The 288,358-nt window shown below is 38.3% G+C and overlaps 1 protein-coding gene across 2 annotated transcripts; it reads left to right on the top strand.

The window, feature by feature from the left end:
* Positions 1 to 69,466: 69,466 nt before the first annotated feature.
* On the top strand, positions 69,467 to 284,009 carry XPR1 (xenotropic and polytropic retrovirus receptor 1). 2 transcript variants are annotated; one of them, XM_086343523.1, is made up of 15 exons: positions 69,467 to 69,759; positions 97,523 to 97,574; positions 209,048 to 209,149; positions 220,381 to 220,604; positions 222,673 to 222,822; positions 223,093 to 223,176; positions 225,529 to 225,610; positions 233,345 to 233,535; positions 233,745 to 233,924; positions 239,114 to 239,285; positions 240,730 to 240,924; positions 266,884 to 267,050; positions 270,364 to 270,503; positions 275,088 to 275,309; positions 278,240 to 284,009. In XM_086343523.1, the coding sequence occupies exons 1-15, from the start codon at positions 69,691 to 69,693 to the stop codon at positions 278,298 to 278,300; spliced, it is 2,091 nt and encodes a 696-aa protein (XP_086199649.1). In that variant the 5' UTR covers positions 69,467 to 69,690; the 3' UTR covers positions 278,301 to 284,009. The 2 variants fall into 2 exon arrangements, with proteins under 2 accessions (XP_086199649.1, XP_086199650.1); XM_086343524.1 differs by having other exon boundaries at positions 69,502 to 69,752; positions 278,240 to 280,389.
* The last annotated feature ends 4,349 nt before the right edge of the window (positions 284,010 to 288,358 follow it).

Below are 288,358 nucleotides of genomic sequence, written 5' to 3'. Positions count from 1 at the left end.
CACATATTTGTGCCCATACTGGCACAAACTCGAGAGTGCATGCTTTCTTAAATTTGCACTCATAGACACCTCTTTTGGCTTACCCTATCCCCCACCTGACTCAAAACTCACCATATTCTGTTGTTGAAGATTCAAGTGCAAAGGATATATTAAATAGATACAACCTCTCAATTGGGTGGAATGTAACAGAAAGTACAGTGATACTTCTTAAAATTAAGGTATAGTTGATTAATAATATTGTGTTAGTTTCAAGCCTAAGGCAAAAGGATTCAAGTTAAACACTTTTTCACATTCTTTTCCACTGTAGGTTATTATGAGATATTGAATATAGTTCCCTGTGCTATACAGCAGCTTCTTATAAGCTATCTATTTTATATATAGAAGTGTATATATGTCAATCCCAGTCTCCCAATTTATTCCTCCCCCTCCTCCTTTCCCCCTTGGTAACCATAAGTTTGTTTTCTATGTCTGTGAGTCTGTTTCTGTTTTGTAATAAATTTATTTGTATTGTTTTTTAGATTCCACGTACAAGTGATGTCATATGATATTTGCCTTTGTCTGATTTACTTCACTTACTATAATAATCTCTAGGTTCATTCATGTTGCTGCTAATGGCAATAGCTTATCCTTTTATCTGGCTGAGTAATATTCCATTGTATATACATTCACCACATCTTCATTATCCATTTGTCTGTTAGTGCACATTTAGGTTGTTTCCAGGGCTTAGCTATTGTAAATAGTGCTAAACCGTCATGCTTTAAAACTGCCACATGAGCCCTGCACTTAACACAGATGCTTTGATGGTCAATGGCAATATTTTTTTGGAAATAACATGTAAAAAGGCTTTCTGATGCTGCTGCTCTTTAGTTGCTAAGTCATGTCAGACTCTTTATGACTCCATGGATTGTAGCCCACCAAGCTCCTCTGTCCATGGGATTTCCCAGGCAAGAATACTGGAGTTGATTGCCATTTCCTTCTCCAAGAGGTCTTCTTGGCCCAGGGACCAAAGCCATGTCTCCTGCTTGGCGGGCAGGTTCTTTACTACTGAGCCACCAGGGAAGCCAAACAGGCTTTCATTCTACCCCAAAGTAAGCAAACGGACCCTGAATAAAACCATGCTATTTTCCAAAGAGAAAAGTTTGTGAGGGCCAACCCAAGTCATAATAAGATTTCCCCCAAATGCACATAGGATTATGGAATGCATACTGGGTTTTTATCCAATTCCACTGGTTATTTTTCAGATTTAAATTTCATAAGTGGAATCAACAAGCTAAAACCACAGCTGCCTATCAAAGTGTCTTGATGCACCCATTTTGAGAGTTCCTAGATGATATTCTTGGAAAGATCAAGATTAGATCATCTTCAGTTTGACATTTATGATAAAAGGTTCTGAAAATGTGCTTCTTGATTTAACAAAACTTGGCATTTGTGATAATGAGGGGATATTGTAAGACTTGCCTCTGCTGCTTGCTTCCACATGTAGATGAGAACTTCCAGGACATATTCTGATTGCCCCCGTTGCTGTATAGAATCGTGTGTCTGGCCTCACCCACAGAGATAAGACTGGGTATAAAAGTACATGGAAGATGGAAAGAGAAAGATTAAGTTGCTAGGCTGCCCTGGAAAGGAATCTATCAGAGCAATCCATGAATGTGTCAAGTCAAACAAAAGAGACTTGAAGAATGGCTCAGCCTTTGGCCATATCACGAAAGCTAGATAGTAGTTTGGAGAAGACAATGGCAACCCACTCCAGTATTCTTGCCTGGAAAATCCTAGGGACTGTGGAGCCCGGTGGGCTGCCGTCTATGGGGTCGCACAGAATCAGACACAACTGAAGCAACTTAGAAGCAGCAGCAGATAGTAGTTACAATGGCTGACATTTATTGGTTTCTTACTATGTTCTGGGCACTTTGCTAAGCACTTTCTATGATCTATAGCCTTTAGCCTTTAAAATAACCATATAAGAACGTACATTATTATTATTAATGAGAAAAGTGAAGCTCAGAGAGGCTGAACAAGTTGCCAATAATTGGTAAGTGGCAGACTGGAAATCACATGCTATTTTGTCTCCCCAAGAGGAGAGCTGAAGGAGCAAAAACAAAATAGTATTAATATAAGAGCAGCCAGGCTAGAAGTTAAAGAGATTGAAAGAAGGGGGTGAAATAGAGGGAAGAAGCAGATAAATCAGGTGGCTCAGGAAATGAAACTCACAAACACTGGACATGTAAGAGCCATGGGTATCTTCCTAGAATAGGAGCAGTTCCTGGATGGCATGGTGCTAGGCAGGATCTAAGGTGGAATCTAAAGTAATTCAAGGTTGGAAAACCAGTGTCACTGAAGATCCAGACTGCACAGGGACCAGTATGACATTACCATAGTGCTTGTAAGAGATGTTCCTCCCAGGAAGTCTCGATAACAAAAGAAACACTAGAAGTCATATTTAGATATAAGTACTTGTCATTTAAATTTTTAGCTACACATCAGAGTCCCTAAGAAATAAACATTTCTTTTCTGGCCCAGCAACTAATGAACTGATTTTATTTTATAGTTCTATATGGTTGATATTTCTTTTTCTTGGGGATGGTCTTGATTCCTGTTTCCTGTACAATGTCACGAACCTCCGTCCGTAGTTCATCAAGCACTCTGTCTATCAGATCTAGTCCCTTAAATCTATTTCTCACTTCCACTGTATAATCATAAGGGATTTGATTTAGGTCATACCTGAATGGTCTAGTATTTTTCCCTACTTTCTTTAATTTAAGTCTGAATTTGGCAATAAGGAGTTCATGATCTGAGCCACAGTCAGCTCCCGGTCTTGTTTTTGCTGACTGTATAGAGCTTCTCCATCTTTGGCTGCAAATAATATAATCAAACTGATTTCGGTGTTGACCATCTGGTGATGTCCATGTGTAGAGTCTTCTCTTGTGTTGTTGGAAGAGGGTGTTTGCTATGACCAGTGCGTTCTCTTGGCAAAATTCTATTAGCCTTTGCCCTGCTTCATTCTGTACTCCAAGGCCAAATTCGCCTGTTACCCCAGGTGTTTCTTGACTTCCTACTTTTGCATTCCAGTCCCCTATAATGAAAAGGACATCTTTTTGGGGTGTTAGTTCTAAAAGGTCTTGTAGGTCTTCATAGAACCATTCAACTTCAGCTTCTTCAGTGTTACTGGTTGGGGCATAGGCTTGGATTACCGTGGTATTGAATGGTTTGCTTTGGAAACGAACAGAGATAATTCTGTTGTTTTAGAGACTGCATCCAAGTACTGCATTTCGGACTCTCTTGTTGACCATGATGGCTACTCCATTTCTCCTAAGGGATTCCTGCCCACAAAAAGCAAGAGGGTTCCAGAAAAACATCTATTTCTGCTTTGTTGACTATGCCAAAGCCTTTGACTATGTGGATCACAATAAACTGTGGGAAATTCTGAAAGAGATGGGAATACCAGACCACCTGACTTGCCTCTTGAGAAACCTGTGTGCAGGTCAGGAAGCAACACTTAGAACTGGACATGAAACAGACTGGTTCCAAATAGGAAAAGGAGTACGTCAAGGCTGTTTATTGTCACCCTGCTTATTTAACTTATATGCAGAGTACATCATGAGAAATGCTGGGCTGGAAGAAGCACAAGCTGGAATCAAGATTGCCAGGAGAAATACCAATAACCTCAGATATGCAGATGACACCACCCTTATGGCAGAAAGTGAAGAGGAACTAAAAAGCCTCTTGTTGAAAGCGAAAGAGGAGAGTGAAAAAGTTGGCTTAAAGCTCAACATTCAGAAAATGAAGATCATGGCATCTGGTCCCATCACTTCATGGGAAATAGATGGCAAAACAGTGGAAACAGTGTCAGACTTTATTTATTGGGGCTCCAAAATCACTGCAGATGGTGATTGCAGCCATGAAATTAAAAGATGCTTGCTCCTTGGAAGGAAAGTTATGACCAACCTAGAGAGCATATTAAAAAGCAGAGACATTAATATGTCAACAAAAGTCCATCTAGTCAAGGCTATGGTTTTTCCTGTGGTCATGTATGGATGTGAGAGTTGGACTGTGAAGAAAGCTGAGTGCCAAAGAATTTATGCTTTTGAACTGTGGTGTTGGAGAAGACTCTTGAGAGTCCCTTGGACTGCAAGGAGATCCAACCAGTCCATCCTAAAGGAGATCAGTCCTGGGTGTTCATTGGAAGGACTGATGCTGACGCTGAAACTCCAATACTTTGGCCACCTCATGCGAAGAGTTGGCTCACTGGAAAAGACCCCGATGCTGGGAGGGATTGGGGGCAGGAGGAGAAGGGGACGATAGAAGATGAGATGGCTGGATGGTATCACTGACTCGATGTACATGAGTTTGAGTAAACTCCAGGAGTTGGTGATGGACAGGGAGGCCTGGCGTGCTGCGATTCATGGGGTCGCAAAGAGTGGGACACGAGTGAGTGACTGAACTAAACTGATGGTTGATTTACATCGGAAATGACTTTAGATAACCCATGACTTTGCAAGCAAAGTAAACACAGAGAATGTTCATGGACGTCCTGGTAGTCCAGTGGTTAAGACTTCTTCCAACGCAGCAGGTGTGGGCTCAATCCCTGGTCAGGGAGTTAAGATCCCACATGCCTTGTGGCCAAAAATCCAAAACATAAAGCAGAAACCATATTGCAATAAATTCAATAAAGACTTTTAAAAAATAGTCTACATCAAAAAAAATCTTTAAAAAGTATAGAGAATGTTCAGCTCACTAAGTGTTCAGTAGCATTTACTTATTTTTATTAGATGTTGTGACTTTGCCCTCCAACAAGTTAGGTTAGTATTTAGCTTTATACAGTAGTCAAACTCTTTTTTACATGTATAAATAAAAGTTTTGGGTAAATTAAATGATGCTCAATCCAACTTATTTGTTCTTTAGAAATATTGAAGAACACTATAAACTCATTTTTTTTAAAGGTTTCCTATTTTAAGTTATCTGAGGATAGGGAAAAATCTGTATTGGCCTTTCTATTTTCAGTTCCACTGTAGGGGTTTGAGTCACCGTGTTCCAGCCCCAGTGAACTAGCGATAAGAGAAAAGGGCACAGAAAGGTTATCAGGAAGCAGGGTTATCGGGTATAATTGCTCTGCTCTCCCCTGGCACCTCTCAGTGCTTGCTGTTGCCTGAACACCCTCCTCGCTTCCATCTGTCTTTTTTTTTTTTTGGCATGTTGTTGGAATGAAAGCTCAGAAGGTAATTTGGCTGAAGGTAATTTGGAAAGGCGAAATCAAAAGAATGGTGGTGCCCAGGTGCTCAGTGGTAGCCCAGCTACAGATGTGGCAAGAAGTGGGGCCACATAGGAGAATCTCTGTGCCCACACAGGCTCGGGTAGGCACAAAGGACCAGGAACTCACTGTCAGGACTATCCAGCCAGGGTAGCAGGTGGTATATTAGGAGGTGGGCGGGGTACACAGCAGGGACTTTGGGAACTGGAGTTCCATGGAGATCCAGACATGGAACAGCTCTCAGCATTGGGCTGTCTGGCAACTCGGAGCAGGCACTTTGCATGGGCCAGGCCATATGGAATTAGCTGGAACTCAGCCTGGCTGGGGCTCATCTGGGAGGACCTTCCCTGTCATTGTCCATCCTGGCCTGTGAGAAGTTGTAGGCACCCCAACGGCTCAGTGGGAGGATGAAAAAATTGGTCCAACCAGTCAAAGAATAGTAAGTGGGTCTAGTCATAACAAGTGAAGCAAAAGTGTTAGTTGCTCAGTTGTGTCTGACTCTGCAAACCATAGATGGTAACCCACTAGGCTCCTCTGTCCATAAAATTCTCCAGACAAGCATATTGGAGTGGGTTGCCATTTCCTACTCCAGGGGATCTTCCTGACCCAGGGATTGAACCCGGGTCTCCTGCATTATAGGAAGATTCTTTACCATCTGAGCAAAATGATCATTAAAAATAGGGTTTTTCTTTTCTTTTGGCCTTCCGAGACCATCCAGATGTCAGCAGGGAAACCAGCCTTCCACGTTAGCTTCCCCTGGTGGGGAGTCTGTGGGTCCAGAGGTCAGCAGGTGTAGAAATCACCTGCAAACACTCATTGGGGTTGCTATTTCTTTCCAGGAAGCAGCTATACAGGAGCTGATGTGTGGACCGGGAAAGCCAGCCAAGCATTCTTGGCAATGCTTGTGGAGAGGTAGACTAAGTGGGGAAAAGACTGAACTGACTGCTCTTCCGGGTGAGAAGAGATATGACCAAATATGGTACTTCCAGGCAGCTGAGGCCTGGAACGCCAGAGTTATATGGCTGTGCTAGGAATGCCGTCACCCAGACAGAATATTGCTCCCAATTAGGTAACAGGTAGGGAAGAGGTTACCCAGGGTCTCAGGTATAATGTCCTGAGGGATCCCTTGTGACCAAAGACAGTAGAGAGTGTGTACCTTAGGTATCCTACAGCTCCAAGAACACTGTAGTTCATTTGTAAAGCCCTAGGTCAAGCAGGGGGACCAATGGAGGCGGGGGCAAGTCTGATGAACGGGAGAAGTCTGGTGATCAAAGCAAGGAAGCAAACCTGAGGCTAATAGCAGGAAGTACGAATAAAGCTGCGGTGCTCTGGGAATACGTGCTGTTCAGTAATGGATGGCGCAGTAAGCAGCCTGATAAATATCTGAATCAGGGCCACAGCCCAGGGCTGATTCTTCCGAGCTGTCTTAGTTGTGATGTATGACCAGGCCACTAGAGTAAGAGGGACACAGACAGGCGGACAGAATGAAACAAATAGCCGTTAGTGTAGTGCTGAGTGCTCTCATCTGGTTAAAGACTAATTTCCTAGTTCCAAAGGTGGAATTGAGAACATGTTTTTTTTCCTCTAGACAAATGGTTCATTATGGGCAGATAAAGACACCAGTTAAAGGTGAAAATAGAAGCAGTTTGGGAATTCCCTGGCCATCCAGTGGTTAGGACTCTGCGCTTTCACTGCCGAGGGCCCGTGTTCGATCTCTGATCAGGGAACTAAGATTCTACAAGCTGTGAGGTGCGGCCAAAAAATAATAATAATAAAATATATTTAAAAATAAATAAAAAAATAAAAACAGCTTTATGGCTACTTGCCTTAGTCTCAGACCTGGTGGGCAAGTGAGAGAGGTTTCCCCAGCCCAGGGAAGAGTCAGGTTTGCAGCTCTTACCACTCCTGGCATGGTGTAGGGCATGCTGGTGGTAGTGAAGGAATTTGTCATCCTCACCTCCTACAGGCCTCCACATAGTCTGGGTCCTCCTCCTCTACCAGCCAGAGTATCAGTGAAACAGAAAGGCACAATAAGGTTTAACGATAGCTAGTCCAGGCTTCCAGAAAGAAAACCAGAGATCATCTCCTTTATGGGACTAACCAAGGAAAATCCTCATTTTCCTGAGTACAGACAGGTATTCTCAGTCTGGGTCACCATGCATACAATGACCACATAATTCATCCTTCAAACTTGACACTTCTTGAGAGTGAAAGGAGGCCTATTACTTACGTTGGCAAAGCAGGTTGTAAATGTGGGCGCTTCTGGCAATTTGACACTTGGAATAGCCTAACTTGTATACGGTAACCCAATCTTTTCAATTCTAGTATAAAAAGTTAGTCATGCTTTTAAATTCAAATATAACATTTGAGTCTGAAGTAGATTTGCCAGATAAAATACAAGACGCCCTGTTAAATTTGCATTTCAGATAAATAATTTTTTAGTATAAATATGTTCTAAATATTGCATGGTGCCTACTTCTACTAAAAAGATTATTCACTGTTTATTTGAAATTAACTCTGGATTCAGTCTCCTGTGTTTTAATTTGCGATTGGCAGCTCTAGTCTGAATTTAAACCAATGTTTTATGTGTTAATTCCATCACACTACTTATGATGCAAGGCTTCAGTTGATTTAGGACATGGTCTGACTGTCCAAAGGAGAAAATGGAGGGGACTGCCCCAATTAACCCACTTACCTGATCTGTGGAAATCAGCTTCCTTCAGTTTCTCTGAACTAGGACTAGGCTGAGACAATGTCACAGTGCTTGGGATGAGCTGGACCAGCAGGCAGGTGAGAGGACTCAGCTGTGAGACAAGAAATTATATGGATAAGCACATTCTTCCTGCTTTTTGTTCACTTTTGCTTCGTCTAGTGTACATTAGAATCACCTGGGGAGCTTTTAAAACCCACTGAAACTTGAGCCCCACTTCCAACCGAGTAAATCAGGATCTATGGGGGTGTGCTCCACGGGCTTCCCAGGTGGCACTAGTGGTAAAGAACCCAAGGCAGGAGACATAAGAGACATGGGTTCCATCCCTGGGTCAAGAAGATCCCCTGGAGGATGCCATGGCAACCCATTCCAGAATTCTTGCCTAAAGAACCCCATGGACAGAGGAACCTGTCTATGGGGCCCCAAGGAGTCAGACATGACTGAAGCGACTTAGCATGCAGGGGTGTGATTGACATTCATGGATTACTGAGCATCACTGTCCTGTGCCCTCATGCCAATCCCAGTGGCCAGGTTCTGCTTCCTTGACTTCTCTTCTTTGACTATCCTCCCTGAGTACTGGCAATTTTATAGCCCAGGAAGTACAACTGGAAGGCAGGCTTCCTCCTCCACGCAGGACCTGGCCTCTAGCCTGCTCTGACCTCTCTTCAGTTTCGGCGTCCTCTGCTCCCAACGTATCAGTTCCCAGTTTGTGGTTGACCCCTTCTCCAGTCCATCCCATGGCTGACCCCTTGGGCTTAAATCGAGGACCCCCTGCAGAGAACTACTGTGCAGGCCACGCTGATGGCTGCTTTTCAGGGCTCACCCCCCACCCCACACCCCACACCCCTGGCTTCCGCCCCAAGGGTGCTAAACCCAATATTTTAGCCCAAGACGAAATCCAGATTTTGCATTTCCAGAAAAGGGATTGGTAGACCCTTTGAGGGTGGTACGTCGAAGTGCTAATTTCCTTCCAAAAGCCTGGCAGGGTAACCAGTAGTTTTCTTTCCAAATGGTAGCAAGAAGGGCCTGGCAATGGCACACTGCCAATGCATCATTGAAAACTGACTCCCTTGTTTTCTTTGGAATTTGACCCAACGAACTCAGATGAGCTTTGGGTAATGACCAGCTCAGAGTCCGAGCAGAATAGAGCCAAGAGTTTTTGGATTATTCATTCACTGAGTACCTACCAGGTGCCAGATACAATGCTATGTCCTGAAAGGACACGGGTGAATAAAGCAGGTAGGGTTTCTGGAAACTATGAATCTTACCGTCCTTCTAGTCACAAATAATTGAGAATAAGAGGAATACAGAGGAAAGCTGGGATGGAAATACTGGTACAGAAGGAGAGTGGAAACTTAAGTGCCTGAACACACAATACTTTCTAAATGCAGCATTTTACCCAGCAAATAATCGGCCACCCTGACCTTCTCAGCCGCACAAGGCCACACATTGAAATTCCTTTATCAAACAAGAGACTGGTGCAAATGGGGCCATTTCATAAACCCAGCTGTTTACACGGCAGCTACAAATCTGCTCAGAAAGAATCCCCGACATTCACAGCAGATGCTCAAGAGCATTTGTCTCTCACGCCAGGGTTCAATCAAGAGGAGGGAGCAGGTTTGAATGTCTGCAGCTCCTGGAACTTCACACACTGCTCCATCTTCCTCTGTGCCCAGAGGCTTCTTCTCCTCTCCCCAGCTTCCCTCTCAGAACAATAATGATTTTTAGAGGCATAATAAGGAGGGTTTGCTTTGAATTATTAAACAATGGGCGTCTTCTTTGACCTCCTCACCTCTTGCTTTTACCAGTCAGCGTTCTCTTGCACTGAGGCAAAAATTTCTAAAATATTAAAGCAGATTGTGTTTTCCTTCCTATAGTATATTTTGCAAACTTATTTAAAATCCCTGCATTAAACAAACAAACGTTTTCCCACTTGATGAACTTCGCACGCCCTGCTTTCATTTTCTGAAATTCAGGGTAAGTATCAGGGGAGAAAAAAGCACTAGAACAAAGCATTGCTTTGTTTTCAAACCAGATCTACAACCCGGCCCCCCTGAGATGCGGGTGGGCTGGCACGTGGGAGTCTGAGCTCCCATCCCCCCCCCACCTCCAGTTCCTGAGACTCATTGTTCTAAATGGTAAAATTAACATTTACCATCAGCGTTCGTGGGTAACATCCCGTTAGCATCCCATTCAGCTGTAAACGTTTTCTTTGTGACAGAAAAACGCGAGCTGTGACAATAAAATAATGAGACAGATTTTAACAAATAAACTAGAATGTATACAATCAGATAAGCATTGTGCCTTTGAAATGAGCACTGCCGGGGTCACCACATGTTTCTAGGGCTAAAATGCCAATTGTCAAAGAAAAGTGGAGTGAGCGCTGCTTTAGGTGTGTGTGGCTGCATGCTAAGTCGCTTCAGTCGTGTCTGACTCTTGTGTGATGCGATGGACTGTAGCCTGCCAGGCTCCTCTTCCTTGGATTCTCCAGGCAAGAATACAGGAGTGGGTTGCCATGTCCTCCTCCAGGGGATCTTCCCCACCCAGGGATCAAACCTGCACTGGCAGGAGGGTTCTAGTAGCACAGGGCAAAAAGCTTGAGCTTTGCTTAAAAACAGGTGACCTGAGTGCAAATCCAGTTCCATCGTTTTTTAACTATGTATTAACCCAGTTGCTTTATCTCCCCACGAGCCTCAGTTTCCTCATTGGCAAAATGAGAAAAAAAGATCACGTACAATGTATGTTAAGTATCTGCATATCCCAGGTATCCCAATAAGTAGTTCTTAATATCACTTAATATCATACTTATCACTAATGACACGATCTTTTGAATTGCATTAAAAGATTTTTGAGAGTGATCTCTGAAGAAAATTCCAAGTCTTTTAAAGTCAAATGAGAAGAATGAAAGAGGGTAATAAATGGCTGGAAATTCTAGTTTGGGTGGGGAAAAACAATAATCGTTGCAAGCCTAAAATTTTATACGGCTCATTAAGTGACTCTGAAGTCAATTCCAGAAGATGTTTCCAAAATGTTCTGAAAGATTACAGTCTCCGTAATGTTGTGCATGGGCTCCCTGGGTGGCCACTTTGAAGTGGGTGCAACTCCTTTGAATGTTTAAGTAAGTTGTGTAGTGTTAAAGAGATTCTACTTGCTTTATTGTCACACCACAGATCTAGACCTTGTTAAAAAAAAAAAAAAAAAAAAGAATTATTGCAAAATCTGCCGTGTCATTTCCTCTATGTCCTGACGTACGTCTTCCTTCTTCTAAAACTGCGGTGTGCAGTCACCAGAGCTTTTTTTCCCCCTTTTGAATGTCCTCCCTTTAATTTCTGAATATTTCTAACTGAAGGGGAAAATGAAACCCAGTTCCTGCTACCAGAAGTTACTGTCATCATTCCACAATTTCAGAAGGCTTTCAGGTTTCCATTCTCCTTGTCTCACCCCAGATGCCTGGCATACGCCATAGCAACAAAAACAAAATCTGTTGCATTTTGGGAATGTTATTAATGTTTAAGCAGCCCAGGGATGGAGACAGCTAAGATAGCCACACACATATGCATGTGCACACACGCACATGCACACACCCACACACTCTTTTGGTTTGGTTTTGTTTTTTTAATGCAGAGACCAAAGACAAAAATGTGCCCAAAGAATTTTGCCTGGAAGAGTCACCCAAATTCATTCTTATCCACTAATTTCTCTCTGCTTGCATCCCACCACCATCCAGTCTCTGCTTCCCGGTAGGAAAACCACTTTATGTTTTAGACAATGATATTACACAATAGAATTATAACTCCAATGTTTGTCTAGAATTTAAATGGCACTGCTGAATTCCGCCCTTCCTCCCATTAACAACATCAGAAAGGGAGTTAGTGAGGGGCAAAATCATCTGTTAGTATGTCTGAGTGGATTTGAAAATTGCTCCCCCCGGGGTCTTCCAGGGTTTTAAAATACAAAGGTGTTCATCCAGCTGAAAACATTTTATGTCTATAAGCAATTTAAGATTCAATGTGTCTGATAATTCATATTTTTTAAAGGATGTGAAAAACGCAACATTAATGTGAATATGCATGCTGCCTAGGGGATCTTCTGAACCCTTCACTGTCATCTTGAAGCCTTTAGGATGGAGCTACTTCATCATGTTGGATTATAAAAATCATTCATTTCTGGGGCTTGAGGACATCTCTCTGCACATGACAAATGTAAGATCACAAATGAAGGTATTTTGATCTTTCTTAAGGAGGATGGGATTCATCCTCTATAACCAGCGTGGCTGGCAGCAACAGGGTTTATGTGGGTTTTGCTGGCATGGTCGGGAGATTGGTCAGAGGGGAACAGATCAAATAATAAGAATATTGAGGATAATGGGAGCCAGGCCTCTCACTGCTGGACAAATCTACAGTCAAGCTCCAAATAGGAAGAAGAGTAGAATAAACTGTGTACTAGTGGATTGGAATAAAGGTTTGTGTGTGAGCTCCTGGTTTTTATGTGAATAAATTAGATTTATGTGTATTTGTGTGTGTGTGTATAGATATATACTCAGATAGGTATACATATGCCGCATAGTTAGGTCACTTAAGATGGTCTCTTGCTCTCTGTCTCCCTGTACCCTGCACATGACTGACTTCCCTACTACGTGCCCCAGCTCCAGCTGGTGATTGGTTTTCGTCAAAGGGGCAGTGAGGGGTATACCTCTCTACTGGTTTCCCCCGTAAATAATGAGCCACCTGATGTTAATTCCCTATAACGCATAATCTCCCCTTTCCTTTAGGAGTGAAGACTGCCACCACGTCCTGCCCACTGTCTGACACAAACGGTGGGGTGTTGCTCTAGGACCTTGCTTCAGACGTACGTGTAAGCTCCCCCATCCACTAAACCACTGATGCTTCTGTTACTGATTCCAGTTTCTTTATTCGGGCTTGAAGCTGGGCTTGTAGGCCTGTGGGATGCAGACCTACATATGTACAGACATACACAATATCTATCTACCTGTCTGTCTATCTGTCTATCTCTGTAATTTCCTAGCTCTCTCTGCATAGAATGTCTGGAAATAAAGGCATCCAAGTAGAAAGAGCATACCGAGCATTCACATCTTGGCTTCTAAATATCTTTCTCCATTACAAAGAACCAGCACTCCTTTGAGAAATGACTGACGCCAAGATGTGGTGGGCTAAAACTAACCCACCAAATGATATCCACATCCTGATCCCTAGAACCTGTAAATGTTACTTTATTTGAAGAAAGGGTCTTTGCAGATAGGATCAAGTTTCTCTCAAGATGAAATTATCCTGTACTATGTGGGTGGACCCTACATTCCAAGAATTCTTATAAGAGAGAAACAGAAAAAGAAATTATAGACGGAAGAGCAGGTGATCATGTGACCACAGAAGCAGACACTAGAGGGATTTGGCCACAAGCCAAGGAATGCTGGGAGGCAGCAGAAGTTAGAAGAGATAAAGAAGGGCTTCTCGCCTAGAGCCTTCAAGGGGGAGCGTAGTCCTGCTGACATCTAGAGTTCAGCCCAGTGATACACATTTCAAACTTCTGGCCTCCAAACTTGTGAGAGAATAAATCTCTGTTGTTTGAAGCCACAAGGTCTGTGATGATTTGTTATAGCAGCTCTATGTAACATACAGAGCTAGGACAGTGGGTGTACAAGGCGAACTTGGAACAACTTGTTCCAGTGTATATGTGTGTTAGTCACTCAGTTGTATCCAACTCTTTGCGACCCCATGGACTGTAGCCCACCAGGCTCCTCTGTCCATAGAATTCTCCAGGCAAGAATACTGGAGTGGGCTGCTATTCCCTTCTCCAAGGGATCTTCCTGGCCTAGGGATCAAACCCAGGTCTACTGCACTGCAAGCATATTCTTTACCATCTGAGTTAATAGGGAAGCCCATCTTTTTCCCAAAAAGTGAGGTAAAGCTCAGGAATAATGAGGTCATATCAAAAGGGTTCAGCTTGAAGAGCCTCCCATTGGCCAAACTGAGGGCAATTAGGAATAAAAATAGATATCAAGACTAATATGTTACAACCTGTCATAAAAAAAATAGGAACCATGAATCTAAAATGATACACATAAATAAATAAGAAAGCTCTACCTCACAGTGTAACACCAATTAATACATATGGAAAGAATGATGGAATTAGAAGATCAGGGGTTATGAGCTTTCCTGGGGGTCTAATGGTTAAGAATCCACCTGCCAGTGCGGGGGACACAGATTTGATCCCTGATCCGGGAAGATCCCACATACCGAAGAGCACCACAACTACTGAGCCTGTGTTCTAGACCCCAGGAACCACAGCCACTGAAGCCCGAGTACCCTAGAGCCCGCGCTCTGCAACAAGAGAAGCCACTGCCATGAGAAGCCCGTGCCCCACAATGAAGAGTAGCCCCTGCTCATCACGACTAGAGAAAGCGTGTGTGCAGCAGTGAAGACCCAGTGCGGCCATAAATAAACAAATCTTAAAAAAAAAAAAAGAAAATCGTGGGTTAGCCACTACCCTAATAAAATTTAATTTAGGCAAGAATCACCAGTGGATGGTAAAACCAGTGGGTGAAAATTTGATGAGGAACAGAATATTTACATCATCTCACAGTAGCTCCCAATAAACTACTTATGAGTACAAAATGCTTATTAATTAACTTTACTATGAAGAACCAGCTTAACTAAGTGGCCAAATCTGATGGCACAAGTAGTAGAACAACTTGACATCACGTATCCATGATGTGATACACCTCGAAGATCAAAGCCCTACTCTGTGGTGGCCCTGACAAAAAATGCATGACCTAAGGATAATCATGAGGAAATATCAGACAAAGGTAAACCGAAGCACATTCTACAGAATAACTGGCTGTACTCTTAGCAAATGTCAAAGACATACAGCACAAAAAAAGGCTAAGAAACTATTCCAAACTAAAGGAGACCAAAGAGATAAAACAATTAAACACAACCCATAATCCTGGATTGACGTCTAGACCCATAAAAAATATTACTGGGACAGATGGCAAAATTTGAAGTTGTTTGTGGATTAGACAGTAACATTGTCTCAATGTTTGTACTGTAGTTATATCAGAGAATGTCCTTGTTTTTAGAAAATGCATACTAAAGTATTATGGGATAATGAGACATTGTGTCTACAACTTCTAAAATCATTCGGAAAAAATTAAAGTATATAAATATGCAGAGAGAATCAAGACAAATGTGTTAAAATGTTAACAATTGGGGAATCTGGGTGAAGGGCATATGGGAGTTTATAGTATTCTTGCAACATGTTTGTAATTTAGAAATTATTTCTCAAGAAAATAAAGGCCATTATAGTTGACTCATTGGAAAAGACTCTGATGCTGGGAGGGATTAGGGGCAGGAGGAGAAGGGGATGACAGAGGATGAGATGGCTGGATGGCATCACTGGCTCAATGGACTTGAGTCTGAGTGAACTCTGGGAATTGGTGATGGACAGGGAGGCCTGGCGTGCTGCGATTCATGGGGTCGCAAAGAGTCAGACACGACTGAGCAACTGAACTGAACTGATTCTTCCATGGTACCTTAATCACTTCCATTTAAAGTCCTCATGGACTGCCTATAGCATTATTTAAAAAAGTGAAAAGGAATCGAAGGGAAAGCCAGGAGACCTGGTTCTGTCACTTCTGTGTCACCATGGGCAGGTATCTAAATCTCTCCGAACCTCACCGTCCTCAGGCTTGTCATTCTCTGCTTTCTATGCCTAAGGCATTGGTTTTACCAGTTGGTTTACTTGAGCTCCAACACTGGCTAAGTTAAAAATTACTGAGGTGGATATATGTGGAATCCAGAAAAACAGTGCAGATGAACCTATTTGCAGGGCAGGAACAGAGATGCAGATGTAGAGAATGGACATGTGCGGGGCGGGGTGGAAGGAGGGGAGGGGGTGGGATGAACTGGGAGATCGAGGTTGACATAGATACGCCACCACTTGTAAACAGATAGCTCGTGGGAAGATGCTGTATAGAGCACGGAGCTCAGCTTGGCGATGAGGGGAGGGATGGGGGTAGGGAGTGGGAGGAAGGTCCGAGAAGGAGGAGATGTATGTATACATACAGCTGATTCACTTCATTGTATAGCAGAAACAAACTCAACACTGTAAAGCAACTATACCCCAATACATAAACAAATTTTTAAAGTTATTGCTGTGGAATGGGGAACAGATGCGAATGGGCATCAAATCCCATCTCTTTTGCAGGCTAAAAATGTCCTAAAATTCAATTGTGGTGATGGTTGACTAACCCTGTGAAAACAGTGAAAAATATTGAGTTGTGCACTTTAATGCTGAATTATATGATACATGAATTATGTCTCATTAGAGCTGTTAAAATCATTGCTGCGGCTTTCCTCGCCCCCGACACAACTGTGAATCTTTATGGCTGGAGTAGGACGTCTGTGATGGAATGGCAATGGTTGAGTAGAGAAGGCTTATTCTCATCCCGGGGGCAGGGTGAGAAGGAAAAGGACAAACAGGAAAGGAACAGTTCAGCAGCAATGGAGGGAAGAATGTGAGGGAAGCCTCAAAGAACCTGTCTTCAAAGCTCTGTTGCTGTCCTCTGCACCCCTCACTGCACACAGCCCCTGGGTGACTGGGTTCATATCTGTGGTTTCAACTCTCTCCCATAGGTTGGTGACTCCCTGTGTGATTTAATATTGGTGATTTCAAAGTTTAAACAAAAGAGTAGTTTTGGATTTTTTTTTCTTTCTCGTATAAAAGTCTGAGTACATAGTCCAGAGCTATTATGAAGAAGCTCCATGACGTCAAGAGCCCAGGCACTGGGTCTCCATTTACAGCCTCCCAGGCTGTGCACTGTTAGCCTGGCACCCAGAGTTCTTCCTGATCTGGCCCCTGCCTGCCTCTCTCAGCCTCTCCGCTGCCTGTCCCCCCACCCCCGCCACCCTGTGCTCCAGTCGTGCTGAACCATCAGTACACGTAGTTCCCTAAACAGTCAGTGGTTTCATGCCAGTCTGCCTTTGTGCATGTTGACCACTCTCTCTGGAACGACCTCCCCATTTTCATCTATGTAATTTATACTTCTTCAAAACTCAGTTTAAGCATTGCCTCTCCCAGGAAGTGTTCCTATGCGCCACAAACTGATTTAGACGTTCTTCTTCTTGCTCCCATAGTGCTCCGTCCATACTTCTCTCCGTACTCAAAATACACGAGTCTCTCCCTCTAGACTAAGCTCTTGGAGGGATAAGGTCTTATCTTTTTGGGACATCTATCTGTATGTTGAGTTCTTTAAACAAACTACATTAGTAGTTTCATGATGCCACCTTGCCTTTGCACATGTTGACCATGCCATGTTTGACTATGTAACTGACACTTCTCCAAAACTCAGCTTAAGCACATAGTATGTGGCACATACATATTTGTTGAATGACTAAATAGGTCAGGTTCAGTCTTACACATGTTTATATATAGTGTTTAATTCTCGTAAAGCCCCTAGGGGTTATATCCATTTTACAAGCAAGGAAACTGAGGCTCAAGAGAATGGCAAGGCATGTCAGAGGCCACTGAGCTCGTGAGAAATACAAGCAGAAATTACATCCAATGTTCTTGCCAACTAGTCTGTCCCATTTAGACAAATAATGCTTGTAGCTGTCATGATTGAATATGAAAGCACCTATTTTGAAGCTGATTAACCTCTATTCATTTAACATGTTTAATTAATTAATTACTTTTATTATTAATTTATTTATATCTTGGCTGCACCAGGTCTTTGTTGCTGTTTCTTTAGTTGCAGCGAGAGGAGGCTGCTCCTCGTTGCAGTGTGTGGGCTTCTCACCAAGTGGCTTCTCTTGGTGTGGAGCCCAGGCTCTAGGCCCCCAGCCTTCAGCAGTTGCAGCATGCAGGTTCAGGAGTTGTGGTGCATGGGCTTTGCGGCTCCACATGTGGTGGGCACGTGGAATCTTTCTGGACCAGAGATCGAACCTGTACCCCTGTACTAGCAGACAGATTCTTATCCTCTGCGCCACCAGGGAAATCTTAACCTCCATCCTTAATCCAAAAATGTGCATTTCTTCTCTTTCTCCAAGTTCCTGAGTCCTGGAATACAATTCTAGGGACTGTGTTTCTTTGCCTTCTCCTGGGGAAATGTCTTTATTAAGCTTTGCTCTCTAGCAGTGGAGTCTTTTTCTTTACTCATCCACTTCTTCAATGAATATTTATTGAATGCCAACTCTGTTAATGTTAGCCTCATTCACAGGGACACATGCAGAAACAAAGATGTTTCAGCCATTATCAGAATCTTCCAGTCTTTTTGTTGGGGTTCTGAGAGTCTGCCTTGTCTAAGGATACAGTAACAAATGAAGAACAAGCAGCAGAGCCAGTACTGTATGTTCAAGGTTACTTGTTATTATTGCTCCTCTTTAAGCAAGGCGTGTACAGTCCTTATAATGGAAACAGGTTTCAGGCACAATAACCCACATGCTCACTTATCCCAGAAGCACTAAAGCAGTTTGGCGAGTTGTTTACCATCCAGGTATTCCTGATTCAGCAGTTCTCATACAATTATGATTTAATTTCCCTATGCTCTACCCTCCCAAAAAGTACTAAGAAATCGAAACTGTGTGCTGCTTAAATGAATTCATTGGTATGGAGAACAAAGCCATTTTAATATACTCCTGCAATGTCCGTTTGACTAGAAGCCAGAACATTTTACACAAGCAGCAAAATCCATCCTCTGAAATTGATTCAGGTTTTGTCCAGTGGGGGCTGGGCTTGCAGAGAAAGAAAAGCACGTGCTTACCATGGCAGCTGGAAGCAGTCCCAATCACAAGAGCAGTTCTTAAAGCTGTTCTTTTGGCTTCACCTTTAATGATCTTAATGGAGCAATAAAGTTTAGTAGGCATAAAGAAAAGCAGGGAAAAGAAAGCTGGGAGTTTTTATTTACCCACTTAACAAATATTGAGCACCCACCACATTAGGGACATGTGGAAACATGAAAATTAGTCACACAAGGCTTCTGCCTTCAAGAGAGTATGATAGAGCAGGCAAGTTGACAGGCCCACACGGACATGCGCGTTCATGCGCACAAGTGCACAACAGGGTCACCCTATTCAAACTCTTAATCGGAACTTTCACTACCCAAACTCAGGAACTGAATAGATTCAGATGCATTTTTAAGTACATCAGTCTCCATCCAAACTTTTACTACCCTTCAAAACTCAAAAACCTCAGGAAATCAGCACCTCTACTTGCTATTCAGACTGTCGGACTCCAAAGGCAGGAACCTGGTTGATGTGGCTAACAGAATAATTAGCACCATGTAAACCCGATAATTTTACTATGTTGGGGGCTATAGGAGTGGCCCTCCGGGCCATGAAGCTTGAAGGAGTGTGAGATACCTTCCAGTGTGGGTACAATTTCTTGGAGAACATGTTTTAACTGAGCCTTAAGGGATGGATAGAATTTTTTACCTCCAACCTCAGAACCACTGGCAATCCTTTTATTTGTCCCTATGCGCACCCTCACCAAACCTGGCTCTCTACCTCTATTCCCCCTCCCACCTATTCATTCATTCTCAGGAAATGCTCTTACTTCTTACTTCATAGAGTAAAAGAAGGGCTTGGAATAAGAGAAAGAGGTATATCTCTGGTCCCTTCTTACAAGGGCACTAAACCCATCATGAGGACTCTACCCTCATAACTTCCTCTGAAATTAATCCCTCCCAAACGCCTCGCCTCCAAATACTATCAAATTGGGAGTTAGAGCTTTAACAAATGAATTTGGGGAACACAAACATTCAGGTTATAACAATAGTCTGGTTCTGCATTTCCTAACATCTTTTGTCTCTTCTTAGCCTTATTCTCAGGCAGGCTCAAAAGAGGGGCTCGCAGCTGTGAATGACATTATTTTCCTGACCGCATTCCCCTCTCCCCAATAAAAATCATCCACCTTTTCTACATTTCATTCATCCTTACCTCATTCCCATCTGTCTCAAAGGAAGGAATCCCTTTAGCAAAGCAATTTTTTTCACTTGTCCTTTCAATTCTATCCCCTCCCAAGTTTATGGATCTATGATCGACATCTGCCCTGTTTTTGTCTCTCTGATCTGTGTTCCTTACTTTCCTAATCACCCCTTCCCTTTCCCATGTGCTTTGGGCAGTTACGAGGTGGGCCCACAACCCAAATAAGGCCACTTAAAATCTGTTTCAAGATTGGACATGAGCACTGCAGGATGGAGTATGTTTGGTTTTGTTTTCTGAGACTGTCAGTTATAAAACCAATGTAAGCCTGGTCATCTTACTTTAAAAAAAAAAAAAATTATTTGGCTGGGTCCTGTCCTGGTTGCAGCACACAGGATCCAAGGACTCAGTAGTTACAGTGTGGGGCCCATGGCATGTGGGATTGAAGATGCCACATCCCGCCAGGGATTGAACCCACATCTGCTGCGTTGAAAGGCAGATTCTTAACTACTGGACTACCAGGGAAGTCCCAAGTCTGGTCATCTTCTTTGAAGTGAGCCTGCCTAAGAACAAGGCTGAGTGAGGGAAAGGCAAAAGATGCTGGGAAATAGAGCTAGAGTTCTGCTATGGACTGAATATGTGTATCTCCCTGAAAAACATATGCTGGAGCCTTAACTCCCAATGTGATGGTATTTGGAGATTGGAGGGGACGGGTATCTTTGGGAGATAATTAAGCTTAGATGAGAGTCTTCACCATGGGATGAGTGCCTTTATAAAAAGAGAACAGAGAATTTCTTCTTTCTCTCTCTCTCTCCCCCCATCAGCCATCTGCAAGCCAGAAAGAGGGCTCTCAGCAGAGTCTGACTATGCTGGCACCCTGATCTCAGACTTCCCAGTCTAGAGAACAATGAGAAATAGCTGTCTTTTGTTTAAGCCACCCAGACTATGGTTATTTTGTTACAGCAGCCTGAGCTAAGAGAAGTACTGGCAGCATTGTTTTCAAATTTTGGATTTTTCAATTACGTGAGCTCCAAACTTTGCTTTTGGCTTAAGGTAGTTTGAATTGAGTTTATGTTGTTTGACATCAAAAATTCTGATTACTGTAGTCTTTTCTCTCCATCAGTCAGCCTCCCCCCATCTCCAGTGGCTTTGGTCTCTCTGCTCAAAAACTACCTCCTTCCCTTCGGTCTATACACATGCTCCAGTCTCCATCCATCCAGAAAAAGCCTTTTGTGATCCTGTAGCCACTGACTGTTCTCCCTGCTTCCCTTCATACCCACAGGTCAGTGTCAGTAGGTGATGAAGTTTTCACTAGTCTGTGGAAAAACCTACAAAAGGTAAGGATAATGCAGTTGAATTTGGTTTGATGTGTGTTGAAACATAGCAACTGTTGTGTTCCCATTACCTTAATCAAGATGTGGTACATTTTCATCACACCCCGCAATTCCCTCTTGACTCTTTAAAGTAAACCTCTCCCCTAGGCCCTGGCAAACACCGATCTAACTTTTCTCCCGATAGGTTTCTTTGCCCACAAGTGGAATCATACAGTACGTGGCCTTTTGTGTCTGGCTTCCTTTGCTTCATTTAATTGAGATTGATTCATGTTATTGTGTGTATCTTTAATTCACTCTTTTAACTGCTGAGTAGTATTCCACTGTATAATAATAAATAAATAAATACTTTTATTTATAATTTATCCATTCAGCTGATGGACATTCAGATTGTTTTCTGTTTTGGGGAATTATGAATAAACTGCTATAAACATCTGTCTACAGGTCTTTGTGTAAACATGTGTTTTATTTCAATAGAGTAAGTATCTAGGTGTAGGATAGCTGGGTCATATGGTAAATATTTAAAATTATAAAAAAAAAAATCAAACTGTTTTCCTAAATGGATATCCCATTTTGCACTCCTACCAGCAAAGTATTGAGAGTTCAACTTACTCTATATCCTTGTCAGAACTTGATATTATCAGGGTTTGCTTTTTCGTGTCTTTGTCTTTGCTGATCTAACGGGTATATAGTGTTACTTCATTGTGGTTTTAATTTGCATTTCCCCAATAACTAATGATGTTTTTATGGGCTTATTTGCCATCTGTATCTCTTTTTTGATTAAGAGGTCATTTCACTTAAAAAATTGAGTTGTTTGTATTTTTATTGCTTTGTGAGAGTACTTTACATACTCTGGAAAGAAATTCTTTGTCAGAAATGTTTTTGGCAAATATTTTTTTCCTAATCTGTGACATTCAAAGAACAGAATTTTAAATTGGTTCAGGCTTATGCTTTGTGTGACATTCAAAGTGCAGAGTTTTAAATTGGTTCAGGCTATGGTTTCTGTCCTATATAAGAAATCTTTGTTTAACCAGTGGTTTTGTTTTTTAATTAAATATTTGATTCAAAGCACTTTTAATTTATTCTGAGATGTGCTTCTTTCTTTGTTGGAATTAAAGTATTTTCAAAAAACAATAAAGTGACAATAAGAATAGATAGAAGTGTGTGTGTGTTTGTCTAGAAAAATACGGTTAATTGATGACTCTGTGTTACTGTCATAGGTCAGGTTCCCCAGGAAACAGACAGAAATTTGCATGTGACAAAGACTCTCCTTGACCGACTGCTAGTTGTAGTCTCCTTTAAGGTCTCTTCTTAACTAGGCTTTGACCTTGGGTTTCAGTGTCTGTCCTTGTCAAGCCTGCATCACCCAGTTTTAGCAAGAATCCTAATAAGTCAACTTAGAATCCTCCACCCTTGATATCTGCTCACCCTCAATACCTGATCAAATTCTTCATCCCCTAGCATCCTCCAGGTAATGATATTTGATCTCCCTTGTCTGCCCTCAGCAAAAATCTTGTCAAGTTGATTTAGTTAGAATTCCCCTTAGTTTCCTTTTAGTATTTTCCATCCACTGACCCTACTCTGCTCTTGGCTATAAATTGCCAACTATCTTTCTTATATTTGACATTGAGCCCAATTCTATACAGAGATCTCTTTTCTCCCATTGGAATAAATGTTTCTCCGATTCCAGAATAAAATGTTTTTTTACCACTTTGACTGCTGTGCAGCAGCAGTTTTGCTTTTACATATGCAAGGAATTTTACTGGGGAATACTATCAAAACCAACACCTCTAAGAGTGGGAGTGAGACAGGATTGGCAAAGGGAATGGTTGAATTATGATGTTGTTGCCTCAGAGGCCTCAGCTGATCCCAGGGGGAGTTCTGGAGCTGGGGAAGCCCTTCAGAATTGCCCTCAATAGAGGGAAGGGTCTGGACCTTTGCATTCCTCAATGCTTCCTCCCCATCAGATGAGATAATGTGTAAAACTAGTATAAAATGTGGTATAGGAGTGAGAGAGATTAAAACTTGAACTATAGTAAGTCCTGGTGAGCCCGAGGCAATCTTTTTATAAAGAGAAATAAATTAAAACTAATTAGTCATTTGTAAAACCCTTTCCATGGTTCTGTGACCTTTGCTCCCCAGCAGCCATGTATCCTGGCAACAGTTTCTGGGCTTTGTGCCTGGTTTGCATCATTCTTCTTGGCTTCCCAGGGTAAAAGACATCACTTTACCTGTTCCATTGTTTCTTGCCTTCATGTGAAAAGGAATAACTGGTTTGCATGAATGCAGATGGATATTCTTTGCAGCTGGCAGATCTGGATATTAAAGAAATTGCAGAAGGAAAGAATTCTATGCCCGGAAGTGAATCCTAAGGGATACGGACAAAGCTTTATATGAAGACTTTCATAAAGGATAAGTCTTGAGGGTATGTGGGAAATGATGTTTTGCTGGTTTTGATTTACATGCTTGGGCATCACCCAGGCATTAAGGAACCCCCTGCCCTAGTTCTTGCTCTGCTGGCAACCTAAGCCAGAAAGGCAGACAAAGACTCAAAGTCACCCTCCACTCAGCTCTGCACAAATCAATCTGAGGTTCCACTAGAGAAAGAGGGCTTTTCCTTCCTCAAAGTGGTCCTCCTGGGTCCTTCTAGTCCTTTCAGCAAAAGTGCTCCTGGGAGTTGTAGCTGCCAAGAGAGATGAGATCAGTCTGCTATCATATTTTTAATCTGACCTTCCTAAAATGAGAAAGCTAGCCTAGGATCATTCGACCAGCTTGTGACAGAACCAGAATTAGAGTCAGATCTCCTGTCTCTCAGGCTTCCCAGGTGGCTCTAGTGGTAAAGAACCTGCCTGCCAATATAGGAGATGTAAGAGGCTGGGGTTCAATCCCTGAATCAGGAAGATCCTCTGACGGAGGGCATGGGCACCCATTCCAGCATTCTTGCCTGGAGAATCCCATGGACAGAGGAGCCTGGTGGGCTATACTGTCCACAGGGTCAGACACGGCTGAAGTGACTTAGCACACACACACACACTCCTGTCTCTCAAGTCAGCCAAGTCAGAAACTCTGGGCTATCCTTGATTCTCCTGTCTTGCGCACTGCTCACATCCACTTGAAGTTATGTCATTTTGACTTAAAATTATCTTACAGGTTTATCCTCTTTCCCCCAATTATTCTTGTCACTTCTTTGGCTTCGATTCTACCTAACCTCTTGGGCAGTTACAGTAGAAATCATAACTGATTTCTCTATCTCGGTTTCTTCCATTTTTAGCCTGTTCTGCTCACAGCACCCAGAGTCATGGCTTTAAAGCACAAATCTTACAGCTCATTCCCCTGTCTAAACTTCTCCATAGCTTCCATTCCTTTCCATGATAAGGACCAAACTCCTTAGTCATACATCTAAAATGTCACCCTTAACACAGCAGCAGTTTTGAAAAATTTGACTGCAAGCACAATTAATTCTGGCTTTAACCAGAATATCACGACTGCTTTCTAAGCTAAAAGTGCTAAGGCAGGCAGTCTTACAATTGTTTTGGTGACCCTGATATTGTTGAAGACCAGTTTTCTGTCCTTTCTCTTCCATCCTCGGTGTGTGGCTGTCATCCTCAGGTTTCCCATTATGGTCCAAGACAGCTATTGCAACTCAAGATATCACATCCTCCTATGACAACTTTCAAATCACAAAAGAAGGGAAGAGGGAAACAAGGAGCTCCTTCTCATACAGCTTTCTTCTTTTCTTTTTTTAATCAGAGGTGAAACTCTTTTCTTTTTTTTGTGCCCTCTGCTGCCGCTCCTGCTTAGTCTCTTCAGTCGTGTCCGACTCTGTGAGACTCTATGGACTGCAGCCCATCAGCCTCCTCTGTCCATAGGATTCTCCAGGGAAGAATACTGGAGTGGGTTGCCCTGCCCTCCTCCAGGGGATTTTCCCAACCAGGGATCCAACCCAGGTCTCCTGCATGCAGGCAGATTCTTTACCAACTGAGCCTCCAGGGAAGCCCTCGTGCCCTCTCAGTTCAGTTCAGTTCAGTCGCCCAGTCGTGTCTGGCTCTTTGTGACCCCATGGACTGCAGCACGCCAGGCCTCCCTGTCCATCACCAACTCCCAGAGTTTACTCAAACTCATGTCCATCGAGTCGGTGATGCCATACAATCATCTCATCCTCTGTCGTCCCCTTCTCCTCCATCCTTCAACCTTTCCCAGTTCAGGGTCTTTTCCAATGAGTCAGTTCTTCACATCAGGTGACCAAAGTATTGGAGTTTTAGCTTCAGCATCAGTCCTTCCAATGAATATTTAGGACTCATTTCCTTTAGGATGGACTGGTTGGATCTCCTTACTGTCCTAAGGACTCTCAAGAGTCTTCTCCAACACTACAGTTCAAAAGCATCAATTCTTCGGCACTCAGCTTTCTTTATAGTCCAACTCTCACATCCATACATGACCACTGGAAAAACCATAGCCTTGACTAGTCAGACCTTTGTTGGCAAAGGAATGTCTCTGCTTTTGAATATGCTTGTTTAGGTTGGTCATAACTTTTCTTCCAAGGAGCAAACATCTTTTAATTTCATGGCTTCACTCACCATCTGCAGTGATTTTGGAACCCAAAAAAGTAAAGTCTGTCATGGCTTCCATTGTTTTCCCCATCTGTTTGCCATGAAGTTATGGGATCAGATGCCATGTTCTTAGTTTTCTGAATGTTGAGCTTTAAGCCAACTTTTTCACTCTCCTCTTTTACTTTCATCAAGAGGCTCTTTAATTCTTCTTTGCTTTCTACCGTAAGGGTGGTGTCATCTGCATATCTGAAGTTATTGATATTTTTCCTGGCAATCTTGATTCCAGCTTGTGCTTCTTCCAGCCCAGCGTTTCTCATGATGTACTCTGCATAGAAGTTAAATAAGCAGGGTGACCATATACAGCCTTAACGAACTCCTTTCCTGATTTGGAACTAGTTTGCTGTTCATGTCTGGTTCTCATTGTTGCTTCTTGACCTGTATACAGATTTCTCAGAAGGCAGGTCAGGTGGTTTGGTATCCCCATCTCTTTAAGAATTTTCCACAGTTTGTTGTGATCCACACTACCAGACATCTATTTCTCTGGCCAAAACTAAATGCCATACGGTGACTAAACTCAACTCAACTCAATTGTAGACCAAGCATTAGCATCAAGATAAAGGGAATTGGTACAAGTGGCTTGACCTATTGTGATTTATGTCCTGGCCCTGGATCCTTTACCATCTGAACAAATCATAGTTCCATTGGCAAGAACAAGAACCGATTCATGGAATGACAACTGACAGTGTGTGCCCCAGCCTATAATAAGGCTGTTGTGAAGTAGTCTCTGCTGCTGCTGCTGCTAAGTCGCTTCAGTCGTGTCCAACTCTGTGCGACCCCATAGATGACAGCTCACCAGGCTCCCCCATCCCTGGGATTCTCCAGGCAAGAACACTGGAGTGGGTTGCCGTTACCCACCACTTAAGCTTCAACTTCTTCCACTCTCCTTCATAACACTAGCCATGTGGAACCACTCACACTTTCCAAACTAGCCCTCCATGACTTTGCACATGGTGTTCCCCCTGCCTGGATTATTTTATCACCTTGGTAATCATGGATTCTCATTTTTCTTGAAAAGCTCAACTGAAGTGTTACCATCTTTAAAACATTTTCTGATACTTGAAAGTAGCATCAGTCATGCTCGACCCTTCCTAGATCTTGACAGTGCCTAGTACATTGTAAGTGCTCAATAAATATTTGTTAAGAATTTTTGCATCATTCAAATTATTCAAATCAGGTCATTACCACTGCTTAGATTTCAACTAAAGTCATTATTTTCATCACATGAGCCATCTGATAGTTCATTTTATGTGCTAACTTGATCAGGACATGGGGTATCCAGATATTTGGTTAAACATTATTTCTGGGGTGTCTGTGAGGTTGTTTCTAGACAAGATTAGCATTTGAATCAGTAGGCTGAGTAAAACAGATGGCCCTCCCCAATGTAGGTGGGCCTCATTCACTCCATTGAGTACCTAAATAGAACAAAAACACAGAGGAAAGAAGAATTCACTTGATCTGACTTCTAAACTGGCATGTCGGTCTTCTACACTTTGAAGTTACATCCCCGGAACTTACACCACTAACTCTTCTGGTTCTCAGGGGTTTAGACTTGAACTGGAACTACACACCAACCATCAGATTCCTATGGGACTTCCCAGCCTTCTTAATCACATGAGTCAGTTCCTTATAATAATCTCCCCCACCCTGTGTGTGTACACACACACACAATAGTTTATCTAGATAGTTCTAACCCATACAAGCCAGCTAATGGATTTCTTAGTATATAAGAATGTTTCTAAATGGTGAGATCAAGTTGCTGATATGAAATACAGTTCTGAGGAAGCCGAAATATACTAATTTGGTGTTTAGCCCCCTTATATTTTATCCAAAGGTTAACCATGACAAATAATCCTCTTTTACTCCTGCTTATCTGGCATATCTTGGGTTTTTTTGCTGCCAAATTATCTAACGCATATTATGTAAAGATAGGGACACAGAAATGCTCATCTGAATTAGGGCTAACACTAGCTGAGGTGTGTGTACAGAAAAATTATTCAAATGCACCAGTGAGACTAAGGGCAGAAGGATGAGAGAATATGAAGTAGAAAATGATAAAATGTTAGAGTGCAATTTATCCCAGAATGTGGGAAGCACATTCAGAATAATTTCAGGTGCACAAGTACTTTGCCTTAAGTAACATTAATGTATAAGAGCATATTCTCTTTTTAATTCTCTCTCAATTCTTGTGAATGGCCTATTTCCACAAGTCACCAGGCTCAGGAAGCCGTGTTTCACCTTCTCTAGAGTCCTGTGCTCTGTCCTGGCTGACAGTGGCTTAGAGCCGATCCAGCAGAGCAGGTGTTGCAAATCTTCAGCATTGTGTTGCCTGCCAGGTATTAGTTTGGGAATAAACAGAAGCCAGAAATGTCTATGCAACCACAGAACGGAACTTTGAGGAGGGACACTACTCAAATAACAGAATGAGACTTTTGTGGAGTTTATGCATTTTAAAGGAAGGAAACAAGGGCTTTAAGTTAAAGAATGAAAGAAACAAGGAAGGAGAGAGGAAAGGAAGGGAGGGAGGAAGGGAAGAGTGAGAGAGGGAGAAAAGGAGGGAGAAAGAAAACTGAAGTTTTGAGGGTCAAATAGGACATCTGAAATTGTTTAGACTGCTGCTTACAAGGACTTTCCTGGTTAAGAGTCCAGTGGTTAAGACTCCGCGTTCCCATACAGGGGGCACAGGTTCAATCCTTGGTCAGGGAACTAAGGTCCTCCATACCAGAAGGCATGGCCAGAAATAAATAAATAAATAGACTGTTGCTTCCAGGTGTTTCTGCCTAAATTCTTTGAAATATGATTCAGGTCCACATCAGGGTCTTGTCTGGCCTTGTGTCCTCACAGAACTTGATGTGATCTGTACTCAGTCCAGGGGGGATCTCCGTTCTTTACCTTCAGCCACCTCCTCTGCAGGCAAGAGCACAGATGACTGCTCACACACGCCTGACAGGAGCAAGTTCGGGTTCTCTCGTCCCTGTAGCCGCTCCTCAGCCCCGCCGCCTCAGGCTGCCTCTGCTGCCTTTCGGCGGCCCCTGTTCTTGTGTCCTTGGTCCCCCTGGAACATCTGCAGCTGAGGACTAGGCTCCGGGGGCTGCGGGGTGGAGAGGAGGACTGGGTTACGGGCAACGCTTGCTGGTCAATAAAGGTTTGACTGGCCATTTTAGCCAATTATCTTAAGTTCAGAAAAAGTCCATCCCTTGTAAAATGGACTTCTTGGTTAGAGCTTCTTGAGGGTGCCTAGCAAGGAGAGTCCATGCAAAACTGCAGGTAGACAGCTGGACTTTCAGTGCTGCAGTCTCCTGTGGGCATGGCTCCCTTAGGACACCCAATGGCCTCCACTGTCTCTATGGGCCACTATCAAAATCTTCCCTCAGGAATGCAGCTACTGAACTCATTTCCACTGCGTCCAGGCTCAGCAGTGTCCGACTCTTCATGACTCCACGGACAGCAGCCCGCCAGGCTCCTCTGTCCATGGAATTCTCCAGGCAAGTATATTGGAGTGGGTTGTCATTCCCTCCTTCAGGGGATCTTCCTGACCCAGGGATCAAACCTGCATCTCCTGTGTCTTCTGCATTGCAGGCAGATTCTTTACCCACTGAGCCATCAGGGAAGCCCAGAGATTTGAATACTGTCTGCTATATTTAGCAAGTTATATTTGTTGTTCCGTTTACTCAGAGGAAATGTGTTTGCTCTTTAAATAAATAAACCCAAGAATGCATAACTAGAGTGCATGAGCTAATGTCAAATTTTCCATAATGAAAATCATCCTTAACTTGTCCTGCAAATTTATCCCAGGGGACAGGCTAGAAGCCCTCTAAGATAGCATAGCTCTCTTTCCAACATGTCATTGGCCAAATTCTGCTGAGGGAAAGGCAGTATGGCTATCCATTAAAGATAGAGGACATGCTTCTAATTTCATCACCAGAATGATTTGAACCAAAGACTCTGCTGGCTTTAAGAAAACCAACATGCTAAGTGAATTCCTGGTATAATCTTTACTTTCATAGACACTTCAGATGGGTTTCGCTGCCTCTAGGAAGGAATTTGAAATAGTCACCCAGGAGGTTTGGTCATTGTTGTTTTGTTCTGAACTCTCAACCACAAGAGGCTATAACGCCTGTTATTAAAGGCCTTATCATATTGACCCAGGGCTGTGTACTAACCAAGATAGAGAAAACCATGGTGTGCACTACAGGATGGAACACTCAATTTAGAGTTAGCAGAGTCCTGGATCTTGTACTAATGAACTTGTAACCTCAGACAAATCACCTAACCTTTCTGGTTCTCACTTTCTTTATTTATAATATCTTTAAAATGATGTACCTCTTCTTTTATAGATTTTTGTGTGTGAAATTCAGATAATATAACGTATTTTAAAATTTCAGAACATCTGTAAGCCTTTAAACATTTCATTAAGATGAAAGAGATGGGAATACCAGATCATCTGACCTGCCTCTTGAGAAACCTCTATGCAGGTCAGGAAGCAACAGTTAGAACTGGACATGGAACAACAGACTGGTTCCAAATAGGAAAAGGAGTTCGTCAAGGCTGTATACTGTCACCCTGTTTATTTAACTTATATGCAGAGTACATCATGAGAAACGCTGGACTGGAAGAAACACAAGCTGGAATCAAGATTGCCGGGAGAAATATCAATAACCTCAGATATGCAGATGACACCACCCTTATGGCAAAAAGTGAAGAGGAACTAAAAAGCCTCTTGATGAAAGTGGAGAGTGAAAAAGTTGGCTTAAAGCTCAACATTCAGAAAACTAAGATCATGACATCTGGTCCCATCACTTCATGGGAAATAGATGGGGAAACAGTGGAAACAATGTCAGACTTTATTTTGGGGGGGCTCCAAAATCACTGCAGATGGTGACTTCAGCCATGAAATTAAAAGACGCTTATTCCTTGGAAGGAAAGTTATGACCAACCTAGACAGCATATTAAAAAGCAGAGACATTACTTTGCCAACAAAGGTCCATCTAGTCAAGGCTATGGTTTTTCCAGTGGTCATGTATGGATGTGAGAGTTGGACTGTGAAGAAAGCTGAGTGCCAAAGAATTGATGCTTTTGAACTGTGGTGTTGAAGAAGACTCTTGTGAGTCCCTTGGTCTGCAAGGAGATCCAACCAGTCCATTCTAAAGGAGATCAGCCCTGGGTGTTCTTTGAAAGGAATGATGCTAAAGCTGAAACTCCAGTACTTTGGCCACCTCATGTGAAGATTTGACTCATTGGAAAAGACTCTGATGCTGGGGGGATTGGGGGCAGGAGGAGAAGGGGACGACAGAGGATGAGATGGCTGGATGGCATCACTGACTCGATGGACAAGAGTTTTGGTGAACTCCGGAAGTTGGTGATGGACAGGGAGGCCTGGCGTGCTGGGATTCATGGGGTCGTAAAGAGTCGGACACGACTGAGTGACTGAACTGAACTGAGCTGAACTGAAAGATGAAATATTATAAACCTTCCAATGTTAAGAATCTGGGATCCCTCATGCTAATCATGGGTGTCCTATGAATGAGTCACCTTTATTCCAATGGCCCACCCATTCGAAAGGGCAGCTCCCTGCCAAGGAGTCCTCTCTCTTCAGTCTTCTGGAAGGCAGTCTTCTGCAGCCAGCCTTTCTCACCTTTAGGCTACTGGTGAAAGTCGGTCACCAGTCCCTGTCCCTTGAACTCCCAGAGACACAGGTCAAGACCTCCAAATGGTTCCTGTGAAATGCTCTCACTTTGTTTAAGCTGAGAGAGTGTCTCCCAAGGTAGAATGGGGATGGAACGAGTTGTGGAACACAGCAACAGGACCACTGTCTGTAACGGAGCTCTTGCTCTGGCCTCTTAAATCTCCCCGAAGATGGTTCTAGCTTCTCTTCCATAGCCTGTAGGTGGAGAATGGCAGATGCTGGCAGAGCCACTTCACAGTGTGATTGTATGTCCTGCATAGCTAGGCGGTTTAGCACTTTCTTTCAGAATGTGCCAAATTAGGACCTACCACCCTATTCTTGGCCTTTGCAGGCTTGAGATAATAGGGGAAGTAATTATCTGTACAAAATAAAAATCACCTGTAATTCCACTACTTTTTTCTTTTCCTTTGGAAGAGAGTTAAGAGAGAAAGTCTTTTTCCTTCCCTTCATCTTTACCAGTTTGGTGTGTACCTTTTAACACTGTTTCTGTGCTTATTCAAATCTAAAAATAGGCAGACCGGGGGCCTCCCTAGTGGTCCAGTGTTTAAGACCTCACCTTCCAGTGCAGGAGGTTTGGGTTTGATTCCTGGTTGGGAATTAAGATCCCATATGCCTCCTGGCCAAAAAACTAAAACAGAAAACAGAAAAAATATTATAACAAATTCAATAAAGACTTTAAAAATGGTCCACATTAAAAAAAATCTTTAAAAAATACAATAAAAAATAGATATCTGATAGATGATAGATAGTTAATAGATATATAGATAGATGATCTTAAAACATAGCTGCAAAGTTTTTGATATCATTCCCATCGAGAGGTGGACTTTAGGTTCTCTTCCATTAAAAAGAGGCAGGCTTGTGACTGACCTGAACATTCTCTACGTTTTTTTTAAGGCTTTTTTTTTTTTTCCTATGTGGACCGTTTTTTTTTAAAGTCTTTATTGAATTTGTTACAATATTGCTTCCATTTTCTGTTTTTTGATTTTTGGCCTTGAGGCATATGGGATCTAGTTCCCTGACCAGGGATCAAAACTGCAGTCCCTGCATTGGAAGGCAAAGTCTTTTAAAAAAAAAAAACTATTTATTTATTTTTATTTTTGGCTGTGCTCGGTCTTCGTTCCTGTGCAGGCTTTTCTCTAGATGCAGCGAATGGGGGCTAGTCTTTAGCTGTGGCGTGCAGGTTTCTCTCTGAGACGGCTTCTATTGTTGCCCAGCATGGACTGTAGGGCACTGGGGTCAGTAGTTGCGGCTCGCAGACTCCAGAGCACAGGTTCAGTAACTGAAGCACATGGACTCAGTTGCTTCACGGAATGTGGGATCTTCCAGGACCAGGAATGGAACCCTTGTCTCCTGCATTGGTGGACAGACTCTTTACCACTGAGCCTGCAGGGAAGCCTGAAAGTCAAAGTCTTAACTACTTTACTGCCGGAGAAGTCCCCAGGTATACAGCTTTTGCAGTAATCCACGTGAGAGATAAGGGCTAAACTAAGGAAGTGGTGGAAGTAGGAAGAAGAAACAGGACCCAACTGGGAAATACTCAGCCTCCACAGTGCAGCACCAGTGGCCAGGATCAAGAGTAATGAAGCATCAAGAGTAAGAAGCGTTAAGAGACAGGAAAAGAAGGTGTAGGGCAGGTCTGCCTGTACGAACTGTGAAGGCATTCTCCCTGGGTATGTTTTGGCTTTTTTCTCTGTCTGCAGAATCAAGTTTTCTTACCCCAGGCAGTGATTACATGATTTAGTTCTGCAAATGGGGGACCCTGAATGTTAGCCTACAGATTACATTAATCAATCTATTTTGTTTCATCTTCTATGCTACTTAAAAGCCTCTTAGAAAGAAAATATATGCAAAGTAATGTACAAATTAGCAGAGCCTTGTCATCCTTTTCAGCTGAGCCCTGGTTCTCTGTCAGTGAACAAAGAGGCCCTGGGTGGGCAGGGTCGGTCTACGGCAATCAGTCTCCGTGGGATCAAGCTCCCTGCAACAGGGCAGTGAGGTGAGCCTACAGAACTACAGCAAGACAGAGAAAAATCGCTCCCGAACACATTTCAGGATATACTAGGTCCAGACTGTAGAACAGTATGTGAGTAGAAATAGTTTACATTCTAAAAAAGATATGCACATGTCTGAATATGGACATAGACAAAGTCTGGAAGCATAATGCCTAAATGGTAAAGGTTAGTATCTCTGGAGGTGGAATTCCTTCTGTTTTTGTTGGTTTATTTGTCTGTGGGGTCCTTTGTGCCTTTTTTTTTTTTAACATTTTCCAAGTTTCTTGCATACTTATTACTTCTGAAAATTAAAAAAAATTAAAAAATTTATGTTAAAAGTCAGTAGGCCCTCCGAATTTCATCCATTTTGCCCATTCTTATTACTGCTAGAGTTTCCTGAAGGTTCCACTTTAGATCAGCCTCCTGTTCTTCACCTTATAAACTAGGAGATCACAGATATAAAAACAAACTACTGTACATGCAAAGTTTAGGGATCTTTTGATTCTCCCTTTTCCAAACCTTCCTCTAACACTCACCCCTTTCTCCAAGTGCTCAGGCCTGCCCCTGGGTCCCACGATCCTCTCTCCACTGCCAGGTCTGTGGTCTTCAGTCACCATGTCTGTGCCCCCAAATCACTTCTTTCTCTGGCATTTTCCCTACGCTCCTATTCCCTACTCTCCATCCAAGTGCCTACCTCCCAGGTAGCTCTCAGGCAGATGCTGGAAACTGTCAACAAATATCAAACTGATTCATAACACTTGAATAGCTAATAGCTTCAAACTCACAGGTTTTAAAAGAGGTTGCCCAGTTAATGTTACCATGTCTCTAATTGGTGATACTAAAGCTTTAATCAGATGTGGATTTTCAAGCTCCCATTAAATCCATGTGCACGCAAGTCACAACCTCTTTTAGCCAAGTAAGGAAGGTTTCCTGTAGCCAGGCGCTATTACCATTACTATCAGATACAGCAGCAACTAATTCAGTCAGGTTGATGGACGCCGAGACGGTGGCCAGACTCATCTACAGAGCTAGAATGCGAGAAACTAATTTCCTGCTGCTCTGAAGTTCTCCAGGTCACCCCTGGTTACAGGGAAAATGACATGAGTCACGGTGTCTCCTGAGCCAGCTCATCCGGGTGCTGTGCACAGCTAAGCCACCAATAACAATAGGTGTATGCAGAGTGTGTGTCGTTACACCCCATTAGTTCCAAAGCTCTAACTCTAATTTCCCAGAAGAAAGGTTAGGGAAACTGCAAGATGTGGCAGTTACAAAAGCGCTTCAATCCAATACCCAAAGGGGAAAAATGCTGACTGACTTCTGGAGTCTAGCCAGTGAGCCAGCTCAGAGCAAGGCTGAACCTGCCCAAGAGAATCCCTTCCCTGGGGAAACTTGAAATCATTGGGAGGGTTTTCTGAGGAGGTAGAGGTGAGGATTTTTTTGTTGTTGCTTTGTTTTTATGCCAACCCCCCCCCCACAAAGATAAGTACCTACTAGGTGCCAAGTGTTGTGGCAGGCACCTTTGCTTCCAATCTGAATATGGATCAGTCCTTGCTCGGAAGGAAGCTACAATCCAGTTATGGGCTGGCAGTGGGGACTGATGCAAATGAAACCAACAGAAATCAAATAAATTAGGCCCTATAAAAGAGTATAAAACAGAGATGAGACTAGAGACCAGTAAGCCCTCAGGCCAGGAAAGAGGCAGGTGGTTAGTGGGGATCTGGTGAATGGGAGAGAGGCAAGTGCGGGGAGGGGAGTGCGGAGAAAGAGGTGAGAGGAGAAGAGGGGAGGGTTGGGGGTGGTGGCAAGGTTCTTCAACGACCACAGCGGTGGGGAACCCAGGGTGTCGCACTGCACTCCCACTGCAGGGAGCTAGCTGAGTTGAGCTGAGCCACCCTGGCTCAATGGGGTTGGATCCCAGGCCCCAGGCTTTGTCTTGGGGTCAGGGCGGGGTTGGGGGTGGGGTCACAGCTGGTGGGCCTCCTTCAGTTCAGTTCAGTTCAGTTCAGTTCTGTTGTGTCTGACTCTTTGCGACCCCACAGACTGCAGCACACCAGGCCTCCCTGTCTATTACCAACTCCCAGGGTTTACTCAAACTCATGTCCATTGAGTTGGTGATGCCACACAACTATCTCATCCTCTGCCATCCCCTTCTCCCCATGCCTTCAATCTTTCCCAGCATCAAGATCTTTTCAAATGAGTCAGTTCTTCGCGTCAGGTGGCCAAAGTATTAGAGTTTCAGCTTCAACATTAGTCCTTCCAATGAATATTCAGGACTGATTTCCTTTAGGATGGACTGGTTGGATTCCCTTGCAATCCCTCAAGAGTCTTCTCCAACACCACAGTTCAAAAGCATCAATTCTTTGGTGCTCAGCTTTCTTTATAGTCCAACTCTCACATCCATACCTGACCACAGGAAAAACCATAACCTTGATTAGACGGACCTTTGTTGGGAAAGTAACGTCTCTGCTTTTTAATATGCTGTCTAGGTTGGTCATAACTTTCCTTCCAAAGAGCAAGCGTCTTTTAATTTCATGGCTGCCATCCCCATCTGCAGTGATTTTGGAGCCCCAAAAAATAAAGTCAGCCACTGTTTCCACTGTTTCCCCATCTATTTGCCATGAATTGATGGGCCCAGATGCTATGATCTTAGTTTTCTGAATATTGAGCTTTAGGCCAACTTTTTCACTCTCTTTCACTTTCATCAAGAGGCTCTTTAGTTCTTCACTTTTTGCCATAAGGGTGGTATCATCTGCATATCTGAGGTTATTGATATTTTTCCTGGCAATCTCGATTCCAGCTGTGCTTCATTCAGCCTGGCATTTCTCATGATATACTCTGCATATAAGTTAAATAAGTAGGGTAACAGTATACAGCCTTGACATACTCCTTTCCCTATTTGGAACCAGTCTGTTGTTCCATGTCCAGTTCTAACTGTTGCTTCCTGACCTGCATACAGATTTCTCAAGAGACCGGTCAGGTGGTCTGGTATTCCCATCCCTTTCAGAATTTTCCAGTTTATTGTGAAAGGCTTTGGCATAGTCAATAAAGCAGAAATAGATGTTTTTCTGGGACTTTCTTGGTTTTTCAATGATCCAGCAGATGTTGGCTATTTGATCTCTGGTTCCTTTGCCTTTTCTAAAACCAGCTTGTTCATCTGGAAGTTCACAGTTCACGTACTGCTGAAGCCTGGCTTGGAGAATTTTGAGCATTACAGTACTAGAGTGTGAGATGAGTGCAACTGTGTGGTAGTTTGAGCATTCTTTGGCATTGCTTCTTTGGGATTGGAATGAAAACTGACCTTTTCCAGTCCTGTGGCCACTGCTGAGTTTTCCAAATTTGCTGGCATATTGAGTGCAGCACTTCCACAGCATCATCTTTCAGGATTTGAAAGAGCTCAACTGGAATTCCATCACCTCCACTAGCTTTGTTCATAGTGATGCTTCCTAAGGCCCACTTGACTTCACATTCCAGCATGTCTGGCTCTAGGTGAGTGATCACACCATCGTGATTATCTGAGTGATGAAGATCTTTTTTGTACAGTTCTTCTGTGTATTCTTGCCACCTCTTCTTAATATCTTCTGCTTCTGTTAGGTCCATACCGTTTCTGTCCTTTATTGAGCCCATCTTTGCATGCAATGTTCCCTTGGTATCTCTAATTTTCTTGAAGAGATCTCTAGTCTTTCCCATTCTGTTGTTTTCCTCTATTTCTTTGCATTGGTCGCTGAGGAAGGCTTTCTTATCTCTCCTTGCTATTCTTTGGAATATTGCTATTCCTTGCTATTCTTCATTCAAATGGGTATGTCTTTCCTTTTCTTCTTTGCTTTTCGCTTCTCTTCTTTAGGAGGGGACTTCTTTATTTCCTCAGAGAACACCTTCTTCAGGGCCCAGTAGGCCTTGTTCAGGTTGTCCTTGCCTCTCTCCATGTCCTTGTCTCTGTGTTCAGTTGCTCCAGGTGGTCCAGGGAGGTCAGCTGCAGGAAGGTACAGGTGGGTCACAGGTCAGTCTCCCTGATGTTGTGCTCAGCCTGCAGGACCACTTCCAACAAGGAGATGCTGTTCACAGCTTGCACTGCCCAGCACAGTGGTCCCATACAGATTTCCTGAGATTTCCGTGTTCCATGAATTCCAGTGAAAGACACTTCCAGCACTAGATTTTTATATCAGCTTATTTTTCTTTAGTTTCATGTTTAACTCTAAAATTAAAACTTATTTTATAATCCTTGAAAATTGAAGTGGTACAGTCTGGTCTGCTGGTTTCCCATGGTTGGGTTCCTTCAGATCCTCCTTTCTCTGCTGTGAGCCTCTTCGATTCACACTTGTCCTTAGAAGATACATCAGAGAAATGATGAGAAAAAAGTGCATCTTTAAGTAGTGAGGATATGCTTCCTAATCTACTTCCAAAGAGATTCAGAGAAACCAACTAATGTATCGTTTAACTGATCCAGTTTAAATGATTATGAAAAAGTTGGAGAGGAAAAGCTACATTTCAACTTTATTTCCTCAATTAGCCTGATAATCGGGAGATAAGTATAGAATATGCCACATCCACTCCAAAGTATATTTATAGGAAAAAAGCCAGAGGTCTGGCTCTCTACTCTTTTTCTCTGAGTTTCCAGATGCTCTCTTACTATATACATACAATTATATACATGTATTATATACATACAATTTTACATGGTAAACTATGCATGTAGTCCTTTTAAATTAATTTTTTAAATTATAAGCAATATATGCCTGTGAGTTAAAATAAAAGTACAGAAGGGAATAACAGTTACTTCCCACAAGTAATCACAGACAATAGCTTTGAAAATCTCTTTCCAAAATACATATTAGAACAAGAGGATTATATTGCAGATTATTGCATCTCCAGCATTTCTGTATTGGAAAGGCTGTTGTGTGTGTTGAGGGGACTCTGAGACCCCATGAACTGTAGCATGCCAGGCTCTTCTGTCCATAGGGATTCTCTAAGCAAGAATACTGGAGTGGGTAGCCTTCTCCAGGGGATCTTCCTAACCAAGAGATCGAACCAGGTTCTCCCTCACTGCAGGTAGATTCTTTACCAGCTGAGCTACTGGAGAAGCCTGAAAAATCAGGGGGATCTGGTTAAATGGGAATGCTAGGAGAGAAGCTTCATTTGCATAGCAAGCAATTCGTATTTACGCTGAGGTTGGTTTGGCCTGGTTTGGAGATGGGGAGTGGAAATCGGAGGAGATATGAGAGAACCTAAAGGTTATTCAGAGTGAGCCGTGGCAAGCGCTGCCATATATATATATATTTCTACAACTTGCTTTTTTAATTTAAAAATAAGTCTTGAACATGTCATCATATCATCAATACATTCTATATCTACCATCTTCTTTTATAATAATTACATATTTTATATAATTACATATAATTAAATACAATTAAATTCCATTGTATTTAACTAAACTTCTGATGAGCATTTAGATCTTTTCCAATTTTCACTAAGCGTTTTTGTGTCTCTGTGTGAGCATGACTTGTATATACAGACACACATATATATAATCTGCTCATAATTTGAGAATTTCTATAAAATAGATTCAAAGAAGAGAAATTTCTAGGATAAAGGAGATGTGCACTTTAAACTTTGAAAGAAAACTACCATTGTGTAATATACAGTTAATATACTGTTCGAAGTATAGTTGTTATGTGACCCCCTCCTTCCATTGTGATAGCAGAATAGTGTCTTATATGATTAAAAGTGATCATGTAATTTAGTGTCCAGAACACTTTTAAAAGAGAAAGTGGATGCTATTAGTTATATGCTTATACCACAGGCATAAACCAGGTTATCCTGGGTAACCTGGAACATTTACTTACCCTAATAATTATTAACATGAACATTATTAATGAGCATCAGATTGCTGAAAACTTAAGAAATTTCCATTATCCTCCTTTTATCCCTCCCAAACTTACTTTCTTACTCCCGATGGGCCCCCCACCCAGGGTAACCCTGTGGACCAATACTCCAAAATGAGAATAGCAGGTCAACTGAGAGAGGAGACTGGGCCCTGCCCAGGTAGAAGACAAGAGACCGTATATTACTCATTCTCGAAGTCAAGAGACTTCCCTGACTACACGTGGACAGAAAGACTCCTTGGAGGTCAAAAAGGGAGTGACACTAACTGATGTACACTACCCATAGGCCTCTTCACTAGCATCCATCTTGGTTAAGAGATGTGTGTGCATACGTGGGAAGATCCTCAGATATACCAAATATGGACTCTGAACCAGGCAAACCAAAATGATTGCCCAAAGGAAACCCAGAAGAAATGCCGCATAACAATAATTCAAACTACCATGAGGGCTTGACTCAGCAACTCTTTCTCCGAGTTCACCCGTGTGTCTATCTGCACAAACTGTACTCTCTTTTTTTTTTTCTTCCTCTGGATAAATACTTTGTTTCATTACTTTTCGTCTTTGTGGGAATTCTTTTTCTGCAAAGCCGAAGGGCCAGGGCCTTGTCATTGACCACTGGTCTAGCGGCTAGGATTTGGTGCTCTCACTTCTGAGAACTGACCTCAATCTCTGGCTGGGAAACTGAAGCCTTGCTTCAGAAAGGCACTGCAGGCCAAGGCCGTCTAAGACCAGGAGAGTGTATGGAACTTGCAGCAACCTGCTCATGAGATCTTATCCTAGTGACAGCAAACCAAAGATTTAGGGAAAGGGAGAAAGAATTAGCGTCTAAATATTTTGCCCTATTAAACTTTTCATTTGAAAAATCAAGATTCCCAAACCAGGACTCAGAGTTGGAAAACAAAATATCTCACAGAATAAAGAAACAATATGGAGGGAAGAAAAAAAACAAGTTGTTTTGAAAAGTAATAATAAAACTTTACCACAAAACATTTGCTTCCTGTAAATCCAGTTTCAAGATTTCCTGATGAGCCCCAAAGCTATGGAAAAACATGAAAAAGAACATAGTGTATTCAGTTTTCTGAGGCCTATGACTTGGCCACATTTTAGATAATCCCCGGACTAATGTTGATTTTTATGGCTCAGCCTCAGAACATGTCTTCTCTTTGCTGTCTTATAAAATGCTGGCGAGTCTTAGGCTACTTCTTTGGTTCTTTATGGACAGTCCAAGACCTGGAATATTAGACATATGGCCTTCTGTGAGTATGGTCTATCACTTATGTCAGTTCTCATTTCCAAGACAGCTGGGAAAAAAAACATTTCTCATTCCCAGGCAAGATCAATCTACGGCAAAACTCTGAGTATGTTCAAGAGGTTGTTCCAGATGGAAAAAGAGAGCCCATCACATGCCTCGTCTGTGTGTGTTCCCATTCCTCCAGCAGTGCCTTTTGTTATTCATTAAGGATTATATTCCTTTTTCTGCCCGTTATCCCAGGCTCAGGAAGAAAGCCCTTGACGGGTTAATGAATTGCCTAGCATACTGAATGATTTATCTTGTGTTTCTCACTAAATGAGAGGTTTCAACAGATCTGCGCTGAGGTGTTGGGAGTGTGTTTCTAGCTAAGGGCAAGCTGCTGAAATGCCACAGAGCCTTACAATCCACTGCCTGAAGGCGACCCCACGAGAGGGTATTTTCCAAAACGTTCCTCATGTCACCTCTTGTCCATTGGCTGCTAATTCAAAATGTGGATGTAATGGTCTAAATTTTTTTAAGGCTGAATGTTACAACAACACACTGTGTTGTAGGTACAACTATTAAGCGATGCTGATTTTTTTTCAGCATACAGCACTAGCCCCGCTTTCTCACCCAGGCTTTGTTTTGATTAAGGCAGGCATTGGCAAAACATTTGAAATTCATTCTGTTTCTGTGAAATGGATGTTTTCCTTTGTCAAACACTATCTGAAAGCTGAGATCAATCTATAGATACTGACAAAGGAAGATAGCTAAGATGTTTGTTTGTCAAAAACAAACAATGATTGCCAAACAGTATGTAAGGCAGATCCCATTTATCTAAAAATATGTATAAATATAGTATGTGTTGGTATATGAACGGAGGAAATTTGAAAGACTATGTACCACATTATTAATAGCTGCTATGTCTGGGGGTGGGATTGCCAGGGCTTTTTACTTCCTGAGACATCTGTATGATTTGCCTTTTATACAATAAGCATCTGTTACTTTTCCAATCCAAAAGGGAAAAGGGAAGCCAAAATAAAGTTACTCATGAGGACTGAACTGATTTCTTAGCCCTACAGTCAAAGGCACCAAGTTAACCAAAAGCAAACATAAGCAGGAAAGACCAGTTCATCATGTGGAAGACAGTATTATTATATATTAATAAATGTTATATATATGCTTCTGAGGATGGAAGCAAAGGACAAATGTCAGAGAGAGAATTTTTTTTTTATTTGTTAAAAATAAATTTGTTTTAAAAATAAGTAAATTTATTTCTTAACCTGCTTAGAAAATTTTTTCAAACTCTTAGAATTATTTCAAAGAGTACTCATCTTGGTTGTATAATCTGAACTCTCAGTTTAGGAAAATGTTCAGCTAGAATATGTCAGATGTTAGCTGGTAGTGCCTGATGGTAATGTACTGATAGATAGTTCGATTACATCAGCAGATCTAACGCACCATTTTGTGAGTCATCCAGTATGAAGGAGTGGAAAGTACACAGTTTTTGGAGATTCAACCTGGATTCAAGTCTCCCCTACCCCACTATATTTGTAATTTGATCTTGAGCAAGTTACTTAACAGCCTAGAGCCTCAGTTTTCAGAATTAATATGCTTTGTAACAATAATTACTGTGGTAGGGTGGTTGTAAGGCTTAAACAAAATAATCTGTAAGGTGCATTTTAAAACCTGCAAAAAAAGATGCTCTAGCTATGGCAGGACTATTGAGTGAATGAATGAATGGGAAAATGTTCTTCTAGATTTCGTTAAGTGTCCCTACCAAAACGAGGGAGAGAGACTCTTTCTAATTCCTCCAAGTGTGGAGTTTTTTTCAGAACAAAAGTGACTCTTGTGATTTAGAGAACGGAAAAAGTAAATAATAGTTGAATGAAGGCTCTAGATTTAGAATAATGCTGAAAAATTCTGAAATTGTCATACACACATATACACACACACAGTTACACCTAGAACCTATCATCTTTTTCAGGCTATCTCAAATGTCACAGCCCTTGTGAAGTCTTTGCTGATTTCCCAGGCAAAAGCAGGAACTCCCTCCCAAGGAAGGCCTGGCGTGGAAAGATTAGCTATGCCAATGAGATTCTCTTTCAGAGGAATTAAAGCTAATAGAATCTAAAGGAGTTGGACAGAGAAGCCCACTTTCAGTAGGAGTTCTGTTAATGATCCTGCCCCAGAGTGACAGTTCTATGACTCAAGTCTACTCTTGGTCCCGCAGTGAGCAAAGAGGTAAAGTCAGGATATTTTAATTCAGTTATCCTATATGGAAATTTTGGGAGTGTGTAAGCACCTCAGAGAGAAGTTTAAAATCCCCATTCTTCTAGAAATATCTTGACCTGACAGATTGTTTGTAGCCACTCATCATGTTTTCTTTCCTTATCCTGCAACATTTTCTGCTTTTCCATTTGCCACATGATGCTTCTGACCAGCAATGTCGACACAAGCAATATTTGGGGAATCTCAGAGCAAGACAGTTCAGATGTGAGTCTGGTGACCAGAAGAGAACTAAGGACCAAATGTCTAGATTTGGAAAATAACATAAAACTGTTACTTAAAAATTTACAGGAGTAGAAGAAAATGTGTAATGATTGTGAGTGTGGCTAAAAGAACCTAAAACAAACTTGATACTGGGCAAGCCGAGGAACAGGAGGAGGAAAATCTCATGAAGGAGCGCTCAGAGAAGAGACAACACAGACACCACTGGTGGTCACTCCCCAGGAGGTTTTGATGGGAAGGTAAAGATTGAATTCAGATTGTAGTGACTTTTTGTTAGTTTGTTCTGGCTGTGTTGGGTAGTCATTGTTGCGCACAGGCTTTCTCTAGTTGTGGCGAGTAGGGGCTACTCTCCAGTCGCAGTGTGTGGCTCTCATTGCAGTGGCTTCTTTTGTTGAGAAGCATGGGCGTGTGGGCTCAGTAGCCGCAGCTCACGGGCTTAGTTGCTCTGCAGCGTGTGGGATCCTCCTGGACTAGGGATTGAACCCATGTCCCATGCAATGGCAGATAGATTCTTAACCACTGGGATACCAGGAAAGTCCCTGCAGTGAGCTTTAAAGTGATGTTGGACTAAAGAAGTAGAGTAGTGCTCATTGATAATCCTTCTAAGGAGACTGGCAGGGGAATAAAATTGTCCAAACAGGCTTGACATCCTTAATTGTTCCCTCTCCACCCAAGAGCAAGGCCACAGGTTCCCTATTAATGGAGGCTGGACTAGGTACCTGCACCTTAAGAAATCTCACTGGCTCCCTTCCAATTTCCTGAAACTTTGGGCTCTATCTTCCTATTCCTTTTTTTTTTTTTTTGCCAGGAATATTAAAAAAAGAAACAAAAGCATTTTTGAATGAACAATATAATTACTGAAGTTTAAATCATATGGATAGGAGAAGTAACCACATATCCTTTAACCCCCATCCATTTTTTCCCTGTCTCCACCCAGGATATTTTGGATCGATACAGCGTTTGACCATTTCTTTTGTTCTCACCCTGTTTCACCTGATGCTGCCCTCTGCTCTCTTTTTGCTCTGTTTCCTGGGGCTTGACTCTAGCCCCTCCCTATCTGTGTTCCCAGACCCTGACACCTGGCCTCCCTGAGCCTCTCAGTTGGCCTAGTTTGGAGAAGAACTGGTTCAGAAGGAGAATGAAAGGCATGAAATTGAAGAGGATAAAGTCAAGGAAAGCAGTGTCAGTTGGTTTCACTCTCAGAGAGACTGGGGAAGGAGAAAAAGAGCCCGAAGCAGAGGGCAAAGGTAGGAAAGAGGAGAAAGGTGAGGAGGAGAGGTGGCAAGTCACCTGAGTGAGTGGGAGGGGGTTAAGGACTTGGGTGGAGGCCTTGACAGGGGACGGGAAACTTCAGCCAGCCTCAGAGATAAGGTGGAGAAGCTGACTTGAAGGATGGGTGTGGTTACAATTCCTAGGCAGTGAGGATTCTGCTCAGAGTGAAGGGTATGGCGGTTGGGCAGCAGGTTTGAACTTGTGAGTTTGGATGGTCACTCAGGGGAAAGGAAAGTGAACTAAGCAAGGAAGGGGATTTTAAGTAACTGGGAGACCAGTCGATGCTGGAGACCCAGCACTGGTAGCTGTGCCTGCTGCACTATTGTGTGCATTTCTCCAGAAGCCTTTTAGCCCGTGAAGACCATCTCTTGTGAGCCGGGCCGACCATCAGTTCTAGTGATTAAGGCCAGCATTCCCAGGACTGATGTAGTTCCAGCCCCAGGGTCAGATGCATTGGCTTTGGGACACTGGAGCACTCAGAATGAAAGAAACTGAACGTCCTTTCAACTGACCTCTTGCCTCTAGAAAGGAAGTGAGTGACCTACAGGCAACATATATAAATCTGACAAAGAAATGGTAGACTCTACAGCAAAATTAGTATTTTGCAGGATCAAGGCCAGTTCCCTACTTTCTGTACACTGGCCCTGCCCTGACTAAGCCTTGATGGAGACCCAGCCGGCCTTCCAAGTTTCCTGCTACACCTGGAAATTCTCATGACCCTCACTGCCCATGTTCCTGTAGAGAATGAGCACATGGCTTTCCTGGTCTCTTTGCCACAAAGAATAAGGGAGTATCCTGGGTTAAAAACTGAGAAAATCTGAAGCTAGCATATTTCATGTATGAAGTCTGATTAAAGGAAGGGTGTCTGCTGGGCCACTCACAGGCTCCAGCAGGAGTACCATCTTGTCAGCACATTGTAGCAGGGCTCTGGGGCCTGACCCATGACCTTCCTGGAACAGGACTCCTCTGGATGTCCTTTCCAACATCCTGGCTAGCCCCACCATGATGAACTGTCTAAGAATGCTCAAGGGCTAAAGACACAGCTGTGGTTGTTCTCTGGAATGAAGAACCACTCTGTACAAGGGTGCTCTGCCAGGAGAACTCCACCTCCATCACTGGGAAATCTTACATGTTCCCTCAGCTGGGAAGGAAGCCAGCCAAGACTGAAAGGATCTCCTCTCCTTTCCTTGATGGTTCACCTACCTTCCCACAAATGTTCTGGCACCCTAGTGGTTTGTTATTGCTGTTGTTTAGTTGCTAAGTCATGTCTGACTTTTTTGAGACCCCATGGACTGACTTCTGTTCATGGGGTTTTCCAGGCAAGAATACCAAAGCAGGTTGCCATTTCCTTCTCCAGTGGATTGAACCAGCATCTCCTGCATTGCAGACAGATTCTTTACCACTGAGCCACCTGGGAAGCCTCACCCTTGTGGTTACAAGGAGCCAAAGTTCCCTTGCAGTCCAGGCCCTTATAGTCCCAGTGTCAAGATTTCAAATGCAAAGGACAAAAAATTAAGTGCCAAGGATCTATACATTCCCAAACCAAGTGCTAAACCCCCTATACAGAAGCTGCTGGCCTTCCCATCACCCATCTCTATAAAAGAGGGAAGGGGAAGAGGCTGGTGGAGGATTGGTTCAGAGATGGTGATGTGATCTTTCATCCATGAGGAGTGGGGAGTTAAGGTTTCCTCCTCTCCTCAGGCCAAGGGGAGGGGACTCAAGGGAACACAGTTTTTGATACATACTCAGAGATAGCTAACTAATCTGTGGAACCCACACAGTGCAAAATAAAGGGGAGACCCTTCTTCAGAAAGCAGGGTACAATGACATGAAAAGTACTAAATTTAAAAAATAAAAGGGTGGATTGTATCTTTGCTCTCAGAAGCCATCCTATTGAAGCAGTTCTCGAGATCTGCTTTGGACAAAACTTAAGACCTGGGTTCTTTAAGAATGAAGAGATGAAAAACAATTAAGGTTCATTAATTGCCTATTGTGTGCCAGTCACCATGGTAGGCCTTTTATACCTGTCATCTTGCATAAACTTCATGACAATCCTGTGGTTTTCACAGTTGTCCCAGGTTACACAGACAGTCTGTGGCAGAGACAGGATGTGGGTCCAGGTCTTACAAGCTCCAAAGTCTGCAAGTCTGGGTTCTTTCTATTCTCCTTCAAGGTCTCCCATGGAAGATGGGAAATGGGAGAATGCTGGTAATTGGGGGGCATCTACTGAGCCGGCACTGTGCTTGGTTCAGCTTTTTGAGGATAAGCTTCTGGGGAGTCCTCTTCCAGGCCCTTCAGATAGGCACATCATCCCCACCATTTGCTCCAGCAGTTTAGCCACCAGGCAGAGGAGCTGAAACACTGATAGAGAAGGAAACAAATTTCTCATAGGCACTCATTTGTCCACTCATGCATAATGTTTCATTGAGCCATCCTCTTTTGCACCCCTGAATTCTCAGGGCCCTTATGCCTCTCTCTTTTCCCTTTGACCTCCTCTTTTCTCTCTATCTAGGACCAGCAAAAGTTAATGAAAAGACAACTGAGAGGTTACATACATGATGAAAGGAAAATAACTTATTTCAGAGTTGCATGCTTTCTGAAATGAGATTTCCATGTATTAAACAACAACAAAAAAATAACCTGTCTGGCAAATTATCTTGTTTGTCCAAGAACTATTCTATTACTTGACTCAACCATAAGTCCATGAAATTAACTGCTATCAGATAAAACAAAAAGGGTCATAATTAAGCAGAAGCTGGGCAATGGGTTTGATGATCCTTTTCCTGGAAGGTTATGATCTTGGAATATGTGTCAATTCATGACTGTTTTTCATGCCTTGTCTAAAACATGGTCTGAAAGACTGGAGCTGTGAGTAACCTTGGCAACGGAGCAAGAAAGGAAGATGGCTTACTGTGGAATCCAGATTCTAGAGCTGAAAGTTTCATGGTGATCATCTAGTCCAGCTGTCTGTTTGAGAAATGAGGAAACTGAGACTCAGAGATGCTAGATAAACTTTTTAATGACCCAAAAGTCATTAAGGCAGAGTTGAATCAGGAATTCAGGTCTTCTGACTACCAGTCCTGGGCTTTACCATTGTATCCTATTATTTTGTCCATGGTTTATTTCTGGAGATTATTTTTATTTACCAGCTTAGGGCTTCCCTGGTGGCTCAGTGGTAAAGAATCCACCTGCCAATTCAGGAGAAGCAGGTTTGATCACTGGTTTGGAAAGATCTCCTGAAGAAGGAAATGGCAATGCACTCCAGTATTCTTGCCTGGGAAATCCCATGGACAGAGAAGCCTGGTGGGCTACAGTCCATGGGGTCACAAAGAGTCAGACACGACTTAGTGACTAACCCAGAAAAACTAATTTTTAAAAGCTTTTATTTTAATTTTTTATTTCAAAAATTATAAAGGTAATATATGATTATTGTAAAGAAATTCAAAACATAAGTATATTCAGTGAAAAGTACATACAGTAAAAAGTTTTCTGGCAGACCAGAAAGCGTCTGCCTTTCACTTCTCTCTCCCAATTGTGTTTTCACTCCAGAGGAAGACTCTGTTAACAGACTAGTCTATATTCTTGTCGACTTCTTCCTATGCATTTACAAACACATATGTTTCCTTTTTCATAAATGGAAACACGCTATTCATATTGTTTTGAGGTTTGCTGTTTTTTATTTAACATCTTTCTGCACAAAGATACTTATTCTCTTTTTGAAATTGAGATGTAATTCACATAATATAAAATCCCATCATTTTAAAGTATGTAACTCAATGGTGTTTATTATAGTCACTATGCTGTGCAACCTTCACCACTATTTAATTCCAGAATGTTTCCATCACCCAAAAAAGAATCCCTGTATCAGTTAGCCATTAGTCTCAATTTCCCTGTCCCCTCATTCCCCTGGCAACCATAATCTATCTTCTGTCTTTAGATTTGCTTATTCTGGACATTTCATATAAATAGAGTCATGCAAAATATGGCCATTTGTGTCTTTTATTATTTAACATGTTTTCAAGTTTCATCCATGTTGCAGATGTGTCAGAGCTTCATTCTTTTCAGGGCTGAATAATCTTCCATCTTATGGATAGACCATGTTTTATCTATCCATCAGTTGGTGATGAATGGCCATTTGGGTTATTCCTGCTTTTTGATTACCATGGATAATGTTACTATAAATATTCTATAAATATTCATGTTTTACATGACTAAATGTTTTTAATTTTCTTGGATTCGTTCTTCTGAATTACTGCATAATATCCTATCATTTGAATTTGCCATGTAACCATCTCTCCTATCCTTGAACATTCACCTTTTATTCAACTCCAGAAAAATACAAGCAATGGTGCAATATACATCTCTATGCATATTTCTTTGAGAGAGATAGCATAGTATCTGCAGTGTCACACAGAAGTGACCACTGTGTCTGGATCCTTGCACTGCCACTCCTTAATTGTTAAATTTTTCTGTTTCCTCATCTGCAAAATGGGGTAAAAATAGAACTTCCTCTCAGATTCTAAGTGACTGATACGAATAAAGCAGCTATACAGGGCTTGGCACATAATTTATATTAAATAAATGTCCTTCATTGGAAGGACTGATGCTAAAGCTGAAACTCCAGTACTTTGGCCACCTTATGTGAAGAGTTGACTCATTGGAAAAGACCCTGATGCTGGGAGGGATTAGGGGCAGGAGGAGAAGGGGACGACAGAGGATGAGATGGCTGGATGGCATCACCAACTCGATGGATGTGAGTTTGAGTAAACTCTTGGCGTTGGTGATGGACAGGGAGGCCTGGTTTGCTGTGATTCATGGGGTCGCAGAGTCGGACACGACTGAGCAACTGAACTGAACTGAGTATATGGATTGGCTACTCATATCTCTCCTACTGTGAAATGCCTGTTTATATCTGCCTGTTTATTTTGATTCATAGACTCTCTCTGTATATGGTTACTTGCCTTTTGTTATGTATTTTGAAAATATTTTCGCAGGCTCTTATCATCTAACTTTGTTAATGATATCTTTTGTCATATTTAAGTCTTAATTTTTATGAAGTCTATTATATCAATATTTTCCTGTGGAAGCTCTACCATAGACAATTAAAAGCTCAACCTGGAAATAATGCAAATTATTTCTACTCATTGATCAGAACTGGTCAGAGAGCCTCACCTAAACCTCCAGAGGGACCAAGCTCAAGCCCAACCCTAAGCCCAGAAGATGAAGAGCTGGAAATATTCGATGAGCAGCGTAAATAACTACTACAGTGTTCTAAGTCAGAAAAAGACTGATAGAAAGGAGGGAAGGACAGTAGAGCAGTGAGGGAAGTGTTAACATGCCTCTGAGTCTTAGGAGAGAAGACTGTGATCAAGTAAAGCAGAATTAATTCCAGTTGCATTAGGAAGATGTGGCTTCAGGAAGTTGTTTCATATGAAGCCTGAAATAGGATTCCAAGAGGGCCACATTTTCTGAAAAAGCTGAGTTCTTAGCATTCAGAGAGTGAGCAGAGGAATACTGTTTTTGCTCATCAGTCATTGATTTAATCCTGATGTGAGGAGTTTATGTAGATCATCCAAACATTAAGTCACCAAGCCAGAGGGTATTTGGAATGCATTTGGGGAATGGCAGGACTGTCTGTTCTTCAATAAATGCCTGCCCAACCCCCATCCTCTGTAAGCGCTCTTAGTATGTGTGTGTGCACTTCCGTGAGCAGAAAATCAATACCTTCTTGGATAGATGGAAATTGAGCTATATCAAGGCACACATGCGTGGTCTGATAGCATCTTTCTGCCAGGAGTCTAATATATTGATCAAATTTCCCCAGTCGAGCATCCGTGCAATATAGAAGAGCAAGACGGGCTAATGGTAGAAATGTTGGCTATACATTTTTCTGAAATGTCGCCTTTAACTGAAAAATCAAAGCTGGAGATATTCATGCAGGGCACTGTCTCTCCTGATGAGTGTCCTAATCTTTGAATTTTCTGGCAGGGGTCACGAACAGCACACTCTCCTGTTTCTGTGACTCACGGGCTCCTCACTGAGGGTGAGAAATGATTTTCTCGGTTGGAGCACTCCTGTCTGCTTCCACCGCTCCCTCTCCTTTCTTTGAGCCAAACCAGCAGTCATTCCCCGCTCCCCGACCCAGTAACAGCAGCAAGTGTGTGGGTGGCTATTTGGTTAAAGCTCTGTTCAGCTACAGAAGTTGGACCTTTGCGTTGTGCACATGTTGTTTTGATTGTTGTTAATAACTTTTGTGATTACTGTTGTTGCTTACAGGTCACAGTGGTGCTAGGAAACAGGAGGATGGTCTCTCTGCCGGCTTTTTCAGGCTCGCCGTGATGACACGCAAGCACGAGGGGTATTGGCTGCTGACTCTTCATCGTGGATGTACCTGCCTTCAGCTGCTAAAGAGGAAGGGACACGCAGAGGCAGCGAAGAGGATGTGCCTGCATTTTTAAATAAACTGCCTTGTGATGCAGAAGGCCTATGAAACATTTTCGATATCGAACCCGAGGTACATGGAAAATTACTCACATGGTTTTATTTTTTCCCCCCCTGACGACTCTAGTAATCCAAAGGGAAATTATTCTGGTTGAATGACTCATCTAAAACACGTTTTTTGACTGTATCTTGGCCAAGGAAGAATCTATTCAGAGATAACAATTTATTATTTAACATTTCGACAGGTCTACAGAAGTACAAGTCAATTGAGTCCAAATAAAGAAATGTGCTATTTTTAACAAATTCTAGATGTTCTTGGCAGAAGGTAGGCTAGACTTTGTCAGAGGAAAGAAACAGGTTTATGATCTTTTTCCTTCAGGTCTTCAATTAAAACTTGATAATCAAAATAATAATACTTTAAAAGAGAAGCCAAGAAATAGCCTTAGAAATGCTTATGAAGATATGATAAAAGGTAAACAAGAGTGAAAGAAAGAAAGAGAGAGAGAGAAAGGAAGGGAGGAAAAAGGGAAGGAAGAAGAAGCAACTGTGCCCTGGAACTAGAAATAGATGTGCTTGAAATAGAGAAATTGGAATATTTCCATTACTTCATTCTTATTATTGCATAGATTATGAGACGAGATCTCATACATTATAATATGCTTTTATTTCCCTATAATAAAGGTATTTCATCTTTTATAGATGAAAAATACTATCCTGTTGGAACTCATCCCAGTGGTAACAAACCTAAAATGGGATTTTTATATTTTCATAATGTTTTCAAACATTTCATATGCTTCATTTAAGCCACCACTTCCCTGGTGGATCAGATGGTAAAGAATCTTCCTGCCAATGCAGGAGACGAGAGTTTGATCACTGCGTCGGGAAGATCCCCTGGAGAAGGGAATGGCAACCCACTCGTTTTCTTGCCTGGAGAATTCCACGGATAGAGGAGCCTGGTAGGCTACAGTCCATGGGGCCGCAAAGAGTCGGACACAACTGAATGACTTTCACTTCACTTTATTTAAGAAGCATGCATTCTCAGGGTAGGACATACATTATTATTGCTGTTTTACTGATGAGGCAATGACAACCAAGGTCATATAGCAACATAATAAAGTTGGAATACACCTCCTCAATAACAAATCCGTTACAACATACTGCCTCTTTAGACCAAAACTTACTGTATTTGGGGCTACACACTTTCTGTCCTTTTCTTTCTTTCTCCTGAGCACAGAGTCCTTGAAAAGTTCTGTTTGATACACACAATTTTTTATCTTTCTTCTGAGGGGGTGATAAATGAGGGTTTTGTTCCCTTTGTAGTGAAAATGATATTATGTTGCACTTTTAAGGCTCAAAGGAGAACTGGCCAAATTTTACCTTTTAACTTTACCTGTAATTTATACTCTGGTTAATTGCAGCAACATTGGAGAAATTAACATAGGTATGTCATGATAATTGGATATAGATACTCATAAATTCAAAATAAGAGTGATTAATCATACCATTATATAACAATCTGATTCCTATCTCTTTTTCTTTTCTTATATTTCATAGTTTAGCTCTTTATTATCATGTGTTTCATGTTTAGGTCTTGGTTTACCAACACAAATAAGTTGAATGTAGGACTTCTCATTTCTCTTGTTACCCTACAGCTGAAGTCTTCAATCTTTTGAATCCTCTTGAAACTTTCTTCATTTGAAAATATTCCATGCTCCATTTTTGCTGAATAATATATATTTATTGCCTCTTTCCATGCTGAATTTATTATACTCCCTAAATATCCTTGACAATTCATTCCTTCATTAATTTCTTCATTTATACATCAGGTACAGCTGCCATGTATTGTACTCCCACAATATTTACCACGTTATGTTGTGCTTACCTGTTTCTCCTTCTAGATTTGAACTGTCTGAAGGCAACGACTGTGTTTGTAATCGTTTCATTTTGGGAGTTACTTGGTACATAATAGGTATACGATGAGTTTATTTAGATGAATAGTATCTGGTAAAATGCCACACACATAGTGATTAAATGCTATCATGGTAAACACAACACTGATTTCTTTTACTTTGCTTTAATCATTTTTCTTATAAATGGAAAGTTTGAAATACTTGAAAAAATAAGACTCTTATCTTTTGAATGAAGTTTAACATTTCACTACCATGCAAAATCCTATAAACAAATAAACAACCTATTTTTGGGGGTGGCTGGATATTGAATGCCCCTGAAACTATTAAGCATTTTATCAATATGCATAATTTTTTCAGTAGGTTGATATATGCATTTTATAATGGCTAGAAACCTGAGGTGGGATCAATATCTACCATATTTTTAATCCTGGTAGAATAAATAGGAAGTAATGAAAAACACAGATATTTACTTCTTTGTTCATTTGAAATTCTGCCTTGGGCTAAACCAAGCAGCCTCTTCAAAATCATTGGAACTGTAATAACATGCCACTAAATGCTTTTGCTTGTTCAATTTTTCATTTGCAAAGGTAATCCATGCTTTAAAACCTGGAAATCTTTGAAATATGCATCAGGCAGGAGGCCGTTGTGGAGATTGCCTTGAGGTCAGGGCTTTCAGTTCCTTGGTTGCTGAGTCTGAGGTTTCTGCCAAAGGCCACGAAATATCCCTTCATTAACTGGTTCTTGGCGGCATATATAATTAAGAGCTTGCCATAGACCCGAATGTTGTAAAACGAAAGGTGTCTCCTGTGGTGTGAAAACAGGGCCAAAGATGCTGATCCCGTGACGAGAGTCCTGTCATCGCTACCCTGTAGTTGGTGGGGGTCTGAATTAACAAAACGCTCTGGAATACAGCAGCCCTGTAATGCAGGTGGTTTCTGACAGTGCACTCTTCCGTGGGGCTGGCATGTGCAGAGCTCAGGGGCTTGATTTCACACGTTGGCAACGCCTCTGGTTTACCAAAGCCTTTCCCCAAGGACTCTCATGTCAGGCCAGTTAGGTGCAAGTTTGTACAGGTGGTGGATCAGCTGTTTTCCCTGGAAGTCATCCCCTTCTGGTTCCAGTTCTCCCGTTGAGGGTCACTCAAGGGTGACTTGGAGTCTATTGCTCCTTGAAGGCTGACCCTGCTGTGGCTGCCAAAACACAGCCTCAAAGAGACGATGATTTGAACCTGGCTGGCTGGCTGCTTGTCTCTAGACTCCCTGGCACCACTCAGTTTGGGGAAGAAAAAAAAAATATACCTGGTAGCATTCACGTCTACAATTGTAATGAAGTTAGGGTGTCCAGATGTATCCCTTTAAAGGGATTAACCCAGTGTTCCAGGAAGCCTTTTGAGGTTAATAAATTATTTACTTTTTCCAAAGGAGATAGGAATAGGAAATCTTCAATTGTGCTCACAGAGATTAGAATGTGAGATAGACCTTTTTCTAGTAGGGAGGAGGTAGCTGTTTGCGTTACACAGAACACATGCACAGTGGATCTTTGTTTTTACCAGGGTCATTAGTGCACCCTTCTGATCCTGCCCAGGTCCCCTGAGCACACCAATTACTTGCTGAAGTCTGCTATAAGGAGTCTGGGTGATGTGCTTAAAAGAAAAATCTAAAGCCATCTTGGGCTGGGAAGGAGGGATTTTGAAATGCTAATATTTGCCTTTGCTAGATTACATGCGGCTGATAACCCCTTCCATCATGCAGTTCTCTCCTCCTTTGGCTCCCTAAACAGACTTAAACCATTTGCCAAAACCTCTGTTCACACCCTTGACACAAGTCAAACCAGGCTCCTTATGATTTCCTGAACACAATAGCAAGTATTTATCAAGTCTATGCTATGTGCCAGGCACTGTGTTACGTGTTCCATATACATAGAAGTTCTTCACGATGACTAGTAACTGTTTATTCTTTTATTCAGTCAAGAAATACTTAATGAGTACCTGCTATATGTCAGGCATATGCTAAGTGGTGAGGGTTTGCCTGTGAACAAAGCAGACATGTTCCCTGTTGCTGTAGAGCTTATAGTCCAGTAGATGAGATAAGTGTTAAATAATAACGAGAAGTAAAGGACTGGAAAACATGAAGGCAGAGCAAGGAGGTCTGACCCTCAGGAAGGGATGTTTGCCATGAGAAATGAAGACGGGCTGTGCTGCACTGCATGTGAGATTTTAGTATACCAACCAGGGATCGAATCCATGCTCCCTGCAGTAGAAGCCCAGAGTCTTAACCACTAGACCACCAAAGAAGTCCCAAGGTACCTCTTAACGTCCAAATAACAGGGCAAGTCCAGAATAGCTGTGGATACATGTGGGTTCATAGGTTTGGTGGTGAGAACTGAGGAAAAATGGAGGGTGGCAGAGGTCTGAGGATGTGTGATTTGAAATCCGGGTTGCAGAGAATGAGAGAGAGCCTTAACTAGGAAAACCAAGGCCGGGTAAGGGGCTCCGGTGAGTTTGGTGATGTTTACTTTTCAGAGCCGCCCGATTGCGTAGGTGTGAGGCTTTCTCAGCAGATTTTGGCAGATCTTAGATGCAGAGGATTCACAAGCAGTTGAAAGTTCTAGGATCAGGATAATCAGATGATAATAATCCTATCTAACATTTATGAAGGTTTACAAGGTGCCAGGTGCTGTTTTAAAAGCTTTACATACATACATTATTTCATTTAATTAGGTGCAGGCATGTCTTGGAGTTGCGTGAACTGTACTAAATTGTAGCACATTAACTGACTAAATTCAAGTCAGCAAATAAAAGCTTAGCTGTTTGGCATGCTATTTATATAATTGTCATGTATAAAGTGTGTTTCTCTGGCCTCACAAAACTATGGGGAAAATTAGGGTCAAAATGAGAACAATAAAACAATGTCTCTTTGGCTCTTTCACTCTAAGAAACTCCTTTCCTCAAATTCTGTGTTAATTTCCTCGGGCTGCTGTAACTAAGTACCACCCCTGAGCAATTTAAAACAACAGAAATTTTTTTGTCTCATTGTTCTGGAGGTTAGAAGTCCAAAATCAAGGTTTTGGCAGGGCCATGCTCCCTCTGAAACCTATAGGGGAGAATCCTTCCTTGCCTCTTCCTAGCTTCTGATGGCAGCATCACTTTGGTTTGCAGTTGCATCCCTCCAGTTTCTGTTCTATCGTCCCTTGGTGCTCTCCTGGGATATCTGTGTCTTCATGTAGCATTTTCCTTTTCTTACAGGGTAACCAGTCATATTGGATTACAGCCCCTCCAAAGGTCCATAGCTTGAGTATACCTGCAGGGACCCTATTTCCAATAAGCTCCCATTCTGAGGTACTAGGGGGCAGGACTCTAACATGGTTTTCTAGGGGACACATTTCAACCCATAATAAATTCCTTTCAAGTAGCTCTGAAAGTGCCCATGGGCGCCCCTGGGTGGTCATGACTTTGTATTCTTTGTTTCCATACATTTTCCTCCTCTTCTGTTTTGGTGATGTCTCTCATGCTGCCACCAAGGTCAATATGCTTCTGCAAAATACTTCCAAACCTGCGAAGAAGCACCAGGGGGACAGTGCCCACAGAAGGCGCCAGCGTCTCCTTGGTGCCACTGCAGCCTGATGTTCTGGCCTGTGCCCTCTCTGATCCAGCCATAGGTTGGTCTGCTGTGTCCAGTCTGAGTCCTCACATGTCCCTCATTGTGACCTGACCTATAGTACCTTACACTTTGCTTTGTCCATTTCTTCAATCCTACTCCCTAAGCTCAGCTGGGCTAGAGGACAATCACAGTGACAGCTGCTATTTGGGATTAAAACATCCCTCTCATTGACACTGACCTTGAACTAGAGTCCTTGAACCAAACTTGTGAGCCTCACCTCTCCTTCCACTGGTCTGATGGCTGTTTTGATGCCCTTTGGTAAAATAAAACTTCTTCTAACCCAGACATGCCTAGAAATATCAACAGGAATCTTGAGTGAATTCAGCTTAGCTTCTCAAGCCAAGACTGTGGCTCCCTCTGATATATATTTAAACTAATTTTATACAAAAATTTATGCACAGCATGATGCTTGTCATCGATAACTGTTATTTTGGGCTGTCTACTGGGTCTGCTACTCAAGATCTGAAATACATCTTCTGCCCTATGAGAGAGGGTTTTCTCCATGCACTTCACATTTAGTTTGTACTCTTCTTTCCAAGCTTACTGAATCCAGTGAGATGTTTGATTTCAGTCCTCAGCCCCTTGTAACCAATCATAGGCTCTCCCTACAGATAACACAACCAAGCCAGTAATATTCAGCTATAGTACATCTTGATTTTTTTTTGGAGACCCTATCCCTATCATTAAAGTAATTATAAATGTTTGTACTTCACTATAACAGTTTTCACTTTCACCACAGTAAGAAAAGGGTTGACTGTTATTATATTTTGGTGTCTTTGATCTTAACCCGTCTTCATATGAGATACTTTTCTTCCCTAACAAAACATCAGTTTAAAATTAGTTAATCAACAAATATTAGTTAGGTTTTTCCTATGTGTCTTGTGTTAGTAGAAAACAGACACAAGGAAATTAGCTTTTTGGTAATTAATATTTTAAACTCTTCAAATCCAAATAATGTAGAATCATTCATTCCAGAAGTTCTGAGCATCTACTACATGTCAGGTACTGTGCCAGGCACTCCGGGATACAGCAGAAGCAAAATTCACATAATCTCCATCTTCTTAGAATCCACCATCTGTCGGGAGACTGGATTTTAACAATCTTACAACTAAATATATATATACACATACATATGTATATATATATAGATAGATATATTCACAAATCTTAATAAGAACTGTAAAGAAAATGTATAGGGTACTATATATAGAGGAATAGCCCCAATTAGATTGGGCATGGATTTCAATGAAACTGAAGCTTATTTCAGTCTTTAAGCTAAAGTTCAAAGGATGGGTGAGAAGGGAAGACAATATCTCGTGCAGAAGAGCACATAGAAAGGCTCTGAGGTAGAAAAGAGCTTGGTGCCTCAAAGAAACTGGAAAAAAAGACTAGTCAAGCTGCAGCACAGTGAATTAGGAGGAAAGTGAGCCCAGCTGAAGGAGAGGAAGGGCAAGACAGAGCCTGCACGGCAATGGTAAGGATTCTGAATTTTATCATACATGCCATGGGATGGGAAACATTGAAGGGTTTTAAGCAAGTAAAGGAAAAGGGAGCGGCAGAGAATGGAATGGTTAGATAGCATCATCGACTCAATGGACATGAATTTGAGCCAACTTTGGGAGATAGCGGAGACAGAGGAACCTTGAGTGCTGCAGTCCATAGGGTCGCAAAGAGTTGGACATGATCTAGTGACTAAACAACAGCAGGCAAGAAAAAGGCATGATGGGATTATGTTTTAAAAGATTGCTCTGTTGTGTGGACGATGGACTGGTGTAAAGAGTTGACCCATTTGAAAAGACCCTGATACTGGGAAAGATTGAAGGTCAGAGAAGGGATGACAGGATGAGATGGTTGGATGGCATCACCAACTCGATGGACATGAGTTTGAGTAAACTCCAGGAGTTGGTGATGGACAGGGAGGCCTGGTGTGCTGCAGTCTATGGGGTCGCAAGGAGTTAGACATGACTGAGCGACTGAACTGAACTGACTGTGGATGATGGAGTAGGGCCAGAAGGGGAGATCACCTAGGAAGCTATTATTACAGTTAAGGTGAGAGAAGATAGTGACTAGTGCTATGGAGACAGGAAGAAGTGAACTAAATCAGAAGATATTTTGGAGATAGAACTAACAAATCTCTTTTTAGGGGAGTACGATGCTGCTGCTGCTCCTAAGTCACCTCAGTCGTGTCCGACTCTGTGCGACCCATAGACGGAAGCCTACCAGGCTCCCCCGTCCTTGGGATTCTCCAGGCAAGAAACACAGGAGTGGGTTGCCATTTCCTTCTCCAATGCATGAAAGCGAAAAGTGAAAGGGAAGTTGCTCAGTCGTGTCTGACTCTTAGCGACCCCATGGACTACAGCCTACCAGGCTCCTCCATCCATGGGATTTTCCAGGCAAGAGTACTGGAGTGGGGTGCTATTGCCTTCTCCGAGGGCAGTATGATAAAAACACATTAATCAATACAGATCATGAAATTACATTTAGGTGCTAATCCAAACAATCAGAAACTTAATCACCTTCTCAGCACTGGAGTTACCACTGAGAATCTGTGCCAGTGTGTTTCAGGGAATATATCATTTGAACAAGACCTAAACCTCCAATTCACAAGGAGATAAAAAATTGACTTTCATTTTAGTGCATGCTTTGCTTGGGGCTGTATGGTTCATTTCAGGATTTCAGGAAGTGAACAAATGAAAGTGTTTTCTTTCTTTCTTTTTTTTTTTTTTTTTTTTTAGCTGTCGTCAGAAACCAGCTTTCAAAGACACACAGGGAGCAGAAGTAGGAAGTGGTGAATGTTTTTCTTAATGCAGTAGGCAGTCTCCTGCTTGGTGTCTCCACCCTCATTTTGCTTTTTCCTTGACTAGCAAGAGCCCATGGGCGTTATCTTCAAAATACACCTGTCCAACAGACCTCCAAATCTGTAGTCCTTGCCCACTCCCAACCATATTGACACATAGCTTTCTAGAGATACATCGTGTTTCCTCACATCTAACTGATGCTTCTCATGGCCATCCTTGCCTTCTTTCCACCCAGATCCTGGCTCTCAGAAGACAACTGGAAAAACATGAAATGGAATGTACTGTCGACTGGTGGGAAGAACATGCTGGGCTTCCCTAACTGGTTTTTCTTAGTATCATTCTGTCACGCGGTGTAACTCCTTCCATCAGAGTCAAAACAAAACATCTCCTTATTTTAATGGCCAAGTCAGAGATTTTGCGTAGCTAGTGGAGGTGTCTTGGTGAAGCGGGGGATCATGTCTCAGGGATGGGAACCCTGATGTTGGGAGCATTCGAGAATTACAAGAGAGATATATTTCTGCTCTTCCTTGCACCTTCTCTAAGCTTCAAGTGTGCTAACTTCAAAAGAAAAAAAGTAGTATAAATGTTGATAGTAGTTTCCCCTGCATGATAAAGTTGGAGGTGGGTGTGTGTGTGTCTTTTTTTCTGCTTCTTAATACCTTCCTGTGCTTTCTAAATTCTCTATGATTAGTGTGTATTAATTTGGTAATTAAGAAAAAAACTTACAATTAAAATCAAATTTCCTTGAGGCTGGAAATTTTTTGACTGCAGGTACTGGCAACTGAACAGAATAGCAAAAGGCTCTTAGGTACTCCAGTAGCTCTTTTGGTATATGTGATAACAAGACCCCCAATCCCGGAATGCTTCAGGCTTCTCAATTTTTTGAATATATCACCCCTTGCTTACAAATCTCTTACTCTAAGCTTAAGTTTTCAGTCATCCCAAGTGTTGGAGAAAGAGCCTAGATTCTAAGGACATGTTTTTATAACAAGAATGTCTCTGCATGGATCCCCAAATTGTCATGCTTATCACTCCTGGCTGGGAAGGGGGAAGGATATATTAAAGAATCAATTTATATTAATATATGGAGTCTACTGTGTTAAGTGCTGTTACAAGTGAATAAGATAGGAGTGATTCCTGTCCCTCGGGAACTAGTTGCACTTTGGGAAAGGTTATTTCTCCAACTTTAAAGATGTTAAGTGTTGGCTGAAAACAGCAATTCTTCCACTTTGATCAAGACATCTGTGAGACTCATAAAAAGACAAAGCCATCTCAAAGTGAGCTACACTGTGGCCTAAAGCAATTTTTATAGCCTGCATAGAAAAAGCTCTGTTAAGTAACCAAAACAAATAATCTAAAGCACTATTCCATAATCATTTTGATTCAATAAGAAAATAAACATCGCTTATTTATCTTTTTTTTTTTTTCGTTCTTTGCAGTGTTGTCTTGCTTGTCTTGCTTTTCAGTTAGGGCTTAAGTACAGATAACAGAAAGCCACAGGTGCCGTTTTAGCCAGGATGGACTGAGTATAGGGATAGTGTCATTGAAAGGCCTGGAGGAGGGGGCTACTGTCTGAGAAATCGAGAAGGTCCTGGAAGAACTCCTGGCTCCAAGGGGATGTTCATTCCTCTTCTAGTTTGGTCACAATAACACTTTCATATCCTCTAACCCACTTTTAAAGTTTACCACCTCTAACACAGTCCGGAGAAGGCGATGGCAGCCCACTCCAGTACTCTTGCCTAGAAAATCCCATGGACGGAGGAGCCTGGTAGGCTGCAGTCCATGGGGTCGCTAGGAGTCGGATACGACTGAGCGACTTCACTTTCACTTTTCACTTTCATGCATTGGAGAAGGAAATGGCAACCCACTCCAGTGTTCTTGCCTGGAGAATCCCAGGGACGGGGGAGCCTGGTGGGCTGCCGTCTATGGGGTCGCACAGAGTTGGACACGACTGAAGTGACTTAGCAGCAGCAGCAACACAGTCACATGAAATACTAGAGAAAAAGAAAAGAGTAAGCAAAGCAAACTGGTTACTGTATGCATTAAAAAGCCAGGAAGAAAACAGGGGAGCTAGAACAGACCTTATTTCTCCATCTGGCCCCAAGCCTGTAGCTGGTATTTATAATTTTCTTCCACTCCCTTTCATATTCTTCTTTTAAAAAAATCTTCAGCCAATACCTCAACTAGTCATGCTACTTTATCTGATGGGGGTCACTTAAATTTTCATTCTACTCAATTAGAACCATATGTAGTTTTGCCAGTAATGGGATGGTACATCTTCAATTAATTTTTATCATTGGACAGAGCAGCACAAGGGGTTACCCCAAAGGTTACCCTTGGTTTTAGGCCCACTCTTATCCATCCACTTGATTTCACTTGTAGTGGACACTTTTGTTTCCTTGAAAATCATCCCAGTGATATAGGAAGCCCTGATCTTTGAACATCATGAAGAGCCCACAGGGGTCAAATGGCTGCCCTAGCTTCCCCTTTAATGGAATCATTGTTGAGTCCTTGGGTTAAAGCAATTTTTCTCAGGGCTTTAAGCTTTCTAAACCAAAAGAAAACCAAAGGGTTAGTTGCTCAGTCATGTCTGACTCTTTGCGACCCCACGGACTGTACCCCGCCAGGCTTCTCTGTCCATGGAATTCTCCAGGCAAGAATACTGGAGTGGGTTGCCATTCCCTTCTTCAGGGGATCTCACCGACCCAAGGATCAAACCTGGGTCTCCTGCGTTGTAGGCCCATTATTTACCGTCTGAGCCACCAGAGAAGCTCGAAAGAAAGCCAAGCATTATGTAAAACTTATATAAAAACTTTGTGATTAGGTCCTTAAATGTAATAAAGAGAAGTGATATTACCATTCCATTTCTTGGTTTCTGGACTTACGTCTGCTTGAGAGAAGCAACAACATATATTGGTTACTGGTTAGAGCATTACCTCATTTGACAGCACAGGACTCCAACTACTCAGAGTGGTGTCTCCTATCTGGTACCATAACGAAGTCTTTAATAGATTATAATACAGTTCTGTAAGGGCATGTGCTTATAGGTGATAGGGTACATGGAGAGACCAGTGAAATCTATAGACATCTTTCCTTTCTCTCACTTCTTTCATAGAAGCAATATTAAATGGGACACTGTGATGGTAAATAAAGATGTTCACAGATGATATTGCTAGGAAAAACAAGCTGGCAGAGAAGACAAATCCATATCTAGAGTAATTACTTACTCTGGTGTGGATATATTACTTCCTCTCTCCCCAAATCCCATGATGGAAAGAGGTCAATGTAGTCAATCTTGAACCAGGTATTTGACTGGTTTATCCCCACCCCAAATATGGGACTTATTCCAAATTATATTAGGGACTCAGCACTGGTCCCTCTAAGCAGTTGGTCAGCCTTGGTAAGGGAAAGGCAATACGTTTGAACTCTTGCGTATCCTCCATCCCTGCTACTATGACCATTTGATCCATGAGCCCATTAGCCAAGCCCTGTCCATAAAACTCATGTGTATCTGATTATTGAGTACCTCCTCGGCAATAGCTATAGGCAAAGTTCTTAATCCCTATGACTCATCTAGGGTGCTCAGTCATAAACAGGGAAATCTGACTCCATTTAACTTAAACAGAAATAGATTTTATTGGATGGTATTGGGTTGCTCACAGGATCAATGTGAAGTCTTGTAAACAAGTCTAAGAAAAAGGCAGAAGCCAAGAAAAGCTTATAGCCAAGAACAGAACAGAGATCATGCCAGTGAAACAATCAGGACCCTGGCTTTGACAGTCCAGCTCTGGACGTTTACTGCCATTTTCATTGCTGTAGTTTGAAATCTGCTTTAGCCTCTGAGAATAAGCTCTGTCTATCATTTCATCTTTTGGTACTTTCACGTGAGACAAAATTCCTGGCAGGAACATCTGACTGGCCAAATCTGGGCCTCGTACCCCACAGAGCTGGGGTAGAGATATCTGCTCACTTTATACCTAGTGGGCACTGGGATCTTGCCTCCTATCAAGACCTAAGGGATGGGGGAAAAATGAAAAATATCCTTTTAAAATTGTTATCCTTTGCTTTATTTAACACTTTGCTTTATTTTATACTTTTAATCTTTGTCCTCCCAACCTTTAAGCATTGGAGTACTCCAGGGATCTGTCTTTAGAGCTCTTCTCTTTTCTATCTATACTCATTTCCTGGGCAGTCTCACAAATCGCTTTACATATTATTATATTCTGTTGACTCACAAACTTATATCTTGACCCAGGGCCTCTTGGGTGACCTCCAAACCATAAATTTCCCATTGCACATTTCCATCTGCATGTCTGACAGGCATAACACACCCCAAACTGAATTCTTGAGTTTTACTTTCCGCCCCAAACCCGCTCCTTCTGCAATGTCCCCCAGTCTCATTCTAATTACTCAGGCAAAAAACCGTGGAGTCATCCTTGATACTTCTTTTTTTTGCTCACAACCTAATCCACCAGTAAATCCTGTTGACTCTATCTTCAAAATACATTCAATTTCCAACCACTTCTCATCACCTCCACTGCTAACCTCCTGACACAAACCACCATCATACCTGCCTTGAGGTATTACAATACCATCTTTACCAGTGTTCCTATGCTGTGGGTTGACTCATCTTTACTGCCAGGACATCCTAGCTTATTCAGCTTCAGTGGAAAGTGTTGTATAAGATTTGATCTCTCTGCAGGTCAGTTCTTCACCTTTCAGCATGATCACCAGTCTCATTTGCTCAAGCAACAGTTTGACTTTATATTTATCACACATAATTCTAAGTTTTAGAAGAGTTACTTTGTGGTAAGTATAACTGTTCCCAAACTTAGAATTATGTGTGATAAATATAAAGTGTTCAGACTCAGCACTTATGAATTTCTAGATAAACTGCTGAGTATGCTGGTAAATTCTCACCCCTGATCCTACACCACGCACACAGAATAAAGACAATTTAGGAATGCTGTTCACTGCTAGGCCTCCTGCAGCCCTTCACGCTATGGAAGTCACTTTCTCTGAGGTCACTAGTGAGTCTTCAATTGCTAACACAACAGCCTAGAAGTTATCTTCCTTAACCCCTCTGTAACATCTGACAGTGTTGGTCACTACTTCCTTTATGAAACTTATTGTTTTATGGCTTCCTGGACACTGCTGTCTCCTTATTGTCTTGTTACCCACTCGGGCCACACCCCAGCCTCTTTCTTTGTCCCAGGTTCTTTATCAGGCTCACACCAGGGTAATCCCTTGGGCCCCTTTCCATTTTGGTGTATGCTCTCTCCCTGGGCAGACTTACCAGGACTTAATCATCACCTAAATGTGAATGGCTCCCCAGTCTTCAGCCCGATCTTCTTTTTCCAGAGCTCTAGATCTGTGTTTTTTTTTGTTTTTTTTTTTTAGATCTGTGTTTTCAATTGGAGTACTGTGTGTCTCATAGATTCTAACCATTTAACACATCCAACAATGCCTCAAATATGCTCTTCACTTCCTTTCTCAGTTCATGGCAGCAGCGTCTAGCCAGTCACTAGGGTTAGAGTCACTTGCCCCACCTCCTTCTGTCTATCACTATGACTGGCTTGGGTTGTTGCATCAATAGTCAGTGTAATGTGATGGTCAAGAGTAAGACTCTGGAGCTGGATTGCCAGGGTTCAAATCCAGCTGTACCACTTACTAGGTGGATAACCTTGAGCAAAGTCCTTTACTCATCTCTAAAATGAGGATAATGATAGTAGCTATGTCATGGGGTCCTTGTGAAGATTATGTAAGTTTGTATTTGCTAAGCAGTTAGAACAGTGTCTGGCATAGAGTAAATGGTACATGCATGTGTGCTAAGTCGCTTCAGTCATGTCTGACTCTGCGACCCCATGGACTGTAGCCTCCCAGGCTCCTCTGTCCATGGAATTTTCCAGGCAAGCATACTGTAGTGGGGTTGCCATTCCCTTCTCCAGGGAATTTTCCCAACCCAGGGGTTGAACCCATGTCTCTTACGTTTCCTGCATTGGCAGGTGGATTCTTTACGACTAGCACCACCTGGGAAGCCTTTAAATGCTACATAGGTGCTTGTTAGTGAATTGGTCGCTGGTTTGTTAGTTCATCCTTCATGCCCGTTAACAGGTTTTTGAGAGACTGCCAGTTACTAAGTTGTCAACCCGTGCTGCGTGTGATTCACGGGGTCGAAAAGAGTAGGATATGACTGAGTGACTGAACTAAACTGATTGAACTTGATTTCCTGCAACTTCCCTCCATGTGGATGCCCTTTCCTTCCTCTCTTCCTCTCTCCTGCCCTTCTTTCCTTTCTTCTTTCTTTCCTTTGTTACATCAATATTTTATTGACTGCTTCAATGCCAGGCGCCATGCTAAACTGGAGAAAATGAGAGAAAAGTGTGTTTTGTCTTCAAGGAGTTCATAGTCTGACACTGTTGATGATACAGTGAGGGGACTGCACCGGGTGGATGTGGGAGGCAGAGTGGGTAAGGGAGGTAAAGGAATGGGGAAGAGTTTCTTTGAGGCAGGGACATTTAGCTGCCTTAAAGGGTCTTTGGGTCAGACAGCTTGGTGCTGTTCTCTGTTGCTGTTGTTTAGTCAATAAGTCGTGACCCATGGACTACTGTGATCCCATGGATCCCACCCATCTCCTCTGTCCATGGGATTTCCCACCTAAGAATACTAGAGTGCATTGCCATTTCCTTCTCTAAGGGATCTTCTTGACCCGGGGATCAAACCCGCCTCTCCTGCAATGGCAGATGGATTCTTTACCACTATGCCACCAGGGAAGCCTGCCATTCTCTAAGTCCTGAATTCTTTTTGCTTTTTGCCTTTGGAATCTTTGGGGGTGTCTTTCTCCCTGTCAGATTGTTGTTTAAGACTGTATCTGAGTCACATTCTTTGGGATGCCAACCTTTCCTTCCTAGTTAGCTGAATGTCTCTTGTAGATACCTCAACTACAGTGCATATCACATGGTAGTCTAGCTATTGGCCTCTCTCTCTCTCTGACTGGATTTTGATGTCCTTTGAAGAAAAGACAGAATCATGTTTATTTTTGAACTGTCCTTCGTTCTCAAAGTGGCATGGCTGACATATCATAGTAGAAGAGTTGTCTATCTACAAAAGAAAATAATTAACACTTCTGATTCAGACTAAAACTATTCAGATTATCATTCTTAGTATCTTAGCACAGTGCTCTGTAGAAAGTAGGTGTTTAATAAATACTAAGTATTTGATGGTTTTGTCAGTGAACTATCTGAAGTAATGTTAGGAATAGGATACTTATCATTAAATCTACTTCTGTAGATAAATTAAGATTTTCATGTCCAACTGAGTGTTAGGGCTCTAAGTGTTGGGGCTCATGTCCAACTGAATGTCATGAAAAAAAATTAAAAATTGTTGGTTATAGAGCTAGTACTGAGGATTTTCTTTCTTCCCTCGGTTGGGTCATGGTTCCAGAATTTTGTGCACAGTTGAGGCACCAAGGTATGGTGCTGTTGGGAGAAGGTTATAGGAGTTACTGCTATTGGAGTTACTGTCACAAACTGTAGGAGTTACTGCCAGGAGTCTATAGTCTTCCATCATCAAAATGTCTACAAACAATAAATGTTAGAGAGGGCTTGGAGAAAAGGGAACCCTCCTACACTGTCGATGGGATTGCAAATTGGTATAGTCACTATGAAGACCAATATGTGGGTTCCTTAAAAAACTAAAAATAGAGCTACCATATGATTCAGCAATCCCACTCCTGGGCGTATCTCCAAAGAAAACTTTAACTGAAAAGATGCACCCCAATGTTCAATAGCAGCATTATTTACAATAGCCAAGACATGGAAGCAGCCTAAATGTCCATCAAAAGATGAAGAGGTAAAGATGAGGTAAAGAATATTACTCAAGCATAAAATGAATGAAATAATACCAGTTGCAGCAACATGAATGGACCTAGAGATTATCATACTAAGTGAAGTAAATCAAGCAGAGACAAATATTATATGATATCACTTACATGAGGAATCTTAAAAAAATGATTCAAATGAACTTATTTACAGAACAGAAAGAGACTTACAGACATTGATGGTAAACTTATATTACCAAAGGAGAAAGCGGGGGAGGGAAAAATTAGGGATTTGGGGTTAAAAGATACACACTGCTATGCATAAAATAGATAAAAAAGGACCTACTGTATTACACAGGGAACTATATTTAATATTGATGTGAGAATTGGACTATAAAGAAAGCTGAGCACCAAAGTATTGATGCTTTTGAACTGTGGTGTTGGAGAAGACTCTTGAGAGTCCCTCAGACTGCAAGGAGATCCAACCAGTCCATCCTAAAGGAAATCAGTCCTGAGTATTCATTGGAAGGATTAATGTTGAATCTGAAATTCCAATACTTTGGCCACCTGATGCGAAGAGCTGACTTATTTGAAAAGACCCTGATGCTGGGAAATATTGAAGGCAAGAGGAGAAGAGGACGACAGAGGATGAGACGGTTGGATGGCATCACTGACTCAATGGACATGAGTTTGGGTAAACCTCTGGGAGTTGGTGATGGACAGGAGGGCCTAGTGTGCTGAGGCCCATGGGGTCACAAAGAGCTGGACATGACTGAGCAACTGAACTGAACTGAACTGAACTAAATAACCTCTAAAGTAAAAGAATCTGAAAAAGAAGAATATATATATATATATATATATATATCTCTGAATCACTTAGCTATGTACCTGAAATATTGTAAATCAACTATACTTCAATTAAACAAAGAGTCAGCCATTCTAATCCATATCTGGTAAAGGCTCAGCAATTTCTTTTGCAGCTGCTCCTGGTTTTGGCCTCCTAGGCACACCATGTAGCCACTTCTTCTCTGTGGTTGTTTCTCCTTCCTGGGAGCATGGACCTCTCTAGTCTGTCTTCTTCTCCTGGCAACATTTACCTCCAGTAGAGGTAAATGTCATGGTGAGCAGAGGGGTATGGTGCTAAGCTGAAAGGAGTCCTCACTCCTTCTCCTATTCTCCTTTTTTTGACCCCGATTACCCTTTCACCAGAAGTACCTTGGTTATAGTTCAAAATCAAGTTCTCCAAGTCAATCACTCCCACGCTCAAAGTAGTGCCAAGCTGTGTGAGTGATCTAACCTTTTACCAGAGGTTGAGGCTTTCTGTACAATAAAAGTCAGAAAGACTCATAGTCCATGACTGTTTTCCATCATGTATCATCCCTGTCCTGAGGAAATAACTGCAGAATCCGCACTGGCATGAATTAAGAGGAAGGGGAAAGGGGAAAAATACATGGAGGAAAAAACAAATATGCCAATAGTAGATGCTGATATCTTAGAACACTGTCCTAACCATTGTAATCCCTTAGTCTCTGAGTCTCATAAAAATTGTGAAAATTACAGAACAAAGTTCTGTACATGTAAGGTGTTTAGTATTTTTTACGTAGACAGTGAGAACCTAACAAATGTTAGTTATTATTAATATCATACAGGGCTCCTCCACTCATGGAAGGACCTTGGTTACTCTCCAAAATCAGGTCCTCCAGATCAGTTACTCCCACACTCAAAGTGGTGCCAAGCTGTGTGAGTGCTGCTCCCTGAGGACAGTCAGCCGGCGTACTGTACTCATGTCTGGTCTCCCTGAGGGTGGGGTTCCAACCTTATCTCTAGAGGATTCTCTTTGCTTCCAACATGGGCTTCCCTCTCAACACCACTTCTAAGCTTAGTCACAAACCCAGGTGGTAATCCCAGTTCTAGTTTGGGTCCATGTGTTGTTGTTGGCCTTTCTGGTATCCCCCGGACTAGATAATTACATTGAAATTCAGAAGCAGCATGTAATTTTTGGCACTGATGTCTTTAATTAAATTCAATAAGCATTTATTGAGCACCTAGAGAGTGTAAAATAGGGTTCCTTGAAATACATTTGGCCCTGAAGTATTTAGTCTGTTCTAGTTACTCAATTTGGATTAATGTCGATCCATCTTTCAGGGCTTTATGAAGAATAAATATTAAAATGGAAAAACATTTGCACAAATCTTTGCAAATATAAACGTATTGTGTGGATTATTGGTGCTACAGTATTAATACTAATTGCAATAACAACACTGTTGCTTCCCAGGCAGGCGGTAGCGAGCAGCTGTAAGGCCAACAGAAGCCAGACGGAAGAGGTCAGGGGAGGTGCCTTCAGCACGTCCGGCCCAGAAGGGGCGGAGCCTTAAGGAACATACCCAAATCCTGCCCCTTACTCCGCCCTTTTCGTCTGGGCGCGTAGGCGGTTACCATGGCGATGACGTATAGAGGGCGGGGCGGGGCGGGGCTATGGAGAGGAGGAGGAAGATGGCGGGAGGGCGGCTCTGAGGAGACCTCGGCGGCGGCGGAGGAGGAGAGAAGCGCAGTGCCGCGCCGCGCCGGGGCCCATGTGGGGAGGAGTCGGAGTCGCTGTTGCCGCCGCCGCCGCCGCCTGTAACTGCTGGACCCGAGTAGGAGTGAAGGGGAGACGGCAGGATGAAGTTCGCCGAGCACCTCTCCGCGCACATCACTCCCGAGTGGAGGAAGCAATATATCCAGTATGAGGTACCGGCGGCGGCCGAGGAGTGGGAGGACTTGGAGGGGCCACCATCTCGCAAGTCCCGACCTCCACCGCCGCCTTCCGCTCTTGCTGCTTCCCCCGTGCCCGAGCGGACTTTGACCCGGTGCGACGGGGAGCCACTGCGGCATCCTAGCCGCGGCCGGCCCCCTCCGGGCCCCGCTGACCTTCCCCTCCCCCGCAGCCCCGTTGCAGCCGGGGTAACGGATATGCAGGCTGCGGGCTGCGGGCCGGGAGGGACTGCACAGCCGGCCGGGGCTGAGGAATGGTGGTGGGAGGGCGAGCCGCAGGTAGCGGAGTCGGGGTGTGAGGGTAGCCCGGGTTACAGCGGTTCCGCGCTAATCCCTTCCTCTTCCCGCTCACCCTGACCTCTGGTCCCCACCCTGGGCGAGCGCCCCCTCTCCAAGGTTAGGTCTTGTTTCTTTCGGCTCACCTCTCCCCGAGGAATCTTCTTCCTAGATTAGCCCCTCCGGTGATTTCCTTCAATTCACAGAGCCCTTCTTCAGCTTTCCCCCACTTGCCCACTGTTGACAAAGGCTTTGTAACAGGGTCGAAACTTGATTTAAATGTGTATCACACGTGCGGTGGTTACAGTAGGCAAACATCGTAATCAACTGTTTTGTTTTGATAATAAGACGGTGACTCGTGTTTTCACTGATTTCATGAAGTATATAAAGTAATCATATCTTTGGTTTTGGCTCTTCGGTTTTGGAATGGAGTGAAGGGGAAGAGGAAGAAAGAAAGAGAAGGGAATTATTAACATTTTCAGGTTTTCTTTCCTAAAATTTTTGTTAGCTAGGGAGAAAAGTACTATCTTGTAAACAATGTACTTTTAAAACATTCCTGTGTATTACAGAAATCATGGCCCTCCTCACCCTTAATTTCTGTGATAACAGCTCCTGGACGGTATTTAATAGAGATAGTGATAAGGAACCATACGTTAATGAAAGGAAAAGTAGAGATAATGAGCCCATTTATGTATTCAGAAGCCAAGATACCTGAAGGGTTTTAAGCTTTGCAATAGGTTATTCTCAGTGGCTGGCAGTTCAGCTCCTGGATAGAGAGACTTAATCTGTAACCTCCAGTAATTCACATCTGTGTTGTGTGCAGGAACAAAGAGTATAAAATCAATATGAACACAAATATGCTAGCTAGATTTTATGAATTAAGATATTTTGGTCTCTTTTTCATTTCTATTTTAAGTTCATTGAAAGGATGTTTAGGCAATCGCAGAAGTTTATTTATTCATGTAACAGTTGTAACAATTGAAGAAGGAAAGGAAAGAGACATATAAGTAGGTTAAACAGAACCTTGAAGATTGTAAAATAAATTCACCTGGTAACATACAGTATTTCATTATTGCCAGAAATGAAAGGCCTAGAGTTGTTAATGCTTTCTTTCACTTAATTTTCTTATAGTGTTTTGTGACTACGTTTTGTAAGAATGAAATAAGGGACAAGCTTTTCAGCCCGTAGAGCTCTTGATTTATTGTTTCTAATAACATTTGGTCAGTTTTAAAACCTTGGCTAGAGTCCAGATGATGGTTTTTATTGAAAGGAGGGTATTGGTCTTTCATCTTTCTAGTAGTAATTTTCAGCACCACTGCCAGTTCTTCATAGAACAGGGCATCCTGAAGCAACATCCTATATAGTATGGAATGCTTCATTTGGGGAGAAGTAATAGTGATTGGTTGTATGCTGTGATTCATTTTAAGCATTACAGCTCTTAACTGTTTCATAGAATTGTATTAATTTGGAATACAATTTTTAGGGCTGGAAAGAGAAGCGTAAGACTTAAAGATGCAATTACCTCTTGATTTATAATATCAGCTTTGTGGCTGGAGTCATTCTGGTACTCAATTCACATACTGCATTTGGACACTAACTAGTCCTAGATGGTTTACTTTAAGTTGGTCAGAGAGGAACACATTTCATATGTATGACTGTGTTATTTTTTCCTAGGCCAATTAAAAATTATTTTTTAAAAAATTCATTAATTGTAGATTATTAAAATTTTATTCTACAGAGAGTCCTTACTTTGTGACTTGGATCTTGCGTAAGCTCTTTATTTGGTAGGCAAAATTAATAAGGAGTACTTTTCTTTTTGAATTGGAGCCATTTTTTATATGGTTGGGATCTGTGTGTTGTATATTGTTGCTCAAGAGCTAGTGTTGTTCCTTTAAAAATAAAGAGGCATAAATAAGAATCTTTAGAGGAATTTGGCAGCTTAGAAACTTTGGGGAAAAAAGAATATTGTGAAAGATGTGAGCATTTGCTTGAGAGAAGAACCTTTTCATATGGCAGTAAAATGTAGTTTCTCACATGTGAAGATGATGCTCTTGAAATACTGTTAGCAGAACAGACACTTGGATTTGTTTTTCAAGTACTGGTGATGAAATTTTGGTATATTACCCATGATTTCTAGTGTAGGCTGCTTTCTACTGCTGTGAACTGTTATGAACTGTTCAGCTATTTTGGTTTTCATGTCATTTTGCTGCATTAAATTTTACTTGAAACATCAGACCATTAGAAGCTGAAAATGTTATTTTACCTCTGTGATTGTATGTATTATTGTGTACACACAGTCATACAGTAAGTGCTAATTCTTGTATATGTTTGTCATGAAGCCATGGGGATAGGCTTTTTGCTTTTCCAGGCTTCTGTCCTCTTTCATAAAGTAAGAATATAGGGTTAGAGCTTTTTAAGGTCCATTGTAGTTCATAGGTTTTTGATTTAACTTTTAATGGGTTTCATTTTTTGGACTGTTAAAATTAGTGTTAGTGATCCATCAATATCCTGAAAATGATCAGTTTCTAATTTAAAAATGAATTGTGGAGTTCATAGACTCAGTCTTCATAGATGGAATAGTAAAGCATAAAAGAATAGAGCAACATGGAGAAGTCATACAAAGAAAATTGGTTTGATTCATTTGTGAATAGTTTTTACAAAGAATAAAACACAAATGGAAAGAGGCTATCCCTGTTTCCAGTAATCTATTTGAGTATAAATCTTGGCATGTAATGCAGAACATCAATAAAAAATTTTCAAGAGCACTTTTTAAAATTTAGAATCAGTGATTGCATACTTTAGAGCTCTGTAATTGATTAATCAAAATTAATTTAGACCAGTTTCCGCCAGACTAGTATGACCATGTTAATATTTTACAGAATATTAGCAAAAGAAGCAAATATATTTGGTGCCTTTGGCTGCTGACTTGTGTTTTCTTCCCTAGGGCCCTGTGCTGCTTTGGTTTCTCAGGAACCAGGAATGGTTTTGTCCGTGTACACTGTAATTTTGTAATGTACTAAAATAATGAGGAATCTAAATTTCAGCATTTTAGAGTTAAAAGGGGATTGACGGATTATCTGTCTCCTTGGTTTTTTCAGACGAAGAAATTAAGGTCCAAAAAGGTTAAATTACATGTCCAGTATCGTATATAGTCTCTTGAGCACAGAGGTGTAAGCATTGAGAGTCAGATCACCCTGACTGTGTGACCCTGATGAAATCACTTCCTCTTCTGGGCTTTAGGTTCTTCATCTGTAAAGTGAGAGAACTGGACTTGATTTCTAGGCTTACAACCCTCTAAGGACCCATATAGCTCCAAATTTCTGTACATTTTTATGGTTTCATTATGCTTGATATATGAAGATGATAGAACTTAAAGTATTACTATTAAAAGCATTCTTTTAAATTAATAATCTCTTTTCAAAAAAATTTGATGATTATCTTAATCTGTGAATGGAAGACTGACCCAATGAAACTTTTATTGAACTCAAATAAAAAGTAATGGTAGTAGTTTTAATTTTTTTTGTTGCAAGATTTGGAAAGGATTCTGCATAATCTGCATATCCCTTTTTTCAAGTGTAAGGAAACACCATAACATTATTGTGATTTTCATTTATAGAACTCTCCCATGAGAACACTTGTGTTGCAGGCTTCAATTTCCCAAAGGAATTATGTTGATTAGTTAGGGTTAACTTGCCTTGCTGGAACTTGTTTGAAATTTCCAGTTTGGCCACCCGATGGGGCACAAACCACACTTTTCCTTTCAGGCACTTCTGCAAATGAAAGTACAGTATAGTATATTTAAAATAACATTTGTAAATGAGTATAGCAAAAAGATGCCTGGTACTTAACAAATGTTTCTTAAGTGAGTGAATTGTTGTATAAGATAGGAACCTATTACTGTTATTTTCATTGTTTAATAAAGTATGTTAGGGTGAGTGTCCTGGAAAGATTATACTTGTCTATCCATCCCTGAAGGTTGATTTTGGATCAGTTTTTGGGTGAAGGCCCATACCATAAGAACATAGAATCTTACTTGACCTGGGGTGATCATGGAAAATCATTCCTGGCTTCAAATTCAGTCCTAACCTGAAAAGCATTTGAGAGACTGATTAAGTTGTGCTGGCTAGGGGTTTCAAGTATATTTGCGTCATAGCCCCAAAGGAGTGTACCCAACGCTCCCATGAAGACAGAGAAGGTAGTTTTAGAAGTGTTACTTATGTTCATTTTTACGTGTAAGACAGGAAGAAATGAAATTTTACTAACATTGAATAAATACATTGATGAGATGACCTCATTTGAGGAGATAGTCTGAACGAGAGTCAAGAATTGCTAATAGTTTTCTCACTTGTTTGTTCACTTTCAGCAAATAGCAGTTCAGTTTATGGTTGCTTATAGTTAGATGAATTTATGGATATTACCTAATTTTGACTAAACTAACCCATATAAAATGGATGTGAATTAAAAAGACTCCTGTAAAGAAGCCAGTAATGCGAGTACACGTGAACAACAAGAAAATGGCAGAGCTGACAGTTCTAGTACTAGCTTTTTGTCAGCCAAATTACAGAAAAAACAACGCTACTTTAATAGACCTAACAAGCTTGCCAAAAAGTTTCAAAATAATTAAAATAATTCTTCAAAATAAGATTTTAACATCCTTTGTCATCCATAGTGAACTTCACCCTAAATATATGTTATGTATTAGAGTATTCTGCATTGGAAGGTCAGTTTTCCAGCTTGTAGCCATTATCATTAACTGAATCTTGAAGTTTGAATTAGGCCTTTGAAATACTAAAAACTAGGATTTTAAAAAGCAATGAAACTTTTCTGTTAGATTGTTCTTTAAAAGTATTGTTACTGATAATTTCTTAAGAGAGATTAAAAATATTTTTGTATTATTCACAAGTGAAAGTTTAAATTAGTTTATTATTGTCTCATCTTTTAAAACTTCCATTTAAAAATTCTGTGTTTTATAAGGTACACAGTTGTAGAAGGAGATAATTTATAAATAAATGTACATATATTGGAGGTGCATGGTAAACTTTTTAAAAATAGTAACGTAACAAAAAAAGTTTGGAAGATTTTGCTCAAGTTGTACAGCTTAACTGGAGGTAGTTTGTGGGTTGCTTGGTATTTATTTAATTGGCCTTTGGGAGATTGTCAGAATTCACTAGGGGTCTTGCCTGGTTGTATTTTTGTTTTCAGGTCTTCCCCTTACCTAGTAAATGCTAAAAGAAGTCAAGTAGACAATGCTCATGAACAAATGCCTAAAAAAATTATTTATTCATTCAACACATATTTATAAGGGCTCTATTATGAGCTATAATGCTGATAGCTTTGTCATTAAATTCTCTTTTATCTTAGAAAAAACCAAAAACCAATTTTTTGTGTGTATGTGTTTGATTTTATATTTCAGTCATATTTCCAGCACATATTTCAACATAGTGCTTTCAAAACTTAAAATGGTGTAGAAAAGGAAGATTGTAGATTGAAGACTTGGAACATGGTTGTAAATTTGGATCACTATGTAAATAATATAGAAGAATTCTCCCTGGCTTTTCAAACTTTTTATATGTTATACACCTTTAAATTTAATTGTTTATAGAAGGAAATTTGCTTACCTGTTTCTTCCTATCACTAGGCAGGTGTGGTATCTGTGGTATCAGAAAAGTCTTAAAAAGTTATTTATTATAGATCACGGGAAAGTTTAATTAACTTGCTGTAAGCATAACTTGCAATTTTCATATTATGTGTAATGAGAGGGACAGTGTGATGATTAAGAAAACATAGTCATCTCTTATTGAAGATGACCTGCAGAATTTAGAAAGACTGTAGACCATAAATAAGGAGATGTAAGTCCTTAGAACTAGTTCTGTCACTGAATATTCACAGATAATTAGTAAACAAGTCATTTACTTGAAGATTGAAGGCCTGAAATATAATCATACAGGAAAATGAGAGGCTTTTAGATTATTGTGTGAATTACTTATTTAGACTAAATTGGTAAAGTTGTAATTCATGGAGTAATCCATGTGCTTTGTGAGCTTTTTCTATACCTTAGAGAAGTAATTCTTTAACTTTTTGGTCTTGGTACCATTTGAAACTCTTAAAAATTGTTAAAAAGATTCCAATATCTATTGATAATACTCTATATTTGAAATTAAAACTCAGAGATGTGTGAAACACAGAGTATACAAGCACACCTTCGACTAGGCTTCAGGGACGTGACGTCACATTTCATGTGGCCTTTGGGAACTTCCACCGTGTACTCGTGAAAGAATGAGTGAAAAAAGCACATGAAGTTGTGGTATTGCAGTGGATAATGGGGTCCTGCTGCTCGCTGCTCAAAAACCAATAAAGAGGCCAGGTTGGTGGAAAGAAAAGTTTGCTTTATTTTGGATGTCAGCAACAGCGGTGGGGGTGGGGTGGAGTGGGAGGAGTGGGGAGATGACACACTTATCCAAAGACCAATACCTGCCCCACTTCTTCTAGAATCAATGGACGAGAGTTTTTGTAGGCTTAGGGAGGGAGCTACAGGCAGAAACAGCGCAGTCAGCTCTGACCGTCGTCTTGAAATTGATTATCGGTGGTCTGACCAGCGTCATTTCATATATTTTAAGTACAGATAGTCTGCAGTCCCATGGTCGGTTTGTTCCCATTTCCTTGAGGCCAGTTCTTAGAATTTTGGCAGCTTATGTCATGGCTACAGTCTGGTCATCATGTAGTTAACTTTTCCTACCTGGTAGGGGTTTTAGTATCTGTAAGACAGCTCACAGGATATGGCTCAGACTATTCCATATCCCTTGAGAAGGGACTAAAGGTCTTTGACTATACTTTATAATGACTGGTGGTGATGGTTTAGTCGCTCAGTCACGTCTGACTCTTGCGACCCCATGGACTGTAGGGGTCCTCTGTCCATGGGATTCTCCAGGCATGAATACTGGAGTGGGTTGCTGTTTCCTTATCTAAAATAAAGCTGCATGCTAAATTGCTTCAGTCTTGTCCAACTCTTTGCAACTCTGTGGACTGTAGCCTACCAGGCTCCTATGTCCATGGGGATTCTCCAGGCAAGTGTACTGGAATGGGTTGCCGTGCCGTCCTCCAAGGGATCATCCCGACACAGGGGTCAAACTTGTGTCTTCTTATGCCTCCCACATTGGCAGGCAGGTTCTTTACCACTAGCTCCACTTAGGAAACTTCAAAATTTAACATGGATTCAATGAAAGTGAAAGTGGCTCAGTCGCGTCCGACTCTTTGTGACCCCCATGGACTATATAGTCCATGGAATTCTCCAGGCCAGAATACTGGAGTGGGTAGCCATTCCCTGTCCGGGGGATCTTCCCCAACACAGAGATTGAACCCAGGTCTCCCGCATTGCAGGCAGATTCTTTCCCAGCATTTTCTCACTTCTCTGATCAAACTTAATCTTTGACTAAAGTTTTTCCACAGATAAAAGGCAGGTTGAGGATGGCGCAGGGGGGTGGGGGGTGGGGCAAAAGATCGTAGGGTCCTGCTCCATTTCAGTATTATTATGAAAATAGTTTTGATCTTCTGGGTTCCCTGAGAGAGTTTCTAAGAGTTGCTGCCTTTGAACACACAACTCCTTTCAGAACATTTGGAGATTACCTGAGAAAAAGCTCTCTAGTCTTAGGAAGCACATAAGAAGATAAAGAGAATCCCATGAATGAGAATTCTCTGGTATATCCCCATGCACAGAATGATAGAGAAAAGAAAGTTGTCTTCTCTGGGATTCCCACTTCCAATCTCTATTCCTTGAATTGAATTAGTGGAAATGTGCTCTTTTTGTCATTAAGGAGAAAGGAATTAGCATTTATTGACCAGTTAGGAACCAGGTGTCAGCAGCTTTGTTACCTCATCTAATCTTCACAACAGTTTTGTGAGATAGATTTTTTTTTCTTTTTAACTTATTTTTTTACTGAAGGATAATTGCTTTACAGAGAGTTTTGTAATTTACAGAGAGTTTTGTAAATTACAGAGAGTTTTGTTGTTTTCTGTCAGACCTCAACATGAATCAGCTATAGGTATATATATATATCTCTTCCTGTTGAACCTCTCTCCCATCTCCCTCCCCATCCCACCCATCTAGGTCGATACAGAGCCCCTATTTGAGTTTCCTGAGCCATACAACAAATTCCTGTTGGCTAAGATATTTTTTTGGGCTCCAGAATCACTGCAGATGGTGACTGCGGCCATGAAATTAAAAGACTCTTACTCCTTGGAAGAAATGTTGTGATCAACCTAGACAGCGTATTAAAAAGCAGAGACATTGCTTTGCCAACAAAGGTCCATCTAGTCAAGGCTATGGTTTTTCCAGTAGTCATGTATAGATGTGAGAGTTGGACTATGAAGAAAGCTGAGCACCAAAGAATTGATGCTTTTGAACTGTGATGTTGGAGAAGATTCTTGAGAGTCCCTTGGACTGCAAGGAGATCCAACCAGTCCATCCTAAAGGAAATCAATCCTGAATATTCACTGGAAGGACTGATACTGAAGCTGAAACTCCAATACTTTGGCCACCTGCTGCCAAGAGCTGACTCATTTGAAAAGACCCTGATGCTGGGAAAGATTGAAGGCAGGAGGAGAAGGGGACGACAGAGGATGAGATGGTTGGATGGCATCACCGACTCAATGGAAACGAGTTTGAGTAAACTCCAGGAGTTGGTGATGGACAGGGAGGCCTGGTGTGCTGCAGTTCATGGGGTTACAAAGAGTCGGACGCGACTGAGCGACTGAACTGAACTGGAGATAGATGATTTATTATCTTCATTTTACTGATGAGGAAACTCAGGCTTAGAGAGACTAACCAACTTGTTCATGGCCATACACTTACTAAGTAGTAGAGACAGAATTTGAAATAAAATCTGTCATACTTGGGAGCTCTTGCCTTTATATGGGAATTGTAAATAGCAGTGGTGCTAACAGGGGCGGTAACAACAGCTGTTATTTTTTGAGTGCTTACTTTGTCAGTCACTATGGCATTACTTTAAAAATATCTCTTTATAGCAAGCTGTGTAGGTAGGTTTTTATGTTCGCTCTGTTTGTAGACTGGGAACCTGAGTCTTAGAGCCATTCAGTAACTGATTATGTTGAAACTGCTAATTGTGGTTAGCAGATATGAGATTGAAAGAGCCCCTGCTCTTAATTCCTACATCCTGCTGGTTTATGAAAAATAAATAACTCCATCCATTTATGCATATATATGTTTAGGCACAGTCTCCAGCACCTGCTGAAGTAATGGCTGGTCTACTTTTAGTCCTAGGTCTTAGTTCTGCATGGTTTGGAGGTAGTAGAATGTGGTCTGGAGGTTAGAGTTCACCTCTATTAATTTATTTTTTTCTCAAGATTATCAGTGTAACTCTTATGAGGTAGGCGCTGTTAAACAGAGGAACTTATAAAGATGAGCCATAGGAAAAAGATAATGAGATATAGTGATAAGTGTAAAAGGAGGAAGATAAAGAAGAGTGAGCATAGCTGTTGCTATGCCACAGTTGTGGCTTTTTGCTTTTAAAGCATTCCATAGATCATGGAAGGAGAAGGCAATGGCACCCCACTCCAGTACTCTTGCCTGGAAAATCCCATGGACGGAGGAGCCTGGTAGGTTGCAGTCCACGGGGTCACCAAGAGTCAGACATGACTGAGCGACTTCACTTTCACTTTTCATTTTCATGCATTGGAGAAGGAAATGGCAACCCACTCCAGTGTTCTTGCCTGGAGAATCCCAGGGACGGGGGAGCCTGGTGGGCTGCTGTCTGTGGGATTGCACAGAGTCGGACACAACTGAAGTGACTTAGCAGCAGCAGCAGCAGCAGCAGCAGCATAGATCATGGAACGTCAGACCTGTAAGGAATTTCAGAGATTATTTAGTCCAATTCCCTTTTTTACTTGAGTGGGAAATGAAGTCCAGAGAGATTGTGATTCAAGGACACGTAGCTTGGTTAGTGGCAGAGTTAACTCAATCACTCTGATTCATTTTATTGTTTAACTATTTTGCATCATGTACTTGTATGTCAATAATGCATGGAGAGAACAAACTCTGAAGCCATACTGCCTAGGTTCATATTCCAGCTGCACAATTTACTAACTGAGTGACCTCAGGCAAGGCATTCTATTAATTCCTCTCTGTTGTTCAGTTTCCTCATTTGTAAAATGGGGACAGTAATAGTAGTTACAGGACTTCTGTGAGGATTATATGAGTTAAAATATGAAAAGTGCTAATATAATGCCTATATTTGCTATTAAAATTATTTCTACTACAGAGTTCAGCGGTATTAGTTAAGGCTAGGTTAGCAGTATCTTTGTGAGGAAAACTGAGCCTCAAATTTTGTCCCTCTGGGCTTGTTCAGTTCAGGTTTTTGGAAAATGTCTCTATTGATTTTAGATATTATTCCTTTTACCTGTGAATTTATATTAATAAATTGTCCTTTTTATATATAGTAAGAAATTCAGGTGGGAGCAATCATATGGTTTTGAAAGAAATTTGTTCTCCTTGGTTACTTGTAACTTGTATTCATTTCGGTTATAGACTGTGCCTGCATATTCTTTTTTTTTTTTTTTCAATTGGGGTGACATTTACATGTGCGCTCTTAAGTATGTCTGAACAGCTTAAGTGTATAGCTTAAATTCAAAATCCTTTGAATTTTTAGTGGCTATCTAATTGTAGTTTGTTTCAGTTTTCTAATGAAAATTTAATTTTTTAATACTAGAATTGGTTTTAGAGTTGAAAAAGACCTTCTCAAGTCCTCTGTTTCACAGATGAATAAATTGAGGGCAGGAAGGCCAAAATATATGTTTGGTCAGCCTCACAACTAGCTGATAGCAGAGCCTGGAATTAAAATACTGACCTCTTGCTCACTGGTATACCTTACTGAGGCTTATCACTGCTATATAAACATTTCTTTACTTTTAATTTTAAAAATTCATTTTCTTTGTAAGAGACCATATGAATTTAAATGTTCTTGTTAATTATTACTTACTCAGCATTAATACATTTATGTGAATCTGATCCTTTAGTTCACAGTAACAACCTCAAATCGTTCTTGTGTGTGTCAGTTAAAAGACTAGATAAATAAGAGGCTCAAATTTAAAAATATTGTTTACTCAATTACAACCATTGCCCCATTTAGGTAGAAAACTATTTTAGGTGAGGAGATAGGACTGAGAAATTACGGTTAAGGCTTGAGGAGTTAGGTAGAGATGAGAGGAGGAATCAGGAAAGTTGAAGAATCTTTTGGGCATTTCTCTGTAGCGTACCTGAATGTTAACACAGGTTACATTTTACCTCCACATGAACAGCACCTCCCTCTCTACCCCCTGTCTCTTATAACATACTGCCAAGCTGAAGTCAGGGCATATCTGACTAGAGAAGATTAGAATATATAATATTAATCTACTAACTATTCATGATGTCCCCTTCCTCTTTTGAAAAAATAGTAAAGTGACAACGATGATAATAACAACAGCTGATGTTTACTGAGTGTCTGTTGTGTCAGGTGTTTTATGTTTATCCGCACCCTCTAAGGTAGGTTTTGTTATCCTGTTTTAAGAAGTCACTGAATCTTAGATTGAGTAGATTGCCCAAGGTCACATAGCTGGTGAATGGTAAAACCAGAGTTCAAACACAGGTTTGTCTTATTTTACAGCCTGGATTCTTAACATGAGGCTACATGGTCAGGATCTCGCAAGGGGCTGGTGGTGTAAAAATGGGTACGCGCCTGTCCTAAGGGAGCTTGTAACTTGGTTGGTCTTCTAATCGTAGTATATTGTGATTATGTTACAGAGGAATGGCCGATTGATTTGCTATGGAGAATCAAAGGTATTTATCTTGAAAGCTTTCACAGAAGTACTAGAGGTTCAGTAGGGTTTGTTGCCATGGTGAAGAGGGGACAGGACACTGAGGGCGTTCTAGGCAGATAGAGTAATACTGAACGAAGGCACAGATAGGTGCAAGTACGCAAGCATATTAGTGAAATCTGGTTTAGTAGGTACGTTGGAGGGCTGATAGTGTGATTCATACTGAGCTTTGAATACCATGTCGAGGACTTTAAATGTTTCCTGGTTGTGAACCACTAAGGATTTTAAAGAGACTTGGGGATAGGGATCAATGCAAAGTGAGAATGTAGTTTAGATCCTGGAGATGCAGTGGGGAGACCAAGACCAAAAAATGAAAACCAAATAGTATAGCCAAAAATAGTGAGAGCTTGAATTTACTACCTCATTTAATCAGTTTTCCCACACTTTAGCATCTAAAATCAAGATACATCTCGTAATTAATTATCATAGATTAATTGGCAGACTTTTTTTCATTCTTAGAAGCACATAAAGTAATGGTGTATATTACTACTAAAGGGATCTTAGATTTGATGAATAATGATAGTAATAATATATAATATTTACTGAAAGCTGGCTGTGTGTCAGGCAGAGTCGTACATACATGTTAGCATCCAGCATCTGGTAGTGTCTGGCATATTTAGAAACTTAAAAACAACAGCAAAATAGAATGTAACTGAAAGACTATGGGATCTGCCTGAGATGTCATTAAGGGATAAGAAAGAGATTTAGGAGAGCATCATTGAAGGCAGTCAGTGGAGAAAACAGGAAAAGCTCATGTTTATCCCCTATAGAGCGTGACTAGAGCTCTGGAAATGAGTTACTTTGGTATCAATTAGGAGAAGTTGGTCTTATTCTTTTAGTTTTGTTTATTCAGTGAAATGTGATCATTGATGACAAAATTGAGATGATAGTCTTTCTCCTGTTTTTTAAATATTTGTATCATAGCAGGTAACAAAAGTATTGATAAGCAGGTGAGTCACCACCTCTAATCATGTAGTTCAAACATCTTTTGATTAAATCTTCCTTTTTGAGTAGAATAAGCTTATTTGAAATATTGGTATTTCAAATTATGCTGCCATTAGTTATTTGCTAAAGAGGATTGCAAGATTTTTTTTTTTCTAGGATTCGTTTGCTTAGTATCATGGACTTTCAAAAATTCAGTTCTTGATAGATTCAGAAATTAGAAAGTGAATTGATTTAGAGACCACTGAAATTGAAATTGTGATAACCCTGTTGTTGTAATTGTAATTTAATTGTAATTGTAATAACCCTGTTGGGCAAGTCATGTAGCCTTTCTGTGCCACAATTCTCTTATCCTTAAACTGGAAATAATAATACGTTTTACTTTTGGAGGATCATGTGAAATGAAATGAATCAATAATTGGAAAATAGGACAGGAGGTTTAATAGTTACTACACACAGTAAGTATTAGCCATTATTACATATCTATCCTTAGTGGTTTGAGTCTAACAGTTGAGCAGCATCTTGATTTGTTTACTGTTGACACAATTGGGGGAAGGGGTCAGTGAAACTGTAACTAGGAAAGGACAACTTAGACTGTTTATTCAATTATTGAACAAATGGAAGTTGAAAGAATTTTACCTTTTTAAAAAAGGCTATGGGAGTATCAGACCACCTGACCTGCCTCTTGAGAAACCTCTATGCAGGTCAGGAAGCAACAGTTAGAACTGGACATGGAACAACAGACTGGTTCCAAATAGGAAAAGGAGTATGTGAAGGCTGTATATTGTCACCCTGCTTATTTAACTTATATGCAGAGTACATCATGAGAAACACTGGACTGGATAGAATCAAGATTCTAGCTGGGAGAAATATCAATAACCTCAGATATGCAGATGACACCACCCTTATGGCAGAAAGTGAAGAAGAACTAAAAAGCCTCTTGATAAAAGTGAAAGAGGAGAGTGAAAAAGTTGGCTTAAAGCTCAACATTCAGAAAACTAAGATCATGGCATCTGGTCCCATCACTTCATGGCAAATAGATGGGGAAACAGTGGCTGATTTTATTTTTCTGGGCTCCAAAAGCACTGCAGATGGTGATTGCAGCCATGAAATTAAAAGACACTTACTCCTTGGAAGGAAAGTTATGACCAACCTAGACAGCATATTAAAAAGCAGAGACATTACTTCGTCAACAAAGGTCCGTCTAGTCAAGGCTATGGTTTTTCCAGTAGTCTTACATGGATGTTGGACTATAAAGAAAGCTGAGCACCGAAGAATTGATACCTTTGAATGGTGGCGTTGGAGAAGACTCTTGAGAGTCCCGTAGACTGCAAGGAGATCCAACCAGTCCATCCTAAAAGAAATCAGTCCTGAACATTCATTGGAAGAACTGATGCTGAAGCTGAAACTCCCAATACTTTGGTTACCTGCTACCAAGAGCTGACTCATTTGAAAAGACCCTGATGCTGAGTAAGATTGAAGGCAGGAGGAGAAGGGGATGACAGAGGATGAGATGGCTAGATGGCATCACCGACTCAATGGACATGAGTTTGGGTGGACTCCGGGAGTTGGTGATGGACAGGGAGCCTGGTGTGCTGCAGTTCATGGGGTTGCAAAGAGTTGGACATGACTGAGTGACGGAATTGAACTGAACTGACGGAATTGAACTGAACTGAGTATTTCATAGAACATAAAGTTTGTTACACTTGCTGATGGTTATTGATGAAAGAAAAAAAGATTGTACATTTTTGAAAATTTTTTGGCTTTTGGTAGAGGTGAAAAACTGGGAAGAAAATTGGTCACTTTTTCCTTTTTCTTTTGCATTTTTGTTGTAAGCCTTATTAAAATTTCCGACTTGATTGGTAAGTGTAATGTATTAGAGAAGAAAGTGTTTTAGGGAAGGAAATTACTATCAAGTGCAGAATTTTGGCATTCCTTCTTGACCTTTCTTCTATTTTAGAGACAGTGTTATTTAATATGATAGGTTTTATGTTAGGAAAATTTATGAGACCATTGTTTAACCAACTTTATGTTTAAAAAATTTAAACAACATGATATCAATAATCAACAATAATAATTAAGTGCATATATTGTGAACTTGCCTTGTTAAACACAGAATATCCTACTAAAGTATCATCCCCCTTCCAAGTTACTTAATTGCAATCATACACAATATTTTAGTAATTAGATCTTTTTTTCTCATTAGTATTTGAAATTAAATAAAAATATTATTGGTTAAGATAAAATAATACTTTTAAACTTTTGTTTTGGCCATGCCATGCGGCATGCGGGACCTTAGTTCCCCATTCAGGGATCAAACCCGTGCCGCCTGCATTGGGAATACAGAGTCTTAACCATTGGACTGCTAGGGAAGTTCCTATTAGACATTTTTAAACGTATCACTTTCCTTTTGCTTAGCACAGTGATTTATGTAGGTGGTTTTATATTTATGCTTTAAATAACAGAGGTTGGGTGGCTAGCCAGATATAGAGGTTGAGGGAGGGAAGAATTTAATACAATGGTTTAAACGTAAGGAAAGTGGTAGAGACTAGCTACTTTCAGATCAGATCAGATCAGTCGCTCAGTCGTGTCCGACTCTTTGCAACCCCATGAATCACAGCACGCCAGGCCTCCCTGTCCATCACCAACTCCCGGAGTTCACCCAGACTCACGTCCATCGAGTCAGTGATGCCATCCAGCCATCTCATCCTCTGTCGTCCCCTTCTCCTCCTGCCCCCAATCCCTCCCAGCATCAGAGTCTTTTCCAATGAGTCAATTCTTCGCATGAGGTGCCCAAAGTACTGGAGTTTCAGCTTCAGCATCAGTCCTTCCAGTGAACACCCAGGACTGATCTCCTTCAGAATGGACTGGTTGGATCTCCTTGCAGTCCAAGGGACTCTCAAGAGTCTTCTCCAACACCACAGTTCGAAAGCATCGATTCTTCTGCGCTCAGCCTTCTTCACAGTCCAACTCTCACATCCATACATGACCACAGGAAAAACCATAGCCTTGACTAGACGAACCTTTGTTGGCAAAGGAATGTCTCTGCTTTTGAATATGCAGTCTAGGTTGGTCATAACTTTCCTTCCAAGGAGTAAGCGTCTTTTAATTTCATGGCTGCAATCACCATCTGCAGTGATTTTGGAGCCCAGAAAAATAAAGTCTGACACTGTTTCCAATGTTTCCCCATCTATTTCCCATGAAGTGGTGGGACCGGATGCCATGATCTTCGTTTTCTGAATGTTGAGCTTTAAGCCACCTTTTTCACTCTCCACTTTCACTTTCATCAAGAGGCTTTTTAGTTCCTCTTCACTTTCTGCCATAAGAGTGGCGTCATCTGCATATCTGAGGTTATTGATATTTCTCCCGGCAATCTTGATTCCAGCTTGTGTTTCTTCCAGTCCAGCGTTTCTCATGATGTACTGTGCATATAAGTTAAATAAACAGGGTGACAATATACAGCCTTGATGTACTGCTTTTCCTATTTGGAACCAGTCCGTTGTTCCATGTCCAGTTCTAACTGTTGCTTCCTGACCTGCATACAAATTTCTCAAGAGGCAGATCAGGTGGTCTAGTATTCCCATCTCTTTCAGAATTTTCCACAGTTTATTGTGATCCACACAGTCAAAGGCTTTGGCATAGTCAATAAAGCAGAAATAGATGTTTTTCTGAAACTCTCTTGCTTTTTCCATGATCCAGCTAGCTACTTCAGGAGGTGGTAAATTCATGCTGATTTCATTTGTGAAATATCTATATGTAGAGATAACTACTAGCTGGAATTTGAAAAATTATATCAAAAGATAAGACATTATAATTGAGATAGTAGTTAAAAATTAAGTCACTAGTGGAAAGTATGTAACACAGAAAAATAGAGACAGGAAATCTTGGAAAATAAGTTGTCATAGGAGTTAAGGGAGTAAAGGGTAAATGGACTATCAGCAGTGACATGCTTTTTGTAGACAGGTTAATGAGAATGAGGATTAAGGTAGGCCTTTGGATATGACAAAATTCTGAACACAGATTTTCTTCTGCTAACTTTATTCCAAGTTTGAAGAGGTTAAAAGTCATTTAGACAACATATCTGTACTTTTCGTTTGAGAAATTTGTCTATTAAGAAGAGTGATGAAAATGGGATGGAACCTTTAGGAATGAGTAGGATAAAGTAAAAAATTCTTTGAAAGATATGTGGGGTCCATTCATCTTGAAGGCAATAGAGAAGATAGCTTTAATTTTATCTAAATTTTTGGCTTTAATTGCGTTTCCCTCATTTATTGGCTGTGGCCTTTTAAACAGTCATTTTATTTCTCTGAACCTCAGTTTTCTTGGTGCAAAATGAGGATAATATTTACCTTTCAAGATTATTATGAGAATTAGATATAATAATACATGAAAGGGCTTCCCAGGTGGCATGGTGGTAAAGAATCTGCCTGCCAAGCAGGAGATGTGGGTTTGATCCTTGGGTTGGGAGGATCCCCTGGAGAAGAAAATGGCAGCCCACTGAGGTATCCTTAGCAGGGTGATCCCATAGACAGAAGAGCCTTGTAGGCTACAGTCCATGGGATTGCAAAGAGTCAGACATGACTTAGTGACTAAAGAGCAACAGTATATGAAATTGCCAGCAAGGACCTGATCTATAGAAGATACTTTTCAATAATGTATAGCTGTTAATTTCTATCATTAAAAATAAGCCATGCTGCTGCTGCTGCTGCTAAGTAGCTTCAGTCGTGTCTGACTCTGTGCGACCCCAGAGACAGCAGCCCACCAGGCTCCCCCGTCCCTGGGATTCTCCAGGCAAGACACTGGAGTGGGTTGCCATTTCCTTCTCCAACGCATGAAAGTGAAAAGTGAAAGTGAAGTCATTCAGTCGTGTCCGACTTCCAGCAACCCCATGGACTTCAGCCTACCAGGCTCCTCCGTCCATGGGATCTTCCAGGCAAGAGTACTGGAGTGCGGTGCCATCGCCTTCTTTTTATTAATTTATTCAGTAGATATTTATTTTAGGGTGTTGGTACCCAGTCTTTTAGTATACCAATACCCTCTTTCAATGTCATGAAATTCCTTGGAAACTAAATGATGATAGCTGGTAGTATTGAAATTGGAGCTGTGAACTGGTCTTGGACTCATGGATTAGAAACCGTTTTTATGAAGTGTATAGGTGTATTGCAGAACCTTTGGGTTCCTTTTTTGTTTTCTTTCAGATAAACTAGCAAACTGTTGGTAAGAACAGAGTGGGAATTTTATGTTGCCATACTATTATATTTGGACAAAACAATGTTTTATCAACCTGTGTAAACCTTATATATTAAAGAGGACTGGAAGTCAAACACACTAGGAACTTTTCTTGTGGCTAGTAAATGAAAGAGGTTTGAATTTTGTGTGGCAATTAACAAAAATAATGAAAATTCGGACAAAAGAAATGACTTTGCATTTTGGTGTTTCATGAAACTAGAAATGCTATAAAATAATTAAATATAAATAACATAGTTAACACTTTAAAAATTAACTGATGTGCTGATTTTGGATATTTAGGCTTTATGTTTCAAAGTCTGTGCAGTTTACAAACATATTTTGACTTTTACTGTGCTAGATGCTATACCCCGTAAGAACTGAAGTGAGATTACTCTCTGCCCTTAGAGAATTTACAACTGTTACCACTGTAAATGTAAGAATGAGCCATATAGGTTTAATTAGTTATAAAAGAACATTTGTTATCAGCTGCATGTTACTGTCAGAACAGGATCCTTAGGTAAGGAAGACGCTGATTTAATCTGTCAGATTTATTCTGTCCCAGCCCAGAAATGCAGCTATATGATTTCTCAAGGGCATTCAGTGTAAGTTAAATTACAGTATTGGTGGCTGTGACTTACGGGAATGCAGTTTTGCTTGTTATTGCTAAATAAATCACTTCTTGAAATTGTCATAGTCTTCCTTTCCATAGTTTTTGTGTCTTTATGTAATTATAAATTTTAGGTACTTTGATCAAGACAAGCCAAAGATGTTGGTTATGATCTAATAACATTACATTCTGTGATATAAAAATATTTTTCAAATATAGCCTCATGTATTAAATATCTGTTACTCTGTAACAAACTACCTAAAACTACTGAAACAATAAGAAACATTTATTATCTTTCTGTGTGTAGAGTTTGGAAGCAGCTTAACTGGGTGATTCTGGCTCAGGATATTTTGTGAGGTTGTGGTCAAGATATCAGTCAGGGCTGCAGCCATCTCAAGGCTTGCCGGGGACTGGATCCGATTCTAGAATAGCTCACTCACGTGGTTCACAAATTTGTGCTGACTTTTTTTAGGAGGTCTCAGTTCCTTACCGCTTGGATCTCTCCATAGGGGTGCTTCAGTTTCTTCATGACTAGCTTTTTCTAGAGTGGGGAATCGAAGAAAGAGCAAGATGAATGCTGCAGTGCCTTTTATGACCTAACCGTGGAAGTAGTATTCTGTCATGTATGCAGTATTCTATTGGCTGCACGCTCATGCATGCATGCTCAGTTGTGTCAGTCGTGTCCAACTCTTTGCAACCCCATGGACTGTAGCCCACCAGGCTCCTCTGTCCAAGGGGATTCTCCAGGCAAGAATACTGGAGTGGGTAGCCATTCCCTTTTCCAGAGGATCTTCCTGACCCAGGGATCAAATCTGCAGCTCCCATGGCTCCTGCATTGCAGGCAGATTCTTTACCGCTGAGCCAATGGAGAAGCCCCGTTGGCTATACAGGTCAGTCCTATTTAGTATGGAAGGGGATTGCACAAGAGTGTTACTACCAGGAGTTAGGAATCATTGGAGGCTATTTCAGAGGCTAGTTACTACATCTGACATAAAAATCTAATGATTTAGAAAAGTGTTGGAAATAAAAAGGAGAGTATCAGAAAATTGAGAGGCCAAAATTAGAGGTAAATTTTAGAAAATAACATTTCACTCCAAATAATGGGTAACATGTCTTTTTCTCAAAGAAACATGGATTAAAGAATGAGCAGTAAGAGTCCATTGAAATAGTTTAGGTGAGAGGATGGGAGAGAATGAAGTAAAAGAGGGGGTGGTGGCATTGACTGAATAAGATTACTAAACTTAGGAGTGCAAAGGAAGAGCATAAAAAAATGTTAACCCGCTAGGACAAGGATTTTTCTTTTCCTCATAGTATATCCCAGGTGCCTAAAACAGGCCTGGCATGTAGCAGATACACAAGTATTTACTGAAGGAGTGAGACAATAATTAAGATTGTTAATCTGTGTGATGTGGTTACTGGCAGTGACATTAACAGAAATAAAGACATGAAAAGTGTAGGCTTTGGGAAGAAAATGAATTTTAGACATTTTGTATATGTGTTAGCAGACATGTGGCTGAGGATTTAGATTAGGGAGATACCTACATAGAAATAGTAAAAACCATGTCAGTGGATATTACAGTATGTTAGGGAGGAAATGTATAATACAGATATAGCAGGACCTACTCCAAATTGGTTCTTCCTATTATAAATTACATATATTTTATACATTTAACAAATTCATTAATACTTTAATGTTGTGACAACTTTTGTATATTGAATTGCCTTTTACCGATGGTGCTCAGTTAAGTCATGTCTCTTTGCAACCCCATAGATGGGATTTTCCAGGCAATACTGAAATGGTTGCCGTTTTCTTCTCCAGTTTGCTGATGGGATACATTTAAATTCCATGAAAATTGAGCCATGGGTAATGCTTCTAATAGGTGCCTAATAAACTATAGGATTGTTAAGCATATATGAGAATACATTAATTTTAAATTTTATTATATTAGATTATAAAGATTTTTTAACTTTACAGATTATTTCTATCATCAAAAACAGAGTTCAGTTAGTTTATTTGTATTTGGGGATAGAAATAAAGGTAAATTAGATAGTCATTCTTTGTACAGGACTCTTGAGAATGCCCAGTGCCCTCTTCTGAGTTTTATAGTTTGATTTATAGAACTGTTCCTAGCACTTTAGTATCAGGAAAATATGACTGATTTCTGGATAGTGAGACAAACCAGGTCAAATGTAACTGACGTGCACATTATTCACAGACTACTCAGTATTTCTGGTGAAGAGATTAAAAGGGGAATATAGGGAATTTCATTCTGTCAGATCTCTCCACCATGACCCGCCCATCTTGGGTTGCCCCACAGGCATGGCTTAGTTTAACTGAGTTAGACAAGGCTGTGGTCCTAGTGTAATAAGATTGACTAGTTTTCTGTGAGTATGGTTTCAGTGTGTCTGCCCTCTGATGCCCTCTTGCAACACCTACCATCTTACTTGGGTTTCTCTTACCTTGGGCATGGGGTATCTCTTCACGGCTGCTCCAGCAAAGCGCAGCCGCTGCTCCTTACCTTGGACGAGGGGTATCTCCTCACTGCCGCCCTTCCTGACCTTCAACGTGGGATAGCTCCTCTAGGCCCTCCTGCGCCTGCGCAGCCATGGCTCCTTGGACGTGGGGTTGGTCCTCCGGGCTGGATCATGGAAAAAGCAAGAGAGTTCCAGAAAAACATCTATTTCTGCTTTATTGACTATGCCAAAGCCTTTGACTGTGTGGATCACAATAAACTGTGGAAAATTCTGAAAGAGATGGGAATACCAGACCACCTGATCCACCTCTAGAGAAATTTGTATGCAGGTCAGGAAGCAACAGTTAGAACTGGACATGGAACAACGGACTGGTTCCAAATAGGAAAAGGAGTACGTCAAGGCTGTATATTGTCACACACATTTAACTTATATGCAGAGTACATCATGAGAAACGCTGGACTGGAAGAAACACAAGCTGGAATCAAGATTGCCGGGAGAAATATCAATAACCTCAGATATGCAGATGACACCACCCTTACGGCAAAAAGTGAAGAGGAACTAAAAAGCCTCTTGATAAAAGTGAAAGCGGAGAGTGAAAAAGTTGGCTTAAAGCTCAACATTCAGAAAACGAAGATCATGGCATCCAGTCCCATCACTTCATGGGAAATAGATGGGGAAACATTGGAAACAGTGTCAGACTTTATTTTTCTGGGCTCCAAAATCACTGCAGATGGTGACTGCAGCCATGAAATTAAAAGACGCTTACTCCTTGGAAGGAAAGTTATGACCAACCTAGATTGCATATTCAAAAGCAGAGACATTCCTTTGCCAACAAAGGTTCGTCTAGTCAAGGCTATGGTTTTTCCTGTGGTCATGTATGGATGTGAGAGTTGGACTGTGAAGAAGGCTGATCGCAGAAGAATCGATGCTTTTGAACTGTGGTGTTGGAGAAGACTCTTGAGAGTCCCTTGGACTGCAAGGAGATCCAACCAGTCCATTCTGAAGGAGATCAGCCCTGGGATTTCTTTGGAAGGAAAGATGCTAAAGCTGAAACTCCAGTACTTTGGGCACCTCATGCGAAGAGTTGACTCATTGGAAAAGACTCTGATGCTGGGAGGGATTGGGGGCAGGAGGAGAAGGGGACGACAGAGGATGAGATGGCTGGATGGCATCACTGACTCGATGGACGTGAGTCTGGGTGAACTCTGGGAGTTGGTGATGGACAGGGAGGCCTGGCGTGCTGCGATTCATGGGGTCGCAAAGAGTCGGCCACGACTGATCAACTGAACTGAACTGAACTGATGGGGGATTTCCTGGTAGTTGAGTGGTTAAGAATCCACCTTCCAATGCAGGGGACGTGGATTCAATCCCTGGTCGGGCAACTAAAATCTCATATGCCACGGGGCAACTAAGCCCACATGCTGCAATGAAGAGCCCCTGTGGCCATAAATAAGTGATAAAAAGAAAGGGAATACAAAAAGAAGATAAGAGATAATTGGAGAGTGTTTCTGGGGTGTGTAGGTCAGGCATAGTGTACATATTTTTAAGTATATATCAAAATTATAGTCAATGCCATTTGAAAAAATCTTATGTAAATTTTATTGAATTATTAAGCTCTGTTAACAGGGATAATGCTTCCTTTAAAGGTTTATAACAAATATTCCTTGTCCTTTCTCTTCAAATGCCTGTGTTTATTTTATTGTTCATTAATCCAGTAATTGGATTCCAGTGTGCTTGCTTTGGATGTTGAAGCATATGTGAAAAATATAAATTAGATATTTTGTTAATGAAGATGATGATAATTATGGTATGTCATGTGCGAGGCTAATAGCAAGTTGACACAGTAGGAGTCTTTCAACCCTCAATACTCATTGAAAGGACTGATGCTGAAGCTGATGCTCCAATACTTTGGCCACCTAATGCGAAGAGCTGGCTCATTAGAAAAGACCCTATGCTGGGAAGGATTGGGGGCAGGAGGAGAAGGGGACGACAGAGGATGAGATGGTTGGATGGCATCACCGACTCAGTGGACCTGAACTTGGGCAAACTCCAGGAGATGGTGATGGACAGGGAAACCTGGCGTGCTGCAGTCCATGGTGTTGCAAAGAGTCGGACACGACTGGAGACTGAAGAACAACAAGGAATCTTTCTAGCTTCTGATCCTTGTTCTATGAAATGGTCTGTGAAACCCATGGGTTGGGAAAGGAGATCAGAGATGATCTTTGTTGTTTAGTTGCTAAGTCATGTCCAACTCTTTTGTGACCCCATGGACTGTAGCCCACCAGGCTTCTCTTTCCATGGGATTTCCCAGATAATACTGGAGTGGGTTGCCATTTCCTTCTCCAGGGCATATTCCCAACTCAGGGATCGAACCCATGTATCCTGCATTGGCAAGTAGATTCTTTACCACTAAGCCACCAGGGAAGTCCAGTGATGATCTACTGTGGGTTATTAAAAATTAACAACATAAGAAGCTTGTATTGGCAGTATTATTGAACTATACCCTATTTTGTACAATAGATATATTGTGGAAAGTTTAAGCAATAAAATTAGGAGTCCTTGTTGTTTAAAGTGTACATAGGTCAATCCTAATCTCCCAATTTGTCCCGCCCTCTCCTTCTCCCGCGCCCCCCACCCTGTGTCCATATGTCTGTTCTCATATATACTACCGTGTGTAAGATGGGTAGCTAGTGAGAACCTGGTGTATGGTACAGGAAGCTCAGCTTGGTGTTCTGTGGGATGGGATGGTGGGGCGGGAGGGAGGTCCTTGAGGGAGGGGATATAAGTGTACGTATAGCTGATTCACTTCATTGTACAGCAGAAACTAACACAACATTGTAAAATAATTATACTCCAGTAAAACAAAATAAAAGTAAAATATGTGCAGGAAAAAATACAGTGTATATAGATTGAGACTGCATATGTCCTCTTAGGAAACTGTAGGTTTCTTATAAGAATTAAAAACTCTGTGTACTCATGTCAGCAATCATCAGAAAATATAATAGGAGGATATTCTAAATCATCTACTTGACCATCTTATAACCTAGATGCCAGGAGATTGCAGTGTCTCTGTTTATGCTTGTTTGGTCATGTTGGCTCCAAGTAGTGTTATACTACTTTGTGAAGAGTTAATTAAGAACTGAGGCATTTCTAATGCGTAAATGATGTAGTCATGTCTAGCAGGTGGATGGCCAAATGATGCGATAGCCCACTGTATAACATAAGTTTTGTGGTAGTTCACATTCTGTTAGCTAACATTCTTTGAGCATCTTCTGGGTTCCAGGCACTTATCAAAATACTCCTCATGTATAATAATATATATGATATTATTCAATAATAATGAATCATAATTAATGTAAGGATTTGTGTTTTAAGTTTTTAATTTGTACAGTAGACCTGTGAGGTATGTGTAATTACTAGTCCTGTTTTACAGATGAGGGTACTGGAGTATAGAGAAGTTAATTTTTTACATAGCTAATAAGTGGTAGAGTTGGTTTTCATACATATTACCTGACTCCATAGCCTCTAGCCACTGACTATACTGCCTCCTGATAGATAGCTGACTGTACTGCCTCATAGTAGATCCCATCTGACATAGTCATCTGGGCATTCCAAACTCAGAATAGGCAAAATGGCATTGTATTCATGTTACCAATTCAGATTTTAATTCAGCAAACATCTTGTTTCCTGTCATGTTAATGTTGATTTAATAATACTGGTTTTGTGATTGTGTTTGGATTTAATTTGTAAGATTTTACTGTCATATGTATTGTTATAAACACTAAGAGTTTTATCCTAGTTTGTATATATTTCAATAATATTATAACGAAGATAATAACACTATAACAAAAATTTCAATAACATTATAACATAAAGAGAAGGCTGAACACTGCAGAATTGATGCTTTTGAGCCATGGTGTTGGAGAAGACTCTTGAGAGTCCCTTGGACTGCAAGGAGATCCAACCAGTCAATCCTAAAGGAAATCAATCCTGGATATTAATTAGAAAGAAAGACTGATGCTGAAGCGCCAAGACTTTAGCCACCTGATGGAAAGATCCGACTCACTGGAAAAGACCTTGATGCTGAGAACGATTGAAGGCAAGGGGAGAAAGGGACGGCAGAGGATGAGATGGTTGGATGGCATCAATGACTCAATGGACATGAATTTGAGCAAGCTCTGGGAGACAGTGAAGGACAGGGAAAACCTGGTGTGCTGCAGTCCTTGGGGTCGCAAAGAGTCACACACGACTGAATGGCTGAACAACATAACAAAAATAACTTCATACTCAGAGATTACAGTAGAGATGCTATGTAAGGATTGCTTTGGATCTTTTTCTTTTGGCTGTACCACACAGCTTGTGGGATCTTAGTTCCCCGACCAGGAATCACATCCGTGCCCTTCTCAGTGATCAGAGAAGTCTTTTGTGATGCAAATGAATACATATTGATTTTAGTTATTATACAGATTCAGAATTTTATATAATGTATTGGATTTCCTTAAACTAAAACAGCATGAATGAGGAAACTCAATTTTGTTGTTTTGTGTATTTGGATGCACTTCTCCTAACTCAGCTGAGTCATGTAATAGACAGTCATGGGAACTAATATAGACAATACACTGTAGGATTTTCCCCAGGTGGTTTCCCAAATGGGGGCTCTTCTCTAGTCACAGTCAGGGGATGGTGTCCTATTTATAGAGTCCTCTAAAGTCTATTACTGTCAAAAACATAGAAGGTCTCTTATTCAGAAGAAAACTGAAGTAGTAAGAAGCAAAAAGAATTATCCTTGATTTTACTGAGAGTTGTCTTGATTTAAATGAAACTATGATTTAGTTTATAATCAAAATGAAGACTATCTTAATCTTTGTCTTTATAAAATTTAATCTTTTTAAACCTTAATTTGGTAAATTTTCCTTTTGCAAATTTAATTCATTTGCATTACATATCAGAGATTTTACTTACTGTGCTTTTTCAGTGTGCTAATAAGAAACCCTTTTGAATTCAAGAGCTATGTATTGAGTTCCTACTGCATACAAGCTTTTCTGCTAGTCATTGGTGGTTTATTTACTTACTGATAACATCATCTGATTTAGGTACATATGCCTATCATACTTAAGAAGTAGAAAAACTTCAGTTAGGTGTTTGAGTCTCTGATATTATCTGGTTCCATGGTAGTACATGAGTTTGAGCAAGCTCCGGGAGTTGGTGATGGACAGGGAAGCCTGGTGTGCTGCAGGCCATGGGGTCACAGAGTTGGACACGAATGAGCTACTGAACAGAACTGAGGATAGTTTTATTCTCTGAAGTTTCTCTGGCTGGATTTTTTTTGTTTCTTTCCTCTTGAAATTTTCTACTTCTGGAAATTTATTCTACTCTAAGCAATGTACACATTTACACTCTTAAAATATTCCATGGAAGAACTATAGCATAACTACCACTGTAAAGTTGTATAGGACTTTTAATATATAATTCCAGTCTGTGACCTGAAATACTTTCTGATGTTTGATAAAATCTTCTAATTTCTTTTTTAGACTGGAAATTAGTAGTTCCTGGGACATCTGAAATTATTTTTTAAAAAAGTGATTATATATACCTTTTTCTTAAAAGAAGTTCTAGATCTTTGTTATATTCACTTAGGGCTTTTGTGTATTGTCAGACTTGCTTAGGGGTTAGTCATGGAACTGATATATTGGTCACTAACTTAAAATAATGGTAAATCCATTTGGGAAGAATGTGATTTAACTGGAGTAGACTACCTTGGAGGTTTATTTCTTCTTTTTTGGTTTTTATATGCTTGAATGCTGTAGGCCAGTGATTCTGGGGAGGGGTGATTCTTGTCCTCTGGGGCATTTGGTAGTGTCTGAAGACATTTTTGGTTGGTTGTTGCTGGTATCTAGTGAATCTCTAGATACAAAAGGGGAAAAAAAAAACAAAACACTCTAGATACAAAAAACAAATAAAGAATTATCTAGCCCCAAATGTCAATTTTACTGAGGTTGAGGGATGCTGGAGGCCAATTTGTGACTCACCAGTGGTGTTTTTTTTTTTTTTTTTGGTCTAGAGTGTTCATGATTTTTCATTCTTTTCCAAATTCCCTTTAATTTTTAAAGTATATATATATTGGCCCTCATCTTAAAGATGGGACAGTACTGAATATGAAAGGATAGTATTTGGGTTTTAGCTTATTAAAGTTAATCAAAGTATTTTACTAAATTCTCAATTTGGGGGACCCTGTGTAGTCATTGTCTGGATATTGAAAAAAAAGTAATAATTCAGCTGAAAATGCTTTTACTGTGAAGATTATTCATGATTTGATGTATTTCTTTTCTTACTTTCTAATAGGCTTTTAAGGATATGCTGTATTCAGCTCAGGACCAGGCACCTTCTGTGGAAGGTAAGATGCATTAATCCCTACATTTAACCACATACAACTTCTTTTTAAGAAGAGATATTTTAAACCGAATAGTATAAAACTAATATAACTTACCCTACTATACAGATCTTTTTTGGCTTTTGTAATATATATTATGATTACTTTATGTTTCAGTGAAATTTTTATTGTTTAGCTCACATTTACTTTATGATGGATCTCTTATGTCCTCACATCACCTTAGCATTGTGAATCACAGATACTGGTTTAAAGTTCTTAAGTGCCATGCTGCCTCCCCCCAGCAATGTGTTCTTATGTCTGTTTTTCTTATCTGTTCATCCATCCATCCATCATTCAGTGAATCCTTAGTTCATAACTAGTCTGGGCACCAAAGCCTTTTGTTTCTATTTATGTCATGTCTTTAGACTGAGACTAGTGAAACAAGACGTATCTACTCTGTGTGTGTGTACATAGATATAAGCATGTATATGTATGCATGTGCACAGCTTGGCAGTCGTAAAGTGACTGACCTAAGCATAGTGGTTATCTTTCTAATTATCTTTATTGATCCTTCCTTTTCTGTTACCTCAGCTTCTGCTCACCAGTTCACTCTTTATGGGTTTAACCATTGATAGGTTTGAGGAGTTGTAAGTTAAAGTTGTAGTTCTTATGTCAGTAAATAGGAGCTAATTCAACAACTGTTTGAGGGAGTGTTCCTTCTGAGGCCGGATATTCTTTTAAAATTTTGTATCATATTTCCATGAGAGATGAATATGAAGTTGTTTATTAAAACTATAGATCTGTAATTAAAAATCTGATTGTCTTTAATGACATAGACATGTATATCTTTCTAACCATTCTGAATTCAAAGTGTGCTTCCTTCAGAATCTCAAAATCTTTACCAGGATACTGACACCTGGGTATTAGTTTTATAATATGTCACTAAATTTTGGATTATATTTAATACGTTTAATATAATTAATGTGTTCTCTAATATTTAACTGAAGACAAATATTTAGTTCTTTATTGGGTTATTATCTCTTATGTGTCTTGAAGAGTACCACCTCAAAAGAGTTTAAGAATATGAGAAAAATGAAATTATGTGGAAGTTAAGGTGATTTCCTCACCCTGTGTAACTTGCTCTAGTAGTGGTTCTTTTAACTTTATTCTAATTGGGCTACTTCTCCTTAATTTTTTTTTTTTTTTAAGTTTTACCATCTGGTTTGTAACAAAGATATTCTGAAGTGTGTTGAACGTTATAATGTTCTTTATTCATCCTTCCATGCTAGGTCATGTTGCTAGTAAATCTCATACACTGTCAGCTGTTTTTGGAGGAAAAACTAAATTCTGTCAAAGTATGCTAAAATTGACAAATATTTACAGTTAATAGCTTTTTATCTCATTGTCCAGAGACATGAACTTCATTGGACCCTGTTATAAAGGGAGTATTGTAGGCTGATTATGCACATGTATGTGCTGTCTTCATAGGGGAAATATTTTGAACTTATTCATTCTTTCAATTCTCAGATAAACACTAAAGTCATGTAGTTTTTATTTTCTTAACAGGAATTTTTCTTTTTAGACACACTGAAGAATTGAAAGTAGTTTAAGGAAACATTATCTTATATAGTATTGAGGTTAGAAAATGTTATTAAAGGGACTCAATTTTGTCTCTCATTTGCATTGTGATACTGTATTAATTTATTCTCTTTTATACAGTGTTTAAATTATAATCATTTCTGTTATTCCTTTATTCTTGCTACTGAGATCATATTTCTAGATTTTTATTTAGCAGTTATCTGTAAAGTAATGCATCATCAACAGATTTATCACAGAGTCCAAGATAGGGCTTTCAACTTTGAACATTTTTCTCAGGCCAAATAAAATAGGATATGGGGAGTGTAACTCAGGCACTGATAGTTTTACTGTCTCTCTAGGTAATTCTAATATATAGCCAAAGTCAAGAACCCTTGCCATAAATAATCTTAAAGAATTTTAGGTCAGTATTGTTAATGCTAAGTTTTTTTAGATAATAACTAGCCAGTAGGTTAATCAATTTCTTAAGTTCATTGGTAGTTTGATTATTCTATTAGCATCAATAGGATGTTTATTTTTTAAATGTTTATTGCATTGAGTTGAGTATAAGTAATAGCTGTACTGATTATTTACATATATTAAATAGTTATAACTTAATATTGTTATTAGAATTAAAGAATTATTTTTACTACTTAAGATGAGTCATAGTGCAATAAGTGGCATATTCATATTTTCACAGTACTTTTGTTTAAGATGGAATGGGTTTCTAATTATAGTGAAAGAAAAATAACTTGAAATGGATTCTTAAAGAGTGAAGTGGTTTATCTGATAGAAGTATATTAGATAAAAGGCACAGTATATGAAAGCTTTTGTTTGATAAGAATTTGTTCACTATTTTTTACACTAGTGATCATTTTCTTCTAATTTTTAGATGGTGCTTTTATTCTAATATCACAGATAAGGTGGCTTTTTTCCCATTTAAAAGTAAATCAACCAAACAAAATTAATTTCAATGTATTAAGAAATCAAAGCATGTTTACTTAAAGTTGCTTTTATTATTCAAATAAATAAACATTTAGATTATTTTTCTTGGTTATTTTGCTTTATTCATCCTTTGAGAGTTAATTTCATGAATCATTATACGTTGATTCGTGAAAAATAAAGTGTCTCTACTTTTATTTAAAACAAATGTGTTACAAAAAAACAACAAATAAATATTTTGTGATTGTAACTAGGAGATTCTCATATTCTGAAGGAAAATATTTAAAATGCTAAAAGACTTATTCTCAGGTATTCCTTATCAATTCATATCTAATCTCTTTTGATATGTGTTAATATCATTGCCTGCTCTTCCGTGTAATTTGTTAGTTTTGGTAGGCATTCACATTTGGAAATACGTGACCAAGAAGATGGCTTAAAATTCTTTGTTAAAACTTACACATTACTTTGCCAACAAAGGTTTGTCTAGTCAAGGCTATGGTTTTTCCTGTGGTCATGTATGGATGTGAGAGTTGGACTGTGAAGAAGGCTGAGCGCCGAAGAATCGATGCATTTGAACTGTGGTGTTGGAGAAGACTCTTGAGAGTCCCTTGGACTGCAAGGAGATCCATCCAGTCCATTCTGAAGGAGATCAGCCCTGGGATTTCTTTGGAAGGAAAGATGCTAAAGCTGAAACTCCAATACTTTGGCCACCTCATGCAAAGAGTTGACTCATTGGAAAAGACTCTGATGCTGGGAGGGATTGGGGGCAGGAGGAGAAGGGGACGACAGAGGATGAGATGGCTGGATGGCATCACTGACTCGATGGACATGAGTCTGAGTGAACTCCAGGAGTTGGTGATGGACAGGGAGGCCTGGCGTGCTGCGATTCATGGGGTCGCAAAGAGTCGGACACGACTGAGCGACTGATCTGATCTGACACAGTGTAATGATTTTAAAATAAGGACATAATTAAGAATTTTACTGTTTATTTTATCTTTTTTCTGCAGGAAGAATTGTAGAACATATGTGACAGTAAAATGAGGATTTATTTTATGTGGAGGGGCAGACACGCACTTAGAACCTTTAAATTCAACCTTTAATGAAGTAATGTTTTGAGGAACTTTCAGAAATAGATGCTAAAACCCTTTAAACTATATTGTGCTTTTTATAATTCCTGCTGTCAGTGAGGTATTTGGGACAGATTAAATTAAGCTGCAAACGGAAAGTCCCAACGTCAGTGAATCAGTAGTATCTTAATAATCAGGATTGTTTTGAGGCAAGACAGTTTATTATGGATATGACAACAGAACTTCTAATTGTGGTACCCATTTAACATAATCAAATTTTGTCAAATTTTTTGGTTTGGCCACAAATTTTTGGTCACCCTGTTCTTGGGTAAAAAATAGTCACACCTGTATCGGGAAAATTTCCTCCTTCAGGATAATTTTGATACTTATGACTTACACACTTCATATAATTTGTATACTAAATTTGTTTTGGTTTATACTGAGTTATTTTCACGTAAAGCTTCAAACTTTATTTTGCCATCATCTTTTTAAAATATAGTATCTTTGTTAAGAAGCATTAATGTTTTCTATTCTTGTGATGGAAAAATATGAGAATCTGACAGTCAGGCTATGTCACAGAATTAAAAATCGACATTTCTAATTGAAAGGAACTTTTAAAAGATCATTTTGCTTCATCATCATTTTAGATTTATGCGATCTGAGACCATGTTAAGTTTGCATGACTCAGGAAGAACAATCAGGATTACTCATGCTATAGGTGACAACCAAAGGAGAATTCAAGAGATTAAACTAGTATTGAAACATAAAAATAGTTTTTTATATTGACTTTACATTTTTATCCAAATGGTATCTTTGAATTCAAACATTTTTAATCAGGCATTTCCTTGAGTCTTTGTATTTTTAAAAGAAGCATTATCTAGTTTGAATAATACTGAACTATTTGACTTATTGGGCAGAAACTAATTGTCTTTCCAGAAATGTGTACTAAGTTTTTTATTACTCCAAATAATTCCTAGAAGTATTGGGAAAGGTGTATAAAATTAGATAAAATCATTAGATAGCAGTAGTTATAAAGGTTAGAATAAGGGGGAAATAAAGATAGAATTGTAAGAGAAAACTCCAGTAAATTTTTATTTATTTATTTATTTATGGCTGAGCTGGTCTTCGTTGCTGCACTCAGGCTTTCTCGATTGGCAAGTGGAGGCTACTCTCTAGTTTCGGAAAATGTGCTTCTCATTATGGTGGCTTCTCTTGTTGTAGAGCACAGACTCTAGAGCCAAGGGCTTCAGTGGTTGGGGCTTATCGTCTCTAGAGTCCTGGCTCAGTAGTTGTGGTTCACAGGCTTAATTGCCCTGCGGCATGTGGAAGCTTCCTGGACCAGGGATTGAACCCATGCCCCCTGCATTGGCAGGTAGTTTCTTAACCACCCGTATCTCCCTGAACCACAAGGGAAGTCCTCCAGTAAATTTAATATATACAATAGATACCATAAAGATCCTGGAAGGAAAAGAACATCAAATAAAATTAAGGAAATCTGAGTAAATTATGGACTTTAGTTAATAATGTATCATTATTGGCTCATTAATTCTGACAAATGTACCATACTCATCATGTAAGATGTTAATAACAGGAAAACTGGAGAGTGGGGGGCAGTAAATGTACAAGTTTTGTAACTTTTGTACAACTTTTCTGTAAATATAAACCTATTCTAAAATGAAGAGTTTATTTAAAAAAATAAAAAGATGCTATAAGATTTATACAGTTTCCAGAAGCTAATTGTAAGTTCAACCCTGACTTTGCTGGAGTTCAGAAGGTAGAGGTGAGCATGATTAATTTCAGAATTAATTCATAAGGTAAATTTATACCAGTTCCTCAGAAAAAGATCGGTTTTTACTCAACATGAGATTAAAGAGAAGTCCTTCCTTCGGATCTTCAGGAAGAGTATTTTCTTTGGTGTGCTAGATTGTATCCCCAACAGCTATTTTACAGAAAGCATGGCAGTAAGTTTCATGAGACAGCCTCTTAGAATCCAAGGGTATGATGTAAAAATTTATTACTCTGACCTACAAGGCCCTAAATAATCTGATCCTGTGTCTGTAACCACACCATTTTCCCCCTTCTTTACTAGGTTCCAGTCCTATTGCCTTTTCTATACCTAAATCAGCCCAAGCTTGTTCTTACAATAGGGCCTTAGCTCTTGGCTCTGTGTTGAGAATGACTAGATCATTTCAGAGCTGTGTCCTTCAAGAGACTTTCTGAATAGTCAGTCTTACTAGCCCCTCAGTCACTTTTTTACATCACCCTATTTTATTTATTTTTGCATACAGTTCTTTGATATCTTGTGTTTTTTTCATTGATTTATTAGTTTTCTTGAGATAGTATATTAAAAGACGCTTGCTCCTTGGAAGAAAAGCTATGACCAGCCTAGACAGCATATTAAAAAGCAGAGACATTATTTTGCCAACAAAGGTTTGTCTAGTCAAAGCTATGGTTTTTCCAGTAGTCATGTACGGATGTGAGAGTTGGACTATAAAAAAAGCTGAGCACATAAGAATTGATGCTTTTGAACTGTGGTGTTGAAGAATACTCTTGAGACTCTCTTGGACTGAAAGGAGATCCAACCAGTCAATCCTAAAGCACATCAGTCCTGAATATTCATTGGAAGGACTGATGCTGAAGCTGAAACTCCAATACTTTGGCCACCTGATGGGAAGAACTGACTCATTGGAAAAGACCCTGTGCTAGGTAAAGATTGAAGGCAGGAGGAGAAGGGGATGACAGAGGATGAGATGGTTGGATGGCATCACCGACTTAATGGACATAAGTTTGAGTAAGCTTTGGGAATTGGTGATGGATAGGGAAGCCTGGTGTGCTGCGGTCCGTGGGGTTGCAGAGAGTTGGACACGACTGAGTGACTGAACTGAACTGAGGCAATAGAAGTCCCTTGAAACCAGAGATTTTTACCTTTTTTTTTTTTTTAATGTTTTATATTTAGTATCTAAAATAGGCACATACCTTACATATTTACTGAGCACATTAATGAATAGGAATAAATATGAATCCTTTCCCTCAATATTCCTTAAAGCCAAAGTACCATTTATTTAAAAATTCACCTAGCTTGCTTCTTTGTTTTTAGTTTTGTTTTTTAATTTTTAACTTCTTTTGATCTTTAGATGCAGAATTTTGCCTGCTGGTTAGAAGGCTAAGCATAGTTTGTTATTTTTTTATAATGCTGATTGTCATTTCATAAACTGTAGGCTGAGGTGACACACATAGCCTTTCTTTAAAACTAGAATAGAAGCAGATGATGTTACATCTTAGTTTATAAAGATTTTTTGGCGTTGTGTTGTCTTGATACCAAGCACAGTTTGCTTTGATTGCTGAGGTTTGTATAAGCCATTGGGTGGTTGTATATTTTTTGTAAGACACTAAACCACTTTTTGTTTTTATATGCTTCTTTTCAAAGATATATGAAATAGGCATAAATTTGAAAAACCATGTATGAATTGTTGAATATTTTCCATGTATGTCTACTTTAATGGAATATGTGTTTTAGAGAATTTGAATTGAAATGGAAAGACCTCAAAGTGCTTTTTTTCCTTTTGCATTTTGTCTCTTCTGTTACAAAGTATTCCTTTTGATGGAGAATATATGGCTGATGTTAGCCTAGTATAACTCTGATTCAGTTAGCTTAATACAGCTCTCTGACTTTCTAAAATGGGATGAACAAGATATAGTTAAGGATGTAAGTCACTGACCACTGCTGTACTAGCCTCTGCTTTTCTAGCATTTCTTTTTAGTTGCCCACCCCCTTTCCCAATCTTACTACAAACAGATTTTGTTGGATCATTTTTTGCTTAGGTCTCCTCTGCTTATTCAACTTGATTAGCAGATGTGTTACAGTCTCCCTAAGCTCCTTAGAATTCAGCTCTTAGTGGCATTGAAGATGAAAGTATGCTTGTAAATAATTCATTCTGATTATACGCTTAAATGGACAGAGTCCACTTCAGGCGTCTTCTTCCACCTCACCTCTTTCCCCAAGTCTTTGTTGTTTTAACAGATGTGAGGTTGCTTTTTAAATTCAAGAGGATGGAAGACTGAATTGCATTTCTAAAATTCATGAAGTAGTTTTGCATGTATAGGATTGCTGTCAGATCTATGCATTCACAGTACATTACTTACGTTGTTTATAATCTTGTGTCTCCCTTCCCCCAGTTTTTCATTTTGTTTTCCTATATCACTGTCTGTTTAAAATTTTTTTTTCTGACCTAGAAATAAAGCCATCTGATATTTATGATAGGGAGAACTATATCTAATTTGTTACATTTTTGGCTTGGTAGTAGCATGAGAGTATCTTTTATAAGTTCCACTTTCCTGCTAGTGTTGTTTTGTTCAGTCATTTATTGTCGATGTTTAGAAGTCCTTCTGCTAGTAGTGGGTTCATATTGTATGAGAAGACTATATACCAGGGACAAGTAGAGAGTTTAATCCCCAAAATTCTAGATTTGTTTGTGACCACTGCAACCTTCTTTTGAAATAAATACAGATTGCTAAAAGCAGAAGTTGAGACGTGAGGCAAGCCAAAAAGATAATTGTCATCTCTTTAAGAATAATGTATTTTCTATTCCCCATGAACTTCTTGTAGAAAGGATCAAAAGACCTGACTGATATTCAGAGACATGTAATGGAGTTTTTTCTTCTGAAGGATGTGCCTAGTTCATGTTTACATTGGAAAAGGATTGCATATTCCCTTGTATTATGGAAATGACAAGTTCTAGATAAAAAATATTATTACCCTCAAAAATATACTTGTGTATTCTTTAAAGATGCTGCTGATCTTGAACTAGTTCGCTAATAGGAAAGATATGCTTCTGAATGATAAATAACATTGCTATTTGAGTTGACAAAAATACTTCTCTTTCACAGAGAATTAAGCATAATTTAAAGCTCACTGTTAGGACACAAGATGATGCTATAAATAGGTAGTAAAATTATGCGATGAAAATACGTATCAACTTTGAATAGCATACAAGTAGGAAGCTAGAAGAAATGAAAAATGCTTTACAATTTTTTTTATTAGATAGACTATTTCTTTAATTAAAAAAAACATCTAACATTGCCTTAAAACCAGTGATGTGCTTGGGGCTCCACTCTCCCTCTCCGCCCACAGCATTGTATTCCAAAGTCAGAAACTTCTAAGTTAACTAGTTGAAAGTCATTCTATTTTTGAGAATAGAGTCAGAATTAAATGCAAGTCTCTCTAATTGCAAAGTCCATGTCCTTAACTTCTCTGGAATATTACCTCTGTAGGCATCATATGTGTAATTGGAAACAACAACATAGTTCAGTTCAGTTAAGTTGCTCAGTCGTGTCTGACTGTTTGCGACCCCATGAATCACAGCACGCCAGGCCTCCCTGTCCATCACCAACTCCCGGATTTTACACAAACTCATGTCCATTGTGTCGGTGATGACATCCAACCATCTCATCCTCTGTCGTCCCCTCTCCTCCTGCCTTCAGTCTTTGCCAACATCAGGGTCTTTTCACATGAGTCAGCCCTTCACATCAGGTGGCCAAAGTATTGGAGTTTCAGCTTCAACATCAGTCTTTCCATTGAAGACCCAGGGCTGATCTCCTTCAGAATGGACTGGTTGGATCTCCTTGCAGTCCAAGGCACTCTCAAGAGTCTTCACCAACACCACAGTTCAAAGGTATCAATTCTTTGGCACTCAGCTTTCTTTATAGTCCAACTCTCACATCCATACATGACTACTGGAAAAACCATAGCCTTGACTAAATGGACCTTTGAAAAATGCTTTTAATCTTTTCTTTGTGATACTACAGAATATTTAAAATATTTTCAGTATTTAAAGTTTTCCTTTGCATATAAAGGTCAATAACACACAAGGGTACTGTGTCATTTGTCACACAGTGCTATTTCTTTATTTATTGGTAAGTTTGAGGGAAGGTCATAAAGTAGAGAAGGAATAATTACAAAACAGTAAGTCACAAAACAAAAATTCTGGAAATTATTGGTATCTACTCTGCATTGTGTACAAAAGAATACTGTAACACATGAATGAATATGATTTCAGATAGAATTTTCTAAACTAGTATTAGAAAACTGGAACAATTGTTAAAGCTTTAAGTTGGCAGAACTTTCAGTTAAGGAAAGTTTTTCTTTATGCTCTTTTTTCATTAGGTAGGACCACCTTACGTCTTTAGTGAAAGAATGCCAATGAGAAAGGTAGAAAGAATAGAAAGTTTTGATTAGAGAGTAGTTTTCCAGCACTGGGTTATATCATTGAATAAAAGAAATTAAAATGCCTGACCTCAAGGTAGAAAAGATGCTCTGAAAATCGTTTAGATTCGCAATAATGTTTAATTATTGCAGTGATAAGAAGAAGGAATAAGGCATTCAGTGGTTGAAAGAGTAGATAATCATCTGTTAGTTTTCTGTGTCTGCTCTAACAGTTTATCACAAACTTGGTGGCTTAAAGTAAGAGACACTTGTTCTCTCTCAGTACTGGAGGCCACAGTGGGAAATCAAGATGTTGGCAGGGCTTCACTCCTGGAATTTGGGGGGGGATGATCTGTGTCTTCCAACCTCTGGTAGTTGCTGACTTCTTTGGCTCGTGGCCACTTCACCCCAATCTGTGCCTCTTCACTTTGCCGCCTTCTCCATCTATTCTCTGTGTATCTAAGAACATTTTTCATTGGATTTAAGGCTTTCTGGGTAATTCAGGATGATTTCATCTCATGATTTAATTTCATCACAGATTCAAGTGATTTGACATAGATATCTTTTGCCCATTAGTGAGAACAGTTGTGGTCAGTTTTGGCCCACCATATCCCTAAATCTGAATTGAAAAAAATGCATTGTAGTTCATGTTGTATCTTCAAACTTGGTGCTAGAGCTAGAGGTACAACTGAGGCATTTGTTTTCACAGTTTAATCTACCCACATTGAAGGGACAGTCAAATGATGTTAAAAAAAAATTAAGTAGATACACAGAAAGTAAAAAGCTGTCCAGTATATAGGCTTGACTGTATAAAATATAATATAGGACAGTTTACCTGCTTCTAACCAAACTATCCCTCTTTAGGATTTCTTTTATATTTCTAGTATCCTTCCTGAGGGAAACAAAAAGGCAGACCTTGTCCTAGCATGCAGGGTTAATGTCCTCTCTTCCCTCCAACATTTTTATTATGAAAAATTTGAAGATACACAGAAGTAGAATGTGTACAGAATCCCATGTATCCATCACCCAGCTTCACTTCTTATCAATTGCCTAATCTTGTTTTGTCCTCCTTGATTATTTTGAAGCAGATTCCAGAAATTATATCATTTTTCCATAAATATTTCTTTTGTTTTAAGCATACATTTAGAAAAGTATAGTTGATTTACAATGTTGTGTTAGTTTCAGGTGTACAGCAAAGTGATTCAGCTATAGTAAGTCCTGTGTTCTACAGTGGGTCCCTCTTAGTTACCTATTTTTTGTATAGTAATGTGTAAATGTTAATCCCAAACTCCTAATTTTAGCCCCCCTTTCACTGTTGGTAATCATTTGTTTGGTTTGTAAGTCTGTAGATCTGTTTCTATTTTGTATATAAGTTCAGTTGAATCATTTTTTAGATTCCACATATAAGTAATATCATGTTTGTCTTCCTCTAACTAATTTCACTTGGTATGTGACGTCTTGGTCCATCCATGTTGCTTCAGATGGCGTTGTTTTCATTCTTTTTTATGGCTCAGAAATACTCCATTGTGTGGAATCACATATCACATCTTTATCTGTTCATCTGTTGATGGACATTTAGGTTGCTTCCACATCTTGGCTATTATAAATAATGCTGCTATGAACATTGGGGTACATATGTCTTTTTGAATTATGATTTTCTCTAGTGTAAATATTTATAAAGGATAGTTCCTGTTCTATTTACCAAAATACAGTTATCACACATAAAAATATTATTAGTAGTTTCTTAATATTATTAAGAATATAAGATATTTTATACTATTAAGAACTTACTATTAATATATTTTAAAAGATATTTTAATCTGACCAGAGACACAAATAAGATCTATCATATGATTTATTGTGTTTGATTATCAAGTCTGTTAATTCTCCATCCATCAACAGTAGCACCATCCAAAACAGTAGCAACTAGCCACAAGTAGCTAGTAAAGTTTAAATTAATTACAATTAAAATGAAATACTCTGATCTTCAGTCACACTACTTACATATCAAGTGCTCAGGAGCCACGTGAGGTTAGGGAATACCATATTGGACACCACAGAACATTTCACTCATTGGAGAATGCTTTATTGGTTCAAACTGGTATGTAGGTTTCTGACTCTCTTATTTTTCTTGCATTTTTCTTTTTAAAATGTTAATTATTATTATTATTTGGTGGAGCAAACTGATTTGTTTGTTTTTTTGGTCTCCCAGAGTCTGGATTTTACTGATTGTATTCCTGTGGTGTGCCTTAACATGTTGTTTGTGCTCTGTATTTCTCGTAAATTTGTAGTTAAGTCTAGAGAGTTGTAAGTATTATGTATATATACTTTCTCCTAAGAACACTATATACATGCTTGTGTGTACCTATTTTAGGAGGGATATATAATATCAGATTGTTTCTCTTTGTTATGTTACTAACTACTGATCATTGCCTAGCCTTAGATCCATGAATTTGTTAAGGTGTACAAAATGGTGATATTTTAATGCTCTTGTGTTTATTAGCCAGCATTCTCTAAAGAGAAACTTCCCTTTTCTAACTCTTTGGTTGCCCTTAGCTACAGATTGTATAGGAAAAGTAGGATGATTGCCTAATTCTTCTATAGTTTTCAAAGCAGTATTGGTGCTTTAACATTTTACAAAGATGATTAATGAAATGTTTCTTCTAAGTGTTTTAGTGAATTAATATGAGGGCAGGAGGAGAAGGGGATGACAGAGGATGAGATGGTTGGATGGCATCACCGACTCAATGGACATGGGTTTGGGTGAACTGCGGGAGTTGGTGATGGACAGGGAGGCCTGGTGTGCTGAGATTCATGGGGTTGCAAAGAGTTGGACACGACTGAGCGACTGAACTGACTGATGTTTGAATCTGTTTACTTAGTTATGTTTTGTTCCAGTGTAGTTTCTATCTCTGTTGATCAGATTTTTAGCTTTGACCCAGTAGGAGCCTTTTCAAATGATTTTCTTATTCCTTTTGATATGACCCTTATAATCTTTGATTGCTTCCTTTCTATCTGGTATGACAAAACTTTCCAGACTCATCTGACATATTTCCAGTCTGGGACCTGGAATCATTTTGCCAAGGAGTCTTGATTCTTTCTGTGATAACCAGGGAGTCTTAATTCCTTTAAAAGCCAAATAACAGCATTTCTTTCAGAGTATCATTGCTACTGAGTTATTCATTGTTTTAAACTTTCTTTTTCAGTGGGAAGAAATGCATACATACATACCCATAGATGCATAAATACATATATGTGTATATAATTATATTATAAGAGAAAGTACTTCATTCATTAAAGCTTAGATTCTTAGTATACTTTAGACTTGAAAGTGTCTGCTCCAGCTTTGAAAAGGTGAACTGTGATGACTTTTAGGATTGAATAATAAATACCCTTGCCTGCTAACCATAAGTACAGCTCTTTGGGATTATAGTGTTGAGGGGTAGGGAATCTGCCTATACTGATTAAATTTTCATTTTCTTTATTGAAGGTTGAGAGGAGAACATAGTTTAGCCCTACAAGATTGAGTGCCAGAAATCGATCAGCTATGCTCTTGTTACAAAAGATACAATCAGTTGAGATTGGAAAAGGAAATTGAATTTTTATTGGTGTGTTATCACATGCAGTTAATTTTGCATATACTCCTGAGGCACATGAATCTTATTTGAGGTTGAAATATCTATACTTTGAGTCAGGGCATTGCAAATTTAGTGTGATTAAATGTATTTAAGAGTTTCTGTTGTTTCACAATTGCTGTGCAGTTCTAAAATATGTTCTTATTAGGCTATTCAAAATGGAATCTTTTGGTCATTGAAATGAGAAAATGAAATAGCAAATTTGGGCATTCCTCTTATAAAGGATGGAGCCGAAAAAGGTAACTTATATTGTAAGATTTATTGTTTTTATACTCTTTTTTTTTTTCTATATGAGACCTCTGTTATCTTAGCGTATAACAAGTTTGTTATTTTTCTGGAAGATTATGACTTGTCTTTCTATTTAAGGAAAAATATGGTATGATGGTTCACTCATGACATGGTAAATGAGTTGGGGTGTTTACAGCAGAGAGGAATTTTTAACAATACAATAATAGTGCAGTATATTAGGTACATACCCTCAGGAACAGTTTATCTACAATGTCCACAAAAGAATTTTCATAAATGAAGTAGTAAGAGAATGATTAATGAAGGAGTTGAGATTTGAATTAGGCCTTGAAACATAGTTATAACTGTAGGAGAAGGCTTTCTAGGCACAAAGAAGCAGTAGGACAAAACCAAAGAGTGTGTAAGTACATGAGACACTGAGGGGCGATTCAGTGAAATACTTTAAATGAAGCGGAGGGGTATTACAGGAGAATAGTGAACTCTAGGGAGAAGGCAATGGCACCCCACTCCAGTACTCTTGCCTGGAGAATCCCATGGATGGAGGAGCCTGGTAGGCTGCAGTCCATGGGATCGTGAAGAGTCGGACATGACTGAGTGACTTCACTTTCACTTTTCACTTTCATGCATTGGAGAAGGAAATGGCATCCCACTCCAGTGTTCTTGCCTGGAGACTCCCAGGGACGGGGGAGCCTGGTGGGCTGCTGTCTCTGGGGTCGCACAGAGTTGGACACGACTGAAGCGACTTAGCAGCAGCAGCAGTGAACTCTAAGGATGAGGCCAAATTTCCAAGAGTCTTAAATTGTTTTTAAAAGGTGGATTTTATTTGGGAGACCAGTATATGTTAACATTTGGGGCTGTTAGTCTAACGCAGATGAAAATTTAGAGATCATTGTGAGTTCTTTGTACTAGTTCAGCAGTATCCACATATAGATAGATAGAAGTCCAGAGGAATGTGGACTTTTAGGTACAGTACCATCTAGTCTTCAGCTCTGCTGTTTTTATGATTCCTATAGTTGTGTCCTCATCCATGTTGAGAGTCTTCCAACTGTCTGCCATCAATAATTAGGGTCAAATGCTGCCTTCAAGATACAGGAAAAACCAGATTCACAATTTTGAAAACTTATTATTGAAATATGGTGATTTACATTATTGTTCGTTTCAGGTGTGCAGCATAGTGTTTCAGTATTTTTGCAGATTATGTTCTGTTATAGAGTATTACAAGATATTGGGTGTACTTCTCCATGCTATATAGTATACCCTTGTTGCTTGTATACTTTATTTATAATAGCTTGTATCTTTAATTTCATACCTAATTTTTCCTTCCTCACCTTTCCTTTCCCATTTTGTAACTAGAAGTTTGTTTTGTATAGAAGATTTGTAATTTTTAATTAGCTACATGACCCAGAATATTCACAGAAATATTCTTTCCTTTTTTCTTTTTTTTGGAGATAAATTGATATAAGATAAAATTAACCATTGTAAGTGTACTAGCAGTCAGTGGCGTTTAATACAGTCACAGTGTTGTTCAACCATCACCTTTATCAAGACACAGAGCACTTAAAGTGAAAACAAAGTTTACGATAAAGTAATTTTTGGTGATGTTTTTGCTTGCTAGTTTTTTAGTCAGTGTTACTTGTAGAATATACTTTTAAAATTTTTCCTTGCATTCATATTTATAAGGATATTTATATATTTTATAAAAGCAGAAATTTCATTCATGAGTGCTCAGACCTAAGCACCTCCCAAAGTGGTGCTTTATTACATTGGGCATTAGGGTTCATATGAATTTGAGGGGGACCACAAATATTCAGTCTGTAGTACCCCACTTTGTCATTGCATACCTTTTTTATATATTGCTGAATTAAAGTCATTAAAATTTCATTAGAATTTTTACATCTGTATTCATATAGGATATATGTCTATAAAGTCATTTGGGCCTGCAGCTTTCTCTGTTGGGAAGGTTTAAATAAGGTATTCAGATTATCCATTTTTTCTCGAGTAAGCTTTGGTAGTTGATGCCTTTTAAGGAATTATTAATAATATATTTAAATTGCTGAACTTATTGATATAAAGTTGCTTATTACATTCCCTTATTATTTTACTAGCTGTAGAATCTGTAGCTCTGTTACCTTGTTCATTCCTGATATTGGCAATTTGTGTCTTCTTTTTTGTTTACTTACAGTCTGGCTGGAGGTTTATCAATTTTGTTAATCTTCTCAAAGAATCAGCCTTCACTTTCATTGATTTTTCTCTCTTTTTTCTTCTGTTTTCTATTTCATTGCTTTCCTCATTATCATTATTTCTTTCTTTTGTTTGTTTTTTTTTTTTTGGCTTGCTTTGAGTTTAATTTGCTTTTCTTTTTCTAGACTTTTAAGGTAGAAGCTTTATTTCCAGTGTTACCCTTTTCTGTTGATCAGCTCTTGTAATCAGCATTTTAATCATTTTCTTGGTTGAGATTGCTAATAATAGTATTTCAACCACTTCATGAGATGGAAGGAATAGCTAATGTTCTGAATTATCAATTTGAATCCAAAAGGCTAAGATGATGGCCTAAGCAAATCAAGATGCAGGCTAATTAAGAAAAATCTCAAATCCTACATTCAGTACCAGAAAATCAATTTGCAAAGTATGGGATAAGGGAGATCAACTTTAGTTCATTATTGGTTAAGAGTAGTCAGTAGGATCCACAGTGCTGGATAACAAGGTACGGTTATCTGAATGTAATGTGGCTACACAAAATCTAATTTGATCAAAGTCTTTATTAATGTAAATATAGTGTTTAGAAAAAGGAAGATAATTAACCCACTCTTCTTTACTGAATAAATCGTTTCTGGAATCTCGTGTTTAATTCTGAACACTACACTAAAGGATTCAGACATGTTAGAATTCTTGGCCAGAGAAAGCAGATTTGTAGGTAGACAGACCATGCCATAATGAGACTTGGAATCATAAGATGTTAGAATCCTTATAAATCTCAGAGATTGCTTTATTTTTCAGTTTAAGAAATCAAAGCTAGGAGCTGTCAGTTAACTCACTGTTACACAAATAATCAGTGACAAGTGTTGAAGATTGGATTTTCAGTTTTCAGACATCATTGTAGCATTCTTTCCACTGACTCATCTTGTTATCAAAATATGGTCATAAGAGGTGTGTGAGAGTTCTTGAGATGAGAAAAAGACCAGTGATCAACAGTAGAGTGCTGTAATAAAATTGTTTTAATCTTAACAAAAAAGATTAAGTTATCTGTGTGGTTCCCAGCTCCTGTAGGTAGTCAGTGGAAGACTGGACTGGTCAGTCCCCTGTGTGAAATACTGTAGATGGACTCATGTATCAGATAAACTGTGGGCCATATCATCTGTAGAATTCTTTCTGAATCCATGCCTTCTTCTGGTAGCTGCCATGGTTACTTTATGCGTTCTCATACTGCTGCCGTTTCCCCCAGTACTAATGTAGTACTGCCACTAGCTTGGAATTCCCAGGGGTGACTTGCGAAAGACAGGCTTACCTCTTCCTGTCTATCTTAGGGCCGTTTTTCTTTTCCTTTTCTCTGGATGTCAAGCATAATCTTTGGGAAGTTTTATTTACTTCTGCTTTATAAGAAGAAACAGGTTTTTCTCTCTGCTTTCTTTAGAAGACTACTTCTCTTTTTTCTAGAGTGTTTGTGCTTCTAATGCTAATTAACCCTGTTTCTCAAGTTGGAGTCTCAATTTCATTGCTCTTTATGTGTATTTGAATGCTAAAAGCAGTACTTTGTAATGTTGAAACTTAGTGGCATAGTATGATAAAGGCTGTAAATGTAAGTAGTAAAAAGATTTTAGAGATAATTCGGTCCATGTTTTGTGAAGAGTGTTCTCTGATCTGTTGGATTATTTTGTGATTTATGAGCAGAAGGTGTTTTGTGGCCAAATAAGATTGTAAAACAGTTAATGACAAAAAGAATTTTTCTTATTGTTTATTAATATTATTGTTACTATTTTTAATTCTAGGGCATTTTAGGACTTTTCTTACTTACTATTTAGTTTACTAAATAGCGACTTCCCTGGTGGCTCAACTGTTAAAGAATCCGCCTGCAATGCAGGAGACCTGGGTTCGATTCCTGAGTTGGGAAGATGCCCTGGAGAAGGGAACAGCTACCCACTCCAGTATTCTGGCCTGGAGAATTCCATGGACTGTATAGGCCATGGGGTCCCTAAGAGTAGGACACAACTGAGTGACTTTCACTTCACTATTTAGTTTACATTGTGACCATCAAAGAGGAAGAGATACACTATTTCATGTTTCCAAAATTTATCTGACCATGAAACCCATTTTTCTTTTTAAGGACTAAAAATTCTGTGAGGCACTTTAGGAAAAATTGACCTTGTCTGTTCCTCTTAATTTAGAGGTTACTAGGACCTAGAGAGGTGAACCAAAGTTCAAATTTCCAGGGTCACTAGTTAGTGATTAGGAAATCACAGTTCTTCTGATCAGCTTCAGGCCTCTTGCAACTAAAATATAATGTACCTTCTTTTTATATTTGATGTCTTTCTCATCGTTATTCTGTCCTTCTACCTCTTACTCATTCTTTTTCCTTCATCCTTACTTTTTTACTCCCTCATCAGTCCTCTTCTCATGCTCGTACATGGTTAAGGAATTTGAAATTGTTGTTTTATATGACTTCTCAAATCATTTTTTTCTTTTATACTTAGGCCTTCATTTTATTGGTTGAAACCTAAATATATTGTTTTTCAAAAACAGTCTCCATTGTGCAATTTCTGAAAAGTATCCACCGAGTTGTAGAAATCTTCAAATGTATATGAATAATTTTAATTATTCAGTTTTTAACTTCAGTGTACGGTGTGACTCTAAGCTTATTTTTATTCTGGCATTTAATGCAGGGGCTAAATATAGAAGTTTGGGTTGGTCACTAAGGTAAGTAGATATATGAAGTCATTTGGAAACATGAGTTTCTTTGAGGAGTTTCAGTCTGAGTGAAGGGGGATCGATCTTATTGACATTTAAAGTTAGTTAACTTGGGAAGCTGTCCTTTCTCCTTGCCATTTACAATGAGAAAAAGAAAATGTACTTTATTTTGCTAAAATAATACTGAAAGTGAAAGTCTCTCAGTCGTGTGTGACTCTCTGCGACCCCATGGCCTATATTGTCCATTAAATTCTCTAGGCCAGAATACTGCAGTGGGTAGCCTTTCCTCCTCCAGGGGATCTTCCCAACCCAGGAATTGAACCCAGGTCTCCCGCCTTACAGGCGAATTCTTTACCAGCTGAGCCACAAGGGAAGCCTCAGGATACTGGAGTGGGTAGCCTGTCCCTTCTCCAGCAGATCTTCCCGACCCAGGAATTGAACCGGGGTCTCCTGCCCTGCAGGTGGATTACCAACTGAACTATCAGGGAAGCCCCCAGTGATACAGATATATGTAAAAATCTTTTCAGTATGAATAATTGAAAGTAATTAAATCTTTTCAATATGAATAATTGAAAATAATTATAAAACCCAGACCATTTTTATGGTCTGGGTTTTATAATTACACTTATTTAGTTTGGAATACAAGTATCTATACCTCCTCAAGACAATTCCAACTTTATAACTGTGGAACACTGAGTAGGCTCAAGTGTTTATTGTGGTTACTTTTTAATTAACTGAAGTCTTTAACAAGTAATTAAAATTTGGGGGAGGAGGAGCCAAGATGGCGGAGGAGTAGGACAGGGAGAACACTTTCTCCCCCACAAATTCATCAAAAGAGCATTTAAACGTCGAGTAAATTCCACAAAACAACTTCTGAATGCCGGCAGAGGACATCAGGCACCCAGAAAAGCAATCCAACTCTTCGAAGGGAGGTAGGAAAAAATATAAAAGACAAAAAAAGAGACAAAAGAGGGAGGGACGGAGCTCCGTCCCGGGAAGGGAGTCTTAAAAAGAGAGAAGTTTCCAAACACCAGGAAACCTTCTCACTGCCGAATCTGTGCCGAGCTTTGGAAGCACAGAGGGCAACGTAACAGGAAGAAAAAATAAATAAACAATTAAAACTCGAAGATTGCGAGTCCTACGGTAACTCCCCCAGTGGAGAAGCAGCGCAGACGCCTGCAGGCGCCATTAACAAGCGGGGGCTGGGCAGGGAGGCGCAGCGCGGGCTGCATCGCTTAGAGTAAGAATCTGGCCTGAATACCCTGAGCACTATCTGAGCGAAATAATTTGGGCTAACAAACCAGACTGTGGGATATCTACTACGCGAAAAGCCAGCCCCAACCTAAGACCGCCAGGCCCGTGCACGGAACAAAGAATTGAACAGAGATAGCCGGCTGCAGACCTTCCCCCTCCGGTGATAGGCAGCCAGAGCCGGAAGGGGGCAATCGCAGCCCCAGAGAGACATTATCTATAAAACTGTAAGCAGGCTTCTTTGCTAACTAAAACTTCTTGGGGGTCTGGACGGTTAACATCTGCCTAAGAAGGTGCGCCGGTTTTGCGCCCAGATAACCGAGTGGCGGGGAGGCGATAAGTCGCAGCATTGGCGCTCGCCAAACACCTCATCACTTGAGCTGCTCGGACCTGGGAAGAGCACAATACTCAGGCCCAACTGAGTCTGCGCCTCTGAGGACTATCCGAGTGCCTGAACCTGAGCGGCTTGGACCTGGGAGGTACATGCAACCCAGGGCCAGCCTTGGATTGTTCCCGGCGGAACAACCTAGAGCCCGAGCAGTGTGGGCAGGGAGGCTACACGTGCAGTGAGCGGGGGCAGACCCAGTGTGGCTGAGGCACTGCGAGCGCACGCCAGTGTTATTTGCTTGCAGCATCCCTCCCTCCCTCCCCACAGCGCGACTGAACAAAGAGAAGAAATACAGTTCCACCCATCAGAACACTGACACAAGCTTCCCTAACCAGGAAACCTTGACAAGCCACCTGTACAAACCCACACACAGTGAGGAATAGCCACAATAAAGAGAACTCCACAAACTGCCAGAATACAGAAAGGACACCCCATACTCAGCAATTTAAACAAGATGAAGAGACAGAGGAATAGCCAGCAGATAAAGGAACAGTATAAATGCCCACCAAACCAAACAAAAGAGGAAGAGATAGGGAATCTACCTGATAAAGAATTCCGAATAATGATAGTGAAATTGATCCAAAATCTAGAAATTAAAATGGAATCACAGATAAATAGCTTGGAGACAAGGATTGAGAAGATGCAAGAAAGGTTTAACAAGGACCTAGAAGAAATAAAAAAGAGTCAATATACAATGAATAATGCAATAAATGAAATTAAAAACACTCTGGAGGCAACAAATAGTAGAATAACAGAGGCAGAAGATAGGATTAGTGAATTAGAAGATAGAATGGTAGAAATAAATGAATCAGAGAGAATAAAAGAAAAACGAATTAAAAGAAATGAGGACAATCTCAGAGACCTCCAGGACAATATTAAACGCTACAACATTCGAATCATAGGGGTTCCAGAAGAAGAAGACAAAAAGAAAGACCATGAGAAAATACTTGAGGAGATAATAGTTGAAAACTTCCCTAAACTGGGGAAGGAAATAATCACCCAAGTCCAAGAAACACAGAGAATCCCAAACAGGATAAACCCAAGGCGAAACACCCCAAGACACATATTAATCAAATTAACAAAGATCAAACACAAAGAACAAATATTAAAAGCAGCAAGGGAAAAACAACAAATAACACACAAGGGAATTCCCATAAGGATAACAGCTGATCTTTCAATAGAAACTCTTCAAGCCAGGAGGGAATGGCAAGACATACTTAAAATGATGAAAGAAAATAACCTACAGCCCAGATTATTGTACCCAGCAAGGATTTCATTCAAGTATGAAGGAGAAATCAAAAGCTTCTCAGATAAGCAAAAGCTGAGAGAATTCTGCACCACCAAACCAGCTCTACAACAAATACTAAAGGATATTCTCTAGACAGGAAACACAAAAATGGTGTATAAATTCGAACCCCAAACAATAAAGTAAATGGCAACGGGATCATACTTATCAGTAATTACCTTAAACGTAAATGGGTTGAATGCCCCAACCAAAAGACAAAGACTGGCTGAATGGATACAAAAACAAGACCCCTACATATGTTGTCTACAGGAGACCCACCTCAAAACAGGGGACACATACAGACTGAAAGTGAAGGGCTGGAAAAAGATTTTCCATGCAAATAGGGACCAAAAGAAAGCAGGAGTAGCAATACTCATATCAGATAAAATAGACTTTAAAACAAAGGCTGTGAAAAGAGACAAAGAAGGTCACTACATAATGATCAAAGGATCAATCCAAGAAGAAGATATAACAATTATAAATATATATGCACCCAACACGGGAGCACCGCAGTATGTAAGACAAATGCTAACAAGTATGAAAGGAGAAATTAACAATAACACAATAATAGTGGGAGACTTTAATACCCCACTCACACCTATGGATAGATCAACTAAACAGAAAATTAATAAGGAAACACAAACTTTAAATGATACAATAGACCAGTTAGACCTAATTGATATCTATAGGACATTTCATCCCAAAACAATGAATTTCACCTTTTTCTCAAGCGCACATGGAACCTTCTCCAGGATAGATCACATCCTGGGCCATAAAGCTAGCCTTGGTAAATTCAAAAAAATAGAAATCATTCCAAGCATCTTTTCTGACCACAATGCAGTAAGATTAGATCTCAATTACAGGAGAAAAACTATTAAAAATTCCAACATATGGAGGCTGAACAACACGCTGCTGAATAACAAACAAATCACAGAAGAAATCAAAAAAGAAATCAAAATTTGCATAGAAACGAATGAAAATGAAAACACAACAACCCAAAACCTGTGGGACACAGTAAAAGCAGTCCTAAGGGGAAAGTTCATAGCAATACAGGCACACCTCAAGAAACAAGAAAAAAGTCAAATAAATAACCTAACTCTACACCTCAAACAACTAGAAAAGGAAGAAATGAAGAACCCCAGGGTTAGTAGAAGGAAAGAAATCTTAAAAATTAGAGCAGAAATAAATGCAAAAGAAACAAAAGAGACCATAGCAAAAATCAACAAAGCCAAAAGCTGGTTCTTTGAAAGGATAAATAAAATTGACAAACCATTAGCCAGACTCATCAAGAAACAAAGGGAGAAAAATCAAATCAATAAAATTAGAAATGACAGTGGAGAGATCACAACAGACAACATAGAAATACAAAGGATCATAAGAGACTATTATCAACAATTATATGCCAATAAAATGGACAACGAGGAAGAAATGGACAAATTCTTAGAAAAGTACAACTTTCCAAAACTCGACCAGGAAGAAATAGAAAACCTTAACAGACCCATCACAAGCATGGAAATTGAAACTGTAATCAAAAATCTTCCAGCAAACAAAAGCCCAGGTCCAGACGGCTTCACAGCTGAATTCTACCAAAAATTTAGAGAAGAGCTAACACCTATCCTGCTTAAACTCTTCCAGAAAATTGCAGAGGAAGGTAAACTTCCAAACTCATTCTATGAGGCCACCATCACCCTAATACCAAAACCTGACAAAGATGCCACAAAAAAAGAAAACTATAGGCCAATATCACTGATGAACATAGATGCAAAAATCCTAAACAAAATTCTAGCAATCAGAATCCAACAACACATTAAAAAGATCATACACCATGACCAAGTGGGCTTTATCCCAGGGATGCAAGGATTCTTCAATATCCGCAAATCAATCAATGTAATACACCCCATTAACAAATTGAAAAACAAAAACCATATGATTATCTCAATAGATGCAGAGAAAGCCTTTGACAAAATTCAACACCCATTTATGATAAAAACTCTCCAGAAAGCAGGAATAGAAGGAACATACCTCAACATAATAAAAGCTATATATGACAAACCCACAGCAAACATTATCCTCAATGGTGAAAAATTGAAAGCATTTCCTCTAAAGTCAGGAACAAGACAAGGGTGCCCACTTTCACCATTACTATTCAACATAGTTTTGGAAGTTTTGGCTACAGCAATCAGAGCAGAAAAAGAAATAAAAGGAATCCAAATTGGAAAAGAAGAAGTAAAACTCTCACTATTTGCAGATGACATGATCCTCTACATAGAAAACCCTAAAGACTCCACCAGAAAATTACTAGAACTAATCAATGATTATAGTAAAGTTGCAGGATATAAAATCAACACACAGAAATCCCTTGCATTCCTATACACTAATAATGAGAAAACAGAAAGAGAAATTAAGGAAACAATTCCATTCACCATTGCAACGAAGAGAATAAAATACTTAGGAATATATCTACCTAAAGAAACTAAAGACCTATATATAGAAAACTATAAAACACTGGTGAAAGAAATCAAAGAGGACACTAATAGATGGAGAAATATACCATGTTCATGGATTGGAAGAATCAATATAGTGAAAATGAGTATACTACCCAAAGCAATTTATAGATTCAATGCAATCCCTATCAAGCTACCAACAGAATTCTTCACAGAGCTAGAACAAATAATTTCACAATTTGTATGGAAATACAAAAAACCTCGAATAGCCAAAGCGATCTTGAGAAAGAAAAATGGAACTGGAGGAATCAACCTACCTGACTTCAGGCTCTACTACAAAGCCACAGTTATCAAGACAGTATGGTACTGGCACAAAGACAGAAATATAGATCAATGGAACAAAATAGAAAGCCCAGAGATAAATCCACGCACATATGGACACCTTATCTTTGACAAAGGAGGCAAGAATATACAGTGGATTAAAGACAATCTCTTTAACAAGTGGTGCTGGGAAATCTGGTCAACCACTTGTAAAACAATGAAACTAGAACACTTTCTAACACCATATACAAAAATAAACTCAAAATGGATTAAAGATCTCAACATAAGACCAGAAACTATAAAACTCCTAGAGGAGAACATAGGCAAAACACTCTCTGACATACATCACAGCAGGATCCTCTATGACCCACCTCCCAGAATATTGGAAATAAAAGCAAAAATAAACAAATGGGACCTAATTAAACTTAAAAGCTTCTGCACATCAAAGGAAACTATTAGCAAGGTGAAAAGACAGCCTTCAGAATGGGAGAAAATAATAGCAAATGAAGCAACCGACAAACAACTAATCTCAAAAATATACAAGCAACTCCTACAGCTCAACTCCAGAAAAATAAATGACCCAATCAAAAAATGGGCCAAAGATCTAAATAGACATTTCTCCAAAGAAGACATACAGATGGCTAACAAACACTTGAAAAGATGTTCAACATCACTCTTTATCAGAGAAATGCAAATCAAAACCACTATGAGGTACCATTTCACACCAGTCAGAATGGCTGCGATCCAAAAGTCTACAAATAATAAATGCTGGAGAGGGTGTGGAGAAAAGGGAACCCTCTTACACTGTTGGTGGGAATGCAAATTAGTACAGCCACTATGGAGAACAGTGTGGAGATTCCTTAAAAAACTGGAAATAGAACTGCCTTATGATCCAGCAATCCCACTGCTGGGCATACACACTGAGGAAACCAGAAGGGAAAGAGACACGTGTACCCCAATGTTCATCGCAGCACTGTTTATAATAGCCAGGACATGGAAGCAACCTAGATGTCCATCAGCAGATGAATGGATAAGAAAGCTGTGGTACATATACACAATGGAGTATTACTCAGCCATTAAAAAGAATACATTTGAATCAGTTCTAATGAGGTGGATGAAACTGGAGACTATTATACAGAGTGAAGTAAGCCAGAAGGAAAAACATAAATACAGTATACTAACGCATGTATATGGAATTTAGAAAGATGGTAACGATAACCCTGTGTACGAGACAGCAAAAGAGACACTGATGTATAGAACAGTCTTATGGACTCTGTGGGAGAGGGTGGGAAGATTTGGGAGAATGTCATTGAAACATGTGAAATGTCATGTATGAAACGAGATGCCAGTCCAGGTTCAGTGCACGATGCTGGATGCTTGGGGCTGGTGCGCTGGGAAGGCCCAGGGGGATGGTATGGGGAGGTTGGGAGGGAGGAGGGTTCAGGATGGGGAGCATGTGGTTTTTTTTTAAAAAATAAAAATAAAAAATAAAAAATAAAAAAATAAAATTTGGAGTGCACTGGGTGTTGCTTGCTAAAAGTTGTTTCTTGGTACCTTTGGCCTGTAGATACTGTCTGACTTGTAAGTTACTGTAAACATTAGTTAGGTAATTTAGTGAATGGTGACAAATGCATAGAATATTGGTGAATAGTGAGCCAGGGTTTGGAAAAAAATGAGATTAAATTCAGAGGCACAGTTATTAGTGCCATTAATGGATTAACAACCATTAAAGAGTAATGGTTATTATTCTTTAATAACAACCATTAAAGAATAAAGTGTTAAAAAAAAAAGAATAAAGTGTTTATTCATTTTATTAGTGCTTATTATATAAATAGCTTTCTATTGATAAATGTAATGAAGTGAATTTTCAACTTTTTGCAGAATTTGTTAACTTATTTTGTTACCTTACAAATTAACTTTTGTCAGTTGTTCTTTTTTAAACCTTATTAAGAATGTTCAAACTACCACAGAATTGCACTCATCTCACATGCTAGTAAAGTAATATTCAAAATTCTCCAAGCCAGGCTTCAGCAATATGTGAACCACAAACTTCCAGGTGTTCAAGCTGGTTTTAAAAAAGGCAGAGGAACCAGAGATCAAATTGCCAGCATCCACTGATCATGAGAAAAGCAAGAGAATTCCAGAAAAACATCTATTTCTGCTTTACTGACTATGCCAAAGCCTTTGACTCTGTGGATCACAATAAACTGTGGAAAATTCTGAAAGAGATGGGAATAGCAGACCACCTGAGCTGCCTCTTGAGAAGCCTATATGCAGGTCAGGAAGGAACAGTTAGAACTGGACATGGAACAACAGACTGGTTCCAAATACGAAAAGGAGTACGTCGAGGCTGTATGTCACCCTGCTTATTTAACTTATATGCCGAGTACATCATGAGAAAGTCTGGACTGGAAGAAGCACAAGCTGGAATCAAGATTGCCGGGAGAAATATCAATAACCTCAGATATGCAGATGACACCACCCTTATGGCAGAAAGTGAAGAGGAACTCAAAAGCCTCTTGATGAAAGTGAAAGAGGAGAGTGAAAACGTTGGCTTAAAGCTCAACATTCAGAAAACGAAGATCATGGCATCTGGTCCCATCACTTCATGGGAAATAGATGGGGAAACAGTGGAAACAGTGTCAAACTTTATTTTTGGGGGCTCCAAAATCACTGCAGATGGTGATTGCAGCTATGAAATTAAAAGACACTTACCCCTTGAAAGGAAAGTTATGACCAACCTAGATAGTATATTAAAAAGCAGAGACATTCCTTTGCCAACAAAGGTCCGTCTAGTCAAGGCTATGGTTTTTCCAATGGTCATGTATGGATGTGAGAGTTGGACTGTGAAGAAAGCTGAGTGCCGAAGAATTGATGTTTTTGAACTATGGTGTTGGAGAATACTCTTGAGAGTCCCTTGGATTGCAAGGAGATCAGTCCTGGGTGTTCATTGGAAGGACTGATGCTGAAGCTGAAACTCCAGTACTTTGGCCACCTCATGCGAAGAGCTGACTCATTGGAAAAGACCCTGATGCTGGTTGGGATTGGGGGCAGGAGGAGAAGGGGACGACAGGATGAGATGGCTGGATGGCATCCCCGACTCGATGGACATGAGTTTGAGTAAACTCCGGGAGTTGGTGATGGACAGGGAGATCTGGTGTGCTGTGATTCATGGGGTCACAAAGAGTTGGACACGACTGAGCGACTGAACTGACTGAAAGCATGTTTGTGTTTATTTTAAAAATAACATGGAAGCAGCCTAGATGTCCATTGACAGATGAATGGATAAAGAAGTTGTGGTACATATACATAGTGAAATATTACTCAGCCATGTAAAGGAACACATTTGTGTCAGTTCTAATGAGGTAGATGGATGTAGAACCTATTATGCAGGGTGAAGTAAGTCAGAAAGAAAGATAAATACTATATTCTAATGCATATATACGAAACCTAGAAAAATGGTACTGAAGAATTATTTACAGGGCAGTAATGGAGAAACAGACATAGAGAATAAACGTACAGACATGGGGAGAGGGGAGGAGGGTGAGATGTATGGAAAGAGTAACATGGAAACTTCCATTACCATATGTAAAATACATTACCAATGGGAATTTGCTGTATGGCTCAGGAAACTCAAACAGGGGCTCTGTATCAGCCTAGAGGAGTGGGATGGAGGGGGAATGGGAGGGAGGTTCAAAAGGGAGGGGATATATGTATACCTATGGCTGATTCATGTTGAGGTTTGACAGAAAATGACAAAATTCTGTAAAGTAATTATCCTTCAGTTAAAAACTAAATAAATTAAAAAAAATATTGTGCCTTTAGCATAGTTACTCCAATGCTTGACTTCTGTCCTACTGTCATGCAGACTGTGAATGTAATCAGCACCTGAGGGATTACAGAGTAGGAATGCAGATTGTTTACTTGTATACAGAAATGTTTCATAGTGGTTATAAGAGTTGGGTAAATATTCTATATAGCACAAATTTTTTGTTATGAGTGTTTTTTTAAAAATAGTTTTTCAGATTAAACCTCATTTTGTTATTTAGTGTTGGTTTTATGACAGATTTTAGTATCTAAGACTTCTTATGATTTTGCCTTCTCAGATTTATTATCTCTGCTGTTGATTGCTCTTATTTGTTTTTTAAACAGCCATTCCCTTTCTTCTACCTTTCTTGTCACCTGCTAATTGAATTCTAGTTTTCTTTAGGTTTTTGTGCTACTTTATTCAATTCAGGAGAGGTTGAGCTCTTCTCAGTCTCAGGGGATGAATCTTATTTGGTCTAAGTGAGAGATTCTTAAAATGTGGACCATAGACGGTCTTTGAGATTTTTTTCAGGGAGTATGTGAGGTATAAACTATTTTCCTGATATGTGCTAAGATGTTACTGAATTTTTAAAAAAATCTTATTCTGTCATGAATACATAGTTTCATGTATTTCATGTACTCTGGAGTTTCCCAGAGTCTACATGATGTGTGGTACTCAACAGACAGGAAAATCCAGATATAAGATAGATTAAAAAAAAATTCTTTATATTAACTTTAATTTTGGAAAATAGTTACTTTTTACCAATATGTTGTTTGTTGTTATTTTAAGTAAATGATGTACTTATCATTAATATTTCTCAAACTTTATTTCTGTTATGGTAAATAGTTATATAGATGTTATTCATAGAAACTGAGCTTTTGTGAGTAATAATTTTTAAGGGTGTATGAGAAGTCATGAGACTAAAACAATTTTTAAATTAATTGTTCTAAGCCACTGTTTGATTTAGGAATGAGTTTGTGATGATTTTGCCAAATAAAACCTGAGGTGAGGATTTCTACAATATGGATTTCAGCAAGGATTTAAGTTCTCTGGCTTTTATAAAAAGCGATAGAGAAGAAATAAATTCTTTCCCCTAGGTTTTTGTTGTGTGGTATTATGCCTGAAACTGCTGCAGCCATCTTCTGACTATGAGGGGAACAGCTGACGTGCTGAGGGTGGCTGAGCAGAGATGGAAAAAATCTGAATCCTTGATGATGTGAAGATATTGACCTGAAACTAATCCTGAAATTACCCTACTTCCAGATGTCTTATCTGAGATAATATATTTCTTTCTTGTTTAAGCCATTTTTTCTTTAAGTCTTATGTTCTTGGCAGCTAAAAGCATTTTATCTGAAACAGCTTCATCCTGACCCAACAAATTCACTAGTATTTCTATTTATAGTGTTGTTTTTTACCTGAGACATATTTCTGTGTCAGAAACTTTATTTTCATAGACAGGAATAGGGATGTCTGGACAAACCAGTTCAGTTCAATTTAGTTCAGTTGCTCAGTCGTGTCCGACTGTTTGCAACCCCATGGACCACAGCACGCCAAGCCTCCCAGTCTATCACCAACTCCCGGAGTTTACTCAAACTCATCTCCATCGAGTTGGTGATGCCATCCAACCATCTTATCCTCTGTCGTCCCCTTCTCCTCCTGCCTTCAATCTTTCCCAGCATCAGGGTCTTTCAAATGAGTCAGCTCTTCACATCAGGTGGCCAAAGTACCAGAGCTTCAGCTTCAACATCAGTCCTTCCAGTGAACGCTCAGGACTGATCTCCTTTAGGATGGACTAGTTGGATCTCCCTGCAGTCCAAGGGACTCTCAAGAGTTCTACAACACCACAGTTCAAAAAGCATCAATTCTTCGGCACTCAGCTTTCTTTACTGTCCAACTCTCACATCCATACATGACTCCTGGAAAAACCATAGCTTTGACAAGACAGACTTTTGTTGGCAAAGGAATGTCTCTGCTTTTCAATATGCTATCTAGGTTGGTCATAACTTTCCTTCCAAGGAGCGAGTGTCTTTTAATTTCATAGCTGCAGTCACCATCTGCAGTGGTTTTGGAGCCCAACAAAATAAAGTCTGACACTGCTTCCAGTGTTTCCCCATCTATTTCCCATGAAGTGATGGGACTGGATGCCATGATCTTCGTTTTTTGAATGCTGTGCTTTAAGCCAACGTTTTCACTCTCCTCTTTCACTTTCATCAAGAGGCTTTTGAGTTCCTCTTCACTTTCTGCCATAAGGGTGGTGTCATCTGCATATCTGAGGTTATTGATATTTCTCCCGGCAATCTTGATTCCAGCTTGTGCTTCTTCCAGTCCAGCGTTTCTCACGATGTACTCTGCATATAAGTTAAATAAGCAGGGTGACAATATACAGCCTTGACGTACTCCTTTTAGTATTTGGAACCAGTCTGTTGTTCCATGTCCAGTTCTAACTGTGACAAACCAATTACTTTCGCCTTTTTGATTTTGTGCATCCTGGTTCTGTGATTTTAGAATGCCCTTTCTCTTGAAATGTAACCAAAAACTTCCTATTCCTAGCCAAATGACATGTCTTTTTCTGATCTTTCTTCATTTGTGTTATGAAAGTTTTATGCATAATTTTCTTATAGTACTAACAATATTATAATTATTTTTGTGCTTGAAGTTTTCTTCTAATAATTCAAGAATATGTTAAAGGTAGGGCTTTATTTTATTCAGCTTCATCTTGCTTCGTAATGTGGTTTCTGATACATAGTAGTTAGGCCATTATAAAAATGTCTTAGTAAAATTGTGGGGTACTGTTAGGCAGCTAACTTGGCCACATCTCAGTGATCCAATTAGATTAATCCTTAAATACAGTGACAAAGGCCAGAGAGTTTGAGACTATTGCCTGAAGTTTTGTATTGGATTGTCTCAGAAGAATCCTCACATGTATGTCCTTAAACACATAGAAGAAGATGTGAGTGGTCAGCCAAAGGGAGAACAAACATTATAGAGGAAGGTGTAGAGAGATTTGAGCAGATGTGAGTATACATAATTTATAAACTTAGCATTATGCAAAAGTGTAAAATAATATAGAGAAAATTTGTAGACTGGTAGATGAGAGAGTTAGTAAGTGGGATCTCGTGATATAAGCAGTTTGGTATAAACAATTTTGTCTAAGAAATAGGACTAAAGAAAGTGAGCCAGTATTGAGATCAAATAATGTATTTGGCTTTGTTTAGCATGTATATAACTTATTAGGATGAACTTTTGATAGTTCTTTATTTGTTGTTAAAGTTTAAAACCTCATGTTTATGTAAATATTTATTTGTCTCTCCAGAGACTGGCAGCAGTGCAACTTTAACTTTGTTATGTGTCCTTTGCTTTGCTTTGAGGATTTAGTGAATGCCAACTGATTAATTTTATTGATCAGCAAAGCACATGATAAATTTACAAGACCTTTCACTCAGAGGCTAATAAGTACCCTTGGTTTTCCAGACATTTTGTTAAGAGTGAAATTAGAGTCAGTTTAGTTTTAGAATCTCAGAATGTTTTTAAAATGAGATGTGAGTCAGTACAGAGGAAAAGAAATTTATCACGAGGCTTACCTGTTATTAAACCCTTATAATGAGCTTGTTCCACAAACAGGTAATGATGCAGTTCGCAAAGTAAAACGGTGTAATTCTAATTTATTGTTATAAATTATAAATGCAAATGCAAAATGACTGTCTGAGGAGGCCAAATAGCTGTGAAAAGAAGAGAAGCGAAAAGCAAAGGAGAAAACGAAAGATATACCCATTTGAATGCAGAGTTCCAAAGAATAGCAAGGAGAGATAAAGAAAGCCTTCCTCAGTGATCAGTGCAAAGAAATAGAGGAAAACAACAGAGTAAAGACTAGCGATCTCGTCAAGAAAATTAGAGATACCAAGGGAACATTTCATGCAAAGATGGGCTCAATAAAGGACGGAAATGGTATGGACCTAATGGAAGCAGAAGATATTAAGAAGAGGTGGCAAGAATACACAGAAGAACTATACAAAAAAGATCTTCATAATCCAGATAACCATGATGGTATGATCACTCACTTAGAGCCAGACATCCTGAAGTGCAAAGTCAAGTGGGCATTAGGAAGCATCACTTAGAAACAAAGCTACTGGGGTGATGGAATTCCAGTTCAGCTGTTTCCTAATAGATGATGCTATGAAAGTGCTTCTCAATATGCCAGCAAATTTGGAAAACTCAGCAAGTGGCCACAGGACTGGAAAAGGTCAGTTTTCATCCCAAGCCCTAAGAAAGGCAATGCCAAATAATGCTCAAACTACCACACAATTGCACTCCTCTCACACGCTAGTAAAGCTCAAAATTCTCCAATTCAGACTTCAACAGTACGTGAACCGTGAACTTCCAGATGTTCAAGCTGGTTTTAGAAAAGGCAGAGAAACCAGAGATCAAATTGCCATCATCTGTTGGATTACCGAAAAAACAAGAGAGTTCCAGAAAAACATCTATTTCTGCTTCATTGACTATGCCAAAGCCATTGTTATAGTTCTTACTATTGCATCCCTTTTTTAGGTCTCTCATATACCTCCTAAATATCAGTCTGAAGAAGCAATTCTTTCATTTTCAGTAAATCTTAGAAGTATGGAGACAGTGGTGGAATGGGTTGATGTAGGTGTTTGTTGATGTTCTAGCGTATTGAGAAAGTTGCCTTCTGTTCCTAATTCACTTAGTGATTTTTATCAGCAACAAGTGTTGGAGTTTGTCACATTTTTTTTCCTGCACCAGTTAATTGTACTTTTTTTCTTCTTTATTTTGTTAATATGGGTGAATTACATTGATTTATTTTTAAATGTTAAATGCAACCTTGCGTTCCTGGGATGAATCCTACTTGGTGTTGGCATTATTTTTTAATATATCGATGAAGTAGATTTGCTAAAATTGAGTGAAAGATTTTTGTGTCTTTGTTCATGAGGTATATTGGTCTGTAGTTTCTTTTTTATATTATCTTTGGTTTGAGGATTGGATACAGTTGGTCTTATAGAATCAATTGAGACTTGTCCCAAAAAGGTGGAGGGGGAGGCGGCCGCCCTGGTGGCTCAGACAATAAAGAATTCGCCTGCAGTGCAGTAGACCTGGATTTGATTCCTGGGTTAGGAATCTCCCCTGGAGAAGAGAATGGCTAGCCACTCCAGTATTCTTGCTTGGAGAATTCCACGGACAGAGAGGAGCCTGGTGGACTACAGTCCGTGGGGTCGCAGAGAGTCTGACATGACTGAGTGACTAACACACCCCTCCCTCTTTTATGTTGTAGAATAGTTTATATAGAAATAGTATTTTTTTCTTTACTATTTCATAATATTTACCAGTGAAATTATCTAGCCATATAGTTTTCTGTATGTGAAAATTTTTGTCTCTTTGTTATAAGTTCAGTTTTTTGCATAGGTAGTATAGATATATTTCTTCTTGTGTGAGCTTTGGTAGTTTTTAATCTTTCAAGGAATTTGATCCTTGCCTCTAAGTTGTCAGATTTATTTACAAAATGTGTTCATTATATTCCCTTAGTAACTTTTTAGTGTTTCCAGGATCTCTAGTTATAGCCTCTTTAATTTTGGTATTGAAAATTTATATATTCTTTTTTCCTGGTCAGTATCAATAGAGGCTTATCAATTTATTGATCTCTTCAAACTACCACATTTTGGTTTCATTGATTGTCTTTATTGTTTGCCTGATTGTATTTTATTGATTTGTGCTCTTTATTTTATTCTTTCTTCCCTGTTGGGGTTTAATTTGATTTTCTTAGTTTCTTGAAGTGTAACCTTTTGTCTGCTAAAAACTTCGTTGCTTTATCTGGCTCCCAGAAGCAGTCCTCTGCATGTATGAGGTCTAGGTTCTTGGCTTCATTGCAGGAGCATCATATAACAAATGTGCAAGGCTTAGTGGCTACAGAAGGTAAACTTATCTCTCTACGGTTCTTCCCTCTCTGAAATTAGGTCCTTTACCTTTAGTTTTTGCTCTTTCAGCAACTGTTCGCTTCGTAATAGTGATTATTATATATATTATTCAGTTTAGTAGCTTAATATGGGGGTGCTGATTGGCCTCCAGTTACTCTTCCTGCCCAGAAGTGGACCTTCCTTAAGTGGATTATTTTTGCATGTTCAGTAATTTTCTCATCTTCTAGGAGTGCATATTGGTTCATAAAACGCACCTAATTTTCTTTTGGAGTTAGTTCTCATAATTGAATAGGAGAATGCCATAGGCATACAATCTCAGAAAGACAGTTTTTAAACCTATTATGCTATGCCTGTGGACTGGAAGGAAAGATATACAATGAATAATACGATATTTAGGGGGATTTGTAGCTGATTGAAATACATATAATAAAGTATTGACAGGTTTGTCCAGCTGTAAGGGAAAGTTTTAGATTAATGTTTTCAGTAATTATTTTAATGAAAATAAGTCATGAGTTAAAACTTTTGTTTCATGAAGCAATTTTAAAAATTGTTTTTCTTGCTGGAAGAGACCTAAAAAAATCTTGATGCGTTCAAAAGATCTTGATGGATTTTACCTGACTATGTGCCTCAGAACCACCTGGAGATTGTTCAAAATATAAAAAATCCTGGATTCCAGTCTGTATATATACTGTATCAAAATCTTCAGGATGAACTAGGTTGGGAAAATATTTTTCAAAACAGGATTCTAAAGATTGTGATGGAAACTTCCAGTTAAGAATTATGAGTTGCATTTAGTGGTATGCTGAAATTGTCTCACACAGGCTTGTGATGATTTTCTTCATCTCTTCCCAATCTGTGTTCAGTGTTGGTAGCTTAAAATTGGCCATGATGGGAGTATTTACATTACAGAAACTGGCAAATGCTGATTAGTCCCACCACATTGGAGAACATTTACCAGTACACTACTGTGAAATGCAGTGGGAGGGACTAGATGTAAAATTTAAGAAATCTGTAGGGTGGAAGAATGGGAACATAATTACAGTTAATATAAAAATATCTAGGGATTTCCTTTCCTCTTTGATATGAGCCAGTAGTAAGATAAAACTTTCTAAGACTGTTAAAGTTCTATATTAAATTGTATAGAACAAAAAAAGTGATAATACTACTGTGCAGAGCCCTAACCAGACCATCTTTTTCCTGGAGTATTATGAATGGTTATAGGTGCAGTTTTTTTTAAAAGGATATTGAACTTTTCTAGAAATGAACCACTAGTGTATGGGAATGAGTTTGAAAACTGTTGTAAGGGTAAATGAATGAAGAACAGTTTGGCATAGAATACTTAGAGTAGCTCTGATGATGAAGAAGAATAAGAATAATTTTATATGACTGGATAAGGTAGAACTTGGATTGATGGGTATGGAGTGGCATATTTTGCTTGTTAAAACTTTCAAATAGTTAAATATTGCCCTAAAGTTAAACTGATTGATATATAGTGAGTTTGCAAATTGGTTATCAGGTGGTTACCTCACACAGACATTTGAGGAAATTTTTGTAAATGGTGAGAATCTGGACTAGATTAGTGATTTTTAACCATGGTTTCACATTAGAGTCACCTGGGGAACATTAAAAACAGAAAACTCCCTCAGTATATAGGCTGTAACCCAAGTTAACTGAATCAGAATCTTGGGACTTGGGCATCTGTATATTTTAAAACTCTTCAACTCATTATAATGTGAAGCCAAGTGTGAGAATCACTGGATTAGACAAACTATCATGTATTTTCCAACTTAATTTTTCAATGTAATTTTGGCCATTGGATAGTAACACCTTGTTTTTCTGGAATAGATTTTGAATAATCTGCATTTATAAAATACTTAGAATACCGGGGGTATATAGATACCCAGGAAATGGGTAGACATAGACTTAGTGAATCTAAGAACAGAGGTTCTAATTCTGGAAAAACTAAATATATGATAATTTCATAATGATTAGCAGTAAAATCGGAGAAGGCAATGGCATCCCACTCTAGTACTCTTGCTTGGAAAATCCCATGGATGGAGGAACCTGGTGGGCTGCAGTCCATGGGGTCACACAGAGTCAGACACGACTGAGCGACTTCACTTTCACTTTTCACTTTCATGCATTGGAGAAGGAAATGGCAACCCACTCCAGTGTTCTTGCCTATAGAATCCCAGGGACGGGAGAGCCTGGTAGGCTGCTGTCTATGGGGTCGCACAGAGTTGGACACGACTGAAGCGACTTAGCAGCAGTAGCAGCAGCAGCAGTAAAATAATTTAAAGTCCAGTATGTTTAAGTCAAAGTGCATTTAAAAATTATGGAACAATAAAAAAGTTATGCATATATTGAATTTTATTTCTTATTTCACATTTTTAAATACAATGATGATGTTAACGTTGTTGTTAGTCTCACAGTTGTGTGCAACTCTTTTGTGACCCCATGGATGGTAGCCCATCAGGCTTCTGTGTCCATGGGATTTCCCAGGCAAGAATACTGGAGGGTTGCCATTTCCTTCTCCAGGGGATATTTCTGACCCAGGGATTGAACCCAGATCTCCTGCATGGCAGACAGATTCTTTTACCACTGTGCCACCAGCAAAGCCCTGATGATGATATTGGCAGAATGTTAATCATTGTTGAAACTGGGCATTGGGCACATTGGGGCTTATATTATTCTCTATTTTCTGCTTTATTAATTTTAAAATTTCAATAAATAGTTAAAAAATTCAAACTAATGCTAATTTTATAATACATTGTGAGAATATACATAGCTGGTTTGTCCTGAAAACTCAACACATTAGAATTTAATAATTTCCTCTTTTAAAATTGCTTTCTGTGTAATTTTATAGTGGTAGAGTCTTTCTAGGAAAAGTGAATCATTGGTGCATTAGATTGGTTGCTTGGGGCAGAGACCCTTGGAAGCTCACAGAACTATGAAATTATGTCAATGAGAATATTTATATCTGAAGTAAGAGTGTAGATTGTATTTGCTAATAGTATGCAGAGCGAATGTTTCCCCTGTGGCCAGAGAAAACCCTGGAGTGCACTGCTCTGCATTATGAATGGTTATGCTAATTCCTGGTTCTTTTTTATGCACTAGTAGACAGTAGGGATCATGCTTTAAGTAATGAATGAACTGATGAATAAAATCCCTGTTCCCCTGGGTGGAGGTGGTGTGAGGGGCAGCCTGTTTTTCCTTCTCCTCCTACGCTCCCTGATTTCCTTTCTTCCTGTATGCTTTCCTTTTTCTTCTTGTGTGCTCACTGCCTCTCTGTGTCTCTCTCTTCGTCCTTTTCCCTTCATCTACCCCTTTGTCCTAGTAACTGGGTCTGTCCTTGCCAGTCTTTCTCTTTCTTCCTGATAGTTTCCCCTTGTCTCTCTGACTCACTCTTTACCCCTTTCTCTCTCCCTGTCTTTCTAAATGCTATCTCGACCTTTCTGATCCTCTTTTCTGTGTTTACCCCATCGATCTTTTTCTGTCTTCTTTGTCTGCCTTTTCTGTCATCTCTTCTGTCTTCTCTCCCCCCCATCAGTATCTCCCTGTCCTTGACTGTCTGTCTGTCCCTCTGTCTGCTTTTTCCTCTTCATGCGACAGTTTGTCTCTTATTCATCATTTTGCCTTTCCTTGTCTGATTTTCTGTCTTTGTGCATCTGTCTCCCTCTCACCATCTCACTGTCTGTCTCTGTCTCTTTTTGCCTTTGTGGGTTTTTTTGGTTGTTGTTCTTTCTGCTGTGTTCTGTTCCAAGCTCTCCTTGTTGCTCACACTTGGTGTCACAAACCTCCTGTCTGTCCCTCACTCTCTTTCTCACCTTTGCTCATTATCTATTACTTGTTCAATCTCTGTTAATCTCTTTTTATTCATTGTTTTATAGGATAGTCATTGTTAATATCTTATGTATCTGAGGTGCCCAAACTGTGCACAGAGGTATTTTACATTTCTGAAGGAAATACAGCATTACTTGACATCTCTTGGAAACTGTTCAAACTACCAGTGCTAAGTAGTTCACAATTACAGTGTTAGAGCTCACTGCCTTCCTTTTGATGTTATATATTTGTGAAGATGAATTTTCAGTGGTTTTGAGATAAAATGCAGATACTGTATGAAAACCACTGAGAACAGGGAATGAAGGTGGTGTTGTCCAATGTGTCTAAGAAGTTTGGTAGTGCCCAGTATGACACAGATAATTATTAACTTATTTTAACCTAACTATTTAGTAAATAGAAGATATTAGGTATTTTCCCGGGTCTGAGGTCACCATGAAAAATTAACTGGGACAGATTGTGGTGTAATTCAGGTAGATTCCAAAGCTGTGTTTCAAAAGTGGATACAAACTGAAGTATATTATGTGATCCGTAATTATAATGGAGGGATTTGATAAAAGCACAAATTCCTTCAGTTCCTGAGTAGGAAAAATCCATTTCTTCTGTGTTTCTCTCCCTTACTACTCACCCAGAACACTTCATTTCTGACACTTCTGATCACCAAATGTATAGGCCTTCCACACCCGGCCCTCAAGTAATTCTCTGTGATACCAGCTAACATGTCCTATAATTCCACTCAGTTCTGGTACTGCCTATTTGGAGTTAGGTCAGATACTGCAAGTTAAGGATTTATTCCCATGAGACTGGCCCAGCAGTCCCCCCACTTCGGAATTCAATCCCCGGTTATCATCTGTGCTTTTGACTTAATGGCTCTAAATCAGAGTTCCCATGATCCCCTCCTTGGGTTTTGTAATTTGCTAGAGTAGCTCAGAGAACTCAGGGGAACACTTAATGTTTACTGCTTTGTTATAGAAGGATACGGTACACAGATGAACATTTGGATGGAAGAGATACATAAGGCAAAGGTATATGAGGAGTAGAGCATCCATCCCTCTCCAGGCACACCACTCTCCTAGGAACCTGGAAGCTTTCTGAACCTTGTACCTTTGGGATGTTTGTAGAAACTTCATATCATGTAGGCATGATTGATCATTGATACATTGTAGATATCATTGTAGATATCATTGACTCAATTTCCAGCCCTTCTCTCTTTCCTGAAAGGGAGGGGATGGGGCTGAAAACTCCAAACTTCTAGTCACAGCTTGGTCTTTCTGTGATTAGCTGCCATCCAGGAGCCCGCCAAACATTGCTTCATGGGAAGAAAAGATACTCCCATCACCCAGGAAAGCCCGAGGGATTCAGGAGCTCTGTGTCAAAGAACTAGGGTCAAAGACCAAACAAGATGCTTGAAGCAAAGAAGATGCTCCCAATGCTCTTATCACTTAGTTGGTTCCAAGAGTTTTAGGAGCTCTGTACTAGAACTAGAGACAGAGATCTGTGTGTGTGTGTGTGTGTGTGTACATATATATATATATATGTGTGTGTGTGTGTGTGTGTGTGTGTGTTTTGTTATTTCACAGTTCCCCAAATGAGTACATCTCATTTTTGCTTGTGTGTGTGATTTACTAACCTGTATGCCTACAGCTTCCCTGATAGCTCAGTTGGTAAAGAGTCCGCCTGCAATGCAGGAGATCCCGGTTCAATTCCTGGGTTGGGAAGATTGCCTGGATAAGGGAAAGGCTACCCACTCCAGTATTCTGGCCTGGAGAATTCCATGGATTATATAGTCCATGGGGTTGCAAAGAGTCAAATACAATTGAACGACTTTCACTTTCATGCTTACAGCAACTTTTCTCCAGTAATTGTCTTAGTATACTAGCCATTAACTGTAGATCTCCTCAAATAATCTCTAATCAGAAACCAAAGTTAGGGATGTTCCAGTGCCTATGTGACTGTGGAATAAATGTGTCTTACCACCATCCTTTCCTCTTGATTATAGTATTAGACTATCTTTGTTCAGGTGAGCCTGCCAACTTATTTCTTTTTATGGCCAAGTACATCTGTGTTGTATTCATAGCAGCTTCTTTAGTTTTATATTTGAAGTCTTTCAGGATAAAAGATTTCCTGGACTTTCACTTCATCAAATTTTGTTACTTTTTGCAAGTTCACATCAACAGTCATTTGTTTGGCTTTGAGATTGTGCTTTATGTATTCTGGATTCAGTCTTTTCAGATGGAAAATCAACTGCTTTTGTTGCTTTTTTTTTGAAGTAATTTGCCTCTTTTCCTATTGATATCTTTAAAGTTTTTTTCCCCTAAGTCTTTGATTTCCATTAGTTTTTCTATAATGAGCCTAGATATGGTTTTCTTTGTGTTTATTCAGCTTGGAGTTTGCTGAACTTATTGCATCTGTGGATTGTTTTTGTTTTATTAGTTTGGGAGAGTTTCTCAGCTATTATCTGTTCAGGTATTGCTTCATCCCATTCTGTTCATCTTCTTCTGAGACTTGTAACCTTATATATGTTCTGCATCCCTCACACATGTTAACACTCTTTTCCATTTTCTCTTCTTAACATGCTTTGGTGTTTTCTATAGAGAACACCAGCAGTCTTTCAGAATACCAGTCCTAGCCTTTTTCATGTCCAGTCTGCTAGTAAATTCATTCCTTGAACTCTTAATTTCATATATTAAATTCTTAAGTCGTATAATATCTATTTCATTTGTTTTCGTAAATTTTGGGGTTTTAAAAAATTTTTTATTGTTTCAGCTATTATGCCCATTTCTACCCAGTATTTTCTTGAGATATTAATCATAGCTGTTTTAAAGTTCTTGACTTATTTCTTTATTATTTCTTTCAGGAAATGTAAAACTTTTATTAGTTTACAATCATTTCCCAAAATAATAATTGTATGGAGCACAAGCACAGTGCAAAGAAGCAATAATAGCTTGTTCAAAACAAAGTAATACTCCCCTCAACCAGTAAGATTATGATATGAGAAAATAAATAAAATGCTACTGTCTTCTAAACAGCAAACATCACTGTAATCCATATAGGTTTTTATGTACTCTGAAATGACACATTGCCTTGATATTCTTAGAAAGGTGTTTAAAAGTCGAAATAATCGTTTTTAATACCTATTGTTTAATTTTAAATTCAGAAATGAACTGTTTAAAACAGATTATTTATAAAGTCCTTGATTTATAAATCCAGTATCTGAATGATCTGTGAGTGTGTTCTGTTGTTTGGCTTTTTTCTCATGGTTATCATGTTTTCTTGCCTATTTTCATTATATTGTTTGTATAAAAGAAGCTTAAAGATTTCACATGATGTCATCTTTGACTGGAGAGGATTCTTCCTTTTCTCCATTAGGCAGATAGGTTAGTGGCTGAGAACCTTAGTCTAGTCACGAAGTGATCCGAATTTGGGCTTGGGTGGGCTTCCCTGATAGCTCAGACGGTAAATAATCTGCTTGCAATTCAGGAGACCTGGGTTTGATCCCTGGGTCAGGAAGATCCTTTGGAGAAGGAAATGGCAACCTGTTCCAGTATTCTTGCCTGGGAAATTCCACGGACAGTGGAGCCTGGCGGGCTATAGTCCATGGGGCGCAAAGAGTCAGACACACTGAAGGACTAACACTTTTAACTTTCACATTTCATTTGGGCTTGGGTACACTTCAGTAGTTTCTCTAAAGCTGTAGTTGGTCTTGTTACTAAGTCCTGGTGATTTTGATTGAGAACCTGGCTGATCTGTTTCCTTAGCATTGAAATGCTGCTGGAAATCAGCTCTGCTTTTCAGAGGTTCTCAGGCCACTCTGTAGCCTCCTGCCACCCATGTACCTTTAAAACCTGGTAGATGTCTTGAGGAGCAAGTGTACTGATCAGTTATGTACTTGAGGCAAGTTCCCGCTCTCTGTTAGGCTTTCATGTCCTAAACTACAATTTTCTCAAGTTTATGATCTTGGTGAGTTTCTTTTTCCCCCATCAGATATTCCCTGCCTGGGCCAATCCCAATCCATAGCCCATGCCCTAGGTCAGAAATTGGTGAGTTTGGAAACAAAAAAGCAATTGGAGATCATCAGCTCTACTCTGGACTCTTCTCCTTGCTTTATAAGTCTTTTTGGTTCCCACAGCTCTCTGATACTTCTGCAAATAAGATTTTAAAACTTATCCAGGGAATTCCCTTGTAGTCCAGTGGTTAAGTCTCCATGCTTCCAATGCAGGGGTCATGGGTTTGATCTCTGGTCAGGGAACTAAGATCTCACATGCCCCACGACACAGCCAAAAACTAAAAAACAAACAAAAAAACTTAGCCAGCCTTTTCTGGTTGTTGCCTTGTGTTTGCTTTGACTTACTGTATTCTTATCGAAAGTAGGAATCTGTTAAGTATTTTTTAAATTAAAAGCATGCTGTGATAAGAGTCATTTGTTAAAAAAAAAAAAAGGTTATTTCCCACATATAATATGATTTAGATGAGTCATTTATCTGTCCTCACATGAATTTTTGACCTTTACTCTGGTAAAAATCAGTCATTTTTATTCCTCAAGATACAGAATATATTAATTATGGCAGAGGTGACTTTGGTAGGGAGATGTAGCAGCAGAAGTAACATAAATTTTGCAAAGAAGATATGTCCATCCTATTTGTTGGACAGATATGATGAGAAAAGGCAAGTAATAGGGAATTAAAGAATGTGGTCACAGTAAGTAAACATTGTTTTTTAAGGTTTTTGAAGTCAGAATATTCTAAGAATCAGAAGTTCCAGTAAGACATAGTTTCTGTCCTGCAGGTGCTTTATTCTAATTGGGAGATTTGAATTTAGGACTGAGTATATTTTAAGTTCCATTTGAGAAAAGGACATGCAACAGGTAAGTTTATTGATGAAAAGATGACAAGGAGAAACAGTATATATAATTGATCTGGCTGAAAGGTCAAAAAATAATATTTTTCTTATTCTAGTTATAAATAGTTAAATCATTTTATTAGTCTTTCATTCTTTTAGCAGTATTTATTGAGTACTTGTTCTATGTGAGGAGATAAAATTATAAGCAAGAAAGATACAGTCCCTGTAATCACAGAGCTTATAGTCTAATAGAGAAGCATCAGAGCAGGTATGCAACTTTGCTTGCTTGAATCTGAAAAAGTAGAGTTCTTTGTGGGAATGGTTGGGAATTTGATAAATTGAGGGTGGATAGTTTGAGGAGGTGACCTTTGAATTCAGGGATGCATAGGAATTAACTGGCAAGGGGTATAATTAAGGAGTTTTAATATATTGTAGGATGGAATTCAGAGAATACCTAGAAATGGGAGAATACCTAGAAATGCCATCTAGACATCTCTTACAAAAGTCTCTGCTGTAAAATTTTATCAAATAATTAATTTTCATTATTCTTGCATACTACAAAAATGTGTACATTTCTTGAGTATGTCACATAATTATCATTGCAGTGGGCAGTCTTGTGGTGTATACAAATTACTTCAGGTGCTCAACAAATTTCTTAGTAACTGGAAAAACAAGGTGAAAATTTGACTTTAGAAATTTTTTATTTATCAAATACATAATGCATATTATAAATTTGATACCATCTATGGCAAAAGTTTGGAGAAGGAAATGGCAACCCACTCCAGTATTCTTGCCTGGAGAATCCCATGGACAGAGGAGCCTGGCAACATACAGTCCATGTGGTCGCAAGAGTTGGACATAGCGACTAAACCACCACCACCATGGTAAAAGTTAAAATTTATTAGAATCTACACAGATAGACCTTAATATTGGCCATCAGTTAATTAGTCATCAAAATCAGCATAGATTCCATTGGAGTTTTGGAAATTTTTTTGGTTTTAGCTCTACCTTGTAGAAACTTTCCCTAATATGTTTAGACCGTTAAATTTATTTATGTTTTGTTTTATTTGTTGTACTCTCTGTATTCTTTGTAGGGAGACTCAATTCACCCATTTATTTTGAGAGGCTAGGGAAGTATAGATCAGTAATACTAGGCTGATGTTAATCTTCTTTTAGGATTCCACAGTGTTGGAAATGCTGAGGGCCTCCCAGAATGGCCTAGTTTTCTTCCTTTTCCTAAACTCCAGTGCTCTTCAACAGTTGTATATCCAGCCCATGAAGGAGAAGACCACGCCAGTGATCTCTGCAAGGATCAAGTCCTCAGTTACACTCAGTTGCCCATGGGTGACAGCAGTCATATGTTTCAGGAAGGTCAAATTACTTGAAGTTAGTAGTGGAGCAGAAGGAAGCCTGCCTTCAGGTTAACCCTGTTGGCAGAATCAAATTGACTAAGGTCTTGACTGTTGAAATCATCACTATCAGCTTCCCCACTCCCCACCTCACAAGGAGAAAATGACTTAAAGTGACCATAATACAAGTTTGGAAAGTTGAAAATACCTTTCTTGAAAAGTATTTTATGTTTTCTATAAAAGGTATAGCCTTGAATTGCCAAAGAAGTACAAATACTTCTTTGATGTTCTTCCATCGTACTTAAAGTATACTGATAGTTGCCAGATATTCTCAGTGATAGGCCTATATATAAATAGTTTTGTGTGTTTTTTTACTCACAAGAGCTGACAGACAGACTATGGCCTGTGTGTTAGATGTATAATGTCTATAAAATATGGTGGATATCCACTGTACTTCAGTAGACATATTCTCAAAAATTAACAGAGTATCACTTAAGCAAACTGACATTAGCTTCCAATTAAAAGTTATGAGCTTTTAAGTGGAAATTAGAATTTGGAAAAACTTTTATCTGCCACTGTAAGCTTTTCAGCTTCCCACTATTTAACAGTTTTCTTTTGAGACCAGAGGTAATACTAACTGCTGCTGCTGCTAAGTCACTTCAGTCGTGTCCGACTCTGTGTGACCCCATAGACGGCAGCCCACCAGGCTCCCCCGTCCCTGGGATTCTCCAGGCAAGAACACTGGAGTGGGTTGCCATTTCCTTCTCCAATGCATGAAAGTGAAAAGTGAAAGTGAAGTCGCTTAGTCGTGTCCAACTCCTAGCTACCCCATGGACTGCAGCCCACCAGGCTCCTCTGTCCATGGGATTTTCCAGGCAAGAGTACTGGAGTGGGGTGCCATTGCCTTCTGGTGTCACTTTAAAATGAAATGTGTCAACTTTGGAAGACCTTTTCCAAATGACCAGTGCATGTTATTAGACAATTATGATTGGATACAAGATCCGTTCAAAGTATAGACTAGACAAATGGATTTTAATGTTAAACAGTATGAAAAAAGATTCTTACACATTGCAACTAACCTTTAGGATAAGTTACTACTTGTTGAGCTTTGGTGTAGTGTCAAAACAGAATGTGCAGAATTATCTGAAAAGGATATTAAGATACTTTCCAACTACATATATGAGAGACTTAGTTTTCTTTAATCATAACATATTGCAACAGACTACATGCGGAAGCAGGTAGAAGCACATAGCTGTCTTAGGCTAAGCCAGGCATTGCTTTTTAAATTCTTTTTGTAACCTTTTAAATCATGAGTTTAACATTATGTGTCTTGGCTTTGAGCTTTGTCCTGTTACATAACCTCACTTATATTTTAGAGCAGTGTCTCCTGAAATGCTGTAGATACATGACAGCTGGGATCATTTTAAGTAGTACACTTCATAAACATTTTCTGTTATAGTACATATAGGTGACCTTAACATGCAACAGAAAAAATAAAACCAGCACATCCAGAGTTGTGAATTCATCCAGAGTTGTGTATTTGTTTATAAATATGTCCCAGAAATTGTTAGTAGTTTTAATCTGGCTTGTCCCCTCCTTTTTTTTTGCATAATGAGGCTAAAGAAATTATGGCAAAGAAATAAGTATTTTATGACTAACATATTTCCTTTGCATACCAGACACATTAAAAAGCATAAGGCATTATGAAATAATGCAAACAAGAAAGAAATATTCCCCTTTGTTTTCAAATCCTTGCTTATTGTCATCATCATCATCATAATTATCTCTCTTATAGAGCAGGGAAATTGGAGGGGAAAAACTCTCACAGAGTTTTACTCTATCTTACCTGTATCAAGTCCATCTATAAAACTCATTGCAGCTTTTATCACTAAGGAATCAAATAGGACAGACATACTTTTTTTTTTTTAGCTCAATGACTGCAACACTTTATGCTGTGTAATGCATTCAGTAACATGCCAGAAGTTGTTTCTTTTGTTTCTTTTAACTCTTTATTAATGTGATTTAATTATTACTTTTTGCTCCATGATTTACACACAGTGTTCATATATGGACTACAGGGAACAGGTTAAACTTGTATCAGAAATAAGTGTATTAGCTCCATTTTGTAACAATGCATTCCCATGTTCATCCTCTGGTCTTAATAGGTGAGCTGGAGTTTTACTATCACCTCTTAAATGTCATAGAAACTTAAGTTTTTGTCAGCCATTACTCTTACTAGCTTTTTTTGTTGGAGATGCTATCATTCTTTTATTTTGTAATAAATTTGAGCTTAGTTAGGTTTAGCTAGTTTGAAGTCGTAAATCAAGAACTACATGATAGTAAAAAAGAACTCTCAGTTTAATGTCAGCTTTGCATTGAACTAGCTGTTCAGTAATTATCTGTGGGCCTCAGTTGCTTCATCTGTAAAATAAGAGTAATGGATTTGATGATTGATAAGGTCCCTTCCAGATACAAAATCTTGTGTTTTGACTGTTCCACCAGACGAGTTGAGAGTTGTGGATGTGTAGTTATAGATATAAGCCATGAAACTCTCAATCCATAATAATTATAATGAGAACCTTTATTAAGATTGATCAGCTGTCTGCTAGTAAGTACACTGGCAAATACACATGTGGGCATGACTGACTTGGTAACATTGTCTAATGAGCTGTATAAATTAACCATAATTTAGAGAAAATGATAAGATGATAATAGTAATAATCCTAGATTATATATTTAGTCATTCCATCTCACTTTGAGTTATTATAAATATTTTCCCTTGATAAGATAAAATAGGAGATTTATAAAAGCCTGCTGCTGCTGCTAGTCACCTCAGTCGTGTCTGACTCTGTGCAACCCCATAGACGGCAGCCCAACCAGGCTCCCCCATCCCTGGGATTCTCGAGGCAAGAACACTGGAGTGGGTTGCCATTTCCTTCTCCAATGCATGAAAGTGAAAAGTGAAAGGGAAGTCGCTAAGTCGTGTCCGACTCTTCTCGACCCCATGGACTACAGCCCACCAGGCTCCTCCATCCATGGGATTTTCCAGGCAAGAGTACTGGAGTGGGGTGCCATCGCCTTCTCCAATAAAAGCCTGACAGGTCTGTAAAGATTTGTTAAAGTTACTGCTTTTTATCCCCCCCCCCATAATTCTTTTCCTAAATTTATTTTTAAAATAGTTTTCTCTTAGCCCTTAGATGACTTATCTGCCATGTACAGCCTTAAATCAGTCATCCAAAACTAACAGAACTGCAGTATCACAAACTTTTGCACTAAGTCCTCTTCTTAGGTTTTAGTTAGTGGATGGTAGTACTTAACACGTTTCCTGAATACATTCTGGGTTTTTTCACCAAGATTAATGTAACGGTTTTCATTAAGATCTTTAACCATAATTTTCACTATTAGTATTAACTGACAGTTACATAATAGACTGTGGGGGTAAAAGTCTGGGGAAGGTAACAGTCATTCTGAGACATGTTCTATCTGTTTAATAGAGCTTCAGAGTTTTCTTTGCAGAAGGAAGTGACCTGTTTTTAATTTCTTTATGTTTAGAAAGTCACATTTTGTCTTGGTGATAACATTTATAAGGCCAGGAAACTGATAAAACTGAGGGCTGTAACAAACAAAGAAAAACGTAAAATCAGGAAAAAAAGTTTTTAATTAAAAATTTGGTACACTGACTGAGCAGAAAGTAACACTGGTAAAAATTTAGTCTTTACATAAGATGCTATGTTAGGATATCTTCCTGGTGTCCTTCCTGATACTTACACATCTTAAATAGTATACTAATTTGTTTTTACACCAGGTGGTTTGTATATTTGAACTTATTTTCCTTTTGAGGGAAGTTTTCTTTTTAAACCAAGAGATTAAATAATTTTGATGGTTTGAATCAGAATTCAGTTAGAATTGTTCCTAGTTCCTTTTATATGTTATCTGTAACAAATGGTGTGTATATATATAATATAATTTTCAAGACAGTGGTACTCAGGTGACTGAGTATTAAAATACTTTGACATTGTATTTTGGATCAGGATGGTATGATAGAACACGGTGATGTAGGTAAATGTGGTTTAAAAGTTAAGACTTGTTCTCTGCTAATAGGAATCATCCTATTTTGGTCACTGTTGTTTTAATTACTTTTTATTATTGAAAAATTTACTTTGTCTTCATAGGTCTTAAAGTAAAGCCCTTGTGAGGGGTTCAGGTATAGTTCTGTTTCTAACATGAATGAAATTTTATAAGTGCTCTCTCTAATAATAAATACTGTGTAAGAAATTTTTTTCAAATAAATTTGAAATGTCACAGTATATCATCTACTTTGTTATACTGTACATAATCTACTGTAATATCATGTAACATCGTGAAGGAAGATTGATGAGTGAATAAAGGCTGTTAATACTTTCAGGTTACTTAGGACAATGTACAGTTAGGTTAAATTGCTGGAAAATTGTAAAAACAAATTTCTTTAATTTAGTAAACATTGTTGGCCATAGTAATATCAGTAGTGCTAGTTTTGTATCAAATTAATCCAGATTTCAGTGGCTTAACATAATGGAGGTTAATTCTCATTCACACAAAATCTAATGTGGTTATGCCTGATCAGGACATTCTATAGACAAGTTTTTTCCAAAAATTGACTTAAAGATCCAGGCCTTTTCATATGTATTTCTACCATTTCAGCCTATGACTTCAAAGGTCACTACAGAAACAGAGTGTGTAGGATATTCTTTGGAAGATTTTAATTGCCCTGGCCTAGAGGTAGAATATATCATTCTCACCTGCATTCTGTTGTACAGAGCTGTGTTATGTGGGCATACCTAATTGTAGAGGAAGTAAAAAATATTGTTTATTTGTGTGCTAGGCAGAAGAAAAGATGCAGTTTATTGGAAAGCACTAACATTCTCTTCCCCATTTCTATTTAGTAAACTTATTTATTTGTCAGAGTTGTGGTAATTAATAAGCATTCATTGCATGCCATCTTATATGGAATATAGTTTTCTTTAAATTAAGGAATCAAAAGAAATCAAAGAACTTCACAGTTTTTTGGAAACAAGAAAATACATACTGAATAACTGGAAAAAGTAGTTTTTTGAAAAGTATAAAGCAGTATAGTTCAAACACGATGTGTTTGCAAATCAAAAATTATCGTAGTGAATTGAATGCAGTCAGGGAAAAATGAATTAATACCCAGTTCAAACTGCTTTTAAAGGTGATATTAATTGAAAGAGGAGAACATAGAGCTTTATAGTTGAGAAGGATGAAATCTGGTGGAAAGTTAGCAGGTAGACTTGTAAGAACAGGGATTGTGTAAGAAAATCTGAAAGATAAATTGGAGAGGTTTGTTAGGGTCTCGTCTAGTGGATCAAAATGTTTGATATTTAATAAATATTGACATGTTTTTGCATACTTCTACCAATTTTATTTTGTAGAAATCAATAGCACCAACTATTTATGAAATGGCTTATGAAATGATAAGTGGTTCCGACATGGAGGAGAGAGTATTAGGATATAGGAGAAGAGCTGTTTTTTATATTGTAATAAAGTTTATTAGATTATCTTTTAAGAAATATTAAAAGGGAAACAAATTTAGTTATCTAAACCAAGCCAAAGCATAGTGTCTTGTCTTTGAGAGTAAACCTGATTAATGAGGAATGGTGAATGTAATTATGTAGTGACATAGGGTAGAATTTCTGAAGCCTTTCAAGTTCCATTGTCTTAAAGCAGTAGGTAGTGTGACAGCCCTTTAGCCTTTTGGGAAGCTTTTCTTTTTTCAGTAGATATAAAACATAAAAAAGACTCGAGGAAATAGGCCACCTAATAAAAGAAATTTGAAAACTGTTGGCATAAATTTTAAAAATTATTGAAATTAGAGCAATTTGAGGTATGCTTTTGTGTATAGGATATGATAGTGCATATTATAATTTAATATTATTAGATCAGTGATTTTCAAAGTGTGGTCCCTGGACAAATGATATCAGAATGACCTAAGCACATGTTAGAAATGTGTATTCTTGGACCTCACCTTGCTGCTGCTGCTGCTGCTGCTGCTGAGTCGCTTCAGTCGTGTCTGACTCTGTGCAACCCCATAGACAGCAGCCCACCAGGCTCCCCCATCCCTGGGATTTTTCGAGGCAAGAACACTGGAGTGGGTTGCCATTTCCTTCTCCAATGCATGAAAGTGAAAACTGAAAGTGAAGTCACTCAGTTGTGTCTGCCTCTTAGCGACCCCATGGACTGCAGCCTACCAGGCTCCTCCATCCATGGGATTTTCCAGGCAAGAATACTGGAGTGGGGTACCATTGCCTTCTCTGGGACCTCACCTTAGACATACTGAATCAGGAGATGGGGCCTGCTCATCTGCGTTTTAATGAGCTCTTCATGGGATTTAAAGGCAAAAATAGAATGTTATTGTTGTTTCTTGTACTGGCCAGTCAGTGAGATTCTGTATGTGTTACTCTGTTCAAGTATGTGTTACTCTGCTCATCTGCGTTTTAATGAGCTCTTCATGGGATTTAAAGGCAAAAATAGAATGTTATTGTTGTTTCTTGTACTGGCCAGTCAGTGAGATTCTGTATGTGTTACTCTGTTCAATACTCTTGAACAGAGTATTAAGGTACTTAATAGGAACCTTAAGTATTAAGGTACTTAATAGAGTACCTTAATCCGTTATACTATCCATTTCAGAATATTTAAAAAGTAGAAATCAAAGAGGACACTAATAGATGGAGAAGTATACCATGTTCATGGATTGGAAGAATCAATATAGTGAAAATGAGTATACTACCCAAAGCAATCTATAGATTCAGTGCAATCCCTATCAAGCTACCAATGGTATTCTTCACAGAACTAGAACAAATAATTTCACAATTTGTATGGAAATACAAAAAAACCTCGAATAGCCAAAGCAATCTTGAGAAAGAAGAATGGAACTGGAGAAAACAACCTGCCTGACTTCAGGCTTTACTACAGAGCCACAGTCATCAAGACAGTATGGTACTGGCACAAAGACAGAAATATAGATCAATGGAACAAAATAGAAAGCCCAGAGATAAATGCACGCACATATGGACACCTTATCTTTGACAAAGGAGGCAAGAATATACAATGGATTAAAGACAATCTCTTTAACAAGTGGTGCTGGGAAAACTGGTCAACCACTTGTAAAAGAATGAAATTAGAGCACTTTCTAACACCATACACAAAAATAAACTCAAAGTGGCTTAAAGATCTCAACATAAGACCAGAAACTATAAAACTCCTAGAGAAGAACATAGGCAAAACACTCTCCGACATACATCACAGCAGGATCCTCTATGACCCACCTCCCAGAATATTGGAAATAAAAGCAAAAATAAACAAATGGGACCTAATTAAACTTAAAAGCTTCTGCACAACAAAGGAAATTATAAGCAAGGTGAAAAGACAGCCTTCAGAATGGGAGACAATAATAGCAAATGAAGCAACTGACAAACAACTAATCTCAAAAATGTACAAGCAACTTCTACAGCTCAATTCCAGAAAAATAAATGACCCAATCAAAAAATGGACCAAAGAACTAAATAGACATTTCTCCAAAGAAGACATACAGATGGCTAACAAACACATGAAAAGATGCTCAACATCACTCATTATCAGAGAAATGCAAATCAAAACCACTATGAGGTACCATTTCACGCCAGTCAGAATGGCTGTGATCCAAAAGTCTACAAGCAATAAATGCTGGAGAGGGTGTGGAGAAAAGGAAACCCTCTTACACTGTTGGTGGGAATGCAAACTAGTACAGCCACTATGGAGAACAGTGTGGAGTTTCCTTAAAAAACTGGAAATAGAACTGCCTTATGATCCAGCAATCCCACTGCTGGGCATACACACTGAGGAAACCAGAAGGGAAAGAGACACGTGTACCCCAATGTTCATCGCAGCACTGTTTATAATAGCCAGGACATGGAAGCAACCTAGATGTCCATCAGCAGATGAATGGATAAGAAAGCTGTGGTACATATACACAATGGAGTATTACTCAGCCATTAAAAAGAATACATTTGAATCAGTTCTAATGAGGTGGATGAAACTGGAGCCTATTATACAGAGTGAAGTAATCCAGAAAGAAAAACACCAATACAGTATACTAACGCATATATATGGAATTTAGAAAGATGGTAATGATAACCCTGTATACGAGACGGCAAAAGAGACACTGATGTATAGAACAATCTTTTGGACTCTGTGGGAGAGGGAGAGGGTGGGATGATTTGAGAGAATGGCATTGAAACATGTATAATATCATATATGAAACGAGTCACCAGTCCAGGTTTGATGCACGATACTGGATGCTTGGGGCTGGTGCACTGGGATGACCCAGAGGGATGGTATGGGGAGGGAGGAGGGAGGAGGGTTCAGGATGGGGAACACATGTATACCTGTGGCGGATTCATTTTGATATATGGCAAAACCAATACAATATTGTAAAGTTAAAAAATTAAATTAAAAAGAAATAAAAAGTGGAATCGATCAGAGACTAAAATCAGAGCATGTGGTGGTTAGATGTCATTAGAATTTAGAAGGAAATTGCTCCTTTAAGTACTGACATGGGAGAAATCTAGGTTGTAAGATTTCTTTGTTTTTGATTTTTCTTTTCAGTACTGTTTATTCACATTTCAGTTCAGTTCAGTTCAGTCGCTCAGTTGTGTCCGACTCTTTGCGACCCCATGGAATGCAGCACACCAGGCCTCCCTGTCCATCCCCAACTCCTGGAGCTTACTCAGACTCATGTCCATTGAGTTGGTGATGCCATCCAGCCGTCTCATCCTCTGTCGTCCCCTTCTCCTCCTGCCTTCATTCTTCCCTATTATCAGGGTCTTTTCCAGTGAGTCAGTCCTTTGCATCAGGTGGCCAAAGTATTGGAGCTTCAGCTTCAGCATCAGTCCTTCCAACGAATATTCAGGACTGATTTCCTTTAGGATTGACTGGTTTGATCTTGCAGTCCAACAAACTCTCAAGAGTCTTCTCCAACACCACAGTTCAAAAGCATCAGTTCTTTGGCAGTGAGCTTTCCTTACGGTCCAACTCTCACATCCATACATGACTCCTGGAAAAACCATAGCTTTGACTAGATGGCCATTTGTCAGCAAAGTAATGTCTCTGCTTTTTAATATGCTGTCTAGATTGGTCATAGCTTTTCTTCCAAGGAGCAAGTGTCTTTTAATTTCATGGCTGCAGTCACCATCTGCAGTGATTTTGGAGCCCAACAAAATAAAGTCTGACACTGTTTCCACTGTTTCCCCATCTATTTCCCATGAAGTGATGGGACCAGATGCCATGATCTTCGTTTTCTGAATGTTGAGTTTTAAGCCAACTTTTTCACTCTCCTCTTTTACTTTCATCAAGAGGCTCTTTAGTTCTTCTTCGCTTTCTGCCATAAGAGTAGTGTCATCTACATAACTGAGGTTATTGATATTTCTCCCGGCAATCTTGATTCCAACTTGTGCTTCATCCAGCCTGCATTTTGCATGTTGTACTCTGCTTATAAAAGAGGGTCTTTTTTTTGAGAGAGTTGAGGAAATAAATTGTGCCTGTCTTGGATATGAACAGGGATTGAAACAGTCATTTTGCCTTTAGTTACGGTGTCATATGGGCTTCCCAGGTGGCGCTAGTGGTAAAGAACCCGACTACCAATGTAGGAGACATAAGAGATGTGGTTCCATCCCTGGTTCAGGACGATCCCCTGGAGGAGGGCATGGCAATCCACTCCAGTGTTCTTGCCTGGAGAAACCCATGGACAGAGGAGCCTGGCGGGCTACAGTCCATAGCGCCACAAAGAGTCGGGCATGATTGAGCAACTTAATACACATGGTGTCATAGGTTGAATATAGTATATAGCAAAACATGTCTTTTCTGGGGTACGTTATTAGAGCTTAGTTTTTTTTTTTAATGTACAATGGACATTTGAATAGAAACGTTTAGAGGAGAGATTTAAAACCTTAAACTAGAAACATTTAAAATGTTGCTTTAAATTTATACATTCAGTTCTATGTTTTAAATTAATTTAGAGCTCTCATTTTAAGAAAGGACTAAATGAAATTGTAAAAGTCAGTTGAGAAATTGGCCTGTGGTGAAAATGATCTGATATATAATGTAACTTAATTGAACAAAAATGTAAATTTATTGCTTTAAAGTGATAAATTCATTTATGCTTATTAATCTGTGATTTGATTTTTTATTTTTTTAAATCCTGCCTAAGAAAGCAAAATGTTTGACCATCAGAACACTGGTCCCACAATAGAGTTCAGACTGTTTTTGAACTTGACATAGTTGTGTCTCTTGCTTTGCTTTCCTTCTGAAATGATGTTTCCATTTTGGGGATGGGAAGAGCTATGATTATTTATAGACTAGTGTGTTATGGACAGGTGGTGTGTTTACACAGATCAGTGGAATTATCAAGTGTCCCCCAGGGCCTTTAATATGAATATATTTTATTTTATCAAACCTTTGTATTTTTAAGAACACAGTAATTATGTTGGGTGGATGGAGAATATTTTCTTAATTTTATATACATATGTATTTCAAAGAATTCAGTTTTAACATAGCAATTGACCTCTATATACTAGCAGTTTTTCAGATTTGGAATGATAAAGTTTCTGATAAACCATAAAGCTCTATCATTGAAAAAATTTAAAGGCTGTTCTGTATTTTCTTGAAGAACATACAATTTAAAACATCTCTCCTTTTCCAATTTATGCTATTTCACAGGAGTATTTTTAGGGAATCAAACTTTGTAGTAACCTAAAAGCATTAATAAATTATTGAAGCTTTCCATATAATTCCAAAATAATAATAAAGTCATAAAGTGATGGTTGGCAATACTACATAACAAAAATGTTACATCTTAACTGCTGAAGTTTAGCATGTGTACGTATTTTTCAGCTCTAAATTCATTGTTACATCAGTTCAGTTCAGTCGCTCAGTCGTCTCTGACTCTTTGCAACCCCATGCACTGCAGCACATCAGGCTTCTCTGTCCATTACCAACTCCTGGAGCTTGCTCAGACTCGTGTCCATTGAGTCGGTGATGCCATCCAACCATCTCATCTCTGTCGCCCACGTCTTCTTCTGCCTTCAATCTTTGCCAGCGTCCAGGTCTTTTCTGATAAGTCAATTCTTTGCGTCACGTGGCCAAAGTATTGGAGCTTCAGCTTCAGCATCAGTCCTTCCAATGAATATTTAGGACTGATTTCCTTTAGGATGGACTGGTTGGATCTCCTTGCAGTCCAAGGGACTCTCCAGAGCCTTCTCCAACGCCACACTTCAAAACCATCAGTTCTTTGGCGGTGAGCTTTCCTTTTGGTCCAACACTCACATCCATACGTGACCTCTGGAAAAACCATAGCTTTGACTAGATGGCCATTTGTTGGCAAAGTAATACCTCTGCTTTTTAATATGCTGTCTAGGTTGGTCATAGCTTTTCTTCCAAGGAGCAAGCATCTTTTAATTTCATGGCTGCAGTCACCATCTGCAGCGATTTTGGAGCCCAAGAAAATAAAGTCTGTCACTGTTTCCATTGTTTCTCCATCTATTTACCATGAAGTGATGGGACTGGATGCCATGATCTTCGTTTTCTGAATGTTGAGTTTTAAGCCAGCTTTTTCACTCTTCTCTTTCACTTTCATCAAGAAGCTCTTTAGTTCCTCTTTGCTTTCTGCCATAAGGGTTGTGTCATCTCTATATCTGAGGTAACTAATACTTCTCCTGGCAGTCTTGATTCCAGCTTGTGCTTCATCCAGCCTGCATTTTGCATGATGTACTCTACATATAAATTAAATAAGCAGGGTGACAGTATACAGCCCTGACGTACTCCTTTCCCAATTTGGAACCACTCTGTTTTTTCATGTTCAGTTCTAACTGTTGCATCTTGACCTGCATACAGATTTCTCAGGAGGCAGGTAAGGTGGTCTGGTATTCCCATCTCTTTAAGAATCTTCCACAATTTGTTGTCATGCACACAGTCAAAGGCTTTGGCATAGTTAATAAAGCAGAAGTAGATGTTTTTCTGAACTCTCTTGCTTTTTCTATGATCCAGTGGATGTTGGCAATTTGATCTCTGGTTCCTCTGCCTTTTCTAAATCCAGCTTGAACATCTGGAAGTTCTCGATTCATATATTGTTGAAGGCTTGCTTGGAAAATTTTGAGCATTACTTTGCTAGCATGTGGGATGTGCAGTTGTATGGTAGTTTGAACATTCTTTGGCATTGCTTTTCTTTGGATTGGAATGAAAACTGACCTTTTCCAGTCCTGTGGCCACTGTTGAGTTTTCCAAATTTGCTGGCGTATTGAGTGCAACACTTTAACAGCATCATCTTTTAGGACTTGAAATAGCTCAGCTGGAATTCGGTCACCTCCAGTAACTTTGTGCGTAGTGATGCTTCCTAAGGCCCACTTGTCTTCACACTCCAGGATGTCTGGCTCTAGGTGAGTGATCATACTGTTTGTGGTTGTCTAGGTTATTAAGATTTTTTTTTGTATAGTTCTACTGTGTATTCTTTCCCATTCTGTTATTTTCCTCTATTTCTTTGCATTGATCACTGAGGAATGCTTTCTTATCTCTCCTTGATATTCTTTGGAACTCTGCATTCAGACGGGTACCTCTTTCCTTTTCTCCTTTGCTGTTAGCTTCGCTTCTTTTCTCCACTATTTGTACGGCCTCGTCAGACAACCATTTTCCTTTTTGCAGTTCTTTTTCTTGGCGAAGTTCTTGATCACTGTCTTCTGTAGAATGTCACAAACCTCTTTCAATAGTTCTTCAGACAGTCTGTCAGTGGGATCTAATCCCTTGAATCTATTTGTCACTTCCAGTGTATAATGTAAGGGATTTGGTTTAGGTCAAACCTGAATGGTCTAGTGATTTTCCCTAGACCATTTCATTTCCCTAGACCACTTTCTTCAATTTAAGTCTGATTTTGGCAATAAGGAGCTCATGATCTGAGCCACAGTCAGCTCCTGGTCTTGTTTTTGCTGGCTGTATAGAACTTTTCCATCTTCAGCTGCAAAGAATATAATCAATCTGATTTCTCTGTTGACCATCTGGAGATGTCCATATGTAGAGTCCTCTCGTGTTGTTGGAAGAGGGTGTTTGCTATGACCAGTGCATTCCTCTGGCAAAACTCTGTTAGCCTTTGCTGTGCTTCTTTTGTACTCCAAGGCCAAATTAGCTTGTTACTCCAGGTATCTCTTGACTTCCTACTTTTGCATTCCAGTCCCCTATGATAAAAAGGACATCTTTTTTTGGTGTTAGTTGTATAAGGTCTTATAGGTCATCATAGAACCATTCAGCTTCACCTTCTTTGGCATTAGTGGTTGGAGCATAGACTTGGATTACTGTGATGTTGAATGGTTTACCTTGGAAACAGGGATCATTCTGTCATTTGTGAGATTACACCCAAGTACTGCATTTTGGACTCTTTTGTTGACTATGAGAACTACTCCATTTCTTCTAAGGGCTTCTTAACCACAGTAGTAGATATATCAGTCATCTGAGTTAAATTCACCCATTCCAGTCCATTTTAATTCACTGATTCCTAAAATGTCGATGTTCACTCTTGCCATCTCCCATTTGACCACTTCCATTTTATGTTGATTAATGGATCTAACATTCCAGGTTCCTGTGCAATATGGTTCTTCACAGCATTGGACTTTACTTTCATCACCAGTCACATCCACAATTGAACGTTATATCAGTTATATAAAGAACTTTAGAGTCATTATTCCAATTATTGTACAAGGGCCATTTTGCCATAAAAGGCACCAAAGACAGTTCTTTCAGTCAGTATGTTGCGTTGGCCAGAAAAGTTGTGCAGGGTCTTCTGGAACAGCTTACAGAAAAACCAGAACAAACTTTTTGGCCAAGCTAAAATGTGTGCTAGCTGTCTTCCCAGGAAGAGTACACGTAAGGAACTGCTTTCACTTCCTTCTTATAGATGGCAGGGACTGTGTGTGTGTGTGTGTGTGCGTGCGCGCACGCAGTCATGTCCAACTCTTTGTAACCCTATGGACTGTAGCCTGCCAGGCTCCTCTGTCCATAGACTCTTCAAGGCAAGGATACTGGAGTGGGTTTCCATTTCCTGCTCCAGGGGGTCTTCCTGAACCAGGGATTGAACTGGCATCTCCAGCACTGGCAGACAGATTCTTTATTATTGCACCTCCTGGGAAGCCTATTTTCATTTTATTCCTTTTTGAAAGCCCCTGCCTCTTGAGAACTTACACTATCTGCTTAGGGACTAGATAATATGATATAGTCCCATTCAGAAAAACACTGATTGTAAAATAGTCTCCTCCTCTTTTCTTCCCCTTGCCTGTCTTCAATTCCTTTCTGGAATATCTTTGTTCTATATCCTTTAAGCCCTGGTCATTCAAAACCATCTTCAGTTTTATGTGTTCTTCATTACACTGAATTAAAAACTCATCCAGATACTTTGACGTGAAGTATTTAGCATGCCTCCTGAGACATTTGAGCTTCCCTGGTGGCTCAGTGGTAAAGAATCTGCCTGCGGTGCAGGAGACACAGGTTCAATACCTCTGTTGGGAAGGTCCCCCAGCAAAGGAAATGGCAACCCACTCAGTATTCTTGCCTGGGAAATCCCATGGATAGAGGAGCTTAGTGGACTGCAGTCCATGGGGCCACAATTTAACGACTAAACAACAACAAACAACTTGAGACATTTGGCTATTTCATGAGTTGCATCACATGCTTTAAAAACCTCTATCTGGATATTGTGCGTGACCAAGTGCTTAACAGTCTTTTTTGTTCTTTCAATTCCTATTTTACTCTTTTTTCTACAAACAAAAATGGAGAGAAGAGTGGATTCTATCCTGAGTATATTAATACTTAGTTTAATAAAAAGCCAGAATTGTCTGCTAAATTTGGTGGTGAGGAGTAGTGGTGAAAAAAAAAAAAGAATAAGCCATGATGGGTGAGAAGATTCTTTAGTGTCTAATTTAATAAGATAAATATTATAAGGAAAAAGAGAATCAAGTGCTGTGAGAGTAAGAACGTGACATTCTGCCTTGAACCAAGTTTGGAGGAGATTAAAGAATATCTAGAAGAGGTGACATTGAAGCAGAGCCTTGAAACAGGGCTGATTTATCCATTAGGTACTATAAGTACAGGGCCTAGGGCTCACAATTTTCTTCAGTTCATTTCAGTTCAGTCGCTCAGTCATGTCCGACTCCTTGCGACCCCATGAATCGCAGCACGCCAGGCCTCCCTGTCCATCACCAACTCCCAGAGTTCACTCAAACTCATGTCCATCGAGTCAGTGATGCCATCCAGCCATCTCATCCTCTGTCGTCCCCTTCTCCTCCTGCCCCCAATCCCTCCCAGCATCAGAGTCTTTTCCAGTGAGTCAACTCTTCACATGAGGTGGCCAAAGTACTGGAGTTTCAGCTTCAGCATCAGTCCTTCCAACGAACACCCAGGACTGATGTCCTTTAGAATGGACTGGTTGGATCTCCTTGCAATCGAGGGACTCTCAAGAGTCTTCTCCAACACCACAGTTCAAAAGCAGCAATTCTTTGGCACTCAGCTTTCTTCACAGTCCAACTCTCACATCCATACATGACCACTGGAAAAACCATAGCCTTAACTAGACAGACGTTTGTTGACAAAGGAAGGTCTCTGCTTTTCAATATGCTGTCTAGGTTGATCATAACTTTCCTTGCAAGGAGTAAGCGTCTTTTAATTTCATGGCTGCAGTCCCCGTCTGCAGTGATTTTGGAGCCCAGAAAAATAAAGTCTGACACTGCTTCCACTGTTCCCCATCTATTTGCCATGAAGTGATGGGACCAGATGCCATGATCTTCGTTCTCTGAATGTTGAGTTTTAAGCAACCTTTTCACTCTCCTCTTTCACTTTCATCAAGAGGCTTTTTAGTTCTTCTTCATTTTCTGCCATGAGGGTGGTGTCATCTGCATATCTGAGGTTATTGATATTTCTCCCGGCAGTCTTGATTCCAGCTTGTGCTTCTTCCAGCCCAGCGTTTCTCATGATGTACTCTGCATATAAGTTAAATAAACAGGGTGACAATATACAGCCTTGACGTACTCCTTTTCCTGTTTGGAACCAGTCTGTTGTTCCATGTCCAGTTCTGACTGTTGCTTCCTGACCTGTGTATAGGTTTCTCAAAGATGTTTCCATTTTTATTTACTTTAAAATCAGAGGAAAAAGGAATATATGAATAATGAATGTATAATAATAAGTCCCACAGGGATTATATTCTTCTTTACACTAATATAATGATAAAATATAACTTTTAGGTATTTTTAAAAGTAGAGGTAGTGCCTTATCAAGGCAGAAGTGCCTGGGTGGGGCTTGGAAAAGTTAAAATGTGGCCTGCCTTGAAGGGTAAGTAATGGCTTGTGGGTGCTAGAGGCTGAGATTAGCAAAATCCTGAGTAAGCAGTTGATAATTAAATGACAGATTCACTTTTAGGAACTTTAATAAATATGATTTCTCTTTCACATGCTGGTACTAGCTGAAGTGCAGAGATGAATAGAGAAAGAAACAGTACTTAACTAGAATAAACACCACTGGATATGCTAAACTGAAAATAAAGATGCCAGTAATTAGTAAAGTAATCATTATATTGAAAAGGAGTATCTGCTTTACTATTTGCTAGTTATCATCAATTTAATACCAGTTTTTCAGAAAAAATATTTTAAAATGTACACATCATTGATAACAGAAACGTGGTTAAAATGTGGTATGGAAAAATACATCTCTGATTGTAAGAAGCACTATAGTTTTCTGGTTTCACAAGCTCATTGTCATGAAACTTGCATCTCAATATAGTGTGAACCTCCATGATGAAACAGGAATTGACCAGTTCACAACTTGATTCTGTTCAGTGTCATAAACTATAACCTGTAAGTGTGGAACAATTGTGTTATTATTTCTGTTTTATAGAAGAGAGAAACAAAGATCAGAGTAACTTTTTCAGGGTCGGACATTTAATAAGAGGCAGGGCCAATATTTCAACCCAGGCAGTCTTCATTCCAGAGCCTTTGCCTCCTAACCATTATACTGCTCAGTTACTAAATTCAGTTTTGGACGTGTTGAGTTCAATGTGTTTGTGGGAGAGCCAGTGACAGATGTTCAGTATGGTGTGCAAGTTTGGGGCTCAGTAAGTAGTGAAATTTTTGTTGAACCCAAGTTCGTGTGTCCAACCCACAGGGAGGCCAAACCAAAACCTGGAGTGGGAGGGAGAAGGGCCCATTGCAAGGGCCATACAAGGAGAACAGGGCAGCTCATGCGCAAAAGACCTGACCTCCTTAAAGGGCCTCAGGGAACGTTTCAAGGGGAAAGTGAGGGAGGGGAATCACCGGAGTAGGATCTACCAGTGTACAGTTCTCTGACTGATTGATGGTGAGGCAACATGCCGGCGTCACAGGGGTCAACACTACTAATCCTCACGTTCCAGTAGGTCTGTGTGCTCATGATCATCAAGTACTTAATATCTTCCATTTGATGGAGGTGTTAGCGTCTGTAAGGCAACAGTTCTCCTGTCCCAACTGCTACTTTTTTTGTCACTACATGTTCATGTCATGTCAATCATGAATTCTTGAGCCCGGCTTTTGTGACTCAGGAATGGCCTGGGAGGCTACAGCTTTTCTACAAACAAGAGACAGGTTGAAGAAATGAAATAAACCAGAGATAAACATTTTGGTGTCTGAATCACATAGATTGTAGACTTTAGTAGGAAGAACTAACCGTGAAGATTAGTGGAAATCAAGATGGAGGGATAGGGTGTCAAGAACTGTGAATGATCAGAATTATGAAATGCAGTGAAAGAGTCTCAGAAGGTAAGGACTGCAAAAGGTCTATTGCCTTAGTAGCAACAAAGATACTGGTGTCTATGGAAAAAGTTAACAGTTTTATTTCATCAACACTACCTCTTTCATGTTAGAGAGGAAGTTGAAGTACAAAAAGGTTAACTTCAGAATGTGACCTTGTTTGAAACTAGGGTCTTTGCAGATGTAATTAGTTAAGAATCTTGAGAATCCTATCTATAGTAAGCCAGTGAGGAATGACAGAGATGCAGCTTAGTTCCCTTGACTACTCATAAGGGAAAGTTGATCTTTAATGTGTTTTTGTTGTGTCTTCATTGAATAATGCCTGTTGAAGTACAGAAACACACTTAGATTTGAAAATACATATTGTCAGACAGAATGTGTCTGTTCTGTTTTTAATAGTCCAAGTCTATTTGAAAACTGATCAAATAGTGTCTTTTTAAATGCTTTTAAACAGATTTGGGTTTGACGTTATGTCTCTCTCTAGACACTTAACTTGTTGAAACTTAAGAAAAATTGATTTCCAATTAAGACCAGATTTTATAAGAAAGAAAATATTAGCTAAATAATTAATTCCATGAAATGACATGTATTCCAGACAAAAACAGGCAACATCTGTTAATTCAGTTGGGAGCACAGGATTGAGTTTGATCCTTTAATATTTAAGTTAAATATTGTTCAGAATTTTTATTTCAAGCATCTTTTAAGGACATTTCATGACTAATACTATGTCACACCAGAATTTGAATAGTATAGATTGTGCTCAGAATAGTTTTATTGTATGTTCAATTGTGTTCTAATTATTTGAAATTTTGTAATTCACGTTATTATATAATTCAGAGGATTTTGAAGATCCTCTAGCTTTAACTCCCAATCTTTGTCTGAATCCCTTTTACATTATTACTGAGGTTGTCCTGTAACATTCTTTCTACACCTCCAGGGACACGGAGACGGTTACCTCTGAGAGGCATATAGCAACCAGTCATGTTTGTCTACCATATACTACACACCAGAGATATGATAGAGCAGTGAACAAAAGAGACACTTGCCCTGTCTTCATGGAGTCTGTAACCTAGCAGTGATTTTGGATAAGTAATTAGAGGTATGTAAGCACTGCAAAGAAGAAATATAGCGTGCTATCAAAGAATATGACAAAACAATTTAACATAATCTGGAAGGGTCAGAGACGGTTACCTTAAGGTATTACTGTTTTAACTGACACTTGTAGGATGAATTAACTAGGAAAAAGATGGGGAAGTTTTTCAAGTTGAAAAAGCAGCAAGATCTTGAGTTGAGAACTTGGCACAGTCAAGGAACTTGAAATTCTTACAAGAGGGCATTCTCCTGGTCTCTGCAAGAACCTAGCATGTCTCTTATGTATTGAGGACTAAAGGAATTCTTTAAGGATTTGCAACTTTGGAAGGTCAGCAGGAACAACAGTGAAGCACTTCCGTGAAATGAAGAGTCAGACATCAACAAAATAGGGACAGGATGTGGAGACCATAAGAACACCTGTGAGACATCTGTGGCCTCCCATAAATAACTGGGGTTGGGGATTGGGTAGACAGTGGAGGCCAAAAGGAAATATGAGACATTATGTAAGTAAGGGCAGCAAGCAGTAAACAGTTTACCACTGATAACTTCAGGCTGGTAAGACTGGAGAAAACTCAGGTTATATGTTACCTAATATAGCATTTTCTAAAACAAATGGTTTTTCCTGTGGTCATGTATGGATGTGAGAGTTGGACTGTGAAGAAGGTTGAGCACAGAAGAATTGATGCTTTTGAACTGTGGTGTTGGAGAAGACTCTTGAGAGTCCCTTGGACTGCAAGGAGATCCAACCAGTCCATTCTGAAGGAGATCAGCCCTGGGATTTCTTTGGAAGGAATGATGCTAAAGCTGAAACTCCAATACTTTGGCCACCTCATGCGAAGAGTTGACTCACTGGAAAAGACTCTGATGCTGGGAGGGATTGGGGGCAGGAGGAGAAGGGGACGACAGAGGATGAGATGGCTGGATGGCATCACTGACTCGATGGATGTGAGTCTGGGTGAACTCCGGGAGTTGGTGATGGACAGGGAGGCCTGGCGTGCTGTGATTCATGGGGTCGCAAAGAGTCGGACACGACTGAGGGACTGAACTGAACTGAACTGAAAACACATGGTTTGACTTAAACTATTTTTTTCTTTATTTCATTTCCGTCTTTAATGGGAAATGGGCCCTTGTGATAGTGATAATATAAATTGATATTGTTATTTGACTACTTAACATTTTATGTTTTATTTTTCAAGTTAACATACATAAGGTTGACTCTTTGGAGGTGTACAGTTCTATGAATTTTAACACATGTATAAATACATTTAAGTACCACTACAATCAGGGTACAGAATAGCTCTATCATCCCCAGAACTCCTTCAGTTATCCCTTTGCAGTCACTCTCTCCTCCTACACATTACTCTCATCAACCATTGATCCGTTTCCGTCACTATGATTGTATCTTTTTGAGAATGTCATGCAAATAGAATAATACAGTATATAATTTTTGATACTGGCTCCTTTCATACGGCATAGTTCCTTTGAGATTCATGTTTCATTCATTATTGCTTGTATCAATAATTCATTCCTTTTTATTGCTGAATAGTATTCCACTGTAATGGATATATGACAGTTTATTTCCTTTCATATTTCCTTTCATCCACTGATGGAAGTTAGAGTTATTTCCAGCTTTTGATTTCCAGCAACACATGAGTTCGAATTGCTCTGCATCCTCACCAACACTTGACATTGTTAGTATTTTTTTATTTTTACACATTCTAATACATGTGTAAATGGTATCTTATTGTAGTTTTATTTTTTAGTGTCTTTGTTATAATTTACATAACATAAAAGTTAACTCATGTAAACTATAATTTATTGGTTTTTTAGTATACTCACAGACTTGTATAACCATTACCATAATATTAACTTTAGAACATTTTCATCACTGTGGTTTTATTTTGCATTTCTCTAATGGCTAATAGTGTTGAATATCTTTCTTGTGTTGCTTGTCATCTTTTTCCTGTTCTTTTGCTCACTTTTTATTTGAATTGTGTATATTCTTACTGTTGAGTTTTGAGAGTTCCTTATATGTGTTTTCTGTTTCCACTGTTTCCCCATCTATTTCCCATGAAGTGATGGGATCAGATGCCATGATCTTCATTTTCTGAATGTTGAGCTTTAAGCCAACTTTTTCACTCTCCTCTTTGACTTTCTTCAAGAGGTTTTTTTAGTTCCTCTTCACTTTCTGCTGTAAGGGTGGTGTCATCTGCATATCTGAGGTTATTAATATTTTTCCTGGCAATCTTGATTCCAGCTTGTGCTTCTTCCAGCCCAGACTTTCTCATGATGTACCCTGCATATAAGTTAAATAAGCAGGGTGACAATATACAGCCTTGACATACTCCTTTTCCTATTTGGAACCAGTCTGTTGTTCCATGTCCAGTTCTAACTGTTGCTTCCTGACCTGCATAGAGGTTTCTCAAGAGGCAAGTCAGGAGGTCTGGTATTCCCATCACTTTCAGAATTTTCCACAGTTTATTGTGATCCACACAGTCAAAGGCTTTGGCATAGTCAGTAAAGCAGAAATAGATATTTTTCTGGAACTCTCTTCCTTTTTCCATGATCTAGCAGATGTTGGCTATTTGATCTCTGGTTCCTTTGCCTTTTCTAAAACCAGCTTGAACATCTGGTATTCATGTATTGCTGAATGTATTGAACAGCTTCATGTATTGCTGAAGCCTGGCTTGGAGAATTTTGAGCATTATTTTACTAGCATATGAGATGAGTGCAATTGTGGGGTAGTTTGAGCATTCTTTGGCATTGCCTTTCTTTGGGATTGGAATGAGAACTGACCTTTTCCAGTCCTGTGGCCACTGCTGAGTTTTCCACATTTACTGGCATATTGAGTGCAGCACTTTCACAGCATCATCTTTCAGGATTTGGAGTAGCTCAACTGGAATTCTATCACCTCCACTAGCTTTGTTCATAGTGATGCTTTCTAAGGCCCACTTGATTTCACATTCCAGGATATCTGGCTCTAGGTCAGTGATCACACCATCGTGATTATCTGGGTCGTGAAGATCTTTTTTGTACAGTTCTTCTATGTATTCTTGCCACCTCTTCTTAATATCTTCTGCTTCTGTTAGGTGCATACAATTTCTGTCCTTTATTGAGCCCATCTTTGCATGAAATGTTCCCTTGGTATCTCTGATTTTCTTGAAGAGATCTCTAGTCTTTCCCATTCTGTTCTTTTCCTCTATTTCTTTGCATTGATCGCTGAGGAAGGCTTTCTCATCTCTTCTTGCTGTTCTTTGGAACTCTGCATTCAGATGCTATATCTTTCCTTTTCTCCTTTGCTTTTCGCTTCTCTCCTTTTCACAGCTATTTGTAAGGCCTCCTCAGACAGCCATTTTGCTCTTTTGCATTTCTTTTCCATGGGGATGGTCTTGATCCCTGTCTCCTGTAAAATGGCATGAACTTCCATCCATAGTTCATCAGGCCCTCTGTCTATCAGATCTAGGCCCTTAAAGTCTATTTCTTACTTCCACTGTATAATCATAATGGATTTGATTTAGGTCATACCTGAATGGTCTAGGGGTTTTCCCTACTTTGTTCAATTTAAGTCTGAATTTGGCAATAAGGAGTTCATGATCTGAGCCACAGCTCCCGGTCTTGTTTTTGCTGACTGTATAGAAAAAGCTTCTCCATCTTTGGCTGCAAAGAATATAATCAGTCTGATTTTGATGTTGACCATCTGGTGATGTCCTTATGTAGAGTCTTCTTTTGTGTTGTTGGAAGAGGGTGTTTGCTATGACCAGTGTGTTCTGTTAGCAAAACTCTATTATCCTTTGCCCTGTTTCATTCTGTATTCCAAGGCCAAATTTGCCTGTTACTCCAGGTGTTTCTTGACTTCCTACTTTTGCATTTCAGTCCCCTATAATGAAAAGGACATCTTTTTTGCATGTTAGTTCTAAGAGGTCTTGTAGGTCTTCATAGAACCATTCAACTTCAGCTTCTTCAGCATTACTGGTTGGGGCATAGACTTGGATTACCGTGATATTGAATGGTTTGCCTTGGAAACGAACAGAGATCATTCTGTCGTTCTTGAGATTGCATCCAAGTACTGCATTTCGGACTCTTTTGTTGACCATGATGGCTACTCCATTTCTTCTAAGTGATTCCTGCCCACAATAGTAGATATAATGGTCGATTCCTGCCCACAGTAGTAGATATAATGGTCATCTGAGTTAAATTCACCCATTCCAGTCCATTTTAGTTCGCTGATTGCTAGAATGTTGACATTCACTCTTGCCATCTCCTGTTTGACCACTTCTAATTTACCTTGATTCATGGACCTAACATTGCAGGTTCCTATGCAATATTGCTCTTTACAGCATCGGACCTTGCTTCTATCACCAGTCACATCCACAAGTGGGTATTGTTTTTGTTTTGGCTCCATCCATTCATACTTTCTGCAGTTATTTCTCCACTGATCTCCAGTAGCATTTTGGGCACCTACTGACCTGGGGAGTTCCTCTTTCAGTATCCTATCATTTTGCCTTTTCATACTGTTCATGGGGTTCTCAAGGCAAGAATACTGAAGTGGTTTGCTATTCCCTTCTCCAGTGGACCACATTCTGTCCGACCTCTCCACCATAACCCATCCGTCTTGGGTGGCCCCACACGGCATGCCTTAGTTTCATTGAGTTAGACAAGGCTGTGGTCCGTGTGATCAGATTGGCTAGTTTTCTGTTAGAGAAACCCAAGTAAGACGGTAGGTGTTATGAGAGGGCATCAGAGAACAGACACACTGTGAAACCATAAGAACAGAAAACTAGCCAATCTGATCACACAGACCACAGCCTTGTCTAACTCAATGTTAAAAGTAATGGCATATAAATGTTCAAAACTCTTTCACTTTCTAATTATTTTGCTATACTGTACTAATGTATGTCTGTTATATCCGTATGATTTACATAATGATGTGCTATTGTATATCTCTTCCCAAGTCTTTGTTTGGGGAAGTATTGGTAGCGTGACAGAAATCTGTCATGTTAGCATTTACACCATGGAAACTGGTAAATCCTGTAAACCAGAGCTTGATTTATTATGTTGTTGATTGTCTGGATTTAAGAAAATGACAGAGAAAACTCCAGTAAAGCAGATTAAACAGTCTGTTTTCTGTTGTTGTGTCTAAACTATTATCTAATTCAGCAAAGAAATTGCTCATTTTATTGATGTACAAGTGTGAGGTTATGCCATACATGTTTGTCATTTTACTTTTCTCTTTTTCTTTCACATAAATGAAATTATCAAACAACATTAAGGTTGGAACTACACTCATTCATCAATTGCAACCCTAGGTTGGTTTCTCATCACTTTTTTTTTTTTCATGAATTTAGAATTTATTTTATTTTATTTTTTTTTCCCCAAGATTTAGTCAAATTGTATTTTTTTTTCAAGATTTCTTTTTTTTTTCCTTTTTTTTAAAATTTAATTTAATTTTATTTTTAAACTTTACATAATTGTATTAGTTTTGCCAAATATCAAAATGAATCCGCCACAGGTATACATGTATTTCCCATCCTGAACCCTCCTCCCTCCTCCCTCCCCTACCATCCCTCTGGGTCATCCCAGTGCACTAGCCCCAAGCATCCAGTGTCGTGCATCGAACCTGGACTGGCAACTCGTTTCATACATGATATTTTACATGTTTCAATGTCATTCTCCCAAATCTTCCCACCCTCTCCCTCTCCCACAGAGTCCATAAGACTGTTCTATACATCAGTGTCTCTTTTGCTGTCTCGTACACCGGGTTATTGTTACCATCTTTCTAAATTCCATATATATGTGTTAGTATACTGTATTTATGTTTTTCCTTCTGGCTTACTTCACTCTGTATAATAGGCTCCAGTTTCATCCACCTCATTAGAACTGATTCAAATGTATTCTTTTTAATGGCTGAGTAATACTCCATTGTGTATATGTACCACAGCTTTCTTATCCATTCATCTGCTGATGGACATCTAGGTTGCTTCCATGTCCTGGCTATTATAAACAGTGCTGCGATGAACACTGGGGTACACGTGTCTCTTTCCCTTCTGGTTTCCTCAGTGTGTATGCCCAGCAGTGGGATTGCTGGATCATAAGGCAGTTCTATTTCCAGTTTTTTAAGGAATCTCCACAGTTCTCCATAGTGGCTGTACTAGTTTGCATTCCCACCAACAGTGTAAGAGGGTTTCCTTTTCTCCACACCCTCTCCAGCATTTATTATTTGTAGACTTTTGGATCACAGCCATTCTGACTGGTGTGAAATGGTACCTTATAGTGGTTTTGATTTGCATTTCTCTGATAATGAGTGATGTTGAGCATCTTTTCATGTGTTTGTTAGCCATCTGTATGTCTTCTTTGGAGAAATGTCTATTTAGTTCTTTGGCCCATTTTTTGATTGGGTCGTTTATTTTTCTGGAGTTGAGCTGTAGGAGTTGCTTGTATATTTTTGAGATTAGTTGTTTGTCAGTTGCTTCATTTGCTATTATTTTCTCCCATTCTGAAGGCTGTCTTTTCACCTTGCTAATAGTTTCCTTTGATGTGCAGAAGCTTTTAAGGTTAATTAGGTCCCATTTGTTTATTTTTGCTTTTATTTCCAATATTCTGGGAGTTGGGTCATAGAGGATCCTGCTGTGATGAATGTCAGAGAGTGTTTTGCCTATGTTCTCCTCTAGGAGTTTTATAGTTTCTGGTCTTACGTTTAGATCTTTAATCCATTTTGAGTTTATTTTTGTGTGTGAGAATTATTTTGCTCCATGGAATTTACAGTAAACATTATTGTATATTTTATTATAATTATAAATTGTGCCTTGTGTATCCTTTATGTTTTAAAATTTGTAATAAACACATACATTTCATACACACACATGCACACATTGAGAACTGATTATTTACTAGCACAAGACTGTGTCTGGCACAGAACAGCACTTATTAAATACTACTTTCCCCTTTCCTTTGCTCCCCTTTGGCCTTTTCAAACAGAATCAAAATACCTGCCATGATTAATCAGAGTTGGTGAAAGAAAATCTTAACACTGGCTTTAATTTAAGATTAGTATATCATCCAGTATTACCACTTTCATCATTATTAAAAACACACCTTAGTTTAAAGGACAATTTGTAGAAATTAGGGAGTATGGTTTTCTTTTGTATTTCTGTGCTAGGAGCTTTCAGGTCTGAAAATACCAAATTTCAAAGAGGAATATTAGAAACTTCAAGAACATAATGTTTACTGAATATTGAAAAACAACAATGAATCAGCACTTACGAACATATTCTCGAAAATGTTTTCCCAAGAAATGGGAGTGATTTAAATTTTGAAACTTTTCATCCTTTTTTATCCTTTGTCCCCCTTCCAGTATTAATAAGGAAATGATTTTATAAAAAGCATTTCAGCTTTAGGTACAACACAGGCTGATTCTCTTTTTTCAGTCACTCCAGAGAGAGAGAGAGAGAGAGAGAGAGAGAGATGTATATGTATAGTGGATTCTTTGACAATATTACATTTTCTATCATTATGATGGCTTTTCTTCCCATTTTCAATCTGGAATAAAGCATTTTTAAGGCTCCTGTTTGACAGAGTTTTTTTTTTTTTTAAATGCATTCAGAATATATCCTGAAGGGTCATGTAGTCAGTGTTCTCTCTTCCCTCACTTCATCTAGTTCAAGTAAGAGAAAAGCAGCTGTATTTCTGCAGTACCTAGCTCATTGCATTCCATTTCCCAAAGGAGAGGAACTAATTGCTGAACATACAGAAGAGAAAACATTGAGATACTTTTCTGTGTGGATTTAATATGTTACTAATCAGGGAAAAGTAAGCCTTTGCACGTTTTAATTTTGTTATTTCCAAACAAATAACATGGAGTAATAGTGTTTCCTCCTCATGTACGTTTGAAAATATGTATAGGAACGGTTGAATTATATTTATGTCTTTGTGGGAAAGCAATTAACTATACATATGTGGGTATATTTCTGGGCTCTCTATTGTATTCCGTAGGGTTTATCCTTATGCCAGTGTAACACTTGTCTTCATTACTGTAGCTTCATAGTTAAGTCCTAAAATTGGACAATATAAATGTTCCAGCTTTTTTCTTCATCTTCAGAATTGTTTGGCTATTCTAGGTTTTTTGACATTCCCAAATAAAGTCTAAAATCTATACTTGTCAAGTTTTGCAAAAAAGCCTGCTGGGATTTAGTCTGGAATTGCACTGAATCTGTAAATCATTTTGGTGAGAATTCACATATTAACAATGTTAGTATATAACAATGTGAATATTTTAATCAATGAACATGATATATTTCTCCACTTACTTAGGTCTTCTTTGTCTTTGTAGTGTTTTTAGTTTTCTTGTAGTTTAGTTTTCCACATTTTTGTGTACAGATCTTGCCTATATTTTTCTAAATTTATCCCTAAGAATTAAATATTTTTACACTATCATAGATAATAGTATTTTAAATTTTTATTTTCTAGTCATTTGTTGCTAGCTCTTCAGTCGTGTCCGACTCTTTGCAACTCCATGGACTGTAGCCCACCAGGCTCCTCTGTCCATCAGGATTCTCCAGGCAAGAATATTGGAGTAGATTGCCATGACCTCCTCCAGGGGGGTCTTCCCAACCCAGGGATCGAACCCAGGTCTCTTAGGTCTCCTGCATTGGCAGGAGAGTTCTTCACCACTAGCACCACCTGGGAAGCCATGTTAGTATATAGAAATATAGTTAAATTTTGTGTATTGTCCTTACAGTCTGAAATGTAGTTAAGTTCACTTATTCGTTCTAGTAGTGCTTTTGTAGATTTCTTAGAAAGTGGTGCATACACTTTGTATTGTCTGTGAATAAGAGCAGTTTTGATTTTTTTTTTTATTCCTGATCCATATGGTTTATTTTATTGTTTCTTGTTGTTGTTAACCCAGTTAAATTCTCCTGTACTCCTTGGTATAGCTTTTCTAATAAGGCCATTCAAAGCATACCTTTTAGATCAGTTCCTAGTAAATAATACTTGGAATGAATTTACTAGAAAATGGAAGTTTCTGATCTTTACAATAAATCGAGATTCTTTAAAGCTGTATCTCTTACCTGCTACTGTTCAAAAATTTACAGAAATTTTATATTAGATTTACTTTGTGAGCATTAACATTAGTTTTATTTATAAAATAGGAGTAAAAGGGAAGCCAAATTTGCTGATAGCATTTACGAATTTTGCATGTTCTTCTATTTGTGTGTTCTAGTATAGTTGTCATAATGCATAATTGTTTTATCCATTTCCTGGAAAATTAAATGTAGGTCACTTTCAGAGGTAGAATAATTTAAATGAGCCAATAGTTCAATTTGCAGTGGCAGACCCTCTTTCCTGTGGAATAGAAAGAGCAGATGGCAATAATCATTGAAATAAATCTCACCACTATGTCTATAATTTTAAGTGTGTAAGGCATGGTGAGCTCATCTTTCACATAGACTGTTGAAAATTGTTTCCATCAAGAGGAAGGAGAAAGGAGGAGTTAATGTCTAAAGGGAATAAATATGTCGCCCATAAGTCTGGGGATATGAGCTTGGACCCTTATAAATACAGAAAGCAATATAATGATAGCATCATCTGTGACACTTAGTAATGGAAAAAGAGGAAGAAGATAGTATGAGTAGGATGAAAATAAGATTGAAATTCAAGTAAAAGTTGAATGTTTATGGCATTAATTAACATTTGCTTACAGACTCACATACTAACCATGGATAACAGAGGATAAAATGGACTGGAAATTGAACTTGGCTTATAAACAAGACAGAAAAATTGTAACAGAATAAAGGGTAGTAGTTAGCTTAGATGACTAAATTTTTTAAAGGATTATTCTTTTCTCTTTTTGGAATTGTATGGCTAAATGTGTTTTTCTCTTTGGTATACTTTCATTACTGATGCTAAAGTTATTTGGATATTGACACGTTACCTTAAAACATTGGATGATACCGGTATTTCCCTGTTCCTATCTTAATCTTTTTGGAGGGTTTTAGAAATAGCAACTTTCACCAAAGTCCTGTATGCTTGATTTTTGGCATTTGAAACTTGCCTTATTTTCATCTTCTGTATGTAACTATTACTGTCATTTTTCTTTGAAGACAGGAATTTCCACATTGCTCAGCCGTACACCTTGGTTAAACAACTTGATTGTGGTGAAGAGTTTTGATTGACTGTACTTTTAACTGAAGATTAACTAATTTTGATTTAACAGATCCCAGAGGAATAATGCTCTTCCATAGACTGCCTCTGAAATGTCTGATTGTGTAGGAAAATTGAACATTGAGTAATTTTTTTTTTTTTTTTTTAGAAATATAATGATTTCCAGATTACAGATCTTCTGGCTTGTCATTGAATCATCATAGACAATATCAATGTGCTTTTAAAGAGTACTAGAAGGGAATGTTCTTGCCTGGGAAATCCCATGGACGGAAAGAGCCTGGTAGGCTGCAGTCCATGGGGTTGCGAAGAGTCCTACACGACTGAGCGACTTCACTTTCACTTTTCACTTTCACGCATTGGAGAAGGAAATGGCAACCCACTCCAGTGTTCTTGCCTGGAGAATCCCAGGGACGGGGGAGCCTGGTGGGCTGCCATCTATGGGGTTGCACAGAGTCGGACACAGTGAAGCAACTTAGCAGCAGCAGCAGAATGTATAGTTACTGATAATGATCTTAAATAGTCACAATGAATCATAGAACTAAAAAATAATTCTCCAATTTGATACTGCAACATTGTTTCAGAATTTGATAGGAATACCACATGATAAAAAAGTAACAGATACCTAAAAGTTGCTTTTAATGCTTTAAAAAACAAAAGTAGAATAGTTGAGCTGTGTATTGTGTAGAAACAATACTGTGTTAGCAGCAGAATCTGAATTTGAATCCCAATGAACTCTGCTCTTTAGTTGACTTTTGGCAGATCTCTTTGAGCCTAAGTTTGCTCTATATAAAATAGTAATTGGAGTTTTGACAGTTGAAGATGGCTCTGTGCACAGGACCTAGCAAATTGTAGACACTCAACAAATCATAGTTGAATCTCTTCTGAAAAAAAGTAAAACAACTAGAAAGTATTACATGTCAGGGTAATTGTCTTTAAAGAGGCAGTATTGAAAATGTTAGAACTGTCACTTCAGTTGTACTACTAATAAATAAGCTGAGAGGAAAAATAATTTTCTTTTTAGTTTTGTGGTAGTATAGTATTCCTTTCATCACTGTTATATTTTATCTTGTATTCTTATCAATTTGATACATGTCTATAAAATCAGCATCCTGTATTTTGGCTGAGAGAAGGAAATATCTTCTACTTCTAGCGTAGTTCTAGCTAGCACAGTCCTAAGCATATATTCATAAGTTCTTCAAGAGATGGGAATACCAGGCCACCTTTCCTGCCTCCTGAGAAATCTCTATGCAGGTCAAGAAGCAACAGTTAGAACTGGACGTGGAACAACAGACTGGTTCCAAATTGGGAAAGGAGTACATCAAGGCTGTATATTGTCACCCTGCTTATTTAACTTAAATGCAGAGTACATCATGAGAAACCTGGGCTGGAAGAAGCACAAGCTAGAATCAAGATTGCCGGGAGAAATATCAATAACCTCAGATATGCAGATGACACCACCCTTATGGCAGAAAAAAAAAGAAGAGCTAAAGAGTTCAGATGCTCAGTTGTGTCTGACTTTTTGTGATCCCATGGACCACAACATGCAAGCCCTCCCTGTCCATCACCAACTCCCAGAGCTTACCCAAATTCATGTCCATTGAGCCGGTGATGCCATCCAACCATCTCATCCTGTTGGTCCCTTCTCCTCCCACCTTCAATCTTTCCCAGCATTAGGGTCTTTTCAAATGAGTCAACTCTTCGCATCAGATGGCCAAAGTACTGGAGTTTCAGTGTGAGCATCAGTCCTTCCAATGAATACCTAGGACTGATCTCCTTTAGAATGGACTGGTTGGATCTCCTTGCAGTCCAAGGGACTCTCAAAAGTCTTCTCCAACACCACAGTACAAAGGCATCAATTCTTTGCCTCTCAGCTTTCTTTGTAGTCCAACTCTCACATCCATACGTGACTATTGGAAAAACCATAGCCTTGACTAGACGGACCTTTTTTGGGAAAGGAATGTCTCTGCTTTTCAATATGGTATCTAGGTTGGTCGTAACTTTCCTTCCAAGGAGTAAGCGTCTTTTAATTTCATGGCTGCAGTCACCATCTGCAGTGATTTTGGAGCCCAAGAAAATAAAGTCTGACACTGTTTCCACTGTTTCCCCATCTATTTCCCATGAAGTGATGGGACTGGATGCCATGATCTTAGTTTTCTGAATGTTGAGCTTTAAGCCAACTTTTTCACTCTCCTCTTTCACTTTCATCAAGAGGCTTTTTGGTTCCTCTTCACTTTCTGCCATAAGGGTGGTGTCATCTGCATATCTGAGGTTGTTGATATTTCTCCCGGAAATCTTGACTGTAGCTTGTGCTTCTTCCAGCCCAGCGTTTCTCATGATGTACTCTGCCTATAAGTTAAATAAGCAGGGTGACAATATACAGCTTGACGTACTCCTTTCCCAATTTGGAACCAGTCTGTTGTTCCATGTCCAGTTCTACCTGTTGCCTCCTGACCTGCATACAGGTTTCTCAAGATGCAGGTCAGATGGTCTGGTATTCCCATCTCCTTCAGAATTTTACACAATTTATTGTGATCCACACAGTCAAAGGCTTTGGCATAGTCAATAAAGTCAATAAACCCCCCTAATAATTTACTCCAAAAGCCCAGTGCATGGTACTGGAATCTGAAGGGGATGAGGAGGACACCTGCATGGGCAGGAGTAGATATCTGTTGCCATGGGATACTGGTTACACACAGGGGATTGATCAAATAAGTACATATGTTGAAAGTAGTAGGAGCCAGTTTTCTAACTTTTAGGGAAGGAAATTTCAGATATGGAGAGGAATAAAACTAGAATGAACTTTACGGTTGGGGTTAGCATTGGAGATACTATGATGAACTGATGTTTTTCAGCGTATATAGGTAGACATGTTGTGTGGATGTGTATACATACATGCCTTAGTTCTGTCTACTGAGAGGGCCTGGAAATCAACACCCCGTGAAAAATGAGCTCACTGAGCATCTAGATGTTAGTTTCTAAGTATAGTTAGTTCTATTCTAGCACTTATTTTGAAAACATGAGTTTGTTCCAGTGCAGTTAATATATTAGGAAACAGGTGGAAAGCAAAGTGAATTTGGTGTTTATTTATGTATAGTAGTGCCCTCGATGTACTCAGACTACTATGCAGAGCTGAACTAAACTGTGTAACACACAGTGCACACGTATGCACATCACAGTTTACCAGCTGTCTTATTTTACCACTGGCGTCATCTACTACATCCATTCACATCCATTCCAAACTTTTTCTCATTTCGTATAACTCACCCTCTTCACCACTTCACAATAATCCAAAAATTATAGCCCTTCATACTATCACTTTTCAGAAGCAAATTTGAGGTCTTTTTTTTTTTTTTTTTTTGGTGGGGGGGGTAAAATGCTACATTTATTGTGGCATTTATGTATTCTGTAGCCATTTAACATGTATAGAACTGTGATACTATTTTTATTAGGTTCCTGTTTTTTTAGCATGCCCGAATGAAGATTTTGAGTTTTGTGTTCCTAATCCCACTTTATCCATAAGCCGTGCAGTTGTTACTGAACAACTTTGCATAGCACAGTGATTTGGGGGAACTTGTATATCATCCTGCAGAAGTGACTGAACCTTTCCTCACTAAAACAAACCAGAATTCCTTAGAGAAGTGGTTGATTCCAGGGCTGGGGGAGGGCACGTACAAGATGAAACTAGAGTACCTTGTTCCAAAAAATAAGGACTTACTTGAAGAATGATGGGGACATGTCAAAGTGATAGATAAACCTAATCAGGCCTCTGCTGGCCAAATCTAGGACATTTTAGGTATCAAAGTGAATAATGATAGTAGTGAATAAATAGAGATCCATAAGTGCATACTGATAGAAATTTTAAAATAAATACATTTAATTCTGATGAAGATTAGGATATTTATATGGCCTCAAACTACCACTCTTTTAATTCCCTATTGATTACAGAGAGGGAAAATGACAATAAATTTTGATTAGGAACAGGCTACTAGCACATGCTTCACAAAATGCTTATTAATTACAAAGAGGAAAAATAATTCATTTACAATGGAGACGCCTACCACTTAAGGCAGCGCCTTAGTCAAGTAATTAGTAGCATCACCCGTAATGGGGAAGGCAATGGCACCCCACTGCAGTACTCTTGCCTGGAAAATCCCATGGATAGAGGAGCCTGGTAGGCTGCAGTCCATGGGGTCGCTAAGAGTCAGACACGACTGAGCGACTTTACTTTCACTTTTCACTTTCATGCATTGGAGAAGGAAATGGCAACCCACTCCAGTGTTCTTGCCTGGAGAATCCCAGGGACGGGGGAGCCTGGTGGGCTGCCGTCTGTGGGGTCGTGCAGAGTTGGACACAACTGAAGCGACTTAGCTGTAGCAGTAGCAGCAGCAGCACCTGTAATTGGACAAATCTAAGTTGTGTGCCATCTGATCAAATGCAATAAGAAAAACACAGCATCACTTCTGTGAGGTTTCTGCCAAAGATGTATAACTTGAGTGTAATCTTGAGAAATTACCAGAGAAACCCAAATTGAGGGACATTTTATAAAATAACTGCCTGCATATAATCTTCTAAAGTGTAAAGGTCATTAAAGTCCAGAAAAGACTGAAGAATTTTTTCAGATCAAAGGAAACTTAAGAGACATGACAACTAAATGTAATTCTGGACTGGATCTTTGGAGAAACGTGAATAGGATCTGAGGGTTAAATGGTAGTATGTATCTGAAACCCATTGGTGTCATTTCAGCGGGGCTCCAAAGAGCTCCAGTACCATAGTCTTTTATGTCTCAGTGCAGAGAAGAATTCGTTCAGCAAGAGCAAAGTGGAAGATAAATGATTTATTAGAATAGGACACTTGTGATGCTTATAAGCGGGTGCTCGAGAAATGCCATGCTCTGAGAACTTACCGGGGTACAGTTTTATAATCAAAAGAAAAGTAGAAAGGGGGAGAAGACCTTTGTCTTTCTTGACTAGATGTCATGTTTTCATCATTAGTTCCTCCTCCAGATTGAGCTGGGAAGTTTTCTTGTCCCTGAATGGTCAAGCCAGATCCACAGGTTAGTTGTTTATGTGTATTGAGAGCATGTGCTAGGGAGCATTAACTTACTGAGCTCACTGGGCAGGATGTGAGTCTCATGGCACCATTGTTCACTGTATTGGTGCATGTCCCGTGGTTCTGTTGCATGGGTTGTGGTTAAGCAAACCTGCTTTCTCCATTAATCATTGACTTACAGTGTCTCCCGTATTTTTCTACTTACAGTCCCCTGGTGGGCTTAACTGTTTAATCACCTGTTTTGTCCCTTCATTCTGTCCCCATCATTCCACCCTCCAGGTGTTTACCTTTTTATGCTTAAAAAATGGTAATAGGAGAAGTTCGTTCATTCATTAGCTATTTTGAGCCGAGATAGGGCATAGGCCTGCCTTGGGAAGGAGTGAACACATGACTTACTGTCCCTTCTGTATTACGACAACTGTAAGTTAGTGTCATTCTGGTTAGCATCATCTTTTTAGCTCAGATGTTAAGCCTTGAAGGGTGAGTCTACAAAAAGATATAAATTAAAAGAAATACAACAATAAGCATTAAAAAGGTCATTAAAAGGTTATAACCATGATTTTGAAGATCCAAACCATTTTTTTCCCAGTTTCCAAATATGTAATAGGGTCATTTAAGACCTCAATCTGTTTGTTCTTAGTTAGGCCCAGAATCTCAGTGTTTTGTATTTTAGGGAGGAACTAATGAAAACATAACATCTATTTTAAAAAGACAAACTCTTCTCTCCCTCCCCACTTTTCCTTTGATTATAAAACTGTAGCCCAGTAAGTTCTCAGGGCGTGACATTTCTCACCTGCCCGCTTGTAAGCCTCACATGCATCCTATTCTGATCACTTTTTATCTTCCACTTTGCTCTTGCTGAATTCTTCTCTGCACTGAGAAGTTATCTCAGTTATCAATTTAATCTGTTCCTTTTTTTCTGTTCTTGATATCATTTGGTGATGAAAGTGCCTCTCTTGCCCCGAGAGAGAGTGGCCCCTAATTCAGTTAGTAAGTCCCTTACATTAAAGAAATAGGATAATCAGACACAAATAGAAAGCAATGTAGAAAAAAACCGACTACTGATGTTACAGAAAAGGGGTCCCAGTAAAGTGTGGCCCTGTCTCCTGACACTCCCATTACATATTTTCTACAGTTGTTAAGGTTTTCAATTCTTTGGGTTAAAACCAAGAAGGTTGCACCACTGTATGTGAGAAATTCTATCAGGTGGCCTGCCATTTCAATGACCACTGAAGTCTTGGTATTAGTTATAAAGATCTCATCTTTAGGCAGAGCCATTTTGGCCTCGGGCCCTGTTAGTCTTCTGATTATGAGACGTTCAATGGCCAAGGGGCCCCTGTTACTCGCTGGCATCTGGGGCATTCTCTCTTCCAGTGCCTTGGTTGTTTGGCACATAGATCACAATCTTTCTTCCGGTGTCCCATCTGTCCACACAGGGCAGGCACACTGATTTTGTCTGGGTACCTGTGGGACTTGTGGTCCACCATGGCCTGATTGGCCCAGAAAGCCTGGCCTCTTCTTTGGTTGTCCTGAATGGACAAAGCCATGTAATCATTTGAGCCTTTTGTTTATCTTTCTGGGTGCATTTCAGCCTTTTTAGCCATACCCCTATTATTGAAAAATGAGTAAGCCAATTGGAGTAACTTGTTCGTAGAGATGTGAGAGCTAGCAGTTTTTAAATGTTGTGCCTGATATATTGGGCAGACTTGGCTATGCAATGCATGGCTTAAAGGGCTTGTCCCTTGAGGGAGGAAGGATCCACATACGTATACTTTTTAAAAGCTTTCAATAATCTCCCTTGAAAAACTGCAGGATTTTCATCTTGCCTCTGTTGGACTTTTTTTTTTTTTTTTTCCCTTAATTAACAGGCTTCACTGTAAACTTTTTTATTCCCTCTGTTTAACAATCATATAGTCCCATCTATCTCTGTCAATAAAATTTATTTGGCGATTCCATTGTGGATCTGCCTCAGGGACAGTGTTGTTCCCCACCTAGTGTACTATATGGCCTTCTTGGGCTTGGGCTGCCAATTGGTCTGTGTGGGCTCTGGCTGTAATAACCTCAACTGGTGTTTTGGCTGCCGCCTTTGAGATAGCCCTTGTTGGAACAGTCATTTCTGTAGATATAATAGCTTTCACTAGGGCAATAGTTGGCTATCCAAGAGTTTCCTTCCCGTGTTAAAATCCACCATGTAATTTAATTAAGATTTGTGCTCACAGCTTTAGATGTTATCGCTTCTAAAGTAGTCTCCCAACCAGGTGTTAATGTCCAAGAAACTGCCGCAAACAAATAGTATAGAAGGAGTCCCTAGCACTCTTGACAGTGAGTAAGAAGTGGTCTGGCTATAAATTGGAAATAAAAAATCAGCATTTTTAGAGTTGGAGAGAGGGAAAGACTGACATCAAGGCTCAGGAAGTCCTCTGTGGGGCACTTTTATTACTTAAGGAAAAGTAGTAAAGTAATGCTCAAAATTCTCCAAGCCAGGCTTCAACATTATGTGAACCGTGAACTTCCAGATGTTCAAGCTGGATTTAGAAAAGGCAGAGGAACCAGAGATCAAATTGCCAACATCTGCTAGATCATCGAAAAAGCAAGAGAGTTCCAGAAAAACATCTACTTCTGCTTTATTGACTATGCCAAAGCCTTTTACTGTGTGGATCACAATAAATTGTGAAAAATTCTGAAAGAGATGGGAATACCAGGCCACCTGACCTGCCTCTTGAGAAATCTGTATTGCAGGTCAGGAAGCAAGAGTTAGAACCAAACATGGAACAACAGAGTGGTTCCAAATTGGGAAAGGAGTACGTCAAGGCTGTATATTGTCACCCTGCTTATTTAACTTATATGCAGAGTACATCATGAGAAACGCTGGGCTGGAAGAAGCACAAGCTGCAATCAGGATTTCCAGGAGAAATATCAATAACCTCAGATATGCAGATGATACCACCATATAGCAGAAACTGAAAAAGAACTAAAGACCTTCTTGATGAAAGTGAAAGAGGAGAGTGAAAAAGTTGGCTTAAAGCGCAACATTCAGAAAACTAAGATCATGGCATTTGGCAAATAGATGGGGAAACAGTGTCAGACTTTATTTTTTGGGCTCCAAAATCACTGCAGATGGTGACTGCAGCCATGAAATTAAAAGACACTTACTCCTTGGAAGGAAAGTTATGACTAACCTAGATAGCATATTGAAAAGCAGAGACATTCCTTTGCCAAAAAAGGTCCATCTAGTCAAGGCTATGGTTTTTCCAATAGCCATGTATGGATGTGAGAGTTGGACTACAAAGAAAGCTGAGAGGCGAAGAATTGATGCTTTTGAACTGTGGTGTTAGAGAAGACTTTTGAGAGTCCCTTGGACTGCAAGGAGATCCAACTAGTCCATCCTAAAGGAGACCAGTCTTGGGTGTTCATTGGAAGAACTGATGTTGAAGCTGAAACTCCAGTACTTTGGCCACCTGATAGGAAGAACTGACTCATTTGAAAAGACCCTGATGCTGGGAAAGATTGAAGACAGGAGGAGAAGGAGATGACAGAGGATGAGATGGTTGGATGGCATCACTGACTCAGTGGACATGAATTTGGGTAAACTCCGGGAGTTGGTGATGGACAGAGAGGCCTGGTGTGCTGTGGTCCATGGGGTCACAAAGAGTCGGACACGACTGAGTGACTGAACTGATCTTAAGTCTTGGAAGTTGATTCCCTTTGGTTTTTCAGGGGTAGGGAGGTGGGGTGGCATGGTGAACTTAAGAATACTTGATAAGAGGTCTTTTATCTAGGTGGGACATAGTCCTTTAAAACCTTTTTTTTTTTTTTTTTTTTTACTATATATCCCCTGATTATAGATTATAAGCATTTGGTCTTTATCCAAAGATAGATTACAGTGATCAGTTTGAGAAACAAGCTTAGAATACCTTCTTAATAACTCAGTTATGTTTTACAATAATATAACATAGGACCAAAGAGCTATTTGAAAAGTTAATTTTAAGCAGTAGATATGGACCTCAAGTAGCAAAACTAAAATTTAATATTTATTAAAATATAATTTTTCCCCCAAATTACCCTTACTTTTACCAAATATAGCCACATTAAGATTGATTGGTTTGTAAAATAAATCTGGCTGATTGATCACATAGGCTTGTACATTTTGTCCAGTAAAGAAAAAGTATGCCCCAGGTGAAAAACACATTTTTAACCATTTTGTGTGTGTGTGTGAGAGAGCGAGCGAGCTTAGCTTCTTAGTTAAGAAAAGCTTTAACCCATTAAATAAAAACAGGGTTGTCAAGGAGCCAGAAAGAACCAGGTGGCTGTCTTGGATTTCCCATAGTCCTGACTGTTTAATTTACAGCTTTTTTTTTTTTTTTAAGTTTAGGACTGAACCCATGTAACCCAGATTAGGATGCAAACCCAGGTAGCTGGGATTCTAACCCAGTCAAAACCCAGGTTGGGACTTGAACCAAGGGTCATTTAATTGAGATTACACACTTGATTTCAAGACTTGATGAAGTTTTTGATATCACAGAAAGAATTCAGCAAGAGACAAAATGATGGATATTTACTTAGAAACATTTCACAGTCAGAATGTGGGCCATCTCAAAAGTCAGGAGGCCTTGTGAGAAATACATAGTCTTCAGTTTTAATCATGGATAGAAGAAAAGTCTCAGAATTAAGCTGGTTTCTTGCCAGACAAACTGAGAGAAGAATGCATTGTTCTAGTGAGTGTAGTAAAAAGTCTTCTGGAGTTAAAAAGGAAAGAAATGGAACAAAAACAGATGTAGAGCAGAGAAGGAAAACCTCAGAATGAAAGAGAAGTGTATAGGTTGCTAAATCCTGTGACATCATACAGTGCCATATATGGTACTGTATCCCAAGCTTGCTGTTGAGTGTGCACAAGCATAGACATTCTGTTGTCTTTTTATGTTTCTGTACAGTCAGGACTGGAACCTAACCAAGGCAACCCGGACAGTGAAATCCTTCCTTTTCATATACCATTTCCCTTGTCTTCTGCACCAGTAATAAGATCCCTTCCACATCTCCATACCACCCTATAGCAACCCGTGCTGTTTTCCATCATTCTTCCAGTTCCCTGTCTTTAAACGTTCATATCATCATTTCCCTGGGCTGTACTTAGGTACCTGATCAGAGCACCAAAGTGTTCAGAGTTGATCAGCCCACCTGAAATGGGCTGTCATCAATGGATTATCCTCCCCAGAATTGCTAGCCTGTGGCACCCCACGGCCTTGCTAGGACCCTACCTCAGACCTGATCTTACCACAGTCCTGCTGCAGTCGCCATCTAAAACTGATTGGTGTCACTTCAGGGGTGCTCCAAAGACCTCCAGTACCATAGTCCTTTATATCTTACTGCAGGGAAGAATTCAGCAAGAGCAAAGTGATAGACAAGAAGTGATTTATAAGACTAGGATGCTTGTGAGGCTTACAAGAAAGTGGGCAAGAAATGCTGTGCCCTGAGAACTTACTGGGCTACAGTTTTATAATCAAAGGGAAAGTGGGGAGGGGGAGAAGACCTTCTTTGTCTTTCTTGAATAGACGTCATATTTTCATCATTAGCTCCTCCTCCAGGTTAAGCAGGAAAGTTTTATTGTCTCTGTTGGTCAAGCTAGGTCTACAAATTATTGTTTTTTGTATGTGCAGAGAGCATGTCCTAGGGATCATTAACTTACTGAGCTCACTGGGCAGGATATGGGTCTCTTGCCACCATTGTTTTACTGTTCGGGGGCGTGTTCTGTGCTTCTGTTGCATGGTTTTGCTGCTAGGCAAGCCTGCTTGGTTTTGTGGTTAAGCAAGCCTGCTTTCTTGAGTAATCATTAACTTATAGGGGTATCCTGTATATTTTTACTTACAGTCCCCTGGTGAGATTAACTATTTAGTGACCTATTTTGTCCCTTCTTTCTGTCCCTATCATATCAATATTAAATTTCTGATTTATTGTTTATATTATGGTTATGCAGGAAATGGTATGGTTTGTAGAAATATATTCTAAATTATTTGAGGGTGATGCCATCGTTTTGAAACTCTCAGATGGTTCAGGGAAATGAATCATTTTTCTATTTGGGTGGTTGGTTTTTTTTTTTTTTTTTTTTTTTTTGATGTGTCGTTTTTCCACACCAACACCCAGTTCTCAGACTCCAACTGGATATCTGGCAATTCAGTTCAGTTCTAACATTATCTACCTGGGATTTAGTGTCAGATGCCACAAGTTTAAGGGTAGTCTGACAGGGCAGTCCATACACCAGCTGCAAGTGGAGTCCTGAGCACCCATACTTCTGCTTGGTCAACTACAATAGTGGGGGCTACATGACCCATCCCTGCCTCACATTTGGTAATTTGCTAGAATGACTCACAGAACTCAGGAAAGTGCTCTACTTATGCAACAGACAAATGGAAGGAGATGCACAGGGCAAGGTATTGAGGGTTGGGGTGATTATCTCAGAGTTCCCATGCCCTCTGTAGGCATGCACATTGATATATTAACCAACTTAGAAGCTCTCTGAGCCCAGCTGTTCACGGGGTGGCTCAGACAGTTAAGAATCTGCCTGCAATGCAGGAGACCTGGGTTTGATCCTGGGTTGGGAAGATCCCCTGGAGAAGGAAATAGCAACCCACTCTAGTATTCTTGCCTGGAAAATCCCCACGGACAGAGGAGCCTGGCGGGCTAAAGTCCAGGGGTCGAAAAGAGTCAGACATGACTAAGCGACTAACACACACATATAATTGATTAAATCTTTGGTCACTTGAACTTAATCTCTAGCCCCTCTCCCCTCACTGGAGGTTAGGGAGTGAGGCTTAAAGGTCTAACACCCAATCACAGTCTTGGTCTTTCTGGTGACCAGCCTTCATCTTGAAGCAATCTGCAGGGGATGAAGGGACTAGCAAAAGGCACCTCATTAGCATAAACTCTTTTTGAACAACAAAAGACATTCCTGTCACTCATGAAATTGCAGAGTTTTATGAGCTCTTTCCAGGAATCAGGATCAAAGACCACTTGTATACATATGTTGTTATTATACCACACTATGATACTGTACCTACAACTTTTCTGTAAGTTTGAGATTGTTTGCAAATAAAAAGGTCTTTTTTTTCCTAAATGTATTTTTTCTGTTTCCCTAAATTTAAAAATTAAATCAGCAAATTCTAGACAAAAGAGGAATTCCAGATTTCCTATTCATAAAGGAGTATAATTAGCAATATACTTTAAAATAATTTATATTCATTAACAGTGCTGTCAGATGACAAAAATAATGCAGTTTAGTAAACAAGTTTGATATCCTTTATTCAGGGGTAGACAGTTCGTGGATTGGGAAGTATAGTGCCTCACAAACAGGGGTACTCTCTGAAGGATTTTGGGCAGGCAGGATCGAGTTGTATAGTTATAGGGTGACTTAGGTTTAGATTTGTGATGTGGGCTGAGTCACTGGGGCAGCCTCCATTTTGTGGGTCCTGATATATGAATTTCCTTTATCAACACAAAACCATTTTTTGAGAAGTCAGCAGTGTGATGAAATATGCTTAATTTTTCAGTTGAGACTTAATTCACAGATCATGGAATTCATCCACTTAAAGTGTAGAGTTTAGTGAGTTTTAGTATATTCACAGAGGTGTACAGCCAGCACCATAGTCGCTTTTGAAACCTTTTCATCACTCCCCCAAATCCCTGTACCGTTAGCAGTCACTCTTCCCTCCTTTTCATCTCCCATAGTCCTAGGTAACACTGATCTGCTTTCTGTCTTTGAATTTGCCTATTCTGAACATTTAATATAAATGCAGTCAAACATTACGTGGTCTTTTGTGACTAGCTTCTTTCATTTAACAAAATGTTTTCCTAGATCGTCCACGTTGTAGCATGTATCAGTACTTCATTTCTTTTAATTGGCAAACAATAGTCTATCTTATGGATAAGGCCACATTTTTTTCAGCTGTTAGTCCATCAGTTGATGTATGTTGGGTTGCTTCCACCTTTTGACCATTATAAATAATGCTGCTATGAATATTTGCATACAAAATTTTTTTTGCCTTTAAGTTTTCAGTTCTCTTGCATATATACTTAGATGTGGAATTTCTAGGTCATAAAGTAACTCTGTTTAAGCAGGTGTACTGTTTTATATTTCCATCAGCAGTGAATGAGGGTTCCAGTTTCTTTTATTCTTGCTGCTTGTAGTTTTCCCAATTTTTGGTTATCACCATCCTAGGGATGTGAGATAGTATGTCATTGTGGGTTTTGGCTTTTTGTTTGTTTTGGTAGTGCTGCGTACAGCTTGTAGGATCTTAGTTCCCTGACAAAGGATTGAACCCATGCCCTCAGCTGTCAAAGCACAGAGTCCTAACTGCTCCACTGCCAGGAAATTCCCATATCATTGTGGTTTTGATTTGCATTTCCCAACTGGCTAATGATACTCAACAGTTTTTCATGTGCTTATTAGCAGTTGTATATTTGTTTCAGGGTAATGTCTGTTCAGATCCTTTGCCTATTTTTTAAATTGATTCTCTTTTTATTATTGAGTTATTAGAATTCTTTATTTTGAATACAAATTCCTTATTGGTTATAAAGTTTTGTAATCAGGAAGTATGAGTTTGCCAACCTTGGTCTTATTTTTCAAGATTGATTTGACTATGCTGGGTTCATTGTATTTCCATAAGAATTTTAGAATCAGCTTGTCTATTTTGGCAAAGAAACCAGTAGAGTTTTGTTAAAAATTGTGTTGAATCTGTGGATCAATTTGGGAAGTATTTCTATACTGACACTTAAATCTTTTGATCCATGAACTTGGGATGTCCTCCCATTTTTTATATCATCTTTAATTTCTTTCAACAGTGTTTTATAATTTTCAGAGTAAAACTTTCACACTTATGTCAAACTTATTCTTAAACTTTTTATTCTTTTGTACACTTTTCTAAATGGAATTGATTTCTTAATTTCTTTTGAAATATGATTGGTTTTTAATATAGATTTTGAAAGTTCTTTTTGTAAGTTGTATTTGTTTTGATACTTTGCGTTCCTGGCCATCATCTTCTCTTACGACGAAGAGTAGATGCAGATGGAAGAAGTTTGTAGTTACAAACTAATTCAAATTATTTATTTTTAAATTTCACTCACTAATTCCAAAAATTTTCTTTATGTTTGCCTATTAAATTTTTATCTTCTTTGGTATCCTCTAATTACTGTTACAAACCAAAGTTTCATCTTTAGTTTTTCCAGATGAATCACAACTGATTTGTATTCCTCATTTGGGAGATTCTTTTTTTAATTGTCTCCAAATTTTTTAGTATGCAGGCATTTGTATGTATTTTTCGGCAACAGCAATTTAAAAGTCCCATTTCTAAATACCCTTTTCAAAAAGCTGTCTCCATTAGGGCAGATCACTTTTGAAAAGCACATGCATTCTTATTGTTGAAATGTTACCTTTTCTTTGAAAGGACAGATTGAATGTTTTTTGTTTGTTTTTTTAAATTTTAATATCTACTGCATAGCCCACTACTGAAAGCTACTTACTCCAGAAAAGTTCAGCAAATACAAAACATTTGTTTTCTGATTTTAGGCTTAACAGCTTTTTAAATTACTTTGACATGAGATGAACAGCACACTTTTGTGTTCAATGAAAGATTTTTACTATTACTATAGCTTACTACAAACTACTATAAGAATTTCATTACATTTTTTCTTACTACATTTTAAAGATTTTTTTTTATTAAAATAATTAATGACCTTGAGGAGTTTGTATAGCAGTTTGGGCACTGCTAGCTTCAGTTTCTTTAGTACAGTAGTTTGCTCATGAGTGATACAATGAAATACTTTCACAAGTTCTATTCTTCCTCTTTTGCTCAGCTTAATCTTACAGTTCTTTTTAATTCCAAAGGCCCTCTTTCATGTACATGTAATTTTTTTCTCACAAAACACTGGTTTTATTAATAAGTTATTTGCTGTTAAGAATATGTCTTTTCCAGTACATCTTTTTTTAATATATCACAAAAAAATTGTCCTTTTGTTTCAAATTAAGATAAAATATGGCAATTTCATAAGCTGAGACATATTAAAAAATCTGTTCTTTTATCCTATTAAATAGCCAGTGTTATACAGAGTTTATTCTTTTTATTTCTTTAAACCTTCAACAGTATTCTTTGGTTGTTTTTTAGTAGTATATGCTCAAAAATAAATGTGTTTCTATGCATTTTTTTAGCATTACATTTTAGTAAAGCTTAATTTTTAAAATAAATTCTATAAATAAATATTCTAATGTTCTTGCCCTCCCCCAAGTGATTACCTTGCACAATTTGAATCGCCCCTCTTTGGAGACCACTGATCTAGGCTATGACTATTTTAAGTTCCAAAGAGGGATGTTTAGCATATTTCTTTCTGAATGACTGAGTGCTTAGTATTAAGTTGTAAGAAGAATCAGATGGCATCAACATGGCATTGGCCACATTCTTGTTCCTTTTAGGTTTTTAACATATTCATCTGTGAAATAAGTTTCATATCTGGTAATGTCTCAGGTATTTTGAACTCTAAATAAAATTATTTCAGTGGTATCAGATAGTTTGTAAAGAACGTATTCAAGGATGGCTAGGTTTTAACTAGCCAAAGAACATGCAGTCTGGTGAAAGATTATGTGTGTATGTCTGGAAGCCACTGGAAGGATAATAGATACATAGATCCATTGCACTGGAGTAGTACTTTCTCTTCTACTACTCCTGTATTACTGCTGTCTAGAAAGAGTGGAAGGAGAAGGCAATGGCAACCCACTCCAGTACTCTTGCCTGGAAAATCCCATGGGTGGAGGAGCCTGGTTGGCTGCAGTCCATGGGATCGCTAAGAGTTGGACACGACTGAGCGACTTCACTTTCATGCATTGGAGAAGGAAATGGCAACCCACTCCAGTGTTCTTGCCTGGAGAATCCCAGGGATGGGGGAGCCTGGTGGGCTGCCATCTGTGGGGTCGCAGAGAGTCAGACATGACTGAAGCGACTTAGCAGCAGCAGGAAGAGTGGAAATGATTAGATCTCATATAAGCATTCAGCTAGTAAGTGACAGAGCTAGGATTTGAACCTAGGCAGTCCAGAGCCAGTTTTCACAGCCATCTGTTGTGTCTGACTCTTTGCGACCCCATATACTGTAGTAGCCCACCAGGCTCCTCTGTCCATGGAATCCTCTGGGCAAGAATACTAGAGTGGGTTGCCTTTCCCCTTTCCAGGGGATCTTCCTGACCCAGGGATCAAACGCAGGTCTCCTGCATTACAGTCAGACTCTTTACTGTCAGCCACCAGGAAAGCCCACAGTACAATCCATCGAGTTCTAAATTACCTTTATATTTGCATCTATTCCAACCAATTTAATTTCTTTACATAAATACTGTGCTTCTTACAGTATTCTGTTTCAGGTCCTTTCGCCCACTGTTTGCCTTAATTGTCTATATCTCTTCTATTCTCAGTGACTTCTAAGTCCTTCCTACGCTCAGATATTCAGATCAAGTCCCATCTGATACTGCTTTCAAACGTATTCCCATTTTTAATGTATTGATAGTATTGTCGGTTTTACCATTTCATCATTCTCATTTTCTTTATAGTGTTAATTTATAATCTTCAAGGAGGTGATAAACTCTTGAGATTTAAAAGAGAGTTAGAAGAAAAAAGAAAAACAAATAAGAGACCCCTAGGAGAGATAGAGCTTAACTTATTGCGGTTGTATAACTTTATTATTAATGAAATTGAGAGTGGAATTAGATTTTCTGTCTCCTAGTTCACTGTCCTTTTTTGTCATACCCTTCTGCCTCCCAATTCAGTAGGTTGCAGTTTTTGTTATTTATTTTTGGGGAAGATTGCATTTGTTGGTACTGTTGGCATACTCTAAGCTATAAGATCAGTAAGGCAAAAAATTATTTGAATTTCCAGAAAAATGCTATAAGGTTCATAGCAGATATTTTCTGTACAGATTGGTGCTAATGGGAAGGATTGAAATTAAAATTAGCAAGAATGAGATAGTTTTGGTCCATCATATTACTTTTTTTTTTTTTTTTTTTACAAAAGAAAAACTCAAGTAGCTTTTATTTAATGAACATCTACCAGGTGGAATTTATGCAGGATCTCTCATTCATTGTTTATAAAGACGCCATGAAGTAGGTGTTATTGTGTTCATCCCGATTGGAAAATGGAGAACAGGGACTTCTCTGCTGGTCCAGTGTTAAGATTTCACCTTCTATTGCAGAGGGTGTGGGTGTGATCTCTGGTCAGGAAACTAAGATCCCACATGCCTGGTGGCCCAAAGAACAAAAACCATAAAGCAAAAACAATGCTGTAACAAATTCAATACAGACTTTAAAAAAAATGAACAATAAAGGTTTGAAAAGTTAGTCAGCCCCAAATCATACAGATTATGGGTGGGCATCCAGAATTCAAGAGCAGGCAGCTTGATCTAGCATGGGCTCTTTTTTTTTTTTTTTTTTTGCCTTCTTACTAGCTTTTTATTCCCCCAATATTAACTGAACAGTTTTTTTTTTTTTCTTTTTTTTTTTCCTCTAATTTTATTTTATTTTTAAACTTTACATAATTGTATTAGTTTTGCCAAATATCAAAATGAATCCGCCACAGGTATACATGTGTTCCCCATCACGAACCCTCCTCCCTCCTCCCTCCCCATACCATCCCTCTGGGCCGTCCCAGTGCACCAGCCCCAAGCATCCAGCATCATGCATCGAACCTGGACTGGCAACTCGTTTTCTACATGATATTTTACATGTTTCATTGCCATTCTCCCAAATCTTCCCACCCTCTCCCTCTCCCACTGAGTCCATAAGACTGTTCTATACATCAGTGTCTCTTTTGCTGTCTCGTACACCGGGTTATTGTTACCATGTTTCTAAATTCCATATATATGCGTTAGTATACTGTATTTATGTTTTTCCTTCTGGCTTACTTCACTCTGTATAATAGGCTCCAGTTTCATCCACCTCATTAGAACTGATTCAAATGTATTCTTTTTAATGGCTGAGTAATACTCCATTGTGTATATGTACCACAGCTTTCTTATCCATTCATCTGCTGATGGACATCTAGGTTGCTTCCATGTCCTGGCTATTATAAACAGTGCTGCGATGAACATTGGGGTACACGTGTCTCTTTCCCTTCTGGTTTCCTCAGTGTGTATGCCCAGCAGTGGGATTGCTGGATCATAAGGCAGTTCTATTTCCAGTTTTTTAAGGAATCTCCACACTGTTCTCCATAGTGGCTGTACTAGTTTGCATTCCCACCAACAGTGTAAAAGGGTTCCCTTTTCTCCACACCCTCTCCAGCATTTATTATTTGTAGACTTTTGGATTGCAGCCATTCTGACTGGTGTGAAATGGTACCTCATAGTGGTTTTGATTTGCATTTCTCTGATAATGAGTGACGTTGAGCATCTTTTCATGTGTTTGTTAGCCATCTGTATGTCTTTTTGATATATACAGTGTATTAAGGAAAGGACCACTGAACCTGATGTGTAATAAACAGACGCTAGACATTTGTTGGGTGCATTTAGTTGTCAAACGTAATTCTAATTAGGAGATAAACTTGTGCTTCTGGCCCACATTTGGCATGTAAACTTAAAGGAAATGGAATATGCTTTCAAAAACTTTTTTTTAAAAGAAATTACACTCAGAAGTGAATTGTTATAAAGTATTTCTAGCAGTTAAAAAAGTCTTTTGGTGAAATTGTAATTTGAAAATAAGTTGTGGTAAATAGATTTACAGTGCTGGTGGCTAAAAAACTAAAAACATAGTTTTTTTCTGGAGAGAAAGTGATTTCAGGGGAAAAATGTAAATAAAAATCATCAATAAGCATTTATTTTGTATCCCCAAATTAACATGTTTATATCTTGTGCCTTTTATTTCTTATTTTGGGGTGAAAAAATGAAGAAATGAGCAGTAATCTGCAAGTTTATTGGCTACTTTTATTTCCTAAAGCCTTTAACAAGATCCTCTGTTTCATTCATAGAAGATTCATAGATCTAATTCTGGACTCTATGTGCCAAAAATAACTGGTCAGAATTGATGTTTCTTTATGAAACTCTCAAACCCTGTAATTCTGTTACAACCTTCTTTGGGGAATGCCATCTGAGTTTATATTGGAAACATGACTAAAATTATATTTATGCAATTCTTTGTGACTCTGAGGACAAAAGATGAAAAGGATATTGTAGAATAAAGTCATAATCAGGAATCTCTGTAGGATTTATGCACATTGCCTTTAATAGAATTAAATAGAAAATATAAAATGTAAGTCTGAAGAGCACATAAAGTTAGCTGTAAGAATTAAAGACTTCTTATTCCACTGAATATATTCCAGCCTATTAGACATTTCAGATTCCTTCCTTTAGTAATCAGAGATTTTCCTAGGGTCCTTAAGGCTCTAAGATGTTATTTTTCATAATGATTCTCAGAATCTTGCCCAATAAAAGAACTTTATTTCCCTCTGTGTGAATAAAAATTCTGTGACTAAAGATTTCAGTAAGTTCAGAAAAAAGCAGTGCTTTTCACTGAGTACTCTTCAGTGAGTTCAGTCAGCTGCAGTCTACTTAACTAATATGTTCTACTTAAATAATTTGTTCCATGCATCCTGGAACAGGGAAAAATTGGTACTTCAGAGATTTTAGCATTCTGAAGCAGTATATCTTAACTTTCTTTAAGGTAAATAAATCACTTTACATAGTTTAAGAAAAATATAGATGTCTCCTGGGATCACAAACATTTTACTCCTAGTTTTAGAAGAAATTCTGTATAGTTTATCTGTGAGCTTCTGGTTAAGGATGCCAATTTTAGGAGTGTCATTGATTTTTCTTTGTCTTTATTTTTATGTCTTGGGAACTCATTTTGAATAGTGTTTGTCCTTTTTCTAAACGAAAATTCCCACCCTGTTGCTTCTTAGAAATATTATATCAATTATTTATGTTTTAATACCAGTTTTCCTTAATTTGATGTTTTCCAAATGTCCAACACAAGGTCCCATTTTCTTATGAGTCATTGAAGTACTAATGCATGTTCAAAGCTAAACATGGAGGTAATAGAGTACAGTAACACTGTATACACAAAGCATGTCCTCCTGTTCTGCAGAGGAGCAAACATTGCTTTGAGGTTAACAAAGCAAAGGTAGGATTAATACCTCTTACTCTCAAATCAAGTGTAATCTTTATTGGAAAAATTATGATCTCTTCTAGTACTTGCTGTGTAACAGGATGTGCTAACATCAGAGCCCTGTGAGAAATATGGCAGCTAAGACACAAAAGTGGCCTAGGCATAAGACACTAGAAAGTTAAAAGATGTCCAGATGTTTAAAAGATGTTTAGATGTATTGAGTTTGTAATATCCAAGTCACCTGAAGACAGTTACCAAAGAGTTCACTTAAGATCTCAATTGTGTAATAAAGTTGCCTGAACTTTAATAGTAGTAGTAGTAGAAGTTAAGCTTGTACTGTCTTGACTCCTCTCACAGTGTGCTGTGACTCAGTTGGTAACAGTTATCCTAAATGTAGGTAGAAATTATTCATCTCCATGGATGTATGATATGTTTAGTACTTTAAGTGTTGAAATGATTATCAGTTGAGTTCTTTGACTGCAAGCAGTTTTGAAGAGTGAATAAAATGGAGATTTGTTGAAGGCCATAAGGGTAGCACATAGGATTGAAAGAACAGGATAGCTGAATCAACCGAAAAGGAAAAACAGATCAACTTCGGTGCTTCTAGCACTAGAATTGGAGAAGGCAATGGCACCCCGCTGCCGTACTCTTGCCTGGAAAATCCCATGGGTGGAGGAGCCTGGTGGGCTTCAGTCCATGGGGTCGCTCAGAGTCAGACACAACTGAGCGACTTCCCTTTCACTGTTCACTTTCATGCATTGGAGAAGGAAATGGCAACCCACTCCAGTGTTCTTGCCTGGAGAATCCCAGGGTCGGGGGAGCCTGGTGGGCTGCCATCTATGGGTTGCACAGAGTCGGACACGACTGAAGCGATGCAGCAGCAGCAGCAGCAGCAGCACTAGACTGTGGACTTTGAGAGCTTGTTTATCAAATTATCTGTGGTGAGAGACATCTGTATCTGTTGGTTTTTAATTCACTATTTTTTCTTTTAAATAACTGTTTTGGTTTTGCGCATATTACTGTTTATATGTAAGTACTATTTAATTTAGATAGTGTATTACTTCCTTAACCAGCTTATCTCTGTGGATGTCCTTGGGATAGCTTTTTGCTTCAGTGTTCAGTTCCTTCATGGATTTGTGTTTTCTCTTAGATTTTTAACCTCTGAAGGTGTCTCTTACTTTCTTTCAACTCCGCATATAAAGAGATGGTCTTTAAATTTTATTCAGCATTTTTAGGTGTTCTGTACTGTGAAAGGTTCTCAGCATGTCTAATCTGCTTTGTTTCTAGAAATGTCTCAGTCTCTTCACCTACACCTTCTTGTTAAAAATGCATCAGACCATACTACTCCCCTGCCTGGTATCTTTTACAAGTCTTACCTAGCCCTTCTCTTATCTGCTCCCTGCTCTATGTTCAGGTTTGTTTTAGATTACTTTCACTTGGTGTGGTCCAGCAGTACAGAATATTCTTCTCAAGTCAGCCATACTCTCAACTCCTGCATATATAGTTACCTTTCCCTGCCCTACATCCTGTAAGTTTCTTCTGTATATCGCATCTGAAGTGTCATTTCCTCAGAAAGACTCGCTTGATCACTTACACTGCCTTGGTGCTCACTGTCATGTTCCCCTAGCATCCTGTGCTTTCCTTTTTACTACATGTTTTGCTCTTCTAATTACTTAATTAGTATCTGTTTTCTCTCAAAGGATAGAGACTGGGTTAGCCTTTTTAATCACGATATTCCTAGCCAGTAGCACAATGCCTGGCACATAGTGGATATGCTTAAAATATTTGCTACTTAACATTGTATTTACGATTTATTGTTGGACTGTCTTATTAATAGTGTGGGGAATTGTATTACAATTCATTCGTTCTCTTGACTAGGTTTAGTTTTTTATTTTTTAATTGGTTTGCCTTCAAACCATAGACATTTTGAATTTTTTATTTTGAAATAAACTTATAGAAACATTGCAGGAAGAGTACAGAGAGTTCATGTAGACTCTTCATCTAGTTGTCCTGTAATGTTGACATCTTACGTGATCATAGTGCAATTATCAAAACCAGAAAATTCACATGTTGGTACAATACTACTGAATAAACTATAGACTTTAGTAGAATTCTACCAGATTTTTCCTTGTGTTCTTTTCTGTACAAGAATCCAGTTCAGGATCCCACATTACACTGAGTTGTTTATCTCTTTAGTTTCCTTCTATCTGTAACATTTCTTTAGTCATGACTTTGACACTTTGATGAATACTATATACTGTGATGAGGTGTTTTTTTTTTTTAAACAATATTTCTAGGTTTACTTTTGTCAGATGTTTTTTCATTAATAGATTCAGATTATGCCTTTTTGTCAGAAATACCACAGAAGTGATACGTCCTTCACAGTATATCATTTCAGGGGTACATGATGTTGACATGTCCCATTTTACTACTGATATTCACTCTGATTCCTTGCTTAAAGCATCACCTAGTTTCTGCACTGTAAAGCTCCTATTTTTCCCTTTGTATTGATAAATATCTTCTTGCTCCTCAGACTTTTGCTCTTTGGTTTTAGCATCTGTGGGTGGATCTTACCTGCAGCAGTTTAATATTGTGGTATTTGCCTAATGGTGAGTTTGTGGTGTTCACATTTCTTCTGTCTTTATTGGTAAGAACTCTTCTATGATGGAGAGTTGTCCTTTCTCCCACACTTATTACTCAGTTATTTTTACTAATATGGACCTGTGGATATTTGTTTTATTCTATGATTTATAATTTATTCTATCATTTATTTTATTGCTCTGGCCATTGGGAACTTCTTCATGCTGGCTTCTGTGTCATTTTGACATCTCCCAATCCTTTTGTGAGAATTTCTTATTTTCTTATATCACAAGATATTCCAGGGGCATCTTGTATTTTTCCCTGCTGCAGCCCAACAGTCATTTCCTAAGAGCCCTTACTTCTGTAAATTAGGGAATGGTATTTAGAAGTCAAGACCTTCTAAAGGTATTTAGAAGTCAAGTGAATGCTGGGTTTCCTCATTGTTGTTAAGAGAATCAGAGAATCATTTTCCTATACTCTGAAAGCAGGTAGAGCAGGAAGAATGTATGTGCGAGTGTGTGTGTGTGTGTGTGTGTTAAACATTGCATATATACATACCTGTATTGTTTTGTCTATATATGCATATATTAACAACCATGAATTCACACTGGTATCTCTGATTCTACTCTAACACATAAGGTTCACTGTAGCTTTTTTCCTTTTCTGGCCCCCTAAGACTTAGTTCCCTAATACGCTTTCTCCTATTCTGTGCCTGAAATTACCTGATACTCTTTGTCCCAAGAGATGTAGACTATTCACAGTCAATATTTTCTTTTATTCATAGGAATTTCATGTAATATTTGTCAGCCAGTCTCAAAGCAAATAGAAAAGTTGCTTATATTGGGTTTACCAAAAAGTTCATTTGGGTTTTTCCATAACATCTTACAGTAAAACCCTAATGAAATTTTTAGCCAACCCAGTAGTTTTGTGTTCCTTACTAGAATTATTATTTTTTTTATTGGGTCTAGTCGCTTTATAATGTTGTGTTAACTTCTGCTGTACAATGACATGAATCAGCTATATACATACATAGAGCCCTTCCTCTTGGATCTTCCTCCTGCCCCCATTGCATCCGTCTAGGTCACCACAGAGCGCCAAGCTGAGCTCCCTGTGCTGTACAGTAGGTCCCCACCAGCTATCTGTTTACACATGGCAGTGCACATGTGTCCATCCCAGTCTCCCAATTAATCCCACTGTCACCATCGCCCTGCCCCTTGTCCACATGTCTGTTCCCTATGTCTACATCTCTGTTCCTGCCCTGTAAATAGGTTCATCTATACCATTTTCCTAGATTCCACATACATGTGTTAATATACAATACTTGTTTTTCTGACTTACTTCACTCTGTGTGACATACTACAGATAATCCAGTTTTATTCCTTTTTATGGCTGAGTGATATTCCATTGTATATATGTACCACATCTTCTTTATCCACTCATCTGTCAATTACAGTCAATAATTAAATGTGTTAAATACCTTCAGGGTTATTCTGATCAGTAATATTTTGAGAAGGGCTTTTGACTAGGGTGTCAGGGAACAAGGGAAATAATGTGAATATGAAAGTTGAGGCTGGGGAGAGAGACAGTTTGGGGTGCTCAGGAGGAAGATGTTCAGCCAGAAGCACAGCTTGTGTGGAGGTCCAGAGGTAAGAAAAGTATGACTGGTTCAGGGAACTGAATGTAGTTCAGAAGAGCCGTAGAGGTTGAGACTTCAAGGTTCTAATTTCATACTAGAATTACTTTCATAGTAGTTAGAAAAGATGTTTGCTATGATTTCAACCTTCTTAAATTTATTGATCTCTTTTACTGCCTACCATATGATCTATCCCAGAGAATATTCCATGTATACTTGGGAAGAATATGTACATACATACCTCAGAGATATTGTAGGTTTGCTTCCAGACTACCACAATAAAGTGAATATTGCAACAAAGCGTGTCAAAGTTTTTTGGTCTCCTAGTTCACATAAAAATTATGTTATACTGTATTGTAGTCTATTAAGTATGTACTAGCATTATGTCTAAAAAATGTACATATCTCAATTAAAAAATGCTTTATTGCTAAATACATGTTAATCATCATCTGTGCCTTCAACAAGTTGTAATCTTTTTGCTGGTGGAAGATCTTGCCTAGATGTTGAAAGCTGCTGACTGATTGGGGTGGTGGTTGCTAAAAGTTGTGGTTGTGGCAATATCTTAAGACAACAATGAAGTTTGCCTCCTCTGTTGACTCTTCCTTTCTCAAATGATTTTTCTGTAACATGCATGGCTGTTTTACCCTCAGAACTTCTTTCAGAATTGGAGTCAGTCTTCTCAAATCATGCCACTGCTTTATCAACTAAGTAATATTCTAAATCCTTTGTTGTCACTTCACCAATCTTCACAACATCTTCACCAGGACTCGACTCCATCTCAACAAACTGTTTTCTTTGCTCATCCATTAAAAAGCAACTTCTAATTTGTTTAAATTTTATCATGAGATTGCAGCAATTCAGTCACATCTTTTAAACTCTACTTTTTTTGGAGCAGGGAGGGAATTTACTGTTTTATCTAACTCGTGCAGTGACCTATGAGTTATATGCAAATCCCCAAGTTACCCACTTCCTTACTGGCACAGTCTTAAGTCTTTTTTTTCTTCCCTTTTTAAAAAAAAAATGTATTAGAGTATAGTTGCTTTGCAATGTTGTAGTTTCTACTGTACAGTGAAGTGAATCAGCTGTATGTATACATATATTCCCGCTTTTTTAGATTTACTTAGGCTTCACTTTTCATTCTAATTCTCTTGCTCTTTCTTTCAAAGCTTTTAGTTACATCTTCCACTGAAGTCTTGATCCCTTCAAGTTATCAGCGTTGGAATCAGCTTCTTCCAAACTCATGTTAATGTTGATACTTTAACCTCTTTCTATTAATCATGAATGTTTTTTTTTTTTAAAGTGGAAAATTTTCCACAGTTTATTGTGATCCACAGAGTCAAAAAAAAAAAAAAATCATGAATGTTCTTAATGGCATCAAGAATAGTGACTCCGTTCCAGAAGATTTTCTATTTACGTTGCCTATATCCATCAAATGAATCACTATCTGTAACAACTATAGCCTTATGAAATATATTTCTTAAATAATAAGACCTGAAAGCTGAAATTTCTCTGGGTCTGTGGGCTGCAGAATGAATGTTGTGTTAGCAGGCATGAAAACAGCACTGATCTCATTGCACATCTCCATCAGAACTCTTGGGTGCCCAGGTGCATTGTCAGCACTAACATTTTGAGAGAAATAGTTTTTTACTAAGCAATAGGTCTCAACAGTGGGCTTAAAATATTTAGTAAACTATGTTGTAAACAGATGTCCTGTCATGCAGGATTTGTTGTTCCATTTACAGAGCAGAGGCAGAGTAGATTGAGCATAATTCTTAAGGGCTCTAGGATATTTGAAATGATTAATAGTCATTGCTTCAACTTCAGGTACCCTACTGCATTTGCCCCTAATGAAAGAGTCCCCCCATTCTTAAGCTTTTAAGCCAAGCATTGATTTCTCTCTAGCTGTGAAAGTCCTGGATAACATCTTTTTCCAATAGAAGGTTGTTTTATCTACATGGAAAATCTGTGGTTTAGTGTAGCTACTTTCATGCAGTATCTTAGCTGGATCTCCTGGATAACTTGCTGCAACTTCTACATCAGCACTTGCAGCTTTACCTTGTACTTTAATGTTATGGAGATGACTTCTTTCCTTAAACCTCATGAACAACTCCCTGCTAGCTTCAGACTTCTGCAGTTCCCTCACCCCTCAGCCTTCATAGAGTTGAGGAGATTTAGGGCCTTCTCTGGATTGGGCTTTGGCTTAAGGAAAGGCTGTGGCTGGTTTAATCTTCTGTTCAAACTGCTAAACTTTCTCTGTATCAGCACTAAGGCTGTTTTACTTTTTTTTATCATTTATGTGTTAACTGAAGTAACACTTTTCATTTCCTTTAAGAATTTTTCCTTTGCATTTACAGTTTGGCAAACTGGCATAGGAGGCCTAGCTTGTGGCCTGTCTTGGCTTTGACATGCCTTCTTCAGTAAGCTTAAATATTTCTAGCTTTTGGTTTCAAATAAGATGTGTAACTCTTTCACCTGAACACTTAGAGGCCATTGTAGAGTTATTAATTGTCCTAACATCAACGTTATTGTGTCTTGGGGAATCAGGAGAAGGAAAGAGACTGGTGAATGGCCAGTTGGTTGAGCAGTCAGAACACATTCAATGTTTATGGTAATATTTGCCATCTTATACGGGTGTGGTTCATGGTGCCCCTAAACAATTACAATAGTAATATCGGACATCCCAGATCATCATAAAAAAGTATAATAATAATGAGAAAGTTTGGAATATTGTGAGAATTACCAAGATGTAACACAGAGACATGCAGTGAACAGATGTTGGGAAAGTGGCGCAAATAGACTTGGTTGATTCAGAGTTGCCACAAACTTTCAATTTGTAAAAATGAAATATCTGTAAAGTGCAGTAAAGCTAAAATGAGGTATGCCTGCATTCTGCTGCTGTTGGATGACATGTTCTGTAAGTCTGGTTTAACTTGTTCAAATCCAGTGTTTCCTTATTGATGTTCTCTCTGGATGATCTGTGCATTGTTTGAAGTGATTTATTGAAGAACCCTACCACTATTGTATTGCTTTCTATTTCTCTCTTAGATGTGGGGTCCAGTCCTTTTTTCCCCTCTTGGTGAAGCTGGGAGTTCCCTCCCGATTGTCTGGTGATTTGCCAGGGATGGGGTTTATTGCCAGAATGTGTCTCATCCTTTCCTAGTGATTTCAAGTGGATGATGTAGGCATTTTCTCCTTCACCTGATATGTAAGAGTCACTCACCTCGTTTCTGGACTACTTCCTGGGTAGTTCTAGATTCAGTGTCAGAGAAGGCAATGGCAACCCACTCCAGTACTCTTGCCTGGAAAATCCCATGGACGGAGGAGCCTGGTAGGCTGCAGTCCTTGGGATCGCTAAGAGTCAGACATGACTGAGCTACTTCACTTTCACTTTTCACTTTCATGCATTGGAGAAGGAAATGGCAACCCACTCCAGTGTTCTTGCCTGGAGAATCCCAGGGACGGGGGAGCCTGGTGGGCTGCCGTCTCTGGGGTCGCACAGAATTGGACACGACTGAAGCAACTTAGCAGCAGCAGCAGCAGATTCAGTGTATCTGAGGGAAGAGATGAATTCAAGAGTTGTCTGTGTTGCCATCTTGAACTACAACACTCAATCCATGTTTTAAGAGAGATGCAGCTATAAAGTATGCTTTAGTTGTTCATTTGTCTATATGTAATTAAGAGCCCAAACTGATTTTTAGATTAAAAATTAGTTAAGGTTTTTTAATTGAATATGTTCGTTTTTCCTCAAGGAAATAGAAACTTGACCACTTTCTATTACCAAATCTTCTATTTAAACATAAAATCACTAAGATTTTTTTTAAAAACTGATTTTAGTAGCCAGTTTGTTTCCTTATTGCTTCATGTGTTTTTCCTTTGTTATCTCATCTTTCTCAATGTGATTCAGGGATGCATTTTTAAAGTTGTCTATCAGTCATTGGAAGAGTCTCTCTATCAGTGGCTATTTTCTGTTCTAATTTGAAGAATACTGAACAGTCTTAGAATATAGAGGAGGAGGGACGTGTATAACGTTCTGGCTTTGAGGCAGTTGGAGCTGAGAACTTAATTTTTTTTTTTAGTTGACATGTTGCTATGAAGTCAATAAAATTTGGAAATATTGGGTAAGTTTTTCAACAAAGGTGTAATCTATGGATCTTAAAGAAGTAACAGAGTACAATATACTTGATTTTTCAGTACTTTTTTTTTTGTTAGAAAGCTATGTTTCCTAACTTTTCATATCTGACTGGAATATTGATGTTATGATCTTATAAAAGCATTCTATCTTTAGCTACCTGCCTGCTGCTTCAGAGAGAAATGACTGTCATTCTTTGAAATAACTGTCGTTCTTGGAATAAGTAACCAGAGTGGTTATAATACTTATGGTTCATTCTTGTTTTCATTTTTGCAAAAACAATCCCGAAAATTCAGTTAAACTAATACCTCTCAAATAATCATCAGATATTTTGTATTTGTCTATGGCCATGGCACCCTGAACATTCACGATCTCTGAAGCAAGTGGGGTTGGGCCTGGTTAGTACTTGTATGGGATTTATTTTGGTTTGTTTATAGTAAATCCAATCTTAATGTATATAACCTATTGCTTTATAGAAGTGAAAAACCTGTGATGACTAATAATTTATCTCAAGGTAGCTTTAAACTACATAGATTTGATTGACAAAGTAGCTTTAAATAATGGCATATACTTTCTAGTTAATGTGAAATAATTAGGCTAACAGAATTAACAAATGGAAGTCCTTCAGTAAAGAATAGATAATTCACTTAAAAATATCATCTGTATACAAATTAGTGTTTTGTCATGTTGGGTAAATGAAGAAGCAGTGCTGGAAAAAGTTTTGTTACTGTCATTTAGGGGAATCCATCTTCAAGTCTTCCATATATACTAATTCCTGAAATTGATTTGCCTCAGTAATTGCCAGGCAGTTGTCCAAGAGTCCCCTTTCAAATGGCCTTTCTCTGATTTTATAAAAGAAAGGCTTGTTTCTTATTAAATCTAGATTGACTCTCTGGCTCCCAAACAAAGAAATACTCTGAAATACTCAAATATTTGATGTCGATGTTGAGAAAGTGAGTGATTAACAGGGAAACAAATCTTTCTGAAGTCAAATTGTTCTCAGTGAAATTGAAGAATGACTTTTTTGTCACCCTATACATTATTAAAACTGTGTGTGTGTGCTCACTTGGTTGTATGCAGATCTTTGCTGCCCCATGGACTGTATGTAGCCTGCCAGGCTCCTCTGTCCAAGACATTTTCTAAGGAAGAATACTGGAGTGGGTTGTCATTCCCTACTCCAGGGGATCTTCCCCACCCAGGGATCCTGCCTCTCCTCCATCTCCTGCATTGGCAGGCAGATTATTTACCACTAGCACCACCTGGGAAACCCCAGCAACAGATCTGTATGCAGGTTTTGGAAAACATTTGGAAGGAGTCCAAAGAATTGATGTAGCTACAACATACTTTCATTCCAGTTGACTTATTTATCTTTCTAGGAATAAAGTAACATTTATCAATGGATATGTGAACTAATTGGGAGAAAAAGTATCATCCATTTAAAGATGAGATTTATTTTCAAATTACCAATAACATTTTACTTTTTATATCTGATGTTTATCAAAGCTTATTACATATTTGTTGTACTGATGTAGTATGATGTAGTATGTTCTAATAATAGTAATGATAGCTCAATCCAGAAGAAATTCTAATATTTGAGTTTTATGGTTTGAAAAGTTGTATTTAAATTTTCATTTATCTACATTTAATGTCTAGGAAGTACAATATGATAATCATAAATGGCTTCCAGATCCAAAACTATATTAGAATAAATTTTGTAATGTAAGTAGAATGGAAATGTAAGTTAAAGAAAAAAATGAAATTATATAAAATTTCCAAATGTTAAGAGCTCATTTATGTATTCGATAATGAATGGATGATGGTTATCATATTGCTATGGCATTTAAATTCCATTAGTTACATTTAAACCAATGTCATATTAATTTAAAATGCAAATAATTATGATGCATCAGAAATTCCATTGCTTATAACTATTTAAATGTGCTCAAAACATTTTGTTATAACTTTATTCAAGATAGTTTTTCAAAATTTTTTTGAGGTTATGAAAGCAAAAAATACTTGAAAACACTGGTATACACAATTTGTTTTGCTATTGAATTATCCCCTCTTTGCAGTTATTTATTGCTATTTCATTTATTTTGGTCATCTGATGACCAAACTCATTGGAAAAGTCCCTGATGCTAGGAAAGATCAAAGGCAGAACAAGAGAGTATCAGAGGATGAGATGGCTGGATGGTATCAATGATGCAATGAACATGAACTTGGGCAGACTCCGGGAGATGGTGAGGGACAGGGAGGCCTGGCATGCTGCAGTCCATGGGGTCGCAAAGAGTCAGACATGACTGGACAACTGAGCAACAACAATAATTTCATCTGTTGGTGGTTTTTGACTAGCAGATATTAGATAAGCATTCATTGGGGTGATAAATAATTCCAATTATGTCAAAGCTAGTGCCAATGAGATAATTTCATCTCAATTATATGTCACTAGAGGAACCAGAGATCAAATTGCCAATGTCTTGGGTCATAGAGAAAGTAAAGGAATTCCAGAAAAACATCTATTGCTGCTTCATTGAGTACACTAAAGCCTTTGATGGTGTGGATCACAACGAACTGTGGAAAATTCTGAAAGAGATGGGAATACCTATCTCAGGAGACCTTAGTGCCTAATGAGAAATCTGTATGCAAGTCAAGAAGCAACAGTTAGAACTGGACGTGGAACAACAGACTGGTTCCAAATCAGGAAAGGAGTACATCAAGGCTGTATATTGTCACCCTGCTTGTTTAATTTATATGCAGAGTGTGTCATGCGAAATGCTGGGCTAGATGAAGCACAAGCTGGAATCAAGATTGCTGGGAGAAATATCAATAACCTCAGATACAGAGATGACACCACTCTTATGGCAGAAAGTGCAGAAGAACTAAAGAGCCTCTTGATGAAAGTGAAAGAGAAGAGTGAAAAAGTTGGTTTAAAACTCAGCACTCAGAAAACTAAAATCATGGCATCCGGTTCTATCACTTCATGGCAAATAGATAGGGAAACAATGGAAACAGTGTCAGACTTTATTTTCTTGGGCTCCAAAATCACTGCAGATGATGACTGTAGCCATGAAATTAAAAGAGGCTTGCTTCTTGGAAGAAAAGCTATGACAGAACTAGACAGCATATTAAAAAGCAGAGACATTACTTTGCTGACAAAGGTCCATCTAGTCAAAGCTGTGGTTTTTCCAGTAGTCATGTATGAATATGAGAATTGGACTATATAGAAAACTGAGTGCCAAAGAATTGATGCTTTTGATGTTGGAAAGACTCTTGAGAGTCCCTTGGACTGTAGGAAGATCAAACTAGTCAATCAGTCTAGGAAATCAGTCCTGAATATTCATTGGAAGGACTGGTGCTGAAGCTGAAACTCCAATACTTTGGTCACTTGATGCCAAGAACTGACTCATTGGAAAAGACCCTGATGCTGGGAAAGACTGAAGGCAGGAGGAGAAGGGAACGACAGAGGATGAGATGGTTGGATGGCATCACCGACTCAATGGAGATGAGTCTGAGCAAGCTTGGGGAGTTGGTGATGGACAGGGAAGCCTGGCGTGCTACAGTACATGGGGTCACAAATAGTCGGACACAACTGAGCAACTGAATTGGAAGAAAAGCTATGACAAACCTAGAGGACATATTAAAAAGCAGAGATACCACTTTGCTGATAAAAGTCTGTATAATCAAAGCTATGGTTTTTCCAGTAGTCATGTACAGATGTGAGAATTGGACCATAAAGAAGGCTGAGCACTGGAGAATTGATGTTTTTGAAATGTGGTGTTGGAGAAGACTCTTGAGAGTCCCTTGGACTGCAAGATCAAACCAGTCAATTGTAAAGGAAATCAACCTTGAATATGCATTGGAAGGGCTAAAGCTGAATGAAACTCCAGTACTTTGGCCACCTGATGTGAAAAGCTGACTCATTGATAAAGACCCTGATGCTGGGAAAGATTGAGAGCAAGAGGAGAAGGGAATGACAGAGGATGAGATGATTTGATGGCATCACTGACTCAAGGGACCTGAGTTTGAACAAGTTCCGGGAGCTGGTACTAGACAGAGAAGCCTTGCAGCCCGTGGATTCACAAAGAGTTGGACACGACTGAGCAACTGAACTGAACTGATACTAAATCTGATTAGTCTCCCCACATCTCCTCATTTATAAAACATATCTAATCAGAATCATTCCTCTGCTTACAATCCTTCAAGGATGTCTCGTTGGTCATAGGAAAAGGCTAGTCCTTTGTGCGACAGGGCCTGACTGAGCTGGCCCCTGCTTGCTTGTCTAGGCTTAACTGCCGCCAGTGTCCTCCTTGCTCCCTGGATTGCTGTTACACCATCCTCTTCAGTTTCTCAAATATCTCCTGCTCGTTTCATTTTACAATATCATGTTATATGCTGTTCCTGCTGCTTGGAGTGCTTCTGCTGCTCTAGCGAATGCTTACTTACCTGTCAGATTTCATCTCAGATGACACTTTGAGAGACTCCCTCACTGCCCCTCTCCCAATTCTTGCAGACTAGATTGGGCCCACTAATTTTTTTTTTTCATCTTTACTTTTTTCTTCAGATCCATATTACAGTTTGTATATTTGTGTATTTGATTAAAGTCTGCTTCTTTGGGTTAGGTGTGATCTCTGAGGACAGAGTTTATATGTATTTTGCTTATCATTATATTCCTAGCACCTGGCTCATTGCCTGATTCATGAGAGGAACTTACTGCTTGTCGAATGAATGACACTGAATTAGTCCTATTTCTACTACACCAGTGATTTTAGAGTAACATTTTAATGTTTGAAATCCTTCTTTGCCATATGCTTTATATAATCACCCATCTGTTGATGAAGTAGCATTTGGGAAAAAATAGAATTTTAAGTTATTTATTCCTTATTTGTAAATCACACTTTTAAAAAAATCTCAGAACACTTTTTCTTTTTCTAAAAGCGTGGAACTAGTAGTGCTAAATATTCTTCCTATATTTGATGGAACCTAGTTACATGTTAATTTTTATTTATCAGCCATCTTCATTTATGAGTAGTTTTTGAGATGCTAAGAAGCCTTAAAAGCATAATAAAAATGCAAAGAGATGGTGGTAATATTACAGTTTATGCCTCTCAAACCATTTTTGCACAGAATCACATTCTTGAAAATTTTAATAAGTGCTCTTCACCCCCTTCCCATCTTCCCCCTGTCCTTCCCAGCTACCCTCCCTCTACCCCCAAGAAGGACGGTGTTCTTATAAATAACTTTAAGAAACACAGTATACTACTTCTCCTCCTTATGAAATAATAACAACGTGTGTTGGCATAGTAAAGCTTCTTTTGCCTTGAAGCAAAGTTTCTCAACTTGGTGGTGGTAACATTTCGGATTCTCTGTTGAGGAAGAGGAAAGAGAGAAGGTGATGTCCTGGGCCTTACAGGGTGTTTAGCAGCATCCTTGGCCTCTATACCCTGGACTCCAGTTAACACCTTCTTAGTTTTGAGAAACAGAAATGCCTCTAGACATTTCCAAATGACCCCCAGGAGACAAAATCATCCCTCATTGAGAACTACTACATTAAAGAGATCAGCTTATACTTGTATTTCCCAGACTTACTTGAATTCCTTGAAATTTTTCTCCTCCTCCTTTCCTGTCATCTCTATACATAATGTCCTGGGAAATGCTATTTTAGATTATCTTTTTAGTAAAACTAAACTAATTCTACTTTTTTCTTCTACTTTTTAGACTCCTCCTTAAAACCCTTCAAAACTTTCCATTGTACTTTGAATGAAATTTAAACTCAACGTGATCTTCCTGCATGTAAAGGCCTTTGCTTACTTCCCTGACCTTACCTCCTGTCACATCATACTGTCAGTCCCATTGTGATCTGCTTTCAGGTCCCCTTTCTTTTCCTTATGTTTTAGGTTCAAGTTTCAGATAAAAAGTTATCTCCTATGGAGAGGTCTTCTCTGATGATCTCTTACCCTGCCAAAAAGGATAGTCATCCATTCTGGTTCTACAGTCTATCTCAATACCCTGTTTGTTGTTTTCATTATACTTTCTAGTTTGTAACTCTTTGTTTATTTGTGTGGGTTTTTTCCTTTCTGCTTCCGTCATTAGACTACAGACTTTGAGAGCAGAAACCACATCTATCTTGTTCTTCTATCTCCTATCTCTGTATTTAGCACAGAGCCTGTCATCTAATGGGACAATAATTATTTGTTGGATAAATAAATAGGCTTTAGTGTTTCAATCTGTTTCTGTTATAGGGTTAAACTTGGAGTTAAAATATTTTTTATTGAGATATAATTCAGATGCTGTAAAATTTCACCCTTTGAAAGTATAAAATTTAGTGGTTTCTAATATATTCACAAGGTTGCACAACCATCACTACTGTCTAATTCCAAGACATTTTCATCCCTCCCAATCTCCCTCCCCACAGGCTCTGCCAACCACTAGTCTACTTTCTGTCTTTATGGATTTGCCTGTTCTGGACATATCATATAAAATGGGATTTTGTAATATGTGATATTTAGTGTTTAGCTTCTTTTCTTTTCCATAATACTCTCAAGGTCTGTGCTGTAGCATGTATATTACTACTACATGCTGTATGTGTTGTAGCATGTATACTACTACTACTGCGTCTTATGGCTGAGTATATTTTATTACATGGACATGCCATGTTTTGTTTATCCTACATCAGTTTATAGACTCTTCGATTATTTCCACTTTTTGGCTATTATGAATAATGCTGCTATGGGCATTCACGCACAATTTTTTTTTTCACTTCTCTTGGGTATATACCTAGAAGTGGAATTGCCGGATTATATGGTAGGTAGCTCTGTATTTAATATTTTGAGGAACTTAAACATTTTTCCCGAGGGCCTCATCATTTCGTATTCTCACCAGCAGTACAAGCGTTTCAGTTTGTTTTCACCCTTGCCAACACTTGTTGTCTTTTTTCTTTTTCTTTTGTGAGAAATGTCTGTTCAGATCCTTGCCCATTTAAAAAATTGGGTTTAATTGGGCTATTTGTCTTTTAGTTGTTGAGTTCTAGGAGTTCTGGGTATTAGATTCTTATCTGATGTATGGTTTGCACATATTTTCTTCCATTCTCTGTCTTTTCACTTTCTTGATAGTGCCCTTTTAAACACATAAGTTTTTAATTTTGATGAATTCTACTTTATCAGTATTTTCTTTTATTACTTATACTTTTGGAAATTTATCTTAGGAACCATTGCCTCATCTAAGATCATGAAGATTTATGCCTGTTTTTCTTTAAGAGTTTTATACTTTCAAATTTATATTTAAATCTTTGATCCATTTAGACAGTTTTAGTATATGATGTGAGAGAGGGGTCAGCTTCATTCCTTTGTACACAAATATTTAATTGTTGGAGTTTAGTCTTTTTAAACTTTAATAGAGAGTTAAAATTTTCTTAAAATTATTATGAAACAAATATGTTTCATATTTACAATTTAAAAAATAAAATATGGAGTGCATACTGTGTACCAGACATTATGCTGGGCATAGGATCTATAAAGATAAAAAAGATATAGTTCTTACCTTCAATCTCTCAAAGCTCTGGACATTAACAAAACTGAAAGTAGTCATAAAAATTTGAGGTTACTGATTGTTTTAAAGAATTGGTTTTTGAGAGATTTTATGTGAAAGTAAGATGACACTTATGGTTATATATATGTGTGTGTGTGTGTGTGTGTGTGTGTGTATATATATATATATTCCTGAAAATTGCTATAAAAAGCACTTGATGGTGGTTGCTATGCAGTAAGAATATTTTACCTTGATTAGTACTCTTAGAGTTATTTGCTATTAACTTAGTAATTTTGGGAGTGGTAGATGAGAAAGAAATTGTCTGTCATCCACAAATGCAAGGTAGAGATAAAACCGTAACAGAAATGACAGATCTCTCATTATTCTCTCTCTCTCTCTTCTTCTCTCTCTCTCTTTAGTATAACTGACTGTATTAATATTTATTTAACTAAGAACAAAGGGATCTTTACAGCAGTACTCTCTGAGTCATTCTTTGCCGGTTCTGGATTTTTTTCCCCCACCCTTTCATTTTTCTTCCTTTTTTTCCTCTTGATGCGAATCTTATATTTGTTGATAGATCTTGCTAATATATGGACTTATTTACACTAGATTTCTTTGAACTAAATTTAGTCTTTTGTGATTAATTGAATTAATAGTTTTGTGACTGATTGACATTAGGACATGTTGGGTTTTTTTTCCCAATACAATAGAGGATAAAATTAAAATTTTTAAAAAGTGGGTAGATAAGTAGAGTAAGATATGACTATTATTCTAAATAAGCTATAGCCAGAGGTATTATAAAAGCTGCATCTGGAGGATTCCCAGGCGATCTGGTTGTGAGGACTCAATGCTTTCACTATGGGGGCCCGAGTTCAATCCCAGATATGGGAACTAAGAACCTGAAAGCCATTTAGAGAGGCCAGAAGAAAAAAAAGAGTAGCATATGTTACCATGGAGCATCTTTTAACTCAAGGTCAGTTTTTCAAAAAGCTCTGACCTGCTTTATGGTTTGAAAAAATAATTCTCACTGGCCTTGGGCAGTTATAGCCTTTATTGTACCTCAGCTGCTAAGCTTACATGAGGAACTTAAAGTAGCCATCCTTTCTTTATTGCAAAATAGTAGAATCCTGCATAAATTGTTCAGTTCTAAAGCATAAGACTAGAGAAGTAGTAGTGCTATTTTTTTTTTTTACATTTTTGTTTTCAAATTAAATGAATAGATTCAACATGCTTTTTAAAACTTCATTTTAAGCTTTTGTTTTCTTTAAAATATCTCTGGAATTAGTGTGTGTGTGCATATGTGTTACATACTACTTAGGAAATACTATTTCTCTTATTACTGGAGAGGTGAATTTTTTAAGGATTTCTGGGATTCTCCTAAGATTTGAAGCATCTGAGGGAATGTAAAAGAACCTATACTTTCTCTGGGCATTTCAAGCTTAGTGTGCCCTAGAGATCCAGAAATAAGATAGTTCTAAATTACAGTTAGCATCTGGAGTCTAGTCAGAGCTCACTTGGGGTTCCTGAAGATATATATATCTGTACTACAAGATTGAGTAAATCAATATGCTGTATGACAACTCACAAAGTGGATCCTGCCTGCAAAGACATACATTGATTGGCCCACACAGTGTTTTTAAAATATCTAGATTTATGACTTCTCCCTGAAAAATTGGAAGATCTGACAACCTAGGCAGCAGCTAGCTAGATGGACTTGTGCTCTGCCGTTAACTAGAATCCATATCACTACTTATCCTGAATGTGTCAGTTGCCATTTATCACCACACTGGCACAATTACCCAGTTACTTAGCTCATTTATGTCCCTATCCAGCAACTGAACGTTTGGAATATCTAATTTATAACCGTCAGTCTATGTCTCTTTCTCTGTGTCTGGTGCAGCTAAGGTAAAAATGAGTAGGTAGTTGTTAGAGCAATCAACTCATTTTTTTCCAGAAACCATTACATATTCATGTCTTCATTTTCTGCTACATTTTTGAATGCAATATTAGTCTACTGTCTGCTGAATCTTATTCACTTCACCTCCCAGTACCTTGAGACTGCTTTGATCACCTGTCTGCAGTAGTGTCTTCTGAAGTCTTATGAACACTTATTTTCTCCACCACTATAAATTTATTATAGTAGAGATTTAGAAAACCTCATTCAGTTTAAAAAATTGTGTGCCTATGAAGAAGCCTTTGATTAACCTTTCCTTAGTATAGTTCACAAGTTCATTTTTTCAAAGAAATGCCTATTTGTTGTCATTTTGAAGACTAAGGAAGTATTAGTAACTTTCATTTTTGTTTCCCTAGTTGGTCTTTGGACATTAAATTTAAATATTGTTTTCCTTGCTTTCAGTTACAGATGAGGACACAGTAAAGAGATATTTTGCCAAGTTTGAAGAAAAGTTTTTCCAAACCTGTGAAAAAGAACTTGCCAAAATCAACACATTTTATTCAGGTAAGCAGTTTTTTGGTACAACATACAGGAGACAATTTCTGCTGCTAAGGAAGGAGAAACTCTACCATGTCATTGTTGAAACTTCTGATCATTTTTAGATTGGGGCTTTTCCTACTATACTGCAATTAAGGGATATTTTCTTTAGCTGAGGTAGGAATACATATGGTACTTCACTCTTTGAGCTTTGTGTGGTCATTGCCCAATTCTCTTGCAGTTGTAAGGATTTCAGGAACTCATTATGAATCGATACTTTGATAGAGCTTCAGCATGTCCCGTTCCCAAGTATTAAAGAGTCAGAAACATGGTTTTACCATTTCTCTCAGAGCTTAATGACATAGCTGCAGCTTATTAACTATGTTACTTTTAATGCCTTTCCATCACATGAAACACTCATATGTGTCTCTCTAGGATATGGCCTCCAGAGTGACATCTACCAGATGTGATTGGAGTTGAGATGAAAACTTCTATTTCTTTGTGTCTGACCCTTTAACATTTACCCCCTACTCCTTTAACATCTATCTGCTTTTCCATCTCACAGAACTCTAAATCCTTGACTCCTTCATTCTGTTCCAGTTGACCAGGATCCTCCCCAAATTACTTTGATTTCTGTCAGTCCTTGTGCTTTTAATCCCTTCACCCTCGCTGCCTTATATTGATTGCTTGTCTGGCAAAACTCCAGCTATAGAGTTTTACCAGCCTTTTACCTTCTTCATTCCTACCCCCAGGCTGCTTAGGACAGTTGGGGATTAAAAAAAAAAACATATAGCAAAACAAATGTGAACCACTGTAAATTCATTATTGCATTCTTAACTATGTTCTCAAAGCTGCCTGTGAGTCCTACTCTGCCCTTTTCCATACTCCAGAGTGCTTTTCTAAATCCCATACCATTTTCTTGAATTATCTGACCCAACCATCCTTCCTATCATGTTCATTATACATCCTTCTTTACAAATAAAAATAGACTTTCAGTTTCTTTTGGTGTGTAATACTTATGCAGATCTATGCCACTCCCCCCCGCCAAATACCTATAGACATTCTTCAGTTCAGTTCAGTCGCTCAGTCGTGTCCGACTCTGCGACCCCATGAATCGCAGCACGCCAGGCCTCCCTGTCCATCACCATCTCCCAGAGTTCACTCAAACTCACGTCCATCGAGTCGGTGATGCCATCCAGCCATCTCATCCTCTGTCATTCCCTTCTCCTCCTGCCTCCAATCCCTCCCAGCATCAGAGTCTTTTCCAATGAGTCAACTCTTCGCGTGAGGTGGCCAAAGTACCGGAGTTTCAGCTTTAGCATCATTCCTTCCAAAGAACACCCAGGGCTGATCTCCTTTAGAATGGACTGGTTGGATCTCCTTGCAGTCCAAGGGACTCTCAAGAGTCTTCTCCAACACCACAGTTCAAAAGCATCAATTCTTTGTTGCTCAGCTTTCTTCACAGTCCAACTCTCACATCCATACATGACCACTGGAAAAACCATAGCCTTGACTAGACAGACCTTTGTTGGCAAAGGAATGTCTCTGCTTTTCAATATGCTATCTAGGTTGGTCATAACTTCCCTTCCAAGGAGTAAGTGTCTTTTAATTTCATGGCTGCAATCACCATCTGCAGTGATTTTGGAGCCCAAAAAAATAAAGTCTGACACTGTTTCCACTGTTTCCCCATCTATTTCCCATGAAGTGATGGGACCAGATGCCATGATCTTCGTTTTCTGAATGTTGAGCTTTAAGCCAACTTTTTCACTCTCCTCTTTCACTTTCATCAAGAAGCTTTTTAGTTCCTTTTCACTTTCTGCCATTTACCCTTATTTATTTTCCTCTAATATTTGTAGAAAAGATATATCTCCTCAGTCCATGGCAAATTCTATAACTAATGACTGAGTTTCAGCTCCTAGAGATCTTGTTCCAGAAATTATTTCCTCTAAGACTTATTGAATAAATAGTCTCCTTACCAAGTCACTCCTTTAAACAGAAAATAAATTTAAAAAGGAAGCAAATATCTAAACTCTCTGTTTTCCTTCTCATTTTTCACTTATGGCTAAATTTCTTCCTAGGCAGAGGGAGCAGTTTATGCAAAGGCATGGGGCTGTGAAAGGGCATAGCATATATACATGTGCTTTTCACTTTGTTACAAGTATGTAGAAGGCAGAGACAAAACAGAAATACTATTTGACACCATGCAAATGCATAGCTTTTCAACAAGGGTTAAAAATGTACAGCAGAAATTACAGTGTTCAAAGAAATTAGACTTCCTAATTTCTACAATTAGGAAGTAAGAGGATAAAGAGGAATCAGGATGTAGACAGATGAGAGGGCAGCCATATAATGTAGTAGAGTGAGGAAAATGGAGACTAAAAGAGAAAGGTATTTACAAAGAAAAGAATGTTTAGACTAAGAAAAGTCCATTGGATATGATCTAAGGTTGTAAATGAGAAACATACAAAGTTAAGTTCATTAGCATTTTTCTTTTACTATAATTTTTCTGGGCAGGCTCTCTGAACCCAACTCTAATTAAGTATAAATTAGATTACAAAAAATAGGTAATGTTTTTTTATTTCTAAAGAAAATTAAATATCTGCTCTTAGCAATAGTTACATACTTAATATATTTTGAGTTACAATAAAAAATGCATACAAGGCTTCCCTGGTTGCTCACTAGTAAAGAATCCACCTGCCAATACAGGAGACATGAGTTTGATCCTTGATCTGGGAAGATCCCACATGTCACAGAGCAGCTAAGCCCATGTACCCCAACTATTGAGCCTGTGCTTTAGAGTTTGGGAGCCACAGTTATTGACCCCATGTGCCCTAGAGGCCATGCTTCCCAACAAGAGAAGCCACTGCAACGAGAAGCCCACACACCACAACTTGAGAGTAGCCCCCGCGTGCCACAACTAGAGAGAAGCTTGCACAGCAACAAAGACCCAACACAGCCAAAGATAAATTAATACATAGTTATTTTTTAATACATATAAATTATGACCTCATCATACAAACAGATGTGTGTGTTTTATGTATGTTTACAAACATCTGTATGTGTGTGTATGTGCAATATATTTGATTAAAAATATTCTCATGAAACAATACTCTTTAAAGTATAAAGAATATAATCTTTGTTCTTTATTCTCTATTTGATTTTTTAAATGCTGATTTATTATACACTAAATTGCTTTCATGATCGTGTATTGGGTTACAACCCTCAGTTTGAAAAATGATATCTTAGACTTGGTTACTTTTCAAAGATAATTTTAGGCTTTCTACTATTAAAAATTTGGGAGCTATGATTTAATAACTTCCTATCTCTGTGTATTGGCAGAGCCATTGAAGCGTGTCTCTTGATGTCATTAAGCAGTAGGTACAAATTGATAGTCTTCAGACTGACTTTTTGCCAGGTCAAGAAGTAATGGGTAATATGAAGACATGACTGACAGAAATAGAATTTGGCACGTATCCTAGATGGTATCATTTTTCTCCTCATTTAGCCGCCTTCCTCGTGGCAGATTGTCTTGTAGACTACAAACCTCAGATATTAGGGCACATGAAAAACTGTAAATGATAACAGGGATGAGTTCATCTTTTAAACGCTACCACTACCAAGTCACATCTCACAAGTTATTTAATGGTCAGTTAAAAATAGTTATTTTTAAAGTGATATATAGCATTGATTGAGGGCTTCCCAGGTGGTTCAGTGGTAGAAATCTGCCTGCCAAGGCAGGAACCACAGGAGATGCGGGTTTGATCCCTGGGTCGGGAGTAATGCCTGGAGGAGGAAATGGCAACCCACTCCAGTATTCTTGCCAGGATAATCCCATGGGCCGAGGAGCCTGGTGGGGTCACATGGGGTCACAAAGAGTTGGACACCACTGAGCACAGCATTAGCTGAAACCTTGAAGTACCCCCAAAATGCTATAAAAGTCAAACCAATGAAAACAGTACGAATACTACTAAAATATAGATGCTTATTTTCATACCAAGTCTATCACCTACAAATCGTTTTTTGGATTTTTGAACTTTATTATTTTTTTTAAAGATATATGTAACCTTCCTACGCATCTACATATATACCTGTAAAATGAGCAAAGTGATTCTCAGCCCTCTAGGGTTTCACATGTAAACAGTCAGAATCTGTTCTCAATATTTCAGAAAACCTAATGTAAGTTTTTTATTTATTACATATTTTTAGCCAATAAGATAGAAGTGTTTTTTAGAGTTACAGATTAAATCTTCAATAATTGAAGACCATGGGAAGAGAGGGAAATTTTTTAAAGGTGTCCTTTTGATGATAACATTTTTTCTTATCCCCGACCTAGAAGTCTTCCAGCTGTTTTCTATTGCTGAAAATGGTATCAGTCAATACAAACTGAAGGTTGTAGTGCTAGAAACTTTTTTTTTTTTTATGACGGCCAGTACTGTTCTTTTCCATTGGGAGTACAAGTTACTTCATGTCACAAATTTCTCTTTTCTTGAACCAATTTGCTTTCTCCCTCCATTCAAAATACTTGGCTTCTAAGGAGTATTTTTGTGTGCCTACATTTGAAAGAATCTTAGACTGTATCTGTTGCTTTCAATATTCCACAATTAAAACAGGGAAGTCCTTTTAATTGGTTGGAATAATTTATTTTATTTTTTAAGTGTTCACAGCAGCTTTATTTATCTTAGGTCAAACTAGAAACAACCAGATATTAATCAGCAGGTAAATGGTTGAACATATAGTTCATCCTTACAATGGAATACTTCTCAGCAGCAAAAAGCAACACGTTACTAGAACGTACAACAATATGGAGGCTCTTAAAAATGTTCACAGATTTAGAGAATGCTCTGTTTAAAATCAGTAACCAACAAGGACCTTCTGTATAGCACAGGAAACTCTGCTCAACGCTGTATGACAGTCTGGATGGGAGGGGAACTTGGGATAATGTACATGTATGACTTGAGTCCCTTCCCCATTCACCTGCAACTACTACAACATTGTTTGCTAATCGACTATACCTCAATACAAAACAAAAAGCCCCCAAATAAATGTTCTGCGGAGCAAAAGAAGCCAAACACCAAAGACTATACGTTATATAATTTCACTTACATTAAGTTCTAGAAAAGACAGTGCTTACCTTTAGGCATATAATGGCAGAAAATAAGGAGTTTCCTAGTTGGGATGGGGGTGGGGTGGTCAGTAATTGAAACCACATGCATATGAAGAAACTTTCTGGCATGAAATATTCTATTTCTTGACTATAGTGGTGATGAGTCAGAACTCATCAAGCCCTATACTTAATACATGTGCATTTAATTCTATTTAAGTTAGACCTCAAAAGAGTTTATTTTTTAATTTAAGTGATAGTCAATTAGTATCAACTGTCCAAGTATTTCCGATTACATATGCCCACAAATCATCAGTCAAGGGCAGGAATTACTCTGCTGTGGAAGTAATTGATTTACATTATCAAAAGGATATAGGGCTGCTCATGCATGTGAGGACAGAGATACAACCCAAACCTTTTCTTCTCTTTTCTTCTTTTCTTTCCTCTTCCTTCCCTCCTTACTTTTCTTTTTGTTTCTTTCTAAGACTGAAAGCATGGGGAATGCCCAGTCATGGGTAAAATAGTTTCAGGATTGAATCTTCACAAAAAAGCAGACTATCATCTAAATTAGTGTTCTTTTAAACAATTGTAGCTTGCAACCCAATAACTGGTGACCGCTGTGGGGTCATCACAAGCATTTTTTTAAAAATATGAATAGGATTATAGATTGAGGGCAAGAGGAGAAGGGACAGCAGAGGATGAGATGGCTAGATAACATCACTGACTCAGTGGACATGAGTTTAAGCAAACTCTGGGAGATAGTGAACAACAGGGAGGCCTGGCATGCTGCAGGTGATGAGGTTGCAAAGAGTTGGACATGACTTAGTGACTGAAGAACAGCAAGAGAATATAGTAGAATAGAAAATATCAAAGTACATCTAATACATTTCTTTCCTAACTTTATCTTTTAAACTTTTTTGATGCTTGTTATTATAGAGTTTAGCAAAGTACTATGGAAACAAACATGAAGATGCATAAATGGAAACATTTAAATTTGGTCTTTGAAAATGGGTGGGCATTTGCCAAATCCTTTGGGCGAAGTGTGTTTGGGAATGGCTTTGTGAGAAGAACTGGAGTACAGTGTTCCAGGAAAAGGGAAAAACCTATCCAGATGCATAATGCATTAAAGTCCATAACATATTTGGGGGTAAGGAGGGTAACAGATAGTCAGCTGAGGCTGGAGTTGTAAGAAAATTAGTGCTATTGACTAGAGAGAAAAGAATGGAAGAATAGGATATTATTTTCACACATAGAGGTTTTAGTGTATGAGGCTGTAAGAATTTCAGGTTGTAAGAATTCCACATAAAAGCAGTGCAATAACTGCATGTAATGTAACAAGATTACTTGAATCATCTGTAATGGGTCAACATTCTCATAGACTTACTTTCTGTCTCAGGTAACAGTGAAATCCATGAATTGAATCTGCAAGATGATAATATTGAAAGACAAATAATAAAAGTGTTCTAAGACATTTATTTTATTTAATCAAGAATTATTCTTCAATTGCATAACAACATAATAGCTTTGCTATTTTGAAGATGCCTTATATTTCTAAAACAACTTTTCTAAAAGTAAAAAATATGTATACAAATCTCATTAAAACTAAAATAGATCTTGATAACCTTTTTTTAGTTCTTTGAGGGGATTCAGGCACTTTGAAAGTTCTTGAATGGTTATTGGAAATTTTTATCAAATATTTTATTATATGAGAGGTTATGGAATAAACATATTATAATAGTTATCTGTTCTTATTCAGAGTGTGACTTGGTTCACTGGCATGAATAGAAAGTGGAATTTATTGCCAAAATAGACAATTTTCATGAGTATTTATAAAATTGCTTAGGAATATCCATTTTTAGTTTTTATAACTATTGATAAACCAAATATATTTTATATGCATATGTAATACTTTTTTGTAGATTCTGTGCTATTCCATTGGGGTAGCTCAGCTGTAAAGAATCTACCTACAATGCAGGAGACCCCGGTTCAATTCCTGGGTTGGGAAGATCTCCTGGAGAAGGAATAAGCTACCTACTCTAGTGTTCTTGGGCTTCCCTGGTGGCTCAGATGGTAAAGAATCCACTTGTAATCCACCTAGGTTCGATCCCTGGGTTGGGAAGATCCCCTGGAGAAGGGAACGGCTACCCACTCTGGAATTCTGGCCTGGAGAATTCCATGGACAGAGGAGCTTGGCAGGCTTACAGTCCATTGGATAGCAGAGAGTTGGCCATGACTGAGCGACTTTCACACTTTGAAGCTTTTTGAAGGTCTGACTCTAGAAAACGGTGATATCATTACAAAATAGACTTGGACACTTGGTGTCAAAAAAGCAGTGTTTCTCATCCTTTTGAAACCTGTGCTTCTTTGGAAAAGTTTAGCGCTCTCACACCGTAACTGTAGTGATGTTGACTTTTCTTCAAATTCCAGATGCTTTACCCTCCGCACTCCCACGTAGGGATTCTCCCTCATACACTCTTCTAGACAGTCTTGTCCTTGAGAAAGAGAATCACTAGTTTAAAGAAAGTAACAAAATAACCCTTGAAGTTTTTATTTTTCCTTATGTTTGTGTAGGAACTTGAATTAGTAGAGAGAACTTTTTTCTTACATATCCATTCATTCATGCAACAAACATGGATTGAGCCCATGTTTGCAAAGATGAAGATGATAGTCCACACAAAACTTGTATGTGAATCTTAACAGCAGCATAATTTATGTAGTAAAAAGACTTAAAGTGAAGTCACTCAGTCGTGTCCGACTCTTTGCGACTCCATGGACTGTAGCCTACCAGGCTCCTCTGTCCATGGGATTTTCCAGGCAAGAATACTGGAGTGGGTTGCCATTTCCTTCTCCAGGAGATCTTCCCGACCCAGGGATTGAACCTGGGTCTCCTGCATTGTAGGCAGATGCTTTACCATCTGAGCCACCAGGGAAGACCTAAAAAGACTTAGAAACAATCCAAATGTCCATGAACTGATGAATATTTAAAGAAAATGTGGTATATCCATACAGTGAAATACAGTTTAGCAATGAAAGGATACATAGAATATGAAAATTTTCAGATGCAAAATAAAACATATACTTAATATGGCTATAGACCATAAAAGAGTGTATCAAAACCATGAGCAGAGTAGGAGCTATCAAAATTGACTTTTTTTTTTTTTTGTATGTGATTTTAGAATTTATTATGCAAATTGAAATGTACAGCAGAATTAACATTCTAATACAGTTTGCTTGGGATGGTATTTATTTATTTATTTATTTATTTTTTGATTTTTTATTTTTTATTTTTTCTAATTTTATTTTATTTTTAAACTTTACATAATTGTATTAGTTTTGCCAAATATCAAAATGAATCCGCCACAGGTATACATGTGTTCCCCATCCCGAACCCTCCTCCCTCCTCCCTCCCCATACCATCCCTCTGGGCCGTCCAGTGCACCAGCCCCAAGCATCCAGCATCGTGCATCGAACCTGGACTGGCAACTCGTTTCCTACATGATATTTTACATGTTTCAATGCCATTCTCCCAAATCTTCCCACCCTCTCCCTCTCCCACAGAGTCCATAAGACTGTTCTATACATCAGTGTCTCTTTTGCTGTCTCGTATACAGAGTTATTGTTACCATCTTTCTAAATTCCATATATATGCGTTAGTATACTGTATTTATGTTTTTCCTTCTGGCTTACTTCACTCTGTATAATAGGCTCCAGTTTCATCCACCTCATTAGAACTGATTCAAATGTATTCTTTTTAATGGCTGAGTAATACTCCATTGTGTATATGTACCACAGCTTTCTTATCCATTCATCTGCTGATGGGCATCTAGGTTGCTTCCATGTCCTGGCTATTATAAACAGTGCTGCGATGAACATTGGGGTACACATGTCTCTTTCCCTTCTGGTTTCCTCAGTGTGTATGCCTAGCAGTGGGATTGCTGGATCATAAGGCAGTTCTATTTCCAGTTTTTTAAGGAATCTCCACACTGTTCTCCATAGTGGCTGTACTAGGTTGCATTCCCACCAACAGTGTAAGAGGGTTCCCTTTTCTCCACACCCTCTCCAGCATTTATTATTTGTAGACTTTTGGATCGCAGCCATTCTGACTGGTGTGAAATGGTACCTCATAGTGGTTTTGATTTGCATTTCTCTGATAATGAGTGATGTTGAGCATCTTTTCATGTGTTTGTTAGCCATCTGTATGTCTTCTTTGGAGAAATGTCTATTTAGTTCTTTGGCCCATTTTTTGATTGGGTCGTTTATTTTTCTGGAGTTGAGCTGTAGGAGTTGCTTGTATATTTTTGAGATTAGTTGTTTGTCGGTTGCTTCATTTGCTATTATTTTCTCCCATTCTGAAGGCTGTCTTTTCACCTTGCTAATAGTTTTAAAAATGATCAATTAGAAATTTTTAAATGATAATAAAATTACTTACACTATGAATTGGGTAGACTTTAAGAGAGAATTTATAAACTGGAAGATAGAGCTGAAGTAGTTACTCAGAATGCAACACAAAGAGATAGAGAGGACTATTCAAGACATGTAAAAGGCAGAACAAGAAGGTCAAGAAGTGGTAGTTGATATCGATGATTTTCTTTTTCCACTACCCATTCCATATTTCCTTTGCCCTCAGCCAGTGTCTTAGCTGGTGAGGGTTCTTTACCGGGTGGGATAAACCAGACTTTAATTCTTAAGGGGGCTGAATCCTCAGTAATTCTGTCTTTTTTGGATTGCTTTAGTTTTCAGTAACTTTTATTATTGATCATGAAGTCCTAGGATGTGTTCCAGAGAGTCTCCTGGGTTGCAGACACAATCCTCCTTGCTACTGTTGTGTTACCTGTTCCCCTTGGTAGTCAGAAACACTTTTTAACCAGTAAACACCTTTGCCTTCTGGTTCGGTGGTATCATGATCCCAAAATGGCCAGATGGAAGTCTCACCTTCCAGTTCAATAGAACCATTATTGTGCTCCTGTGAAAGAAGACTTTCCCTTTGAGAACTAAGCAATAGGCAGAACTCAAGTTGCAGGTTGGGAAGCAAAAATTCAGTTCAGTTCAGTCCCTCATCAAGAGGCTCTTTAGTTCTTTTTTGCTTTCTTCTGTAAGGGTGGTATCATCTGTGTATCTGAGGTTATTGATATTTCATGTAATAGAGAAAGGAGCTACTCCTACTTCCACCTGCTGATTCCTAGATTATGTTTTGGTTACCTTTCTTTCTGACTTACTTCACTTGCTATAATAATCTCTCAGTTCATTCATGTTGTTGCATATGGCAATAATTCATTCTTTATGGCTGAACAATACTCCATTGAATCTATATACCATGTTTTTCTTACCATTCAACAGTTAGAGGACATTTGGGTTGTTTCTGCTTTTTGATTATTATGAATACCAGTTTGTGTATACGTACAAGTTTTTGTGTGCATGTATATTTTCAGTTTTCCTGGGTATATACTAGGAGTGAAATTGCTGGATCTTAAGATAACTCTGTTTTAACTTTTTGACCCCCTTGGACTGCAAGGATATCCAACCAGTCCATTCTAAAGGAGATCAATCCTGGGTGTTGATTGGAAGGACTGATGCTAAAGCTGAAACTCCAATACTTTGGCCACCTCATGCAAAGAATTGACTCATTGGAAAAGACCCTGATGCTGGGAGGGATTGGGGGCAGGAGGAGAAGGGGACGACAGAGGATGAGATGGCTGGATGGCATCACCAACTTGATGGACATGAGTTTGAGTGAACTCTGGGAGTTGGTGATGGACAGGGAGGTCTGGCGTGCTGCGATTCATGGAGTCGCAAAGAGTTGGACATGACTGAGCGACTGAACTGAACTGAACTGAACTGAAACTGTTTTCCAGATTACAAAGCAGCTTGTACCATTTTGTAGTCTCACTCTTACCAGCTCTTAAATCTGTGTCATCAATCTTTATCTGTATAAAGAAAGAGTACACTTGAGGTTTTGCAGGGGGTGAAGTGTGGGCTAGAATGAAAGGAGGCTATTACACTAAAATATGTTTTTCCTATCTCTTTCTAAATATTACAATGCAGTATTTTTTCTCTAGAAATTTTAGGGAAACTAATTAGTAAAAATTCAGAAGTCAGTGAGAACTTTGATGAGTTTTTTTATCTTGATGATCTGACAGTTCTGTTTTATTCCTTATAGAAAAGCTCGCAGAGGCTCAGCGCAGGTTTGCTACCCTTCAGAATGAGCTTCAATCATCACTGGACGCGCAGAAAGAAAGCACTGGTGTTACCACGCTGCGACAACGCAGAAAGCCAGTCTTCCACCTGTCCCATGAGGAACGTGTCCAACATAGGAATATTAAAGACCTTAAACTGGCCTTCAGCGAGTTCTACCTCAGTCTTATCCTGCTGCAGAACTATCAGGTACTTCAGTTCTTGCCATGGAGGATAGAACCTTTAAATGATTGAGAAATTATAATGAACAGAATTACCTTGAGCTATACTAATGTGTCAGTCCAAAAAGGGAAATTCTTAGCATGTTATTCTTTCCATTCTTACTGGAATTTCATTTATTCTTAAAATCAGATATCAAAGATGATAAAATAATGTTAACAAGGCTTAGGTTTTTGAAGATCATTTTTCCCACACCTTCTTATACAGTATGAAGGAGCAACCCTTGACTCAAAGAGTAGTAGTCTGCTACCTATTTTTAGAAGCATCTCTAAGTAGTGAGTAGAAGTAAGAAATAACATGTATCTACCCAATCACTGCTAGCTACATAAGAACATTTATACCCCTGCCTATAGCAAAATTTCCACAAAAGCAACTGGACAGTTAACTTTCCTGCAACTAACACAAATAATGTAATATATACTGACTTTTCAACTTGCCACTAAGAGCCTTTTCAGTTTTATCATCTGTAATATGACTATTAAAAAAAAAACTTGCAAAAGAAATTTTTAAAACCCAGTCTGAAAAGTTGAGCTACTGTGTATACTAACTTACAGAAATGCATGGCATTTATTCATTTGTAATTCTTTATAAATTTGTTCATATAGTTAAATCTGTAAAGAACATATTGAAAAACAGAGTATTTGTTCAATAATGAATATTTAAATAGGCAAAAGCATCTCCCAGATCTTTAAAGATACCTTATGTGCTGTTGTATTTCCATTTTACTCTTGTCACTATTACTTCTAATCTAGTTAAGATCATCACTATATAAAAACTAGAGATTATATAATAAAAATATTACCATGGATAAATACTGGAATTTTAAAATAAAATGTAATTATAGTGTCATGTCTGCAGTAATGTTAAGTCCTTAATGCATGTATTTATTTCCATCTTTTCCTTTCATAATTCTACTTTCTTTAACATTTCATATTTTATTAATTATGCTTACTGTTATGGAGAAGTACTCTTACTAAATTTTATTTTTTTAATTTTGCCATAAGTTTTTGTTTTGGGCCGTTATTAAAAAAGGCTTCTGGAAAAATAATTGTTTATAAAAGTTCTTATCTATCTTTTATCCTTTGAGACTATCTATACTGTAAGAATACATTTATTTTGCAAATGAGGAGAAAGGAAAATGTATTGTAATCAGTCTTCAAATGATGGGGTATCCTCCCCAAGGGGAGTTTAAAATGATCTACTAAAGTATGAAAAACAAGTATTAACAAACCAGCAAGCATGCCAAACCTAATTTAGAGTGACTGCTCTGTTGGTTTGTTTTTTTTTTTTACCGATGGGGATATATGATGAGGAAATTGCAAATCCATGATTTTGTGCTTTTTTTGTCTGTTGATCAAAGAACAATAGAATTTGAGAATATAGAAAAGTATAGTATTTTAATGTTGTTGAAATGGAGGAAAAGTACAAGTTCCTACCCATTATCAGCAAAACCCTATAAATATGATCACTTCTTTTCCACTGGCTCTTTGCACACCCATCCCCAAACAGAATGTATGACAACAAAATAACAGTTAAGTAGATGATAGTCCATTTTCCATGCTTGTTTGTACATGTTTGCAGAGTAGGGGGGAGATGAATAGCTATACCAGTCCTTTAAAAAGCAAAGAACTAATAAATGTATTCAGTTCATGATATATCCAGAATATTTTCTGAATATATTCTTTTGATCAAAGAAGCAAAATAATATAAATTAGCTATTTTGAAAAGAGTTGTATATATGAAAATGGAGATGAAAATATTTTGAATTTAGGACTTCCATTAATTTACATGAAATAAAAATAATAGGATTCATAATCTGGAGTTTCTTTGTATTACTAATAGCATACTACCTTGAAATGAATAAATGAAATGAGAAAGAAGAGTCTTATCTTTTTATAATAAATGCTTTTATAAAAGCACTGCCATTTCCCTTGGTGCTCAGTCTTCATTCATCTCAATCAGTGCAAAGTGCTTATTGTTTTTCATTTTCTCTTATAGTGGCAGAAATTATAGTAGTGTTTCTTTTTTCTTTCTGTAGAATCTGAATTTTACAGGGTTCCGAAAAATCCTTAAAAAGCATGACAAGATCCTGGAAACATCTCGTGGAGCAGATTGGCGAGTGGCTCATGTAGAAGTAGCCCCATTTTATACATGCAAGAAAATCAACCAGCTCATCTCTGAAACTGAGGTACAGTCATCTCACTTATATACCCATATTTTTAGTAACATTAAAGTCTTATTTTAAATGAAGTAATTCCTCATTTTTATTCTCCTTTTGTTGTTAGTTGCTTTAAATACATGTATTCTTACTCATTATTTTTCCTTTCACTTTATTCAGTATATATTCACCAAGCGTATATCAGAATACCATATATATTAATATAAATGGTTCAGAATTATTTATGCATTACTCAAGTTTAGTATAACCTACATAAATATTTAACAATGTGTCTTTTAGGCTGTAGTGACCAATGAACTTGAAGATGGTGACAGACAAAAAGCTATGAAGCGTTTACGTGTTCCCCCTTTGGGAGCTGCTCAGGTTAGTATTTGTTTGCAGTTGTTCAGTTGGTTCATGTGACCTATTTAATAATCAACACAGTCTGTTAGGGGGCTTCCCAGGTGGCGCTAGTGATAAAGAATCCACTTACCAATCCAGGAGAAGCAAGAGATCAGGGTTCACTCCTTGGGTCAGGAAGATCCCCTGGAGTAGGAGATGACAACCCACTCCAGTATTCTTGCCTGGAAAATGCCATGGACAGATGAGCCTGGTGGACTACGGTCCATGGGGCTCCAAAGAGTTGGACCTGACTGAGCAAGCGCGCGTGCGCACACACACACTCGCAGTCTGTTAGGTGATAAAATATACTGGTTTCATTACTTTAAAAAATGTTTCACCCAAAGTTTGTGAGTACTTATTACTACTGTTTTTCTCATTTAAAAAAATCAGATGCCAGATCTCACTTCATAATAAATTGCAATGTCTTCTGACCTTTCTCTTCTTACCCTGTACTACTGCTCTTGTTTATTCTCACATGCTAACTTCATCTGAGCAAATAATTAAGATGAGATATTTATTCGATGATATAAAAGTGGGGGGGGTCAAGATATTCTGGGCTACTGCATACTTTCATCCAAAATGCAATAGTTAATGCATAAAAAAGCATCTGTTAAATGATATCTACATAGCAGTTATACCAAAAAACACTTTAAGTGATATCTTTTGTGTCATAAACTAAATCCTAATAAATTTAAAAGGATTTAAATCATAGTGTGTTTTCTGACCAGAATAGGATGGAAATCAATAATAAAAAGAGCTTCTTCATCCCTGTTAAAGGTGTTTATGGAGAACCTAAAACCGATATCATACTGAATGGTGAAACATTGAATGCTTTCTCCCTAACCGGGAACAAAAAAGTGTATTCATTCTTACCAGTTCTATTTAGCATTGTGCTGGAGGTTAGGGCCAGGGCTGTATGGTAAGCAAAAGAAATTAAAGACAATTAGATGAGAAAGAGAGAAGTAAAACTGGTGGATTGTTTTGTTTTTGTTTTTTGCCAATGACATGAGGACCTATATAGAAAATCCAGTGGATCTATAGAACAGCTACATGCACTAATTAGTTTATTAGCAAGGTTGATGATTACAAGATCAATATATAGATATGTAGGGATAAATGACAGAAGATGTGCAAGACTTTTATATTGAAAACTGTAAAACATGATGGAGAAAAATTAAAGAAGACAGATGTGAGAGAAATTAGAAAACCAAGTATTTTAAAAATATTACTTCTTCCTAAGTTGATTCATAGATACATCACAAACAAACTCAAAATCTCAATAGACCTTTTTAAAAATAACTACTAAGCAAATTTAAAAATTTATGTGAAATTACAAAGGACCAAGAAGAGCCAAAACAACTTTGGAACAACTTAAGTTGAAGGATTAACACTATGTGGTATCAATACTAAAGCTACAGTAATCAGGACAGTGTGTTATTAGTGTCAGGATAGGCAAATAGATTAGTGGAATAGAATAAAGAGTCCAAAAATAGACCAATAAATATATGAACAATTAATTGTCAATGAAGATGCAAAGGCACTTCACTGGAGAGAGGATCATCTTTTCAACAAATGGTGCTAGAGCAGCTGGCTTTCTTATGCCGAAAAATGGGACTTCCCTGGTGGCTCAGACGGCAAAGCATCTGCCTACAATGTGGGAGACAGGGTTCAGTCCCTGGGTTGGGAAGATCTCCTGGAGAAGGAAATGGCAACCCACTCCAGTATTCTTGCCGGGAAAATCCCATGGACAGTGGAACCTGGTAGGCTACAGTCTGTGAGATCACAAAGAGTCCGACACAACTGAGTGACTTCACTTTCACTTATGAAATGATATTCTGAAATGCCATTCAGTTGAGAATCTCTGGTATATATTTACAAATTCACTTGAAGTTACTCTGGTTTAATACTGTAAATACTCAGAAATGAGTATTCTTATTTTTACCATTGTCTCTAATTATATAGTACGAAATATGTGAACTCTAATTGAGTAATACTGACTTCCTAAATTTAAAGATGTACACATTGTAAAAATGAAATTGCACTTAAATCTTTTTTATAAGGAAACTCAGTGTTTATATAATTTGATGTTTTAGATCTTAATTTTCTTTATTTAGTGACACATATTTCTATAAAATAATTAAGCAGGCAATTCATTTCTAATATTATTGGATAATGATGATTCTCCAGCTCAAATTTATGAAAATTCCCATCATAAAATATTTCTGTTTTCTCTGTAGGACTTTGATGCTTGTAGTACTGATTTTATTATACTATATGCTTAATGTATTCAGTATTTTGCCCTGCACTCAAAATGCCGTTTCCCTCTCTCTACAGCCTGCACCAGCATGGACTACTTTTAGAGTTGGCCTATTTTGTGGAATATTCATTGTATTGAATATTACTCTTGTGCTTGCCGGTGAGTAGTTTAAATTTTGAATTAAATTATTCTTACTGATCTGTTTATGTCATATTCTGTCCCTCTAACAAAGCTACCACCCAACTGCCAAAGCTACTGAAGGAGAAATCTGTCAGGGTTAATTGTTTGTATAAATGATGGGAGAGTGGGTGTTGGTTGGTTGTTTTGGCTCGTTTTTCCTTTTGGATATAGTTACCCCTTTAAACATTGCTAGTTTATGACTCTTTCTTCTCCATCATTTTCAGGGTTCAGTTATCAGGAACCTCAGCTCCCTTGATCACAGATGAGAGTAAATAAATATTACAAAATTTATGCACTAAATAAGCTCATTAACTTTGCTTTTTGGAGACTCTCGCATCATTTCTAGAACCTATTTACAATTACTTTGCATACGATTTTAAGAAACTTGGTTATATAATATTCTATTCTATAGAATTTAAAAATTATAAAGAGGTAGGAGGAATTGATGGAAACAAGTGCATTAATGATACAGCAAGGAAGGCATAATCTTACTAAACCACCCAGCAGAATTTGACTTACCTCTCAGCAGCATTTGACATTGTAGATCACTCCTTGAAACCTTTTCTTCAGTTGATTTTGTTGGGAAACCACACTGTGCTGGTTTTCTTATTAAACTTCGCTGGCAGTTTTTTCCCAGTCTGTTTTGCTAGTTATTCTTTACTTTTGGCATCTAAATATTGGGGAGTACCTCTGGGTTTAATGTTTAAATCTTTCTCTTTCTACATGCATTTTCTAGCTAGGTGATCTTATTCAAGCCTATGGCTAAAATATCATCTGTATGCTAGTAACTCCCAAGTTTATATACTTTTTCCTCTGAAATGATATCTCATTGGCTACCTAGATGTCTAATAAGCATCTTAAACTTAGATGGACAAATTTTTTTAATCACTAAATATGCTTTCTCTTCCATATAGCATCACCTCTCACCAGTTTCTCAAGCCAAAAACCTTTAACCTTTTCCTTCGTACTCATCTCCAATCCATCACCAAATCCTGTTGCCCTGTCCTCAGAAAAGTTCTGAATCTGTCCACCCTCACCAGTACCATCCTTGTCTAAACAACCATTTGTTTAGTACACTGCAGCAACCTTCTGAACTTGTCTCTATGCAACCACTCTTGCCTCCTTATAGTTACCAGTGTCTTTTTGTGGCTTTTTTTTTTTTTCAATGCAGGTGAAATCTAGTTCTCTGTCTTTAGGGATGAATGGAGAAGGAGATGGCAACCCACTCCAGTGTTCTTGCCTGGAGAATCCCAGGGACGGGGGAGCCTGGTGGGCTTCCGTCTCTGGGGTCGCACAGAGTCGGACACGACTGAAGCGACTTAGCAGCAGCAGCAGCAGCAGCAGTTTACTTACATAGAATGTATAGAAATGCTACAATAAAAAAGAACTTAGTCCTAGATTGATTATCAAGCTAACTGTTATGGGAAACACACAGACTTATTTTCAAAAGGCCTTGCCTGGATTGCAGTCCCAGCTCAACTATTTGTTAATTATTAATTTGTTAATTGGCTTTAAGGACATCACTTTTCTCTGAAGCAATTTCCTAACTTGTTAAATGAGTTTAATACCTTAAATTTACAGCGTTGTATTAGAATTCATTCAACAAGTAAATTTTATGTATCTATGATTAGGCTTGCTACCTGAGTCTTAAATAAGAGAATTACTTTCCTCATGAAGCTTATTGTTACATAAGAGAGCTTGAGACATATTAAAACAATAATAATACACTACAAAATAGAAAGTATTTTGTAAACAGGTCAAGGGAACAAGTGATTACTTTCAAATGAGAGCTTCAGGGAAGACTTTATGAAAGAAATGGTATTTATCCTGGGCATTGATGGAATAAAAGGCATTCCAAGAGAAAGAGACAAATGAGCAGAGATTTAGTTGGCCATTCTAGAGGGTGAAGCATAAGAGGAGGGAATAAGTTTTGAAGGAGAGAAGTGGTAAATTCACCTAAGGTGAAGAAGAGTATTAGATGGTACAAATGAAAAGATACCTTGAAACCAGTTCATAGACATCAGCTAAGAGGTATAAGAAAGCATTTATAGGTGTGAAGTACTATATCAATATGAAGTATGTCATATGAGATGTAAGTTGTTCTTTCTATAGGAAAAAGCTTTACTCATCTGTGTGTGAAATTTTTTCTTTCCTTTCCAAGATGAGCATGGTGTTACCATTATTATCATCATTAAATAAGACATAAGAATAGATAAATAAACTTCATTCTTTTTATGTGTTTATGTTGTTTTCTTAAATTCAGAGTCATTTTGGGGGTTTGTTTTCTTTCATATATGTAGCCTGTGTTCTTGTGAGACAGTCTGATTTGTTTTCTAATGTGTGCTTTATGCATTTAGTATTGTACATTTATGTTCTCTCCCCTCAGAACCCTTCTTTGTTTAATCTTTGTGTGTCTGTGAGATATATACAGTTAAAGCCAGCTGTCTGTCCTTATTTATCTCCCAGTGGTTGCTTGAAAGATAACAGAGTTGAGAATTGAGAGAGAAACTCAGCAGTAGTAATGCATGTACAAGCATGATTCTTTTTTCAAACATTGACATAAAAAAATAGCGTGCATAATTGCTGCTGTTCCTCAAGGGGACATGACCTAATATTTAATAATTTATCTGAAACTCACATATTCCAGATAGTTAGTGTTATGAAGATGAAAAGTTACCTGCTCAGATTTTTTTAAAACTTTCTTGTAGTTTGCTAGTAACCTATACTTAATTGATACAATAATAATATGTCACATTTCACTTTTTGGTTGAACAGAATTAAGTTTGACCATTAAAAGTGCGTGAGGGAAACCTTCTACACTGTTGGTGGGAATGTAAATTGGTATAGCCACTATGGAGAACAGTATGGAAGTTGGTTAAAAACTAAAAACAGAGCTACCATATGACCTAGCAGTCCCACTCCTGGGCATAAACCTGGAGAAAACCATAATTCAAAAAGGTACATGTACCTCAGTGTTCGTTGCAGTACTGTTTACAATATCCAAGACGTGGAAGCAACCTAAATGTTCATTGACAGAGGAATGGGTAAAAAGATGTGGTACATATATACAATGGAATATTACTCAGCCATAAAAAGAATGAAATAATGCCATTTGCAGCAACAGGGAAGGACTTAGAAATTGTCATACTGAGTGAAGTAAGTCAGACAAAGAAGGACAAATATCATATGATACCACTTATATGTGGAATCTAAAAAAATTGTATAAACAAAGTTATTTATGAAACAGAAAAAGAGTTATACATGTAAACAATCTTATGGTTACTGGAGGGGATGGGAGACAAGGATAAATTGGGAAATTGAGATTGACATATATATACTACTATATATAAAATAGATAACTGATAAAGACCTACTGTATAGCACAAGGAACTCTTCAATACTGTCTAGTAACCTATATGAGAAAAGAATCTAAAAAAGAATGAATATACGTATGACTGATTCACTTTGCTGTATAGCAGAAAGTAACACATTTTGTGTCAACTATGCTCCAATAAAAAAAATGTTTTAAGTGCATATGAGTGTGAAATAGCAAGCACTTGCGTACTAGTGGTAAGAGTATTAATTGATGCCATCTCTTTAGAAATATGGCAGTATGTATAAAAAAATTTATAATACAGTCAGTTTGATTAAACATATTATTCCTATAAGTTTATCTTATAAACATACTTGTACCTGAGTGCAAAGACATGTATGAAAGGAGGGTATTCACTGCCGTTTTGTTTATAACAGCAAAATTCTAAGAGTGTCTCAGATATCTATCAGGAACTGTTTAAAAAAAATATATGACATTATTCCTATACAGTGGAATACCATGAAGATATTAAAGTGAATGAATGGAAATGGGTAGAGTACTTTGGAGAACTGCTTGGCAGTATCTACCAAAACTGAATATATGCTATACTGGGTTGTTTCTCCCTTTTGGCTAATGTGAATTTTGCTGCTTTGAACATGTGTATACATGGATTTGTTTGGGTACCAGTTTTCAATTTTTTGAATATATATCTAGGAGTGGAATTGCTTAATTATATGATAATGCTTTTTAACCTTCTGAGTTGCCACCAAATTATTTTCTACAGAGGCTCCACCATTTTCTGTTTCCACCAGCGATTTATGAGGATTCTGTTTTCTACACATTCTCATCAATACTTGGGAATTTCCTGTTTGTTTTTTTTTAATTATAGCCATCCTAGTGGGTTTGAAGTAGTATACTTATATGGTTTTGATTTGCATTTTTCTAATGACTAATGATATAAATCATCTTTTCATGTGTTTATTGACTGTTTATGTATTTTCTTTGGAAAAATGTCTGTTCAAGTCATTTTGGTGGCTCAGACAATAAAGAGTCTGATTGCAATGCAGGAGACCCAAGTTTGATTCCCTGAGTCAGAAAGAGCCCCTGGAGAAGGAAGTGGCTACCCACTCCAGTATTCTTGCCTGGAGGATTCCATGGACAGAAGAGCCTGGTAGGCTACAGTCCATGGGGTCATAAAGAGTCAGATACAACTGAGCAGCTGACTGTTTCTTTCACTTTCAATGACTAATGATATTGAACATCTTTTCATGTGCTTATTGGCTGTTTGTATATTTTCTTTGAAAAAAAAATCTGTCCAAGTCCTTTGTCCATTTTTTAATTGAGTTGTCTTCTTATTGCTAATTTGCTACAGTTCTTTATATATTCTGGATACTAGACCCTTATCAGATACATAATTTGCAAGTATTTTCTCCCATTTTTTAGATTATCTTTTTCTTTTCTTGATAATGTCCTTTGATATACAAATTTTTTAATTTTGATGAAGTCCAATTTATCTGTTTTTGATGTTGTGTTACTCATGCTTTTGATGTCATATCTAAGAAGCCATTGCTGAATCCAACCAAAGTTCTACAAGTTTACCCATATATTTTCTTCTAAGAGTTCTATAGTTTTAGCTCTTATATTTAGCTCATTCATCCATTTTGAACTAATTTTTGTACATGCTGTAAAGAATGGGGTCAGCTTCATTCTTTTGCATGTGAATAACCAGTTGGTGAATAACCAATTGTCTCTGTACTATTTGTTGAAGAGAATATTCTTTTTCATTGAACAGTCTTGGCTCTCTTATTAAAAATCAATCAACCATAGATGCATAAATTTTTTTTCTGAGCTCTCACTGTATTTCATTTGTCTGTATGTCTGTGTTTACACCAGTACTGTTTGGGAGGAAAATTTGAAATCGTGAATTGTGAGTCCTCCACCTTTTTTATTCAGTATTGTTTTGGCTGTTATCTGGGGACCTCTTATAATTCCTTATGAATTTGAGTATCAATTTTTCATTTCTGCCAAAAGAAAAAAAGCCATTAGAATTTTGATACAGATTGTATGGAATCTGTAACATTGCCATTTGAACAGTCTCGTGTCTTCCAATCCATGAATATGGGATTTCATTCAGTAGTGTTTTGTAGTTTTCAGTGTCCAAGTCTTTCACCTCCTTGGTTCGATTTATTCCTTGATGTTTTATTCTTTTGTTTGCTCTTGTAATTGAAATTATTTTCTTAATTTCATTTGATTGTTCATTGCTGGTACATGTAAGGGCAACTGAATTTTGTGTGTTGATCTTGTAGACTGCAATTTTACTGCATTTATTAATTCTAGTAGTTTAACTGTGTATTCTTTGGGATTTGTACTTATTTTTGTTTCCTGACTATTGTAATGTATATGTGTTCTTAGCTTGGGAATCAGTATATAAAACTATATACACATTAAAAAAAAAATTTTAACCACCTAACTAATCTTGTTACCATACTTATTCCTTTGCAGTCTGTTCTTCACATGACAGAGTAGCCCTTTAAAATTATTAGTCTGGTTGTATCACTTATATGCAGAACCTTTCATTGGCTTCATAACATCTGAGTAAAAGCTTAAATCTTGACGAAGTACAGCAAATCCTTCCTCATATGCCTTTAGATAACTTTTTGCCACTTTACCTCTCATTCATTCCAGTCATAGTGGCCCTGGTCTTCTTCCTATTCCTGGACTAAATGAGGCTTATACATATCTTAGGGTTCTTTGTCCTTCCCTCTACTTGGAGCCTCCGTTCCTCCAAATACTCACACAAGTTAGTCTTTATTTCCTTCACATGAGTCAGTCTCTATTTCCTTCACACAAGCCAGTCTCTATTTCCTTAAGATTCCTGCAAATATCATCTTCTAACTACCCTACCTAAAATACACCTAACAGTCTCTATGCCTTTACTTTTTTCTTCAAAATTCTTATCTGATACTATATAGAATAGAACTTTCCTGAAGACAGTTATTTTGTCTGTTGCTCATTATTGAATCTCCAGGTTTTAGAATTATGCCATACATAATGGCACCCCATAAACATTTGTCAAATTAATGAAAACATGAATTTTCATCAAGTAAAAAGAAAAAGAAACTGATACATACTGAGTATTCATAATGGGCCAAACATTGTTTTAGCCATTTTTGTTGTTCAGATTTAATCTTCTTAAACTGATGAGAATAGATATTCTCCCCCATTGACCAACAAGGAAACTGAGAGTTAGAAAAATTAAATATGCCCTAGTAAATTTAGGACTTGAAATCTGGTCTATAGTATTTGACTCCAAGTATAAAATTTCAAGTGAGTACTAACAGTAAATTATATAGTTATTTGGAAAATTGAGAAATTGGTTGCCAAACTGAAATTTTTGGCACATAGGCTCAAAATGAAACATACTGATTCAGTCAATTTATGAACAGATGAGAATCTGACTTTTAAATAATGTAGAAATAGAATTGGTCAAAAGAAGGAACAAGGCCGTTCAAGTACAGGGAGCAACTTAAGTAGATATGAAAAGTGAATTTGTTCAAACAAAATAAAATTTATCAGGCGATAAGAATTAATTTAGGGGCATTATGGGATAAGTTTGGGAGAAGTGAGTTGGAGATCAGATTGTGAGGAACTTGAATCGTGAGGCTCACATGTTTGAACATGATAATTATTGGAGAGCTATAGGATAGTAGTGATAACTGAACATTTGTATGGGCATATGGGCAGTTGAATGTAGTAATTTAAGAGTTTGGGCTTTGAAGCAAACTGAGTTAAAATCCTGGCACTGCCGTATACTAGCTTGGTAACCCTGAGCAAAGTATTTAACGTCTCTGTGCTATAGTTTCCTTGTCAGTCAAATGGAGATAATAGTTTTTAACTCACAGAGCCATTGTGAAGATTAGATAAATTGTTATATGTAAAGATACAATCCTTAGGATGTAGTACATAAACATTATATAAATATTGTTGTCATTTATGTGACATTTTAACTTTCACATTGCTTTCTTGTATAGTGTTTCTTATAATTTCCATAGTAATTCTGAGGTAGACATTACTATATCCAGCTCAGTGACGGCCAAATCAAAGCCAAAGAAGTTTTGTCATGCCAGAAATTCTCAGCTGAGCTGATGGTTCTAAGCTATTTCACTATGGACAAGTAGGCTGAAAGTCAAATTTTCCGGAAAATTATTCTGGTAGAATTTTGCAGAGTGAAATGAAGAGAAGAACCTTGAAGCAAGTTTATCAGGCTCTTGAAATAACCTAGGATCGCATTTTGAATATTAAAAATTCCTCTGCCAGGGCTATATCATTGAGAAGAGAAAAGACAGTTAAAGGACATGTTGCAGATTTCCTGACTAACCAGTTAATTGATATTCTTTCAGCTATATTTAAACTTGAAGCAGGTAGAAATATATGGCCCTTGATAAGAATCTATCGGGGTGGCTTTCTTCTGATTGAATTCCTTTTTCTACTGGGCATCAACACGTATGGTTGGAGACAGGCTGGAGTAAATCATGTGCTCATCTTTGAACTTAATCCAAGAAGCAATTTGTCTCATCAGCATCTCTTTGAGGTAATCAAACCAGATATAATATCCTATGAATACAGTTTTCATTAGCTATGTGGCTGGTTTAGTGGGTACTAAACTCTATTTTCTACTTGAAGGGGATTGTTGATAATAATTAAACCATTTTTCTTATCTTTGTTTTATTAAAGATTTTCTATGTAATGGTAAAAATAAAAATAATTTTCTTTGTTTTTGTCTTTCCCATCCTTTATCAGATTGCTGGATTCCTTGGGATATTGTGGTGCCTGAGCCTTCTGGCATGCTTCTTTGCTCCAATTAGTGTCATCCCCACATATGTGTACCCACTTGCCCTTTATGGATTTATGGTTTTCTTTCTCATCAACCCCACCAAAACTTTCTATTATAAATCCCGGTTTTGGCTGCTTAAACTGCTGGTAAGTCCAGAAATTTTGTATCATTTGTAGAGTGATATATTGATCATTGGCTTTCTCTAGAATGAAAACAAAACTCCTGTATTGCCCCACTTCAGAAGTCATGTTCACATTGTAGTTTAAATGAGTGGTACCCCAGCTCCAGGAGCAAAGAACACAGTGTAACTGGTACACTTGATGTTATGGAGTACACTGGCCCCAAGAAAAGCACTCATGCATTTTTTTTTCCTTCATAATGGAGTAGTGTCGAGATATTACAGTGATTTTGGAAAATGATAATAATTCATAATTAATTACTATACAGATTATTTAATCAACTGTGATAACATGTAGAACTTTGTTTCCTTTTTTTAAGGTGGTTAAACTATTATATACCTGTTAAGTTACCATAAATAGTCAAATATTTTTATTTTGTGAAGTACTGGGTCTCTAAAAGCAGTAGGATTATCTTGTTAGATCTCCAAGTTTAGTTTGAGAAATTAACTTTTTAAATTCCATTTTACCTATTTCTTACTCTCAAAATCAAGCAGTCTTAGCATTAGGACATGAAATTTCCTGCAAAAATGGTAGCTATATTGTACATTTTGGGATATTGTAAAGATTGCCCTGGGAAGGAACTCCTGCTTACTCTCAAATTTAACCATCTCTGTTTTGAAAATCAGTTAAGAATGTTTTAATAAAATCTAAAGATATAAAATATGACCTTTCTCTTAAAAAAACATAGTAAGCACTTAACAAATTAAAAGCAACCTGTGTTCCAATATATATAGCAATATGGAAAAGAAAATGGCCCAGATCTTGATTTCCCTTCTCCCCAGTTGATTGTTCATTTATCTGTATTTATTTGTATATCACAAATTAAGAGTCTACCTCTTTTCCACAAACTTTATTGAATATAAATAACTAAATAGCAAATCATTCCCTGTAAGTATACCACTGGGCCTAATTTCAAGTTTGTATTCTGAGTGTGGGACTTAGCTGCTGAGGTGTGTAAGAAGTCATATCATCATCACCTTTAATGTGTTTTGTCATCATCTAGAAAAACATGCTTTTTAGAGAATTTTTTTTAAGATAAAAATTTGGGCCATTTTTTTTTTCCTCTTTTGAAATTTGTACTAAAAACAAATCATTTCCAGTTACTACAATATTACATTACCTTTCTTATTTTGAGGTTGTCATTTTATTTCTGGATTTTGTGTTATTTTCATAAAAATGTAATATTCTTCTGATTACAAGGAAATAACTTCAAAATTATAAACACCTATTTTTCCGTCCTAAATTACTATGAAACCTCTATAAAGTTATTTCAGATGAGATTTGGAAGACTTAGAAAATTCAGGTGTTAATATGATTGCATCATTACAATAACAAAATAGTACAGTTGTGTACATTATGTGCTAAGGGAGCATTTCCCAAGTGCATCCTTCTTTGTTTAAATAGAAAGCTGCTATGATTCATGCATGACCAATTATTCTTATTAGCAGAATGATTCCCCATTGAGTCGATATTTATCTATGCATCTGTTGTGTTAATAAATGAGAACTTGTTGATGGAATAGGTTGGCAGTAATATTAAGAGAAGAAATAAGAGAACGGTAAAATATACTGTCAGAAGCAGTGACATACAGTAAGCATTATGGTTTGTTGTATTTGTAATAATTGTAAATAGTAAAAAAAATTATTTATAGAGTATTTTAATATTAATTGACCTATTGACTTATTTTTAATTCAAATCTCACTGAGAAAATTTGCCCTTAGATTTATTTCTAGTGAATTAACAAGAATGTTTCTACTGTAGTTAAATTTCCCTGGTACAGCTCTTTTGAAAGCTTCATCCTAAAGTGAACTACATTTCCCTTTCTTTTTCTTCAATTTTTCATGGAAAAAGAACATGTCACCTGGCCATAGTGGTAGGCACTGGGCACCATTTATATTCATATTTTAATTTGAATTGATATGTTATTTCTCTCCCCAATAGATGGTAGAAGAAAGTTTTTAAGAAATTGATTTGTTTTGATATTAGTATTTATGTCAAACTGATACAGTTTCTTTGCATTCATCAGTTCATTTATCCTTTATCCAGATCTGTATTTGTCCTCATTGTAATCCAATTAGGAAGCATAAAAAAATGCCTCAGATTTACTAAACAAAAATATCAACTTATTCTTATAGAGGGCTGCATAAAATTCTTAAGTTAGAGTATTTTTCTATATTATTTTGGAATTGGTTTTTCTAATATTTTCTTTAGTTGTATAATCAAATTTTTACACATATCTCTGGTATAAGTGCAGAAATGTTCTCATTTAATAATGCATTGTCTGGGCATTTTTATGTGTATCAATTATTTTGTGTGTGTTAGTCGCTCAGTAGTGTCTGACTCTTTGCGACCCCATGGACTGTAGCCCGTCAGGTTCCTCTGTCCATGGGATTCTCCAGGCAGGAGTACTGGAGTGGGTTGCCATGCCCTCCTCATCAATTATTTTATTCCTTTTAATAAACCATGAGACTGGAACTACTATTAATCCACATTTTATAATGAGGAAACCTAAAGTTCAAAGAACTTAAATAAGGTCATGCAGCCAGGATGTAATGGAGATGGGATGTAAGCTCAGGCATTCTGGCTCCATAACCTGTGTTTTTAAACACTACCATTTAACAGACCTTTAAAGGTAGTCATTTTATGTAAGATGTTTAACTTTGATTATTGGATCAACTAATGGAATCTTAAAATCAGATTTGAAAGAATGTGGTTATCAATAAGTAGAAATTAAGACTTTATCTCCTTAACTGTTTGTCTACATTAATTAGAAGATGATGTTAACATATATTCTTTATAGTAACTAATTAGTGGCCTTTTTGTGTATGTGGGTAAAACATCAGATATCCAGATTGTTTCTAGCTTTCTTAATACAGTTTCTCAGTTATTTTAATTAAAATCAAAGCAAAGTAGAAGTGGAAAGACCTTAGCCAGAAAGGAAGGAGAATTCTCACTTAAAAGGGAGAATTCGGGTAAATCTAAGATGAATTTGACCATGTGTTAAGGCCTGACTTACCAGGGAATTAAGTATGTTCTATTTATTTTTATCTTCATCTCTCCTCCTACACCTCTGACCAAACTACTTGCTCACTTCTTTTTAAATATTTCCGGGATATTTCGTTTGCTTGTCTGTAATAGCAGTTACTACATGGTGCTGTCAATATTTCTTTTGGTGTTTATTTGCCCAAAGGGATTGTGGGTGGTACAGGCCATGTTTTATTTATTCAGTATCTTCACAATGCCTGACATAAATACTTAATGAGTAAATAAATAATAAATAATAATAATAAATAATTCATAATAAATACTTAATGAATCTTTGTTAAATGCATGAATGACTATGATTAAGTTCATTGGTTCTCTTATACAAACATTAACCACTCCCTCCTTTATTTTTTCATCTTCTCCCTTCTGTAAATTTTCCCTTCCTCTCAGTTTCTATTTTATGTTACTCCTTTCCTTTTCTAGTCCATCCCTCTGTTTCTTTGTTTCTTATTTAATACACTCTCCTACTCTTTTGCTCTTACAGAGGTTTTCTCTAATAGCCAGGTTATAAGGCTTGGTTTGGCAGGTTGTGACAGTAATGGTAGTCTCATGTCAGTGAGAAATGAGAAATTTGCTCTAGGCTACCAGTTTCACAGAAGTCTACGAAGTTTCACAAAAGTCCATGACTAGAGACTGAGTTAGACTTCCTGATCCTTTGCTGTTATGTCATAACTTGTTCTCTTGTTTCTCTCTCTTGGAATCCTTTAAATCCATTCTATACCTAGAGTTTCTTAAAATATTATACAAACTGGTGCCAGAGCCTCTTTGTGCATAAATGATTAACATCGCAATCCCTAACACCTCCTATCTGACCCTTCCCTGCAAAAAAAAAAAAAAGTTTGCTGTATCTGGAGCTTGTGGTTGCAGATGATAATATCGTTTCTGGCTTACTGAAAAAGTAAGCAAGTGATCAAAAGATTGAACCATGGACTCAAAATATGTCAGCTCGGAAAGTTACGTTTTAAAGCCTATATTGTGTCCTGCAGACCCCTGCTCTAATTTTTAAAGCTCCAGCATAGCTGTCGCCCAGGATTGAGTTGTAACAAAACCGTTTGTTGTTTCCCTGAAATAATCAAAGAAATTATTTAGAGAAAGGATAGAAAGAACCGTAAATACCTTGATGGCAGGGGAGCTGTAGACTCATTTTCTCAAAACAACTGCTTAGAATTCCTTGTTTAGGAGTTCATTTTCACCTATGTGAGATAGAAAGGGTCTAACAGGGTAAGAAGGAAAGCTGCCTTCATCCCATCTTCACTTCACTCAAGGCCTTTCAAGGCAAGTTGGTACAGTTTGAGCCTCTTTCTGGTGATAAGTATCTGACTCCTCCCTCTGCAATGCCAGGATTTTCCTTTGCAGTAGTAAACAGGCTTCCGCAAAATAAGGTTAGAAGGCGTTATCTTCTGTAAATGGGGATATGGATAACACCTAGCACATAGAATTTGTTATAGTTAATGGATTATAAGAAATGCATCATGAGAAAAATATGCAGCATGGATTAGTGTTCAAGACATATAACCTGAATTTTATTTATCATTGTTTTCATAGTAGTGGGGTGTGGGCTGATTTTTTTGACATAATTTCACAGATATGATCATTGCCATGGCACTAGCGAAATGAAAGTGACATTGGTTAGGGAATGAGACATACTTCAGCCAAGGTACTATCCTTCCCTTCCTACCTTTTGTAGGCAAAGAAGAGCTTTGTATTCACTTAGCTAAGATGGGAGAATATTCCAGAAATAATCATAGCACATGGGTCTCCAGTAAATTTATCTTAGACCTTAATGGTAAATGTCCTCTCAGTGCATTTCTGCCATTCTCTCTGCTTTCAACTTCAGCTCTTCCCACCTCTCTGCTTTCTGTTTTTTAACTCTTGCTCTTCCTGCCTTCCCCATGCCCCACCCTTTTAATTTCTTTCTTAGTGATCTATTCAACTCATTCTTTTCATTATTAATTTTGAACCTAACTATTGTTGCCAGTCCCTGTGTTTGTGATTGGTTCATTGGTTTCCATTTTATCAACTAAATCATGCTGTAGAGTAAGAAACAAATTAGATAAATTTAATATGAATTTTCTTGTTTCTGTGTTTTCTGATTTTTTTCTTTCTCCTAGTTTCGAGTATTTACAGCCCCCTTCCATAAGGTAGGCTTTGCTGATTTCTGGCTGGCCGATCAGCTGAACAGCCTGTCAGTGATACTGATGGACCTGGAATATATGATCTGCTTCTACAGCTTTGAGCTCAAATGGGAGGACAGTGAGGGCCTGTTGCCAAAAGATTCACAAGGTAGGGTATGAATGTGCATCCACACTACTGAACTGCCAGTGTAAACCAAGAAATATTGGGAGTGATAACTGAGAAATTTAAGCTCATCCAATAATATTACAAACTTAATTAAATGTACTTGGCTCTGTTTTAGCAATATCTTTATCTGATATAATTTGGCTCTTAAATTATATATTATAATTTTAGCCACTCATTTGCCAGGAGATATACAGGAGATATATATATATACAGGAGATATAAATATAAATTCTTATATTTAAAGAATTCTAAAACTAAAAAACTTCTAGTAGGTTGGTAATTATATCACAGATGCTCTATTGTCAACAATTGCCATCACAGTATTGCTTTATGATGATCAAAAATACTGATTATTTAGAAATTAGATCACATGCTTTGAGCAAATCATTAGAGATTTTTTAGTTCTTATTGGAGACCTTGTTTTTCTTTTGGCTCTTTTTGTCACTCTTACTATAGCTTATGCCAGGTATTCTAGTTATTAGGGAATTTTGCCTTAATGATGAAGACCAAATTTAGACAGATTATGTAACATGTGACTAACGAAAGTTAATGATGCCAGCGCCAACACAGATTTTCATTAACTTCCAGCAAATCACAATTCTGTTATATGTTGAGCCACTATGATACATTTCCAGAATTTGAAGAAAATTGATTTACCAACTCTGTTCTTATTTTAAAAATGTAAACTCTGCCCTTTGTTTTTTTGTTATTGTTGCTGTTGTTGTTTGTTTCTTTTGTTTCAAAGAACAAGAATGTGAACAACCTATAATGGATATGTTGTAGGGGTTTGGAGTTCATAAAACTGTCATCAACAGTGATATTTTTAGGTTTTCCAGATGTTTCAGGTTACAGAGCTCACTAATTTTTTTCCTCTTTGATTAATGTACTCAACCTCTAATTGTCTTATAGTTTTACTACACTCCTCCAGAGAAGGAGTGTAGTAAAACTACACAAAACTGATTACAAAGGGGCCTTCCCAAGTGGCTCCAACAGTAAAGAATCCCCCTGCCAATGCAGGAGACCTGGGTTCAGTCCGTGGGCTGGGAAGACCCTCTGGAGAAGGAAATGGCGACCCACTCCAGTATTTTTGCCTGGACAATCCCATGGACAGAGGAGCTGGCCAGGCTACAGTCTGTGGTCACAAAGAGTCGGACACGACTGACCACGCACACAAAGGCATAGATTACAAAACTGTAAATCTGAGTGGGTAGGTTTTTATAAGTTCCCACTGTGTATTTCACCTTCTCTCTCGGCCTTCTGATCACTAAAAAGTTTAATATAATAGTTGCAAAGAAAAAAATGATTCTGAAAAGCAGGTTCGTTGCTCTTAAAGACTTCCTAATGGTTACAGTATATGACTAAATTATGTGAACAAGTGTTTTTTGTTTTTTTAATTGTAATCTTTTCTTCTTTGAAATCTTCACAGAACCAGAAATTTGCCACAAATATTCATATGGTGTGCGGGCTGTTGTTCAGTGCATTCCTGCTTGGCTTCGCTTTATCCAGTGCCTGCGCCGATACCGAGACACAAAAAGAGCCTTTCCTCATTTAATTAATGCTGGGAAATACTCCACGACTTTCTTCACGGTGACATTTGCAGCCCTTTACAGCACTCACAAAGGTATTCAATGGATGTGAAAAGATTTTTCAAAATCCTGATTTTTACCACGTGAATCTGTTTCTTAATCTGGTTACCTATCCATTTGTCGTGCTTTTTTTCCCCATTGAATTTCCAGCCCCCTCAGTTATAGTAAGTAGTTTGTCCTTGAACACAATTTTAGCCTCATTCCAGAATTTACTAACACATTGAAAAGAATCAAAGTCATACAGAATAGGAAGGATTTGTGATAATGTTTGAAATCCTGAATTATGTTTATTTAAGGGGTTCAGTCCAAGACACTTTGGGTTTTCATTTGGTTTTTTAGACTTCTTGTTCATTAATGAGGTTGGGAAATGCTAGGTGAAAAAGATTCCCTCTGGCAGTCATGTATATTTTTAATCGTTTCCCTTCACCAAGTAGTAACGTTTGTTTCCAGCCTATTTAACTGCAAATTGAGTTCTCTGATCTCTCTAGTTTCTTATCTCCATGGCAACTAGTTATTACTTGAGACTGTTCTTCTGTTGGGAGGAGAAAAAGGCTTTTAGGTTCTGAGCCACATGCAGTCACTCCTTTTGAATTTTTAACCTTCTTCTAAGAACTGTCAATCAAAGATCTCACTTGCTTTTACTAAAATGCCTTCCTTCTTTGTTTAAATCAGTGTCAGCCTACACCTTAGAAGCTGCACTCTCATCTAAAGAAATGTTACCAGTTGAAATTATTACAGTTATTTTTAGATAGCTTGATAAAATTTTTTCTGGTGATTTTTAATTGAGATGCTGTATTTAGGAGCCTTACCTAGTGCTCCAAAAGTGCTGCTGTGTGTCTGATGGTCTTGAAAGATTAGGGTGATTTTTTTCTTTTGAAAAGCTTGAGATTTGGTCTAATAGAACACCTTATTGATACTTCCACTTTTTGCAGTAGATTCTGCGATTGCAGTAACATTGATAATGTAGCCAATAATTCTACCACTAAGGAAGCACTCTTGTTAAATGATATAATTTAACTAAATACCTTAGTGAAGGAATCACATCCTAAAGCTCCCTTAATTTTTTTCTTTTATAACTCCTCTCTTATGTGTACTTACTGTTTGGCTAGCTCCTCAGGCTCTCCATTGTACATGCTTACTTGTTGGCCTGGGATACTTAACATTGTGTATTCAAATTGTGTATTTTAGCCTTTGTGAAGGTCTCTTCCTTCAAGGATTACTCTTGTAAATTTCCAGCCATTCCATCAACCCTGACTCTGTCCTGTAGGCAGTAAGACTGATATTTCTGTTATTGGAGTAGAAGGGGTATTGGGAGCACCCTTAGGCAAAAAGCCACAGACTCAGAAGTTTTACTCTTTATTGCCAGTGTCTTTCCAAAGTAAGCTCAGGCTTTTTGCCTGCTTTTGGTGGCTTCCCAGTATGTTCTAATAGTTATTCTTTTTTTTTTACTTGACTTAATATTATATTCGTTTCAGGTATATATTGTAGTGGTTCAGTATTTTTATACAAAGTGGTCATAATAAGTCCAGTTACTGTCCATCACCATATAAAGTTATAATATTACTGACTGTATTCCCTATGCTGTACATTAGATCCTTGTGACTTACTTATTTTATAACTGGAAGTTTATACCTCTTAGTCTCCCACACCTATTTCATTCATCCCGTAACCTACCTCCCCTTTAACAACCACCAGTTTGTTCTCTGTATATATGTCTACTTCTGTTTTGTTATATTTGTTCTTTTTTTTGTTTTTGTTTTTTAGGTTCCACTTACAAGTGAAATCATACAATATTTACCTATCTCTATCTGACTTATTTCACTTAGCATAATACTGTCTACAACCATTCGTGTCATGAGAAATGGCAAGATTTCATTCTTTTTTATGACTGAATAATATTCCGTTCTGCGCATATACCACATCTTTATCCATTCATCTATTGATGGATGCTTAGATTGCTTTCATACCTTGGCTATTACTACTGAGGCAGTGAACACAGTGGTGCATATGTTTTTTCAAATTAGTGCTTTTGTTTTCCTCAGAAAAATTCCCAGAAATGAACTTGCTGGGTTGTGTGGTAGTCCTATTTTTAATTTTTTAAGGAATCTCCATACTGTTTTCCATAGTGGCTGTACCAATTTAAAGTTCCACTTACAGTGCACAAGGATTCCCTTTTCTCCACATCCTCTCCAGCACTTGCTATTTGTTGTCTTTTGGGTAATAGTCATTCTGAAAAATGTGAGGTGATAAATCATTGTGGTTTTTGAATTGCATTTCCATGATGATTAGTGATGTTGAACATCTTTTCTTGTGCTTGACATCCACCTGGATGTCTTCTTTGGAAAAACATTTGTTCAGGACCTCTGCCCATTTTTTAAATAGGTGTGTTTTTCTGGATGGTGAGGTGTATGAGTTATTTGTGTATTTTGTATGTTAACCCTTATTTTGCATGCTTAGTCTCTCAGTCATGTCTGACTCTTTGCGACCCCATAGACTATAACCCTCCAGGCTCCTCTGTTAATAGGGATTTACTAATTCTTACCTGTGCTGTGCTGTGCTTAGTCGCTCAGTCATGTCTGTCTCTTTGCAACCCACCAGAGTCCTCTGTCCATGGGGATTCTCCACGCAAGAATACTGGAGTGGGTTGCCATGGCCTCCTCCAGGGGATCTTCCCAACCCAGGTATCGAACCCAGGTCTTCTGCATTTCAGGCGGATTCTTTACCAGCTGAGCTACCAGGGAAGCCCTAATTCAGAACTAAAACTAAAAAGTGAGGTATTTACACAGGGGTATACATAAGTATGTTAACTTCAGTCAAAACTTTTTGTTGTTGTTGTGCATCAACTTATTGTGCTTTGCAGGTATGTTTTATTGGGGCTTCCCTGGTGGCTGAGATGGTAAAGAATCTGCCTGCAATGCAGGAGACCTGGGTTCTATCCCTCGGTCAGGAAGATCCCCTGAAACAGGGAATGGCTACTCACTCCAGTATTCTTGCCTGGAGAATTCCATGGACAGAGGAGCCTGGCGGGCTGCAGTTCATGGGGTTGCAACTGAGCGAATAACACTTTTACTTTCACTGCCTAGAGCTGGTTTATATGTGTCTTCCTTTATGGAAATTTTTTAAAAGATACACTTAGGATCACCTTGCATGTGTATGGTGGGAGTATTTACCAGGTATCAATTATGAATGTGTTTGGTCTTTTGTTCAAGTAACAGCTGTTTACTGACTGAATTTGATTCATGTGCCCACAGACAAATTTTTAAACACACAAGCATTTTTTAGAGAGAACATTGGTTGTATAGCCTAACCATATCCCTTAAATTAAAAAAATAGTACCGAACACTTTTTATAGTTGCTATTAAAAAAAACATTATAGTTCCTACATATTAAATATTTTTATCACTAATTTTTCTTTTTACCAAACAGACAATTGGAAGTAACCCTTGACAGAAAATTTGACATTAAATGATGATCAGAAGTAGAATCTGATTTTTCTTGTTTCCTTGGACAGTATTCCAAGAGAAAAGATATCAGAAAACATAGACTTTAGAAATGATGATTGATCTAAAAGAACAGATTCTGTATGGTTAATGATGTAGATCTTTTTCTATTGAATGTATATGTATTATTGCAAAGGACGCATTTTTTGAAGGGGAAAGTGTAGAAAATGGTGAGGTAACCTTGTTCAGACTCAGGATTCTGAGTCCTTTCAGAGAACTAGCCTAAAAGAGTTACCATAGTAACAGCATTATTGGGGGCATTTTCAAGATTGTTCCAAAGGTTATGGCCTATGCTGCATGGTTTGTAAAAATGGATGCACAAGAATTAACTCTATACTTAAAGCCATTTTTTTCAAGTGAGGGGAGTAAGTATGATAATACTGCAGCTAGCCCTCCCTTGTAGTAAGAAGGAAACACACTTTAAATATTTCAATATATTTTATTTTCCATCACTGATTTTAGAAACGCTCAAAGCCAATCTTATTTTAAGAATCCACTTTTCATTACAAGCCTAAATTAAAAGCCATTCCTACAAGTTTTTTTGTTGGAATTGGTAGTAGAGGAGACAGCAAAGTGTTGTAAATGGTTTTTGTGTGTTCTTGAGGTTTCTTGGCCTTGGCTAGGAAAAGCCAGTGGGAGGTACAATAATAGAAAAAGCCATTATGTTGTTATTTCTAATCCATTGATGCAGCGAGAGTACTTCATTAGATTTTCTGTTTTTCATTTACAGTTTCTAACATTCTAAAATATTTATAAATTCTTAGTAGATTTTACTCTTTGCTGTTCTCTGAATACATAGAAGGATAAAAAAAAAGTTCTTTTAAAAATATTTCATATTTTACTTCAGACATTTTTGTTAGCATTTGTTAGCATTTACTATAAGACATTTTAAAATACTTGGAAAAGAGAGATTCTCTACTCACTTAAAAGCTGAGTTCATTTGTATTTGTTTGCTCTGTTGTTCTCCAGTGCCCAGATCTCTCATATCTTCTAGATCTCGTCGTCTTTAACATTCTGTAAGGCGTGCTGTGGCCCCTAATGAGGATTCCTCAGCAGTAGTTCAGTGCCTTCAGTGCAAATAGTCATTTCATTGTTTTGGGTGAGCACACATAGTCCTGAAGTGCTTCCTCTGTCCGGGGATGGCCTGTTGGTTACCCTGTTTCTACCGTGAATAATAGACTTCTATGCCAGAATTTCCAAATTTTAGTCTTGTTACATTATAATAGAAACACAGTTTAGTGTTGTTATTGTTTTTAATCTCTGGGGAAACTTTTGTTTCATTAACTTTTTAAAGACATAAACAAACTTTAAAAAAAATCTCATTTGAATAAAATGCTTTCATTTTGGACTTAATGTTGAAAGTATCTCAAATCTTTAACCCTTTTGAAATTGGATACATTTTGCTGTAGTTTTTCTAGCCTAACTAATAATGCTGACAAGAGACAGATTATTTTAGAATTCACCATTTGTCAGCATTGGCTTAAATCTTGCTGGATGCTATAAAATCAAATATGAGATATTGTTTGTTTCTGATTATTAAATTGACTTTAAGAATATTAAATTGACTTTAAAGTTTCTTGAGTAACTTTCATCTACTTGGCTTTGTGCTGATTTTAAATGGTTTTATAAATATTATACTAACAATCTCTTTTTACCTTAAATTATTTTTAAAATATTATAGATTTGAGTAGATTATATTTTTGTATCATCTTTGTCATTTAAAAGAAAAAGCTTTTTAGAAAAACACTTACACCTTGATGCCATTTTGTTGTCTTTTCTCTAATTTTTGTTTTCTTAATTGCTCTTTTAACTGATAAATGTAATTTGTTAGCACTTCTGTGTAAATTGTGTTGCTTTTGAAACACTCATGCACAAAAATTTAAAGTTTAAAAACAGTATCTGTTATTGTTTAGATACTAATGGAGGATCTGTGATGTTTAAAAGAGAAGTCAAAATTATCTATGAATTCAGTTTCTGGAGCAATTTGTCTAATTAAAAGGAATTTAAAGACAATTACTTGCAAATAAAATTTTTAACTTTAATTTATAGATTATTTATGTTATATATAATTTTATATGAGACTATTATTAGTAAAAAGTATGAACATCGAGAAAAGTTACTGTTCTTAGGTATTTTCAGCAGAAAGAAAAGGAAAAAGTGAGGAACCAAATGAGTTACAAGGCTTGAAGTTCCTGCTCAGTATATATAAGTAGTAGATTATATATGATCTCTTTCTTTCAGAGTTTCATAGTATAATACCCTAAGTGTACTAATCAGATATTGCTATGTGTTAAACCACCCCAGACTTCAACAACTTAAAACAATAGTAATTTATTCTTTATGTATGTGTAGATAGTTATTCTCCTTTTTATCTGTGGGTCAGCTGAATTGGAACTAGATTGGACTCAGCTGGATTGCACGGCTTCACACCACTGTTTTCATCGGCGTTTTGGTGCTTCCCTGAAAGTTGGGTTTGAGTTGGCTACATGTTTGTTCATTTTGGGGCCCCAGCCAAGGGGACAGCAATTATCCAAGGAAAATCTCTTCAAGTGGTACTAACAGAAACAGTTCTGTTGCACAAACAAACACATTTTAAGTCTTTGCTTTCCTCTCATCTGCTAGCCTCCCATTGGTCAAAGCAAGTTGTATAGCTGAGCTTAAAGGAGTCTGCCCATCCTTAACAGCCAAAGCAAATTATTAAATGCAACATCAGTAAGAGTCACAGAAGAAGGGAGTGGAAATTTTTAATATGTAATCTAATCACCACAAAACAGAAATCAATTTTAACTGACTTTTTTTAATTGGAAAGGATATAAACATAATTTTTCAGAATAAATAAATGTGACTAATAAACATATGAAAAATGTTCTACTTCACTTATAGCAGAAGAAATGCTAATTGAAATCATATTTAATCAAAGAAGTGATGATGCCCTTTGCTGGCAGGTATGTAGAGAGATAGACACTCATTCTGTTGATTGAATGTAAATTGGTAAGCAATTTGGTAATTCTGTCAAGAGTATTAAAATCATTCATACCTTTTGACCTAGTAAGTTCCTTTCCATAACTTTTTTCTAAGGAAGTGATTATAGAAATGGGTGAATATGAATGTATGTTCACAGCATTGTAAACATTTTCATAGTAAAAAATGAAAGTAGTCTAATAAATGTCCAGCAGTAGGAGAATAATTTAATTATAGTGATTAAATTATATATATTTATTATTATATATATGGTGACTTGTAAAAAGTGACCCACAGTTCTTGAAAATGAAGAATAATGATATTATTTAAAGATAATAATTATTGAATACTTCTATGCACTAACATCCTTTTAAGCAATTTTAAGCATTTAACATGTGTTGACTTATTTAATCTTCATAGCATTAACATTTTGAGGCGTTAGAATCAGAGCTGAACAGTAACGTGGCAAAACTAAATTTTATTCAGGAACTGTTACAGTAGAGGAAAAGAGATCTCAGTATAGAACTGGGCTCAATTCTGAATATAGAATGGACAAGTGGGGATTTATAGCCAAGGAGCAGGGTGGTGGTCACTGAGTGGAAATTGCTAAAAGGAAACACCAATGGTAAGGGAGAATTCTGGCTAAACTGACTTGACAGGATTTTTGCTGAAATTAGACCAGGGTGATCAGATGCCAAGGGTAGAGGATGAGGAATTTGATGAGATTTCGAGGGTGATCAGATATTGAGGGTAAAGGATTCTCTCTAAACTGACTTAGCAAGATTCTTGCTACAACTGGGAGATGCATGCTTGACAAGGATGGACACCAAATTTTAGATCTAGAGAACTTAGAGGAGCCTGACTAGAGTTATATCAAGGAGAGTTTTTGTCCCTCTATCACTTACGCTATGTGCTACCGACCAACCCTGGAATAATGTGGGAGGGAATTACCTGCAGATGTGAATACCTAGGGGCAAGGAACATTGGATGCCATTTTAGAGAATGGCCACCACACTGTGGGTCTCGACATTATCACTCTCCATTATGCATTTGCTCTGGAAGTACACATGTACCAAGTGGCACTTTCAGAAAAGAGAGAGACTCTGAGTCCTCAGTCTTCAAGATAGATTTCCAAAACTCTGGGGGTTTTGCCTTCCAATAACCCTCTATACCCAAGATTCATATGACAACCAACAGAAATCCTCTGCGTATTTTAATAAGGAAGGTTTATTTTGAGGATGTTGGGTAGCTTACAGAATCCCCAACAGACAGTGAAGATATCACAGCTTATATGCGCAACATTACTGATCCTGGCTGGACACCTGTGTTACCTCTAGAACTGCAACTTCAAGTATCTCTAACATGAGAATATGGCTGCTTCTCTTTGCCTGAATAAATTCTGTGTGTACCAAAGAAATAAACAGAAGAGTCTTTGATAGAAGTAATCACTTGATCGTCATTTTTAGGTGAAGAAATTGAAAACAGGTTAAGGACTTGCCAAAGTCCTACAGTTATGAAATGAAAGAACCTAGGTTATGAATCTGAATACAAACAATATAGCTCCAAAGTCAAGTAGCAAGTAGGTGACAAAGTTAGAATTCACACCCAGGTCTTGTGATTATTTATACTCTACTCTAAACTCCCTTCTAATGTTACAGAATGACCTGAGCTCATCTCACAGGTAAAATGTTAAACTTGTGGTAAACATAGGAAGATCAGATAGGGTAGTGTGCTGTCCCTATGCCAGTGCCAAATAAATTTGTGTTTGGGAAATCACAGAGGTACATTGCTGCTGCTGCTAAGTCGCTTCAGTCATGTCCAATTCTGTGCGACCCCATAGACGGCAGCCCACCAGGCTCCCCCGTCCCTGGGATTCTCCAGGCAAGAACACTGGAGTGGGCTGCCATTTCCTTCTCCAACAGAGGTACATTGGGGGAGAGTAATTTAAACTGTACTTTTACATGGATAGGCCACGTCAGAAGGCCTCTTTGTGATCCTTTTGTACTAATGGCCACATTCATGGAAAACCAGAGACATTACCAGGAACTGGCTATATCACATTAACAGTCATATGCTTTTCTTAATAAGAGCATTATGGAGTCAGCCCAACTATATAAATAATTTCTCTCTGCCAGAAAATTGAAAGTCATTCTTGAATTGAAGAACTAACTAACATATTAATGTTCTTTCAAGTGATGGGAGAATGGTTTGACATGAACAATTTGCTTAGAGTTTTATTTTTTGTTAGGGTCCTGAAATTCACTTTAAAAAAATACCAGAGATAATTAAGTATTTGTTAAAGCTGCCTGGCTAAATCCTTAATACGTATTGTTAATAAACATTCCAGGATGCTTCCTAGAATGTAGCAAGCAAAATATGGAAAGAAAGACCAGTGACTAATACTCGGTTTCATTGGTAGTTTTTTTTTTTGGCCATGTTATGCAGCATGTGGGATCTTAATTCCCTGACCAGGGATTGAACCTGTGCCCTCTGCTTAGCAAGTGCAGGCTCTTCACCACCACCAGGGAGATCCCTCTTTGGTGGTATTTTGAATGAGGTACAAGATTGAGTTTTAATTGAAATGTTTAGAGTAAAAGAATTTTTTCTTATGTTAAAAGTAGTATTTTCTTCGCATATTAAAATAGTGCTTCTGCTTAATAGGAGGGAAAATAAAGCATCTACCTACTGCTTAAATATCACATGGATGTGTTGCGTTTCTTTGTTCCTCATGTGGGATTCTCAGGGCTCTCTGTAAATACTTTTGTTTGCCTATGAATAATAATACCCTGGAGCATCTCTGTTTTTTTAATTGATTTTTTTTAAGAGTGTATTTCTTTTAAAAGCAGAATTGTACTACTTGCAACTATTTTAATCTCACCAGGAAGTCTACTCAAAAGAAATGAACATCTACCAAAATGGAATATTGAGGCTTAATAACATTTCATAGCTGGCGTAGAAAAGACCAGGGCACTGAAGAAGGACAAGCTGAAAGTCTAGGGTCTGTTGTATAATCTTCTTCCTCCTTCTCAGTTATGAATATATGACCAACTGTATTTCTTTCCTCAACTGAAACAACTTTGATATTTGAAACCAGTGTTTAAAATTTACCCTTCATTTAACCTTCTGTTGCAGAAAGTGGAATGTCCTCTCCTTAGAAAGCCAAATCCCTCTCTCTGCTCAATTTAATCAAATCCTCTGCCAGGAAGAATTTTAAAAGCATCATCTTAATGAAAAGCACTATTTCATGTTGAGAGAAAGAACATGAGCTTTGGAGTAACCATGACTAAGATAATTTAGGAATATTTTACTGAAGACTGAGGAAGAAAAGCCATGAGATTGATCATCTAGATAGACGCCGGAGACATTCACTAATTAAAAATATACATAAGGATCCGTCTTAAATACAGCATGCACGCGCATGCGCACACACAGAATCTGTCAATCAGACAACAGTTAGAATCATGACTTAAAGGTGAAGTATTCAAGACATTTCTCACTAAAATCTCGACTAACATGAGGATATCTGCAGTCATGACTATTATTTAACATTCTTCTGATTATAATTATTGTATAAGAAAATGAAAAGAAAGTAAGAATATTAAAACTTTTAACAGATGAATAAAATAACATTTATGGGTAATATGGCTGTCCAGTGCTCTCACATCGTCCTTTCATGAATTTTTTATTGTAAGTGTATGATTCTTTTATAAACAGGAAAGTAGTTATTTTCATTAAAAAAATTAAGAGAGTTGTCCTAGACTATCTAAGACAGGATCCTTTGGCTCTTTATATTCTATTATTCTCATAGAGCTATTTGCCATTATGTAGTATCTTGGCATAGATTATTTTATTTTGAACCTGATATTAACCCTGAGAGAAAGTAGTGGTTGTTATTGTTTTCATATATCAGCAAGATTAAATGGCCTGCCCTGGGTCACATGGCAGTAAGTAGCAAAACCATAATTCTCAGCCTCTGAATCCATTCCCTTTTCTACTCTAAAAAAGTATTTCCAACAAGGTAGCATGATGTAATGCTGGGATTCTAAAACTTTGGTATATGTGTGACTCACCATGGATTATTACTTAAAAATGCATAATATTGGGCCCACCTGTAGTCTAATTCACTAAGATTAGGGTGATGATCCAGAAATTTACATTTTTAACCTGTACCTCATGGTAATTCTGTTAAAGGTGATTCATTGACCACACTTAAACATTCAGTTCAGTTCAGTTGCTCAGTCGTGTCCGACTCTCTGCGACCCCATGAATCACAGCACGCCAGGCCTCCCTGTCCATCACCAACTCCCAGAGTTCACTCAGACTCATGTCCATCAAGTCGGTGATGCTATCCAGCCATCTCATCCTCTGTTGTCCCCTTCTCCTCCTGCCCCCAATCCCTCCCAGCATCAGGGTCTTTTCCAGTGAGTCAGCTCTTCGCATGAGGTGGCCAAAGTATTGGAGTTTCAGCTTCAGCATCAGTCCCTCCAGTGAACACCCAGGACTGATCTCCTTTAGGATGGACTGGTTGGATCTCCTTGCAGTCCAAGGGACTCTTAAGAGTCTTCTCCAACACCACACTTCAAAAGCATCAATTCTTCGGCACTCAGCTTTCTTCACAGTCTAACTCTCACATCCATACATGACCATTGGAAAAACCATAGCCTTGACTAGCCGGACCTTTGTTGGCAAAGTAATATCTCTGCTTTTCAATATGCTGTCTAGGTTGGTCATAACTTTCCTTCCAAGGAGTAAGTGTCTTTTAATTTCATGGCTGCAGTCACCATCTGCAGTGATTTTGGAGCCCAAAAAAATAAAGTCTGACACTGTTTCCACTGTTTCCCCATCTATTTCCCATGAAGTGATGGGACCAGATGCCATGATCTTCGTTTTCTGAATGTTGAGCTTTAAGCCAACTTTTTCACTCTCCTCTTTCACTTTCATCAAGAGACTTTTTAGTTCCTCTTCACTTTCTGCATAATGGTGGTGTCATCTGTGTGTCTGAAGTTAGTGATATTTCTCCCAGCAATCTTGATTCCAGCTTGTGCTTCTTCCAGCCCAGCATTTCTCATGATGTACTCTGCATATAAGTTAAATAAGCAGGGTGACAATGTACAGCCTTGACGTACTCCTTTTCCTAATTGGAACCAGTCTGTTGTTCCATGTCCAGTCCTAACTGTTGCTTCCTGATCTGCATATAGGTTTCTCAAGAGGCAGGTCAGGTGGTCTGAAAAGTAGTAAGCAAATATGAAAACAACTTGGTTTGCATACTGCTTCCTCTCACTGTACTATTTGTAAAGTCTTAGATAGTAGTCAAGCAGTGAATAGTAGAGAACCAGTAGAATATACTGAATGAGAGTATAGGCTTTGGATCAAATACACCTTGGGCATGTTACCTGATAACAAAGTTCCCACTTCATAAGAAAGCTTTAAGAGAGTATGTGTTAATAAGTTCCTTAGTGAGGAATGAGAGAGCGAGGGCAGAGACAGACTAGAAGTGTTAACTCTAATGGAAGCTGCAGCACAAATACAAAAAAAAAAAACCCCAAAGTACCAAGGGTTCTTTACTGACCAAAAGATTTTGTTTCCCTATCAACTTTTTTTTTTTTTTTTTTGCTTAAAGTCATTAGAGATAGAGATTGCTTAAACTTTTTATTTTTAATTAAATCTCAAAGTGAGTTGTGTCTTCCCTGGTGGCTCATTCGGTAGAGTCTGCCTGCAATGCAGACCCAGGTTCAGTCCCTGGGTCGGGAGGATGCCCTGGAGAAGGAAATGGCAACCCACTCCAGTATTCTTGCCTAGAGAATTCTATGGACAGAAGAGCCTGGTGGGCTATAGTCCATGGGGTCATAAAGAGTTGGACACGACTGAGTGACTAACACTTTCACTTTTCACTTTCAAAGTGAATTGATACTGTAATTGATGAGATGATTCTGGATTAAATATTTGAATAGATGTTTCAGAAGTACTGGTAAAGTTTGGGATAGTGCAGGTTGTACTCTTATTTCTAATACCCAATTTGAAAGAAAAGGCATCAAATGAAGGTTTTTATAAAAAGGCATCACAGTCTTAGACTCTGAGATTGAGTTATTTCACATGGCTCTTTTAGATCTGATATGTTATACAAGTTTAGAATATTGATTGGCAAGTTGTGTGGAAAATGGTGGGAGAGATTTTAGCATACCATCTTTCTCTGTGCATACCTCCTGTTATGTATCCTTTCACCTCCTTCTTAGATCTGTTAATCATAATGTATAGTATTGTCATTTTTCTAACATCTATATTTTATTTTTATATTTTTACTCAAGTCTTATTACTGTATACTACTGATATTATGACTACTTAAATCTTACACAATCTTGTTTCCAGTTTTAGTTGTCTATAATTTTAACATGTGTTTGTTGCTTAATATTTTTCAGTTTAACTAAGAAAAAAGTTCCTACCCATATGAATGTAGTACCTGAAGGTATTTTACAGCTTTATAAAGTAAGCATTTGAGAGAGTATCAAAAACTTATGGGATCCTTATATTGTAGAGTAATTATGGTCAGTAGCATTCCATTTAGTTCAAGAAATGAAACTGTTTTCTCTCTGCAGGAGAGAAGATGAAAACATAATTTTATACATTCTAGAAATATTATTTTGTTATATTACTAAAGGAATGAGAAAATGTAGAAGTCAATCTTTAATAAAATCACTGAAGAGATAATTTTGTTATGAAAGAGTCAGTAAATAAGGATCTATACAGATGATAAATTGCATTAAGTACAATTTAATAATTGAATTTTTTTTTTCATTACATCTGTCACATCTATTTTATTCAGCAAACATTTATAAAATACCTATTGTATGTCAGGCTGTGCTGGATGCCTGGCATGCATAGATGAACATAACATATCTTTTTTTACTAATTTTTTTAAATTGAAGTATAGTTGATGTACAGTGTTCCAGTGTTCCAGGTATACAGCACTGGATAATCCCAGTGTACATTCCTTGGGATTATCCACATAGGCAATAATGTCAGCTGCAATAAGGGACAGTTTTATTACTTTCTTTCCAATCTCTATGCTTTTTGCTTCTTTTTTATCCACCCCCCCCCCCACCTTATTGCACAGACTTGAACTTCCAATACTGTTGAATAAGAATGGTAAGAGCAGATATCCTTGCCATGTTTCTAATCTGCTGCTGCTGCTAAGTCACTTCAGTCATGTCCAACTCTGTGCGACCCCATATAGACGGCAGCCCACCAGGCTCCTCTGTCCCTGGGATTCTCTAGGCTAGAACACTGAAGTGGGTTGCCATTTCCTTCTCCAGTGCGTGAAAGTGAAAAGTGAAAGTGAAGTCGCTCAGTCATGTCCGACCCTCAGCGACCCCATGGACTGCAGCCTTCCAGGCTCCTCCGTCCATGGGATTTTCCAGACGAGAGTACTGGAGTGGGGTGCCATTGCCTTCTCAGAGTTTCTAATCTTAGGGGAAAGCATTTAGTTTGTTACCATTAAATACAATAAATAAAATTTCCTCAGCTAATGCTGTAGGGTTTTATTGAGGAAGCTTTATCAAGGTGAGGAAGTTCCTCTCTATTCCTCTTTTTCTGTGAGATTTTTTTTAATCATGAATAGGTGTTGGATTTTTTTTCAAATGCTTTGCCTAGATCTTTTGATATGATCCTGTCATTTTTCTTCTAAGTTTTAACCAATTAAAATGGTGAATTATATTAATTTTTGAATACTGAAACAGCATAGCATCTCTGGAATAAACCCTACTTGGTCATGGTATATAATTTTTCTTACATGTTGCTAAATTCTGTTTGCTAATATCTTGTTAGAGATTTTTGTATCTGTGTTCACAAGGGATATTGGTCTGTATTTTTCTTTTTGTGTGCTGTCTTTGATTTGGGCATAGGTGTAAAACTAATTTCATAAATTGAGAGGTTTTGTTTCTTCTAATTTGTGGAAGGTTTCTTCTTTAATAGTTTGGTAGAATTCTCCAGTGAAACTGTCTGGACCTGGAGTTGTATTTTGGGGCAGTTTTTAAATTAGAAATTCAGTTTCTTTGTCTTTTAAAGAATTTGGTCTATGTCATCTAAGTTGTTGAAATTTGTGGGGGTAGAGTTAAATATAATATTCCCTTATCTTTTTGATGTCTTCAGAGTTGGTAATGATAATCCCCTGTTTTATTTCTGATGTTGGTAATTTGTGTCTACTCACTTTGTCAGCTATTAATTGATCTTTTCAAAGAATCAGCTTTTTCATTGATTATTTTCCTCGTCAATTTCATTGATTTCTGTGTTTATTATTTCCTTCCTTCTACTTGCTTTGGATTTATTTTGCTTTTCTTTTTCTAGGTTCTTGAGGTGGGTTCTTAGATTATTGATTTGTTATTTTTTTCTGTTTTCTAATGTATGTAGTAGTATGTATAATTATATGTATGATGCCATGCATTTTCCCCTCAGCACTGCTTTAGCCACATCTCCCAAATTTTGATATATTTTCATTTAGTTCAGTGTATTCTTTAAATATCCATTGAGACTTTGTCTTTGATCCATGAATTATTTAGTAGTGTGTTGTTTAGTTTCCGAGTATTTAAATTGCTTTTTTTTTTTTTACTATTGACTTTTGTGGCAGGTCTTGCTGTATGTTCATTGGGCACTTGAAAAGAATCTCTGTTCTGCTGTTGTAGGTTGGAATGTTTATTAGATCCTATTAACAAATGATGTTGTTGATTTCTGTATCCTTACTTACTTTCTGTCTGCTTGTTCCATTAGTTGTTGATGAGGAGAGTTGAAATCTCTAACTGTAATTGTAGATTTATCTTTTTTTTCCCATTCAATTCTGTCCATTTTTGCTTCACACATTTTGCTATTCTGGTTGGTTGGTGTAGACATAATCAATGAGGCTTGCTGCATCTTCTTTGTGCCTTTATTCTGTTATGCTTATATAATGGCCCTATCTGTTTCCACTAGTTTTCTTTGGTCTGAAATCTGCTTTATTTGATAGCCTTCTTGTGGTCATCATTACTTTGCTTTTAGTTTTGAGAAGTTTAATTATAATGTATCTTGGCTTTAGGTTTATTTTATTTGAGGTTTGCTCAACTTCTTGAATCTGTAGCTTTGAGTCTCTTACCAAAAGTTTGAGGAGTTATCAGCCATTATTTCTTTAAGTGTTTCTTCAGCCCCTCTCTATTCTTTCCTTCTGGGCTCTGATGACACAAGTGCTAGATCATTTTTACGTTTCCATGGGTCCTGAACTGCCGGGAGCCGGCGAGAGACACTCCACTCGTGGCAGAGATCGTGAGGAAGGAGGCTCGGCATACGCAAAGGCGGGATCGAGCCTCAGGAGGCTCCCTGAATATTCTGGAACATCTACCCCCAAAAAACCAGAGTCTGCCTACTTTATTGCTTTGTGCTCTCACCTCTGACTTTAGTGGGGGCTGTCCCCCACCACCATCTCGCTCCCTCTGACAAAGAGTTAACTTACAGCTCCAATTAATAAAGTTCCTGGGCATTAGGAGTGTTTGAATCTAAACCCCTCAGATAGCTCTCTAACTCGCCTGACAAGTTTACCCGGACTCCTACAGCTATGCATACGATTGTTTACAGTCTCTCAGCCTCAAGAGGCATGGGAAGCTTAAGATATTCAAATAGCTTAGAGCCTCTCAGAGAGTTAGAAACTGTCAGAATAAAACCAGTAAAAGATTTCATTGATGAGCCAATGCTTGCTGCCAAGTTTCCACATCCCCTGTATTGTATCCTTGAATATGTATTCATTAATATAGCTGGTATGTAGAAAAAATAAGTAGTGGCCTTGGTATTAGCCACTTTAGATCCTTAAGGTAATAAATTCTTTCCTTTGTTGTAAACCCAATACACCTCTGCCCTATAGGAATGCAACTTTATCTAACACCTTCGGAAGATGGCGCCAAACCTTAAAATAATTACTCTTAGAGAAAATAAGTCTTACGGTTGACAAACCTTTGTCAAGAGTCATAAAATGTTAATAGGCCTTCTGGCCAGAAGATGATGTAAATCACCTAAACCATTTGTATACGATAAATTTGCAGGAAAGAAACCCTAGTTTATGATAAGGATCAAAGACTGCTCACTTTGCATGATTTCACATCCCCTATTATCCTCTATGTGTAACTTAGGGTATAAAAGACCCTGTTAAAAATAAAGCTACGGGCCTTGCTCACCTAAGCTTGGTCTCCCCATGTCATTCTTTCTTTTCACATTCCGGCTGAGTCTCCATCTGGAGCGCGGAGGTCCTCTGCGACCATTTATTTGCCTGGGCTTCTAAGACCCACTCGAGAAGGTGTCTAAGGTGGGGCACCTTCCGCTATTCGAGAGGGTGCCTGCGGCCTCTGTGGTCAGAGCTAACCTGGTGTCACAGGTTATATTGATTTTCCGCGTAAACCAAGCTACTCAGCCTCTTTTCTCCACTGAATTTTCCTACTGAGCTATCCTCATTCTATTACTCTTTATATCTCTAATTAATATTTAAATAAATCGCCGACACCGTCTCTCCTTCGAATACCCTGGATCAGCCGGGGCTGGACCCCGGCACTGAACCTCTTCTCTTTTCTTCTTTTTTTAAATCTTATTTTCTTTCCAGTGTTTAAGATGGGTAGTTTCTATTCTTCTGTTTTCCAGTTTGCAGACTCTTTCCTCTGTCTTCTCTACTCAGCTGTTATGTCTTCTGTTTTCTGAGACTAGGTATTTCCTTGGTGAGGCTTTTAATTTTTTTATTGTTTCAAATATTTATTTAATTGTTCATTAAAGCATTTTCATTAAGTAATTCCAGCATATCATCTCATTTTTGGCATCTACTGATACACTTTTTTCCTTCAATTTGTTATCTTCCTTGTTCTTGGTATGACTAGTGATTTTCAATTGAAAGCTGGATATTTTATGTATTTTTATTAAAATGAATAGAAATTATATATGATGGTATACTTCCTTATTAAAAAGGAAATGTCTCATTTAATATAACTAAAGCAAAGATGGAAATCATTAGGCATGCTGAAAGCAGCAACTTTTAAGTGTCAGTGCTAACACGTTGGTTTTAAAGAGATTATCTGGGTTCTCTAATAAAGCGTAAAAATGAAAAATGTCTGTAAGATGCTGGCTGCTGCTGCTGCTAAGTCGCTTCAGTCGTGTCCGACTCTGTGCGACCCCAGAGACGGCAGCCCACCAGGCTCCGCCGTCCCTGGGATTCTCCAGGCAAGAACACTGGAATGGGTTGCCATTTCCTTCTCCAATGCATGAAAGTGAAAAGTGAAAGGGAAGTCTCCCAGTCGTGTCCGACTCTTAGCGACCCCATGGACTGCAGCCTTCCAAGCTCTTCTGTCCATGGGATTTGCCAGGCAAGAGTCCTGGAGTGGGGTGCCATTGCCTTCTCCAAAGATGCTGGAAATGATGTCATAAAATAGTATGTCTAAAAGACAAGATACAATAAAGGGTTTTATTTTTTATTTTTAGTTCTTAGGAAACTAAATCCTCATACAAGATGTACATCTGTTACTTGACTTTTTCATATTCAGCATATACAAGTTTTTAGAGACACATTGTATGTGTAGGCTGCCAGGAACCATTTGCCTTCCCCAAATATTTGTTGGAATGTAAGGCATTGTGCAGAAAGTTTAAAAATGAGTAATTAAAACACAGTGCTTGCCCTCAATTCAACTTGGCAAATGTTGAGTTCCTGCTGTGTGAAGTGGAGTACATAGGCCCTGAAAAAATGCTGACATGAGATCTTTCCCTAAAAGACATTACAATTTAATGGAAAATACATATGCAATTCACTGCATTTTAAAGTTAAATTCTTTTAAAAATAGTAGATAGGGTATAGTCTTGTAGGAAAGAGAGAAAAACTACGTTTGCATGTGTGCATGCTAAGTCACTTCAGTTGTGTCCAGCTGTTTGCGACCCTATGGACTCTCGCCTGCCAGGTTCCTCTGTCCATGGGATTCTCCAGGCAAGACTGGAGTGGGTTGCCAGGCCCTCCTCCAAGAGATCTTCCCGACCCAGGGATCAAACCGGTGTCTCCTGCGGCTCCTGCACTGCAGCCAGATTCTTCACCGCTGAGCCACTGGGAAAGCCCCCAAAATATGTTTATGTAGTAATAGAAGACAATGTAAGCACAAAGTATTTAGCTCATTCCTTTTCTCAAAACCTCCAACCCAGTCTTTCCGTTTACTTTCACAGACTACCTTTGTCTCCTGCTACCCTGAAAAAATTGAACCTATCAGGTCATTTTCCTTCAGCTGTCTTCTACCTATATACATAATTTTTTAATCAAAACCTATTCTCATCATATTTTTCCCAGACTGGGGAACAAGGTTTCCCACCTTAGTGCTCTGACCTTATTTCCTCATATCTCTTTCAGGATCTTGCTCCAGCACTCACCCGTTTTCTTTCCTAAGTCTTCAATCTTTTCATCATCATTGGCTCTTTTCCTTCAACCTATATATATGCTCAACAGTCTCTCACCCTAAAAAGACTTTCCTTATCTCAGTAAGCCATCTGGTCTAGTCTGTTTCCTTTTCTCATTCCTACCTCTGAAAACAGTACTCTGCCTTTCCTTATTGTCTCTATTCTGATAGTCATAATGACTGTATATAATAACTTAAACATATTTATGAACCTTGAAATGTTTACAAATACAGAATTAAAATTTATTTTGAAAGAGCTAGGAGAAGGTCTGTAACATTTGAAAGAGCTCTCATCTCTTCAGATCTTTGGTATAAAGAAACACAGGGAGAATAAACTCAACCAAGTTTAGCCAAATGCAGTACAGATAGAAGACTTCTATTTCTGATTATGTCATTGCCCTTTTCACAGAAGAGGCTTGTATTATTTTGGTGCTTCCGAAATGGTTTCAATCACTGGCTACATGTATATGACTCCCCATTATGTATCTCAAGTTTGTTTATTTTTATTTCCAGTTGTTTTCTGGCCATCTTCCACCTTGATGTCTCATAGGTATCTCAACGTCAGTATTCCAAAGCTAACCATTTTTATTCCCTAAGGTTTCTTTAGCACCACACTCACCAGTGTTTTCTACCTCAGTTCTTGGCACTGTCCCACCCAGTCAGCCAGGTTAAAAACTAGGAGTCCTCCTTTGGGTCTTCCTTGTGGTCCAGTGGTTAAGACACTGCTCTTCCACTGCAGGGGCCACAGATTTGATCCCTGATTGGGGAACCAAGATCCCACATGCCTTGCAGCATGGGCAAAAAAAGAGGGAAAAAACAACAGCAGTAGCTAGGAGTCATCCTTGACTCTACCCTTCTCATCTTCACACTTCACCAAATTCTGACAATTTTAGTTCCTAAATATTTCTCAGTTTTTGCCTGACCTCTCTATACCTTCTGTTTGCTCTCAATTCTAGTCCTTATCTTTTCTCACTGAGCTACCACAAGAGCCTTTTCATTAATACACCACTTCCAGTCTTCACTCCTCATAGTCATCTCCTTTATAGTATCTAGCACTGCATTATTCACTAATGTAGCTACTAGCTACATGGAGCTACTGAACACTTGAGATGTGCCTAGTCAAAATTGGCATATGTTTTATATGTGAAATACAACCTGAATTTTGTAGACTTGGTATGGAAAAGAGTGTAAAAGGTCTCCCTAAGAATTGTATACATTATATTATTATGGGTCATACATTAAAATAACATTTTAGGTATATTAAATATATTATTAAAATTATTTTTACCTGTTTCTTTTTAGCTTTTAAAATATGGTTACTAGAAGATGTAATATTATGTATGTAACTCTTCCTCCAGCTTTTCATGTAGCTGGCTCCTTTTCACTACCCAGATATTCTTAGAGATCTTCTCTGCATTTACACTATCTATTTAAAGGAATTCCACCAAAATCACTCATGTCACCATGTTCTGTTCATGGCACTTTTCACTATCCGAAATCATCTTGTTTATTTGTGTATCTGATAATTGTCTACCCCAAGTAAGTAGTAAACTTCATTAGGGTAGGAAGTTTGTCCACTGGTGAATTAGATTCATAACTGTGTACATGGTATCTAGAATAATATCTCGCATTTAGTAAGTAGGTGTTCATTTGTTGGCTGAATGATCTCTACTCTTTGATATGGCTCTCTCTGCCTCACAAACCTGATTAACTCAAGACTTGACTTTCAAGACTCAACTCAAGTAGCACTTCCTCCAGGAAGCCTTTCCTGGCTTCTGAAAGTCTTAACCTGTTGATTCCCTCTCTGTACACAGTTCTGCAGATACACTTACACACTGTGCCTTTGTTCATTTTACATCCTCTTTCACACTTAACCCTTAATAATTCTTCAGTATACTTCTGTTCTCTAAAATATACCTGGTTACCCAATAGACAACAGATTTTTCTTTGCAGCTGATCTAACATATGTATATAAAACACAGCTTATAGTAGTAGACACTCAGTAAACATTTGTTGAATGAGTAGATGAATTCCTGTGTCCTTTATAAAAACAATATAACAACATTAAACACTTCTTTAAATCATTTATAAAATATCATCACCCTATTAGTAACTGTTTTCTTGTTGTTGTTGTTTTATTTTATATTTATTTTTTAACTTTATTGTATTGGTTTTGCCATATATCAACATGAATCTGCCACAGGTATACACTTTAGCCCACTTTCTTCCTTTTTCTTTTAGTTTAATTATACAAGTAAAACATGGATATGTATATATCACTGTAAAAAACAAAATTCAAATAATACATAAATAAAGTTAAAAATGAGTCCCCTTAATAATCTTACTTTCTTCATCAGGGATAGCTACCTCTGTCTTTTTCTATTAACATAATGTTATATACAGTATGAAATGGTAATATGTGTGTAGTTTTTAAATTCTGCTTTCCAGATACCTTGGAAATATTTTTAATATTTCTTAATAGTTTATGGAGCTATTTTTTTGAGTTGAGATGGTCTTAGAGAAATGGTGCTGTCTAGTAAAAAAAACTTCCTTTGATTAGGATTCCTATTACTAGCTTCCTTATTTATCCTTAGGCCTAGTGATTATCATTTTTGTCTGTCATTTTAAGATTATGAATTTTCTATAATCACAGAGTTGAAAAGAGGTAGAGTCTAGATTCAAACCCATTTCTTCTAACATCAAACCCACCTATCTTTCCACCTACTGACTGTCTCGCTGAACTTCAGCTTTCTTAACTTTAAAATGGGAATATAATGTCTCTCTTGCCTGTTCTAGGATAAATTAATAACCACCTAAGGAGGTATAACACATGTGACACAGATGTGTAATAACACAGATATTAACTGAAATGTATTTAAAGATCACAGAAGTTTTTGATCCATTAATTTTCAGAGAACCATGTTAGTCTCATAATTCAGTGCTTTGATGCTTTTAGGTTATAGGAATAGAACTAGGAATTTGCTAGATGCCAAACTCATTCATAACTCAGCTTACCTATATAGGCTTGGGCTTTGAAAACAGTGTCCCCAGTCTGTTTTGTTTCCTTGTTTAATTTCAGATTAAAAACTAGTAAGCTATTACCAGAGTAGAAAGGTTTTGGTTGAAAGAACACTGTTCACTTTACATACAGTGCCACTTTTTTCATATTTAACATGCTGCCTGACTCTTTAGACCTCATGGACTGTAGCCCGCCAGGCTCTCTGTCCACGGAATTCTCCAGGCAAGAATGCTGGAATGGGTATCCATTCCCTTCTCCAGGGGATGTTCCCAGCCAGGGATTGAACCCATGTCTTATTGCAGATCTTTACCGTCTGAGCCATGAGGGAAGCCTTATTTAATATATCCTTCATGAAATATTGCTCGGGATGATGTCCATATGTGATTTTTTCTGTTTTCTCTCTTAGCAGTTTTCCTAACATACTCTTTTGCTTAATTCTTCCTATGAAGCCTAATAGGTACAAAACTCTAAGAAGCTTATTCGTTTTAGATTCAGTGGATACCATTACCATCCATATGTCTGGTATTAATTATGCTTCTAATATGGCAGGTGTGTAATAGAAGCTTAGGGTAGAATACCAATGACTTGATTTTCTGTGATTCTGAACATTACTAAAGTGGGCTACCAGAGTTAGCCAACAGAGAATTAGATGTAATTGCTTGCCTAAAGTGATAATATCTTCCTGATACAATCCCTGAATACCAATGAAGGCAGATAATTTCAGGGAGACGCCCTCCTCATTTAGGAGATGGGAAAGATCAAGTAAGGGTGATAATTAAAAAGAGACCAAAAATATAGCATTTGTAGACCAGGTGCCTGTTAATCATTGTTTGAAGAAGTTCATAAGATACAAATTACTTATTCTAAAATACTGTATTAAAATATTTTTAAGTCAGTGAGTCCTTATGTATGTTTCATAGAAACTTCATAGAAATAATATGGGATTAAAGGAAGGCAATTCAGCCCATTGTCCCATTTTAAGAATTATATTCTAAAGATGGAAAAGTGAAAAATGAAAATGTTAGTCACTTAGTCGTGTCTGACTCTTTGCAAGCCCATGGACTGTAGCCTGCTAGGTTCCACTGTCCATTTAATTTTCCAGGCAGGAATTCTGGAGTGGGTAGCCATTTCCTTCTTCAGGGGTTCTTCCCGACCCAGGGATCAAACCCAGATCTCAAACCCAGGTCTCCCATGTTGCAGGAAGATTGTTTACTGTCTGAGCCACCAGTGAAGCCCATATTCTAAAGATAGAACTTGTATTTAAAAGCTAGAAGAAATAACAGAAAATTAGCACATTATTTTTAGTTTCATTATTAATTCATTTTTCTGTCTTTTTCTCTGTTGTTCTTATTTTGAATGTATGATGAATGAATTGTATTACATTGCTAAATTTGCTTTATTCTTTACAAACCTTAGTAGATGAGTTACAGATTTTTTTTTAATGCAACCATGATGCTAATTATTGAAAATATTACTCAGCTAGACTCTATGTCTGTATATAGAATGAAGTGAACAGGTATGTCAGAACATATCTGACTAAACCTATGTAGTAAGTAAATATTATGTTAAATCTTGTAAATTGATATTTTGTATAGCACCATGTTATAGTACAAATATTAACTCAGTTTGCTTTTGATGGAGGAAAGTTTTGTGGAAATAGTTTAAATCTTAAAATGTGTTTATATCCAAGCTTAACTGTTCATTAGAATCAGCTATGGGCCATTTTAAAAATTTGTATTTCTGTTCCCTACCACTGACTTTCCAGGAGAAGAATGTGGTGTCCTGGCATGTTTAAATAGTAGCTCTCATCCGGGAATGGGGATGGGGCACTGATTTGCAGTGTTTGCTGATTTCCATGGTGTAAATACAGACTGCCACCGTAGCCAATTTCAAGCTACTAAGATGATTCATGTGGAATGTTGGGAGATGATATATAGTATTTCCATTATATAGATACAATAAACATATATAACCTAAAAGAACAAATAATATCAAATTTTAGTAAAATAATTAGGAAGTGATGAATCTGAGTTTTCATTGCCTTTGTTTTTAATATAGCAGATTATAAAGTTTATGTAATTTAACTTAAAATGACTGTGTTTAACAACCAGTTTGCAAAGTTTTGAAAATTTATTAATCAGCTCATAAAGCTGGTACAAACTGTTGCTAACAACACACTGGAGCTCAGAGATATCTGTATCTTTTTTTAACCAACTAAATAGTTCTGACGAAAACAACCTGCCAATCAGGTATTTTTCTGAAATATGGATCTAATCCTAAGTCACAAGAAAGCATTCCACAGTCAGACCCAGAATGTCTTCTAGCCTCATTTCAAAGCATACCCACTCCCCCACATCTTCTGTTTCACCCACACTAGACTTAGATTACTTGAAGCTTCTCAAAACATGCCTTGCACATTCCCACCCTCATGCCTTTTCATTAGTTTCTTTTAGCCTTGAATAGCCTTGCCTCATCTGCCTGACTTTTGCAACACTATTTATTTATCCTTCTAGAAATAACTCAAATGCTGCTTCCTCTTATTTCATACTTTTGGAAACAGTCCCATTCTCCTTGATGTTCTCATAGTACTTTGCTTATTTTATTTTGAGCTCCAATTATCATCAATAACAAATGGCCGTTTCAACTAAATAGATTATAGATGTTTAAAAGGCACCTTTGAATAATACTGTACTTAACACCTTAATGTATAAAATGATTAATAAGAACTTTTTATTTGTTTGCTTGCTTGGCCGTACTGTGATCCTTGTGGGATCTTGGTTCCCTAACCAGAGACTGAACCCAGGCCCTGGCAATGAAAGCACCAAGTCCTAATCACTAGACCACCAGGGAATTTCCAGCACGTGTTTATTTTACTAGGAAGGATTATGGATAATGCATGATACAGCCTTTACTTTCTGATCCTTTGGGAAACTGATTGAAATCTAAACTTTTTTTGAATTAGATGACACCTTTTTTTTTTTTTTTTCCTGATGATTGAGGACCATTTAGTAGTAATTATATACCTATGCCTTATAGCCAGAAAACAGATATAACATCATGATAACTTTCAGACTTATCAAAGAAGAGTTTCATTGGAGAATATACAAAGCACTTAAGAGTGAAAAAGATAAAAGTTGTGTATTATTCTGATTTAGTGCACTTTATAATGTTGTCTGTCAGCTTAAAACCCTCATAGCTCAGTTGGTAAAGAATCTACCTGCAATGCAGGAGACACCGGTTCGAAGATCCCCTGGAGAAGGGATAGGCTACCCACTTTAGTATTCTTGGGCTTCCTTGGCTCAGCTGGTAAAGAATCTGCCTGCAATGCGGGAGATCTGGATTCAATCCCTGGTTTGGGAAGATCCTCTGGAGAAGGGAAAGGCTACCCACCTGGAGAATTCCACGGAACTGTATAGTCCATGGAGTTGTGACGAATCAGACATGACTGACCGACTTTTACTTCATCATTAAATAAAGTCCAAAAGGAGCAAAAATATCATGCTTTGCTTTGTGGTTTGAGAGAAATTTGCTTTCATATATGTTCTTAAGGATACATTCCTTATCAGTTGTCGCTTTGTAGCATTTTATCTAGAATTAAAATTACCTGTTTTCACAATAAATATTGATAAGATCTAAGTATGGGAAGGAAATGTTGTTCTAAAGTAAAAACGATCCAAGAATTTCTCAAAGTGAATGCAGCACATCCCTTGTTAATGGTGTTTCATACATTTTTTTAAAATCTTTGACCCAAAGCTGCCACCTGATGGCAAAAATTAAAATGACAACTTTTGTAATATTCTAAACCTCCATCACAATTACTTGAAATATTATGTTTTCAGCATTGAGCCCCTAAATTCTAAATGCACTTTTGTATAAGTTTTGTATATTTGTTGAATGTTTGATAATTATTTTGAATTTCAGATAAATCAGATTTATTACTTAACTTTTTTTAGATGGGGATCCTACTAAGGAGATTTACTTAAAATCTATTTATGGAGCTGGAGGAAGAATCTGTTTTTTAATTAGTTTTACTTAATGAAGAATTTTACTCGAATGTAGTAATTTTCTCTTTCCCTTTTCTTTCTTCAGAACAACGTCACTCAGACACCATGGTGTTCTTTTATCTGTGGATCGTCTTTTGTATCATCAGTTCCTGTTATACCCTCATCTGGGATCTGAAGATGGACTGGGGTCTTTTTGATAAGAATGCAGGAGAAAACACCTTCCTCCGGGAAGAGATTGTATACCCCCAAAAAGTATGTACAAAGAGTGCTTGTATTTATTTTTAAAAAAGAAAAAACACAAAAACAGAACACTCAGGTATATTACAGTATATACCCAACACCAGCCCACTTAAAATAATTACCAAAAAATGCTAATCCATTCAGTCAGTAAAAATGTACCAGATGTTAACTATATTCTGGGTGCTGTAGGAAATAAAGTAAAATTCTGGTTCTCAAAGACGCTATAATCTATGTTCTAAACAGATAAGTAAACAGATTGCAATACAATGTAATAAAGACTAGAATAGAGGAATAAATAATTAAATATCTTTTATGATTTGTTTTTTAACATGCAGTTCCCTGTGTCTCATGAGACTTAGGGAGAAGTCGGGTGGGCTGCAGTCCATGGAGTTGGCTGCAGTGCATGGGGTTGTGAAAGAGTCAGGCACGACTCAGCGACTATGCCCTACCTTAGGTCTCACATGCCGTTTCCTCTTAGTTTACCTTGCAAATTCTTGTTCCTTCTTTTTATTTTTATTTTATTTTTTTAGCATTCTACATCAAGCTGCTTATTTATTTTTAAAATTTGTTTATTTATTTTTGGTCACACTACATAGCATGTGGGATCTTAGTTCTCCAGCCAGAGATCAAACCCATGTCCCCTGTAGTAGAAGCTCAAAGTCTTAATCATTGGACTGCCATGGAAATCCCTTGTTCCTTCTTTTTAAAAGTCAGTTTGTTCCTTTCTCTCCAAGCATAATTAGCCAATCGTCCTAGTCCCATTTTACACGATACAAACTTCCAATTATGGCAGTTATCACATTGCATTTTAATTACCTGTTTAGGTATCTGTATCCCTTACTATCCAGCATAGTCCCAGGCATACAGTAGACAATGTTTGTGGAATGAATGAATGAATAAATAAATAAATACTTGACTGAATGAGCAGTGCTGTGAAAGCACAAAGGAAAGAGGTGTGCCTGACTTTGCTGGGTACATCAAGAAGGCTTTTCCTGTCATTTGTTTCAATCAGTTTTCTTAAAGTTTCGATTTGATCCAAAAATACATGGATAATTACTTGAGAATCATTTGAGCACCTTATCTAAATTATGAATGAAAGGATGAGAAGGACTGAATTAAAAAGTCAATAGACCAAAAGTATCTTTACTCAGATATTGAAAGAAACTAAACAATGAATTGGGAATCCTTATAAGTGAATTCTAACCCCAGCTCTCTCACTAATGAGCTACATAACTTTAGACAACCAGACTGCAGTGTATTCTGTAAGGTAGGATGTTACACTAGATTATCTCTTGATCCTTTCCCAATCCTAAAATTCTGTATGCAGAGGAGAGTATAAATTGGGCCACTGATATTTTATACTATGTCAAAATGTCATCAGTACTTCAGAACTGAACTTCGAAAAGTGTGTGACTGTGTAATATGTAACTGGTGCTTAGGGAAGGCTGTTTTCAAGTGTGAGGATTGAAAATAAATGATAGACTGAATATGATGAATGATATGTTAGGGTAACTTCATATAAACAAATGAAGGCAGAAAAGGAGATATTCATTGACAGTGATTTTTAAGTCTCATTTGAAAAGAAAATTTAAAAAAGTAATATTAAGCACAAGTCAGATAGCAGACATGTGTTCAAGAAAAGATGGCCTTTTGTTCACCAAATGCATGTGGCTTTGCTCCTTGTACTGTTCTTGCCTTACTGAGAGATGTAATGCATTTCTATCTTATGATGATTGCTTTGATGAACTATTTATATCTTTACATAAATGTTAACGTGTTCATCCTTTAAGTACTTTTTTATTTCTATGTAATAAAATTAGTTAATAGAATCTTCCACTTGCTTTGTTATTACGTATTTTTATGACCCATTTTTAGGGTCATAGTATGCTTTTGTACATTAGGCTTTACAAATATATAAGAAAAATGTCCTAGAAGATCACCATACCCCTCTCAGCTTTAAAAGGGCAAATACTGGAGTTAAATTTGTTGTGCTAAAAAAGGGAAGAAGCTATATGTGCAGTTCAGTGGGTGTTCATTTAAAAATTAAGAACACAGCTATATGAACCTTAAACTAAGTTCCTTGGCATTAACAGTGCATACTGTTGAGCACCATACCCAGGTCCAGAAAGCATTTATGTTATCTCCATATTAAAACTTAACTTTTCTGTATCTCTTGACCTCAAGTTAAGTGTATTCCTCCCAAAAGACTTTTAATTTTTGGTAACATCAGCTCCCACATCAGTCAACTGTGGATCGGCTTGATTGGCTCTTAAAGACATACAAAATTGCAGCTTTTCATCAAAACACCTAATAATGATTTCACTGCATGTGGATTTATCCAAAAATTACATTATTGATGTATTGAATGGCTGGGGGAAGGGACAGAGAGATAGTTAATGTGTTTTTAAAAATCTTCATAAAATTAATCATAGTAAGCGATGAATAATGTCTAAAATTGATTAATCAAGATATAGCAATATACACACATTATTTAGAAATGTGGAAGATAATGCTCAAAATTTGAAGATGTTTGCCTCTAAAGAATAGGACAAGGAGAGGACTGCTGTTTCTTTTGTTTAGTAGCCTTCTAACATGACTGATGTTCCTTTGCTGACATTCTTTTAATAATATAAATGCTATGATTTAATACATAGCAGTTCTAGTTCCCATAAGATGTTGTAGCCTTTAAATACATATTTTAAAGAGCTGGATATCTTGAGATGAATAGAAAATCCGTGAATTATAGTTCCAGTCAGTTGGCAGTTTGTGTGCTTAAAACTGTGTAGCTAAAACTGAAAGAATTAGTTGAGTGCTTGTCTTCCCCATGTGGAAATGGGACATCCCTTAAATTTAATTGTTAGTGAAATCCAAGCTTCGTGTTATTTTCTGACATCAAAAAAGAAGGAAAAACTTTTTTCAAATGTAGGGTAAGGCAATTGGAGAATAAAAGTGCAAATAACAGAGTTAGTAAATCTCATATTTTCTAATTTGAACTATTGAGCCATTGGTATATCACATACATTTTAGAATGTCATCTCAGTCAGCTCGAGAATCTCATCTGGTTTGTATTTCTGGGGTCTAGAAGAGAGCCTAGTATACAGTATGGGAATGAAGTATTAATATGTTTGTTAAAGGATCACTGAAATTCAGTAAAACTTCATTTTGAATATTGTCCTATATATGAAAAAAAACTAAATTGGTGAAGTCTTTTAAAATATGGAACTCTTTATTTCTTTTACTCACGCCTGTCAGTATGATATGTGACTCTTGTTTACTGTGCTAGGTATGCTTATTTGTAAGAAACACATTGCTTATTATCCCTCAGGCCTACTATTACAGTGCCATCATAGAGGATGTGATCCTGCGCTTTGCTTGGACTATCCAGATCTCAATTACCTCCATGACTTCGTTGCCTCATTCTGGGGACATCATTGCTACTGTCTTTGCTCCCCTTGAGGTTTTCCGGTAAGCAGACTACTGTAAAGTTTATCAGATATTTTTTTTTTTACCTAAAATGTTACTCAGTACTTATAAATTAGATTTTATTAAAAACTTATACCTGAAAAGCTTAAAATTTCCAACTTTTCTCAGACTTCTCATCTGCCTCAGTGTTGGAAAATTCTGACTGAAGGACTAAGAGATTAATTCTTACAAAGTTATGCTGATGATGACTTTTTTAGAAGCTTTTTTTAAGAATTGGACTCCATTTGAATATCCAAATGACTAATGAACATATGGAAATGTTCTTTACATGATTAGTCACCAGGGAAATGCAACTTAAACCTACTTTTGAGATACAGCTGCTCACCTGTAAATGCTAAAATGAAAACTACAGACACACCAAGTATTGATAAGGATATAGAACAATTGGAATTTACAAACACTGCAAGTAGGAGGAAACCAGTATAATAGCCACTCTGGAAAACTCTTTGTCATTATCTACCAAAGCTGTGCATGAACTCTTGGGTATATAGCAAACAGAAATACTGACTTAAGGCCACCAAGATCCACATACAAGAATGTTCACAATAATAGTATTTGCAGCAGACCAAAGTGGAGACTACACAAGGGCTTAGCAATACTAGAGCAGATAGATAAATTGTGATATTTACACACATGCAAATCTATTCAGTAATGAGCAAAAGACTAAATACAAAAACATGAATGAATCTCACAAGGCAAAGTATTGAGCAAAAGAAGTTAGCCACAAAAGAGTATGTCCCTGTATGAGTTCAAATTTATGAAGTTCAAAAGCAGGCTAAATTTATCTATGGTATTAGAAGTCAAAATAGTATTTGCCCTTGTGGGACAGTGAGTGGAAGTGGCACCAAGAGAACCTCCTTGAGTGGGGAGTGCTAAATCGCTTCAGTTGTGTCCGACTCTGTGTGACCCCATAGACGGCAGCCCACCAGGCTCCCCTGTCCCTGGGATTCTCCAGGCAAGAACACTGGAGTGGGTTGCCATTTCCTTCCCCAGTGCAGGAAAGTAAAAAGTGAAAGTGAAGTTGCTCAGTCGTGTCGGACTCTTCGAGACCCCGTGGACTGCAGCCTATCAGGCTCCTCCGTCCATGGGATTTTCCAGGCAAGAGTACTGGAGTGGGGTGCCATCGCCTTCTCCTGAGTGGGGAGTAAGGTGCAATAATGTTCTGTTTCTTGAAATGTGTGCTGATTACACAATGGGGGTTCAATTTGCTAAAATTCATTATGCTGTGTCCATCATACTTGTTCACTTCTCTGAGCGTGTGTTACACTTAATAAGTTTTTAAATTAAAAAAAATAATTGAGCTCCAATGGAAAGGTTGTGAGTAGAAACAGGGAGGTAAAAAGTCTTAGAACAGAGATTAGAATGAAAATCTTTTGAGAATCATATTTTGCAATTTAGCAACCTGGGTTATTTAGCCCACCTTCTCAGTGGAAACAATAAAAATGCCAGATAAAATGTTTTTTTAATCTTCCTAAAAGCATCAATGATCTGACATGATAGCCCAAACTCTTAAGTGAAGGTAGGTACCCCATGATAAGCAGAACACTAAAGCTGATTTTGCACTTAAGAAATTTGCCAAACCAAAAGACTTTGAGATTCATCTGTGATAGCCAATTCAAATTTGTATGCACCTAATACATAGCTTGAAAATAGTAAAATGAAAGTTGACATTGCTAGAAAGTAAAAGTAGATAAATTTATAATTTTAGAGGAAAATGTTAGCATACTTTTCTCAGTGTAAATAAGTAATCAAGTAACAACTTCCCTGGTGCCTCAGTTGGTATAGACTCCACCTGCCAATGCAGGGGAGAAGGCAATGGCACCCCACTCCAGTACTCTTGCCTGGAAAATCCCATGGACGGAGGAGCCTGATGGGCTGCAGTCCATGGGGTTGCTAAGAGTCAGACACGACTGAGCGTCTTCACTTTCACTTTTCACTTCGATGCTTTGGAGACGGAAATGGCAACCTACTCCAGTGTTCTTGCCTGGAGAATCCCAGGGACGGGGGAGCCTGCTGGGCTGCCGTCTATGAGGTCGCACAGAGTCGGACACGATTGAAGTGACCTAGCAGCAGCAGGAGACACGAGTTCGATCCCTGATCCAGGGAGATGCCATATGCCACGAAGCAATTAAACCTGTGCCCTACAACTATTGAGCCTGTGCTCTAGAGCCTGAAGACCACAACTACTGAGCCCACATGCCACAATTACTGAAGCCTCTGAACCTTAGAGCCCGTGCTCTGCAACAGGAAAAGCCACAGCAACAAGAAGTCTGCACGCCGCAACTAGAGAGTAGCCCCTGCTCACCACAACTAGAGAAAAGCCCACACAGACATGAAGACCCAGCACAGACAAAAATAAATAAAATTTTAAGAAAACAAGTGATCAATTAACCAACTTTACCTAAATGACATATGTAGAGCATTGCGTACAACCTAGCTACTAAATACAAATGCTTTTAAATACACATGTAACATTTACCAAAATTAACCATGTGTTGGGCTGTATAAAGGAAGTCTTAACAAGTGTTAGAATAAAATCACAAAAAGATACCTGAAAATTCACAAACATTTAGAAATTTAGCAGCATATATATAAATAATCCATGGGTTGAAGTTGAAATTGCAATGGAAATTTTAAAATAATTCTGAATAGAAATGTCATTGAAATTCTCCATCACCACCACCTCCCCCCATTCTCTTTTTTCTCTTTCATGTATGCTGCTTTAATTTTTTTTCTAGTAAAAAAAAAAAAAAGAGGTAGCTCAATTACTTTTTTATTCTTGATTTTTTCTTTTTAAAAAATTATTTGGTTAATAGAATCAGATGTTATATCACCCATTTAAAGCAGAAGCAAAAAATATCCTTTGAATCTTTTTTCTTCTGCAACTACTACCCATTTTTGTGCTCTCTTTTACAGCAAAACTCTTCAAGAGATAACTTTACTTGCTATCTCTGCTCTCTGACTCCTTCCCCATTCTCCCTTTAATTCATCTCGTCCTTTTCCCCAGTACTCAAACTAAATTGCTTTTGTTAAAAATTAATAACAGCAGCAAACACTAATGTGTTATCCTGTACATACCTGGCACTGTTCCAAGCACTTTACATGTACTAACTTAGTGAATCCTTACAACAATCTTGTCAGGTAAGTACTGTTACTATCTCATTTACTGATGAAGCATAAGTTAAGTAAATCATCCAAGGCTGTCACACTTAGTAAGTAGCAGATCCCTAATCTGAATCTAGACAGTCTCCCAGAATCTGTGCTCTTAGATCATATTGCCTCTTTATCCTCTATCTAAATCCAGTGGTTCTTTTATCTGACTTTACCTCTCAGCAAAGCTTTTCATTTGATTTCTCAGAAACTACTCTCTTCTGTCTCACGGTCTGTTCCATCTCGATTTGTTTACTGGTTCTTTTTCCTCTTCCCAAATTGTAAATGTTGGTGTGCTCTAGGGTTTGATCCTCTTTACTCTTCTCCTCCACTTATTCCTAAGCCCATGACTTGAAATTCTGTTCTTATGCTGTCTATAGTCCTAGTCTCTCCCTTGAACTGCAAACTCATATCCATCTAGCTACTGAATTTTCCTCTTGGGTACCTAATGGCAATAGAAATAACTCAGATCTCTAGTAAATGGTCTCACCATTCACTGAAAACAAAAACCTGAGACCACCCACATCCCATGTCCAATAAGCCTCATCTTCATAAATAAATCCTATCAGTCTGCTTCTCATCACCTCTGTTATCCCCACCTGAATCTAAGTCTCTGTCATCTCTAATTGATCTCCCTTCAGCTGTCTTTGATCTCTTCACAGTGCAGCAGATTGATCTTAAATCACATTATTCTCCAGCTCAGAACTCCTTGTTTTCTGACACACTGTAAGTCTAAACTCTATACTGTAGATTTTAAGGCTGTGGATCAGGCCCTTTTCTACCTCTCCATTTTCATCTCCTGCCCTTTTTACCTTCCTGTTCCATTCCAGCCCCACTGACATTGCTGTTGTTTTAACACACCAAAGTCCTCTCCAGCGTGGGACCTTTTGTACTTGCTGTTTCCTCTGCCTTGGACCCTTTTCTTTAGAATTTTACCTGACTTGCTTCCTTACATCACTCAGATTGCTAGATATCATCTCCTCAAAGAAGCATGTTCTGTACCCTTGCCCTGCTTTATTTTCTTCAGAGCACATACTGTTAACTAATTGTTTATTTGCTTAATATCTGTCTCTGTTATTAGAAATTATACAGGCATAGGCTTTGTCTCTGTCATACTGTGGCTTTTCCTGTCATACTGTAGGTATTCAATAAATATTTGTTCAATAAAGTGAAAGAATGAGCACTCTGAACCTGTGTTCCATGAGTCCCTTTCCTTTGCCTATTCCATTTTTGTCCCCTTCCCCTCAACACACACACCACCTTTTTCTGTTTTAATATTCTAGTCCTTAATTCTTTTGTGTGTGTGTGTTTATTTCCATGAGTGGAAAGTTGATGTACTTGGAGGTCTACAGGTGATAGCAGCAGTATATTCGCCTTTTATAAGTAACTCACCTACTCCTACCCCGTTTTGCTAAGGCGATTTGTGTGGAACTTCTTCCGCCTGGAGAACGAACATCTGAATAACTGTGGTGAATTCCGTGCTGTGCGGGACATCTCTGTGGCCCCTCTGAATGCCGATGATCAGACGCTCCTAGAGCAGATGATGGACCAGGAAGATGGGGTACGGAACCGCCAGAAGAATCGGCCGTGGAAGTACAGCCAGAGCATATCCCTGCGCCGGCCTCGCCTCGCTTCTCAGTACGTATGGCTGCCACTTCTGTGAGATGAATTCCCTTCAGGTTTAAGTTTGGAGAAGAAAATAGTATTGTTGCCTTGAGAAATCCGATGGACAGAGGAGCCTGGCAAGCTACAGTCCATGGGGTCACAAAAGAGTCTGGACCTGATTTAGCGACTAAACAACAACATTTAAGTTAAGAAACAGTCATGTTGAACCTGATGAAATTGCTGGTGTTCAGCCATTTTTCACAACCTATGTATAGAATGTCTTAATGGACACATAGTGTAAAATATTATTAGTATGTTAATGTATTAATTAATACCTACTGATTTGGCATTAAAAGTACACTGGGAAAAACTTATTGGAGAATATTTTATTTGACTCTTAAGTATATCTTGTATAAAAATCATTTTCAAGTTGTAAATTTTAAGAACCCTGGTTCTGCCACTTGACATCTGTGTCATCTTGGCCAAATCACTTAGTTTCTCTATATTATTGCTCATCTCGAAATTGGGATTAGTATGGTCCCTGCTCAGAGGGTGGCTAGGTAGTTTGTTTGTTATGACTTGGAATTTACACCAGTTTCCTCACAGAAAGAGCTCAATAAGTATAAACTATTATTATTTTTACTTTCTTAGTAAATACCTACAGCAATATTTTTATTGGTCATTGACTTTGTATATTCCTAAAAGTTGTTTGGAGGATAGCTGTACCCTCTAAGTGTAGGGTTTATGTGGCCACATTTGAAATTTAGAGACAGTAGATATCACAAAGGATTGGAATAAAAGAGGGGACAGGGCAGTTTTCTGAAGGATAAGGGAGTGTTTGGATAAGCTAGAGGCATAGTAAAGACATAAAGGTGGAAATGAGGAATGGAAAGAAAAGCCATGTGACTAGAGCTTGTAACAAATAGTAACAAAATTTAGCTGAATGAAGTATGATTGTAAAAGGCTGAAAGCTTTATCTTGTAGGCAGGAGGAAGTCACAGAATTTTTTCATAGAATGTTATGAAAGTAATACATTCATAACTTTCAGTGGCACTGTGCAACATATATTGGGAAAGGGAAAACTGAAGGCCGGATCAACTGAAAGACCATTGCAGTATTCTTAAGTATGGAACGTTAAAGACTTGGACTAGGGCGCTTACAGTAGGCCAAAAAAGAAAACAAGGAAACATTTTAAAGGAAGTTTAAAAAAAAAAATTAGAGATGGTAATAACCCACAGGGAGCAGAGGAGAAATTGCCCGAGCTTCAGATAGAATTTGTAAGTTCTCTGAAGAAGAGATTGTAGAGAAAAGCAGAGCAAGGAACTGTCTTGGAGAACAAGCACAAGCAAGAGAAAAAAAAAAAGAACAAACAAAAGGGGTAGGAAAGGAATGGTCAGGGAGGTCAGTAGGAAGAACGTTAAAACAAAGCAGGATGCTGTTACATAGAGCAGGAAGCAGAGTTTGAAGAAGCAAGAGGAGGGCATGTGGAGGCTGGTAGAGTTAGCAAGGTGAGATCCACAAAGGACTGGAAGACAGTGCAATGGATGGTCATCCCACTGAGCTCCTAAATTCGGAAGTCGAATCCTCGCCAGTCACCAGCAGAGGGCAATCCAGACATACACTCTTTCTGCTTCAAAAACAAGGAAGCAGTAGATCTTTATGTTCAGCTTCAGATGTTCAGTGGAAAAACACCAGTTTATTAGATTGCCTCCAGGGGAAGACATTTAGAACAATGGAGCAGCTTTTGTGCAAAGGAAGAGAGCAGCGAATCTAAAATAAGATCTGAGACTGAATGCTAACTTTGAGACTCTTGCAACCATTTAACACATCCTTAACATTTTTAATGTCTATTTCTACCTCTATCGAGTAATAATAATACCTACTTTACCTCATGGAGCTCATGAGTTGCAGAATATTTTGATGTTATCTAATACTCCATTTTTCATCCTGTGCAAGAATCTCTTTTATGGAATCCTGAATAGTTGATTATCTTATTTTGATTGACAGTCATCAGTGACAGTGAAGTTTATAACCATACAAGGCACCTGGTTTTATTGTTGGCTAGTTACTGTGGTAGATAGCTTTTGTTGAAATATGCTTCAGTATAACTTCAACCAGTTGATCCTGGTTGGGCTTTCTAACATGACTTAGTATTCTCTCTTATGTGTGCTGTGCATAGTCACTCAGTCATGTCCGACTCTTTGTGACCGCATAGACTGTAGCCCACCAGGCTCCTCTGTTCATGGGGATTCTCCAAGCAAGAATACTAGAGTGAGTTGCCATGCCCTCTTCCAGTGTATCTTCCCAACCCAGGGATTGAACCCAGGTCTCCCGCATTGCAGGCAGATTCTTTACCGTCTGAGCCACCAGGGAATCCCCTCTTCTGTGTATACTTCATCAACTGTTTGAAGACAACTGTCATGTCTCTCCTTTAGTCGTAATCTGCTGGCCAACTCTCCTAGTTTTTCATGTGTTCCTCAAATGATTTTTCTGTCATCCTCATGTTAATTCTTCGTTTAACAGTAAAGCATTAACGTTTAATGCTTTACTGATGCTTTTTATATCTGTTCTCTCACTTGATATTCATACTGTCTCCATGAAGTGAAAGCAGTATTATGTAAAAAGGTATCATTATTCCTGCTTTACAGAGATGAAAATTGGTATCTTGGAGAGGTTAAAAAAATACATCATAAAATCCAAACCCCTCCATTGCACATTACACATGACCTACCATTGTTGCTTCCTTCCTCTGGTTACAACCTAGTTTCTTAGTGTTTTTCCAGTAATATCTGAAATTGAATACAAAGCTCTAGGAGCAGTCTATCTGGTGTAGTACATAGTGTCCATGACTGGTTATTATGTATTTTTAACGGTAGTAAGATTGAAAATGTACCTAATACTTTGGATGTGTTTGTATTTTAGTAATGGACTAAGTATTTTTTTTTTCCGTTCATTACCACTAGATCCAAGGCTCGTGACACTAAGGTATTGATAGAAGACACAGATGATGAAGCTAACACTTGAATCCTCTGAAGTCTAGATTAACATCCTTGATTTTCCTACTCCACAATTCTTTCCTCGACCAACGCAACCTCTAGTACCTTTCCAGCCGAAAACAGGAGAAGACATATAACACGTTTTCCGAGCTCTTCCAGATCGGATCCTATGGACTCCAAACAAGCTCACTGTGTTTCTTTTCTTTTCTTCTCGTTTAATTTTCATTTTCTATTTTTAAAACAAATATTTACTTCATTTTGCCAATCAGAGGACATTTTAAGGAACAAAAACACAGTATCTTCTGGATTGTTTACAATCACAAGGACACAGATACCTACCAGGATGAAGAACAGGCATTGCAAGGACCTCTGATGGGACGGTACCGAGATACCTCGGCTTCCGCTTGGCCCGGTTTTGACTGGTTGAAACCGGACATTGATTTTTAAATTTTTTGTCAGTTTATGTGGAGAATTTTTTCCTTTCCTTCATACCCAGCGCAAAAGCACTGGCCGCACTTGCAGGGAAAGTGCAACTTAGAGCAGTACCTTCATTCACGAAGCTACTTTTTAATTTGATGTAACTTTTCTTATTTTGGGGAGGGTTGCTGGGTGGGTGGGAAATATGATGTATTTGTTACATATGGTTTTCTCATTATTTATGAAACTTAACCATAAAAGAATGATATAACTCCTGTACAATGAAGGTGGTAACAGTGAAGACAGGGGAAACTAATGTTGAACAGCATTTGAGGGTTTAGTCCACAATACCTCTTTCATGAGACGACTTGCACCTGTTTGACTTTTCCTTCCTTTCTTTTTAATTTTAAGCCAAAGTTTTATTACTGATGTTTTGAGTTGCTGCTGCTTCAGAATCCTGAGCGTGTCTCCTGGAACAAAGCCTTCACAACACGCCCACACAACCAGTTGAAATTTATTGAAGAGGCCTGATACATTTTTTTAAGGAACAGATGTGGAATACATTTGCCCATATTCCAGCCGTAACTGAAGTTACGCCTTATTAAGCTTCAACATGTAGGGTAATTGAAGTACAGCCTTTACCAACTTGGGATTAGAAGGCACAGCTATTTCATAGACTCTCTACACCCTCATTGGATAGTCTTTCTTCTGGGCCCACTTACTTTAGCCAGAAGTCGATCAAATTAAAAGTCTGTCTTGGGGAAACCATGCTTTTGAGAGCATAGAACAAGTTGCCCTTCCTCTCTCACTTGACAGTGATGAAACAGATTGGCAGCCATGTCTCCCAGCAGTTTTAAAGGATGAACATTAGATTTCATGCCCTCCTGTGACAGAAAAACTGCCAAAATCGGGGGGGCCTAAACTTGGTTATACACAAAAAGCGTATTTCTTAGAAATTTCAGACTATAATGGTCTGTACACAATGCTCATTTTCACTTTTGTCTAATTCCTTTCCTATTTCCCAAGTCATCAGATAAGCCCAAAAACCCTAAAGGATTTTTCTCCCTTGAATGTGATTGGCATTAAATTTAGCATTATCATTTACTTAGTAATAAAAGCATATGGTTACTGCCCCTTAGTATATCCTTTTGTTATTAGCTCTTATTCCATGCATCACAAGTCTTCACTCATCCCTGTCATAATTCCAGGAGATTAATTAAAATTCCTATTACTACCAAAATTCTACCAATTAACTAACATTTTCTTTTTAAAGGAGTTTTTTTCGTCTTTATTCTGTCAAGCTTCCAAAATTTGGTCCCTTCCTGAATTGAGACTTTTTTCCCCTGAAAAATCACTAAGCTCTGTGGCCTTTACAGCTTTTTTTGTTTTGGCAAGCATATTCCTTGGCCCAAAACTGAAGAAAAGAAATTTAATTTTTTTTTGTTTGTTTAAATAAAATGGATAATTTCTAATAATCAGTGGTAACAATTTAGTGACCCTTAATAGATTAAAGGTTGCATTATTTATACTTGGGATTTTTTTTCTAACTACTCTGGTTTTGTACATTAAAACTATGGGGGAAATATCACTGGTCTGTCCAGAAGGAGCAGTCATTATTACTGAGTTATATAGAAAAGTCCAGTGGACCAGTCATTTCTTGTACAAATAAAACTGATGGTACTAATGTGTATCCAGAGCAATTTGACTTGTCAACTTCATTCTCTGTTAGTAAACCTATATAATGACACACTTAAAATCTTACAGTTGACTTCTGGTATTTTAATTCCCCAGTGTTTTTACTTTAGTGTATCCTATGACCAGTTTGGTCTTTTTTCAACTATTACGATTCTTGACCCTGATCAGTATTACTTTTTCGTAGATAATGCATTGTTCGAATATATTCTTTTTCTGCTGTTGGTCCTATCAGAATAGTTTGTTCAGGAATGGTAAGGCTTAGGTAACTTTCAGCTTACTTTGACAGATGCTTAAACATGTTTTTAAACACAACAGCTTTATGTTCCTCCTGAAGCTCTAAAGAGAAAAGAAGGCTTTTCCTCATCAAGAGGAAACAGTTTGGAAGACAGAATATATAATTTTTTCCTCCAGAAAAGGCAATGTGCATTTTTCTCACCTAACTTTTATATGCTCTAGTTGTGAATGCTGTGCCCTACCTAAAATTTTACTGGAGCGTCTTGTACACTGAAACTCTCAATAGAACTCCTAGGAAATGAACATCACAGAGTTATTTTAAAGGAGCAGCACTAACCAAAGGAAAAACGTCATCTGATTTTAGGTTTAGGAAGTCTAGTTTTATTTTAGAATCACTCAATTGATGGTATCAGTTAAAATACCCCCAAATGAAAGAAAAAAGTATTTTTTAAAAAGGATAAAATTTCTTTTTCATTTTGTGATAATATGGAAAGCATTGATGTGTGTAGAGAAAGTAAAAGACAAAAGCGGCTTATTTTCCATGCACAAATGTGCACCTCTAATTAAGGCTGCCTATACCATTAAAATGGATTAATTAAGGATTTCATACTATACAGAGAGACATTAAAATGATCACAAATTGTCATCATTAATTAGGTTATAATAGTTATTTTTAAGATTGGAAAGAGGTTGGAAACCTATGTGCAACTTTCTTTTTCAGCATCAGCCCTTTTTCTCCTTAAAAAAGCTGCTTCATTTCAGATACAGAAGCAGTGCTGTGGGAGGAGAATGCCAATCACCCCAGCAGTAGCATGTGTGAACCCTTAGAGAAGGAAAACAGAGCCCAGCCCCTCAGATCTGTGACATCCCAGTATTCCAACAGGAGAGTTGGAAGATTTTAACTGAGATTTTGCCAGAGCTAACTTGTTGGTATATGATATCCTTCTACCATGGTTTGACCAAAGTATATTCATGATAACTAGAGAAAGCAATTTATGCTTTCTTAACTAAGGCAAGTTAAGAATAGGAGAAAATAGTCTATTGAGTGTACAGGCATTGATTAACAGACATTTAGTTGAAGAGAAATAAGGTAATTGTGGAGGTAGCAGAGAAGAGCAAGAGGAAGTTGGACCTTGGCAGCAGAAGCCGGGCAGTGAGGAAAGTAGGTGAGCTTGACCACATCCTTTGGGTGGTTATACTGCTGGTAGACACCTGCCTGTTTTGCTACCCTCTTTCTCCACTACTTTCCTTTACTCGGGAAATAGTTCTTTATGCCCAAAAGCAATTTTATTAGCAATGTCTAGAAAAAAAATTTTAGTCTAAGGAAAGTAATTTAGAAAATAACTATCCATGGTGTTATTTTATTCAAATATTTAGGATTCTCTGATGTGATTGCACTTTATTTGGTAAATGAATTTCAGATTATTTTCTGTAATAGTTTGCATGAAATCTTTTAGTTATTAAGAAATAGGAGCTGTACAGCATATTGAAATTTTAAAAATTAAGGTGGCTTCTCAGATTGAAAAAACTTACATTGAATCTAAGGCTTTCTCAACTACAAAATCACCGAACTTTTAACACATCTAATTTTAAAAGCCAATAATAGATATGATCTATGTCACTAAGTTAAGACAGTAAAAGTTCTAGTAGAACTTCAGGAAAAGTTAAGAGAAATCAAATTTTTGAACTTAATTCATTCCTTTTTATGATGCATCTGGCTTATTTCTTGCTTTTGATGATTAGCTGAAGCAAGGAAAGGTTAAAGAGATTTTACAAATTGCTTAAACACACATATGTTTCTGCATTTCAGGTATCAATCTTGATAGCAAGTCTTAAAAGCTAACTTTCTGCATTATATTTTCAGTCTATGCAATGTCAGCACAGTCATAATGTGGTCTAGAGTTTATTATATTAGATGGTAAGAAATTTGTGCTGATAAACGCTATAAACCAGTATTACCCAGTGTTAAGCCACACCACTCACCAAATATGAAGACTTCAAAGAAGTTCGGAGCTTAATTTAAATGATATGAGAAGTTTGCCTGGGAATTGAGAGGAGCCTGCTGATTGGAATGGTTCATCATGCCTTTCTAATATGAATTGGCAAAACTGTGATATTGAGTTGCCCCTTTAAAAACAACCTTCCGGAATGTATTTGCTTGCTTACTATGGAGTATAGTGGTTATCACATTGGCCTAACACTTTGAACACACTTACTACAGAAGAGGAAGTCAGAGGGACAAGATGAGTTTCCCTGAAGAGAAGCAAATGATTATACTGCTTTTCATCTAAAGTATGCTTCCTTATAGCAGACCTTTATTTTATTACTAAAGTAAAGCCACCTTCAGTTTGTTTGTTTGTTTTGTTTTATGCCATCAACCTAAGGAGGACAATCAAATAACCAACTGTTGGCCTTGGATTCAGTGTGTCTGCTAATTACACCATCTCATCTTATATACCTTCAGACCCGTTACTTGAGTAAACGTCCACCATATCACCTTAGTTCTTCCTATGCCCTTTCCTCTGTGCCACCACAAAACAGAGGGAAGACTTAACTACCAGAAAGATGTGAACTTCTAAGAAAGAGCAAGGATTTCATCTCACTCTCCTTTTATCATTATCTCTGAAGTCCCTCCCTACAATTCCCTGATGGTCCATGCTGCAACACCAGCATGGTGGAAGTGAGAAAGATTGTGGGGAATCCCGAAAGAGTAACTGATTGTGACATTGTTATTCTTTTGAACTATAAAATTGTGAGCCACTCACACTTGCAGAAAGAGCAGAACTCTTAAGCTTTATCACATTGTGAAGATTAATATCTTACTGTTTTCCAGATTAGCACAGAAGCTTGTATCAGTGAAGAGTATTTAGGAGGGCAATAGGGTGTAAAATGTACCTGTCTTTGAACCCTCTCCCTCTTACTCATGTTTCCTTCACCCCACCCCACCCCACCACACTGTGTTGGTCAGGTGATACTATTCTATGAAACTGAGCTATAGTTGTCGAAAGTAACCATGGAATGTGATTAGTCCTCTGTGGGTGCTTCTTCCCCTGCTTCTTCTCCCTTGCTTTCTTTCTTCCTCCCTCCACTCTGGTAAATGGAAAAGGTGATGTCGAAGAATTGATGCTTGCTTGGACTCATGTTGTATCTGTGACTATGCTGTTAACTGTCTCCTTCTTCCTTCTTACATGGGTAGAATTCTTATGAAGTGTGGCGTTCCCTTCTTGAAAGTAGGTTTAATGCACAATGTGGTACTGTTTTATAGTTTCTTGATGGTTGTATAAAGCAAAAAGTTAATGTGGTTATGTGTTTTTAAAAGAAAATAAGTGATTGGTTAAAAAAAAAAAACTGTTCTTTTTTCATTATTACAAGCCTTCACTGTTTTCCAACAGTTTACTGCCTCCTTTGTCACTGGTGAATGGTTTGTGTGACTGTGTGTTTTTCTCTCTGGGTTTCTTGGATCCTGAATATGATTCCTCTTAGGACTACTAACTTGTTAAGAGTTTAGGGCAAACAGACTTCACGGGTGAACATTTTTTAACTCTTTTACTAAATTGAAAAATAAAATAGCATTTTTTCTTTAGGTAATATATGAAGTGTGACCCTAAAGCAATGGGATTGATGCAGCCGATCTTTTTTCAGTTAAATCCTGAACAGCTGGACACCTGTTATTATTCCATACCCAGACACTGTGGGAACGTAGAATTTTCTGTGGAATTCCTGGATTATTACTCTTATCTATCTAGAAAAAGTTATCAAATTAACTGACCCCAGGATAAATATACTCGAAAAGAGAAAAATATTTTATTGACTAAACCAGAATATGATAACATGCAGTTACCACATTAAAGTCAGGATAAGCTGTGGATATATATGACTCATTGGATCCTCAGCACCTCTCTCTAATCTGATGATAATAATAACATGCTCAACATTTGTATGCCTATAGGCGTATACATACACTATAGTGTTTTACATTTTTAATTTTAGTCAATCAAGTGTTCTGTAGCCCTTCGATAATGAAATATCAAAGATAGTTTAGAAACTTGTTTGTCAAAGATTGTTCCTGTCAACTAGAATTCAGACTTTTTTTGCCTGCAGTTCCACAGATTCTGTAGAAATCTTTAAGCACATCCCTGGCAGCCTTCGTCAAAAAACTTGCTGGGTAGGGTGTGTGTCCTGCTGCCAGCTATGGTCAGTGACCACGAGGATATACGCTGACTTTCTTCCATGCAATGCCCCAATCTTAGTCTAGTCTGGAGTTCTAGCAGTAATACAAATCAGGGGAGGGGAGACGTCCTTTTTCCAAAGGTGTTTTGTCAGTGGGAAGTCATACAAAATCATATTTACTGAAATGTGTCAAGTACCTAGACGATAGTAGAGGCCTAATAAATATTTGTTAAAGTGAAAGGTAACTTCTGGAGATTATTAGTAGATAAGCTATTGAGCAAATTTAGGAAGTAATTGACTTTTTTCCCCCCATCGATTGCTACAGAGGTTGTGCCTCTTAGGAACACTTGCTTACTGACAAACTGGTCAGTCATCCTGTGTTGAATCAAGTTGTGTGAAAACTTGATCCTGGTGCTCCCTTCCTGATAATTAGCTGCTTCTTCATCCCATGAACTTTCTATTCTACTCCACAGAGAACAGATTAGGTCCCCCAAGGGCAGAGTAGTCACTGCTGACCCTCACTGCCCAGCACAGGCAAGGACCATCTCTCATCAGTGACATCATGTAGTATTAGCACCATTTATAGAGGAGAAAGTGCGTAGTGCCTGGCTGTGGACACTGCAGTAACTACTGACCCTGCAATTAAGATGCAGATCTGACTGGCTGGAGAGCCCACATTCTCCCTGTTCCTTAGAAGGAGAAAACATATTTCTTTCTTAGCAGGAACTAGGAAGCAGCTTCTTTCCAAAGCTATGCCTGATCAGAATGTAACCATCTTAAAGAAAATCAAAGAACATTTTCTTCCTACAAAACACACACACACACAAACTATAGGTTCCTCAGCAAGCTGGGTTCTCTGATTGTTGGTGAGAATTTATCTTCTGCCCCTCCAGGGATGACAGTTCTTGGGACTCTTAAATAGTAACAAATGAGCTCCTTAATCAACTGCTTTTCACAGGAGTCTTCTCCCTTGAGTCAGTCACGTTTTTTCCTGCTCTTCCCTGCAATTTTTAAAAGTTTCATCCATGGTGAATCAGGATGGTATACTGGAGAAGGCATGAACTTGTGATGAATCAGGCATTGATGTGGAGAGGAGAAAAGAGCTATAGAGAAATGAGATTGGATGGCTATTGCTAAGTGCCATTGATATCTACAGAAGAAGCAAGAACGGCTGAGGACAAGTACCAGGCAATTGAAAGCCAGATGTAGAATCAGGGCCTCTTTGTTGCTATACAAAGACGTTCTCATCTCCTACTGTGGGAGGCAAGAGGAAGGACAAAGGACTTAACAGACTAGCAGACCCTCAAAGACAGTTAAACAATCAACCAAGATTGTTGCTAGGTCAGGACCCCCTGTTGGGAAAGCCTGAGACGTCAGATGCAACATCTGGTTGGATCCCTTGCATAGGTTTTGACTCCTCAAACCCCTGAGAACACTCTGAGCCTGTAGCCATAACTCCCCATAATCCTCACTAGCCCTCCCACCCCTGTTTCATATTTTGTAGGAGCTGGAGGATATCCTGAGGGTTCTTGAAGAAAGGGGCCAGAATATAAGATTGAATAGAGAAGTATGTTTGACTTGGAAGTGCTTCACAAGATACAGAATTTAACTCCCTAGCAAGGATTCCAGAAGTTGGTAAAAAACTGGCTGTTAGGATAGCTCCTAGAAACATTGAAAAAGTGATCGTCCGTGTTCAGCAGTTAAAATTCCAGAATTGCTACAGCAGACAGTGAAGGCAGGGTCCACAAAGCTAGGGAAGTGGGCTTGCTGGATACGCTATGGCTGGAAAGCCAAGAGGACTTACCATGAACAAAGGTCATGGAGAATGTACTGGTCAGAGGTACACCAGCATCACTAAAAGTTCAGAGGTGACTCTTGTATGAAGACACCATTCCAGAGCTGTGAAAGCTGACAGCAATAGCACTGGGGTGGTAGGACTCTGTAAAACCAGAGGCCAGCTGGCAGCACAAATCCACCCAATGTTGGTCAAGATGCCCGTTGCTGTTCTTCAGTCACTAAGTCACGTCCTACTCTTCGTGACCCCGTGGACGCCAGGCTTCCCTGTCTTTCACTATCTCCCGGAGTCTGCTCCAACTCATGTCCATTGAGTCAGTGATACCATCCACCCATCTCATCCTCTATTGTCCCCTTCTGCCTTCCGGCTTTCCCAGCATCAAGGTCTTTTCCAGTGAGTTGGCTCTTTGCATCAAGTGGCCAAAGTATTGGAGCTTCAGCTTCAGCATCAGTCCTTCCAATGAATATTCAGGGTTGATTTCCTTTAGGATTGACTGGTTTGATCTCCTTGCTATCCAAGGGACTCTCAAGAGTCTTCTCCAACACCACAGTTCAAAAGCATCAGTTCTTCAGCTCTCAGCCTTCATGGTCCAACTCTCACATCTGTACGAGACTACTGGAAAAAAAAACATAGCTTTGACTAGACAGACCTTTGTCAGCAAAGTGATATCTCTGCTTTTTAATATGCTGTCTAGGTTGGTCACAGCTTTTCTTCCAAAGAGCAAGCATCTTTTAATTTCATGGCTGCAGTCACCACCTGCAGTGATTTTGGAGCCCAAGAAAATAAAGTCTGTCACTATTTCTACTTTTTCCCCATCTATTTGCCATGAAGTGAATGGATTGGATGTCATGATCTTAGTTTTTTGAATTGTTGAGTTTTAAACTGGCTTTTTCACTTTCATTAAGAGGCTCTTTAGTTCTTCTTTGCTTTCCACCAAAAGGGTGGTGTCATCTCTATATCTGAGGTTATTGATATTTCTCCTGGCAATCTTGATTCCAGCTTGTGCTTCATCCAGCCCAGCACTTCTCATGATATACTCTGCATACAAGTTAAATAAATAGGGTGACAATATACAGCCTTGATGTACTCCTTTCCCAATTTTGAACCAGTCCATTTCTTCATGTCTGGTTCTAACTTTTGCTTCTTGACTTACATACAGGTTTCTCAGGAGACAGGTAAAGTGGTCTGGTTTTCCCATCTCTTTAAGAGTTTTCCACAGTTTGTTGTGATCAGCACAGTCGAAAGCTTTAGGATAGCTAATGAAGCAGAAGTAAATGGTTTTCTACTTGCTTTTTCTATGATCCAGCAGATGTTGACAGTTTGATCCCTGTTTCCTCTGTCTTTTCTAAATCCACCTGGTACATCTGCAAGTTCTTGGTTTGTGTATTGTTGAAGCCTAGGTTGAAGGATTTTGAGCATGACCTTGCTAGCATGTAAAATGAGTGCAATTGTGAGGTAGTCTGAACATTCTTTGGTATTGTCCTTCTTTGGGACTGGAATGAAAATTGACCTTTTTCAGTCCTGTGGCCAGTGCTGAGTTTCCCAAATTTGCTGGCATATTGAGTGCAGCACTTTAACAGCATCATCTTTTAGGATTTGAAATAGCCCAGCTGGAATTCCATCACCTTCACTAGCTTTATTCATAGTAATGCTTCCTAAGGCCCACTTGACTTCACACTCCAGGATGTCTGGCTCTAGGTGAGTGATCACACCATCGTGTTTATCCAGGTCATTAAGATCTTTTTTGTATAGTTCTTCTGTGTATTCTTGCCACC

Source organism: Bos grunniens, chromosome 16 (assembly GCF_055505025.1).
Source record: "Bos grunniens cultivar Pamir isolate PY7600 chromosome 16, Bosgru_T2T1.0, whole genome shotgun sequence".
Taxonomy (NCBI): domain Eukaryota; kingdom Metazoa; phylum Chordata; class Mammalia; order Artiodactyla; family Bovidae; genus Bos; species Bos grunniens.
The sequence above is the reverse complement of the archived record's forward strand: the minus strand, read 5'-3'. Positions and strand labels throughout refer to the sequence as shown.

What these genes read in the sequence shown, in the direction of transcription:
- XPR1 (XM_086343524.1), top strand. Translation starts at nt 69,603, where the DNA reads ATGTGGGGAGGAGTCGGAGTCGCTGTTGCCGCCGCCGCCGCCGCCTGT. An exon ending in GTTGCCAAAAGATTCACAAG is followed by an intron (nt 239,286 to 240,729) that starts GTAGGGTATGAA and finishes AAATCTTCACAG; the next exon opens with AACCAGAAATTTGCCACAAA. An exon ending in GCTCCCCTTGAGGTTTTCCG is followed by an intron (nt 270,504 to 275,087) that starts GTAAGCAGACTA and finishes CGTTTTGCTAAG; the next exon opens with GCGATTTGTGTGGAACTTCT.